The sequence below is a fragment of the Thalassophryne amazonica genome, chromosome 5 (assembly GCF_902500255.1).
Source record: "Thalassophryne amazonica chromosome 5, fThaAma1.1, whole genome shotgun sequence".
Taxonomy (NCBI): domain Eukaryota; kingdom Metazoa; phylum Chordata; class Actinopteri; order Batrachoidiformes; family Batrachoididae; genus Thalassophryne; species Thalassophryne amazonica.
Window position 1 is genome coordinate 77,328,671 of NC_047107.1, and position 288,358 is coordinate 77,617,028.

The following is a 288,358-nucleotide window of genomic DNA, read 5'->3' on the forward strand; positions in this document are numbered from 1 at the left end:
TGTTTAATTTTATTTTTAAATTCCTCACACACACACACACACACACACACACACACACACACACACACACACACACACACACACACACACACACACACACACACACACACACACACACACACACACACACACACACACACACACACACACACACACAGCAGCCTTTGTTTAAGTGTTTCCGCCTATAACATGATGACATCACATTGGCGCCTTAAAACGCCGTTTACTTTCCCTTTAACTTGACCCCAACATAAACAGATTAATCGGCGCGGGAAAGCGCCATCTGCTCGCCCAGAAAATAACCGCTCTCTGCTCTTATTGGCTACTTGGTCAGAGAACATGCGGGTGGGACGTCCTCATTGGCTGGTCTTACTAACACTTTCAAAAATCATTGGACCATGACTCTTCGCCAGCTGCCGGGTTTGGGAAAGGGGTATCTACGATTCCTGTTATTGGCTGGTTTTGACACGTGGTGCTTGATCCTAGCAGCCAATTGGTCAGCCAGCCACTCAGGCGCGATTTTGCAACGCGGGACAAGCGCTGCTGCTGCGGTCTCACACACAGCTCACGGAGGACGAGGACACGCAGCCTGCTTCCGTGGACAGTTTACAGAAGAGAACAATCTGACAGCTTTAGTTTGTGTCCGTTGACATGAGGGACACCTTCAGCCCGGACTGAGACGGTATTTTGGAGTGCTGTTTGACTTAAAGTAGTTAAAGTGAACTTTTTTTTGGCTAACAGTTCTGCAGACAGTAATGATGGCCGAAACGAAGCAGCCTAATGTTATTTTTTGCAACGATTCCCCAAAAAGAGTTCTGGTTTCTGTCATCAAGACCACGCCCATCAAACCCGGGAAAGCGGAGGCCCTGACGCCGACCAGTCCCGGGTTCAGTGACTTCATGGTCTACCCGTGGAAGTGGGGTGAGAACGCCTACAACGTGAGCCTGAGTCCGAGCTCCGTGTGCGGGGCTTCGTCCCCGACCGGGACCCAGACAGCCAGGGAGGCGGATCCGGCTCCGTCACCGGACCAGATCAAGGTACGTGCATTATTTAAACCTAAAACTATCAGCAGAGATTTAACTCCTCTGATCTGAAGACAGAAGGAAGAAAAACCCCAATCCAAATAAAGTACTCCGACCAAACGATGGTGACGTTAGTGTTTTCTAACTAAATTGTCAATGTCTCGTGTCTGGACTCGGAGCCATTTAAAAAAAAAAAAAAAAAAAGTGCCCGCGCTTTAAGGCGTGGCCTGGTGGATTTAAACCCCCACTCACTTCCTGGTTCTGGAACAGCTGCCAATAACGTCATGTCGCGCGCCAAAAAAACGTGAATGAGTTATTCAAGTCACGTGTTCTCATTGAACATGTATTTATATATATATATATATATATATTCAAGTCACGTGTTCTCATTGAACATTTTATATATATATATATATATATATAAACACATGTTCAATGAGAACACGTGACTTGAATAACTCATTAATATAACTCATATATATATATATATATATATATATATATATATATATATATATAAACACATGTTCAATGAGAACATGTGACTTGAATAACTCATTAATATAACTCATATATATATATATATATATATATATATATATATATATATATATATAAACCAAGCATACGTAGTGAATGCCTTAAAGGCTCGTTAAAATGCTTTTGAAAAATATTTTCTCAAATTATTGGATTTTATCACACAAGTAAATGGTTCTCATTGAAAATATTTGTACTCATATGATTATTGATGACTGCTGTATTACTTTAAAGTAATTTTTGTGTTAATGACATCCTTGTACAAATTGGACATTGTAATTCACACTTATGAATGTATTTGTACTTATCCTTCTCTATACAACCTTGTACTATATTTTACAATTTGCCTCCAAAGCAGTTTTTGGATCTGTGGTTGAGATGGAGATTTTGATGTAAAATTTTTCACAATTAAACTTTCTGTGTTACATCATCATAAGTTTTAATGATGGGTATTCAATTATGATTATTTATGTTCTCAGTAAAACTATAGTGTAGAGGATTTGCTAAATTACAAGTGGTCATTTTGTTATGGACAAAGATTCAAATAAGAACTTCTAATGCTTCAGTTTCTCACAAAGTGATCTGTTGGGGCCAACAGAAACTTAGCAAGGGGTTCGGGACATGACATAACCAGACTTACCTGACTTGAGTGTTTTAGGACTTGTGACTTGACTGACTGCATTCAAACTTTGAAATTGGAGATGAAGGATTTTGTTTGTAATACTAATAGGTCATAATAATTTGATGCAAGATAACTGTGATAACTGTGTGATGTTTAATACTGCAATGGTGACTTAACTCCAACTCTCCAGTGACTTGGTTCTGGCTCAAACATCAGGGATTTGACTCTGGCTCAAGTACAACACTGGCCATGATGTTGTGCATTAGGGGAGGTTCTAGTGGTTAAGTGTTGGGCTTCAGACCAGAGGATCCTCTGTTCAAAATCCAGCAAGACCAAAAAAATTAAGGGCCCTTGGGCAAGGTCCTTAATCCCCCAGTTGCTCCCGGTGTGTAGTGAGCACCTTGCTTGGCAGCACCCTCACACTGGAGTCTGTCTGTGTGAATGTAAGGCATAATTGTAAAACGTTTTGAGGTTCTGATGCAAATGGAAAAGCGCCATATAAATGCAGTCCATTACACATTTTTTTGTTTGTTTTGTTTTTTTTGGGGGGGGAGTTATAAGTCATACAGTCTGAGAAGGGATCGTGCACTGAACATGTCTATTATTGTCAAAGGGCAAAGCAGACACTTCAACTGAAAACACCTGTATTTTATTCTATTTTTGACAGGATGGTATCCGCAGGGGCCGTCCACGAGCTGACACTGTCCGAGAGCTGATAAGTGAGGGGGAGACGTCCTCGAGTCATATCCGTTGTAACATCTGTAACCGGGTGTTCCCGAGAGAGAAGTCTCTGCAGGCTCACAAGAGAACACACACAGGTGAGGAGGCTGGTGTACTGTGCTTAAGAGCAATCTACAAACCATTTCTACAGCATGTAGTTGTAGCTCAGGCTTCAGTTAATGCTTATGGAACAAACACTGGTATTTTTTCATTTTTATGGATGGGAAACCATTCAGAATAAAAAAACATCCTAATTAGCCAAAAGCCAAGCAGATTTATGACTTATTTTGATTAGATTTGACTAAAAATCCAAATATATTGTTTGTTTTTAATAATTGGTCAAAACCAGTAAACAGACTTGGTATCACATCATCACAAACCCAACCTGATTAGACAGTTTAAAGCCTTTTAAAAATGTTTGAGGATCTACATCTTTCACATCCTGAACATTTTACGTGAAGGTTTTATATTGCATTTTGTCTAATCATATTAAAAACAAACATCCAAACATGACACTGTAATTCAGTCTCAGTTCAGTGTTTGAGCAACATGTCCTTTTCTATGCAAAATGCAATCTTAATCCCCTGCCAAAACAAGATAAACAGGTGCGAAAAGGAGCCCACACCTGTGTCACTGAAAGCAGAAATGTACCAACTGAAGTGCTGCATGTACAGATGACAAAATCATTAGCACCCCCCCATGAAATGTAACTTTTTTTTTTCTTCCAAATTTTCCAAAGTGCTTTTTAAAAAAATAAAATAAATAAATAAATAAAAAACAGAGCAAGGAACTTTCAGCATAATTTCTAAACATTCTAGTTTTACTTTGGATGCTTACATTTTTCTTTGCACACAGAACCAAAATTATTTTACAAAAACTACCAGGGTCAAACTTATTAGCCTCCTTAAGAAGTGACCTTTTTGTTGAACCATAGTGCTGTTGTGAAATGATGTGCTTTAACTTTATAATGCTCAAAGCTTGTAAAATCAAGTTGAAACTGAGGGTTATCTACCAATGTACACAAAGCACAACAAATGTTAGTAAAGGATTGAGCTCTCACTTGAGAAAGCATAATGCCAAAAACAGACATCAGTTTGTAGACTTGAAAAAATAGTTACTGATGCTCCCAAAGCAGGAGTTATCACAGTGTCTCCAAGTGTCAAGAACTAGAGTAAGAAGTATCATGAAGAAATTCAAACAGATACTCAGTAAAGAACAAGCCTGGCAGAGGAAGGAAGCGGAAGATTTCAAAGACCCTGGAAAGAAAAAGAAAAATGTCTGCACACTTAAATCCTTTTGTACATTTAATAGCCAAGCTTTCGGTCGACAGACCTACCTGGAAAGAAAACTAGTGAGAGTTGTCTAAAACCCCCAGAACTACCAAGATACAAATGAATGACTTAGCAAAGTCAGGAATTGTAGTCTCAAAGAAGACAATCGCTGACAAATTTGTGATCTGTACGACAGTGTAGCCTATAGATGTGACATGTATAAATAAATGCTGTTGTTGATTTTCACAGGTGAAAGGCCGTATCTGTGTGACTATCCAAACTGTGGGAAGGCGTTTGTGCAGAGTGGCCAGCTGAAGACACACCAGCGTCTGCACACAGGAGAGAAACCATTTGTCTGCTCTGAAAAAGGTGGGTCCACTTGATCAGTCATCATTTTTATTTATTTTAGTTTATGCGTGAGCAATAAGCTGTGAGAAGTGATTTCTGCATCAGATAACGTGATAAACTGTCTACATGTGCACACCAGGCTAACGTTTTTCAATCTGTAGTTAACTGAAACTAGGTGTCTCTGGCCAAGCAACAATCAATGATTTGGGAGTCAACACTTGCCGGTACTTTCCAGTACTTGAAAAAGCAAAACCCTGAATGACTGGAGCTTTTGTTGTGTTCAGCTAATGTATAAAGTATTGGGAAAGTACCTAATAAACCTTCTACTATTGGGGTGTGTGTGTGTATATATATATATATATATATATATATATATATATATATATATATATATATATATATATATATATATATATATATATATATATATAATGTGTGTGTGTGTGTGTATAAAAGCCTTCTTACAGTTTTACTAATGATTTGAAGTGCTTTGTTGTGGATTCTTGAAGGTGATATTTAACCAATTATCCCCCATTGCAACTAGCAACTCATATGCCTGAATTTCAAATATCAGATATTGCTGGATTTCTTGGATCAAGCCATGTTCATTGCTCCAAACATCAATTTCAGCCATATTGCATTTTATGCACAAGTTTAAAATTTGTAGCATGTAACTTCAATTAGACTGAATGCAGTGGCAAAGCCACCAAGTAGGAAATGAGGTTATCTCAACACTTTCATATATCAAAACTTGGTACTGTTGGGCTCAGGACTTCATTGTGAGGAAGCACAGAAAATATCATTTAACCTCCAGGGCAGTGTTTCCCAATCCTGGTCCTCGAGACCCAAAGTACTGCACTGTTTTTATTTGTCTCTGATCTACTCAGATCAGCTCAGTCAGGTGTGTTCAGCCAATCAACAGCTAGCTGAACAGTGGAACACACCTGCTTTGGCTCATGTGCAGTTAACATTGGAAGAAATAGAACAATGTATAGTAGTTTGGGTTATGGGGGTCAGGATTGGGATGCTGGCCGTGGGCAGGCTGCTTGGCCTCCTCACTGCTTGCAGCTATACATTTATATATGTTTCTTTGCTCCAGTTAATGTTTCTGTGAAGATTGCTCTGTCTATATATATATATATATGTCTTGCAGCGGTTTGGTAACAGTTGTAAACTATGTCACAGATCAGTGCTGTTGGTTACATTTATTATTGATGCCTCTTTAGTTAGCTGGTGCTGATTTGGTGCTTTCTCTGCAGGATGTGGCAATCGGTTCACACATGCCAACCGTCATTGCCCCAAACATCCTTTTACCCGCTTGAGAAGGGAGGAACCAAAGGAGGACCAGGGTAAAGCACAATCGGTGGACAATAAGGCGGTGGCAGAGTGGCTGGCAAAGTAAGTGGAATAAAGGAACAGTAATGTTGGCGAGGATTTAACAAAGCGTATTGAGTGAGACATAATGCAGGGTACAGTGTGACTTACTCATCGTTTGCTTTTTGTTTTATAGGTACTGGAGAACCCGCGAGCAGCGTGCACTTACTACCACTAAGGTGAAACCACAGGGCAGCGGAACAGCTGAGGACCAGGAGCAGCAGGATCCCAAGGGCTTCTTCCAATCAGATGAGGAGGAGGAGATGGCAGAGGAAGAGAAGGGCAGCCAGGTGGGAGCTGCCAAACGACGCCTCCAAGAGCAACGAGAGCGTCTGCACGGTGCCCTGGCACTTATTGAGCTGGCCAATAACCTGTCTCCCTGAACACCCATCCATTTAATGGTCCTGGACTCCCCAACCTCCTCCTCACATTTCCATTCACTGACTTCCTGCAGTGTGTGCTGTAGCTATAATTTGTTCATGAACGCAGATCAGAGAGACTAGCGTTAGTTATTCTTACAAGTTTTGAAACTAGACTTTAAAGAGCTGCATTGGCCTCAGATCGTTGTTTCAAAGCATAGCGCCACACCCTCCCCCCCACAGCACCAGGAAGCATAAGCTAACGCACCTTATTCAGCTTCCATCCTTTTAGGCTGCTATTAATGTAGATTTGAATATATGAAGAATGTTTTTCTCTTGCCTTATAAAGGCAAAGAAAGTACCAATTACATAAAAAAAGGATTTGTTTGCACTTTGATGGTAACGAGTTGTTAAGTATATTATGAGAGTCAGTGAGTGTGTATGACTTGTGTATATATGGATTTATGAACAGATGATACAGGGTGCAGTCAGACATGAGCTTTGTAAGTTGCATTTGGACTTTCAGAAGGCCTCCTCATGCTCCTAGTTTTCATCTCCAGCACTGTAAACACAATTTTCCCGCATTTTATGATGGTGGGGTGGAAATGGACTTGTAAAGAATTCTTGTGGCTTTCGCCCTCCCTGTACAGTTGTGTCAGAGTGATGGCCATGGGTGGATGAAAAGGAGACGAGGCTGATTCAGTTTGAATTTTTTTTTTTGTGAAGGAGATGACTGCAAGCCTAATCCAGATGTCTGCGTTAGCCACAAGAATCTGACCTGTTGGGACTACATGCCTCACGTACGATCTCAAATCCACTAATGCTGCACAGCGGCCTTAAAATGTTTTATGGAATTAAGAAATAATGAGATGTTTTTTAGAATGTGAGGCATCATTTATGTTAAAAGGTGGCAGAATGGAGTTGACATTTTAGAGTCCTGATAATTACAGTCGAAATTTTTAGTTTTTATTAGTGAAAAAGTTTAAGGGTTTTTAAAGGCAAGGTAAAATTCAGAAATGGTTAAGCTACCTTCAAGTTGACATGGATGTTCTTTTTCAACAAAGCAATTTCATTACTACAGAATTTTTGGATTAATCTTGGGGTCCACATAAGATTGATTTGTCATGTCCTGGAAAATATATTTTTAAGCAACACTACATATTTTGACACTGTATGAAACCTGTTAACCAGTCTGCCATTGTTTTCAGTAAGCAAGCACTGCAAAGCAGCCTGCCTGTCACTAGTTGTAGTTATAGTTGATGGGATTAAAAATAAATAAATAAAACACTTGTGATATTTAAAGTGAGACTGGAAGCCAAGTAAATTGTTAACCACATGATATTGATCCCATTGATCTACTTTGAAGCATTTCTAACGTTTTGTCTGTGTGGTTTGAGACAATTATGACATTTAATATATATGATATTAGAGACTTGAGTGTGCAAATAACCAACAGCTTTGAAGTTGACTTACTTTCATTTTTACCACCTCTGTTATCATTTAACAGTATTCATGTGTTTGGCATTTATAGTCATGATCCTGCTTGCTTGGTAGTCATCTGTTACACATTTTAAACAAGACTGACAGTTTGTTCACACCATCTTGTTGTTGTTCAATAAACATTCATTGATCACAGCTCAGAACTGAAGTGTGCTTCCTGTCACTTTATTGCCTCACTGATTTCATCAGATGGGAACATTTAAAATCCCGGCACAGGTTTTAAGACAAATTTTGCTCCAATATGGAGCAGAACATTGCCACCAAGTGGTGACAGCTTAAATAGTATCTGTTTGAGAGGCACAGTACTTCTGTGTAGAATCATCTGCAATGTGGATCTTCAGCTGTGTTTGGTCTGCATTGCCTCCAGATGTTTTGTGAATTGTCAGGTACGAGTACACCAGTCCACCTGATATACTGCAATCCAACAATGAAAAACAGTTAACAGAAACAACAAAATGGTTTACACAATAAGTAAAGTCCTATTAGATTTGTTTGCTCTTTATACATCAGTTGATGTGAGAAGTTAAACTGCCATTTTATCATAAATCTGACTTTGAATTTAACCCTCTGGTACAAGACATTAAAACTTAAGCACTGTATTTGTGTGGGTGCTACCGTTTGTACTTTGTCCTGTGCACTGCTACTTCCCAGCATACCATAAAACATGTATTGAGCATGTTGTCCCAAAGGGTCACAGACTTGACACTCACACATTAGCTTTAAATTTAGACTCCATGAATACAGCTGTAAACTTTTATCCACTTTACAAGAGAAGTAGATCTTAAAAGGGAACAGAAAATTTTTTTGAGAATTTGTTTCTGCATTCCTTGGTAAAAAGTGTTATTCATACACTTACAGAATGTCTGAGTGCAGCGTAGATAATATTTTTATCAAATTTGCCACAAAATTGACATGTAAATCGCCATTGACTGAAGTCAGTGGAAGGCACTTGCGGTTGAGGTCACCGGTTGGGGTGTTCCAGGCAGTTTACTGAGCTCGCTCACTGAAGTTCTTAGTCTCCTCAAGAAACAGGTGGAATATGCCGGAAAGCTGCACATGTTGGCAAAGCCACAAATGGAGGAACAAGGGAGACAATATTTCCTTCCATAAGTAAGTGGTTTTGGTTATTCTTGTGACTTTTGGTTGACATGTATGTTTCTTGCCTGTGTCGTCCGAGGACATGGACGACACTTACACAGAGATGTGCACACAAACACCACTGACTTCATGAATGAAACTCAGTCAATAAAGGATAATTGTGTGTGTGTGTGTGTGTGTATATATATATATATGTATGTTTCGTAATGGTTTAAGGAGCTGCACTGTTAACCCCCAAAACGTGAAGAGCTGCAAATTGTGAATGATCCGCAAACCGTTAATTGCAAAACGTGAATGCTGAAAAAATCTCCCCCAAAATGTGAATGTATCACAAAATGTGAACGGAGGTCTTGCAAAATGTGAATATCATTCATAATATATGTATGTTTTTTTTGTTAGTTTAAGTAGCTTATGGATTTCAGTTTTACGGCTCAATTACTGCAGGAAAACTTGATCGCAAACCCGATCACTGCAAAATTTTTTTTTTTGCGGGGGTCACTACAGCCTGAGGAGGTGATCTGAGCAGCTCTCGATGGTGTCAAGCGCTCGGTCCTGCTGGGTGTGTCCCGCTCTGGGGACAGTTTCAGACAGTCCCTACGCTTCCGTTTCTCTGCTGCCTGTTCGTTCAGGTCAATATTATTTTTCCAGCTCAGATGATGGCTCATATGGATAAAAATAAGGTTGTAGCTTGTTGTCTACCTTCCTGAGGTTAGAAACTAGTGTTTGTTTTTCTACAACTCTTGTCTTAAGATTATTGAGCCGTTTACTGGAGGGGGAGGTTTCTGTCCTCTGTGAGTTTGACAGGTGGCCCGTCCCCGTTAAAGTCCTCCCCTAACACTGTCCCCAGAGCGGGACACACCCAGCAGGACCGGGCGCGTCACACTATAAGCGAGAGCTGCTCAGATCACCTCCTCAGGCTGTTTGGGAGATAAATTTTCAATATTCACATTTTGCAATTAACAGTTTGCAGATAATTCATGATTTGCAGCTGATTCATGTTTTGGGGTTAACAGTGCTATGCTGACAACAGCAGCAGCATCAGCTCGGTTCAGCCCAGCAGCGCAGCTTAACAGCGTAGATCCGTGCAACTTTCAACACTAATATTTCAGAATGTGTGGGTGTCACACTAAGTATAATACTTTCCTGACATAATTTAATGTTAATTACCGTTACTGGCTCGATATCCAGGTCAGAAAGGCATTTTAACACAGACGAGGTCTGTTAGAAAAGTATCCAAAATTTTTTATTTTTTTTTTGCAAAAACCTGATGGATTTGAATCACGTGTGCTTGCATGAGCCAACCCTGAACCTTCGTGCGCATGCATGAATTTTTTCACGCCTGTCGATTGTGTCAGTTGCTGGCAAGCAGCATTTGTGTGAGGTCGTGTGTTGTGCTCTCGGCGGATTTTCATTGCAAGGAAAATGACGGAATGACTCGAGCAGTGCTACTGAATCAAATTTTGCCAGAAACTGGGCGACAGCCAGGTGGAAACCATTCGGAAGATTCAGACAGCTTTCGGTGGCTTTTCAGTCGTGTGACTATCCGAGAAATTGTGGAAGAGGTGGGCATCATTTTTCGGAGTCCAGCATGTCCTGTGAGACTTCAACACGAAGGTGCTTTTGCTCCGCCGTCAGCAGCTTCGGCACGAATTTCACCGCCCCTCTTTTCATGGACAAATCTTCTGTCACAGTGGAATGTGCCGAAAAAGTGCTGATGTCCACCTCGTCCGCAATTTCTCGGATAGTCACACGACAGTCCCGCATCACCACAGTGTTCACTCTGGAAATGATCTGGTCATTTCAGCATGTTGATGGCTGACCAGAGCGTGGCGCACTCTCCAGCGTTGTGCAGACGTCTTTAAACCGTCGTTTAAAGATTTTGCTCCAGTCGGTTCAGACGGTTTTGCTCCAGTCGTTCCGTCATTTTCGTTGCAATGAAACTCCGCAGAGAACACTACACACAACCTCACACAAATGCTGCTTGCCAGCAAGTGACGCAATCGACAGGCGTGAAAAAATTCACGCACATGCACGAAGGTTCAAGGTTGGCTCATGCAAGCACACGATTCAAATCCATCAGGTTTTTGCAAAAAAAAAAAAAAAAAAGGTTGGATACTTTTCTAACAGACCTCATATTTTGCAAGTGTTTTTCTGAGTGTGTTCAGTCACAAATCCCCACTGAAAATACATTAACATCCGGGAACTTGGTCAATATTTTACGCAGTCAGGAGGTGTCATGTCGCTGTCCATGAAGGGATGTTCACGTTTGGTGGGCAGCACTGGGAGTGCGGACTCTAGTTGTCATATATAACCTCTCTGTTGGTGCCTCTGGCAGGGAATCTCAGAACGAGGCTCATCTTCCCCCAACCAGTGACGTCACCCGCCTGACCTGCGTAAAAGGCGGCAGCCGGTTGATGTCAAAGCCTGTCAGGCCACGACTAAAACAAGGTTATCTGTAGATGTTTTATGGTCTTTAATGTTTCTTGAACTATCAAAAGAATACATTTTTTTTGTTTATTCATGCTATCAATAATACAAGGTCTGTTAGAAAAGTATCTGACATTATTTTTTTAAAAAACCATATGGATTTGAATCACGTGTGATTGCGTCAGACAAGCTTGAACCCTCGTGCGCATGCGTGAGTTTTTTCATGCCTGTCGGTTGCTTCATTCGCCTGTGAGCAGGCTTTGAGTGAGGTGTGGTCCACCCCTCTTGTCTATTTTTTATTGCGAAAAAATGTCTGAATGATTTGGAGCTTTGCTGCATCAATTTTTTTCCAGAAACTGAGAGACCTCCAGGTGGACACCGTTCGAAAAATTAATATGGCTTTCAGGGACGATTTTATGGGTATTAAACAGATTACGGGGTGTTACTGCCGCTTTAAGGACGGCCCACAACTGCTGAGAGCGCGGCGTGCTCCCAGCCCCCATCGACAGGCTGACACCCCGCTGGAACAACCAGATCATTTCCAACGTGAAAGCTTTGTTGATCCGGGACCTCATCTGACTTTCACAAAAAGGCAGAAGATGTGGACATCAGCACTTTTTCCAGCACATTCCACCGTTACAGGAGTTTTTTTCATGGAAAGAAAAGCGGAGGGACGCGCCACGGCTCCGTTCATTACGCGGGACAAAACCACCTCGGTGTTGGTCTCTCAGGACAGCTTTCAGGTGGATTTCAGACGGATTGTGGTTGCTTTCCAGTCGTGTGAATATCCGATTGTGATTGTGCATGAGCTGGACATGCCAGAACATGTTCCGTGAGGCTTCATCACGGCGTTGCTTTGCGCCGAGCGGCTGCACCGCGACGCGCGGTTAAGCAGCTTCTCTTTCCATGACAAAAACTCCTGTAACAGTGAAATGTGCCGTTCATTTTTAAACTGGACGCTGTCTTGATCCGGTATGTCATCTGACTAGCACAGGAATTGTGAAAAGATGTGGACATCAGCACTTTTTCCCGGCACATTCCACCGTTAGGAGTTTTTTTCATGTTAAGAAAAGCGGAGGGATGCGCCATGGAGCCGTTCATTACGCGGGACAAAACCACCTCGGTGTTGGTCTCTCAGGACAGCTTTCAGGTGGATTTCAGATGGATTCCGGTTGCTTTCCAGTCGTGTGAATATCCGATTGTGATTGTGCATGAGCTGGACATGGCAGAACATGTCCCGTGAGGCTTCATCACAGCGTTGCTTTGCGCCGAACAGCTGCACCGCGACGCGCGGAACTCCTCCGCACGTCTGTCTTAATGTGCCAGAAAAGTGCTGATGTCCACGTCTTTTCACAATTCCTGTGCTAGTCAGATGACATACCGGATCAAGACAGCGTCCAGTTTAAAAATGAATGGCACATTTCACTGTTACAGGAGTTTTTGTCATGGAAAGAGAAGCTGCTCCACCGCGCGTTGCGGTGCAGCCGCTCGGCGCAAAGCAATGCCGTGATGAAGCCTCACGGGACATGTTCTGGCATGTCCAGCTCATGCACAATCACAATCGGATATTCACACGACTGGAAAGCAACCACAATCCGTCTGAAATCCACCTGAAAGCTGTCCTGAGAGACCAACACCGAGGTGGTTTTGTCCCGCGTAATGAACGGAGCCGTGGTGCGTCCCTCTGCTTTTCTTTCCATGAAAAAAACTCCTGTAACGGCGGAATATGCCAGAAAAAGTGCTGATGTCCACATCTTCTGCCTTTTTGTGAAAGTCAGACGAGGTCCCGGATCAACAAAGCTTTCACGTTGGAAATGATCTGGTTGTTCCAGCGGGGTGTCAGCCTGTCAATGGGGGCTGGGAGTGCACCGCGCTCTCAGCAGTTGTGGGCCATCCTTAAAGCGGCAGTAACACCCCGTAATCTGTTTAATCCCCATAAAATCGTCCCTGAAAGCCATATTAATTTTCGAACAGTGTCCACCTGGAGGTCTCTCACAGTTTCTGGAAAAAAAATTGATGCAGCAAAGCTCCAAATCGTTCAGACATTTATTCGCAATAAAAAATAGACGAGAGGGCTGGACCACACCTCAAAGCCTGCTCACAGGTGAATGACAATCGATAGGCATGAAAACACTCACGCATGCACACGAGGGTTCAAGCTTGTCTGACGCAATCACACGTGATTCAAATCCATATGGTTTTTTTTTTTAAAAAATAATAAGGTCGGATACTTTTCTAACAGACCTCCTATGTGGGTGTTTCTGTTACCCTTCAAGTTACTGCGAAACTGTCACTTGGAGCCACATGCACTTTTAAAGGGATTCAAACAAAGCATTTAAACTTGCACTGTATTCAAATAAGAGAAATTTAACTGGAAAATCAAAACAAAAATGTTCTTACCAAATAGTAAGGCCTATGAAATTTGTCCAAGAGAACAAGTAGTCTCCACCCACAAAAATGCCAACGTATGCCACTGCAGCGTTCTGAGGAAAAATATAATGTGTGACTGAATAATACTGTTAATGACAAGGACAAATGCAACAATTTTTGAAGGAAGATGCTGTCAGCCCTGTTAGGTTTTGAGTGTACAGGATATCTTAATAAGTAGTCTGGCAGAAATTAGTGGAACGATGCCGCAAAAAAAGGAAAATGATTCATTCCAGGTTGTTCATCCTTTTCTCCTTGTTTCATCCAATGAAAAACAATAACCATTTAATTACCACTGATGATCCATTAAATGAGTAATGACTTGTAATTATGACAAACTCGGAGCAGACAAAACCTTGCAACCCCTCTGTGATCTTTGCTGAACTGCATATACTGTATATAATTGCATTTTCTGCTACTAATTCCTGTGCTTATCTTTCAGAAACAACCAGAATAAATCATCTGTGTGTATATGTTTTTGACCTGATTCTGTTAAGCTGATGCTTGAGTAACGGCATGAAGTTTCTGCCATAATCCTAAAACTAATTGTTTTATGATCATAATGTGTTCATGTATGCTTGCACTGTCCAGTTGAACGTGTTTAGACTCATATTAGTATAATATCCACTGTATTAAATTTAGGGCTTCTTTGTAAGAGCACATTATGTGCTGAAGATATTGTACTCATCATTGTGCTTTGGACTAATCATGGAAATAGTGAAACTGGTTATGCGGCCTGTTTGGTATCACTGGAATGTCTAGACAATATGTACCCTGTCCATATTGTTGCTGTGAAACTAAGTGTTGAACCACAGGCACATCTGTGCATGCTAGCCTGCTGACATTTAAGATATATGTTATAATTAGGATAATCTCGCAAAGTATGTTCATGCCCACACACAGTTGTTTTGCAGATTCTCACAGGAACAATGGAGGAAGCCTGAAGAATGTGGCCATGACCTGTCCTGTACAGGCCAGTCAGGGACGGGTGTGGTAAAGACACTCGAGAGAAGTGATGTGCTAGTAACCTCTCCTTCCAAGTTAGTCGTCTAGCCACACAACGCAAAGGGAGGAGTATTCCCAGAAGCAGACGGTTCTCACCAACCTTTTGGACCATTGAGAGGAGGGGAAAATGCCGCAAGAATAGATGAATCATTGTTAGAGTGGGTTATTTAAGTAGATCATAGATAGCATGGGGGAGAACAGGATCCACAGAGCTCTGTGCAAGACTTATGCTTTAGCGATTTTACTACTACTACTCAATGTTTTAAATAAAACTCTGTTCTGAATGGTAAATCAGGCAGGGTGCAATCTGAACAGACTCTTGTCTCATGACTGTTTTTGTTTCCACCTTCCCTGGGTTCAACGGACATGCGGTGAATGGCGAACAAGGTCAGGGGTCTTGGGGGCCAGTCTCCAACAGAACCCCTGAGGGTATGGCATCCACGGGCAGAGGAACAACATGTACTTGTTTCAGGTGCGGATGCATAAATTAACACTTAAAGACAACGTTGGCTAACATGTTTACTATCAAGTTAATTAATGTACTTGAACAGAAAAAGCTGGCAAAAGGTGATTAGAGACCCTGCAAGGCTTACGACAAATGTGGGTGTGGAATCCATTAGCTTAGCAGAACAATTAGTGCAGAAAATCCACTATGGTGATAGTATAGTTTAGAGGGATATGCTTTGCAAACTTAACACCCAATACTACATTGGATGGCATTGAAATTGAGGATGGCCCGTTGGCTGTTCCAGCAATATCAAATATTTTATGTCTGCTATCTACAACCTGCGTGGAATGTCTCAAACCTAAACTTAAACCTACTTCCAAACATCTTATATATGCTACTCTGGAACCACCCCTAAATCCAAACAGTCCAATTGCCAACCCCACTGAGGTCCTTAGCCTGGATCCCATTAACATAAGATCACTGTCCTCAAAATCATTGCTGATTAATGATCTAATTATGGATCATAACTTAGATATGATTGGGTTAAGTGAAACCTGGCTTAAACCTACAGCTGTCCTCCCCTTAAATGAGGTCTACCCACCAGTGTACACATTTAGTCACATCCCCTGTGATGCGAAGCAAGGTGGGGGTGTTGCTCTTATTTATAAATCGAGGTTTAGTTTATTAGCTGTTGGGGGTCACAAATATAACTCGTTTGAACATCTGATTCTCCGCTCTGCCCACGATGCTACGTACAGTAGTGTTCAGAATAATAGTAGTGCTATGTGACTAAAAAGATGAATCCAGGTTTTGAGTATATTTCTTATTGTTACATGGGAAACAAGGAACCAGTAGATTCAGGGGGAGGTGATGGTCTAGTGGTTAAAGCATTGGTCTTGAGACCAGAGGATCCTCGGTTCAAATCCCAGCCTGACTGAAAGATCACTAAGAGCCCTTGGACAAGGTCCTTAATCCCCTAGTTGCTTCCGGTTTGTAGTGGGTGCCTTGCATGTAAGCAGCCTCACTTTGGGGTGAATGTGAGACACTGATGTGTAAAGTGCTTTGAGCATCTGACGCAGATGGAAAAGCGCTATATAAATGCAGTCCATTTATTCTCACAAATCCAAGCATTCATGATATGCACACTCTTAAGGCTATGAAATTGGGCTATTAGTAAAAAAAAAAGTAGAAAAGGGGGTGTTCACAATAATAGTAGCATCTGCTGTTGACGCTACAAACTCAAAACTATTATGTTCAAACTGCTTTTTTAGCAACCCTGTGAATCATTAAACTAGTATTTAGTTGTATAACCACAGTTTTTCATGATTTCTTCACATCTGCAAGGCATTAATGTTGTTGGTTTGGAACCAAGATTTTGCTCCTTTCCTAGTGTGCTTGGGGTCATTGTCTTGTTGAAACACCCATTTCAAGGGCATGTCCTCTTCAGCATAAGGCAACATGACCTCTTCAAGTATTCTGACATATCCAAACTGATCGATGATACCTGGTATGCGATATATAGGCCCAACACTATAGTAGGAGAAACATGCCCATATCATGATGCTTGCACCACCATGCTTCACTGTCTTCACTGTGAACTGTGGCTTGAATTCAGAGTCTGGGGGTCGTCTCACAAACTGTCTGCGGCCCTTGGACCCAAAAAGAACAATTTTACTCATCAGTCCACAAAATATTCCTCCATTTCTCTTTAGGCCAGTTGATGTGTTCTTTGGCAAATTGTAACCTCTTCTGCACGTCTTTTATTTAACAGAGGGACTTTACGGGGGATTCTTGCAAATAAATTTGCTTCACTCAGGCGCCTTCTAACTGTCACAGCACTTACAGGTAACTCCAGACTGTCTTTGATCATCCTGGAGCTGACCAATGGGTGAGCCTTTGCCATTCTGGTTATTCTTCTATCCATTTTGATGGTTGTTTTCTGTTTTCTTCCACGCGTCTGTTTTTTTTTGTCCATTTTAAAGCATTGGAGATCATTGTAGATGAACAGCCTATAATTTTTTGCACCTGCATATAAGTTTTCCCCTCTCTAATCAACTTTTTAATCAAACTATGTTGTTCTTCTGAACAATATCTTGAACGTCCCATTTTCCTCAGGCTTTCAAAGAGAAAAGCATGTTCAACAGGTGCTAGCTTCATCCTTAAATAGGGGATACCTGATTCACATCTGATTGTTCCACAAAATTGACGAACTCACTGACTGAATGCCACACTACTATTATTGTGAACACCCCCTTTTCTATTTTTTTTTTACTAATAGCCCAATTTCATAGCCTTAAGAGTGTGCATATCATGAATGCTTGGTCTTGTAGGATTTGTGAGAATCTACTGAATCTACTGGTACCTTGTTTCCCATGTAACAATAAGAAATATACTCAAAACCTGGATTAATCTTTTTAGTCACATAGCACTACTATTATTCTGAACACTACTGTATTGCAAAAGTCAGAAGAATAAACATCAGCCGTATTACTTTGTCACTATATAGGCCCCCTGGCCCATAGTCTGAATTCTTGGTAAGTTCATCTGGATTTGGTTCTTGCACGTGGTATTGCTGTCACAAATACTGACATCATGGCTCTTGCATCGGTGGTCTCTGATCACTCACTTATTAGGTTTATAGTTTCGCTGCCGTGTTTAGTGGAACAACAACCTTATTTATCACTGCGGCGAAGCATCAACTCCTCAACTACGACTGAACTCAAAGCTCGATTGCCTGATATCTTAGCTTCACATTCAGCAGACAGTCTTGTGGATAGTTTAAACTCAGAGCTCAAAACTACACTCCACATGATTTCACCACCTATGTTAAAACCACACGAAACTTGTAATGTCTACAAAAAGCACAACCTGCTTATTTGATCTTATACCAACAAAACTGTTTAAGGACCTGTGGCCCATTCTTGGGCCAACTGTGCTGGAAATTATTAATCTCTCATTAACCTCTGGATCTGTTCCTAATGTTTCCAATCTGCAGTGATTAAACTATTACTTAAGAAATCTAATGTTGACCTAGCCTAGTGTATTGAAAAACTATAGGGCAATATCAAATCTATCAATTTGCTCTAAAATTCTGGAAAAGGTGGTTTCACGGCAGCTCGTGGACCACCTTAGTGAGAATAATCTTTCTGAGCCACTGCAGTCTGCTTTTAGAAAATATCATTCCACAGAGATGGCTCTCACTAAAGTGGTGAATGATCTTATGCTTGCAATGGATTCGAACACCATTACGGTTCTGGTGCCGTTAGATCTTAGTGTTGCATTTGATACTGTGGATCATCATATTCTACTTGATAGGCTGGAAAATCATTTTGGGATTACTGGGAATGCCCTTGCATGGCTGACATCACACTTGACCAGTCGTTCTCACTGTTTTGTACAGTAACACTACCTGTAACCTTAATGACAAGAAATTTGGGGTTCCACAGGGGTCCGTCGTAGGCCCCCTGCTTTTCTCCCTTTATATACCACCCCTTGGGCACATATTGCAGCGTTTTGGGATTACCTTTCACTGCTATGCAGATGATGCTCAGTTATACATGCTGATAACTGCTGGTAATCTCGTTCACATAAAATCCATAGAAGATTGCCTTGCATCAGTGAGAAGGTGGATGTCTCGAAACTTCCTACTTTTAAACTCTGATAAGACTGAAATTATGTTTCTTGGTCCAGTGAGACATCGGCATCAATTTGACCAGTTAACGCTCATCCTAGGCTCGTGTGTCATACATCACACTGACAAAGTGAGGAACCTTGGGGTAATTTTTGATCCTACATTGTCCTTTGACCTCAACATTAGAAATATGAGGACTGCTTTCTTCCACCTGCGAAATATAGTGAAGATTCGTCCCATCCTGTCTATGGCTGATGCTGAGACCCTGATCCATGTGTTTATCTCTTCTAGATTGGACTACTGCAATGTTCTATTTTCTGGTTTACCACAGTCTAGCATTAGGGCTCTCCAATTGGTTCAAAATGCTGCAGCCAGACTTTTGACATGAAGCAGAAAGTTCGACCATATTACACCCATTTTGGCATCCCTTCACTGGCTTCCTGTCCCAGTGAGATCAGATTTTAAGGTTCTGCTACTAGTCTATAAAATTGTTCACGGACTCGCACCTCCCTACCTAGCTGATCTAATTAAACCTTACGTACCAGCCCGGGCTTTGCGTTCTCAGGGTGCAGGACTGATTTGTGTCCCTAGGGTGAATAAGAAGTCTGCAGGTCATAGAGCTTTCTCTTATCGTGCCCCTGCTCTGTGGAATGATCTCCCTGCGTCAATAAAACAGTAAGATTCTGTGGAGACTTTCAAGTCCAGACTTAAGATGCACTTATTTTCCCTTTCGAATGGCTAGCATACTGGTATAGTTTTATGCTTTTTACTCTTAATTCATTTTATTAGAAAACGGAGTGTGCTGCAACCTCAACGTTACCTAAATTCTGGGTCTTTTAGTGAAGCTTAGGGCTAGTGGCTGGTGATCACCTTAGTATTTCTTCTTTTTCTTGATGTTTAATGCTGGCAAATTATACAGTATTTCTTGTCTTTCTGATGCCTGATTCTGTTTTTTCTCTCTGTTTAAGGTGTAGCTCCATCCAGAGATGGGAGCTGTATTTGTGCTGGCGACCCTCCTGTCCTGTGCACCAACAGCATTTCCTGTATATTCGTTTTGTGAATTGTTCTGTAATTTATGTCTGTGGCATGGCCCAAGCAGAGGGTCACCCCCTTGAGTCCGGTCTGCTTGAGGTTTCTTCCTCAGAGGGAGTTTTTCCTTACCACTGTTGCTCTGGGGGTTGGTAAGGTTAGACCTTACTTGTGTGACGTGCCTTGAGGCAACTCTGTTGTGATTTGGCGCTATATAAATAAAAATAAATTGAAATTACACTGATGATACTCAGTTATACATACCGATAACTGCTGGTAATCTCATCCACATATAATCCTTAGAAGACTGCCTTGCATCAGTGAGAAGCTGGATGTCTAGCAATTTCCTACTTTTGAACTCTGATAAGTCTGAAATGATGGTTCTTGGTCCACTGAGACATCGGCATCAATTTGACCAGATAATGCTTAGTCTAGGCCTGTGTGTCATACATCACACTGACAAAGCGAGGAACTTTGGGGTAAGTTTTGATCCTACGTTGTCCTTTGACCTCCACATTAGAAATATTATGAGCACTGCTTTCTTCCACCTGCAAAATATAGCAAAGATTCATCCCATCCTGTCTATGGCTGATGCTGAGACCCTGATTCATGCATTTGTCTCTTCTAGAGTGGACTACTGCAATGTTCTATTTTCTGGTTTACCACAGTCTAGCATTAGGGCTCTCCAATTGGTTCAAAATGCTGCTGCCAGACTTTTGACAGGAAGCAGAATGTTTGACCACATTACACCCATTTTGGCATCCCCTCACTGGCTTCCTGTCCTGTGAGATCAGATTTTTAGGTTCTGCTACTAACCTATAAAATTGTTCACGGACTGGCACCTCCCTACTTAGCTGACCTAATTAAACCCTACGTACCAGCCTGGGCTCTGCGTTCTCAGGGTGCAGGACTACTTTGTGTCCCTAGGGCGAATAAAAAGTCTGCGGGTCATAGAGCTTTCTCTTATCGTGCCCCTGTTCTGTGGAATGATCTCCCTGCATCAATAAAACAATCAGATTCTGTAAAGACTTTCAAGTCCAGATTTAAGACACACTTATTTTCCCTTTTGTATGGCTAGCATACTGGCGTAGTATGTTACTATGCTTTTTACCCTTTTAAATTCATTTTCTTAGGAAACGGAGTGAGCCCCGGCCTCAACATTATCTAAAGTCTGGGTCTTTTAGTGAAGCTCAGGGCTAGTGGCCAGTATTTCTTCTGTTTTTCGTGTTGCTTAATGTTGACAAATTATATTGTATTTGTTGTCTTTCTGATGCCGGATTCTGTTGTTTCTCTCTGTTTGAGGTGCGGCTCCATCCAGAGATGGGTGTGGTGCATGGAGCTGTATATAAGTACTAGAGAGCGCAGTAGCGCTGAGCCATGTGCCGACAAGGAGGCGTGATCGCCATTTTAATTCCGGGCAAGATAGTGATTTGCGTGCATAGAAGTTCAAGAAACAGGTGGAATATGGCGGAAAGCTGCATATGTTGGCAAAGCCACAAACAGAGGAACAAGGGAGACAATATTTCCTTCCATAAGTAAGTGGTTTTGGTTATTCTTGTCACTTTGCCTGTAATATTTGGATGATAAACAGCTGTATGTCTCCTGCCGTACCTGTGTCGCCCGATGACACGGACCATTAACTCTTCACTTATGTCTAGTTGATATTTTCCACTGCTAGACCAATGTCTAGTTAAAACACTTGTTGTTAGTGATTAAAATTGTTCGACAAGACTGGGGATTTTTTTTTTAAATTTGCACCTTAAATTATTGAGATAATGACCCGCGCTGTGCCGCTCACAGTCACACCCACACACAGAGATGTGTACCCACACCGACTTCCTGAATGAAACTCGGTCAATAAAGGATAATTGTGTAAAAATATAACATAATATATATATATAAATAAATAAATGGTATTGGAATGGTTTTAGGAGCCACGCTGCGTTGAGAGAGAGCAGCAGCTGCAGCAGGACGCCTCAGCTCAGCAGCTTAACAGCGCAGATCCGTGTAACTTTCAACACTAATATTTGGGAATGGGTGTGTGTCAGAGCAAGTTTAATACTTTCCTGACATAATTTAATTTTACTGGCTCGATATCCAGGTCAAAATGGCATTTTAACACGTATTTTACAAGCATTTTTCTGAGTGTGTTCAATCGCGAATCTCCACTGAAAATGCATTAACATCCGGGTACTTCATCAATATTTTGCCCGGTTAGGAGACGTCATGTCGCTGTCCATGAAGGGACGTTTTGTTTCGTGTGCAGCACTGGGAGTGCGCTCTCTAGTTCTTATATACAGCTCCGTGGTGTGGTGTCTTCTGCAACCCTCCCGTCCTGTGCACCGGCAAAATTTCGTGTATATTCATTTTGTAAATTGTGTCGGTAGCATGGCCCAAGCAGAGGGCCCCTTTGAGTCTGGTCTGCTTGAGGTTGCTTCCTGAAATCAGAGGGAGTTTTTCCTTACCACTGTCGCCTGTGTGCTTGCTCTAGGGGTTGGTAAGGTTAGACCTTACTTGTGTGAAGCGCCTTGAGGGAACTTTGTTTTGATTTGGCGCTATATAAATGAAAATAAATTGAAATTCAATTGAAATGTATGCTGTTTGTGTATTAATATTTTGAATTAAGATGAAATTAAAAGATATACATAATATAAATGTTTTTTTTTTTTTGTTTTTTAAATGGGAGATCTGTGTAATCTTGGTGGAAGTGCAGTTTGTGCACCCTGAATCTTTTCTGTCTCATCAGTGTGTTCTTACCTTAATTGCCCCGACTACTGCAGTAGTAAGGGCTGAGTTATAATAGCTGCACAGAATGATGGAGTACATCAGTACAAATCTGAAATAATGAAACAGTCTTTAGGCTGGGCATACACTGTACGATATTTTCAATCATTGAACTAGGCTCCAGCTCAAACTGTGCGACAAAACCGCAGGGTTTAAAAGTTCAGAGCACACAATTCATGGTCTCACACTGTACGGCCCGATGCTCTGATGCGATCTGACTGCTCACATTGTACGTTCAAAAACCACACGTCGGACTCGTGTTTCCAGAAGCAAAACATGACAGCTTTTATTTTTCTTTTTAAAAAAAAAAAAAAATTTCATGCCTATCAGTGCGCACAGTGAGTGAAATCAGGTGGGCGGAGACTGAATGTATATGCATGTGCACGCACACACAGAACGATCACCATCTTGAAGAGAGCCCTCGGATACAATGCCAGATCTGGTTAGGATAACTATAGAGCCTAGGGTGCAACTTTAGACCCCAGGTTTGGGGCCCATTGCATTCTACTAAAAAGACATCAAAGATAAATGAAAAACCAACAGACAGCAACATGATTCACGAGAGGCCGGTTAAAAAAGAAAACATAACAGGTGTTGCTACTTACACTGTTGTATAAATAAACTATATTTCGTACAGAGTCTTACAGCTGTGCAAGCTGTAGCAACTTATTCCCTCATCTGTCGGAAATCCTGTTGTCTGCTGTGTGTGTGTGTGTGCGCGCGCGCATATATGTTCAGTCTCCCCCCACCTAATTCCACTCACTGTGTGCGCTGATAGGCATGAACTTTAATATGATATTAGGTTATTGCGAGGGAACGCAATAAAAAACAAAACAAACACACAAGACTTTACATGAGATCACTGTTTGCTCTCTCCGGTGTTTGCTCATGCACAGTGCGTGAGGTAATCAGCGCGTAGATGCTTGTAGCGCTGCTTCAATAGCACGGAACCCTCACGAGTCACGACGGCCGACCAAAACATCAAACAGGTTTGATTTTCATCCGTCCATATGACTCCCGATCGGGAGGTGGTCGTGAGATGTTAAACGCAGTTCGTTACTCCATGTAGACTGCATGATGCAGGACGCATGATTAAGCTGAAACTCGGCGTGATCCAAAAAAATTCTCGCACGAGTGAAAAATCAGCTGAAAAAGGGCCAAAACTCGCACAGTGTAAGCCCAGCCTTAGGTAAATGGGTCAGATCAGTATGCGTAACAAAATGACAAACATTTCTGCAGCAGGAAAACAATTCCCTTTGCACAAATATGAATTTTGTCTGAAAAGGCATTTGTTTTCTTAAAAGACACAATTGAATGAGTTGATGTGAATGATGGCAACGTACCCCATGATACAAGACATGAGAAAACAAAACACAAATGTGGTTTTGACCCAGTCTTCAAAAGTAACTGCCTGTCAGTCCAAACATAGAAAGATGTCAAGGAGGAAAATAAATATGTACATATGAAGAAAAACATTTTTAATCACAGCCATTTACCTTGTGTAGGTCTCCTGTAAATGCACTTGCCAATAGAGTGGGGATAACAATGATTAGTGCATTGTAAAATAGGACACCATATTTCCCCAGTCCCTAAACAGGAAGGGAAAAGAAATATACCGGTATGTATATATGACACTTGTTGCCTTGTTACATGTTTGGTACAAATGTTGTAGTGAAGATCAATTGTGTACTGAGGTTAGGGTTCTATTGACTTACAGGGTGTAAAACCCATCCATCCAACAGTTGGCTAACCTGGGTTAGCCAAATGTTTAAGAGCTAGAACACTGGAGCAATTCATAGCCTCATTATTGTATGACAATTACTGTATTGTCAAACACAGCAACAGCCCCACCTATGCAAATATTTGCTGTTTTGTAGCTCGCTCATAGTATGTTGTGCATTTCTAGTAGTCTGCACTGGACAAGCTTGCAAATCATAATGCTCTGTATCTGAATGGAGAGTTACCTCAGCGCCTAGTTTCTTCTTGGTGTACACGCTGCTGGTGGCAGTGAAGGCATCATTCAGCAATATGAAAACATAGGCTTCAGCATCAAATGCCAGGTCAGAACTAGAGGGCAGAGAACGCATTGTGCTTCTGTTTAAAATACATATGTACTTCGGTTGACAAACATTCAAATCAACACAAATTATTGGGCACCATAGTCTTGTTTGAGGGTGGGTGATGGGTTAAATGAAAAAGCATATGATGCAAAAAATATACTTCCAGGGACAGCCTCATTATCGCCCATTCACTTGTCTGTTCCCATCAGAAATATGGTACTTTCTGAGTTTTTGGGCAAATTACACAATTAACAAAGTGAAAATGCAAAGAAAAAAAAGTGATGATGCAGTTGGAAAGTGGACATGTGTTGCAGTTTATGACCCGGAGCTCAAACATGTCGACGCAGTTGTCCAAGTGAGAGACCGCAGTAGCTACTCTGTCCACCTTCAACTCCTCATTGTTCACATTAAATCTTGCTAAAACCAGTGGTGGGCACAGTTCCTCTAATCCACTAACCGTTAATTATCGAAGCTAACGTTTTCATTCTCGGATTAGCTTTTCAAATAACTCTGAAAAACATCAGCAGACCAATTAGCTTCCAATAAATTTAGGTCTGATCATTTTTAGACTGCTAACATATTTTTGTAGGCATAATGAATAAAGCTTAACAGTTAAAAACATTTGTGAAGTCTCAAAGCAAAGATTTTAGTACCTGCCTGTTCAATGTTTTGTAGCAGACAGACAGCTCTATTCTCTGCAGAGAGTTGCTGCAGCCTCTGATTAACATGATGAAAAGCATAAAAATGTACATTTTAGTTGTATAATGTTCATTTACAATTGTCGTCATGTGGATTCTCTGTGCTGTTTCGACAGCAGCAACTCTCTGGTGCGCAAAGGATTATTGGATATCTCAATAGGGCGACTACTGCCATGAACACTGCCATCTACAACCCCTGGCAAAAATTATGGAATCACCGGCCTCGGAGGATGTTCATTCTGTTTAATTTTGTAGAAAAAAAGCAGATCACAGACATGACACAAAACTAAAGTCATTTCAAATGGCAACTTTCTGGTTTAAGAAACACTATAAGAAATCAAGAAAAAAAGATTGTGGCAGTCAGTAACGGTTATTTTTTAGACCAAGCAGAGGAAAAAAATATGGACTCACTCAATTCTGAGGAATAAATTATGGAATCACCCTGTAAATTTCCATCCCCAAAACTAACACCTGCATCAAATCACATCTGCTCATTGACATTGACCCTATGTGTCTTTTTGCAAGGAATGTTTTCACAGTTTTTGCTCTATGGCAAGATGCATTATCTTCTTGAAAAATGATTTCATCATCCTCAAACATCAGAAAAGTGTCCAAAATATCAATGTAAACTTGTGCATTTATTGATGATGTAATGACAGCCATCTCCCCAGTGCCTTTACCTGACATGCAGCCCCATATCATCAATGACTGTGGAAATTTACATGTTCTCTTCAGGCAGTCATCTTTATAAATCTCATTGGAACGGCACCAAACAAAAGTTCCAGCATCATCACCTTGCCCAATGCAGATTCGAGATTCATCACTGAATATGACTTTCATCCAGTCATCCACAGTCCACGATTGCTTTTCTTTAGCCCATTGTAACCTTGTTTTTTTTCTGTTTAGGTGTTAATGATGGCTTTCGTTTAGCTTTTCTGTATGTAAATCCCATTTCCTTTAGGCGGTTTCTTACAGTTCGGTCACAGACGTTGACTCCAGTTTCCTCCCATTCGTTCCTCATTTGTTTTGTTGTGCATTTTCGATTTTTGAGACATATTGCTTTAAGTTTTCTGTCTTGACGCTTTGATGTCTTCCTTGGTCTACCAGTATGTTTGCCTTTAACAACCTTCCCATGTTGTTTGTATTTGGTCCAGAGTTTAGACACAGCTGACTGTGAACAACCAACATCTTTTGCAACATTGCGTGATGATTTACCCTCTTTTAAGAGTTTGATAATCCTCTCCTTTGTTTCAATTGACATCTCTCGTGTTGGAGTCATGATTCATGTCAGTCCACTTGGTGCAACAGCTCTCCAAGGTGTGATCACTCCTTTTTAGATGCAGACTAACAAGCAGATGTGATTTGATGCAGGTGTTAGTTTTGGGGATGAAAATTTACAGGGTGATTCCATAATGTATTCCTCAGAATTGAGTGAGTCCATATTTTTTCCTCTGCTTGGTCTAAAAAAGTAACAGTTACTGACTGCCACAATCTTTTTTTCTTGATTTCTTATAGTGTTTCTTAAAGCCAGAAAGTTGCCATTTGAAATGACTATTTTTGTGTCATGTCTGTGATCTGCTTTTTTTCTACAAAATTAAACAACTGAATGAACATCCTCCGAGGCCGGTGATTCCATAATTTTTGCCAGGGGTTGTACTAGCCAGGACGTTAACGAGCAAAGTTCACTTTCTCCCAGAATGACGTGAACAGGAAATGATCGCAGTTCACACAACCTGAGCATGTTTACATGAAACAAACACAATAACATTTATAAACCCAGAGAATATATTCACAAGAGTTTTCAGCACAATATGCAGAGTTTAATGCTGTTGTCCGTGTGCAGCGGTTAAAGTGCAGCCTCATCAGAGCGTCTCAATGCATTTCTCCTGTTGTGAAACTTTACCCATAATGCACTGCAGCATTAAACACAAACACTAAAACCTTCCAAATTAGCGCATTACTTTAAAACTAAAACATATAGCTGATATTTTCACTTTCTAAAATGCCAGATGTGACGTTAATTTAAATAACTTGTCTGGAATTAGTTTGGTTAAAATTTTAACCATAGGTTAAAACTGTATGCCTGTTGATGACTTGCGGGATATGCCGGCAAGTCTGCATGGTGTAAAGAGAAATTGTCTTTATTCCTCCTCCACCTCTTCTTCCTTGGTCACCAGATCTCTTTTGCATTAACCATGACCACCCCCCCCCTTCCACCCCACATTTTGTGCCCTCCGTCACGAAATGAATTTGTGTCCCCGTTACGAAAAATACCCCATTTTCGTACCCCCGTCACAAACTCACAGATTAATGTATTTTTCATAACCCAGTCCTGTGAACTGCCGTGAGACTGGGTTGCCCTGTGCAGCTCTCCTAGATTAACTGCCTGTCTGGAATCTCCACCATGCTCTTGAGATTGTGCTGGGACACACAGCAAACCTTTTGGCAATCGCACAAATTGATGTGCCATCCTGGAGGAGTTGGACTACCTGTGCAACCTCTGCAAGGTTCAAGTGTCCAACCTGTGCTAGCAGTACTGACACTGACCCTAGCCAAATGTAAAACTAGTAAAAAATCAGTCAAAAAAGATGAGGGAAAAAATATCAGTGCCCTCCACCTGTAAAACCATTCCTGTTTTGGGTGTTGTCTCAACTGTTGTCCCTCTAGTGTACCTGTTGTTAATTTCATTAACACCAAAGCAGCTGAAACTGATTAACAACCCCTCTCTGCTGACCAGATCAATATGCCAGAAGTTGAATTATTATACTGATTAAAAAGTGTTCCCTTAATTTTTTTGAGCAGTGAGTATGTATACATGCACACACTTTATACATACCTTGCAGCAACCATGGCACCAAGGACTATAGCCAAAACGCTGTACACAAGACTCTTTGGAAATGTTTTTCTGAGAAGTGAACACAATGAGTGCAAGACATACTACAGAGTCAAGACAACCTTCTCTGCAACAATTCAGCTCCCGCACCTAATCACACGCTGTTCTTTTGTATCTAATCCACTTTCCCCCAACACACACAATGGCCTGTACTGATAAACTTATAGTCATATAAGTGTTAAAGTTATGTGTACTGTACTTATTGATTCATTCAGGCATGCCACAAACAGTAAAGAATGGTTAAAACCTCCAACAGTGAAAATAATTCTAAAAGTTAGAGATATCCCATACCTTAGTACATATACTTCCAAGATCATTGTCATCACTATGGTGAATTTCCGGAATACTGTAAACATGGGCAAGCTGTAGAACACCCAACACATTTAAAAGAAAGCCAAATAAATGAATGTTAAGCTGCTGTAAAAAAAAACAAACAACAAAAAAAAAACAATACAAAATAACAACAATAAAAAAATGATATCATCAGTGAAATTATTTGAACCTGAGCTTTTTGGTGCTCGCCAGTCCTGTTATGTGATTTCCAACGTATAGCAGTGGAAGAGGGAAAATCTGAAATAAAAAAAATAGACATCATTTAATTGTGCCATACAAACAGATCTCAAAAAGTAATGGACAGATTTTGAAATCTGGCCATACATCATAAAGAACATTTCTTGCATGTGAGGATCAAACATAGTTCTTATTGTAACCATGATGTCTACATGGGCATTTGATATCTTTCTTCCACATACAGGTAATTTCCTTGCTCATATGCCATACCACACTGATGCAGTAATTCATGCAAAAGGAGCCTCAACGAAGTACTGAGTGCAAAAATGAACATGCTTTTCAGAAATTCCACATTTCTCTATTACAAATTCTTTTTTTTTGACTGATCTTATGAAATATTCCAATACTGGCCAGTTACCTGCCTCGGGGTGGGTTTGATTCAGAGACTGAAATGAAACCTTGATCTTTATCAACAAAAATATCATCTCTCACCTATCCTGGATTAGATGCCATGGGTGAAACTGATGCAGCACACTGCAGTCTGCATTTGTAACAACGTGATGGAGGGATGCTGGCCCTGCACCCCAAGGTGCTAGATTCTTCAACTTTGTAAAAACCTTGTAACTCTTAGAATGACCTAAACAGTGGGTCATCTCTCTGAGTCTGGTCTGTTGAGGTTTCTTTCTCAACATCATCAGACGGAGTTTTTCCTTACCACTATCGCCTTTGTGCTTGTTCTAGGGCACACCCGGGCATTTTACAGCCCGCGGGCCGTATCCGGCCCTTTGGCTGACTTGGCCTGCAAATACCTGGAAATTAAAGAATAAAATATTTACTAATCTATGAAGTTAGTGTAGTGGGTGACCTTCGGCCACCTCCCCAGCTGTTTGTGGCTGTGTGTGCGTGTCCTTCAGAGTATAGCAGAGCCTGGCACAGAGCGATCCACACACCACACAGACTATCACGGCGCCATCGCGAAATGCATGCCACACAGCACGGCGCCATTGTGTAATGCACACCACACAGCCTGGCATGGCGCCATTGCGTGATGCATACCACACAGCCACAAAGCGCGGAGATGGTGGATGGGACCATGGACCCAGCGCCGGAGACCATTTGTTTTATGCCTACGTTCAGTCCCATGATCTTGAATGTTTCGTTTTCACACTCATGCACTCTTGGTGCGCAGGCTTTTCAGTGATGGGAAAGGTGCACAATCCTTTGTCCACCTTTTCCTGATGATTTTTGACTTTTTCTCCTTTGTTCTGCTGTCGTCGTGTGACCGGGCCTTTATGACTGAACTAAAACCGCATTGCTTTTATTTTGAAGCCTGTTTTTTTTTTCTTCTTGGAAATGATTAATCCAATCAATGTGCACCACTCTTCAAAAATGTCCCCTCATGCCAAAAAGAGGGAGGTGGATGCTGAATTTTGATGAAGTTTAATAAATCCAGGTACAGGTCCTCTCTCACTGATGATAGTCTGTCAGCTGTCTCCACAGCCTGACTTTGATACACTGGTTAAAGATCAATGGAGACTAGATTTCTCTCACAGAATTAGAAAAAAACAACTGAAAAACACTAAAATGTAGATTTCTCTCACAGAATTAGAAAAAACAACTGAAAAACACTAAAATGTAAAAAGTGGTGGAAAATATAAATGTAGACATACAAAGACATGATAAGAACTAGTGTACTGGGACACTGTTCTCTTTTTTTATCTGCGCAGTTCAGTGACAATGATATTGTGACTCGTCTTTATTATCTGGTTTACAATGACAACTGATGTGATGTCTTTAGAAAGCTAAGAACCTCCTTGTTCCAAACAGTAAATTTCAGTTTCAACAGTATATTAATCGCAAAATGCATTTTGGGGTCAATGTGACTAAAAATGATCACAAATGTAATGAGTCAGAAATGTTTCATATTTTGTTCACTATTGTCTTGGAAAATGTTTGAATAAATTATATTTTTGTAAGGTAACCTCTTTTTTCATTGCCTAATCAGAACAGCTACCAGTTTGTCAAAATAATGCTATTCACAGCTTTTTATATAGGAATAAAATTATTATTGTGCAGACTTGCATTTAGCCTTTTGGTCCGGCCCTCCACAATATTTTCTGTTTCTCATTTGGCCCTTTGCAAAAAATAACTGCCCACCCCTGTTCTAGGGGTTGGTAAGGTTAGCCCTTACTCTTGTGAAGCGCCTTGAGGCAGTTTTGTTGTGATTTGGCGTAATATAAATGCAATAAAATTAATTAAGTTGAATTGATTCCAGAGAACTGTTATACCCCCGTCACACATAGTCAGAATCACGCAGAGTGGCGTCATACTTATGAATCGGCGCACATCCAAAAAGTGTTGGCTTTCAGTTCCAAAATGTTCTGACAGCCATTTGCGGAAGTCCACACAGGTGGTCAAAATCGGCCGGTGGCCCCGAGTGTGACACACATGTTCAAAACTCTCCAGACGCGGTCGAGATGGGACACCTATCTGACGGCAATTCATGCGTTATCTGAGGACCATCTGACCGCAATTTACATATTCTGAGGGCAGTAAAACGGGATCCGAAATTATTTGAGTGCATACGGGGGAACCTCGAGATGGATCTGGCACTACAAAGCCTGGAGCGCAAAGGAACTGTTAAATGTGGCATGCTTCATCACAATAATAATTATGAATTATTATCATGTATAGTGAATGTGAACAATGGCTGTCAAACCGAAAGATCCGTGCACTACTGTGTGCACACCATCGCAAATCTGAACAAGCCATCATATCCACAATAGTCCTTACAGTACAGATATTTGTCCATTCCTTCCCATGGGCGACGTAAATAATGTGAACTATTGTCTGCACCGTAACACAGACAGCTGCGCCTCTCTGTGGTGCACAGTAACGCATCATTGCATGCATCAGGCTCGGAGCTGAACGGATCTCGCGCTGTAATAAATGATCACCTTCTAACTCCGTAGGAGATATAGCATGGAACTTGTCCCAGGCAGTTATGAATAAAGATGACTCACACCTCCAACAGCGGCCCAGAAGTGTTTCAAAGCGCGGACAAGGACATGAACATGAAGCTAGGACGCAGCCTGTGGTTAAAATCCTCTCACCCAAAAGAAAAAAATTAAGTCCATGTGATAATCCAACCATCGCAGTGTCCAGAGTGGTGTTGTGCTCCTGAAATTGGCAAACAAGAAAAAAGAAAGTTCCCTGGAAAGGCGGTCCGTCTGAGGGAGTGCATGGCCTAATGCCAGCAAACTTGCCAGCTCCGGTCTGTGTTTGCCATCCAGACATTTGGAGTTCAGGCAGTCTGCAGCGCCTTTTATGGCCATCTGACAACAGTCTGTGTTGTCTACATACGCTCTGGATGTGATCTGATAGGTGTGGACGAGGCAGTCTGTCTGCGCTCCGACACTGCTGGCCACACCTCTTTTCTTCCCGACTGCATCGGATTATGGCAATATTTGCCATGTCAGGCATGCTTCCGGCAAATTCTTACTATGTGTGACGGGGGCATTAGGGTGCGACTAAAGCTGCCTCAAGAACAGAGCGCTGCTACTCCTACTTGTACAAATGAGAGGTAAGAAAATCAAAGGAAAAGAGAAGAGAATAGCAAAGTACGACACCAACCTTTTAGCATACTTGCTGATAACTCCACTTAACTACTACTACTAAAGTGTCAATCCCCATATGTATATATATATGTCAAATGTGGCTCAATTCTGAGGTGTCGTTTGAACAGGAGAGGGACACATACACATACCATTGTCTCTTAATATAGAACATTTTGAGATATGAGTTTTTTTTCTCCATTTTTTTGGAGCTGTACACTGTAATTATCAAAATAAATGCTTGAAACATTTTACTTTATCTGTAATGAGTCGAACCTTGATCCGGACAAGTGGTTGAAAATGAATAAATATAATGTGTAGAATATATAAAATGTTAATTTTCTAAAGATGCACTTGCAAATAAGGCCCCTGATGGAACTAGAAGTGTGATTTCTGACAGCTGGCTGAGGAGTGCACTCTGAGTGCCTTACTAATTTGGAACACATTTAAAAAGTAGTGTTTTCTTAAAGAAATACAAGCAGTACTTACTTTCACTAGAACACTTCTGTCAAAGTCTTGAAACTGTATGGTTTTGCTCATTTTGGCAGCATAAAGGACTAGAACAGTTGTGATCATCTGAAAGGAGAAATAGGAAATAAAGGACAGTGAGGTGACACACAAAGACAAAAAGCAAACACACTTCTGCTGGGACACTTACCTGACCGATTCCAAGACACATGTAGGAGGGAAACCTGCAACAAGTCGCTGTTTTTAAGTTTCCGAATGACAAACACTACAAATACCAAGTATTAACTGTGCCCAAATGAACAGGTGGCTGTAGTGCTAACAGCGACACCTACCTGAAGCTCGTCAGCACCGTTTTATTCACCACCGTGATAAAAAACGAGCTGCCGGCGTAAAATACAGCAGACAAAAACCTCAGGAGTGAGGAGTGTTCAGCAGTTTCCACACAAGTTCCGGAAGACATTTTTGTGAGTGTTGTTAAAGTTTACCAGCGGTTATTTTCAAGCTTGTTTCCGGTCTGCTGCTGCACGAGCACACAGGAAAAAGAAGGAAAGTGGGCGGTCCTTACGTTATGACACGAGTCACTTTACCACAGTGACTTATGAACGTTTTCTTCTAATTAGATCTTTCCCTATAACAAGTAAAGAATTTTACCGGGTTGTAAAAGCTGCCCCTCAGGTCTGTGCTTACTTATGAAAAGTCATCTTCAATATCAAGAAGTGACAAAAGTCGAGTCTCGTTTTATTAATGGAATTAACCTATTGGATTCTGAATGCAAGAGTAAAGGAACACGATATATGAAAGGAGGAAAATAACTCCAAGAGGGAAGGCATTCTAGGACAATACCTGCATGGTTATCATACCAATATTGCATCAACAAGATATACTCAACAAAAATATAAACGCAACACTTTTGGTTTTGCTCCCATTTTGTATGAGATGAACTCAAAGATCTAAAACTTTTTCCACATACACAATATCACCATTTCCCTCAAATATTGTTCACAAACCAGTCGAAATCTGTGATAGTGAGCACTTCTCCTTTGCTGAGATAATCCATCCCACCTCACAGATGTGCCATATCAAGATGTTGATTAGACACCATGATTAGTGCACAGGTGTGCCTTAGACTGCCCACAATAAAAGGCCACTCTGAAAGGTGCAGTTTTGTTTTATTGGGGGGGGATACCAGTCAGTATCTGGTGTGACCACCATTTGCCTCATGCAGTGCAACACATCTCCTTCACATCATCCGTGAAGAGAACACCTCTCCAACGTGCCAAACGCCAGCGAATGTGAGCATTTGCCCACTCAAGTCGTTTACGACGACGAATTGAAGTCAGGTCGAGACCCCGATGAGGACGACGAGCATGCAGATGAGCTTCCCTGAGACGGTTTCTGACAGTTTGTGCAGAAATTCTTTGGTTATGCAAACCAATTGTTTCAGCAGCTGTCCGACTGGCTGGTCTCAGACGATCTTGGAGGTGAACATGCTGGATGTGGAGGTCCTGGGCTGGTGTGGTTACACGTGGTCTGCAGTTGTGAGGCTGGTTGGATGTACTGCCAAATTCTCTGAAACGGCTTTGGAGACGGCTTATGGTAGAGAAATGAACATTCAATACACGAGCAACAGCTCTGGTTGACATTCCTGCTGTCAGCATGCCAATTGCACGCTCACTCAAATCTTGCGACATCTGTGGCATTGTGCTGTGTGATAAAACTGCATCTTTCAGAGTGGCCTTTTATTGTGGGCAGTCTAAGGCACACCTGTGCACTAATCATGGTGTCTAATCAGTATCTTGGTATGGCACACCTGTGAGGTGGGATGGATTATCTCAGCAAAGGAGAAGTGCTCACTATCACAGATTTAGACTGGTTTGTGAACAATATTTGAGGGAAATGGTGATATTGTGTATGTGGAAAAAGTTTTAGATCTTTGAGCTCATCTCATACAAAATGGGAGCAAAACCAAAAGTGTTGCGTTTATATTTTTGCTGAGTGTATATATATATATATATATATATATATATATATATATATATATATATATATATATATATATCTCACAAATGCACATATGTAACATGTAACTTCTGTAATGATGAATCTGAAACTTTAATACACTTATTCTGTTGCATTCACTCTGTTACATTTTGAACTAAATTAGAACAATATATGTTGTGTAAAATCAGACACCCTATTGTCATTGATTGTAAATTTGTTATTACATATTTTGTTTATCAAGAGAGAAGCATTGAATACATTATCAACCTTTTTATATTGTTTGGTAAATTTCATATTAATAAATGCAGAGTATTGAAAAGGACTCCTAATATACACGGACTTCTGGCTGAATTTGAACAATGTATAAGCAGTATTAAGATCGTAAACTCTCCCAAATGTCAGAAAACTGTCAATCAGAAATGAAACAAGGGTTTTAAATGTAATTAATACTATTATTTTCAATATACTTGCAATTGGTAATTTTAGGGATTTAAGTAATAATGCTTCATTTGATTTAATTAATTTCAACTACAGTATTGTTTTGCACTTAATTGACAATGTTATGTGGAAAAAGTTACCTCAACTTTATCAATGAAATTCAACGTTTTATTTCTTAGAGTGATAAGGAACTTAATCCCTGTACTTTTGTTATTGAGTATTGAGAATACTGTGAATGTTATTGTGGCCTTGTCTTTAGTTCGTTTATTATTTGTTAATGTATTTGATATAGTTTTGAAAAAAAAAGTAAGTTTCATTGTTCTGCAAAGTTTGTCAAATAAAGTAATTTAAAAAAGCACAAGCTAAAACAGACACAGGTTAAATACCCTAGTTGCCCACGCTTGTAATAGGGTTTGATTTGGACAGCAAAAGTGTCGGTAATAACTCAAAAACAACTAGAAAGCACTCAAACAGCGCATATCTCCGTCGTCACCTTCCTAAAATGATGCCCTAAGTCATGTTTTTGAAAATATGACTTAGGGCATTATTTTAGGAAGGTGACGATATGTTCCTGTAAAATCTGTTTTGGATCAAATTCAAAATTAAGTCCCTTATTTTCAAGAACATTACCCATCTGCTCCTCAGACTTCATCAGCATGCTCTCAACTTTTTGAGTAATACATTGCTATGTGCCAAACATTTTAGAATCCATTTTCAGTTCCAGAATATATTCCAGATGACCTCCAAACTGAATCACTTATTTCTGGGTACCACTGGAATAACTTTGTGTTGAACGAGCAGTTACTTAGGGAGACTAAGATGAGGAGTATTACTTGCATTGCGAGGGATCGTCAGCTTCGACATCTTGGCCATGTGGCACGTTACTTTATGCACAATCCAGTGAATACATGCATGCACACTGAGGACCTCAATGGCTGAAGAAGGCCAAGGGGATGCCCACATTTCACGTGCCTGCTGCACCTCTTGATTACTTTCAAGAGGTGGAGATGGACTACTCGTCTGCCTTGGTGGTTGCCATCCAACACCCAAGACATCTTTGTGGTGTCATGCATGCTGTGAAGCATACCAAAGTATGCTCCCACAGTTGTCTTGATTTGTACTGCCAGTTATGGATAACTCAAAACAATGCTCTGAAATAGTTCAAACCTTCAAAATACTTTCAAAAATTGTCTGCTCAAAAAAGAAAGACATCACAATATGGGCTCAAGTATACAACAGAATGGAAAAACAATGGGTAGAAGTTGTGGCTGGGGCTGGTACCAAAGGTTTTTATTGGTCCTACTAATTAGTGAAAGTTAACTCAAAACACTGCCATGAAACACTCCAGTGTGTTTCAAACATTGTTCTGTAGCCTGCTCCAAAAGCAAGCATCAAAATATGAGCTGAAATATACAACAGACAAGAAAAGTAAAACCGGTGTCACAGACCGAACGGTCTGCCCCTAAAAATTGGTCCGCCTTTTGCATCTGCGCATGCGTCATTTCAGACCACAGCAACACGTCTGAGACGGCGTCTCTTCACCCAAAGCAATCAAATTGATTAATGGGATTATTACCTCCACCGAGGAGGTTATGTTTTTGGTCCTGTCTGTTTGTTTGTTTGTTGGTTGGTTGGTTTGTTAGCAGGATTACTCAAAAAAAAAAAAAAAAAAAAAAAAAAAATCCTCAATGGATTTCAATGAAATTTTTTTTTACCAGGGATGTATCTTGGCCTAACTTAGAAGTCATTAAATTTTGGTAATGATCCAGAACACGATCCGGATCCAGTAATTTTTTTAAAGGATTCTTTATCATTGCAGGATAGGGCCAGTTTCAACATTTTTGCATCTAACTTCATGAAGACGGGTAACAAAGGCTGAACAAAAATTAAGTTACGACACAACAATAACTTAGCATTTGTTTCTCCTCATTGAATAAACTTGTTATTAGAAAATAATAAAAAAAAAAACTTGTGTAGTTCATGCAGTTTCTCTTTATAAATACATTTGCTGAAGATCTAAGGGTTTAACCCTCTGGGGCTGATGCCATCATATACGGCGGCTGAGACCAAGCTTTACTAAATTATAAATAACTTTTTAATGATATAAGATAGAAAACTTACTTTTTTTGCTGAAAAGTTAACTCCGCGGACTTTCGAGCCACCGTCCACCATCTTTGCACTCCTCATAGAAGCTCTGTGATGACATGAGCAATGTGAGTGTCCAATCGGAACTGGTTCACCATCACATGGTTTTCCAAAATCCATTCGTAGGGCAGATTCACCTCACGTGACACACCAAAGATTATTTTTAGGAGTGATGTGTTAAAGGTTTATTATAGTTTGCTGTGTGTTTTGAATAAAGGTGTGGAAAATAATTTTCTGCTTTACTTTTTCCTTTCTTATTTCTGATTGTAAACCTTTATTACACTTATAAAACACAACTATAGCATATATATTTTGAAAGTACAGGTTGTCCTGAAAAAAAAGAGAGACATAAAACTTGATTGTGGGATGCAGGGAGAGCTGTTAACAGCAATAATAAAACATTTATGCCAGGCGAGTGAACTGTCCAAAAAATGCCCTCGGACCCCAGAGGGTTAACCACTGAATCTGAAACATGACGGTAGACGCGTGAAACGACATGGAATAAGTCTCTTTGCCAAAGGGTATTCCATGTGATGTCAGTGACCCTATGGCCTTGGTGGTGGTTTGTGCTCTCCGAATGGTTCTAGTTAACCATCAGATGATAAAGGTAAAACCTCTTAAATCAGTCTAAAGTCAGTTTTAAACAGAAACGTGGCCGTTTTAAGCAGAAACTCAACGAAATTCCGTGACGCTTTGAAATGACCGACACGCAGTGAACGTTTCAGCTAGCAGCTTGTTTGGCCGTGGTGCTGTGATCACTTCCGCCACCTTTTATGATGAAATAATGCTGAATTTATGTGGAAATGATTATTGTACAAATCTTCAGATATCTGTTGTTGTGATAGATGATGACTGGAGTGCAGTTTGAAGCAGAAACGAAGTGTTAATCCGTGAAGTGCGTCATTGGAGGGGGACCGTTCTGTCGGCGACACCGGTATTAAAAAATAGATAGAATGTGTGGCTGGCCATAATACCATACGTTTTTGTCAGTATTACAAATTAGTGGTGCTTAATTTAAAACACTGCTTTGAAATATACAGAAACCTTTGAAACACACCCTCATGTCAAACATTGTCCTAGAATCCATGTGGAAGGGAAGACATCATGTGCTGTGCTGTCACATGGTGAACAAGTTGCAGGAATGTGAATCCATATCAGGTGTCAGTGTCGGTGTCATGACTGTATGCACACCAGCATGTATTGCTTGGTTTAATTTTTTTAACAAGTAGCATTTGCAAAGTAACATAAGTCAGAAACATCTTTATGATCAAAGGAAGGCGTCAGAGGGGTGACACTTCCCCTGTACATTCAAACACAAGACCATGCTATAAGAGGATGATCATCATTCAAGAATCTTTAAACATCATCCTGAAAGGCACCTTGCTCAAGTCAGCCACCAAATATTTAAAATATGTGTGTGTGTCAGCCAGTTTGCAAACATGCTCTGATCTTTGTTTGATTTTGTGGGGTCTATTACAACTTAAGCAGACATTTACAATGTAATAATAATCAATGTAATAAAACCATCATAATAAGAGTAGTCTCTCTCTCTCTCTCTCTCACACACACACACACACACACACACACACACACACACACACACACACACACACACACACACACACACACACACACACACACACACACACACACACACACACACACACACACACACACAGGTGGGCTGATGCCCAGTTCTTAAGCATATGACAACAATGTGCAGTTACTTTCTGAAACAGATGGATAACTGTACAAAAAAAACCCAACATGAACTGTCCTCTAGTTTGCCAATGAATGAGTCACTTCTTCACATTATGAAACCTGAAGGATCTGCAGGGGAGAGCAGGGAATAAACTGACAATGATTAAATGATCTTGTGGCTCTTAGCGATATATTTATTTATTTATTTTTAAATACCTGCAGCGCCATGTTTCACCTTTATTAAAAATTTCCTGTATATTCATTTTGTAAATTGTTTTGTCAATTGTCGGTAGCATGGCCAAAGCAGTGGGTCACCCCTTTGAGTCTGGTCTGCTTGAGGTTTCTTCCTCAAATCATCAGAGGGAGTTTTTTCTTACCACTGTCACATGTGTGCTTGCGCTGGGGGTTGGTAAGGTTAGACCTTAGTTGTGTGAAGCACCTTGAGGCAACATTGTTGTGATTTGGTGCTATATAAATGAAATAAATAAATTCAATTAAATAAATTAAACTTTATGAAGTGTGCCCAATAGAGGGCGCCATTGCAATAAAAGAAAACTGAACACAGTAATTATGAATTTTTAAACTTTATCTGTCTCCCCTCCACACAAATGCACACACGCACGCACACACAAACACACGCACAGGGGCACTGTCAGGGATTTTGGGCACCATGAAAAGAAATCTTACTAGGCCACCCCTCATATTATTTTATCAGTATTATAGTTGTATTTGGGGCCTCTCTGGGCCCCTGTCAGTCATGGGCCCCTAGAATCCTTCTCCTTATTTTCCGCTTTTCAGCACCCCTGCACACACACACGCACGCACGCGCACACACACACACACACACACACACACACACACACACACACGTGGGCTGATGCCCAGTTCTTAAGCATATGACAACAATGTGCAGTTACTTTCTGAAACAGATGGATAACTGTACAAAAAACCCCAACATGAACTGTCCTCTAGTTTGCCAATGAATGAGTCACTTCTTCAAGAACTTGAAAGCAAAATAGATTTGGAGAATTTTGTGAGAATCTTGACTTGCATCAGAAGAGTCTTGCTTATTGTTTCCACTTAAATAATGACAATTCCTTTTTTGTTGTTTTTGTAATTCTCACGTCCCTGGTCCAGAAAAGGGGCACCACCACCTAGTTTGGGAACCATTAAACACAAAGACAAATGCATTGCAGCCTTAATTCCCACAATTAAATGTGCCCTGTTTTGTCTTCCTCTGACTTGATAATGCGTATCCTCCTTTTTGATATTTATTGCTGAACTGTGCACAAACATAAGCTTTCCCTTTTAATTTTTCCACAGTCAGGCCGGTTGAACCAAAGCCAAGTGACAGTTGAATGAACCAGTGCAGAGGAGAAGTTCACAGATTAAACTGCTGGCTGGAGTTCAGCTGTGAACAGCTGTGACATGTTTTTGTGTGTTACGGTAACTTTTGTGTCGTCCTTGTCTGACCCAGTCACGCTTGTTTACACTCCATATTGCCCTCTATATACACACTGTTGGTTAAGTGATGTCTAACTTTTTCTATGGTGTCTGCATTTAATGTCTTACCTCAAGTCAGACCTGGCACCAGAAAAAAAATATTAAGGGGGCGATGAGTTTATCACAGGGACCCCCCCCCCCCCAAAAAAAGTGCCCTTCGGAGGAGACGTGCCTCTGAGTGTGCGTAATAAATTGGGTGCGCTCCTGGAAAGCTCGTGTATTCCATTGTAAGAGACTAAGAGTAAAGAGTGATGACAATATTTTTTTTATTATTATTTGAACGTATAGACCCTCGGTCAAGTGATCTCCTGCATACCACACAGAGCCGGTGTTCTGTCGAGATGAGGTGCGTCAAAACATTAACGTGTGACAGGACTGCTCATTTATAGAGCAGTTTTCTGAAGAAAAATCATTGGAAATGTTTTTTGTTGTTGTTGTTTGTTACCTCAAAATTTGATTACTGTTAAAAAAGTTTAGAGCACTTGCAATTAAAATAGCTAAATAAATCAATAAATGGCTCTTTAGAAACCTTTCATGTGTAAATTAAAACCACCTGTTATTTCAGATTAGATAATTTCTTGTTTAACATAAGGAACCTTGGACGTTTATTTTTAGACAAATAAAATAACATGGAAACTTGTACATTTTTTAAAAGTCTGGTAGATTATTTATATCTCATTTCAACCAGAAAAACAAACACTAAATAAATACAAATGTTTATTATAAATGCAACAGGAAATAATTTAACAATGACTGCAGTGTGATTGTAAAGTAGGATTTCTGTGACATAAACCTCATGATTTTTTTATATAGTCATTTCAACTTGTAATTTCGTCAAAATATGTAATTGCCTTTAATGTTATCAGGACAGAGTCATTTCTAAAATATGAATTTGATCACAGTAAGTGGAGAGCTTCTACCTGTGCAAATGTCTTTTGACTTTGATTCGTGGACATTTTTAATGATCCGTTCATTTATTGTTAAAATATAAAATGAAACAGCTTTTTAAAAAATAATAAAATAGTTTCTGCTGAAAGAGCCTTTTATTTAGAAGCAGGTGATGTTCTGCTGGATTCTCGGGACCAGATGAAGGTCTTTTCTGCAGCTTTGAACTCTGGTGGTGTTGCTGAAGACACTTTTGTCCTATTTTGAAGAGCAGAGATGTTTTCTTTCGACTGGACTTTGTGCTGTTCAGCTCATCAATGGAAGTTTGGTTGTCTGCACAGCAAATGTTCCTGATTGGGACAAATAAAAATATTTCTTTAAATATAAAGAAACAGTAAACAGTTTATATATAAAAAAGGAAAAAAAAAAACTGCAAAAACAATGGAAAAAAACGCCCGAAAAAATAAGTTATTTAAAGTTGAGCTTTTGTGGTGTCTGAAAAAAGCTGTAGCTTTATTTGGTAAAATAAGAAAGACTGAACCATTTAGAAATTAAAGCGTTCACTCAGAGCAACTGTGCTAAAAGGCTATGCTAACGTTAGCCGATCATTAAACCTTCACAGCAGTGCAGAAATGTCATGTTTTACTTGTACATTATTCTTACCTCGATAAAGCTGCAGAACTAAACTCCGTTGGGCAAACTGGGACTTCGCATATATCCAAAAAGTGGGAGATTTTGGACTGAGTGGGTCTGCTTCATCCCTCCGGCTGCCTGCCTCGCTCTGCCCAGTGATGATGCCTGAAGGCTGGCTTCTCCGTGCGGGTCGGCCCACTGTCGTGGTTTGATCGATATCCCACCAAGTCGCCAGTCCTCCCTTGGTCGGCGTCACTCCGAAAAGTAGCTGAAAAAAGCTTCTCCCAGCAGGGTGATGGGAGAATCGCTCTTCTGCTGTTTTTTAAAACTTTTTTGTGGTTCAGGTGGCCCAAATTCAAGATGGCGATCGCTGAACTTTTTTCAGGTTGTGGAAACGGCCAGAGTGTGACGTGGCAATCTCTGCCTCCTACGCGTTGGAAATGCACCGGCCTGGCGATACGACGCGTTGGGAAGCGTTAAAGCGTCGCGCTAAAGCTTGCAGTGTGAAAGGCCCTTGACACTGCTTGAATAAATCAAGCTTGCCCTCTGCCGCACTGAGAGACATAATCTTAAAAAAAAAAAAAAAAAAAAAAAAAAAAAAAAAATCCGGAAATAACAATGTATGATTTTTAAAAATAATTTATTTGTATGTTACTGCTGCAAATATGTATTTGAACACCTACCAAACAGCAAGAATTCTGGCTCACACAGACCTGTTAATTTTTCTTTAAGAAGCCCTCTTATTCTGCACTCTTTACCTGTATTAATTGCACCTGTTTGAACTTGTTACCTGTATAAAAGACACCTGTTCACACACTCAATCAATCACACTCCAACCTGTCCACCATAGCCAAGACCAAAGAGCTGTCTAAGGACACCAGGGACAAAACTGTAGACCTGCACAAGGCTGGGATGGACTACAGGACAACAGGCAAGCAGCTTGGTAGAAGACAACAACTGTTATGATTATTTATTAGAAAGTGGAAGAAACACAAGATGACTGTCAATCTCCCTCGGTCTGGGATTCCATGCAAGATCTCACTTTGTGGGGTAAGGATGATTCTGAGAAAGCTCAGAACTACACAGGAGGACCTGGTCAATGACCTGAAGAGAGTTGGGACAACAGTCACAAAGATTGCATTAATAACACATGATGCTGTCATGCTTTAAAATCCTGCAGGGCAGCAAGGTCCCCCTGCTCAAGCCAGCACATGTGCAGGCCCGTTTGAAGTTCACCAGTGACCATGTGGATGATCCAGAGGAGGCATGGGAGAAGGTCATGTGGTCAGATGAGACCAGAATAGAGCTTTTTGGAATCAACTCCACTTACCATGTTTACAGGATGAGAACAACCCCAAGAAAACCATCCCAACTGTGAAGCATGGGGGTGGAAGCATTATACTCTGGGGGTGCCCTTCTGCAAAGGGGACAGGACGACTGCACTGTATTGAAGGGAGGATGGATGGGGTCATGTATTGTGAGATTTTGGCAAACAACCTCCTTCCCTCAGTAAGAGCATTGAAGATGGGTCATGGCTGGGTCTTCCAGCATGACAATGACCCCAAACACACAGCCAGGGCAACTAAGGAGGGGCTCCGCAAGAAGCATTTCAAGGTCCTGGAGTGGCCTGGCCAGTCTCCAGACCTGAACTCAATAGAAAATCTTTGGAGGGAGCTGAAACTCCAAACCTGAAAGATCTAAAGAAGATCTGTATGGAGGAGTGGACCAAAATCCCTGTTGCAGTGTGTGCAAACCTGGTGAAAAACTACAGGAAACATTTGACCTCTGTAATTGCAAACAAAGGCTACTGTACCAAATATTAACATTGATTTTCACAGGTGTTCAAATACTTATTTGCAGCAGTAACATACAAATAAATTATTTTAAAAAATCATGCATTGTGATTTCTGGATTTTTTTTTTAGATTATGTCTCTCACAGTGGACATGCACCTAAGATGAAAATTTCAGACCCCTCCATGATTTCTAAGTGGGAGAACTTGCAAAACCACAGGGTGTTCAAATACTTATTTTCCTCACTGTGTGTACATACATACATGTAATCCACATGTATTCTTTCAAAGTAATCCTACCCAACCTTGCAAACCACACAAGCCAACAGAACAGATCAGAATTTAGCTATGAAAGGAAAGAAAGTGAGGGAGATGGCGGGACGAGATGTGCAGTGAATGTGGTCCATAACAGTCACATTAGCTACAAATGACAGCAACAGGCAGTTGGAATTGTTGCTTGAGGAGTGTTCCTGGGTGCACGCCCCACACGTATCATAAATCACTTCAAAGGTGGTAGGTGGATAAAATAAATTACAAGTCATGAAAAACATATAAGATTTGTAAAGAAATATGACCTATTCACTCAGATTTGCAATTGTCATGTCGCGCTGCTCAGCGTTTGTATGAAAAAGACTTTAGCTACAGTCATATTAGCTAAAAGCTGCAGCAAGTGACAGAGGCAATTAAACGTCAATCAGAATGGCCATTTTGCAGTAGCAAAAGAGCAGCTGCTCTGCCACCAGTTAGGCGCGGATTTGAAGTCTATTTTATGCAAATAAGAAATCTTCCTTCTTTCATTCTCTTTCAACCAGGAATAATCGATACCTTGAACCATGTTTTCATCTGCAGTCCCTTTTTTGGCCCGTCATGGCAGTTGACAAATTTTCTACAAATGAAAAAATTACTGTTAAGAAGAGTAAACAGTAGGGTACTTATGATTTTGAAGTTTTATTTTATATTTAGAATGTTAATTTTCTATCAAGTTTAATACACAGTACAGTTTGTAAAAGGATTGTAATCGACACATCAGCATTTTGTTTTAGCCCATGGCCCTCCATCCAGTGGAAAGAATTTTGGCACCTCTCCTTTCTATATACGTGTGGTTTTGAAGTTTCAGGTAGATTGAAATAAGCTTTTGAGAGTTTGTCGCTTTAGTTTTCCAAGCTTAGGCATGGCGTCCATTAAGGTTATCACTGCTGGTATTAAATGAACAGTTACGGGAGAAGAGCTTTCAGGTAAACACTGAAACAGAAAGTAAGAAATAATGTTTCTGTTGAAGGATTACAACTGCTGAAACCTGTTCTGATTTTGCTGTCAGAGGAGTTTATAGCTCTCTGATGTGGAGCTTTTGAGCCCTTTGTTTTATTAAGAGGCTATGAGTCAAAAGCCGGCACGCAGATGACTGCGCAACATCTGCTTTTGTCATCAATTCATGCAAATTAATGCTTTGGACGTTATTCATTCATTTTCATTTTTTTACCCACTTATTCCAGTCAAGGGTCACTAGGGGGCTGGAGCCTATCCTGGCAGTCATAGCATGAGGGGCGAGGTACACCCTGGACGAGACGCCCACATATAGACAGACAAACACATTCACTCACACTCACAGTCAGTTCAGTTTCCAGTTCAGTTCACCTAATTTGCATGTCTTCGATTAAGTGGGTAAAGAGAAATTACATGATATGGATGTCCTGTTATAAACTGTCCAGCAGGTGACAGTGTTCAGGAGGTGGCAGCAGTGCACAATGTGTTCATTTTCATACAGACTCCTGAACCGTGTTGAAAACACAGGTCTTTCAAAGGATTCAAAATGAACTATACGTAGATACAGACTGACAGTGCAGGAAACGATGTTAAGCTAAGAATTTAGAATGGAGGATGTCCAGGGAGAACAAGGATAACATAATGGAACTGTTTAAATTCCTTAAAAACTCCACACTGTGTGGCAGTATGCACCTAATGTTATGCCAGTTAACTATGAAATGTTAGGGCCCCTTCACACATAGCACGAATGTGGCCGAATTGCACACGAAGCAGGAACCGTATGCAATTCGTGTAAAATCGGAGCTGCCTCCAGCGCCTCGTACAGCTGTCGCTACAACTATGTGCACGCACCAGCGGCTGAAAGACAGAGAGTGCCCTGTGAGAGCCCATTCGAACCCTCTTGTGGCATGTGCAAGCCAAATTCCAGTTGACACACACAAACATCTAACACCGCTCGCTTGACATTTAGAAAACAGTCTGCAGACGATCACTTTTGAGCTGTCTGTGAAATTTGTCTAAGTGCCCCCACGAGTGTGGTGTTGCAAAACAGCAATGCACGTGGCGTACCAGAGTGTCGGCTCCCCCTGCAACACGTGCTCTGTACGTGAAATACGCGTGTGTGGTGTGTGGTTTTATTTTTTTAAATATGTTTTAAATACGTTTAAAAGAGCTTTTGTAAATTGCAGGTTTGAATCCCGCAGGTGGCATGTATTTTTTATTTTTTGCCACAGCAGCTGTGCGATGTCATTCCACACACTCCTGCTGCTCGTACTGTGTTCCCACTGTGACGGTTTTGTGCACACGCCCGAGTGAGCACAAAACCGTCGCAGCGGGATCATACATGCCTGCCTGACCATGAGTCCCCCCCCCCCCCGATGTCGGCCCAGTGTTTTTGTGGTTTGCTGATTCCTGCTGTTTCATGCTGTTTCGCTGTAATTCGCCCACATTCGTACTGTGTGTTCTTTAATTTTGGTTTTATTTTCCTGTTTCATTGTGTGTTTCAGGTTGAATTGTGATCCCTTCTTTCACTCAGAGACTCCAGAACAATATTCAAAACTGGCATATCAAAGGTTTCACACCATTTCAGAACAGCATTTTGATTTAGCCTGTTCAGCACAAATGAAAATATTGGGCACAATCTGCTGCCAAACATACTTTCCAAGACTGTTGTGTATTTTGTCTCCAATTTGGGCACGATCCAATGTTGTTCATGTTGTTATGCGCTCTTTTTAGTTTGGCGAGTTACAAGATGATACAGTTTATTGTTTATGAGAGAGCATCTACACAAACTGAGTGGGATGGATTAATTGACTAACCCACTTATCTACATTTTTGCTGTCCAAGTCCTACACTCACAACAACACAGGGAAAATCTGAAGAAAACCAATTAAATCATAAAACAAAAGAGGACAAAAAGGTAGAAAAGAAGGGAAGACGTACAGCAAAGATCCCCAGCTGGAAGAAAATTGAGAAAGTTGCAGCTAAACAACATCTAGAAGAAAAAAAAAAATCACAACACAAATATTTTATGACATTTTATATTTTTTAATGTAGGTAAAAATCAGGAATCTGAATAAAAGAGTTACTCTTCAACAAAGACAACACAGCTGAGACATTACATCTCTAGAATGTTTAAAGTTAAATGTGAGCACAAATACACAACATAAAGTGAAATTATTATTAATGTATATTTAAAAAAAATGACTCAGTAACAAGTGAATGTAATTACAATTCCACTATCAGGCACCAGGTATGTCCAAGAATGTCTTTTCTTTTCAAATGCAACACAAATGCAGTATTCACATCAAACAGATGATATCATTGAAGGCTGCAAGTGGTGAAGATTTTAACAGGACATTAAACATTCTCACCTTGAGGATTAGACCAAACAAATTCAGTTATTTTTCTGACTTTTAGACAGCTTTAAAGTAGTTTAGTGTGGTAATGTGTCTTATAGTAGATATTAAAGGATTATTAACCGAGTAAGCAGTCTACATGGGGAAATATCAGGCTGAGGTGTTGACAGTATGAACTGAGTGTCTGTGAGGTCCGTGCGAAAAACATAGAAGATGGTCAGCTTTCAATCTGTGTGTTTTTTCTGATGCTGTTTAGATATGGAGTATGTTCATGTCCGACTTGTTTTTTCTAATCGTGTTTTTAGCATCCTGGTTTGTAACGCGTTGTGGACTGATTGTCATGGTAACCGGTCTGGATATGGGAAAATAGCTGACCGGTAATCAGCCAATCAGAGTGCGTGTAGCGTCGCACCCATATAGTAATAATACAATAACATGCTTTTGGAGGGCAGTATGCATTTTCAGAGGGCCGATGTTCATGACCAGTTGCCCAAAAGGACAGATATTCGCCCGAGTTAGACGAGGGCGAATATCTATCCTTTTGGGCGACTGGGCATGGACGGAGGGACTCAGAAAATGCATACCGCATGACAACAGCATGTTATTTGCATTATTATCACTTTTTACTGAGATACACAACACGTAACGCATACATAAAAAGTTGGCTCACTTTAATTTTTGTCGTGTCGGCTGGTGCATATTGCTCTCCAAATTCAGCAGTGCGTCCTCATCAAGCTGGCTGCTCATGGCGGCTGTTGTCGTACTATCCATGAGAAAATCATCCGGAATATCCAATATTGAGACCAACACACACACCTTTTTAGTTTTTTAGTTTAGTTTAGTTTTTTTTTCCCCCCCTGCAGACGGTTCTTGGGCTGCGCGTGTGCGCTATGACGTCATTTGTTTACACACAGCAGGCGGGTATAGCCAGGTAGTGTCAACGTAAATCTACGATACCGGCCTAGCAACGCCTCCGTAAAGTGATAATATATTTTTAAAACATCCTTACACATTTATGTTCTACACAACAACAAGTAAACAAAAGAATCCAACCTTCTAGAGAACAGGTTTCCGTTTAGATTCCAGCCATATGTAAATTAGATGTGATTATATGTCACATAATCTTGCGACTTTTAGTGTCATTTCAAAGAAGCAATACCTGCTTTTGGTGAGATTTTTTGTTTAATGACCTAAATAGGACAATGAAACGAAACATACCCCATTGCAGAGTTACCAAAGAAGCTAAAGCTAACAGGCTAAGCTTGGTTCATGTGTTTTAATAATGCAGATTTTTTTGTGGACTGATCAGTGGTTTTCATAATGGTTTCATTGGGTGTGTGTATTAAAAATTAGTATTAAAAAGCACTCCTCCTGTCATGTTTCTGTGATGCCAGTAAGCAGTTAATAAGGACTGTGTTATAATGAAGGGCGATAAACTATACTCACCCACAGCCACAACAAAACGCCTGTGTATTCTGCTGTCACAGATGAGGTTTATTTGTTTTGTCTTTGTTGGGATCGGTTTTGAGTGACAAATAAGCAAAAACCCTCTTGTTTGCCTGAATGCTGTAATGACATCACAGCGTTTCTCTGAAAACTTGAAGGATTTTCAATTTAAAAGCGCTATGAGCAGGCGCATAAAAAAGCATCTGAAAAAAATATGCTGGGTGCAGCATTTTGTGCGAAGGCTGCTGCATGTAGCCAAATGCAGTCCATTCTCATTTAGAACAACTGGAGAAGAAAAAAAACATGCTGCCGCAGAGAAAAAACAAAAACGCTATATGGACACAGGGCCTAACAGTGGCACTAATGTCACAAAGCTACAGATACCTGCTAACAGGGCTATCATACAAATGAAAAAACATGACAATTTCACTCGACAGAAATACTGGAGCACAGACTTCTTAGACAGTCCATTAGTAAATTTAACTGCACAGCACGCTTTATAATCTCAGATTTTTGTAATAAAATACTCAGAAAGGACAGACACAGTTGGGCCATAACATCGAGCAGCCTCTGATAGCGGAGCCCTGGACTGGGTTCACCTGCACACACTACCTGTCACTCATAGTGACCACACCCCCAACTATTTCTAAGTTTATGGCTTAAAATATCTTATAAGGATGAGCTATTAAAAAACAAAACAAAAAAAAAACAAAACACAAAATTCACCCCTATATGGTTGACATGAAGGGTAAAACTAGCTATGGAGACCAAAACCGTTCTTTGTACTGGGCTGTAAACATTTTATTTGTGCTATGAATGTGGGGGTCTACGGGAAGTGACTCCCTTTTTAAGACAGCCTCAAGTGGCCATTCAAGGAAATGCAAGATGAGGTTGAGGTTTGGTTAAACTGTAAATTAAGACCAAAAAATGACCTAATGTTAACATTCATCCATAAAATATTCATCCTCAGCTTTTAGTACCAGTGGAGCTTTGACACTTTTTGATTTTATGTGTCTTTTTAATTCTGTTGTATTCTTGCTTTTGTCCTCGTCACATTTTATTCTTTGATTTTACGGTAAAACACTTTGAACTTCGTCTGGCTGCTGCACATGGCTACATAAATACATGTTGATTGATTCATCCGTAGACACTTGATGCAGGCCATTTCAGAAACTCTGAGGGTGAGAAAGTAAAGTCTATTTAATGTACAAGCTCGATACTGACATTAACTTTCAACAGTGTCTGTTGGCTTGTGCAGTGCATCACAGACTTAAATGAGCCACTGCACTGTTGGGAGTGAGGCAGGCAGATGAACTGAATTAGAGGTAAGAAATGGTAATGGTGGACGATGTCTGAAATTGTATTACAATCTTCTTCCAGGCATGAAAACAGGAAAAATACTGTAATATCTACAATTATAGATAAGGAGGATATATAACTGTTTTGACGTCCCCCACCCTCCAAACTGTTGATTTTTTTTAAATCAGTTTTGGTGGGTGGAGGTTCAAGTCTTAATTTGTGGGATCAGACCTCCTCAATACACCCTGGAATTTGAACCATGCATGAACTGCAGAATTAAAAAAAATTACTGAGGCACTTTACATGTCATGTGATGACGACAACAGCTGAAGTGAAAGATGATGTAGGAACAAATTCATTACAAATTCTGCATCTGCATAAGCTCTGGTGTCTCCCTTGGGCTCAGCAGATCATCTCAGGCTCATAAGTTTTCTGATGTATAGTCACAAAACAACCAGTGCATACAGAATGTTTACAATAGTACCCCTGGAAGCACCCCCCATCACCTCTCCAGATTTGTTTGACCACTGATTGTGCAAAACCAGGTGTTTTTCAGAACTTAATCTGTGTATTCTGCACATATAACACAGTAACACTGCTCCACACATTATACACTTGCATCAAAAGAAAAGAAAACAGAAACCCCCGGGTGAAAACATGGTATACATCTTAATGTATGAAGTGTGGGAAGACTTTCTATTCCACATCTCAGTAAGATTCCTTGTCCTGCTTCATCTTCCACTGAAGCATCCTCAGGTGTCGTTTTATCTTGGGATCAGCACAGATAGGCGCCGTCATACCCCTCACATGCAGCCTGTGGATCCGCAATTTTGGTATTAATACATTAGGTATAACAGGAAGAAATCAAAGTAAAAATAACACCTGGGGCCCTATCTGGGCGATCTATAATGCACTGTAAAACGGGTATAACATAAGTGCATTTAGGGTGTGTCCAATTCCACTTGACTAATTAAATGGCATGTCAGCACAACGTAAGGTGCTAACTGTCATCTGTCATTCCCTTTTAGAGCTGCAGTGCAGTGGAACCTGGTGCACAGCTATTTAGACAGCAGACTCAAGTAAGAGGTTTTCTGCAGACTTAATGGATATGTGTACACTGCAAGAGGAGCCACCAAAGCACCCTAAGGTGATGTAGTGAAACAGTAATGTTAAGTTTTGTATTTTACTTTTAACATTTATTTAATTGTTTTCAATTATGTATCATTGTGTGTGTATAAGCAGAGTGAGCATGTGTTAAGGGCCTGCCTGTGTAAGGTTTGTCTGAATATTGAACTGTATAAACAGCAGATAAACATTGCACTCTACTCCAGACCAGGTTTTTGTTGGCATTTGGTCCAGTTGATATCTGCTGCATCACAATACACCAACATTTCACCTACCCACACCTCATTTTAAGAGCAACACACCCATTGGTGTACAAATGAGTGGAAGCACATTTGCTCTTTAGAATGTGGACCTTGAGAGTGAAAATGACAGCTGCATCAGTTGTAAATTAGTAATAACACATGTGCTGTGTGCTGTTTAGTGCTGGGTGGAAGACAAAGCCCACATAGCCTTTATCTGTATGTTCTGCATTCAACAGACATTTAAGTTCCATTTTTCTGACTACTATATTTTCCTAATTTATTGCCAGTTCTCTGCTTATATAAGTATGAATTCACAATGATTTGAGCCAACGTTGAATTCAGTACTTACACCAGTGCAGAGATATCACAGGCACCGCTGCTGAGCTGCACATTCCATTTGTGAACCTTCAACAGCAAACGTCGTGGGATGAATTTTGCGGTTTTCACACAGCATCTTGGGATCCCTGCTACAATGTGAAAATAAAATAATGTGTGAGAATGCTGGAAAATGTTAACTACAGATAAACACAATATAGCAATGTTCTGAAATGAGTTACAGACTAACAAAGGATTCTGGGCTCCATGTATCATACAGGGTCTCAGGATGCAGGATTTACAGGTGCTATACTACATCAGTGGTTTGAAATAGTATTGAGAACACAATGTGTAATAATATTTAGGAGTTGCTGTCTTTAAATAATAATAATAATAATAATAAAAGTATAGAACCCCAATTCCAATGAAGTTGGGATGTTGTGTAAAATGTAAATAAAAACAGAATACAATGATTTACAAATCCTCTTCAACCTATAGTCAATTGAATACACCACAAAGACAAGACATTTAATGTTCAAACTGATAAACTTTATTGTTTTTGTGTAAATATTTGCTCATTTTGAAATGGATGCATACAACACGTTTTTAAAAAGCTGAGACAGTGGTATATTTACCACTGTGTTACATCACCTTTCCTTCTAACAACACTCAATAAGTATTTGGGAACTGAGGACACTAATTGTTGAAGCTTTGTTGGTGGAATTCTTTCCTATTCTTGCTTGATGTACGACTTCAATTGTTCAACAGTCCGGGTCTCCGTTGTCGTATTTTGTGCTTCATAATGTGCCACACATTTTTAATGGGCGACAGGTCTGGACTACAGGCAGGCCAGTCTAGTACCAGCACTCTTTTACTACGAAGCCACACTGTTGTAACACGTGCAGAATGTGGCTTGGCATTGTCTTGCTGAAATAAGCAGTGACATCCCTGAAAAAGACGTTGCTTGGATGGCAGCATGTGTTGCTCCAAAACCTGGATGGACCTTTCAGCATTGATGGTGCCATCACAGATGTGTAAGTTGCCCATGCCATGGGCACTAACACACCCCCATACCATCACAGATGCTGGCTTTTGAACTTTGTGCTGGTAACAATCTGGATGGCGTCCATGATTTCCAAAAACAATTTGAAATGTGGACTCATCAGACCACATTCACACTTTTCCACTTTGCGTCTGTCTGTTTCAATTGAGCTCGGGCCCAGAGAAGGTGGCGGCGTTTCTGGATGTTGTTGATGTATGGCCCTCGCTTTGCATGGTAGAGTTTTAACTTGCACTTGTAGATGTAGCAATGAACTGTATTAACTGACAATGGTTTTCTTAAGTGTTCCTGAGCCCATGCGGTAAGATCCTTTACACAATGATGTCAGTTTTTAATGCAGTGCTGCCTGAGGGATCAAACGTCACGGGCATTCAGTGTTGGTTTTCGGCCTTGCTGCTTACGTGTAGAAAATTCTCCAGATTCTCTGGATATTTTGATTATATTATGGACTGTAGATGATGGAATCCCTAAATTCCTTGCAATTGAATGTTGAGAAACATTGTTCTTAACCTGTTGGACTATTTTTTTCACACAGTTGTTCACAAAGTGGTGATCCTCGCCCCATCTTTGCTTGTGAATGGATGAGACTTTTGGGGATGCTCCTTTTATACCCAATCATGACACTCACAATTAGTGTCCTCAGTTCCCAAATGCTTATTGAGTGTTGTTAGAAGGAAAGGTGATGTAACACAGTGGCAAACATACCACTGTCCCAGCTTTTTTGAAACGTGTTGCAGGCATTCATTTCAAAATGAGCAAATATTTGCACAAAAACAAAAAAGTCTGTCAATTTGAACATTAAATATCTTGTCTTTGTGGTGTAGATTGTACATTGTAGTTTCATGAATTTCATCACTGTGCAAAATAATGATGTATAACTGCGCATACACATGCAATACGCCCAACAAAAGATGAAAATGCACATCACCAACGGTTTCAAAATTTACATTTTTTAAATTCATGTTTGCAGCCTCATTCGAGATTGTGTGTACTTTTACAATAACACGTATGACATCAGGAAGAAAATTGATTTAAAACACACCTATTATTGATTTGTAACATCCTCTGAGGTGTTTGTGTGTGTGTGTTCTTACCTTGAGTAGAGGTGATGGCTAAAGCCAACAGGCAGACAGCGAGTACACAGGCAACTTTAACGTTCATGACTACCAGCCAAGTCTGGGAACGTGTGCTGGCTCCTTGCTGTTCGTGTTGCTTATATAATGGCACTGTCCACATGCAGGAAAACACCCACTCACCTGAAAGAACCAATAAAGACGTCTGCAAGCCTGACATTATTGCATTCTTACAAATGCAACATCTTCCAATAAATGTGGCAACACTACATGACAACGTGATCATGTGAAGTTAGACTTTCTCACAGACTTTTTTTATTTTTTTTAAAGCTGTCCTTCAAATTGTTGCATGTGACATGAGGTATGTGCCACTTAGACAGGCTCCAACATGCTTAATAATCGTTCTGTTTCTGGTAGCTTTTATTGATTGATGAATATTTTGGTTGGCACAGCGTCAACATGAGAGTTAAAAAAAAACCTGAAAGTTGCTGTTTAACAAGTAAGGTCACAAACCTTGTACATGGATCAGACACAAGCAAAATTATTTATTTTAAATTCCATTTTTTTGATCAATTACCATGACAACTGAGCATATGAACCCTGCAAAAGGATCCAGTAAAACTCTGAATCCTGATCGCGTTCCAAAAGCACTGCTCTGATGCTGACCCCCAACCTCACTGCAAGGAAGCCTGCCAAGAGATTTTACTGGAATTGTTATTGTAATGTCTGACAGGAATTGACGTGGAAATCTGAACATCACTTTTACCTTGGCACTGCTGAAGGTGCAAGACAGAAGAGGTTTACGTTGGCTTAAAGCTTTGATGTGTCTTACAGTCCGCCGTCACACATCAAAAGGTTCTCTGGGGCATTTTTTTTGTAGAAGTTGACAGGTTACTTGCATGTTTATTCTTGAAAGGGGTACAGATGTTGATGTGCTAACAATCAAAGCCAACAAATCAAAACATAGTACCAATAATGTTTGGTGTGCAATTAGTCTGTAACAGATTTGATCTTTTCAAAGTGTTGGCACAGAGAAAAGTCACATGTAACACATTTTGGAAAGCAACAACAACAAAAAGTGGCCGTGTTTATGCTGAACTGAGATTGAAAGACTGTTACATGAGATGCTGCACTACAAACCAATTTGTTCTACCGTGTCTCAAACTTATCCCTATAATTAAAACATCTAATTGGTTAATATGTATTTGTAATACTTAAACCAGTGGTGCAACGGACAAAATGGCATGTTGTATATTTTCTCCAATAAAAGCCAGAGAAACCTATAACTGTGAGAGTGGTCTAGGTGTCTTGGTGGCTTCCCTCATTTCTTGCACAGCCACTTTTTTTTTAAACTGAAGCATAGTATTAGTTCTGGCAGAAGACTCACAATTCAGCATCTGACTGAATCAGCTAAGTGAATCCAGCAGTGCACCCTAATTCTAAATAGCCGTTGTACATTAAACATCACCTGAACCAATACAGTTCAGGCTCCACCGTTAAAAGCTCATTGTCTTACTCACCTCTTTCTGTTTGCAGCTTGCCACCAAAAGCTCCCTCCACCATCCCACCGCCACCAGTTGGTCCCTATCCACCGTGAAGTATGGCTTTGCCCCTGCCTTCTTCATCGGTGGAATTTGAGACACTGTTCATCTCACTGCCACGACGGGGACCAAGGCCAAACTGAACACTGAATTTTACAACAATTTATTGTAATAAACTCTTTTTCTCTAAGCAGCTGAGTCTTCTGGTAGAACTGCCTACTCCAGACAGATTTACCATAAAGTGCCATGTTGTTTCTGTTTCTTAATAACTGATGCAAATGAAGTACTTGGAAATGCTCATGTATTCATCTACTGATTTGTCTAAAGAAAAGTGTCTTTGAAAGTGATGCTTTACGTTTACTTTATTTCATTATTTACTTTAATTTTCAAAATTTTAATATAAAGAAGTCTGTTTTTTTTTAAGACTGAGGTCATAAAAATAGAATCCTATAAATAGTCAAAGGTTCACAAATGTTGCAGCACTCCATACATTATTTATTTATTTTCTTATTTATATAAAGAGCCACCCCATGCCATTAAATTATTATAAATTTTAACATCATTTTTTAAAACAAGGTATGCAGTGAAACAAGTACCGTTGTAGTTTACAATTTTATGCCCTTTTGATTTTTTCACAAGACTGCATTTTGATTTAAAGTGTTATCATTTAAGAGGTGGTGGAACATTTTCTTTGGAAAAAATTAAAATCCAGAATGAAATAAACAAATTACAGGACACAAAAGAGGAATCTGTCACTATCTGGGAGCTGTTGCATCCTGTTCCAGTTGGTTCTGGAAAATCAATCTGCAACAATATAAAGTGTCTGCACAAAGTTCAACTGTCATCATGCACAAAAGATGATTACTCTTAGAACAAATGTCCCACCAACTACACAAACTAGGCATGTTGATACACATCACAGAAAAGTCTTTGATTGAATGAGATGAGCAAAGTCTCTGCTGATCTCACATAAACACCATTGAATTTAGTATGAGCTTGGCAACTCATCTGCATGCGGTGCAGCTCCACAACATGCATCATGACCAAACACAAAACATACAAACAAAACATTATGAATAGTGCACAATATTCTGCCTCTTCACGTATGCATGTTATGTCGCATCTCAGAATCCAATGGTCTATATTGTTATAACTGTGATGTAAAATTATTTGCATGATTAAAAAAAATAAATAAATAATTGTATGACCTCTAATGCAACACTTTGTCAGAAACTGAAGGATTACCATGGTAACAGTCAAACTTCACCCCATCATGTGTACATTTTATGTCTGTAATTTTTAGTCCATTATATGAAAGAATTTTTCAGTTTTGGATATCTTATCATATATTCTGATTATACAAAATTAGTTCATTTCCATTTCTTTCTAAAACATTGTTCAAATTACAACTGTGTATTTGGTATCTCATTTAAAAAGCCAAGTTCTGTAAAACAGGTTGACAGATCTAGATTAAGTAAACACAGCATTTCATTTATTACAGTGTTGAGCTCCAACAATTAATTGGTGAAACAATTATTATATAAATCACCAATTATTTTGATAACTGATTCATTGTTAAAAGTTTAAAAAATGTAATCATTAGTAAAAGTTCTTTTTTTAAACAATGTCAAAATTCTCAGATTTCATCTTCCATTCATCCATCCATTTTCTTCTGCTTTATCCGGAGTTGGGTCGTGGGGGCAGCAGCTCAAGCAAAGCCGAATCATTTGCTGTATATTTATTCCTCTATGACAACAACAAAAACGGAATAATGGAGGATCCACTTGCCCGCTGGACTCTCTCCCCACTGCTCTGTTAAAACAAAACCTCTCTGCCATCAGTCCTCTTATAACTTCCGTAATAAACTCCTCACTTCACTCTGTCTTGTCCCTTCGGCTGCTCCCTTGTTTGCACTCGGGGTCACCACAGCAAATCCAAGGTGGATCTGCATGTTGAATTGGCACAAGTTTTATGCCGGATGCCCTTCCTGACGCAACTCCACATTACATGGAGAAATGTGGCAGGGGTGGGATTTGAACCCAGAACCTTCTGAACTGAAACCAAGCGCATTAACCACTTGGCCACCACCCCTGCCACTCTAAAATCAGCCCTCATTAAGCCACTCCTGAAACAATCCGGTCTAGTCCCAAACAACCTGGCAAACTACAGGCTGATTTCTAACCTGCCTTTTATTTCAAAGGTTTTGGAAAAGGTTGTGGCTAGCAACATCTGCAGACCTGTGGACTTTATGAAAAATTTCAGTCTGGCTTTCATGTAGCGCACAGCACTGAGACAGCCCTAGTGTGAATGTGAAGTGTGTTATTAATAAAATTTTATTAATAACACACTTCACATTTACAAGAAAATCTCAAAGTGCTACAGCATAAAAATAACAGAAACACATTAAAATTACACATTAAAAGCCTTTCTAAATAAAAATGTTTTAATCTGCTTTTAAAAGACTCCACAAACTGTGGTGCTCTCAGATGTTGGGGCATGGTGTTCCAGAGTCATGGGGCAGCTGCCTGACAAGATCTGTCCCCCATGGTGTGGGTCTTGGTCCGAGGTTGGCAGAGGCGATTTGAGTCAGTATTATTGGCAGGGGTGGTGGCCAAGTGGTTAATGCGCTTGGTTTCAGTTCAGAAGGTTCTGGGTTCAAATCCCACCCCTGCCACATTTCTCCATGTAATGTGGAGTTGCGTCAGGAAGGGCATCCGGCGTAAAACTTGTGCCAATTCAACATGCAGATCCACCTTGGATTTGCTGTGGCGACCCCGAGTGCAAACAAGGGAGCAGCTGAAGGGACTTACTTTACTATTATTATTAATATATTTGGGTTGTAGATAAAACAAGACAATTGACATCCTTGTGGGGTTTGGGAAACACTTATCAGCATTTTTAAACATTGATTTCTTGACATTTCATGGTCCAAAGAACTTGATGAATGGGGAAAATAATGATAGACGACTCAATAATGAAAATAGTCAATAGTTGCAGCCCTGAAGTATTATTGTTGAAAAGGAGAAGAATTCAGAAGAAAATACAATACCTTCAGGTGTGTGTTATTCCCTTGAAATGTTAATTATAAATGTTTTCCAATAAAAATACAATTCAATGCTCATTGAGATCCCACACACATGACAAACACATTTTCTGTTATCAACAAACTGCAGTAACAGGTTCTTGTCAATATAAGATGCAATAAAAGCAGTGAAATGACAAGAAAATTCAGTTCTGTTTTTGTCTGATTTGTTTATTTCATTTTTCCATATCTGATATGCCTCATACTACATATTATTTAAAAGAAGAGGTAACTCAAGCATTATTCATCACCTCATACACAGAGCTTTGTAAGTGATCAATAACAAGAGATAACATGGAATAAAATTTTAAAAGTATTTGCTTTAATTAACACTATTTGAAGTGTTTTATAAAAATTCATGGACTGTAACAAGCAAGTAGTGCAGTTACATACATTCTTGTTTTCAACAGTAAATGACTAAAGCTGGAAATTCTCCTTCCAGGAACATAATCTGTCAAGATAAAGAATAATCACATCTTTAAATATGGAGACTGAAGTTTTTTTCAGGGGGTTAGCTAAAGGACTTTAAAGGTCAAAAAGGTCAAATCTGAAACAGGGATGATCTTTAATCTGTTTCACCAACAAGAACCTCTTGAGATGTTAGTACTCAGTCTGCCCTCTGGTGGCCACATGCAGCAGGCGCAGCAGCAGATCAGTTGGTGATCTTCCCCCTGTACCATGGACTGGATCTGAGGTCTCACTTTCCCCCAGGCAGTCAGAGTTCACAGCACAGCTCTCTGTCAGAGAGGACAGGCTGTTTTCAAACCATGAACCCACACACATTTACTAGTTGTTTGTATATTGACTAAATACCAGCAAGATAAGAGCAATATACCTGTGTCACAGCAGAGTCCTGCAGCAGCACAGCGGCCCCCCTCTGACCCACAGGGTCGGCTTCCTGCCTGACAGGGGGTGAGCAGGTAGTTCTCCTCCATACAGTGAACCGCTTCTGGGGAGCCCAGAAGACAGCCGAGGCCCTCACCGCAGCAGATACTGGGGCCAAAACACTGGCCCCTGTCTCCGGGACCACACGGCATGCACTGGAGGAAGAGGACATATCTCAACCTGTTAAAATGCTGCTTATAAAAAAAAGCAACAAAAGTGCACTCTGTAAGACTACAGAGGTGATGATAGTCCTTCTTCGAGTCTCAGTCAAGATATTGCATTTCAATGCCTGGGAACCATGATGATCACTTTGTTTCAAAAAAGTGTTTGTATGAGCCGATTTATAAAACACTGAATATACTATGACACATCAGATTTAACTAAACATTTCTGTAAGAGAGTGAAATGAACTGAATCACAGTATGGTAACAAACAGGGCTAAAATCATGTATCAAAGGAGAGTGGACAAGTGACTTTGAGAGGTCTGTACTCGAGTATGCACGGGACTAATTTCTCCGTCCCACTCCCACTTAATCTCACACCATTAACGCCTGCACCCACATCATGTGTGTTACACTCCCGCCCATACCTGCAATGTGCCTGTCCAGTCCTGCCTGTACCTACAAAACACTGAGAATTTATGCACGTACAATAAGAGATGCATTCATTTTGTGTCTATACTCCCATGTCGCGGGAAAAACACGTCATTTAGGCTATTATTAAAGCGATGCATGTGGTTGGTTGTTTTGATTCCCTGGCCTGTATATCTTTGATGTACTGATCAGGAATAGCGTTACTATTTGGTTGTTTTCATTTAGTTTAAAGAGTTTCATGTGGCCGTTCAGTTACTCGCTGCACTGTATCTCTCTGTGTTTGCTCTGGCTCCTGTTAAATTATTTAAGATGAAAGTAGCGTGTGGACATGCATACTTTACACTATTCTCCTTTGTTGGCTGTCATCTTGTCGCTTCTGTTACCGCAGTGTTTATTTTTAGCTGGCCGTTACCGTCCACAGTGAAGTTCTGACCGCCAGCTCCTGCAAGATTTGAGTTGGGTCCCGTGGGACCCAATCCCAGTACAGCCATCTAGTCTGTGCTCTTGTAATGCCCTTAAAGTTTTGATTTAAAGCACTTTGTTTGAAAGGTGTGATCCAAATATAGAATTAAATCCATTCATTTTCTAAATCTGCTTATTCCAGTAAAGGGTGCATCATTAAATTAAGTTATGGGGTATAAACAGCAAAAATGGCGACAAAGGTCAGTTTCAGTTTGTACAGGGGTCAAAAGTTAAAGTTCCTTCAGTTTTGGTAAAAAGTGATGCAAATTATTGGTTGAGCTGGATCGGGTGACCCTGGACCATCCCTTGGTTATGTTGCTTTAGACGTAGACTGTGTTTCATAATTATTGTATGGCCTTGCCTTGCAATGTGGAGCGCCTGGGGCAACTGTTGTTGTGATTTGGCGCTATACAAGAAAAAAGTTGATTGATTGATTGAGCTAATAGGATTAATAAATTGAATAGGTTTGACTGTGTTGAATGCTTGGTGCCCAAAGTAAAAGTCAAACAAGGTCAATGCCCATTGGATTCTATGACGTATGACATATGTTACCCTGTAACATGATAACAAAGCATGACAGATAGTGCAAAATTAATCCTATCATTAATCCTATTAGCTCAACAATAATTTGCATCCTTTTTACCAAAACTGAAGGAACTTTAACTTTTTACTCCTGTACAAACTGAAACTGACCTGTCACCATTTTTGCTGTTTGTACCCCATTAACTCCAGAACATTCAGTCATAGATAGTCCAAACTATACCTTTTTGGAATCGTTATGATCAGACAAATAATGTGGTATAATTTCCAACATGATTGGAGCTTTTTTTTTTTTTTTTTATTTTGACCCCGGTGTAATTTTTTATTGACCTCTGTAGCTCATTAGAGGTCACCTCCAGGATGGCTCCATATCTGAAATTAAACATTAGTAAATTTAGAATGTGTGCGCCAAATTGTATGCTTTTATCACAAAATGCACAATTGTTATGGAAATTAACTAAGCTGCACCACTAGTTAAACAGCAAAGCAACAAGATGCCATTGAATGAACTTTTTTAAAGAAACCATTCAATTTCTTGCAGTTCTGTCAAAAGCTACAGTGCACTTCTTAATTCATTCTTTCTCTCTCCCTCTTTTCCAAGACTTTGATTTTTGGTGCTCACCTGTCGGAGTCCTGTCTCCGGCAGCGCCCGCTTCCCTCCTCTGGGGCAGTTCTGGATGTAACATGCGGAGGAGACGGCGAGGAGTTCCAGGACGCACAGGAGGAGCGCGCAGTGACGCATCGCTACTGGGTTGGATGTCCTCCGCCCGGCGGCTGTCTGACCCACGGTCCGGTCGTTTCTTCACTTATAAACGCAAGTGATGTGACAAAAAAACCCCATCGCTACGTCAGCGCCCAATCGCACGCACGCACCAAGGCCACGGGTGTACGCGCGGCGTGCATTGCCAGAGGTCTCGGAGGACGTGGCCGCGGATCTAATGTGATTCATCAAACCCGACATCGTAAAATGTCACATTCTGTATTCAAGTGGCGCCGGAACAAATGTTTTCTGTCAGAAATTACGTGAGCATCTCTTTTTATTACTTATTTTCGTTCTCAGCAGAGAGGTGCATGCACGAAACACAGTATTAATAAGACGCACTTAACTGACTTGTGGACAACTAATTCGATTACGCGCATTAGTTCATGATGATCCCGAGCTGTGCAAAGATGCTGCACCTGTAGCATGACGACCGCAGGGTCACACAAATTATAAGTGGAAAAAAATGAGCAAAACATTATTATCATTTCAAATAAACACAAACATCTCATTCTGTTTAATGTGACTGCATGTAGATTTGCATCCGGCTGATTAGCTCTTAAGAAATGGTGTCAAATATAAGCATCACAAGCACTTCTTTAATTGTTGTCTGTGCATTCAACAGCAGTTCAATGAATACGAAACTATTCAGTCATTGTTTGCACTGCCGGACACCTTTGACTTGATTCAGACAACACACGGACAATGTTGCAACTAAAGTGACAAGTGAGCTGAATTCGATTTTTGCTGTTACTGAGCGGACATAGGATCATGACCTTGGTTAAGCTTAATGCTGTCAGGGAGGCAAAGATATAAATTCTATATTATTGTTCACTGTGAACACCAAGCCATACAGACCTGTCTTTTTCAAAAGTTTTTTTTTTTTTAAATCATTTATAAAGAGATGGTAATGTAAATGGATGGTCCAACAATATAACATCAAAAGAGGGAGGTGAGCTGATAACCGAGAGTTATTAACAATAACCACACATCCTTGGTACACTTACGTACTATATTTTCACTCTCTTGGTTCTTGCATTTGGAACACGTCTTTACCGCATCCCGATGTGTGCTTGACAGATGCAGTTTCATCATTTATGGGAGGCTGAGAACCACACGCACACATGTGTATGGGGGGGAACACACACACGTGTTGTGGGGGGAGCTGACACTCTCGCACACCACGTGTACTTGGCAATTTCACAGTCGTGGGGGCACGTAGACAAATTTCACCACCAGCCCAAAAGTGATTGTCTGCTGACTGTTTTTGTGCTGACAGCACAAATGGCCACACATTTTCTAAGTGCCAAGTGAATGGTGTGTAGATGTTCGTGTGTGTCACCTGGAATTTGGCCGACACCTGCAGCGAGAGGGACTGAATGGGCTCACAGTGCACACTTTTGTCTGTCAGCTGTTGGGGTGAGCAAATAGTTGTAGCAACAGGTGTACAAGATGTTGAAGGCAGCTACGATTTTACACGTTTTGCATACGATTCCTGTGCAATTCGACCACATTCGTACTATGTGTGAAGGGGCCCTAAAATAAGTTACTGGACTCCACAATTTTAGAAGAACTGAATGCAGTAGGAACCAGAACACAACCCTGACCAATTCCAGAATTTAGTGGGAAGATATCACAGACCCTTCCTGACTTCACACAGCACTCACAGAAGTTGACCCCCCTTGCCGATATTCATGATTGTGGTCAATGACAACTTGCGGAGCTAGGATGCGGTCGATGGTTGACTTCCTGGTGGGTGGAAACAGACTTCAGTCCCAGCTGAGGTGACCTTTACTGTGTCTCTCATCTCTTTCATTTCTAGTATTTTCTCTCTCCCTCTCATTAAAGAAGTTACAAAATGTCCCTTTAAAAAAAAAATAAAAATACACACACATATATATATATATATAAAGTACACAGGACACAGTTTCATGTTACATAAAGAGTGGACAAATTTTAATAACTCGTGTTTTTATGAAAGCAGCAACTACCATAGACATCAGTAATTTCTGTATGAAAATCCCAGGAGGTCCTCTGTGAGATACTCAAATCTGCACAGCCTGGCACCGCACCAAAAATGAACCCATAGCGTGTCTCTTAGCTCACAATACTTCATTGCAACACTTAGTTTTGAATTTAAAACAAACAAACCTTTTGAACATGTCTCAGTGCATTTATGCACTGACTTGCTGCATTTGGCATATGTGCAGAAATAAGCATGTGCACAGATCACGTGCACTTCACAGGGAGAGTGTGATTCTGTAATAAGTTCAAAGAAAAATACATCAAGTACAGGAAATCTGCAGAACAAATGAAATAAATAATACAAATTAAAGGGGTGTAGATTATACAGTATGTAGAGACAGAAGGAAGGCTGGAGAACAAATACATGGTCATTATCAGATATCAACACAGTTACATCTTCAGCTACATCAATAACAGCCACAATAGCAAAACATCAGAACTAAGCTACTGGAGTACCGGATCGTCCCTTGTCATCTTCGTCATGTGTCAGTGATGCACACGTGTGATTTGTCCGCGGGCTGCAAGGCTGTGGCAGGAAGGACACACTATGTGAGTGGGTGTTACCACAGAGAGAGATTTTGGTGGCTGCGATTCCCTCTGCAGGCAGAGCCGGCACAGCAAGTGTCCACAGGGAAGGCGGTAGATGGACGACACAGATGTGGAGTAAATGGATACAGAACAGGAGCACAAAGAGCACGTCTTCTCACCTGATCATTAAATGAGAAGACGAAAGTTGGCAACAAAATATACCTTTAGGTATTAGACAAGAAACATTTTGGCATCGATGCTGTGGATTATGGACTCATTTGGGCTGTTCAAAAATTTTTCAGAGTTTGTTTTCAGCCCGATTTGTTTGCCTGGATGATTGTTAGTGAGATGAATTAACAACTGCTGACCCGATTTGCAATCAGGAAAGGTGCCACAATTGACCACTGATTTGCTCAGAACACACTTGGCGCCACCGGCAAAGCTACTACAAAACACATGAAAAAGAAAGAAGAAAAAAAAATCACCATGGGTCACTTTGAACAGTTTTTGTCATCCATAAACACAAAATATTATTTATTATAGGAAGCATAAAATAAGAACAAAGTGAGATTAAAAAGAATCAAACGTTTTTACGATTAAATCGCCACCCATCAGATTAAAATAAATACAGTAAATAGGAACAGCAACAAACAGACTTTAAAACGCCAGACTTACAATGTTCTCTAAAAGTTTAAAAAAAATGTTTGCTTTACTTTAAAATCAGATACAATAAAACATTCTTATAATGGTGGATTTACATAATGGGTGGATGTTACAAAATCTAATTTTTAGAATTTAAAACAAATAATGTTGACATGAGCTCTGGGGCTGCTTGACTTCACACTAATATCAACTCCACTAAACGCAAGTCATTTCAATTCAAACTGAATAAACAGTACCAGTTTTCATTTAAAAGTACAGCTGTAAAATAAATAAATAAATAACAATAATTGTGAAATTAAATGTTTAAAAAAATATCAAAAAGGTGATTTCTTTATTGTGTCAATATTTTCATCAAAATTTTTCTTAGTCCTTTTAGCAGTTTTTTTTTTAAGTGTTTTACTTTGTGTTGCAGAATCATACACATCTTGAACAGTAACATTTTTTATGACTATTTATTTGGTTGTAGGCTTTATATAATAACCTGTAATTAATACACAGGGCATTCAATTAGAAAAATGATTTTTAATTGTCAAAGCCACATTTCAAAAACTGCATCTGCTATTATTAGAAATTACGCTATGGCATCATGCATAATGTTAGTTAAAGCTATGCGATCTGATTGGCTATAAGCTTCTGAGTCATTCACTAAAATCACTGAGTTTTAATATTTATGACATGAAACACTGAAATCTACAGAAGCGCATTCTGAGCAAAGGAGTGGTCAAAGCTTTCAGTGATGCCGGTATTTGGTTAGACTCTTTCTCTCCGATTGTTCTGTCTGAGTTATTTTCATTAGTTACTTCATCCAAACCATCAACATGTCTATTAGACCCCATTCCTACCAGGCTGCTCAAGGAAGCCCTACCATTATTTAATGCTTCGATCTTAAATATGATCAATCTATCTTTATTAGTTGGCTATGTACCACAGGCTTTTAAGGTGGCAGTAATTAAACCATTACTTAAAAAGCCATCACTTGGCCCAGCTATCTTAGCTAATTATAGGCCAATCTCCAACCTTCCTTTTCTCTCAAAAATTCTTGAAAGGGTAGTTGTAAAACAGCTAACTGATCATCTGCAGAGGAATGGTCTATTTGAAGAGTTTCAGTCAGGTTTTAGAATTCATCATAGTACAGAAACAGCATTAGTGAAGGTTACAAATTATCTTCTTATGGCCTCAGACAGTGGACTCATCTCTGTGCTTGTCCTGTTAGACCTCAGTGCTGCTTTTGATACTGCTGACCATAAAATTTTATTACAGAGATTAGAGCATGCCATAGGTATTAAAAGCACTGCGCTGCGGTGGTTTGATTCATATTTATCTAATAGATTACAATTTGTTCATGTAAATGGGGAATCTTCTTCACAGACTAAGGTTAATTATGGAGTTCCACAAGGTTCTGTGCTAGGACCAATTTTATTCACTTTATACATGCTTCCCTTAGGCAGTATTATTAGACGGCATTGCTTAAATTTTCATTGTTACGCAGATAATACCCAGCTTTATCTATCCATGAAGCCAGAGGACACACACCAATTAGCTAAACTGCAGGATTGTCTTACAGACATAAAGACATGGATGACCTCTAATTTCCTGCTTTTAAACTCAGATAAAACTGAAGTTATTGTACTTGGCCCCACAAATCTTAGAAACATGGTGTCTAACCAGATCCTTACTCTGGATGGCATTACCTTGACCTCTAGTAATACTGTGAGAAATCTTGGAGTCATTTTTGATCAGGATATGTCATTCAAAGCGCATATTAAACAAATATGTAGGACTGCTTTTTTGCATTTACGCAATATCTCTAAAATCAGAAAGGTCTTGTCTCAGAGTGATGCTGAAAAACTAATTCATGCATTTATTTCCTTCCTTTTTGCTAAAGCTTATAGTTAGGGCTGGATCAGGTGACCCTGAACCATCCCTTAGTTATGCTGCTATAGACTTAGACTGCTGGGGGGTTCCCATGATGCACTGAGTGTTTCTTTCTCCTTTTGCTCTGTATGCACCACTCTGCATTTAATCATTAGTGATTGATCTCTGCTCCCCTCCACAGCATGTCTTTTTCCTGGTTCTCTCCCCTCAGCCCCAACCAGTCCCAGCAGAAGACTGCCCCTCCCTGAGCCTGGTTCTGCTGGAGGTTTCTTCCTGTTAAAAGTGAGTTTTTCCTTCCCACTGTCGCCAAGTGGCCTTGCCTTACAATATAAAGCGCCTTGGGGCAACTGTTTGTTGTGATTTGGCGCTATATAAATAAAACTGATTGAGTTGATTGATTGAAAGTGGCACCTTTCCTGATCTCACAGTTAAAGATCTCATCTTGTAATTACGAGTTTCTCGTAAAGAAAATATTTACATGCAATACACTCAGAGAGTCAGTATAGAATTTTACACAGACTACAGTGCACTCCACTTTTAAATTTTTTTTTTTTTTTTTACATAAAATTAAGCCCCAGGTGTCCCCCCTTTGTGTGAAGTGAAACAAACTACTACCACTGTATTTGGCAATGCCCACTAATCGCCAGATACTGGAAGAAATAGCAAAGGAACTAAGCTCCATTTTTCACAAATCAATTCCACTGGACCCAGTAATGTTTCTTCTGGGTGTACCTACAGGACGGCTCTCTCTATCCACTGGACAGCAGACTTTAATGTGTAAACTTTAGCTTCTCACAAGGCGATGTCTTCTTTTCCAATGGATTCAGGGAAAACCACCTTTGGTTACTCAATGGTAGAGAGAGAAACATTTAAGGTGTTTCCTATGGAATGTCTCAGTGCCATTTTAAAAAGGTAACAAAAGCATCATTTATAAAATATGGCAGCCCCTTCTTGATCATCTTCCAAGCGACCTTGTTGCTCTATTGCAGAAAGAACGCTCACACTTTGCCTTTATAACTAAGTCATAGGGTGTTAAACATCTTCCTTTGACAAGATCTTAATAGAAATGACAATGTATATGATCCAAAAGTGTGTTGATGTAACCCATGTACATTATTTGGTAAGAGGTGTGCTTTGTTTATTTTGTTAATGCAAAATTTAATAAAACACAAAATCTTTGGAGCAGATCTATACATGGATGACCTTTAACCTTGTGAATTAGGCCACTGTACAACATTTTTGTGCTTACGCATCATGTACAATGGTTAGTGAGCAAAAGGTAGCCACTGGATTTGCCTTCACTTGTATGTCATTTTCCTTGTAGATATGAAGCTGCATTAGAAAAGGCATCTGGCATAAAAAAACTTGTTCCAAATCAACATGTGGATCCAAACCAGGTGTACAGTAGCGACCCACCTTTTGTGCTCATGTATACAGTATTATTCAAAATAATAGCAGTGTGTTTAAAAAAGTGAGTAAAACTCAAAATCCTTACAACAGCTTTTATTTCTATATATGCAAATGCAATGGGAACACTGCACATTCTATTCCAAATCAAAACATGAAGAAAAATTTGATCAAATTTGGTTTTACTTTACAGAAAGCTAAGAAAAAGTAATACTAGGCTGTTCATAAAAATAGCAGTGTCTGCATTTTTCTCTCTGTGGCCCTTATTACACCCTTACTTGTGGCCCTTATTTAAGGACAAAGGTAGCAAATGTTGTAGATGTCGGTTGTGGTGCATGTCTTTCTGAAAATCTGAGTAAAATTGGTCGTTCCAGAAATTTTTAAGGAAACAGCATAGTTTGATTAAAAAGTTGACTGGACAGGGGAAAACATATATAAGTGCAGAAAATTATAGGGTGCTCAGCTAAAATGATTTCAAATGCTTTAAAATGGCAACAAAACCAGAAATATGTGGAAGAAAACAGAAAATCACCATTCAAATGGATCGAAGAATAGTTACAATGGCAAAGACTCAGCCAATGATCAGCTCTAGGATGAGCAAAGAAGGCCTAAAGTTACCCGTTAGTATCGTAACAATTAGAAGACGCCTATGAAAAGCCAAGCTATGGACAAGAACCGCCTGCAAAGTCCCCACTGTTGGGGAAAAAAAAAAAGACGTGCTGAAGAGGTTGCAACTGGCAAGAAAACTTGCATAATATTTTGTGGACTGATGAAAGGAAGATGTAGTGATGGTGAAACCAAAGCTTTTTGAACAACTGAATCAATATGAAGCAATTGTGTTGAAATGGTTCAGTGTTTCAAAGGAATTTGATACAATTAAATATGGCGACATCTGCTGGCCAATCTTCAACATAGCACTTGCATTGAATAAAGGGCAAGATGTCTTGAAACAGCAGTGTGTCTAATAATGAACGTTAAATGTGCATCTTGAAATTTTTGAATATATTTTCCATTTAAAGATATTAATAATATACTTGTGTTACAATGTGATTGTGTCATCATAAAATGCTGCATGTCAGAGATAAATTGCAAAATGCTTGTGCAACTAGGGACTATTATAGCAACTGAAGGAATATATCCTAAATGTGCTTAAATATGTATTAACCATTTGTGCTTTTTTCCCCTCATTCAGAATCATCCTATTATTCTTCATCTTTTATTGAGCCAAGAATATATTGTTTGGAAGTGATCATTTATATATTAAAAAAAATGCTTTTGTTCAAATATTAGTTTAGTTTCTTAGCAGGCTGTTATGAAGATATGTTACTTATATAATCATTTTCAAAGTTTTGTAAATGTAATGTGTCCCTGTTTCAGTGAGGCCCTGAAGATATATTGAGGAACACCTATACGTTGCAAACAACATATGGAACAGGATGCCAGTACTGACCACAAATAAATAAGATAAGGAGACTAAAACTTGATACACAGGTATGATTAGACTTGTTTGTTTGAATATTGTGCAATTTTGAGATGTGCTAATATTCTTGTGGTATAACTGCGTGATGAGACTTGCTGACAGTCTTTCACTTTGCAGTTTTCTGGCCCAAAACAATTTCCTATCAGTTTAGGCACAGGTGTCACTTTAGGAGAAAGAGGAAGCAAGAACACTCCACGGTGCGTGTGGGCAGGACCAATGCCACGAAGAAGAGGGATGAAGGCCACTCAGATGAAGGACAATGCCTAAGATTAGCATGAATCATTGTATTAGCATAGGAAGACAGAGAAGTATAAAAACAGAGCCCAGCCCACTGTTCGGGGTTCCTGTTTGCTGAGAGCTTGCAGGAACACCAGACGGCTGGTTGGAAGCTCTCAGCTCCTGGGACCCTCAGAACTTCTGGGTATGATCTCACTCATTCTGTAAAACTTGCATTCTGTTAAATTCTATGACATTTAAATTCTGTTGAATAAATCTCTGAGTGGTGGTCTAGCCCTCAGAGTAATTATGTTCAAACTTAAATAACTGGTCATAACCTTCTTTCAAATCAACGGACGCTGGATAAGAGAGACGGGAGAGTGAGGTCACTGGAGACCCCTGAATTATCCCAAGACAATAGCTGTACAAAATGAAGGCGATTTGGGTGCTTCAAAGGTTTTTAATTTAAAAAAAGATCATTTCAGTGGTGTTAGGCTTTAGTCTGTTCCTCTTCTTTGTTAGTAGCTCTCCAGTTTTTGAGAAGACCCTCTCACACGGCAACAAAGTGAAGACAGACTTTGTCCAGCTTGTAAAGAGTTGGGTAAACAGCTGCCTCCATCCTCCCTATAATTCCTTTCCTCACAATCTCTACACAGACTATCACACAAACGCTTTATAATGTTCTCACACTCACTTTACTGTTTTCCACTTATCAACCCATTACTCTTTCTCTGTATGTGCACTTAATATGTGTAAGTATGCATGTGTACGTAAGTGTGTAAATCAGTATGTATAGTGTCTGAATGTCTCTGTGTCAATGTGAGTGTATTAATGTATGATGGTTTATCTAATGCTAATCTGACACAAATCTCTCTCTCCAACTGCTAATCAATGAATCTATAGTAATAACACACGCCAAAACTCTCCTCTTCTCAAAAAACCCTCAAATTATAGACAGATTGTGCTTTGAATTCAAATTGGTGTGACACACCGCCAATACGCGTGTAACGTAATGAAGCGTCATTTGGGGAGTCACATGAATTACCGCAGGGTGAAGCGAGGCATCAAAACATCTTGCAGCGGCACTTCTTTGAAAGATCGATAATGTGTCGATCTGTCTGCTTCGAGCATAATGCTGCGTTTATACATAGGCAAGACGCGTTATGAATGACTGAGCATGTTGATCCGTCTTGTTTAGTGGTGATCCTTAATAGAGCGTGACAGTGTTCTTCTCTGACGTGCGCACAATTAAACCCTGCTGCACCGCATTCAGTTTCATTGCTGCAGTAATGCTGAAGGACAGTGACGCCAACTCGGCTAAAAGTTTTGTTCCAGTGCTCCTCAGCGCGCTCCTGCAGGCGTTCCACCTGCTGCATGTGCCTGACGTTTGGGAAAATGAGTGAGATGAGAGCTGTGTGAAACCACACATCTGGCTCTCAGTCTCCTCCTCCTCTCTGTGCCACTCCATGGCACAGAGCCCAACGAAGCATGCAGTCACAAACTTCTTCTGCTGTGGAACAAACTGGAGCGATCTGAATTGTTCAGCAGCTGATGGATGAATATGGGGGTGTGTGGGGAGACAATTCACCTCATTCACAACGTGACAGAACTTAACGATGCACTGTTACGGGCGATAGCGCGCAACAACACGGAAACTTATTCTTGACTGTGCGTAATGGTTCCTGATAATTCTCCAGCAACATGGGCCATTAATCCTAACGTGTGGTAACAGGTTGCAGCAGTTCCTGAGGAGACCTGACGACCTCTGACCTCTGTCCCAAATCATCGCATTCATGATCAGCGACAAGAATGTATACTTCATGGTATTCGTGACTTGTCGTCGTTATGTGTAAACGCACCTTAACATCACGAGCAAGATGGTTCTTTTTGGGTCTAGGGGCCACAGACAGTTTGTCAAATGACCTCCAAAAACTGAATTCAAGTCACAGTACACTGTGAAGACAGTGAAGCATGCTGGAGAAAGCATCATGATATATCTGGACAGAAACCAAGTGCAGTTGCCACTTGGCCACCACCGGGTCCTTCCCAGTATTGACAAGGTATATCTAAATGAAGCTGATGGTCAAGAGTGAAATTTTCCATTCACTCAAAGTCTTACCTGTTTTCTGACACTGTGAAAGAAGTGGCTCTGTGTCAGCGGCAACCTGTCTTTGCAGGGAGAAATTTGAGGTGAAAGAGGGTCGGCCCTGCAGTGCGAAGAAGAGAGCCTCATCCAAGCTGTCAGACAAATGCTGCTCATGAGAACTGCAGATGTTACCTGGAAGCACAGACCAGCCAACAGACATGAAGGTAAGACCTATGTAGACATAAAATATCAGTAAGAGTCAAGACACTTTTACAGAACTTTCACTGTAATAACTCACTGGAGTTTACATCATTCCTTTTTCTTTTTGAAAGAGGAAGCAATTGGTTTGCATCTGAAGTTTCATTTGGTTCTTTGGGACTTCTCCTTAGCTGTCGCTTCTCGCTCCTGTCCAAATTTGATTGACAATCTCTGTTTTGAGGCTGGGAGGCAGGTGTTTCATTCCCAGTGTCTGATTCGTGTCCTTGCCCACCAACTATTATCCTACTTGTATTTACTCCACCAGAATGAGGTGGGACAGGAATGTTTGCTGAGCCTTTACATGGAAAGTTGAGGAATTTGCCATCTTCTTTAGAAGCTACAAGCCTTGAGGGTTGAGGATTCTCTTGCTGTTCTCGCCTCCCCAACATCAAGTCCCTGGTTATTGTGCCATTCTGCAAAAAGAACTGGTCTATGCGACTTTTCAGAAGGGGATTAGGAAGTGGCTGGGAGGCTGCAGTGAACGGGACACCAGTGAAGGGGTCGTTTGGTGGTCGACCCCAAGTGGATTCCCGCTTGTGGTACTCCTCCAGAGTCGTCGTGTCCACTGACACACCACTAGGCAGCAACACGGGCAACGTCATTACTTCCTGGGTTATGGGGTCAAGGAACTCTTCTGGGACTGTCAGATGCCTAGAATGAACATAAAACCAACAGATAATTCAGTTTTTCAAGAAATTTAATATTAATCAGAATTACTACCAGCTTCAATAGGCATGATTAGAGGCAATGAAATTACAGACAAGAGTACTAGAGACATTGTACACAAGGTACATCAAGTATGAAGTAAGACCAAAAATGGTAACTTGAACATTTTGACATACCTTGGAGTTGCTATTGCAGGCAATTTAGGCTTTGTCTGATTAACAGAAAAGCCAGAAAAAACAGGCTGCAACAGCTGTCTTTCACTGTCTTTGTGGACTCTTTTAATCCTTTCCACATCTTCTACAGAGCAGCAGCGAGCAGGCTGCCCCCACACTGCTAAAGCTTTAAGTCCCACAGCAGAGGCGGCACCACCGCATGGCAAAGTCACACGAAGCTGTGACACAGAACATAACGATGGCAGCCCTCTGCTCCAAAGCTCAGCTTTACGACAGTGAGCAGATTGTGGAGGAGGAGGCGAGGAGAATGGAGGCCGAGGACAAAAATTTGAACGGGAGAAGCAGACTTGAGTTTCATCCCTAAGTTCGCAGTGACCCACCAATTTAAACTGTGGCTCATGGTTGCTGGATGATTCAGAGTTTGACTGAGTGTGCTGTTGGACATTCTGCCCCTTGCATGCTTGAGTTCCTCTCTGAGACTCATATTTCTGTTTTTCTTGCGTCTGTTCACTCTGGTCCTTCATCTGCAACAGGTCTTTCTGTTGATTCTGTTTGTGTCCTTGATAAAAACTCTGAGGAGGCAGTGGATCAGAACTGGTGCTGATCTCAATCTTGCGGGAGTGTCCTCGGTCCATACCTGTGGGCCATAGTTCCACATCAACTCTGCACAGCTCCACCTGGAAGCCAAACTTCAATGTTACCTGAGAAGAACATGGAAAGACTGAAAAATAATGGCAACACTGATGCACATAATTTACTGCTGTTACAGCCTCAATATGTCACAATATTTAAATGTTAAAAACGTGGTGCAAATGTGGTTATATTGAAATGTTTTTATGCAGCTGTAAGATGTCTCAAGCTTCAGGGCTGCAACACAAACGCAAGATGATATTTACAAGAGTGCAGTACTCATTGGTTTAACAATATGTTAATACATTTGTGAAATGAAAAAACAGACAGACCTTCTTTGTTTTTCAATTCACATTTCATATATTTAATGAGAAATAAAGAGGAGACGGCTGTTATTGCAACAAACACATTCTGTTTTATGTCACACTTGAAACTTTTCATATGAGTAGCTGTATGTATTTTAAGCAACTGTTAACTAAGGCACAACATTATCTCACTTCTACAGGTGGACGGAGAAAGTACTCCAGCTTGAAGCCCCGCCTCCGAGCAGCCGGATCAGCTGACACAAGGTTAGTGACGTCATACCCATCTGCACACAGCTGTGTTTGGGCGGGGGGTGAGGGAAGAGTCATAGATTTACCTCGAAGAATAGCAATTTCAAATTTAAATAAAGCTACATCATGGCATTTTAAAAATCACAGACAGACAGACAGACAGACAGACACACACACACAGGTTTGAAATGTTTTGAAAAAAACTGAAGTTGCACATGGAAAGAATTATACTTAATTTCTTAGTCAGGCTTTCTTTTAATGAGTAACACCTTGGCATTCAGGAAAACTGTTAAGTTAGTACACACTTGTAAAAATGCAACTTGTGGACAACATTTATGACCCCAGTTTCACTGAGAACAGAAAAACATTTTATTAGGGCCAGTGAATTAGGAAAATAGTCAGGCCGATGGGTACGGTACATCCGGAAAGTATTCACAGCGCTTCACTTTTTCCACATTTTGTTATGAAATAGCCTTATTCCAAAATGGATGAAATTCATGTTTTCCCTGAAAATTCTACACACAATACCCCATAATGACCATGTGCAAAAAAAGTTTTCTATTATTGCAAATTCATTAAAAATAAAATAAATAAGAAATCACATTTTTGTTTTGTTTAGTTTTGCAGGTTTTCCCACCTACAAAGAATGGAGAGGTCTGTAATTTTTATCGTAGGTACACTTCAACTGTGAGAGACAGAATCTAAAAAAAATTCCTGTAAATCACACAGTAATTCACAATGTATGATTGTTTTTAAATAATTTATTTGTATGTTACTGCTGCAAATAAGTATTTCAACACCTGTGAAAATCAATGTTAATATTTGGTACAGTAGCCTTTGTTTGCAATTACAGAGGTCAAATGTTTCCTGTAGTTCTTGACCAAGTTTTCACACACTGCAGCAGGGATTTTGGTCCACTCCTCCACACAGATCTTCTCCAAATCTTTCAGATTTGGAGTTTCAGCTCCCTCCAAAGATTTTCTATTGAGTTCAGGTCTGGAGACAGGCCAGGCCACTCCAGGACCTTGAAATGTTTCTTACGGAGCCCCTCCTTAGTTGCCCTGGCTGTGTGTTTGGGGTCACTGTCATGCTGGAAGACCCAGCCATGACCCATCTTCAATGCTCTTACTGAGGGAAGGAGGTTGTTTGCCAAAATCTCGCAATACATGACCCCATCCATCCTCCCTTCAATACAGTGCAGTCATCCTGTCCCCTTTGCAGAAGAGCACCCCCAGAGTATGATGTTTCCACCCCCATGCTTCACGGTTGGGATGGTTTTCTTGGGGTTGTTCTCATCCTCTAAACATGGTAAGTGGAGTTGATTCCAAAAAGCTCTATTCTGGTCTCATGTGACCACATGACCTTCTCCCATGCCTCCTCAGGATCATCCAGATGGTCACTGGTGAACTTCAAACAGGCCTGGACATGTGCTGGCTTGAGCAGGGGGACCTTGCTGCCCTGCAGGATTTTAAAGCATGACAGCATCATGTGTCACTAATGTAATCTTTGTGACTGTGGTCCCAGCTCTCTTCAGGTCATTGACCAGGTCCTCCTGTGTAGTTCTGAGCTTTCTCAGAATCATCCTTACCCACAAAGTCAGATCTTGCATGGAATCCCAGACCGAGGAAGATTGACAGTCATCTTGTGTTTCTTCCACTTTCTAATAAATAATCATAACAAGCTGCTTGCCTGTTGTCCTGTAGTCCATCCCAGCCTTGTGCAGGTCTACAGTTTTGTCCCTGGTGTCCTTAGACAGCTCTTTGGTCTTGGCTATGGTGGACAGGTTGGAGTGTGATTGATTGAGTGTGTGAACAGGTGTCTTTTATACAGGTAACAAGTTCAAACAGGTGCAATTAATACAGGTAAAGAGTGCAGAATAAGAGGGCTTCTTAAAGAATAATTAACAGGTCTGTGAGAGCCAGAATTATTGCTGGTTTGTAGGTGTTCAAATACTTATTTGCAGCAGTAACATACAAATAAATTATAAAAAAAAAAATAAAAAAAAAATCATACATTGTGATTTCCGGATTTTTATTTATTTTTTTATTTTTAAGATTATGTCTCTCACAGTGGACATGCACCTAAGATGAAAATTTCAGACCCCACCATGATTTCTTAGTGGGAGAACTTGCAAAACCGCAGGGTGTTCAAATACTTATTTTCCTCACTGTATATAGCGCCAAATCACAACAAAGTTGGCTCAAGGCGCTTCACACAAGTAAGGTCTAACCTTACCAACACCCAGAGCAAGCACACAGGTGACAGTGGTAAGGAAAAACTCCCTCTGAGGAAGAAACCTCAAGGGGACCAGACTCAAAGGGGTGACCCTCTGCTTGGGCCATGCTACCGACACAATTTACCAAACAATTCATAAAACGAATATACAGGAAACGTTGCCAGTGCACAGGACGGGAGGGTTTCAGAAACAGACACCACACCCATCTCTGGATGGAGCCACATGTCAAACAGAGAGAAAAAAATGGAATCAGGCATCACAAAGACAACAAATACAGTATAATTTGTCAGCATTAAGCAACAAGAAAAACAAAAGAAATACTAAGGAGATCACTGGCCACTAGCCCTAAGCTTCACTAAAAGACCCAGAATTTAGATAAAGTTGAGGCCACGGCCTGCTCCGTTTCATAATAAGATGAATTTAAAAGAGTAAAAAGCATAGTACAGGGGTGGCCAAGTTCGGTCCTTGAGAGCCACATTCTGACACTCTTAGTTGTCTCCCTGCTCCAACACACCTGAATCCAATGAAAGGCTCATTAAAAGTCTGCTAACGAGCCTTTCATTGGATTCAGGTGTGTTGGAGCAGGGAGACAACTAAGAGTGTCAGGAATGTGGCTCTTGAGGACCGAACTTGGCCACCCCTGGCATAGTAACATACTATACCAGTATGCTAATCATACGAAAGGGAAAATAAGTGCGTCTTAAGTCTGGACTTGAAAGTCTCTACAGAATATGACTGTTTTATTGACACAGGGAGATCATTCCACAGAACAGGGGCACGATAAGGAGAGGAGTGGATCAGAGGGTGGAGGAGAGGATCAAGATGACACCGCTGTGTTTGGTCCGCCGTCTGCCTCTGCTCATTTTTGTCTTATTTTTGTGGGTTTTTGCACATGTCGTGCCCCCAGTGTCACTTGTGCAGGTGTACGATCGCCTAACATTGCTAAAAATCCGTGACTCGATAATCTGCACTGCTTTTTATGACAACTATGAGCAATCAAAGCTACTGCCCCCTTTCCTCGGCTCTGTCCCGGCTTGTCTACAGTGTCCTGTCAGTGCTGTTGCACGCAACAAGCGCAACAGGCGGTGGGGAAAGAGAGGGGGAATCCGCGTGAAAATGAGGAAGTACCTGGCTTCTTTTGATGGATATTGCCACCGCTGCTCTCCTGCGGCATTTCCAATCCAGTGTGGGTTGTTTCGCCTGCGCTGCAGCTACGGATTGCTCCGTCAAACTTTCTCTGAAGCCTGTCACTCACTTCCGTGTTGGCGGCCTGCCAAGATCCAGAGCCGGCGCTGCATACTGGGGAATCTCTGTCCAATCCACCGCGCTGACCGGCAAACTGCATCCCTCAGTACACTGCATTCTGCTCTTGTAAATGCCAGATCCCTCACTAATAAGACATTTATACTTAATGATTTCATTTGCACGAATGATTTGGATCTGTTTTTGGTGACTGAGACGTGGCTGAAACAAGGTGATAATGGCGCTTTTACGGAGATCCTTCCCTCCGGATACTCCTTTTTTAGCGCACCTCAAGCTTTGGGCCGTGGTGGTGGATTGGCCACAGTTTACAAACAGGACTGGAAATGCCATCTTATCCAAGGTAGTGACTTTTCCACGTTTGAAGCACAACTGTTTGTAATAAGTTTCACATCCCCCTACTGTGCGCTGCCATCTATCGCCCCCCGAAATACAATAAGGATTTTATTTCTGAGTTCTCTGACTTTTTATCAGACATTCTGCCTAAATATGACAACATACTGATCTGTGGGGACTTCAACATTCATGTTTGCTGCCCTCATAACCAATTGGCCAAGGAATTTAAATGTCTAATTGACTCTTTTAATCTGACCCAGCATGTTGACTGCCCCACACACGAGCTTGGACATACACTAGATTTGGTCATTTCACATGGACTGTCATTGACTTGTAAAGGGACAGCAGCCACCCATATTTCAGACCATATACCTGTGCTGTTTGATTTTGTTGCTCCAAGTCCAATAACCAAGTCCTCAATTTCTGCGTGTGCTCGCCGGACCATCACCTCCTCCACAGCTGCAGAGTTTGCATCTGCCTTCATGGATACTCATTTGCACTCGGTGGATAGCATCTCACTGCCCCCAGATGACTTCATCATCTCCTTCACCTCCACCTGCTCCAGGATATTGGACACCACTGCACCGTTAAGATGCAAATCCACAAAGCCCAAACTGGACCCCTGGCTAAATGATATCACAAGAGCCCTGCGCAGGAGGTGCAGACAGGTAGATGGAAAAGGGATCGTCTGCAGGCCTCTTTAGAAATTCTCCATGCCAGGCTGGTGGAGTATCAACGAGCAGTCACTATGGCTAAATCTCAGTATCTTTCCCTGGTCATTACTAACAGTTCTAGTAATCCTAGAGTGTTATTTAACACCATCAACTCAGTCGTAAATCCACCGACAGTGTTGGCAGATGTTTCCGTCTTGACCTGTGAAAAATTTCTCAGATTTTTCACTGATAAGGTAACAGCAGTAAGAGACAACATTGTAAATAACTCTGGTGTCTGTGTAGAAGTGGTATCTTCCACAATCCCGGCAGCGACTCTGCATCACTCTGAGCAGGTGTCTCTCTCGCTCCTCTCTGAGGTGGTGCAGAGCATTTCACCTGGTTATTGTCCATTGGACATAATTCCCGCTAAGTTATTAAAAGAGGTCTTTACTTCTGTTGGGCCATGCCTCATCTCATTTATCAACAGTTGTCTTAGCTCTGGAACAGTTCCACAAGTGTTTAAACATGCTGTTGTCAGACCACTACTTAAGAAACCCAATCTGGATCCCTCTGTCCTCACAAATTTTAGGCCGGTCTCAAATTTATCTTTTTTGTCCAAGGTTTTAGAAAAAGTTGTTTTTATACAGTTGCAAGAGTTTTTAGAACAAAATCATATTCTTGAAAAATTTCAGTCTGGTTTCAGTTCTCGTCACAGCACTGAGTCTGCTCTGTTGAAGGTGCAGAATGACATCCTCATGTGTCTGGACTCAAAAAGACCCATGCTGCTGGTCATGTTGGATCTAACTGCAGCATTTGACACTGTGGACCACTCTCTCCTCTGCAGACGTTTGCGAGAACAGGTTGGACTCCGGGGCACTGTGTTAAAGTGGTGTCAGTCTTATCTGACTGATAGGAGCATTAGGGTCATGATGAATGATCTCTCCTCCTCTACTCTTCCCCTAACTACAGGCGTGCCCCAAGGTTCCATTCTTGGTCCTTTGCTGTTCTCCCTATACATATTGCCACTGTGTCCTGTCTTATCCAAACACAATATGTCTTTTCATTTCTATGCCGATGATTTACAAATGTATCTGCCAGTCACACAACAGGTCCTGTGCACTGCTGTCCATGCAAAATGCATTGTCAGTCTCAATGAGAGCAAAACTGAGTGCATTTTGTTTGGCTTGAAACCTGGTGATGCTCTACCTGACTTAAATGATTTTGCTCCTTACCATCAGTCAGTTGTAAGAAATCTGGGGGTCAAATTTGATGAATATTTAAAATTTGACAAGCAAATTGACAGTGAGGTGAAAGCCAGCTTTTTCAGCTTCGTCTTCTGGCCAAAGTCAAAACTTTCCTTTTACGGACGGACATAGAAAAGGCTATGCATGCATTCATCAGCTCCAGGAAAGACTATTGTAATGCACTGTATGTGGGTGTAAACCAGAGCTGTCTCCAATGTCTGCAGATGGTTCAAAATGCTGCAGCCCGCCTTCTGACAAACACTCGCAAACAGTCACATTACTCCTGTGCTGTTTAGTCTTCAATGGCTCCCAGTCTGCTTCAGAATTGATTTTAAACTTTTAATGTTTGTTTTTAAAGCTATACACAGACTTGCACCTTCTTACCTGTGTGAGCTGTTAGCTGCACACACACCAACAAGAACTTTGCGGTCCTCCAGTCAACACCAGCTGGAGGTCCCCAGGACCAAGAGCAAACAGTGGGGAGACCGATCATTTGCGGTGGCTGGGCCTAGACTTTGGAACTCATTGCCCATTGCGTTGCGCTCGATATGTACTCTATCTCTGTTCAAAGCGAAACTAAAAACCTATTTGTTCAGAGTTGCTTTTAGTACATAATTTTATTGTGGTTGTTCATTTGTTGTTGATTTTATGCATTGATGTGAAGCACTTTGGTTCAGTAGTCACTGTTGTAAAGCGCTATACATATAAAGTTTGATTGATTGATTGATTGATAAGAGAAAGCTCTGTGACCCACAGACTTTTTATTCACCCGAGGGACACAAAGTAGTCCTGCACTCTGAGAACGCAAAGCCCCAGGCCGATATGTAGGGTTTAATGAGATCAGCTAGGTAGGGAGGTGCCAGTCCGTGAACAATTTCAGAGTTCTAGCTAGGATAAAATTTTAGCGTAGTGGTAATGTCGAGGGAGCGAAGCAATCGAGGTGGGGGTGGTGGTGGTGGTGGTTGGGGATGATGCGGTTTCCGTGGTGTGGAGCTTTTGAAAATTTTAGCTAAAAATTGGCCATTCTAGAGGTAGCCAAAGGGGAAAAGCCAGGTATGACAGCCCAAGTCCCTTCATCATGTCCAGAAGGCTGGGGAAGTTTGTTGAGTGGGCAATCTCATTCTGGGTTAGCCAGTACATGGCCCTCAGTGAGGCAGTCGGAGTCCGTGGACATTTTTAAGTCAAGACTTAAAACTTATTTTTATTGTCTTTCTTATGAGTAGTTTTTTTATGTTTTACTCTTTTACTTCTGTTTTTAATTAGGTATTTGAATTTTTTATTTTTATTTATTTAATTTTTTATGTTGAGCTGTTCTGTGTGAGGCACCTTGAGACGGCTTTTGTTGTAATTTGACACTTTATAAGCTGATTAAATTGTAATTGAACAACATTTTATTGAGTCAAAGTAAATAAATATGAAATTGGTTACTGGATCCTTAAACTCTGGACATAATAAACTCTACATGGTGGATCCTTGATCTCTGAACATAAACAGAAATAAAATCTGTTAGTTTTTGTCAAAAGCATTTCCTTTCAGACGTTATTATTGGCATGAATGTCTTTCCATACATCTGAGCTGAGCTCTTGCAGCTGTGCTACATGTCAGGTTCATAAAGAACGCAGGACGTCTCATTTTGGGAGGAAAAAACGTTTTAGTCAATTGTAGTTTATTGTCTGTATTGCAACGTTTCTAAAGAGGTGTCAATTTATTTAAAGCGGCAATTCGTTTTGAAGTCATTAATTCCGAGCGGACTCTGTCTCGGCAGAGAACCGCGCAGCGTTTGGAGCTGTGCCAATGGAACGGAGGACGATTCTCGTTTCTTGACTACAAGACATGAGTCCCAGTTAGTGACTTTAATACACACAAAAGTATCTCATGATATTTTAATGGCTTTGAGAGGGGTTAAGAAGCGGACTTACCGCTTCTGAAGAGCAGCGAATCAAAGAGCCACAAGCCATTGAATCGAAGCATTGCTTCGCTGATTCACGCTTCAAACTGGAGTCGCGCTGCAGAAATGGTTGATTACAGACCCTTTTCAATACGCCGTATTGAAAATAAGCGGAACGGTCCAAAATTATAGCATAACGGGCCGTAACGCAAGTTTGCGCTAGCTAGAACCCTGAATTTTATAGGCCAGTAGCAGAACCTAGACAAATAAAATATAATCATTACTATGAATACGCATCACCTTTTCAATTGGTTTTCCTCAGATAAGTCAGACGATAGATACATGAACATTTCCAAGTCACTGAATATATCTTGGACTGCATTTACAGTAATCATTCACAAATATGTTGCATAAACAGTATGGTACTGTATGGTAAATCTGCCTGGAGTAGGTAGTTAAAAAAAAAAAATTGAGTGACTGTGCAAAAAGGAGTGAGGGAAACCACCAAGACATCCATGACATCTCTAAATGACTCACAGGTTTCTGTGGGTGTGATTGGAGAAACTGAGCATGACACAAGACTCTCTGTTTCATCACCAGTTACACTCTGTTCTACTGCTTCATGGTGCAGTAGAACAGAGATGGATTTTCTTAATAAAAAAAGTGAAATTTCAACTACAGTTTTCCAGATGGCACATGGGACTAAAGCCAAGATTTCCATTTTCTTGTAGACTGTAAAAACCGATTAGGTCTAGTCGACTCAAACCTTTCAAACTTGGACAGAGTTATAGGTTTGACAGTAGAAAAATCAGAGTGTATATAGCTCCTACTTTTCCCTCTATGAGCCAAAATGTACTCATCAGTAATGGTAGCTGCCTCAGACACAGTAGATTTTCCTCTTTCTGTAATATGAGTAGCCACATCAGGTGGAAGACACTCAATAAACTGCTCGAGTACAACCAAGTCACTAAGTTCTTCAAATGTTCTAACATCGAGGGCAGAACACCATCTGTTAAAATGTTTGCTCAAATCTTTGGCAAACTCAACATTGGACTGCCTTTCACCCTTTCTCCATGACCTAAACCACTGTCTATAGGCTTCTGGGACCAATTCATAAGCTTTTAACACAGCCTCCTTAACAGTTCTGTAATCTCTGTTCTCTTGGTCACTCAGCGCCAAATATTCTGCTTGAGCCTTCCCAGTAAAGACTGACTGTAGCATCACAACCTGATCAGCTTCAGACCAACCTCTCAAATTAGCAACTCTTTCAAAAAGGGAAAAAAGGGTGTCCGGATCACTGTCTTCAAACTTCAGAACCAGACGCAAATTAGAAATTAAATCAAATACCCTTCTTGGACCAGTCCCCTCCGAAGCCATCCTTAACCTGTCCTGCTCCAGTTGAAGCCTTTCCCTCTCCAGGGTTATTTTCATGTGCTCCATTTCCAACATAATTCTCTCTTTTGTTCAAATGTGAAATCAGAATTTCTCTCACCAACAGTTACATCCTCCTGTTCAGACAATACACCTTTCTCAATCAATGCAGTTTTTAAATTCTCTTTAATGCAATCCAAATTTTTCCTCAAGCCTCCAAACTCAACTTTATAATATTCTCCAACAGGCCAACTGCTGCTTAGTACAATGATCTAAGCCATTCACAGAAGGTGACTCCACAAACTCTCCCACTATATCCATTGTACAAAACAGACCACAAAAGCTTAACCGATAATTTAGCAATATTACACCCAACAGAAGAGAGGATCTCCGCTATTCTCTCAAATAATCCCTAGACTAGCTCCTCCCTAGTCTTCTGGAAGTGTGGCGGTGGGAAGTACGTGTTACTTTCAGTGGCCGCAATGGCCCTGAACACACCCCAAGCTGATGAAGGGAAAGGTAAGAGTGGGATGCTTCAACCCGCACTGGCCTCTGTCCCTAAAAACCCCCCAGCAATCGCTCTCTTTTTGAGAACGATGCCTAAAACCTACCAGGAAAATCCTCACTTTTTAACAAAGGATACACATTACAATTTATACTGTTACCAAATGCTTCTCATAAAAACAACAAATACGTACAACGGACAAAACAAATCTCCAACCACACAACCAAGCCTGCGTCTCCCCTAGAGCGCACAACATCATATAAGACAAATGATGTCAGAACATGGAAAAGTCTCATTCATAAATGTCAAACCAAAGAAACTATAAACCGCTCGACAAATCCAGTATTAATCACGTCAAATGACATTTTACAAAAGTAACCAAAAGGATTCCTTACCTTAAATAAGTTGAGTCACTGTCTGCCACATGTGAACAATCGGCTAATTTTAAAAAGGATGAGCCCCCATTGTTACCCCCGGCTCGATTAAGGGAGTAACAAGGGAGGGGAGATGATGCATGGAACAGATTTAACAATATTTATTAAACAAAAAACGTTGTACATGAGTCAGTATGTGTGCAAGCGTTTGCAGTGCGGTGGTGGTGTGGAAGTGTAAATAATCAAAATAAACAGAAAAACTTAAAAGTCCATGGCTGGCTTCAACAGGGCTCCGACAGTCCAAGCCCTGTATGCATGGTGGAGACAGGAGGAGTGCTTACACACACACCTGCACTCAGATTTTAATGAGGCCGCAATCAGACACAGGTGGAGCCAAAGCCAGGCAAAAAGGGAGGAGGTGAAGCAGGAGCACCTGGGCAGAAAGCAGAGGCAGGAGCGGCCACAAAGACAAACAAGCCCTCCCCAAGCTCCAAACCAAACAACACAGGCCAGGGCTGTGAAAAAAGTAATTCTCTGTTCAACTCCACCATGAACCTGTGACTGGTAATGCAACAGATAAAAGTTAGAGGCACAGAAGCCTATGTTATTTCGAGTTGTCTTGAGTCTCTTGGTGGCTTCTCTCACTCGTTTCCTTCTTGCACAGTCACTCAGTTTTTGAGAACAGCCTACCCCAGACAGATTTACCAAACAGTACATACTGTTTGTATTTCTTAAAGATTGCTATAACATCCAGGACACATTCAGTGGCCTGGAATTGTTTATGTATTCATCCACTGACATGTCCAAGGAAAGTTGACGGTAAAAGTGAGGGTTTGTATTTAAAAAAAAAAAAAATCCTTATATTTAGTTTGTTAAATTACTTACTGTCATATACTGTGTTGACAATGTGTTTACAAATGCAGGGATCTCCACAAAAATTCATAGTATAGCAACACTTCCACTCAGGGTCCCATCTGACCTAGTGTCCTGAATTCCTAGAGACCCGGTCACACGACACTAAGGAAACCCAAATGAAACAAGACATCTGGACTTATGTTGACTTTCGGAGGCACTGTTTAACCGTCGTCCAGGTTCATTCCTGCAGCTGGCGCTTTGTCCGAATTTCAATTCATCCGTACTCCGTTTTGCTTTCTGTCTTGACGGTTCCTCATCGTTTGCGTAGTTTCCGTGACGTCAGTATTCCATTTGACTGTCGTCCAACCTCCCAAGTCTGACATATTGCATGAACGTTGATATAATCAAAGCTCAGACGAGCTGAACGTAACATCCTTGTATCGCTGATGACTTGTCCATGTGTGGAACGAAAATCAACTTTGTCATACAGAAACAATAGCGGTAAGAACGTTTTATCAGATACTTTCATTATTTAAGCTTGTTCCATCCGCGTGTGTCTGGCCTGCGTGCGCAGACACATTGTTGTTGTGAAGACATACATCTCTCACCTGTTGTCAAGACAACCAAATCCTGCCCCTGCAAGTGCTGCAGACAGGACAAGGCTGGCTGTGCTCAGTCTCACATTGTTGGTCACGTCGTCGTGACTGTTTCGTTTTGATTTTGTTTAAAGCGTCGAGGTCGACATTCGCTTCGTGTTTCGTTCATTTGTTTCATTTTTGTTTAGTTCCTTTTTGCACTCTTGGTTCGCAGGCTTGTCACTGATGTGACGTTTTGACTTTATCTTTTGTTCAGCTATCGCCGTGTGCCATGTGACCGGGCCGTAAGACAAAAGTTAAAAGCTTTTCGCACTGTTTCTGGTCTGACTGTGCTGAATTGTTGATTAGTGAAATTAATCTAAAATGTTTGTATTTCATTGACACACTACATGTTATGAATGTGCAATTAACTTATTTGAAAGAAAAAAGAATGTACATTTGAAAATGTGGGAGATCCAGACTTTTTTTTTTTTAAACATTTCTCCTGCATAATTTTCAATTTGAAAAGTCTGAATTCCCAAGTCACAATATCACCAGGCTGGGAGCATTCACTTCAAAATGTTAAAATTCTCACCTTGTCCTGGGGATTCAGATTTTGACAACCCCTCTAGATTGTCAAAGAAAAAGAAGAAGAAGAAGAAGAAGAAGAAGAAGAAAAACAAAAGATCCTGCTTTCCTCCCCCCCAAAAATGTAAGTGCTAATGATAAACTTGCAATGTAAGAAATAACTAAATTTGACAGTGAAACCAATTTACACAGACTAAAAACTACTTATGCCTTTCTTCTTGCAAGAAGAAAGAAAAAACGTAATGGAAAAAGTGTGTGTGCTAAAACATCACGAGATTATTCCATTGTCTGGGGAGAACCCTGCAAATGGTAGCTCAGATAGAAGGATTATGTTCAAGCCAGTCCGAGTTCCGTAAAACATCACGTGGAAGGACAAGTGACAGATAAACAGAAAAAGGAAAGTGAGGAGGAAGACGAGTAAAAAAGTACATCCCTTGTCCACTGAGCAGCAGAGAAAATACAGCCATGATCCGATTACAAATAGGGATAAGAGATAACAAGGTTAGCAGTGATTCCCACACACCATGTTGGTTGTCCTTCTGTTTCTTTATCAAGACAAGATTGTCCTCCACCTTTTGCTACATTATGTATTTTAATTCTACCACATCGCTTCAAGGCATGTTGGCCATATGTGCAAAGGGAAAGAAGGAAAAAAAACAAAACAAAACGTATTGTACTCGTTAACGATCTGGATTATTTGCATATTTTATGTTCAGCTGCAACCACATTAAAACACATTAAGAAAAACAAAAACACATTAAGAAAAACATATTCACAGATTAAATGAAATGCTCCACTAAATTTTAATGAAAGAAAAAAAACAAGCTGGTAGATGAGCAGTTGCAGTGTGTCATACCTTGTTGCAATGTACTGTTGTGTTGAAGTGTGGGAGGCAGAGATTCACAACCATAATGTTCAACCTGTGAAGACACAAACTGACATGAAGACAAAACATGGTCTTTAGTGCTGAAAGAACTGGCTGCTTGACTGATTTGTAAATTATCTTCAATAAATAAATAAATAAATAAATAAATCACAGTTTCTCTGATATTGTTATCAAGAAAACAGATTGTGGCACAGCTTAATATGGCCAATTAACTTTTATTTTTTTGCTTAAGCATAAATGGACTTGGCTGTTGTCTATGCTCATGTGGGTGTTTTTTTTAACCATATGCAGTCACAGCTGAAGTTTTTAGGCACGTCTGTCAGTGTGGCTTCTATGAAAACATGCCAGAGCCCCCCCTTTTGTCAATTTGCAGGCAGATGGATGCTTTAAGACCATGGGAATGAGTGTTTTGAAATGTGCCAGTCATGAATACAATGCTACATAAGTGAAAATGGTAAGATTTCAATTAATAGCTTTCAATTCAATTCATGTCTTTATTATTAAAATACTGCTCTTTAAGTTAATTATAGATATAGGCTATTAATAGAATGGAGCTTTCAATTCAATTCATGTCTTTATTATTAAAATACTGCTCTTTAAGTTAATTATAGATATAGGCTATTAATAGAATGGAGCATTCACTAACTGCAACTGGTAGTAGTAGCCAGTAAGCCAGTAGTGAGCAGTATTTTTCACATTTCTATTTGTATTTATAGTTTAAAAATTGTTTTTTATTTTTACTGTTGATATTTTGTGTGCTTCTTACCCTGTGTGCTGCTATCCAATGCTGCTAGAACCTCAAATTCCCCAAGGGAGTGTTCCCAAGGGATTAATACAATTCTATCTAATCTAATCTAATCTGGTCTGTGCTGCTGCAACTGTGGTAAAATGTTTACATACACTCATCATTTACTGTACATGAATGTCATGGCAACATTGTGCTTTCAAAGATATATATTTTTTTCTGGGGCAGAAGGATTGTACAGTGTACATCTTCAACATAAAAAAGCCATGATTTTTCTGCAGACGTTTTTATATATTTGATGTTCTGAAATTAACACACTCAAAATTATACATGATCAAAAATACAGATACACCGACTTAGATTTTTAATTTCCAAGGCGTCAAAACTTTGTATAGTGATCATGATTGACGACAGGTGGTAGCTTCTCTGTGTCGTCAACATTTAAAAAAAAGAGTTTGACAGCTCTCAATGTACTGCTCAACACACTACAATGGGAAAGTCCAAGGAATTCAGTTAAATCTTTACTTCTAAAGTGCATTTAAAAGCAGAGCGGTCAACTAAAGTGCTGTCCAAAAAGAAAAATGGGCACCAAGTTACACCCAATCAAAAGTAAATAAGTAAGTTAATAACAACAATAAAATTGCAGCAGGCAATAAAATGAATAAGAACAGAATAAAAAGTAGAATAAGGAATAAAAAATAAAGATGCAACTGCTCATTTCAGAAATGCCAGAGAAAAAAGTAGGTTTTTAAAGAGAATTTAAAAGTCTCTTGGATCAGGGATGACCTAATAATGAAGGGGAGACTATTCCAAAGCCTGGGGGCAGCCGCAAAGGCCTCGTCACCTCTAGTCTTCAATATGGTTTTATGCACCTCCAGCAACAGTTGGTCAGAAGACCTTAAGGCTCTGGTTGGGGTGTAACGGAGCAGAAGCTCAGAAAGATACACAGGGGCCAGGCCATTAAGGGCTTTAAAAACAATTAAAAGAAGTTTAAAATCAACATGATAACGAATAAATGAATAAATGAATGAGTAAGTTTTATTCAGCACGCACATAAACAAAATACCAACATAATCTCTTACTAACAAGACAAATTGAAAAAAAAAAACATAAGAAAATACAACAATAACTCAAACGATTTCAAAATTGGGTGCGGCAAAAAGGGTGTGGGCTGAAGCAAAAGCTTATAAACACCCAGCCCCTACACCATTTACTATCCGGTTGTTAAGTGTGACGTAACGCATCATGTGATTTTCAACTTCTGGCTCCAAACAAAAAAGGCGCGCTGTAATTAACATTGAGAACTCCACTGAGACGATCTGATCAGGCTGCACTTACACTGTTACACACGGACAACAGCATTAACATCGCAACATAAAACTCTTTGTATATTGTGCCTAAAACTCTCCTGGATATATTAACTGGGTTTTTAGACGTTGTTACTGTGTTTGTTTTATGTAAAAATGTCAGACGCTCAGGTTGTTTCTCTGTTATTTTCAATGGGAGTAGCTGTGAGCTGCGATCGCTTCCTGTTCATGTCGTTTGGGGAGAAAGTGAAGTTTGCACTTTAACGTCCTGTTTATTGTAATAAAATTTTTTTATTAACAAACAGACATGTATATTTTACTTGTGCATAATAAAATATGTAAAGCAAAAGAAAAAAAAAGTTTTATTAAGTGTTCTGACCACAGAACCAGACGAATGCGGTTAACGGAGGTGGAGGCGGAGAATGGAGGGACGAAGGTTTGCGCACAATGTAAACACAAACTAAACAAACTGTAAATCCTTAAAAGGATCAAACAGATGTAACTTTAATTGTAAACTTGGAGGTCTTTAGACCCGGAAACAGATTTATCACGTGATGCGTTACGTCAGCGCTTAACAACCGGATACACATTTATATACACTCAGAACAAGGTACCAATCAGAAAAATAACATAACTGAACAGAACAAAACAATCAGTAATATGATGTGCAAATAAAAAAGAACCACAAAAACAGTTAGCCTAATATAGCGTACAATAGTAAGAAATTATACTTTTTTATAAAGTCTTTTGACACCTACAAATGTACCAGATAATTTAATACTATCAGAACAATTATTCCAGATTCTAATACCTTTTATAGAAATGCAATGACTTTTAATAGTAGTTCGAATCTTTCGTCTCTCGAATATCAGTGTTCCTCGCAAATGTTAACTGGACTCCCTCATTTTAAACAACTCCTGAATGTGCAGAGGCAAAAGTTTATTTTTAACTTTGTACATGGTCTGTATCGTAAAACAATCCACCAAATCTTGAAATTTCAAAATACACAGACAAGCAAACAACTGGCTCGTAATATGTTTTTTTTTACTTATAACTCTTATAGCTTTCTTTTGTAACAGGAAAAAAATGGATTTGTTTTTGTTTTATATGTATTTCCCCAAACCTCACAGAGTGGGAGCCAGTGGAGTGAGGCCAAAACTGGTGTAATGTGGTCAAACGTTTTTCTTTCCCGAAAAAAGACGAGCAGCAGCGTTCTGAATAAGCTGAAGGCAGTTGAGAAAGGTCTGATCCAAGCCAACGTACAGGGAGTTACAATAGTCTAACCTACTTGTAATGAAGGCATGGATTACCTTCTCGAGGTAAATCCTAGAAAAATAGGGCTTGTTCTTGGCAAAGAGACAGAGCTGGAAAAAACTCGTTTTAACAACAGCACTGATCTGCTTATCAAATTTAAAATAGCTGGCAAAAATCACCCCGAGGTTCCTTACAAAGGCTCCTTACACAATTCAGGAATGTCTGTTGGAGCCACTTCTAAACATCTGCAGATTCCAAGATCACTAGTACAAGCAATTGTATGCAAGTACAAGTTATTGGGAGATGTGGTCACTTTGTCATTATCTGGAATAAGAACAAAACTGTGACCCTCAGCTGAGAGGAAACTGGCTCAGATTGTCAGGTATACCCTTATCACAATAACAGTTTATTTTGCTGAATGATATAGTGTGCCAGAAATAACAGCAATTAAAAGAAATTATTGCAACTAGCATGTTGCCCGTGGGGTCCACGGGCTCTTGATTAGGTAGTGTTCATAAAATAGGTAGCTGACATTTTTCAAGGGTGGGAATAAATTATGCAATAATGAGTTGGAATGGCGTGTGAGTCCAGAATGTTTTTAGAACCTTAGACCTCAACAATTTTTAGAAGAAGAACTTAACCCTTTTATTTCCTGTTAATTATGCAATTTTTATGTTAATTTACTACCTTAATGCATTTATAAATTGTTATCATATACACACCATTATATATACACACTATTATTCTCATTATTATTACTATTATTATTTTATTATTACTTCTATTTTGTCATTTTATTTTTAAATGGACCACAATGGAAATAAGTGTTTTCACTTTCTTGTGTCATCCATGCATTTTTAATGTATTTACATTTATATGCTCCCTTGTTTGCACTCGGGGTCGCCACAGCAAATCCAAGGCAGATCTGAATGTTGAATTGTCACAGGTTTTACGCAGGATGCCCTTCTTGACGCAACTCCACACTGCATGGAGAAATGTGGCAGGGGTGGGGTTTGAACCAGGAATCTTCCACACTGAAACCAAGTGCACTAACCACTTGACCACATGCACTTACAGTGAACTTAATAAATAAAATCATGCACTCATGCTTTTAATATAAAGATGATTTACCGCTCCCGGCTGCAATGGCGTGTGAGTCCAGAATGTAGTTAGCAAAGTCCATTGTTCAGTGTTAGCCAATATCTGTGCTTCTCCAAAAATATTAGTCCTATCAATGTTCCATTTTGGCGACGTTCATCCTTGGCCAAAAATACATAAGCATACCAAACGGCAAATGTCAGCTGTCCACAGTTTCTCCGTGATCTAAGTTACACACACACATGCACACGCACGCAGAGCTTTTTGTCTTTTCTGCATTCTACCACAAGCAGGTGTTTCTGATTTTAGAGATGCACAAACAGAGATGGTGGAGGAAGACATCAAATGCAATACACTTTTCAATCATGGTACCAGCAACACGAGACTTAACTGACTAAACCCACTGAACTACAAAAACACAATAAATCAATAACACTAACAACACTGTTAAATTAACTACATGAACCACAATAACATTTAAAATCCCTAAACCCCAAATTCCCATGGTGCATTATAGCATAATGTCCATTGGTAAGCTAAAATAGCTAATTTCTCCAAAATTATTAGTACTATCAACTTTCCATTTTTGCAGCATTCATCCTTGACCCAAAATACATAGGCAAACCAAACTGCAAATGTCAACCCTCCACGGTTTCGGCGTGTTCGATTACTATTATACTACCTTTTTTGTTGAGTGAATATCATAAATCTAGCACAACCTAATGTTATTGAATGCAGGTTAGACAATTATTTTCTACTTCTGTGCCTACATTCTCAACAAGATTATAATGCATCTGAAACACATACAGGAACTACACTACCAGCAATCCTTTGCACATCACTGGATTTGCACTTTTCCTTGTGTTATAATGGGGGAAAAAAATTAACACTGTTCTTCTTTCATGTTGTCTATGACACCAATAAAGGGATGAATGGAAGTGGTGGCCTAAAGGTTAGACAAAAGGGATTGCGACCAGGGCAGGATAAATTCACTTCCTGAGAATGTAAACTCCACGCGGCGTACCTAATCCAAGTGAATATTAATATGTTTGGTCCTTAATTTGGTTTTTCACACTTCCTGTGTACAGCTGGGTGCCTTGCAAGGCAGCACTCTGATATTGGTGTGTATGAATGAGTGAATATGAGGCATCACTGTAAAGTGATCTGAGCGTTTGTATCAAATGGAAAAGCTCTACATAAATGATTCAACTGGCTTGTCTTACTTGAAATCTATCCCAAGGTTTCAAAAAGCTGTATCTTTTATTCATTACCTGTAATATATTTTACTAAATATTTAAAACTTAGCATTTCCGCAAATACAAAAAAGTAAGTCCCTTCGGCTGCTCCCTTGTTAGCACTCGGGGTCGCCACAGCAAATCCAAGGTGGATCTGCATGTTGATTTGGCACAGGTTTTACCCCGGATGCCCTTCCTGACGCAACTCCACATTACATGGAGAAATGTGGCAGGGGTGGGATTTTAACCCAGAACCTTCCGAACTGAAACCAAGCGCATTAACCACTTGGCCACCACCCCCTATTTCCGCAAAGACAATTACTTCATTTGTAGTCGTCTCTCCTTCTACTGCAGGAAACATTCACATAGCTTACCTTAATTCATAAACTGGAACAGCCTGCCACAGGATGAGGTAAAACAAACAAACAAACAAACAAAAAAAACAAAACAAAACAAAAAACCAACTAAACAATCAAAAACATTTCTTTTGCAGAAAACCTACAGTGTAGATCATGTAAACAAAAAGGATGCTAACTGCTAACTACTCCTGGAACAGATTTCAGCGTTAACGTTAGCATCAAAAACTAACAAAAGTTACACTTACTTAATCACTAAAGAATCTGTCTTTTTTTCTCAAGATGTTGTGAATCTTTTAATCAAGCCCTACAAATAACTTAATGAACCTGCTACACACTGGCTAGTTTAGCAGCTGTTTCCCTTCTTCTTCGGATTATTTTAGCGGCGTACTTAAACACAGCAAATGCACATTGCTGCCATCCACAGGTGATTTGTAGAAGTCTTGCTGTTTACAACACATCTGTTTTGTGGTACGTTGTGTGAATTTTCATCAGATTGAATTGAATTGGATTTATTTTGATAGATAATCAAATTAAATTGTTGCACGTGCTGTAGATTATATTTGTGTTCTTTGTGTTTGCAAAGCATTTTCTCAATTAGCAAGATATTTTTCGATGCAACTACCTGTTTTTGAATTGATGCAGTTTTTTTTTTAATTATTATTAGTTTTTTGTATTCATATTTTCTACATTTGATTGTGTTGTGGCCTCTCTCAGTCATTGTACTTCAGTCATGGGCAGACACATTAGTTGATGTGTGAATTATCAATTTTTGGTCATGATACAGGAGTTTGCTATACAAAAGTCACACATCCCACCTTCCTGTCAGTCAAAACAAGGGCATGCTGCTTACTTTATCTGCAAACACTTTCAGCTCTCCCTTCTTTGATTTGGCCTATGTAAGCCTTGAGCCACACAAGACTTTTTCCTAAAACAAGAACAACAAAAGCTCTGAATTCTTCACATATCTTTATTAATTCTGTTGGATTTAACAAAGAGGTGGATTTAATCAAGCCAGAGCAGTACTAGTAACATAAATGCAAACAATAAATCTGAAACATGTATAAAATTGGTAGCATTTTGTCTTCTAAACAATGCAATACTGCAACTACATTTATCACCTACATCAAAAGGAATGCCATAGTTTGGACAGGGATGCTGTGATTGCACTATTTATGGTAGGCTGAGCGGCTATCTACACAGTTAAAAAACACATAAAAGAAAGCTCAAATGGCACATATTTTCTCTGTCAGGTCACCATAATATAATAACAATAATAATCATAACAGTAATAAAGATGATAATACTATGTAATACCTTAGAGATAATCCGTTAATATTTTGAGCAACATTTTTGTATGCTGGCATAAACAACACATACAAAAGCCATGATATTCACATCTGAATCTACTGTACATCATAACCGGTGTGTAGGACAGTACATAGTGCAGTAAGCCTGACTCGCCACTCGACTGATTTTCATATTTCCTTTTCTTTTAACTTTTCTATGAACTATACAAAGGAAATTTTTTAGGAGTTTACACACACTCCTTCAGTTTGAAATTTCAGTGTCACTGCCTTTGTGTCAAGCTTTGATTTTCATTGTACTGTACCTAAAGCTCCCAGAATCCCTTTGTTCTGGGGATATTTTTACTTTGCTGTATTGCCACTAGTCCCTCTAAACTCAGTCTCGTCTCACGAGCTGAAGCTTTTCATATGTACATGTACACGTACACACACACACACACGCACGCACGCACACACACACACACACACACACACACACACACACACACACACACACACACACACACACACACACACACACACACACACACACACACACACACACACACACACACACACAGAATCTATAACTATGATCAGTATTTCCAGTATTTCATACATTCTGCACTTTGAAGATACCGGTGAATTTCTTAGTTGTACTGACTTTAAATGCACAACGTGAATGGCATAATTAAAGTTTAGTTTGTGTGCTTCCACTCCTCTCCACAATACTGTTGGAGCTTTATAGTGACCCCTAGTGTTCATGTTTAGTCACCACAGGCAGCCTGCAGTGATCTGCAATCTGCAAATGATTCAGCATTGATTGGGGCAGATTATCTTCTGAAGATGTATTTAATTCAGGTTGTTTCAAATATACACTTTGTTAATCTTAACTGGGACCATGTATGTGTGACACAAAAACAAGATTGGGTCATTGTTCATTTGTGTTATCAGTCACTGCAAATCACAACATACACTTCTGCTGGGATAAAATGAAGCCAAAGTGTCAAATAATTGAATGTTACTGGTTGGCTGATACTTATTAAATGACTATAAAGAAGACTTTTTCCTTTTTTTCCTGAATAAAATAAAATCCCAGCAATATATACTAACATGCTCACTGTAAAACCTAAGAAATTCCTCTGACTCAAACAAAAAATTCTTCCAACAAATCTTATTGTGATGAAGTAAACTTTTTTGTTTTCTTTTAGCTGCCCACAGTTGCTGGAGGTCACCACTGTGGTTCCAGTTGAGCTCTGCACTGGGATGTAACACGTTTTATGCCCTTTTGTGACACACCTCTAGTTCTACACTTAGAAACGTGTACAGTTCCAGGTGTTCTTAAGTGGTCTCTCAGCCTAGTACTGATCAGGAACAACTTTGCTTAATTTTTGAGATATGATGGGATCAGATGTTGACAGAGCAGCATGGCTGCCTTGGGGTTATGGCTCCAGTATGGATCTGAATCTTGATTTTACATTGGATGCCCTTCCTGATGAAACTCCAGATGTATATGGAGAATTATACTGCATGAAACAGCATGTTTCAAGTGTACTTCTGCAAAGGTGATGTGCTGTCAGGGAACCACGCTGAAGTTGGTGGTGTTTATGAGCCGTTTTTAAACTCGAAAGCTGGTGGATTGGAACGTGTCCTCGAGAAAAACATGAAACCCAAAACCACGTTCAATAAAGAAATAAAATCCTGACTGAATCTTTTCATATCTAATATTTCAAAATTAGATTTCAGTAGAGAACAATGCACTTGAAAATATTAATTTCTTTACAGAATACTACAATTATGACTTTTCAGTTTATATATTTACATTTACTGAATACTAATCAAGCAAATTCATGCATTCATTTTCTGCCACTTATCCGGGTCCGGGTCACAGTGGCAGCCAAGTTCATATTATTTAATTAAATTGCTTATTAATGCTTTTAAAATAAACACGTGAATTGGTTTGAGTTTGAGTTTCCTCAGCCTGTTTGAGTTGGTGTAACTTTTCAGGTTTTACAGTGCTGGAAAGAACAGAATAATGCACACTCTGACCAAAAACACAAGTTAAAGTCACACATTTAGATTACTAATTCTACTTTTACATAACCGCTGACTTATGATTAACAGATAACTCTTAATATTCTTGTTGATAATTTGTGACAATATCCATGATTGTCCTGGTTCTTTTCTAGCGTGGGCATTGATGACTCCTGTATTAGTGCTGTTGTCTAAACATTGTCATTTAATATTCTTTTATTTGCCACTCATTACTGTGGCATACTTTTCAAGAATACTGATTATGTAGACTATACCGTGCAACATGTGATAGAAAGGCTTTTTACAATGCTGATATAGTAGATGTTGTTCTGTTGATCTGCTTGTTGCAGATAAACACTGAAGTTTACAGTCTGTTTTTTGTTGTTTGGCTTCTAAATGATTTGAAAAGTACTGTACTGATTGACACTATTGTGAAGTGATGTATGACAGTGTATTGTGTCACTGCGTGTGTGTTGTCATGTTGTAGCTGTGTCTAGATCTCCGTGGATTCTATCCTCTCCAGACGTGAAGGTCCGGCCCAGGGAGGAGCAAGCTGGTGGAGAGAAGATGGGCCCTTCTGGTCTTCACACGGTGGGGAGATGGTGAGGGTGATAGGTCCAGGGAGAGAGGCTGATGTCTGGGGAGACAGAGGAGAAAGGGATGGTGGTGGAGGTGGAGAATTGGAGGAAGAGGGGGAGGTGGTAGTTGTGGTGGTGGTAGGGGTGGTGGTGGATGTCGTGACCACTTTGGCTCCCAACTGGCTCATACGTTTTTCCAAAGCTTGGTTCTTCTGCAGTGTTTCCACATAGCTGAGCTGCAGCTGCGCTTGATATTTCAAAACCCGTTCTTTCTCATCCTGCCATGTGTGTCGTTCTTGGTCAAAATTAAGGGCCTGACGTTCTCGTTGCTGTCTCTCCAGCCGCAGCACAGACTGCAGTTGCTCCAGCTGCCTGCGGAGCTCTCCGGCCTCATCCCAATGACCCTCCTGGGCTCGCTGTGGCTGGTGGGCATCCTGGCGCAGCTCCTGGCAAAGTTGAGCCTCGTGACGAAGCTGGACCTCTTGACGTAGTTGGGCCTCATGCCGGAGCTGGGCCTCCTGACGGAGATGAGCCTCCTGACGCATCTGGGCCTCCTGACGGAGATGGGCCTCTTGACGAAGCTGTGCTTCCTGGCGTAGTTGGGCTTCTTGACGGATTTGAGCTTCATGTCGGAGGTGGGCCTCCTGTCGGAGTTGGGCTTCCTGGCGTAGTTGGGCCTCTGGTCGGCTTTGTGTCTCTTGACGTATCTGCATATCTTGCTGGATGTGGATGTCTTGGCGCTGCTGCACATCACGCCACTGAGCTTCTTCACGTTGCTGCCTCTCCTGTCTTTGAGCTTCTTGTCTTTGGGCTTTGGCCTCATCACTCTGAAGACTCAGCAGGGTGTCAGATGTGGGAGTAAGGGAGGTGGTCGAGGGCTCAGTGGGGTTTCGTGGGCAGTGCACTGCTCCCCAGGGTGGAAGAAGCCCTGCAGCAGCTAAATTAGGGCTTACAACAACTTCAGCTCCTCTGCTCACTTCATTCAGAGCCCGCTTTAAACTCAGCACCTCTGCCTCAAATACACCCAGCTTCTCTCTCAGGATGGATACCTGTAGAATGAATAAAAACACATAAGAATATAAGCAGAGATCATTTCTTGCAGACTGGGAGACATTAGCTCTCTGCCAGTGGTGGATGTGACAAAGGGATGGACCACAGGTAAATGACAGATCTGTGAAATTTTGGAGTAGACTTGGATCAAGTGGCATATCAAGCATGTTTGAACTGATAAGTGTGCTTAATTTACCTCTGACAGAGTCCTCCTTAGTTCTCCTTCACATTTCTCAAGTTCAACACTCTTGGAACTATAGGAGTCCTTCAGACCCAGCATGGCCTCCTCCCGCTCCCTCAGTTGAGCATTGAGCTCCTTCAGCTGGCCCCTAAGAGCCACCATCTCTCCAGCTCGCTGGGTCACTTCAGCCTGGCTTTCTCTCAGCTGCTGCTTCAGCAAAGAGATCTCTCCCGCCTTCTGACACACCTGTCCAGGAAAGAACAGAAGATCTACTGAGTGATCCATCTGTCAACATCTCCGACTGAACTGATTTTTCATCAAGTGATGAAGTCCACTTATAGAATCATATGTCACCTCCCACTTGGTCTCCTCTAGACGGGGCAGGATGTCAGCCTGCTCCTTCCTGTAATCGAGACACTTTCTCTCCAGCTCCTCTCTCTGGGCCAGCAGAGCTGCCATCTCCTCCTGCAGCCTCCTCTTATCCTGGGACAGACGTGTTATCTGGGCCTGCAAGGCAGTCTGCGAGCGCTGGGCACGACGCGTAACCTGCAGGGAAGTGTACATGAAGGTGTAAGATTACCTACTTAACACACCAGAACTTACTATCACACTGACTGGGTTAATTTCTTTGGATAAATGGCATCCTCACTTCTAACCTATTTGTTTCTGAATGAAATAATGTAATTCCCCTACAGGGAATGGTGGTGGTGGTGGTGGGGAGGGGGTGCATCCCTATGGGAAGCAGTTGGAACACTGACCTCTATATAGTACTGGATCGTTCACTGGCCAATATTTTTGAAGCAAATCAGCTGCCATATTGCCACTCCGATGTCCCATTCCAGAATGCTCTTTTCTATTGATCTTTAATGAGGTGCACACAACTTTATTCTTTGTAATTTTGTTTAAAAAATGCCTTCATGTGCAGCTATAAACTGCGCAAATCGCCCGATCAAAGGCTGTGGATGATCCACCTGTGAGTATGATTGAAATGGGAAGTAATGAACAATAATTTCAAGAGTTCTATCCCTTATTCCATCATATAGGCAAAGATAACAACCATAATAATACGTGGCTTATTAACTCAACAGGTGTAGACACATGTTGTGTTTTGTGTTGGACAAACTATTTTAAGACATTTATTAGGTCTACTTGTGCATAGTTTTGGAGCTTTCCGCATTGTTGTTACAAGCTTTATTACATATATAAGGCTGAAGCTCATAGAGCTGTGTGTAATAAATGTCATTGCAGGGAAAAGTAACTCTCCTGTAGCTAGTTAAGTGGTGTTTTATTCTTTTAGTGCAACTATTTAAAAAAATCCACTATTTCTGTATTATCCATCATGACTTTTGTTATGCATCCACTTTTGTTCATGATATGGTACCAATACACACACACACACACACACACACACACACACACGCATACACACATACATACATACACACACACACACACACACACACACACACACACACACACACACACACACACACACACACACACACACACACACACACACACACACATATATATATATATATATATGAGCTTGCTGATGATTCCACAAAACTTGTATAAACTTTGATTAAAGAATGATCATTTTTAGAACTGAGTATATATATATATATATATATATGAGCTTGCTGATGATTCCACAAAACTTGTATAAACTTTGATTAAAGAATGATAATTTTTAGAACTGAGTATTTGTCCCAGTGAGATATGAGTGAGAATAGAAGGGAAGAAAGTGTCAAAGTAATAAAAGAAAGAAAAGAAATCAAATAGCTAATCAATCTTACTTTTTCTGAAGAACAAAAATAAATGAATGAGAGAATCAGCTCAGTTATGACTTGAAATTGTTGACGTTCTAATAAGTGATCTATGTGCGGTCTCTGCATAAGTTGCGAGTGGTAAGATGGCCGCCAGTTTGCTTCAGCGGATTGTACAGAGTGTGTGGGCCAATGAGCTATCCAGTAATATGTATATACGTACACATCAGTGGGCTGGAACAGTTTAGTCAGCTTAAGTCAACTTAAGTCAGCTAACTTTTTTTAAATAAAGTTTAACAATCAAAAACATTTGTAAACACTACACTCATACATGTTTGCTCCTGTTGGAGTTTTTACACACTAATACAGTAAAAAGCAAAATCGACACATCGTGTGAAGGCAACACGTATCACCTGAGATGGAGCAGCAAGAGGTCAAGCCAGATTAAATGCATTAAAAGTGTACGGCCTTTGGGGTTTTTAAAGGTTTAAGCCATAAAAAATAATTTTCTTTGGTACCACTATAATTTTATTTATTAGCCTTTACATAGGAAATTCATAATATGACATTGCCAATAAGATCAAAATGTGTGTTGTCTGGAAAAAATTAATAAGTATTTCCCCAGAAGGGAAAAAATTCAAATGAACAGACGGCCTTGAACTACGTTCAATAGCACCCGTACAGCCTGTGATAGCAACCACAGCAACATAACAGATTATGTGGGGGTTTCCCCCGACTTGCACAAAGGGTGCTGGGAAGCACACCGCGGCAGCCAATTAGAGTAGCCTGTTACGGTCACATCAGCTGAGTGCTCACTTGAACAAAATAATCCAAGATGGTGGAAAATGCTCTGAAACAGCTTATTTCTGTATAAATCTAATCTTCTTCTTTGTCTTTCGGCTGTTCCCGTTAGGGGTCGCCACAGCAGATCAATCGTTTCCATCTCACCCTGTCCTCTGTATCTTCCTCTGTCACATCAACCACCTGCATGTCCTCTCTCAGCACATCCATGAACCTCCTCTTTGGTCTCCCTCTTCTCCTCCTGCCTGGTGGCTCCATCCTCAGCATCCTTCTCCCTATATACCCTGGGTCCCTCCTCTGCACATGTCCAAACCATCTCAATCTTGCCTCTCTGACTTTGTCTCCAAACCGTCCCACCTGAGCTGTCCCTCTGATATGTTCATTCCTAATCTTGTCCATTCTTGTCACTCCCAAAGAGAATCTCAACATCTTCAGCTCTGCCACCTCCAGCTCTGCCTCCTGTCTTTTTGTTAGTGCCACTGTCTCTAAACCATACAACATAGCTGGTCTCACTACTGTTTTGTAAACTTTCCCCTTCACTCTTGCTGATATTCTTCGGTCACAAATCACTCCTGCCACCTTTCTCCACCCACTCCACCCTGCCTGCACTCTCTTCTTCACCTCTCAATCAATCAATCAATCAATCAATTTTTTTATATAGCGCCAAATCACAACAAACAGTTGCCCCAAGGCGCTTTATATTGTAAGGCAAGGCCATACAATAATTATGTAAAACCCCAACGGTCAAAACGACCCCCTGTGAGCAAGCACTTGGCTACAGTGGGAAGGAAAAACTCCCTTTTAACAGGAAGAAACCTCCAGCAGAACCAGGCTCAGGGAGGGGCAGTCTTCTGCTGGGACTGGTTGGGGCTGAGGGAGAGAACCAGGAAAAAGACATGCTGTGGAGGGGAGCAGAGATCGATCACTAATGATTAAATGCAGAGTGGTGCATACAGAGCAAAAAGAGAAAGAAACAGTGCATCATGGGAACCCCCCAGCAGTCTACGTCTATAGCAGCATAACTAAGGGATGGTTCAGGGTCACCTGATCCAGCCCTAACTATAAGCTTTAGCAAAAAGGAAAGTTTTAAGCCTAATCTTAAAAGTAGAGAGGGTGTCTGTCTCCCTGATCTGAATTGGGAGCTGGTTCCACAGGAGAGGAGCCTGAAAGCTGAAGGCTCTGCCTCCCATTCTACTCTTACAAACCCTAGGAACTACAAGTAAGCCTGCAGTCTGAGAGCGAAGCGCTCTATTGGGGTGATATGGTACTACGAGGTCCCTAAGATAAGATGGGACCTGATTATTCAAAACCTTATAAGTAAGAAGAAGAATTTTAAATTCTATTCTAGAATTAACAGGAAGCCAATGAAGAGAGGCCAATATGGGTGAGCTATGCTCTCTCCTTCTAGTCCCCGTCAGTACTCTAGCTGCAGCATTTTGAATTAACTGAAGGCTTTTTAGGGAACTTTTAGGACAACCTGATAATAATGAATTACAACAGTCCAGCCTAGAGGAAATAAATGCATGAATTAGTTTTTCAGCATCACTCTGAGACAAGACCTTTCTGATTTTAGAGATATTGCGTAAATGCAAAAAAGCAGTCCTACATATTTGTTTAATATGCGCTTTGAATGACATATCCTGATCAAAAATGACTCCAAGATTTCTCACAGTATTACTAGAGGTCAGGGTAATGCCATCCAGAGTAAGGATCTGGTTAGACACCATGTTTCTAAGATTTGTGGGGCCAAGTACAATAACTTCAGTTTTATCTGAGTTTAAAAGCAGGAAATTAGAGGTCATCCATGTCTTTATGTCTGTAAGACAATCCTGCAGTTTAGCTAATTGGTGTGTGTCCTCTGGCTTCATGGATAGATAAAGCTGGGTATCATCTGCGTAACAATGAAAATTTAAGCAATACCGTCTAATAATACTGCCTAAGGGAAGCATGTATAAAGTGAATAAAATTGGTCCTAGCACAGAACCTTGTGGAACTCCATAATTAACTTTAGTCTGTGAAGAAGATTCCCCATTTACATGAACAAATTGTAATCTATTAGACAAATATGATTCAAACCACCGCAGCGCAGTGCCTTTAATACCTATGGCATGCTCTAATCTCTGTAATAAAATTTTATGGTCAACAGTATCAAAAGCAGCACTGAGGTCTAACAGAACAAGCACAGAGATGAGTCCACTGTCCGAGGCCATAAGAAGATCATTTGTAACCTTCACTAATGCTGTTTCTGTACTATGATGAATTCTAAAACCTGACTGAAACTCTTCAAATAGACCATTCCTCTGCAGATGATCAGTTAGCTGTTTTACAACTACCCTTTCAAGAATTTCTGAGAGAAAAGGAAGGTTGGAGATTGGCCTATAATTAGCTAAGATAGCTGGGTCAAGTGATGGCTTTTTAAGTAATGGTTTAATTACTGCCACCTTAAAAGCCTGTGGTACACAGGCTCTACCACACTCTCCATTACTTTGAACAGTTGACCCAAAATATTTAAAGTCATCTACTTTCACCACTTCTACTCCTTGTAACTGCACTATTCCACTGGGCTCCCTCTCATTCACACACATGTACTCAGTCTTGCTTCTACTGACTTTCATTCCCCTTCTCTCCAAAGCATATCTCCACTTCTCCAGACTAGACTCAACTTGCTCTCTACTCTCACTACAGATCACAATGTCATCTGCAAACATCATAGTCCATGGGGACTCCTGTCTGATCTCATCTGTCAACCTGTCCATCACCACTGCAAACAAGAAAGGACTCAAAGCTGATCCTTGGTGTAATCCCACCTCCACCTTGAATGAGTCTGTCATTCCGACTGCGCATCTCACCGCTGTCACACTATTCTTGTACATGTCCTGCACTACCCTAACATACTTCTCTGCCACTCCAGACTTCCTCATACAATGCCACAACTCTTCTCTTGGCACCCTATCATAAGCTTTTTCTAAGTCCATAAACACACAATGTAACTCTTTCTGTACTTCTCTGTACTTTTCCAACAGTATTCTCAGAGCAAACATTGCATCTGTAGTGCTCTTTCTCGGCATGAAACCATATTGCTGCTCACAGCTCTTCACCTGTTTTCTAAGCCTAGCTTAGCCTAGTGCTCTTTCCCATAACTTCATGCTGTGGCTGATCAGCTTTATGCCTCTGTAGTTACTGCAGCTCTGCACATCACCCTTGTTCTTGAAAATAGGAACCAGCACACTTCGTCTCCACTCCTCAGGCATCCTCTCACTTTCCAAGATTTTATTAAACAATCTGGTTAGAAACTATACTGCCATCTCTCCTAGACATTTCCATGCCTCCATTGGAATGTCATCTGGACCAACTGCCTTTCCACTCTTCATCCTCTTCATAGCAGCCCTCACTTCTTCCTTGCTAATCTCTTTTACTTCCTGATTTACTCTCACCACATCATCCAGCCTTTTCTCTCACTCATTTTCTTTATTCATCAACTCTTCAAAATATTCCCTCCACCTTCTCAGCACACACTCCTCACTTGTCAGCACATTACCATGTGCATCTTTTACCACCCTAACCTGCTGCACATCCTTTCCAGCTCTGTCCCTTTGTCTGGCCAATCGGTACAAGTCCTTTTCTCCTTCCTTACTATTCAACTTCTTGTACAGCTTGCAATATGCCTTTTCCTTTGCTTTTGCCACTTCTCTTCTCACCTTACGCCGCATCTCCTTGTACTCCTGTCTACTTTCTTCATCTCTACGACTATCCCAAAACTTTTTTGCCAACCTCTTTCTCCTTATGCTTTCCTGGACCTCTTCATTCCACCACCAAGTCTCCGTGTCTTCCTTCCACTGTCCAGATGTCATACCCAGTACTGCCCTAGCTGTCTCCCTCACCACATCTGCAGTACTTTTCCAGTTGTCCAAAATTGCTTCCCCTCCAACTAGTGCTTCTCTAACCTGCTCGCTAAATTTCACACAACAGTCTTCCTCCTTCAGCTTCCACCATCTGATCCTTTGTTGAGCTCTCACTCTCTTCTTCTTCTTCTTTACCTATAAAGTCATCCTACAAACAACCATCCTATGCTGTCTAGTGACACTCTCTCCTGCTACCACCTTACAGTCTGTGATTTCTTTTAGCTTGCATCTCCTATAAAGAATGTAGTCCACCTGTGTGCACCTTCCTCCACTCTTATATGTTACCCTGTGCTCATCCCTTTTCTTAAAGTAGGTATTCACCGCAGCCATTTCCATCCTTTTTGCAAAATCAACTACCATCTGTCCTTCCCCATTCCTATCCTTGATACCATATCTACCCATTACTTCCTCATCACCTCTGTTCCCTTCACCAACATGCCCACTGAAGTCTGCTCCTATCACCACTCTTTCATGCTTGGGCACACTCTCCACCACCTCATCTAACACACTCCAGAATTCTTATTTCTCCTTCATCTCACAACCTACCTGTGGGGCATATGCACTGATGATATTCATCACCCCTTCAATTTCTGACTTCACACTCATCACCCTGTAAGACACTCGCTTAACCTCCAACACACTTTTAACATACTCTTCCTTTAAAATGACCCCAACACCATTTCTCTTCCTGTCCTCACCATGGTACAACAACTTGTACCCACCGCCGATGCTCCTGCTCTTACTTCCCTTCCACTTGGTCTCTTGCACACACAATATGTCTACCTTTCTCCTCTCCATCATATCAGCCAGCTCTCTCCCTTTACCAGTCATACTAAAAACATTAAAAGTCCCCACTCTCATTTCCACCCTTCTAGTTTTCTTCTTCTCCCACTGTTCGTGGCAACGTTTTCCTCCTCTTCTTCATCATCTTCACCCAGCAGTAGCCCAATTTCCACCGGCACCCTGTTGGGCAATAGCACCGGTGGCGGACGTTGTTAACCCGGGCCGCGACCGATCCGGTATGGGAATTCGATTCTGAGTCTGCATAGTTGGGTTGGCTTGTTTTACGCCGGATGCCCTTCCTGACGCAACCCTCCTCATTTATCCGGGCTTGGGACCGGCACTCAGAATGTCTGAATGTCATGGGGTGTACTGTCTGCACACCCCATGTGGCTGAGTTTCTGTATAAATCTAATATGTTCCTTATATGGTGTGTAAAAGTTAGCAAGAAATAAACACTTCTAAAGCTACACACAGTTTTTGAAGTGCTAACATCCATATGGATGTTAGCATGCATGCTGTATGTAAGCACATCATGCAATTTCAAAGATAACTTCAAAACCTCAATTTCAAAACCTCATGCATGTGCACACGCACTTCCTCCTGTAGATGCCGTAAGAAGCAAACTAAAATATTCATAATATATTTCCCCCCAGGTAAATATGTTCTCTTCATTAAAATGAGGGGCAGTTTTACAATGCTCTTAGATTTCAGTAGAAACTAAATTTTGTCATTTTTGTGAAATTTGAAAGGTTGCACAGCTTTAAATACATTATTAACATTATTTTCCATGTGTACTTATATTTCTTAATATTATTTGTTTAATAATTTCTGTACTGTGAATAAACTGTATGTTGAATGGAACCTACAGTTATTTTTATTTGTTTATTTGATCATCAGCTGAGCTTAGTATGCTACGCCTTTTCAGGAATCTGCAACATATTAAAATTTCAGCTTTGTAGGTCTGTTTTTTAGGGTTGTAGAGCCAAAAAAACCCACACCAAAGCTAAATTCATACAATAAAAGTTAGTTATCAGTTGCCTCAGCAAAATATTCATTCATTCATTCATTCATTCATTCATTGTCTATACCTGCTTACTCCAATCAAGGGTCAAGTGGGGCTGGAGCCTATCTCTTCAGTCATATAGCATGAGGCAGGGTATCGCTTGCCTGGACAGGATGCCAGTCTGTCGCAGGTGTTGTGTGGGCCGCCAGAAGAGGAGGTACTGCTGGCCCACCACCAGAGGGCGCCCTGCCTGAAGTGTGGGCTTCAGGCACGAGAGGGCGCTGCCGCCTCACAGGAACAGCCGAGGTGACAGCTGTCACTCATTAACTATGACAGCGGATCTCCTGGTCCACCATGTCGTACGTCTGCATGGGATACCAACAGACATCATCTCAGATCGTGGTCCCCAGTTTTCCTCGCAGGTTTGGAGAAGTTTCTGCCGGGAGCTGGGGGCCACCATGAGCCTCTCGTCTGGGTATCACCCTCAGACCAACGGACAGGCTGAACGGGCTAACCAAGAGCTGGAGCAGGCCCTGCGATGTACCACATCCGCACACCCAACGGCTTGGAGTGAACACCTGGCCTGGATCGAGTATGCGCATAACAGCCAAGTGTCCTCTGCCACCGGCCTCTCCCCATTTGAGGTGTGTCTGGGGTACCAGCCCCCTTTGTTTCCTGTGGTGGAGGGAGAGGTCGGTGTACCCTTGGTCCAGGCCCACCTGCGGAGATGCCGTCGGGTGTGGCGCACCACCCGTTTGGCCTTGTTGAGGGCCCGGACGAGGGCAAAGACCCATGCAGACCGTCGACGGTCCCCGGCCCCCGCATATCGGCCCGGGCAGGAGGTGTGGCTATCCACAAGGGACATTCCCCTCCAGGTGGATTCCCCCAAACTGAAGGACCGGTACATCGGGCCCTTCAAGATCCTCAAGGTCCTCAGTCCCGCCGCAGTGAGGCTCCAACTCCCGGCCTCACTGCGGATTCATCCAGTATTCCACGTTTCAAGGTTGAAACCACGTCTCACCTCACCCCTCTGTGCACCCGGTCCGGCGCCGCCTCCTGCCCGTATCATCGACGGGGAGCCAGCTTGGACAGTGTGCCGGCTCCTGGACGTCCGTCGAATGGGCCGGGGTTTCCAATATTTGGTGGACTGGGAGGGGTATGGACCCGAAGAACGCTCCTGGGTGAAGAGGAGCTTCATCCTGGACCCGGCCCTCCTGGCCGATTTTTACCGTCGCCACCCGGACAAGCCTGGTCGGGCGCCAGGAGGCGCCCGTTGAGGGGGGGGTCCTGTTGTGTGGGCCGCCAGAAGAGGAGGTACTGCTGGCCCACCACCAGAGGGCGCCCTGCCTGAAGTGCGGGCTTCAGGCACGAGAGGGCGCTCTCGCCTCACAGGAACAGCCGAGGTGACAGCTGTCACTCATCAACTATGACAGCTGTCACCGATCATCTGCACTTCACCCCAGATAAAAGCAGGATGACACCTCCACCACGTCGCCGAGATATCATTCTTCTAAGGAGGTAATATTCTCAGCCATAAACTAAACTGGATCTTAGTCTGAACTCTTTTTGTAGCCGCTTTCCTGTGGAGCCTTGTCAGCTGATTGGTGGTTTGTGAGAGTGCCGACGTCTTCGCCTCTCACTCTTTCTAGATAAGTGCTGAAACAGGAGCTGCACAACAGTACCAGATCCGACACGCGGAGACGGTGGCCACCTGGGGGACTCGGGACCTGGCGGCTCCAGTATCCTTCGGGTTCGGTGGCGGAGGAAATCGTGTGGTTCCGGTTCTTCTTTAGACGGACGTCTCCTATCGTTGAGCCTGCCCACACGACACCTTTATCCATTGACTTTGTATCATTCTATAATCTGCTGTGTATGGTTGTGGCATTCACAACAGTAAAGCGCTCAAATTTGACTCCTTCTATTGTCCGTTCATTTGCGCCCCCTGTTGTGGGTCCGTGTCACTACACTTTCACAACAGCAGGGCCACATATAGATGGAGAAACACATTCACACATACCTATAGTCAATTTAGAGTCACCAATTCACCTAACCTGCATGTCTTCGGAAGTAGGAGGAAGCTGGAGTACCCAGAGGGAACCCTTGTGAACACAGGGAGAACATGCAAACTGCACTCAGAAAGGCCGAGGCGGGAAGCGATCCCACAGTCTTCTTGCTGTGAGGCAACAGTGTTAACCACTAACACACCGTGTTGCCCTCAGAATAATATTGCAGTTATTTATCGCTTTAGTGTTATTACAGTTTATTTATTAGTCCATAGATTAGCTGTTATTGAAGCTAACTTTTATGTTAGCTGTGACCATCACTGAGTGTCTGGCATTGCCTCCTGTTGACACATATGGTTATGGTGAAGTAACCTGTTGCAGACGTGAAGCGTAGTTCTGTCTCAGCTCATCCATCTGACGCTCCCAGACACGTTGCTTCTCTTCAAACACCTGAATAATTGCTGCCTCACTCTGGTCCAGATTTCGCCGCATATGTTGCACCTAGTAGAAAAGAACAAGTGTCAGACCACAAAGTAAATGAGTCCTATATAGGCTGACTTCAACTGAAATCCATTTATCTTCAATGTTACAGAATCTTTTTGCATATGAAAGCACCCATAATTTACAAATGCTCCTGGGATATTCTGCAATGAACTCTGACCTCTTGCTCTTTCTCCCACAAACGGTCCTCCAGGTCCTGGATAATGTCATCTGATGAAGGAGAGGGACGTAGGGGTGCTGGGGCATCACTTAGGTGGCTAAGCCTCTGATAGGATGATGAGCTCTTTCCTGAAGAGGAGCGGCCACTATCTGAAGCGCTCAGACCGTTCTGAAATAATCACCAAACATGACGATATGTTCAAAATGACTCCAGTGAGGTGGTGGTCTATGTGTATATGTGAGTGATGGTCCCACCTGGTATCCAGGCTTTTCCAGCTTGTCCAGGCCTGCAGCTGCCCCAGCCATGCCCAGCCTGTTGATGTGGCTGGTAGAAGCACTGAGAGGCCCGAGAACTGCTGGGGGCCCACAACCAGACCCTGAGCCTGTATAGGTAGGCAGGCTGGTCAGGGAGTTTCTCCCTGAATCAGACATCCCTCCCTGAACCACTTCATTACTATTTCCCGCACCCTCACTCCTACCTGCCCTCACTGGGCTGTCCTGGTCAAGGAGAAGGGCCTCTGGGACCTCTCCTGATTCTCCTCCATCTCTGACTCTCCTGCCACCTCTTCCCTCACTGAACCCCTCACTTCTCACCTCGGATTTCCCCTCACTTCCAGCCCCTCCTGCCTGACCTACTAGGTTCTGCATGGAGTGGAAGCTCTTGGGAACCACTGGCTTGAAGGCAGAGGGACGAACAAGTCCTGAGTTGTTCTGCTTTATCAGAGAAATAGATGAAGGGAGACAAGGGAGAAACCAATTATAAAATAAACAAATAAGTAAGGAGATAAAGGCAGACATGAAAAAGAAAGGAAACCTCACATGCTGACGACAACATACGTTGCGGCGCTAAAGTATTCACAACATTGCAGTTTTTCCACATTTACAGCCTTATTCCAAAATGGAAGAAATTAATTATTTTCCTCAAAATTGTACACACAGCAGCCCATAATGACAATGTGTGTGTTTTTTTTTTTTTTAGATTTTTGCAAATGTACTAAAAAGCTCAAGCATTCCTCTGTGGAGAGAGGAGAACTTTCCAGAAGGATAACTATTTCTGCAGCAATCCACCAATCAGGCCTGTATGGTAGAGTGGGCAGACGGAAGCCATTCCTCAGTAAAAGGCACATGGCAGCCCACCTGGAGTTTTCCAACAGGCACCTGAAGGACTCTCAGACTATGAGAAAATGAGTAACAAATTTATCTGGTCTGATGAAACAAAGATTGAACTCTTTGGCGTGCCAGACGTCACGTTTGGAGGAAACCAGGCACCATCCCTACAGTGAAGCATGGTGGTGGCAGCATCATGCTGTTGGGATGTTTTTCAGTGGCAGGAACTGGGAGACTAGTCAGGATTGAGGGAAAGATGAATGCAGCAATGTACAGAGACATCCTGGATGAAAACCTGCTCTAGAGCGCTCTTGACCTCAGACTGGAGCGACGGTTCATCTTTCAGCAGGACAATGATCCTAATTACACAGCCAAGATATCAAAGGAGTGGCTTCAGGACAACTCTGTGAATGTCCTTGAGTGGTTCAGCCAGAGTCAAAGGTGCATCAACAAGATATTGAGCAAAGGATGTGACTACTTATGTACATGTGATGTCTTTTTTTTTATTTAGTAAATTAGCAACCATAAAAAAAGAAAATCAACTTTTCATGTTGTCATTATGGGGTGTTTTGAGTAATATTGAGGGAAAAAACGAGTTTGCTCCATTTTGGAATAAGGCTGTAACATAACAAAATGCGGAAAAAGTGAAGTGCTGTGAATACTTTCTGGATGCACTGTATATGGTATTGATCCCATTACTGCGAATTCGTAGTTACCTGCTCCAGTTTTCCCGACACAGGTAGGATCTTGGGTGGTTTGTGGTTGGGAGGGTTATGACCAGCTGGATTATTCTCACAGTCAGCTCTGGCAGACATCATCTCTCTGTGTTGGTGTTGACTCATGCCAACGCTGTTCTTCTCATTTGCTCCTCGGACCACAATATTCCCACAAACATCTAAACCTGCTCCCTGCATTTCTCTCTCCCTCTCCCTCTCTCTCTCTAGCCTCTCATTCTCCAGCCTCTCTCTTTCTCTCTCCCGCTCTCTTTCTCTCTCTCGCTCCCTCTCCCTCTCGATCTTCTCTCTCTCGATTCTCTCTCTTTCTCTCTCTCTGGCTCTCTCCCTTTCCCGTTCCCTTTCTCGTTCCAGCCTCTCCCTCTCCACTCGTTCTCGCTCCCTTTCCCGGTTTCTCTCTCTCTCCCGCTCCCTCTCTAACCTCTCTCTATCCCAGTCTCTGTCTCGGTCCCTGTCTCTCCCCCTCTCACGCTGCCGCTCCCACTCTCTCTCCCTCCTGCCTGCTCCATTGCCGCACTCCAGCTGGTTGTTGTTCGCTGGGCCCACCATGGTGAACTCTGTGTTGGTGGAGGAGGCTGTTTCAGTTGGACGATCGGTACCAACACAGGTTGCAGTCCCGATACTAACACTTCCTCGTTCATCACTAGAGGCCGTTCCATCCGATATTGTAGCTGGTGGCCGGGGCAACCGTTCTGCACTGCAGCTGCGGTCGGCAGGGCAACGACGAGAGAGAGGAGGCGCCCGGGGCAGGGTCGTCCGTGTGCCCACAGACTTCATGGCAAACTCCTGCTCTCCTGCCACCCCACTGCCAACACTACCCATAGTGGGGTCAAAGGTCAGGTATTAGAGGTTAGGAGTCAGGAATGGGGAGGGTCACAGAAACATTTGGAAGTAGTGTGGGTCATCACAACCTAATGCAGGTAGTGGGGGCACACACACTATAGAGGAACACAGAAAAACGCAAGGAGTTATACAATATTGTCATTGAATGATGACTGTACAGTTATGCAGAATAGACTCCAACTCACATACAGGGGTCGCCACGTCCTCTCATGGTTAAAAATGATCAGAAGGGTCAAAAGGATTAGTATGCAAAATTACAGTGTGGTGGCATAAAAAGACAGAATTTTTACTGGAGACAAAACACGGTTATACTTTCTGATTATGGCATTCGTTAAGCACTCCAGAGCAAAGATTTTCCCACATATTCAGAGGCATTCTTACTTTATTTTAAGTGGCTCACATTTACTTAAAGTAAATGTGAGCCAAAGACAACTCAAAAATGGCTCTAGGTTATATTGCCATTATGATTGCAACTAATAGTTTCAATGTTGAGTCATCAATTACGTAAATGTTTAACCAATATAATGTCAGAAAATTGCCAAAATGCACACCATAGTTGGCCTGAATGAATGCAGATTGAACAACAGTCTAAAAAAATGTGCAGAAATTTAGTTGATTAATCTTAAATGATCTGTTGTGTGTCTTCAAGTTTGGCAAGAAAATGGGAGGTAGAGCTTTTTCGTATGGCACACCATTGTAGAGAAGCTTGAATCTTCGACTGGACTGGGTTGCTTGACGCAAGGACATTTCGCTTCAAATCGCAGAAGCTTCCTCAGCTAAAATTCTTGCTCTGGTAGTCTGACTTCTGTCTTGATTTCTTCTCTACAAGAGTCAATACAGAAGTCAGACTGCCAGAGCAAGAATTATAGCTGAGGAAGCTTCTGCAATTTGAAGCAAAACGTCCTCGCGTCAAGCAACCCAGTCCAGCTGAAGATTCAAGCTTCTTTATGGAAACCACCTGGACAAATGAGAGCCTACACTTTCACAGCATCTGCACTAAGATGTCATCTGGAAAAGAAAAATTTGCAGGCTGGCCATAATACTGTGAATTGCTTTGTGAAATAATGCACACTTTATGATTTAATACAACACAGAAAATACACATTACTTCACTGAAAGCAATGTTTAATGAACTCCTTTTGACCTTCCCAACATAAAAATAACAGTACAAAAATTCTCAAGTATTCATTGATTTCTTTGAAGATATTTTTATTGGATTATATTTGTCTTCATGTATTGCTGTTACAATTCTGTGTCCACCCTCTTTATTGGGGTTCCCATTTACGGTAACAAGAACAGTGACTGCTTCTTACACCCCCCCCCCCCCCCCCCCCCACACACACACACATGCTGTGTCATGGAGGTTTTCACTCAAGCTACACCAACAGGTTATTTCAGTGATTACTGTTTTTCTCAGTTGCTTTGGTGCATTTCTCAGATCAGAATGAAACTCCTCATAACTATTAGGTTAACCTCCACAACATCAAGTCATTTGTGCGCATCATCATAGCAGTTTCTCATTCCCTCGAACAAATTGCAAATGCTTTTGGACGTGTATCAATTACTGCCATACAATTCTCTGCTGTTTTATAACATCATCATCTGCTTTTGTCATGTCAGTGAAGATGAACTATACTTATGAATCCTGAATAGTCATTCCCTATAAAGCTAACAGTCCTCATTTCATTGCTTGGGTCATTACATACAAAATGGTTGTACTAGTTGTCAAAAGCTATCAAGCTAATTTCATACATTTCTTTATGATTTTTTTTGCTGAAAATGTCTCCGAAATTGATCTTAGGTGAACCTCAGCTTTCACTTATGAGGAGGTGTGTGATGCACTAGTTGTAACCAATGACAAGCCACCTGTCCACAGTCATTCAGAGCTGAATGCCATGAACCCTCAATTGGCAAGCATATATGAACCAAGCAGGACATAGTGTGCGCCATTTCTACAATTCTGTGACACAAAAATGGAATGTCAGCGTCGTGGAGGAGGTGTGAAAATGCAGGGAGGAAGGGGAAGGGGACAAAACAGGGGCAGAGGAAGAAGAGGTGAAGTACATAGGCAGATTCCTGATGAAATAAAGGCTACACTTGTGGACCATGGTGTCAATCATGGCCTCACTATGGCTGAGGCTGGTCGACGGGTGCAGCCAAATGTCAAATCAAATCAATTTTATTTATATAGCGCCAAATCACAACAAACAGTTGCCCCAAGGTGCTTTATATTGTAAGGGAAAGCCATACAATAATTACGGAAAAACCCCAACGGTCAAAACGACCCCCTGTGAGCAAGCACTTGGCGACAGTGGGAAGGAAAAACTCCCTTTTAACAGGAAGAAACCTCCAGCAGAACCAGGCTCAGGGAGGGGCAGTCTTCTGCTGGGACTGGTTGGGGCTGAGGGAGAGAACCAGGAAAAAGACATGCTGTGGAGGGGAGCAGAGATCAATCACTAATGATTAAATGCAGAGTGGTGCATACAGAGCAAAAAGAGAAAGAAACACTCAGTGCATCATGGGAACCCCCCAGCAGTCTAAGTCTATAGCAGCATAACTAAGGGATGGTTCAGGGTCACCTGATCCAGCCCTAACTATAAGCTTTAGCAAAAAGGAAGGTTTTAAGCCTAATCTTAAAAGTAGAGAGGGTGTCTGTCTCCCTGATCTGAATTGGGAGCTGGTTCCACAGGAGAGGAGCCTGAAAGCTGAAGGCTCTGCCTCCCATTCTACTCTTAAAAACCCTATATATATATACTCAACAAAAATATAAGCGCAACACTTTTGGTTTTGCTCCCATTTTGTATGAGATGAACTCAAAGATCTTAAACTTTTTCCACATACACAATATCACCATTTCCCTCAAATATTGTTCACAAACCAGTCGAAATCTGTGATAGTGAGCACTTCTCCTTTGCTGAGATAATCCATCCCACCTCACAGGTGTGCCATACCAAGATGCTGATTAGACACCATGATTAGTGCACAGGTGTGCCTTAGACTGCCCACAATAAAAGGCCACTCTGAAAGGTGCAGTTTTGTTTTATTGGGGGGGGATACCAGTCAGTATCTGGTGTGACCACCATTTGCCTCATGCAGTGCAACACATCTCCTTCGCATCATCCGTGAAGAGAACACCTCTCCAACGTGCCAAATGCCAGGGAATGTGAGCATTTGCCCACTCAAGTCGGTTACGACGACGAACTGGAGTCAGGTCGAGACACCGATGAGGACGCCGAGCATGCAGATGAGCTTCTCTGAGATGGTTTCTGACAGTTTGTGCAGAAATTCTTTGGTTATGCAAACCGATTGTTTCAGCAGCTGTCCGAGTGGCTGGTCTCAGACGATCTTGGAGGTGAACATGCTGGATGTGGAGGTCCTGGGCTGGTGTGGTTACACGTGGTCTGCGGTTGTGAGGCTGGTTGGATGTAATGCCAAATTCTCTGAAACGACTTTGGAGACGGCTTATGGTAGAGACATGAACGTTCAATACACGAGCAACAGCTCTGGTTGACATTCCTGCTGTCAGCATGCCAACTGCACGCTCCCTCAAATCTTACGACATCTGCGGCATTGTGCTGTGTGATAAAACTGCACCTTTCAGAGTGGCCTTTTATTGTGGGCAGTCTAAGGCACACCTGTGCACTAATCATGGTGTCTAATCAGCATCTTGGTATGGCACACCTGTGAGGTGGGATGGATTATCTCAGCAAAGGAGAAGTGCTCACTATCACAGATTTAGACTGGTTTGTGAACAATATTTGAGGGAAATGGTGATATTGTGTATGTGGAAAAAGTTTAAGATCTTTGAGTTCATCTCATACAAAATGGGAGCAAAACCAAAAGTGTTGCGTTTATATTTTTGTTGAATATATATATATATATATATATATATATATATATATATATATATATATATATATATATATATATATATATATACATATATACAAATATATATACAAAGCCGTGCTCAAACGTTTACATACCCTGTCAGAATATTTGACTTTTGGCCATTTTCCATAGAATATGAATGACAACACAAAAACTGTGTTTCCACTCATGGTTATTGGTTGGGTGAAGCCATTTATTATCAGACAACTGTGTTTACTCTTTTTAAATCATAATGACAACAGAAACTACCCAGGTCAAAAGTTTACATACCCCTGTTCTTAATACCAGGTGTTCCCCCTTTAACATCAGTGACAGCTTGGAGTCTTTTGTGGTAGTTTTGGACAAAGCTCTCTGATGATAAAGCTGCCACAGAATATGTCTTGGACTTTATTTACATCAGTTACGAAGAAATACAGTGTGACACTGTGGTAAAGCTGCATGGAGCACACAGTTCTCAAAAGCTGAGCGACTGTGCAAGAAGGAGAAGAATGAGGAAAGACACCAAGACACCCAGACAACCCAGAAGAAGATACAGGCTTCTGTGGCTGTGATCGGAGAAATTTTGATCAGGGTCATCTGGACAGTTTCTGTTGCCATTATGATTAAAGAAGAGTAAACACAGTTATTTGACAATAAAGTTTTTATGTTATCATTCGTATTCTCTGAAAAAGGCCAGAAAAAAAAAAAAAAAAAAATATTCTGCCAGGGTATGTAAAACATTTGAGCACAACTGTATACAGTATATACTGTATAGATACAGTGTTATGTAAAGGTTTGGGCACCCCTGATGATTTCCATGATTTTCCTTTATAAATCTTTGGTTGTTTGGATCAGCAATTTCAGTTAAATATATCATATGGCAGACAAACAGTGACATTTGAAAAGTAAAATGAAGTTTATAGGATTTACAGAAAATGTGCAATAATTATTTAATCAAATTTAGTCAGGTGCATAAATTTGGGCACACCAACAGAAAAAATACATCAATATTTAGTAGATCTTCCTTTTGCAGAAATAACAGCCTCTAAAGGCTTCCTATAGCTTCCAATGAGAGTCTGGATTCTGGTTGAAGGTATTTTGGACCATTCTTCTTTACAAAACATCTCAGGTTTGTTGGTTTCTGAGCATGGACAGAGTGCTTAAAATAGCACCACGGATTTCCAATAATATTCAGGTCTGGGGACTGAGATGGCCATTCAGATCGTTGCACTTGTTCCTCTGCATGAATGCCTTAGCAGATTTTGAGCAGTGTTTAGGGTCGTTGTCTTGTTGAAAGATCCAGCCCCAGCGCAACTTAAACTTTGTCACTGATTCATGAACATTGTTCTCAAGAATCTGCTGATATTGACTGGAATCCATGTGACCCTCAACTTTAACAAGATTCCCAGTACCTGCACTGGCCACACAGCCACACAGCATGATGGAACCACCTCCAAATTTTACTCTAGGTAGCAAGTGTTTTTCATGGAATGCTGTGTTCTTTTTTCAGCCATGCATACCGCCCCTTGTTATGGCCAAATAACTCAATTTTAGTTTCATCAGTCCACAGCACCTTATTCCAAAATGAAGCTGGCTTGTCCAAATGTGCTTTAGCATACCTCAAGCGACTCTGTTTGTGGCATGTATGCAGAAAAGGCTTCTTCTGCATTACTCTATCATCCAGCATCTCTTTGTGCAAAGTGTGCTGTATAGTTGAACAATGCACAGAGACACTATCTGCAGCAAAATCATGTTGTAGGTCTTTGGAACAGGTATGACTGTTCTCACCATCCTTCACTTCAGCTTATCTGAGATTTTTCTTGGCCTGCCACTTTGGGCCTTAACTAGTACTGTGCCTGTGGTTTTCCATTTTCTCACTATGTTCCTCACAATGGAAACTGACAGCTGAAATCTCTGAGATAGCTTTTTGTATCCTTCTCCGAAACCATGATGTCGAACAGTCTTTGTTTTCAGGTCATTTGAGATTTGTTTAGAAGCTCCCATGTTGTGACTCATTAGAAGAGATGCAAAGAGGGGAAACATTTGCAAATGGTCACCTTAAATACCCTTTCTCATGATTGGATTCACCTGTGTCAGGAGGTCAAGGGTCAATGAGCGATGCGCGGAATTCCTCCGCACGTCTGTCTCAATGTGCCGAAAAAGTGCTGATGTCCACGTCTTTTCACAATTCCTGTGCTAGTCAGATGACGTCCCGGATAAAACACAGCGTCTAGTTTGGAAATGAACGGCACATTCCACTGTTACAGGAGTTTTTGTCATGGAAAGAGGAGCGGAGGCTTTGAGCGTCGCGGCGGTGCCGCATGGTGCAAAGCAACACCGTGATGAAACCTCACGGGACATGTTCTGGCATGTCCAGGCACATCCACAATTTCTCGGATAATCACTCGATGGAAAAACCACCGACAGCTGTCTGAACGCCATCTCAAAGCCATCCTGTGAGACCAAAACGGAGGTAGTTTTGTCTCGCTCCAGTAGCGAATCCATCGTGACGCGTGAAGCCTCCGCTTGGCTTTCCATGACAAAATCTCTTGTTAAAAGTGAAATCTGCCAGAAAATGGTTGATGTCCAGCTCTTGTGATAACCAGAGAAATGGCACACGATGGTCACGGATCCAGACAGCCATCCGTTTAGAAATGAAATGGTCGTTCAGCCTGTTGATGGCGGCTTCGGAGCACGGCGCGCCCCACAGCCGCTGGGGGCCATCCTTAAAGTGACAGTAACACTCCTTATTCTCTACCAAGCCCGTAACATTTTCACCGAAAGCCAGATAAATTTTTCTAATGGTTTCCAGCTGCTAGTCTCTAACAGTTTCTGAAAAAATTCTGATGGAAAAACAGCCCAAATCATTCCGCCATTTCCTGGCAATGAAACAACGACGAGGGGGCTGGACCACTCCTCACTCAAAGACTGCCCACAGGTGAATGACGTAACCGACAGGCGTGAAAAAACTCTTGCATGCCCACGAGGGTTCAAGCATGTCTGATGTAATCACACGTGATTCAAATCCATATGGTTTTTGAAAAAAAATAATAAGGTCGGATACTTTTCTAATAGACCTCGTATATATAAAAGACAAGATTTCTGACAGAGAAGTGAAAAGAATTATCAGAAGAGTTTCCAAGAACCGAGGACTGCTTTAGAAAGACTTGGAATTAGCAGGTAGAATTTTTTCAAAGAAAACAATAAGTAATGCACTCAACCACCATGGCCTCTATGCACACTCATCATACAAGACTGCATTGCTGAAGAAAAAGCATGTTGAAGCTCATTTAAAGTTTGCTGCACAACATTTAGACAAACCTGTGAAATACTGGGAGAATATAGTCTGATCAGATAAGACCAAAACTGAACTCGTTGGATACCATAATACACACCATGTTTGAAGGTCAAATGGCACTGCCCATCACCCCAAAAACACCACACCAACAGTCAAGTTTCTAAGTGCGAACATTGTGGTGTGGGGCTGTTTTTCAGCATACAGCACTGGCAAACCATATAATTGAAGGAAGGATAAATGGAACAATGGAGTGAGACATTCTTGATAAAAATCTGCTGCCATCTACCAGGATGATGAAGATGAAACAATGGTGGACATTTCAGCAAGACAATGATCTCAAACACACAACCAAGGAAAATCTCAAATGGTTTCAGAGAATAAAAAATAAAGCTGCTAGAATGGCTCAGCCAATCAGCTGACTTGAATCCAACAGACAATCTATGGAAATAACTAAGAATCAGAGTTCACAGTAGAGGTTCAAGATTTGTAGACTGTTTGTGTGGAAGAATGGGCCAAAATCACACCTGAACAATGCATTTGACAAGTTTCTCCATGCAGGAGGCATCTTGAAGCTGTCATTATCAACAAAGGCTTTTGGACGAAGTATTAAATAAATTTCAGTAATTTCCTGTCATTACATTTTATTACGCATAACCTAATTTATGGGCATCTATGGTTTGATTTCTTTGCATGAGAGGATTACTTGGGTTGTTGCCAACATGTGGTGGAAATCTCATGTCACCAGCATACGAGGTCTGTTAGAAAAGTATCCGACCTTTTTATTTTTTTAAAAAGCTATATGGATTTGAATCATGTGCGCTTGCATCAGCCAAGCTTGAACCTTCGTGCGCATTCGGTGGCTTTTCAGTTGAGTGAGTATCGGACGTGCTTTTTGTTGTGCGCCATTGCGGCTCTGTCCCGACGCGCGAATTCCTCCGCACGTCTTTCATTACAAAATCTCCTGTAACAGTGGAATGTGCCGCAAAAGTGCTGATGTCCAACTCTTCTGCAATTTCTCTGGTAGTCAGACGACGTCCCGGATCAACACAGCCTTCACTTTGGAAATGATCTGGTCATTTCAGCCTGTCGATGGCCGCTTGGAGCGCGGCGCGCCCTCCGCCACTGTGGGCCGTCTTTAATCCGGTTGTAATGCTCCTTAATCTGTGTGACGCCCAGAGTATCCTCACCGAAAGCCGTCTGAATCTTCCGAATGGTTTCCACCTGGCTTTCTCTCACAGTTTCTGGAAAAATTTGATTCAGTGCTGCTCCAATCGCTCAGCCATTTCCCTGACAATGAAAATCCAATGAGGGGGGTGGACCAGTGTTCACTCAAAGCCTGCCCACAGGCGTGAAAAAACTCACACATGCGCACGAAGGTTCAAGCTTGGCTGATGCAAGCGCACATGATTCAAATCCATATAGTTTTTAAAAAATAAAAAGGTTGGATAGTTTTCTAACAGACCTCGTATACAGTATTTACTGTATTTATTAAACATGTAAACTCCACACAGAAAGGCCCATGTAGCAAATGATTTTGACACTTTTGTTGTGAAAACTACTGTCATAATGTCAGTAGTGTAATGAACTCAGACTTAGTATTTAGGTTTTTTTCTTTTTTAGCTGTTTCAAAAAAATTGTGTTTCTTTTATACTTGGATGTCATGCATGTATCATAGATTGTATATATACTGGACGGAGCCTGTTGGGAGTGAGATTTACTAACTACATCTGTACAGCAACACCTGCTGGCCTCTGTTACACTCATTCACACATAAAGGGGTGGGGCGTAGGTGGCTCCGAGTGTGACGAAAAAAACCTCAACATGCTCCCCCTCCCGAGTCCGAAGTACAAGCTAACAGCTAACCACTGTTCAGGTTTTTAGCTATATATTATATAACGGCTGAGTGGATCCTTGTCATTTGATTGGTGCTTTGTATGTCACATGACATGGATTCATTCATCCCATTTGTGTTGCATTGCATTTAGAGTCCAGCCTGGTTCCATTTAGAGTGCAAATTTGGTTCCATACATTTGGTACCACTGCACTCTGCACACACACACGCACGTGCGCACACATGCACACCCTTGTGTACATGTGCACACGTGCACACTATTGTACGCATGCCCACACGTGCGTGTGCATGCGCACACACAACATGCGCGTGCACGCACACACAAAACAAATCCACTGTGCTGTCTGGAGGCTGTTGGCGGGAAGTTGGAATGTAAAGCTGGACTCATTTCTGATGTGATTTTTTTTCATTGCACTGAGGATGTACACAGTCTTTTTTTGATAGTACGTGCATGCACAAGCGCCGACCAGGTTGCGTGTGTGTGCGCACACGCGGGGGACAATGACTCTCCCGAGACATAATTTGATTGAGCTAACTGACGCTGCTAATTTTTGTAAGACACACATACACACACACACACACAAAACAAATCCACTGTGCTGTCTGGAGGATGTTGGCAGGAAGAAAGAATGAAAAGCTGGACTCATTACTGACATGATTTTTTTTTTTTCACTGCACTGAGGACACACAGAGTTGACCAAACCCAATTGCATGTGCATGCGCACGCACGCGGGTGACAATGACACGGTGATTTGATTGAGGTGACTGACGCTGCTAATTCTTATAACACACACACACACACGCACACACACACACACACACACACACACACACACACACACACACACACACACACACACACACACACACACACACACACACACACACACACACACACACACAATCCACTCTGCTGTAAGCCATCTGGATGCATGAAGACCTGTTCACATGAAACGCTGATGTGATTGTTGGCTGGACTGAGGAACTACACGGTCTTTTTTTATGGAAGTCCGAAGTCAGTGCACAGCATCACTGGACTACACGTTACAATTTGGACTTTAGCAGCAGTGGAACACCAAAATGTAAGTCCCTTTTCTGTTGAATATAAATTAATAAAATATCAAATGACAAGGATCTATTTTAGCCATTATTTAAAACATATAATGAATGTTTTACATTCTTTCAATGGAACGAATATTTAATTCAGTGAAAGCTGGAACAAATCATTCAACTCGGCTTCGCCTTGTTGAATGATTTGTTCCAGCTTTCATCTCATGAAATATTCGTACCATTGAACTCATAAACATGCATTATTTGTATATTATAAAGCTGACTGCGTGTGCGTGTGTGCATGTATGCATGTGTGTTTGCTATACACAACCACAGTAATTAAGCAATCGACACCAAACTTGGTATGGTGACCAGAGGCACCAAGGGGGAGGTCCTTGCGACGCTTCGGTTGAAAGCGTACGTGCGCGAACACACACACACACACACACACACATACACACACGGTCAGTCTTATATATTAGATCACAACCCGCTCACTGGAGCCCTTATTTTCACAGTTCATGTGGTACTCAGGTCAGGTAGCAAGAATCACACTTTCCTTACTACGTAGTAGCAGCTGGCTATGCATGCATTTTTCTTCAATTAAAATGTACCTGCTGTGTACGGCATGACAGAGCATTGCAGTGATATGACATGTTGTCACCTTTTTATCATCATTCACTTGAGTCTCATGAATGTCACAAATTACTCTATGAAAATTAATGATGACAACATACAATGCAATGCAACTTACTACACCTTTACTAAAGTGACATGAATATACAATGACATGGCTAAAATTCTTCTCTATTACATGCACAGAATGGGTAACTCAGCTAGTTAAATCATATTTTTGCAGACAGCACAGTGGTTCTCATAGCGGTTTGCTTTGGTGTGGACAGCAAATGTTATGTGCCACGTATTTCCTCAGTAATCGTGCGCTAAGTGGACCTACCGACAGCTACTAAAAGTGCTGACATCAAATAAACATTAAATAAGACGAGAATTTCACTCAGCATCAATATTGCAACAGGAACGTCTTAGGTGATCCGTTAGGACTTTTCACCACTCAACAAGACAGATGATGGTGTTTGTAATAAAATACTCCAGACAACAGCGAGTGACTCTGTTATGGTCGGAGGAGGAGTTGTTGGACCCAGCCGCTGTCACTCAAAGCGACCATGCCCATAATTATACAGAATTTTATTAATTAAAATGTCTTAAACTAAAAAGTTACAAAAAAATTTACCCCCCTGTCACGGAGGAGGAAACTATCTACAGAGACCAAAACTCTTTTCTGTACCAGGCGCTGTAAACATGTTTATTTCTGCTCTAAAGTTGGATGTTTTAAAATGGTCTTCTATGGGAATTTGCTCTGTTTTGGAGCCAGCGTCAAGTCAAGGAACTCCACTTCCGAGTTGAGGTCAAAATACCGAGCTTGAGTGTTGCTACTTGGCAAGTACATATGATATTGCAACATTAACCTCACTTTGCTTTCCCTTGTCCTGCATTTTGTTACACACCAGAAGTTTGTCATCCTCAAAACGTCTATGCATGTTTTTGGTGGTGGTTTTGACTTTAGGGCCCATTCACACTCAGCAGAAGATGATAAAGATGCATGACCATGACCATGATCATGACCATGACCATGACCATGAGCACTGTGGGATTTGGTCAAAATGGAAAAATGTGCCATTTTCAAGACAATAATTCTTGTCCCTGATTATGCCCTTGCTTTGTTGTCACAGCAGCTAACACATTATCACTAATTTCTTCCCACTTACATGACCACACCTGTACCATGAGCAGTTCATTCTTACAATCACATTTCACATGTAATGTGTGAGGAAGCTTCATCCCAGGAAAGCGGCAGGCCCAGACAAGGTGTGTTCCCATCTACTGAAGACCTGAACCGGGAGAACCGCTACAACATATGTATCTTCAACGTTAGCCTGCAGCTAGGGAGAGAGCCCACCCTCTGGAAGACTTCATGCACCGTTTCAGTTTCTAAGAAGAACTGGCCCAGTGAGCTGATTGACTTCCGATCAGTGGCACTCACTTCACACTTGATGAACAGTGGCTCTACCACAGCTTCCTCAAATCCCAAGTGCAACACACCCAGGATTGTCTGCAGTTTGCATATCGGGCAGGTGCTGGTGTGGAGGATGTCATCCTCTACCTACTACACCGAGTCCACTCACATCTGGATAAGGGAAATGACACAGTGAGGATTCTCTTCCTGGACTTCTTGAGTGCCTTCAATACCATCCAGCCCCTTATACTTCAGGAAAATACTGAACAGGATGTGAGTGGACCCTTGCCTGGTCACTTGGATCTCCAGCTACCTCACCAACAGGCCACAGTTTGTCAGGTTGAGGGACACCATGTCTGACACTGTGATCAGCAGCACCGGAGCACCCCAGGGCACGGTGCTGGCCCATCTTCTCTTCACCCTGTACACCTCAGACTTCTGCTAGAACTCTGAGCTGTGTCATGTCCAGAAGTTCGCAGATGGCACAGCTATTCTTGGATGCATCAGGGATGACAGAGAGGAGGAGTACACGAGCCTAGTGAAGGACTTTGCTGCCTGGTGCCACACAAACCATGTACAGCTCAACACCTTGAAGACAGTGGACCTGGTCACTGACTTTGAGAAGTCCAGACCAAGTCCGCGACCAGTTCTGATCCAGGGAGCTGAGTACTTCGGGCTGTGGCTGGACAGCAAACTGGACTGGACAACCCACACCAACCACCTGTACAGGAAGGGACAGAGCAGGCTGTACTTCCTGAGGAGGCTGCGGGTGTTTAACATCTGCAGGAAAGTCCTGTGGATGTTCTATCAGTCAGTAGTAGCCAGCGTCCTCTTTTACACGGTGGTGTAATCTAATCTAATCTAATCTAAATTTGACCACATCTTTCACATCCATGGAGAATACATCACATCCTTAGTTTCTGTTGAATTCCTTCATTGTACAGGTTCTCACTGCATCATCCCAGTTTTTTTTTTTTTGAAGTAAAGCTGAGCATGATGGTGTGTGTGTGTGTGTGGGGGGGGGGTTAACATGTGATACAAGTACAAATCTATGTCCAGATGTACATTTTCGTGATTGACAGTCAGCTCCATACGTCTGTGGACAGCGGCACAATTTTTGAAATTTTACTTCTGTGCATCACTGCAGTGGAGTTGAAATGAAACAGTCAAGGGCTGTGTGTTGTGTAGATTTCATATTTAAATTAAGGTTTAACAAAAAAAAAAAAAATCACCATTTTGGGATTACAGCCATTTGTGTACATAGTGAAAACATTTTCAGAAACCCCACTGAGACAATTCAAAAATTTTACTGCATAAGTTTGCCTTAAAATTTTAAGTTTTTTCAACTATTCTTTTTTTTTTTACATTCTTCACTTTACGTTCTTCACTTTGTCAGCCAGGTTTTTAAATTTATTTATTTGTTGTTGACAAATGAGAGTACATGAACATTTCCAAGCCACTGAAAATGTCTCAGAAATGTTTTCATCAATCATTAAAAAACTAGCCATATGGTACAGCATGATAAATCTGTCTGAAATAGGTCATTCTCAAAAATTAAGGGACTGTGCAAGGAGATGAGGAAGGGAAGCCACGAAGGCATGATCTTATATGGTCATTATGTTTTATGTTCATTGATGCCTAGAACTGATATCTGCTGAGACAGGCAACTAAAAGAACCACAAATAAGGATATAAAATATATATGGACAGAGTGATGCTGATAAATTTGTGTTTTTACTGCAACAAACAGGACTATGAACATACAGTAATGCTATTTATCCTAGGTACAAAACATGAGGCATGCACAGCCCATATGTGCAATAAGTGTTGGGTGAAATAATTCATAAGGTTAAAAGGACAGGTTCAATATTTTTGCAATGTCAGGCATTCTAAAACACTATAGCAATTAAGCCTCTGAGTGCTCTACTCACCTTTAACAAGCACGTCATACGAATGAAATCCCCATTTTCCATAAATTGCTGAAAAGCAAATACATGAGTATCAATAGGTTGCCTGTAGTAGAGCTCAATAAACTCACAATGCATTTTTCCAAACCTTAAAATCGTAAAGTGTAGTTATTAAAGTGTTCTTGCATGTTGTGGTGATAATATTAAATTTCTTACAGGCATTATTTACCTAGTGAGGGGAAAATTCAGAAAAAGATGCAATACGAGGTCTGTCCGTAAAGTATAGGTCCTTTTTATTTTTTTCAAAAACTATATGGATTTCATTCATATGTTTTTACGTCAGACATGCTTGAACCCTCGTGCGCATACGTGAGTTTTTCCATGCCTGTCGGTGACGTCATTCGCCTGTGAGCACTCCTTGTGGGAGGAGTCGTCCAGCCCCTCGTCGGAATTCCTTTGTCTGAGAAGTTGCTGAGAGACTGGCGCTTTGTTTGATCAAATTTTTTTCTAAACCTGTGAGACACATCGAAGTGGACATGGTTCGAAAAATTAAGCTGGTTTTCAGTGAAAATTTTAACAGCTGGTGAGAGATTTTGAGGTGATTCTGTCGCTTTAAGGACTTTTCACAGTGCGAGACGTCGTGCAGCGCTCTCAGGCGCCGTCATCAGCCTGTTTCAAGCTTAAAACCTCCACATTTCAGGCTCTATTGATCCAGGACGTCGTGAGAGAACAGAGACGTTTCAGAAGAAGTCGGTTTCAGCATTTTATCCGGATATTCCACTGTTAAAGGAGATTTTTTTAATCAAAGACGTGCGGACGGGTCCGCGCGTTGGGACGCAGCCGACGCGGCGCGGCGGCACAGGAAAAACACCTCCGTGTTGATAACCATTTGTTAAAATCCAGTTGGCTTTTGATGGCTTTCAGTGGAGTGAGTATATGAGAAATTGTTTATCAGCTGGAGATGTTCCAACTTGTCCTCAAGGCTTCCAACAGAGGTGTTTTTCCTGTGACGGAGCATCGCGGCGGCTGCGAGCCGACGCTGCAATCCGCCCGCACGTCTTTCATTAAAAAAATCTCCTTTAACAGTGGAATATCCGGATAAAATGCTGAAACCGACTTCTTCTGAAACTTCTCTGTTCTCTCACGACATCCTGGATCAATAGAGCCTGAAATGTGGAGGTTTTAAGCTTGAAACAGGCTGATGACGCTGCCTGAGAGCGCTGCGCGACGTCTTGCACTGTGAAAAGTCCTTAAAGCGACAGAATCACCTCAAAATCTCTCACCAGCTGTTAAATTTTCACTGAAAACCAGCTTAATTTTTCGAACCATGTCCACTTCGATGTGTCTCACAGGTTTAGAAAAAATTTGATCAAACAAAGCGCCAGTCTCTCAGCAACTTCTCAGACAAAGGAATTCCGACGAGGGGCTGGACGACTCCTCCCACAAGGAGTGCTCACAGGCGAATGACGTCACCGACAGGCGTGGAAAAACTCACGCATATGCACGAGGGTTCAAGCATGTCTGACGTAAAAACATATGAATGAAATCCATATAGTTTTTGAAAAAAATAAAAAGGACCTATACTTTACGGACAGCCCTCGTAGCTAATGTAATGCTATGTTAGCTGGTTTGGCTAATAGTAAGCCAATGTCACTTCCACCTTGCATAACTAACAATAGAGGCTTGTGGCATTTTTACAGAGCATCTGGAAAGTATTCACAGGGCTGCACTTTTTCCACATTTTTTATGTTACAGCCATATTCCAAAGTGGCTGAAATTCTTTCTTTCTTTTCTTTTTTTTTTTGCCTCAAACGTCCACATACAATTTATTTTTTTTTTAGATTTTTGCAAATTTATTAAAAATAAAAAACTAAGAAATCACATGTACACAAGTATTCACAGCCTTTGCCCACTCACTCACTCATCTTCAACTGCGTATCTGGGATTAGGTTGGGGGGTGGGGGGCAACAGCTTCAGCAGGAGACCCCAGACTTCCCTTTCCCATGCCACATTGACCACCTCTGACTGGGGGATCCCGAGGCGTTCCCAGGCCAGTGTGGAGATACAATCTCTCCACCTAGTCCTGCGTCTTCCCCGGGTCTCATCCCAGATGGATGTGCCTGGAACACCTCCCTAGGGAGGCGCAGAGGGGACATCTTTACCAGATGTCCAAACAACCTCAGCTAGCTCCTTTTAATGCGATGGAGCAGCGGCTCTACTCTGAGCTCCTCATGAATGACCGATCTTCTCACCCTATCTCTAAGGGAGACAATAGCCATCCTCCTAAGGAAGCCCATTTCGGCTGATGCTACCCATGATCTAGTTATTTCGGTTATGACCCAACCCTCATGACCATAGGTGAAAGTAGGAACGAATACTGACCAGTAGATCAAGAGCTTCACCTTTTGGCTCAGTTCCCATTGCGTCACAACAGTACAGTAGAGCGAATGCAATACCTCCCCTGCTGCGCCGATTCTCTGACCAATCTCACACTCCATTTTCCCCTCATGCATGAACAAGACCCTGAGGTACTTGAATTCCTTCACTTGGGGCAAGACCTCATTCCCTACCCGGAGTAGGCAATCCATCGGATTCCTGCTGAGAACCATGGCCTCAGATGTAGAGGTGCTGATCCTCATCCCAGCTGCTTCACACTCGGCTGCGAACCAATCCAGTGAGTGTTGGAAGTTACAGGTCGAGGTCACAAGCTTTTGCCATGAAGCTCACAATTGAGCTCAGGTGCATCCTGGTTCCACTGATCATCCTTGACATGTTTCTACAGCTTAATTGATCAGTTGATTGGACATGATTTGGAAAGGCACACACCTGTCTACATATAAGGTCCCACAGTTGACAGTGTATGTCAGAGCACAAATCAAGCATGAAGTCAAATAAATTGTCTGTAGACATCTGAGACAGGATTGTCTCAAGGCACAAATTTGGGGAAGGGTACATAAACATTTCTGCTGCTTTTAAAGTCCTAATGAGCACAGTGGTCTCCATCATTCATAAATGGAAGAGGTTTGGATCCACCAGGACTCTTCCTACAGCTGGCTGCCCGTCTAAACTGAGCGATCTGGGGAGAAGAGCATCAGACCCCATCAAACATAAAAAGAATGAGCATGAATCAAGCAGAATCAGCCAAAATGGGGAAAAACCCAAACATCGAGGCAGAGTTGGGAGGGACAGACAGTCAGACAGCCGTGAAAGGTTGCGCACATGACATCTCGTTTAGCTGCACTGCGGGAGCTGCAATGAGCCCTTGACATGCCCAATGACGCATTGACTCGCAGTGACAGACAATGCTTTGGGTTTGATTGCGCAATGTTCATGTCCACTTCACATGATGGATACGTGCCACATACATGGCTGCATATCGACATGTCCTTTGCACTCCCTGAATGGGATCCAGTGGAGGTGCATGTATGTGGCACAAGTGGGACATGCCAGCAGGATCTGACGTGGCCAATCCATTTCAGGGTTCCCCCAACTGCAATCAGATTGTTCCAAATGCTGTTATGATGCCGTACGAATATGTCGAGTACAGTGAGATTGCACATTGTCTGCCATTCGATGGGTGTCCCACCTGGACTGTGCCACAAGTGCTTTGCACATGTACAAAATATTTGAGGCAGCCATACGAATGGGCCCACCAGTGTCGACTGCTCTGACACACTGCACCTCGGCACTTTTTGGATGTGGGTTGATTCATCATTCGGATGCCATTTGGCCTCATTCGTGCTATGTGTGATGGGGATCTTAGTCAGGGAGGTGACAAAGAACCTGATGCCCACTCTGCTAGAGCTCCAGTATTCCTTTGTGGAGAGAGAAGAGCCTTCTAAAAGGACAACCATCTCTGCAGCAATCCACCAATAGACTGAGAAACAGTTTCTACCCAACCACTTTTAGAGCTATGAATGCCATTGCAATAAAAGGGCCATGTCATATGCCACACTGAAATAAGTCTAATATCTGTTAATGTGCAACATACACTGTCACTGTGAAATTTCCACAGTTTTGTACTTACTTTTCTCATTTTTAGATATAGTTTTTGCTACTACATACTCATTTTTTAACTTAGGTTTTGTACATACCTTTTTTTATTATGTTAAATTCATGTTTCTTTTCTTTTTCTTCCCTAGACCTTGCAAGTCTACATGTTGTTTATTTATTTATAGGTTTATATTTGTACTGAAAAAGGCTTACTTACAATGACAATCAATCAGGCCCTTTTTCATGTTGACATTATGGGATGTTGAGTAGAATTTTATAGGAAAAAATTAATTTACTCCAGTTTGGAATAAGTCTGTAACAACAAAATGTGGAAAAAGTGAAACTGTGAATACTTTGCCTGTGAATTGTGCCTGTGTTTATGGTTCAAATTACAGGGATCACTGGGAGGTCTGAATCCCCTTAATTAAGGTACCTCCCCTTCAAAAAACAGCTTATATATCCTTCTTTTATAATCATTACAACTGCAATATATGATTATTTCGATTGTGTAAGGTGTCCATGTGTGAATGATAATGTTAGCTAGTTTTAAACTTTTGCCTTAATTTACACTTTAAAGCTGTACAGCCTTTCAAATTTCACAAATGGGGTATGCATGCTAACATCAATAAAATGTCTTCTAAATTACTTCAGGTGTTATCTGGTTTCAAAAACAGAGTTTTTACATTTAGAAGTGGTTTTTTTGTCACTAACTTTAACAAAATATACAAGTAACATATCCATGCCCATATAAGCTGTTTCTGCATGTTTTCCACCATCTTGGATTATTTTGTTTGAGTGAGCAGTCATCTGATGTCATCATGCCTCTCTGCTCTGATTGGCTGTCGCCGTGTGCTTCCCAGCATCTTTTGCGTAAGTTAGATGAAGCCCACACGTGATCTATGACGTAGCTATCACAGACTGTATGGGTATTGAATGTAAAGCCGTCCGTTCGTCTGAATTTTTTTCTTTAAGTATTTTCATTAACAAGTATTTGTTAATGTTTTCCAGACAACATGAATTTTGATCAGGCAGTGTCATATTATGAATCCCCTGTTTAAAGGTGAATAAGTGCCAAAGAAGATTATTTTTATGACTTAAAACTTAAAAAAAATACCCCAAAGGCTGTACACTTTTAAGAGAAAATGAACATGGCCTGACCTAATATTTTTAGATTATGAACTGTGTTATTTACATTGAGTGAAAAGCCCCCCCCCCCCCCATTGTTTATGTTGCATGCTTTTGTTATCAATTGTAAAAAAAAAAAAAAATCCATGCATGGCATCTGCAGTACACAAACAGATGCAGGCCTAATGGATAAAAATTCAAGATGGTCGCAATTCTACAGATGTTACTGTACCATGAACACATCGATGATAATACAGTAGTTTGTCCACATAATTTTGGAGGCTGCCCCGTTCACTCACATTCATTTCTTCCAAAACAAATTTTACAAGTAAGGATTTCCACCATAGGTGGTTGGCAAAAAATGTGAAGTGATCCTTTAAGTGATGTGCATTACATATGTCACAGAAACCACTTCAGAGGACTTGGACATATTACTTTCACAGCCTTTGCAGTATCATGTCAGCTTTTTTTTTAGCCAGAGAGACGCAGTCATGCGCCTCCTCCTCCTCCTCAGTCCATTTACTCGAGCTTTACTTCCACTCGGCTGAATAGTAGTAGTAGTAAAATACACCGCCTGTCTATGTCCTCCTCTGCCTGCCTCCCCTCCCCTCACGACTCCCTCCTCCTCCTCCTCCTCCTCTGCATCTCTGGGCGGCAAGGGCGGCTTTGAGCATCATCCGCATCCAGCCCAGAATCCAGCGCGCTCCCAAACATCTTTTTTTTTTCACTGCGGCCTAAACTGACGCCAGATAACGCACGACGCCAGCTGACAGACAGAGAGAGGAGGGGGGTTAAAAACACACGCGCACGCACACAGGCTGAGAGCAAACGCACGGCGGCGTTGACATTGACGACGTAGCATGCAGCAGCTTTGATTTACCGACTGTGGCGCCCCGGCGGTCCGTCATCAAAGGCTGCGCTCGCGGCTCTGCGGCTCTTTGTAAGATGGAGGCGCGCGGAGCTCACAGCGCCGCTCCGCTCCCAAACATCCCGCCGTCCGAGCGCCGCTCCGCGGCCAGGCTGCCTTCGACCGCTGTCAGAGTCGGATGCTGATGATGGAGTCCGTCGGTAGATACGCGCATCAGCTGAGAGACACACACCCACTTCAGGCCCCGCCCCCTTTGGCTGCATGACACAACGCCCCCTTTTGGCATCGATCCAGCGCTCCCCCCCTCCCCCAAGGAAAAGCCTATAGTCACAGCTAGTCTCTTAAGTGGCGCAGGTTATGTTTTCACAGGTTTCAGCAGCCTGTTCGTAAGGCTCTTTGTCAGCTCCATACCTCAAAATGTAATGATGGATCCAGTGGTGGAAGATAATGAAGTGTATTTACTCAAGTACTGGACTATTACTGCATTATAATGATTGATTAATACTGAGTTATTTATATCATTACAGATGGGCGGTGTATTGGTTAACACTTTTGCCTCACAGTCAGAAGGTCCTGAGATCGCTTCCCACCTGTGTTGGGTTTGCATGTTCTCTCTGTGTTTGCGTGGGTTCCCTCCGGGTGCTCCGGCTTCCTCCTGATTCCAAAGACATGCAAGTTAGTTGAATTGGTGAATCCAAATTGAAGATCCAGAGGTGGGGGGAACAGCACTGTAGGGAAACACATGTGGCACAGGTCAGCACTGTTGCCTCACAGCAAGAAGGTCCTGGGATTGCCATACCTGCTTGGTGAAGTTTGCATGTTCTCCCTGTGTTTGAGTGGGTTCCCTCTGGGTGCTCTAGCTTCTTTCCACTTCCAAAGGTATGCAGGTTAGGTGAATTGGACGCTTTAAATTTACCATGTCCATGTGAATGTGTTTGTCTGTCTATATGTGGCCCTGCAATAGACTGGCGGTGTGTCAAGAGTGTACACCATCTCTTGTTCAGTGACTACTGGGATAGGCACCAGCTTCCCACAGCCCTTAATTGGAGTAAGAGGGTACAGAAAATAAATGATTATGTCTTAGACTTCATTTGTGTCAATCATTAATTAATGCAAGCAGTATGGTACTGTACATGCACCAGACAGGAACCAAGTGGAGGGGTTGAGAGGAGAAGACAGAGGCGAGACCAGTGACAGACAGGGACCAATTGGCGGTGGAGCCAAGGAGGCGTAACCCAGGCCAGCAACAGGGACAAACAGGAGGTGGCAGGGTGGAGGAGGTGAAGTCCCAGACAGCATCTGTAAACAGCAGACAGGTGATTGAGGATTGACATCTTTAAATGACTTTGACATTTCCTGTTGGTTGCGGTTGATGACTAAACTGTGGACCAGCGACTTCTGATTGAAGATACAGCTATTACTAATTAGCAGGTGCAAATGAAAGCATAAAACCAGAGTTTTCATGGTAGAATTTGCACTATGCTACATTTCTGTTTCCTTGTACAACAACAACAACTGTGGATTTACTTTGGAAGCATGCTGCTATTTTGGCTGTTCCTCTCCCATCCTGTAGGGGGCAACGTAGTTCTTTCCTCATCTGTATAGCAGCGTGGCAAAGAAGAGCAGGGAAGAAAAAAGTATGTTGAAAGTGAGCTGGAGGGAGAAAGTTAAATAAACTGGTATCAGAGAGAGAGAGAGAGAGAGAGAGAGAGAGAGAGAGAGAGAGAGAGAGAGAGAGAGAGAGAGAGAGAGAGAGAGAGAGAGAGAGAGACTCGAAAAAATGTACCCAAAAGTATGTTGACAGCACAGAAAAACCAATCAATATTATCATACATTTTCTGCATGCAATTTTTCTCCCCAAGGCACAGTTTTTAGTTCAGTCTTTCCTTTTTGAAGTTTTAAACCTTAATATTTACACCACATGATTAATATAACCTCCTCATCTGAAATTTCCTAAGAAACAAATCATCCGTCTCCAGTTTTCTGGAAAACCACCTAGCAAATTAAAGTTAGTTTGCCCTGACACTGAATTTTGTATGGAAAGAGATGCAAGTCAGCCCTTAGGATACGTTGCACAGAACTCAGTGATTTTTGTTCTCTGAATTAGGGTCAACTGGGGCATTTTTCCTGGACTTTAATGTCTTGCAGAACAAACTTTAGGGTTCCTGAAATGAGAAAAATACCGTTATTTCCCAGTAAAACCATTTCCTGGTATTCGTATTTCACCACCACCCCCTCCTACCCCCATCACACACCCCCCACTCCGGCTTCTGCTCACGTCACACTTTTCCCTTCTGCGGGGGCAGCGCGGTTTTAGCTGCTGCTGGTCCCTGATCCTCCCCCCAAGCTGACGGTGGCGCATCTCAGGGTTGCTGCGTGACATTCACCCACTTGCCTCAATTCAGATAATGGACTTCTTCAAATTTAGTGCACATAAACAATGTCAAATGTGTATGTGCTGTCTTTAATTCTGATGTGTGCCATTATTATGGTAAACAAGTAATAATTGTGGACTAATTGCTGTCTGAGGTAACTGGAGCGTAAACATAATTTCTCCACTGTGAGATCAATATAGTATATCTCATCTCATCTCTCATCTCATCTCATTTGGGAACTGAGGACACTAATTGTTGAAGCTTTGTAGGTGGAATTCTTTCCACTTCTTGTTTGATGTATGACTTCAGTTGTTCAACAGTCTCCGTTGTCGTATTTTGTGCTTCATAATGCACCACACATTTTCAATGGGCGACAGGTCTGGACTGCAGGCAGGCCAGTCTAGTACCCGCAGTGTTTTACAACATAGCCACGCTGTTGTAACACGTGCAGAATGTGGCTTGGCATTGTCTTGCTGAAATAAGGAGTGACATCCGTGAAAAAGACGTTACTTGGATGGCAGCATGTGTTGCTCGAAAACCTGGATGCACCTTTCAGCATTGATGGTGCCATCACAGATGTGTAAGTTGCCCATGCCATGGGCACTAACACACCCCCATACCATCACAGATGCTGGCTTTTGAATTTTGCTCTGGTAACAATCTGGATTGTCTTTTTCCTCTTTTGTCTGGAGGACACTACGTCCATGATTTCCAAAAACAATTTGAAATGAGGACTCATCAGACCACAGCACACTTTTCTACTTTGCGTCTGTCCATTTCAAATGAGTTCGGGCTCAGAGAAGGCGACGGCGTTTCTGGATGTTGTTGATGGCTTATGGCTTTCGCTTTGCATGGTAGAGTTTTAACTTGCACTTGTAGTGATTAACTGTGTTAACTGACAATGGTTTTCTGAAGTGTTCCTGATCCCACACGGTAAGATCCTTTACACAATGATGTCAGTTTTTAATGCAGTGCCGCCTGAGGGATCAAAGGTCACGGGCATTCAGTGTTGGTTTTTGGCCTTGCCGCTTACGTGTAGAAAGTTCTCCAGATTCTCTGAATCTTCTGATTATATTATGGACTGTAGATGATGAAATCCCTAAATTCCATGCAATTGAACATTGAGAAACATTGTTCTTAAACTGTTGGACTATTTTTTCACGTAGTTGTTCACAAAGTGGTGATCCTCACCCCATCTTTGCTTGTGAATGGCTGAGCCTTTTTGGGATGCTCCTTTTATACCCAATCATGACACTCACCTGTTTCCAGTTAGGTGTTGTTTGAGTATTCATCAACTTTCCCAGTCTTTTGTTGCCCCGTCCCAACGTTTTTGAAATGTGTTGCTGCATCCATTTCAAAATGAACAAATATATGCACAAAACAATAAAGTCTATCAGTTTGAACATTGTGTGAATGTTGTGTATTCAACTGAATAACAGTTGAAGAGGATTTTCAAATCTATCCTGTTTTTATTTAGATTTTACACAATGACCCAACTTCATTGGAATTGGGGTTGTAATTTGTGTCAACATTTGTTTGAAGGCATTGAATTGATTTTCTGCTTCAGGTGTCCACATGAGTTTGGCAGTGAGATTTCTATGTCCCTGGGTTTTTACCAAGTCCCTCAAAAGACGTGTATTGTCCACATAGGACGGAATGTAATTTCTGCTGTAACTGGTCAGTCCCAAAAACAACAGCATGTCTTTAACCATTTCTGTTTTTTTGTGATGCAGAATAGAAGTTAGCTGAGAAGCGGAGACAGCTGAGGCATTCTGGGAAATCACGCTACCCAAGAATGTAACACGTGGTCTACAGACTTGGAGTTTTTCTTTGCTGACTTTAAAGCCACATTGATGTAATTTTAAAAGAAGAGTTTCTGTCGCCTTTAGGCAAGACTTGTCATCAGAAGCAGCCAGCAAGACACATACTGAATCAACAAAGTGTCCTTTGGTAACTCAATGTCTTTGAGGAGTTGTTTCAAAGCATAATTGAACAGACCAGGGGAAAGAACAAAACCTTGAGGCATGGACGTGTACCTGTATTGTTGTCCATCAAATGTGAAGGCAAAGATATCTCTTAAATGTTCTGCTAATGGAATGTAGAAAAAAGCATTTGCCAGATCCATAACTGTAAAAAAACTTGTGGAGTCATGAAGCTCAATGCCATGTATGGATTTGGCACAGGCAAACAAGTGGTAGCCACCACAGCATTGATTTGCCATAAATTATGTACCATATGATACTTATCAGAATTGGACTTGGGGACAGGCAAAATAGGTGTGTTCCAGGAGGAGGAACATGGTTCCAAAACACCTGAACTTAAAAGTCCCTGTATTGTTACAGAGATTCCATCATGGGCCAGTGGGGACATAGGATACTGAGCACACCAAATCAGTAAAGTAGGAGCTAATTCAAAGGTAATAGGTGGTATTGGACACCGTCCTACATCTGTTGAGTCCTCGGACCACAGACTCTATGGTAAGGAGGCCAACAAAATGGGAGTGTGTTCATGGTCAGTCTGTTCTGCACCATGATGTCTTTCCAAAAACTATTTTTCCAAGGTCACCACATCACGAGTGTGGTGGCAGATTTTGTAATCTTTCTGAGAAGGAGAGTACATCATTTGAGGCCATTCTGTAATTTGCCAATCTGTTGTTAAAAGAAGATGTTTAGTCATAGGGCCTAATTCTTTTGCCCGATGGCCAGGATGTAAAGCCAGCGAGACATGGGGGGGATGAGATGTCTTGCAGTACAAACTATTGCATCTGATCCTCAGTAAAATCCACTGCTGCTACCACTCCCTCAGGACCAATGAGCAAACCTGGGGAAGTGATGTGCCAATGCACTCCCTCAGCCTGCTCAACAAAAGCATCATCACACACGAAATCAGGTTGTCGTGTATAATTTAGGGTGACATGAAAAGGGTCAGGAGGAGCGGCATACGGTTGAAGGGTATTGATCCAAGGTTTCCATTCCAAGAGCAAAGACAAAAGTCCTCCTGTTTGCTGTGTCTCAGGTTCCAGCAAATGCCAACAGATCTCAGCATGTTCAGATGGGGCTGAAGGTGTCACGTCAGGAAGCAGCAGCATCTGGTGATGTAAACCATCACTTGACCCGAAGGAAACCGGACCTAGGTCCCCTCGGGTAAACAGCAAACTTCCTCACCACATCTGGACAAAATGTCTCTGCCAAGTAAGTTCACTGGACAATTTGGTGAAATCAGGAACTGATGATGAAAACTTTGTGGTCCCAAAGTAGTGCAAAAGAGGAACGTGAGTGGCAGTGCCTCTTTTTTCCTAGAAAATCCCATCACGGATACTCTCTCATCAGACTGGAAAAACTGGTGACCATTTATTCACAGTTGAAAAGGTAGCTCCAGTATCTACCACTAACGGTAATGCAACAGTGTCCACAGTCATTGACAGCAGGGGAGCGGCCATTCCCCCCTGCTCAGGATTCTCTGGGCCCCATCAATAAATCTGTTCTCCATTTTGGAGCCAGAACTGTCCAGGCATCTGTGGTGGAGGATGAGGTTGTGTGGGGGCGGTTGGTTGTGGTAGTTGTTGTTGACCAGCTGCCACAAGAGGGCAATGTTACTTCTTTTGTTCTTTTTTTCTAATCTTTCTTTTATACTCCCCTCAAATAAAATGAGGTAAATAAGTTCCACAAATCAATAAATGATCTTGGATCAGACATTCTCTCAACACAAAAAATAATATACACATGTGAAGGAGGAGTCTATTGGTCCCAATGCCCTGATTAGGAGACCTTACCGGCAAGCTTCTACCAAGACTCTATTTGGTCTGGGCGGCTGGAAACTGGGGGTCCTATCCCAGTCTCACAATCAGTTTTAAATAAAACTCGACTTCACACCACAACCACCCAAATCTAACTCCCCACAGACAGTTCTGTCAGAACGCTTCATTATAAATCCGTTGAGTTACAGTCGTGTTCAAAATAATAGTAGTGCTATGTGACTAAAAAGATTAATCCAGGTTTTGAGTATATTTCTTATTATTACATGGGAAACAAGGTACCAGTAGATTCAGTAGATTCTCACAAATCCAACAAGACCAAGCATTCATGATATGCACACTCTTAAGGCTATGAAATTGGGCTATTAGTAAAAAAAGTAGAAAAGGGGGTGTTCACAATAATAGTAGTGTGGCAGTCAGTCAGTGAGTTCGTCAATTTTGTGGAACAAACAGGTGTGAATCATGTGTCCCCTATTTAAGGATGAAGCCAGCACCTGTTGAACATGCTTTTCTCTTTGAAAGTCTGAGGAAAATGGGACGTTCAAGACATTGTTCAGAAGAATAGTGGAGTTTGATTAAAAAGTTGATTGGAGAGGGGAAAACGTATATGCAGGTGCAAAAAATTATAGGCTGTTCATCTACAAAAAAACCAAAAACAAAAAAACAGAGACGTGTGGAAGAAAATGGAAAACAACCATCAAAATGGATAGAAGAATAACCAGAATGGCAAAGGCTCACCCATTGATCAGCTCCAGGATGATCAAAGACAGTCTGGAGTTACCTGTAAGTGCTGTGACAGTTAGAAGACGCCTGTGTGAAGCAAATTTATTTGCAAGAATCCCCCACAAAGTCCCTCTGTTAAATAAAAGACGTGCAGAAGAGGTTACAGTTTGCCAAAGAACACATCAACTGGCCTAAAGAGAAATGGAGGAATATTTTGTGGACTGATGAGAGTAAAATTGTTCTTTTTGGGTCCAAGGGCCGCAGACAGTTTGTGAGACGACCCCCAAACTCTGAATTCAAGCCACAGTTCACAGTGAAGACAGTGAAGCATGGTGGTGCAAGCATCATGATATGGGCATGTTTCTCCTACTATGGTGTTGGGCCTATATATCGCATACCAGGTATCATGGATCAGTTTGGATATGTCAAAATACTTGAAGAGGTCATGTTGCCTTATGCTGAAGAGGACATTCCCTTGAAAATGGGTGTTTCAACAAGACAGTGACCCCAAGCACACTAGTAAATGAGCAAAATCTTGGTTCCAAACCAACAAAATTAATGTCTCGCAGATGTGAAGAAATCATGAAAAACTGTGGTTATACAACTAAATACTAGTTTAGTGAATCACAGAATTGCTAAAAAAGCAATTTGAACATAATAGTTTTGAGTTTGTAGCGTCAACAGCAGATGCTACTATTATTGTGAACACCCCCTTTTCTACGTTTTTTTTTTACAAATAGCCCAATTTCATAGCCTCAAGAGTGTGCATCATGAATGCTTGGTCTTGTTGGATTTGTGAGAATTCTAATTAATCTACTGGTACCTTGTTTCTCATGTAACAATAAGAAATATACTCAAAACCTGGATTAATCTTTTTAGTCACATAGCACTACTATTATTCTGAACACTACTGTACCTGACAGAAAAGAACCAGCCCACACTTCCTTCCCCAAAACACTTATCACTTGATTAGATAAACTGCTGCACCAACAGATTTCCTTTAGGCCTTTTTTCTCTTAAATCTTTGTTTGAGCTGCCTTCACATTATTAGCTGAAGTGACTTGATTCTGACCTATTTTGTGTAAATTACAAGATATATGTACTTAATCTACTTTTATTAACCCTACCACATTGTTGTTCAAGAAAATATATAATTAATTTAACAAAATATACAATTAATTAATAGAGCAGTGCAGATTTGACAGCGCAGATTTGACAGCCGGTCCCGTTGTGCAGTATATACACAGCATAACTTCACATGGAAAAATGGTGTACTCTTTTGTTTTTGGCTGCAATCACCGAAGCAGTCACGAAAAGTGGTTTTTTTTTTTTTTGGTACCCAGTAAAGAAGGGAAGACGAAGCAAATGGGAGATGTCGCGTGGGTAAGTGTTATCCTACACAGCTAACCAGAGTAGCTCCATTCTCTCGCCTGCAAAACCACCTTGATACATTTGTGCTCCGGGTCATAAACAAGCCGCAACACATGTCCACTTTCCCACCACACTGTCACTTTATCTTTGCATTTTCACTTTGTTTGCATGTAATTTGCCCAAAAAACCCACAGCAAATGCTATGTTTTTGTCCCTGGAAGGATAACCCCAATTCCAATGAAGTTGGGATGCTGTGTGAAATGTAAATAAAAACAGAATACAATGATTTGCAAATCCTCTTCAACCTATATTCAGTTGAATACACCAAAAAGACAAGATCTGTAATGTTCAAACTGATAGTGTTGTGTGGGCCACTGAAGAGGAGGTACTGCTGGCCCACCACCAGAGGGCGCCCTGCCTGAAGTGCGGGCTTCAGGCACGAGAGGGCGCTGCCGCCTCACGGGAACAGCCGGGAGTGAGAGCTGTCACTCATCAACTCATGACAGCTGTCACCTATCTCCACATCATCAACCACTCCATAAAAGCCGGACGACATCTCCACCCCGCTGCCGAGATATCGCCTACCATTGGAGGTAATTTCCTCAGCCTTAATCTGTGCCGTATCGCATGTAATCGTTGTCTGATTCTCTACAGGAGTTCCTGGTAGCTTGTGTCAGCTGGAGGCTGAGCTGGTCACGGACGACAGGGTGACAAGCCGCACCCTTCCTGACCCGTGAAGACAAGTGTCTGTATCAGATCTGTAGAAAGACTGTGTTCATATTTGCAGAGGTGGAGGTGTAATTCCCACCTGCATTATCTGAACTGTGTGCGAGGAGTGGCCACCTGGGGACTCCGGACTTGGCGGCTCCAGTATCCTCCGGGTTCGGTGGCAGTGGAAATTGTGTGGGATCCGGCTCTTCTCTGGACAGACGTCTCCTATCCTCGAGCCTGGCCACACGTCACCTTTGTACATTTGACTGTAATCCAAATTCTGCATTTGTCTGTATTTCGTTGTGGACATTTCACAACAGTAAAGTGTTGTATTTTTGGCTCATCTATTGTCTGTTCATTTACGCCCCCTGTTGTGGGTCCGTGTCACTACACTTTCCCAACAGGATATCTCGGCCAACGTCATGGATTCCGAGGGGCATCAACCATCGAGTGAACAACCAATGGAAGAGCAAGGTGCACAGGCACCAGCAGGAGGCGTGGTAGGTGAGTTATAGCAAATCCTCACCGCCTTCACTGCTCGGTTAGATTTAATGACCGAACAGAACGTCATACTCAGTCGTAGGATGGAGGCTCTCACCGCTCAGGTGGAAGCGCGTGCACAGGGTACGGCTGCAGCTCCTCCTCCTGCTGTCCTGGTGCCAAATACAGACATTCCACTGGTCATTCAACGAACCCCCCCACCATCCCCTGAAGCATTCATAAGTCCCCCGGAACCGTACGGAGGCTGTGTGGAGATGTGCACTGACTGCTTAATGCAGTGTTCGCTCGTCTTTGCACAGTGTCCTGTCATGTACGTGTCAGAATCCAGCCGGGTGGCTTATGTGATCAATTTGCTTCGAGGTGAGGCACGCGTCTGGGCTACGGCGCTTTAGGAGCAGAATTCATGGCTCCTAACGACATATTCTGCATTTGTGAGGGAGTTCACAACAGTTTTTGATCACCCAAACAGAGGCGAGACCGCTTCAACAGTGCTGCTGTCTATGAGACAGGGGCGTCGGAGTGCAGCCGAGTATGCGGTCGACTTCCGCATCGCGGCTGCGAGGTCGGGCTGGAATACTGCTGCACTCTGCGCCGCCTTCGTAAACGGACTGTCGTCGGTCCTGAAGGAGCATCTGGTGGCTAAGGATGAGCTGCGGGATTTGGACAGGCTTATCGATCTAGTTATACGATTGGACAATCGGTTAGAAGAACGCCGTCGGGAGTGAGACGAAGGACGTGGCCGGGCACGCGCCGTCCCTCTCCCTTCCGGGTCCGAAAAAGTTCTGCCCTCCCCACGCTCCACAGCCTTAGCGCTCCGTGTGACAACAGCTCCCCCTGCTGATGATGCTATGGACACGAGCAGGGCTAAATTTAGAGCTTCCAATAGACAGAGGAGGCTGGCCCGCGGGGAGTGCTTTATCTGCAGCTCGAGCGATCATCAGCAGAGAGACTGCCCCAAACGGTTAAACACCAATGCCTGCTCTTAGAAACTGGGCTAAGAGTGGGAAATTCACGTGGGACACACACGCATTTCTGCACGGCTCCCAGTTATGATCCTGAGTGGGGATCTAACCCTTCAAGCCCCAGCACTGGTGGACACGGGGTCGGAAGGGAATCTGCTGGACAGCAGATGGGCAAGGGAAGTAAGGCTCCCTCTAGTGGCACTCCCTTCACCACTGAAGGTACGGGCACTGGATGGCACTCTTCTTCCCTTAATTACACACAAGACACAACCAGTGACTCTGGTAGTGTCTGGGAATCATCGGGAGGAGATAGAGTTTTATGTAACTCCTTCTACCTCCCGCGTAATTTTGGGCTTCCCATGGATGATAAAACACAATCCCCGGATTGATTGGCCGTCTGGGGTTGTGGCTCAGTGGAGCGAAACCTGCCACCGGGAGTGTTTAGGATCCTCTGTCCCCCCCGGTTTGACTGCTAACGAGGAGGTTAAAGTCCCCCCCAATCTGACGGCGGTGCCTGAAGAGTACCACGATCTTGCTGACGTTTTCAGCAAAGATCTGGCACTCACTCTTCCCCCTCACCAGCTGTACGATTGTGCCATTGATTTGATCCCGGGCGTTGAGTACCCGTCCAGCAGGCTGTACAACCTCTCACGTCCTGAACGCGAATCAATGGAGACCTACATCCGGGACTCGTTAGCTGCTGGGCTGATCCGGAACTCCACCTCCCCGATGGGTGCCGGTTTCTTTTTTGTGGGCAAGGAAGACGGTGGACTCCGTCCATGCATTGATTACAGAGGGCTGAACGAGATCACGGTTCGCAACCGATACCCTCTGCCCCTGTTAGATTCAGTGTTCACACCCCTGCATGGAGCCCAAATCTTCACCAAACTTGATCTTAGGAACGCGTATCACCTGGTTCGGATCCGGAAGGGAGACAGGGGAAGAAGGCATTCAACACCCCGTTAGGTCATTTTGAGTACCTGGTCATGCCGTTCGGCCTCACTAACGCCCCCGCGACATTTCAGGCTTTGGTAAATGACGTCTTGCGGGACTTCCTGCACCGATTCGTCTTCGTGTATCTAGATGATATACTCATCTTTTCCCCGGATCCTGAGACCCATGTCCAGCATGTACGTCAGGTCCTGCAGCGGTTGTTGGAGAACCGGCTGTTTGTGAAGGGCGAGAAGTGCAAGTTTCACCGCACTTCTTTGTCCTTCCTGGGGTTTATCATCTCCTCCAACTCCGTCGCCCCTGATCCAGCCAAGGTTGCGGCGGTGAGAGATTGGCCCCAACCCACATGCCATAGGAAGCTGCAACAGTTCCTCGGCTTTTCAGACTTTTATAGGAGGTTCATTAAGAGCTATAGTCAGGTAGTTAGTCCCCTGACAGCCCTGACCTCCTCTAAAGTCCCCTTCACCTGGTTGGATCGGTGTGAGGCCGCGTTTCGGGAGTTGAAACGTCGGTTTTTGACTGCACCAGTTCTGGTGCAGCCCGATCCTAGCCGCCAGTTTGTGGTTGAAGTGGATGCCTCTGACTCAGGGATAGGAGCCGTGCTGTCCCAGAGCGGGGAGTCCGACAAGGTTCTCCACCCATGTGCCTATTTTTCACGCAGGTTGACCCCGGCTGAACGGAACTATGACGTGGGCAATCAGGAACTCCTCGCGGTGAAAGAGGCTCTTGAGGAGTGGAGACATCTGTTGGAGGGAGCTGCGGTACCATTCACGGTTTTCACGGATCATCGGAACCTGGAGTATATCAGGACCGCCAAGCGGCTGAACCTCAGGCAAGCCCGCTGGTCATTGTTCTTCGGGCGTTTTGACTTCCGGATCACCTACCGCCCCGGGACCAAGAATCAAAGATCGGACGCCTTGTCCCGGGTTCACGAAGACGAAGTCAAAACGGAGCTGTCGGATCCGCCGGAGTCCATCATTCCTGAGTCCACTATCATGGCCACCCTCACCTGGGACGTGGAGAAGACCGTCCGGGAGGCCCTGGCACAGAGCCCTGACCCAGGAACGGGCCCAAAGAACCGCCTCTACATCCCACCAGAGGCCAGAGCTGCAGTCCTGGACTTCTGTCACGGTTCCAAGCTCTCCTGTCACCCAGGGGTGCGAAGGACCGTGGCAGTGGTCCGGCAGCACTTCTGGTGGGCGTCTATGGAAACCGACGTCCGGGATTATGTCCAGGCCTGTACCATCTGCGCCAGGGGCAAGGCCGATCATCACAGAGCACAAGGACTCCTCCAGCCATTACCTGTGCCTCATCACTCCTGGACGTCCGTCGAAAGGGCCGGGGGTTCCAGTACTTGGTGGACTGGGAGGGGTATGGACCTGAGGAACGCTCCTGGGTGAAGAGGAGCTTCATCCTGGACCCGGCCCTCCTGGCCGACTTCTACACACGACACCCTGACAAGCCTGGTCGGGCGCCAGGAGGCGCCCGTTGAGGGTGGGGTCCTGTTGTGTGGGCCGCTGAAGAGGAGGTACTGCTGGCCCACCACCAGAGGGCGCCCTGCCTGAAGTGCGGGCTTCAGGCACGAGAGGGCGCTGCCACCTCACGGGAACAGCCGGGAGTGACAGCTGTCACTCATCAACTCATGACAGCTGTCACCTATCTCCACATCATCAACCACTCCATAAAAGCCGGACGACATCTCCACCCCGCTGCCGAGATATCGCCTACCATTGGAGGTAATTTCCTCAGCCTTAATCTGTGCCGTATCGCACGTAATTGTTGTCTGATTCTCTACAGGCGTTCCTGGTAGCTTGTGTCAGCTGGAGGCTGAGCTGGTCACGGACGACAGGGTGACAAGCCGCACCCTTCCCGACCCATGAAGACAAGCGTCTGTATCAGATCTGTAGAAAGACTGTGTTCGTATTTGCGGAGGTGGAGGTGTAATTCCCACCTGCATTATCTGAACTGTGTGCGAGGAGTTGCTGAGTGTCACCACACTCACCTCGTTTTCTGTTTTTGTTTCCTGCCAGCAGTACCAGATCCGACAGCCGGAGACGGTGGCCACCTGGGGACTCCGGACTTGGCGGCTCCAGTATCCTCCGGGTTTGGTGGCAGTGGAAATCGTGTGGGATCAAATTCTGCATTTGTCTGTATTTCGTTGTGCACATTTCACAACAGTAAAGTGTTGTATTTTTGGCTCATCTATTGTCCGTTCATTTACGCCCCCTGTCGTGGGTCCGTGTCACTACACTTTCCCAACAGATAGCCTTTTTTGTTTTTGTGAAAATATTTGCTCATTTTGAAATGGATGCCTGTAACACATTTAAATAAACTGGGACAGGGGAAACAAAATACTGGGAAAGTTGATGAATACTCAAAGAACACCTGTTTGGAACATTCCACAGGTGAACAGGTTAATTTGGAAACAGGTGAGTGTGATGATTGGATATAAAAGGAGCATCCCCAAAAGGCTCAGCCATTCACAAGCAAAGATGGGGCGAGGATCACCACTTTGTGAACAGGTGCGTGAAAAAATAGTCCAACAGTTTAAGAACAAGGTTTCTCAATGTTCAATTGCAAGAAATTTAGGAATTCCATCATCTACAGTCCATAATATAATCAGAAGGCTCAGAGAATCTGGAGAACTTTCTACACATAAGTGGCAAGGCCGAAAACCAACATTGCCCGTGACCTTCGATCCCTCAGGTGGCACTGCATGAAAAACCGATATCATTGTGTAAAGGATCTTACCGTGTGGGCTCACGAACACTTCAGAAAACCATTGTCAGTTAACACAGTTCGTCGCTACATCTACATGTGCAAGCTAAAACTCTACCATGCAAAGTGAAAGCCATACATCAACAACATCCACAAATGCCAGTGCCTTCTCTGGGCCCAAGCTCATTTGAAATGGACAAATGCAAAGTAGAAAAGTTTGTTGTGGTCTGATGAGTCCACATTTCAAATTGTTTTTGGAAATCATGAACATCCTGTCCTCCGGACAAAAGAGGAAAAAGACCATCTAGATTGTTACCAGTGCAAAGTTCAAAAGCCAGCATCTGTGATGGTATGGGGGTGCGTTAATGCCCATGGCATGGACAACTTACACATCTGTGATGGTTACATCCAGGTGCTGCCATCCAAGCAATGTCTTTTTCAGAGACGTCCCTCCTTATTTCAGCAAGACGATGCCAAGCCATATTCTGCACATGTTACAACAGCGTGGCTTCGTAGTAAAAGAGTGCAGGTACTGGAATGGCCTGCCTGCAGTCCAGACCTGTCGCCCATTGAAAATGTGTGGCACATTATGAAGTGCAAAATAGACAACAGAGACCCCAGACTGTTAAACAACTGAAGTCGTACATCAAGCAAGAATGGGATAGAATTCCACCTACAAAGCTTCAGCAATTAGTGTCCTCAGTTCCCAAATGCTTATTGAGTGTAGTTAGAAGGAACGGTCTTGTAACACAGTGGTAAACATACCACTGTCCCAGCTTTTTTGAAACATGTTGCAGGCATCCATTTCAAAATGAGCAAATATTTGCACAAAACAATAAAGTTTATCAGTTTGAACATTAAATATCTTGTCTTTGTGGTGTATTCAATTGAATATAGGTTGAAAAGGATTTGCAAATCATTGTATTCTGTTTTTATTTACATTTTACACAATGTCCCAACTTCATTGGAATTCGTGTTGTAGATAAATTACTTCATATGTGTCATATTTTACCCCTTTAGCCCCTGCCCTCAAATGAGACTGCATTGCCCAGTTGTATTGTATTTTACAGTATGTTCTGTTTAATATGAATGAATGAATGAATGAATTTATTCGGCACACACAGATCCAAAACAAGAAACTTACAAAGAATGAAAACAATCCAACAATGCACCCATGCGCCCAAAAGGATGTAGGCAGAAGCAAAAGCTTGTAAATGCCCACCCCTTTAACCAAAAAATAAAAATTATACATATGTATATAAAATTATACATATACCCATCATAACTAATACAAAGTATGAATTAATCCCTGAACTAAAATTTTAAAAAGACAAACGTGCAAACAGCAGTGCACCAAAAACAAAACAAAATTAATAACCCTAATTCATCATGCTATAACAAGTAATCAAATAATTTTTGTAGACCCTTTTAAAGCCAACCAAATTACCAAATGATTTTATGTTATCTGGGCAATTATTCCAAATGTTAACACCTCTAACAGAAACACAATGACTTTTTACAGTAGTTTGAATTTTTGATTTCTGAAATAATAATGTTCCTCACAAATTATAACTGGAGTCACTCATTTTAAACTGATCCTGGACATCCATCCATCCATCCATCCATCCATCCATTTTTTTCCGCTTTATCCGGAGTCAGGTCGTGGGGACAGCAGCTCAAGCAAAGCCGGCAAGCCCTTCCGATCCACACACACCTTGATGGATGGATGTATTGTGATATAATCAATCAAGTCCCAAAATCTTAAAATATGAAAACAGACAAACAATGGATTCGTTAGCTCACGATATGGTTTCTTACTAACAATTCTTATAGATTTCTTTTGAAGTAAAAATATAGGATTTGTATTAGTTTTGTAGGTGGTTCCCCAAACCTCAACATAGTAGGTCATGTACAGAACAAGTAATGAATAAGGTAACTAATGAGTGCTGGGGGAGGACATCTTATGCATTATACAAAATGGCAATGACTTTTGACAGTTTAGCTTTAACATAACTTATATGTGTTTTCCAACTTCGTTTATTGTCAATAAAGACCCCAAGATATTTAGTTTTGTTTGCAAGTTCAATTTCAATATCGTGTACCAGTTGGGCTTATTTCCAAATATGATACACTTTGTTTTACCAAAGTGAAGCAACAATTTGTTTGAATCAAACCATTCTTTAAACTTCTGTAGTTCCCTCGCCATCATGTCCAGAACCTGTCCCAAATGATCCCCACTACAAAACACAGTTGTGTCATCAGCAAATAAAATACAACTCACAAACTTAGAAACTAAATATGGACTGCATTTATAGTGCTTTTCTGTCTGCATCAGACATTCAAAGCGCTTTACACATCAATGCCTCACATTCACCTCACTGTGAGGCTGCTGCCATGCAAGGTGCTCACTACACACCGGGAGCAACTAAGGGATTAAGAACCTTGCCGAAGGGCCCTTAGTGATTTTCCAGTCAGGCTGGGATTTTAACAGATGATCCTCTTGTCTCAAGCCCAATGCTTAACCACTACATCATCACCTCCCCTAAACATATGTCATTAATGTATAAAAGAAACAACAAAGGCCCAAGGAATATAAAACAACCTTGGTATGTGGGACAGAACTAGATTAAGTAAATATAGCAGGGCACGTTCATTCAAATGTGCAATTCATGGATGTTTTGTCTCAGAGTTATATTGTAGCCTGCGGTTTTTTATGTCTCGCCCGGGGAGTAATTCAGTGTAGAACCACCACTGTACACTAGAAACAAAGACAGAAGCTGATCTTTTGATCTCGTGAGCTACAGTGGGGCCAAAAAGTATTTCGTTAGCCCCTGATTGTGCAAGTTCTCCCACATAGAAAGATGAGAGACGTCTGTAATTTTTATCATAGGTACACTTCAGCTATTAGAGACCAAATGAGAAAAAAAAATCCAGGAAATCACAGTGTAGGATTTTTAAAGAATTTATTTGTAAATTATGGTGGAAAATAAGTATTTGGTCACCCACAAACAAGAAAGATTTCTGGCTCTCACAGACCTGTAACTTTTTCTTTAAGAAGCTCTTCTGTCCTCCACCTGTTACCTGTATTAATGGCACCTGTTTGAACTCGTTATCTGTATAAAAGACACCTATCCACAGCCTCAAACAGTCAGACTCCAAACTCAACCATGGCCAAGATCAAAGAGCTGTTGAAGGACACCAGAAAGAAAATTGTAGTCCTGCACCAGGCTGGGAAGAGTGAATCTACAATCTGCAAGCACATTGGTGTGAATAAATCAACTGTGGGAGCAATTGTAAGAAAATGGAAGACTCATCCCGTGGGGTCAAAATGATCATGAAAATGGTGAGCAAAAATCCCAGAACTACACAGAGGGACCTGATGAATAACCTGCAGAAAGCTGGGACCAATGTAATAAAGGCTACACACTATGCAGAGAGGGACTCAAATCCTGCAGTGCCAGGCGTGTCCCCCTGCTTAAGCCAGTACATGTCTAGGCCCATCTGAAATTTGCCAGAGAGCATATGGACGATCCAGAAGAGGATTGGGAGAATATCATCTGGTCAGATGAAACCAAAATAGAACTTTTTAGTAAAAACTCAACTCGTGTTTGGAGGAGGACGAATGCTGAGTTGCATCCCAAGAACACCATGTCTACTGTGAAGCATGGGGGTGGAAACATCATGCTTTGGGGCTGTTTTTCTGCTAAGGGGACAGGACGACTGATCCGTGTTAAGGGAAGAATAAACGTGGCCATGAATCATGAGATTTTAAGGCAAAATCTCCTTCCATCAGTGAGAGCATTGAAGATGCAACGTCGCTGGGTCTTCCAGCATGACAATGATCCCAAACACACCGCTCGGGCAACGAAGGAGTGGCTCTGTAAAACGCATTTCAAGATCCTGGAGTGGCCAAACCAGTCTCCAGATGTCAACCCCATAGAAAATTGGTTGACGGAGCTGAAATTCCGTGTTGCCCATTGACAGCCCCAAAACATCACTGCTCTAGAGGAGATCTGCATGGAGGAATGGGCCAAAATACCAGCCACAGTGTGTGCAAACTTGGTGAAGACTTACAGGAAACGTTTGACCTCTGTCATTGCCAACAAAGATTATGTTACAAAGTATTGAGTTGAACTTTTGTTATTGACCAAATACTTATTTACTTATTTATAATTTACAAATAAATTCTTTAAAAATCCTACAATGTGATTTCCTGGATTTTTTTTTTTTCATTTTGTCTGTCATAGTTAAAGTGTACCTATGATGAAAATTACAGACCTCTCTCATAGGAGAACTTGCACAATCAGGGGCTGACTAAATACCTTTTGGCCCCACTATACATAGCAGTCATACAGCAATGGCTGACCATGTCAGCAAGGAATAAATACAAGAATCACATGCTTCTGTTCAAGAATTTGTCTCAAATCAAACGGCCATGGCTGTCCTGTGGTGTTCTGCATGTCATGGAAGTTGCACTCACTCAATCATCTTCAACCGCTTAGTCCAATTAAGGGTCGCCCGCGGGGGGCTGGAGCCTATCCCAGCAGTCATAGAGCACAAGGGGGGTGCACCCTGGACTGTATGCCAGCACACCTACGGACAATTTAAAGTTTCCAATCAACCTAACTTCTCGCTGTGAGGCAACAGCACTAACCACTAAGCCATCATGCTGCCCTCATGGAAGTTGGTTTCATCATATTCAATGATGTAATACATGTTAATGTCATCTCTTCTGATGGATAATCATTACCTCTGCCAAGAAGGTTATGTTTTCAGTGTTGTTTTCCAGGTTTGACCTTTTATTCCCTGAATTACTGTACTCTTAAATCTTTTTGCTTTTCAAAGACAATATTAAATAAAAACTCATCCAAAGCTACCCAGAATATCAAATGAATGTCTCACATTTGTCTACAGCAGTGCCCAAATTGTTTGCTCATTGAAGTAATTGAACACACTTCAACTCTTGCTTCTTGTGTCATAGCTGTGTTCAGGGTTGGAAATGCATTATTTCTGCAGATGTTTGAGTATAAATGCCAGACATCTGGTCACATGCAGCTCACAAGCTTATGAACAGAGTTCATTTGGTTTGGACATTTTCACATTAACACTTTTTCTATCCTATTCTTCATATTTTTCTTTTTTTACACATTTTCTAGAGCTGTAATTTAAAATTTCGACAGGATGTCTGATGTCTCTTTTACAAAACGCATCACTCTGGGACGATGCATCTGTATCATCACAGGAGCCTCAAAGGGGTTTGGACGGGCGTTAGCTCACGAAGTAAGTAACATATTAAAAGATCCCTTTTCTTAGGAAGAAAAAGAAAGAAAAAATTAGTGTTGTATCTATCTAGGTCTCATGCTTACTCAGTGCTGGTTCTGTTCTGGTTCTGGTGGCTCGAACTGGGACTCTGCTCCAGGAGCTGAAGGAAAAACTTCAGAGCAACACCAAAAAGCAGCGTGTGCTGGTTCACTGCGTCACAGCTGATTTAAGCACAAAAGATGGTGTGAACAAGACGGTCATGGTTGCAAAACAGGAGTGTGTGAAAGAAATTGATCATGTGCTTCTTATCAATAATGCAGGTGAGTTTTTAAAAAGGAATCACAGTTAACAATTGGGAACAAGCTTCTTGGATTATTCAGTTTATTTGACTGGCAATATATTGTCTTCTTAAAACTTATTCACTCTTTTTATTCTCTTACCTTTTCAACTACTTAACCCCCTCCCACACCCGATCCAAGCCTCACTGGGTGACATTTACCGATTCACCCGGACTTTCACTGATCCCGATGAGGTGAATTCCTACCTGTCTTTTAATGTTAGTTCAGCTCTAGCGCTGACTGCAGGAATCCTGCAGGTGTTTCCGTGCAGACCCGGCCTGCAGTGGACGGTGGTGAACATCTCGTCAGTGTTTGCACTGCAGGCTTTACCATCCTGGGTGCTGTACTGCACAGCTAAAGCAGCAAGGTCCATGATGTTCAGTGTCCTGGCTAAGGAGGAGCCTAATGTCAAAGTTCTCAGCTACTCTCCAGGTAGATGCAACTTCATATGTTGAGGAAACGTACAGCTCCAGAAACAGTTTTATTTATTTATTTATTTTAACCTGCATCACTAAAGGGCTGAAGCAGGTTTGGGAGCTACTTGACTACATGTGTGCATCTGTATGTGTCCCTGTGGTCAATATATAGCGTACATGATATCTTGATAACAGCTTTGCACATCAGGTGCAGCACATGGCACCGTTTATGTGGTATAAATAAAAAATAAAAACCAGCCGGTACGTGTGGAACCACATTGTGCCGCTTATGTGGTTTAATTAAAAATAAAAACCAGCCGGTACACGTGTAACCACATTGTGCCATTTTTGTGGTATAAATAAAAAATAAAAATCGGCCGGTACATGTGGAACCACATCACGGCGCTTATGTGGTATAAATAAAAAAATTAAAATCAGCCGGTACGTGTGGAACCACATTGCGCTGCTTATGTGGTGTAAATAAAAAATAAAAAAACAACCGGTACATGTGGAACCACATCACGCCGCTTATGTGGTATAAATAAAAAAATTGAAATCACCTGGTACGTGTGGAACCACATCGTGCCGCTTATGTGGTATAAATAAAAACCAGCCGGTACCTGTGGAACCACATCACGCTGCTTATGTGGAATAATTTAAAAAAAGAAGAGAAAAACACACCACCCACTGGACGCAAACTTGTGCCATCCAAAAGCTCTGATTGCCAGTCAGAGACTTTATCACTGAGTTATGGAGCTGTTCTTTGAAAGCTGCAGGAAGCTGCCTCATATCAGGAAGGACATGGAAGTATTACAAAAAAAATTTAAATCACACACCATATAAAAACACCGCATTTATCAAGCGAGTCTGTTCCTCTGTAAATGACCCATGGTCACAGACATACAGTCATGAAATGACATGAATGAGAAGCAGTTCACTCATCTCATTCATATGCACATCTGCTGGTGCGTCTCCAACCGGCTGCGTACGTGTGTCTTGTGGGCAACGCACCGCAGGACACCTCGTCATGTGGAACAGAGCTCACATGGGTGACGTGACAGTGAGATCGCCTGCTGCATGTACTGATCTGACGGTCCGTTTCAACCTGGGAGCAGCCTGTCCATGTGCGCGCCGTGCACACACTCGCTCACTGCAGCATGTCGCCACAGTGATATTTGTTTTTATTTATGTCCATTTGATAACAGCAAACAGACATGCCCGTCACAGTGGGCAGTTGTTTGTCCATGTTTGTTCAAACACAGTACGTGGTGTCCAACTGGACTGTCCAGATCCACAGATTTCCACAGCTGCTTCAAGTGGGAGGACACACCCCCCGTCATCTCAGCACACAGACCAAAGCCACACTTGTGTGGGACTTAGACAAATTTCTCTGCGAGTACCACAGTGATTGTCTGCAGTCTGTTATCATGCCAAGAGTGCGACTGGCCACACATTTACTAAGTGCCATGCGAGCAGCGTTAGATATTCATGCGTGTCACCTGGAATTTGGCTGACACCTGCCGCTAGAGGGTGCGATGGGTTCGCACAGCACACCCTTTATCTTTCAGGTACTTGTGTGCGCAAATAGTTGTAGCAACAGGTGTATGAGGCGTTGGAAGCAGGGACGACATTACGCGGTTTGCACGCGATTCGTGCGTCAAGTTTTTCCTAAATAATGCGTGTGTAAGATGTTTTTAACGTGTTACATGTCGAGGGAAACATACACTACGAGGTCTGTCCATAAAGTATCGTACCTTTTTATTTTTTTTTAAACTATATGGATTTGATTCATATGTTTTCACGTCAGACAAGCTTGAACCCTTGTGCGCATGTGTGAGTTTTTCCACGCCTGTCGGTGACGTCATTTGCCTGTGAGCACGCCTTGTGGAAGGAGTGGTCCCGCCCTCTTGTCGGATTTTCATTGTCTGGAAATGGCGGAATGATTTGGGGTTTTTTCCATCAGAATTTTTTCAGAAGCTGTTAGAGACTGGCACCTGGAAACCATTCGAAAAATTTATCTGGCTTTCGGTGAAAATTTTACGGGCTTCACAGAGAATAAGGTCTGTTACTACAGCTTTAAGGACCCCTTTAAGGACGCTTGGCGCACCGCGCTCCGAGCTGCGACGATGCGGCACAAGCCACCGGACCATTTCTAAGCTGATGGCTCTGTGGATACGAGACTGTCGTGTGCTCTTTCTCTGGTTATCACAAGAGCTGGACATCAACCATTTTCTGGCAGATTTCACTTTTAACAAGAGATTTTGTCTTGGAAAGCCACGCGGAGGCTTCACGCGTCACGACCGATTCGCTTTGGAAGTGAGACAAAGGAACACCTCCATTTCGGCGTGTCAGAGGACAAGTTCGGACATGCCCAGCTCTCCACAATTTCTCTTATAACTCGCTCGACTGGTAAGCATTGAAAGCCGAGATAGACATGTCCGAACTTGTCCTCTGGCACGCCGAAACGGAGGTGTTCCTTTATCTCGCTTCCAAAGCGAATCGGTCGTGACGCGTGAAGCCTCCGCACGGCTTTCCACGACAAAATCTCTTGTTAAAAGTGAAATTTGCCGGAAAATTGCTGATGTCCAGCTCTTGTGATAACCAGAGAAAGAGCACACGACAGTCTCGTATCCACAGAGCCATCCGTTTAGAAATGGTCTGGTGGCTTGTGCCGTGTCATCGCAGCTCGGAGCGCGGTGTGCCGAGCGTCTTTAAAGGGGTCCTTAAAGCTGTACTAACAGACCTTATTCTCTGTGAAGCCCGTAAAATTTTCACCGAAAGCCAAATAAATTTTTTGAATAGTTTCCAGGTGCCAGTCTCTAACAGCTTCTGAAAAAATTCTGATGGAAAAAAACCCCAAATCATTCCGCCATTTCCAGACAATGAAAATCCGACGACGGGGCGGGACCACTCCTTCCACAAGGCATGCTCACAGGCGAATGACGGCACCGACAGGTGTGGAAAAACTCACGCATGCGCACGAGGGTTCAAGCTTGTCTGACGTGAAAACATATGAATCAAATCCATATAGTTAAAAAAAATAAATAAAAAGGTACGATACTTTATGGACAGACCTCGTATGTGACTATGTGATGATGACATGTCACAGTTTCTTTATACACAAAGTATGGATCCTGCATGCACAAGGTATTGTATAATCCTAATATACAGTTTATTCCTAACACTGCTATGCTCATGTTTCTCTTTAGGTCCTATGGATACAGAGATGCAGAAGGAAGTTCAGAGACTGAGTGGAATAAAACACGATCTGCTGCCCTGTCAGGAATCTGCAGCCAAACTGATGAAGGTCCTTTTGGGCAATGACTTTCAATCAGGAGCAAACCTTGATTTTTTTGATGTGTGAGCAATGCTGCGCATGTGATTTTTTTTTTTTTTTGAGACAGATAGAAGGAGATGGTCTGTATAATGTTCATTACTGCATGTCATGCCATACCATTTTTTAATGTATGAGAAAATAGTGTTAACAACAGCCATGATCACAAAATATTAAAATAATTTTTCTTTATAAATGTCAACTATGCTATCATGCTAACTGTTTTTCTGTCAAATATACGTATGTGTGAGATTAAACAATATTCCCAACAACCGATGTTATATGGTTTGTAAATTTAATCTGTGGCATTTGTTTATTAATTGATATTCAAAAACAAAGCAAATCAATTATTTAAACCTGCTGTTTTTGCCGTTTAATTTGCCCTCTTTTGCTGTTGCAGTACTTTAGTGATCCCCTTTAAGTGTGCAGAGGTCATGTGTTAATCAAAACTTTTGAAATAAAACATTTTCTATTGGACTATTGAGGAAATTATTTTGCAGGAAATTATATTAAATTTTGAGTGAAATTATATTTTTATTCATAAATCTTATTCTGCACAGCAGGTTGTATTTGGACAACTTTAGACTTTGATGAAATGTGCCTTATAGAGAATGCAGAAGCTGATAGTTGGTATAACAAGCACAAGAACAAATGCAACAAAGGTTGTGCTGAGTGTGTGCACATATGTGCATGTTGCTCTAGTTTATATCATATCACGAGGACCATGATCAGATTGCACTCTCATGTTACTGTGATGCACCTCTAAATTTGGGTATCTAAAAAACCTTTTCCCCCACAGTTATGTGTGGCTGAAAGCTGCACAGTGTTAAAGTAACACTGACAGTGAACATATGGTCCCACTCTGACCAGTGTTTTAAATTAACACTGCCAGTGTTAGTTTTACACTGGTGATTTTACTGTGTGCTCTGTCATAATTTCAATGATAATTCAAGTTCCATTAAATTTGACTGAAACAGCCCTCCCAAAAATCATACTAGGGTTTTACATTGTACACAACACACAGTTGTCCATGGATTGCTGCAGTTAGTGATAACTATATCATCAACAGAGATACAACACAAGCAACTACCAGGACCCTACAACAAGGCTTGACACACATGTTGTTATAGTCATTGTACATGTGTGAAATTCCAGGAAATAAAATGTGATCATATGGATGCTTGAGACCAGAGAATCCTCAGTTCAGTGCTGCATCAGACAGGAAGTCCACTAAGGTTCCACTGAACAAGGTCCTTAATAGTCTAGCTGTTTGTGTTGCCCAGCACCCTGCCATTGGTGTATGATTGGGTGAATTTGAGGCATCACTGTAAAATACTTTAAGCATCTGTACTGGCTAGAAATGTGGTATAGAAAAACAGTTCTATTTCATAAAAAACAATGAGATGCTGGAGAAAACCCTCGAACAGCTCTGAACAACCGAGATAAGAGCTGACAAAGTTCTTGCAGCTGTCCAGCATCCCCAGTGACTCCTGACAGACAGGCCCAAGTGAGGGACAAAAATAACCTTCTGGGAGTGAGCACATACCAATTCATGAGCCGAGGTGGGGGAATTCTGGCAACTTAATTGTACATAAAACAATAAAGTGTGAGAAAACACACCAAACAATGCACCTGAGAAATAAGTGACAGAGGTCATCTCTGAAGACATTCTGTTTTTCTTTGGAATAATTACACATATCACCTCAAACCCAGTTTCTGTGTCTCTTGGTACAGTTCAAGAGGTGGGTGGCTATTTTAGTACTGTGAGTGTTCTATGTGCTGTTGTGTCATTATTAGACAACACAGAGGTCACAGATTGGCCTACAAGATCCTCAGAGACTCAGCCTGTGTGTTTCACCTCCGTCACTGTTCAGTCTTCATTCACCCTCTCAACTAGACGCTGCGTACCTCCATCTTTGGACTCAGGACACAGTTACCATGGAAGGTGTTGCAATATTTGATTCACCTGGAAAAGGGAGGGGGCTGAAGGCTACCAAAGAGATGTGGGCTGGAGATGTCATTTTTTCTGACCCATGTCTTGCAGCTGTTGTGTTTGACAGGTATAGTGTTAAATTATTCTAAATTCCTCTAATATTACAATATATCACATTGTACTGATTTTCTACCCAGGTTTAGTAGTGCTACAGGAGGTTATAATATTACTGCTATGTGTAATATAGCTGGAATTGCTGCATTTGCTTTTGCAGCTCTCCCGTAGACTTCATTCTGTGAGAAATGTCTCTGTGAAACTGTCTCTGAATAAGCTGTGGTGAGATGAAAAAGCATGAAAGCAGGAAATGTCAATGACCCAACCTGGGACACTGAGAAGCAAAAAGCAGGCTGTTTAGACTTGTAGAAAATAGACGACATACTACAGCACATCTAATCTGTGCTCTTTGAGATAAGACTGAGAAAGGAGAGAACAATGTTTAAATATTATACCGACAAATGTCATGTGTAACCTTGGTACAATGAGTTATAGGAGACTACAGGATCTTTCAGCCAACGTGACATTATCGATTAGTGCCACCGCTTTCTCCTTTAATATTCCTTATCTGTGGGTTTTGAAACAAAGAAGGAAATTCTTGTAAAATATCTCAGCTTTTGTGTGAGATAATAAATAAATAAAGAAATGAATATTCAATTAAATTCAGATGTTATGCTTGCATAATCATACAAAACATGCTGCAAAGAAATTGCATTATGTCAAATTTTTATCTGTACTCACATCTCTTGGATCTGAGAAGTACTGGAAGTGGTCTAACAAATATCCAAAATGAATCAGAAAACAATTTCAGAGTATGTATTCACTGAATGAATGCATTTCTTTAGACTTTATAAATTATTTCTAAGTAAAAGAATGCTGTCAACCAGCAAAGGCAGAATGATTTCTCAGATTTATAAATATTGTTTAGTAACCACGCTGCTGTAGCTAAAGCATACAATTACTGTAGACTATGAAACATGATATTATTTCTGATTTTTCCTATTGTCTCTGCAGTCTATCGGATTGTATTTGCCACAGCTGTTTCCGCAGACAAGAGAAGCTCCAGAGGTGTGGCCAATGTAAATTTGCTCATTATTGTGACCGAACCTGCCAGCGTGCCGGCTGGGCCGAACATAAGCAAGAATGTAGTGCCATCAAAGCTTTTGGAAAGCCGCCCAATGAGAACATCCGGTTTGTAGAAACAAAAAATAGTGTGTTTGAGCATTATATTCTTATACTGTATGTGTGTATATGTCCGTCTCTTGTCCAAATGGCACCTTGGAATTGAGTCAAATGTAGCACACATATACTTTGACATACAGGACATGACATAGGCTATTGAACACTTTAGTAGTAGTAGTAGTAGTACCGTAGTTGAGGAGAGAGACACTTTGTGTTGCATCATCATCAGCAAGTGTGCTAAAACTTTCCTATTCTCTTCTGTTTCCTTTGAAATTTTTAATTATTCATTTTTGCAAGTAACAGCAACGTTGTAGTAGTAGTAGTAGTAGTAGTAGTAGTAATAGTAGTAGTAGTAGTAGTAGTAGTAGTAGTAACACAGGAGTAGTAATAGCGGCTGTCTTTTCTTGAGGTAGTTTTAGTCACACCCAGTTCTCTGGAATCCGGGATAGGTGGGAGGTGATAGTTTTGATGAAGATGAAGTTTTCATTTTAGTTCTTTGACTCAAACCCTCCATGGGGTGGGTAATCAGCTAGTTTACAATATATGAGTAGTGGTCTATTTAACAGATTTTATTAATTTGATCATTTAAAGTAAATAAACCAATAAAATGCAGATACAGTATTTTTATCAGCAACATAACTGTACAACATGCTACTGTTGAGCCAGTCGCTGCCTGATTTGTGTCACCTAAACAGTCATCATATAAACTGAATATTTGCACTCATTGGACAAAACAAAAGTCCCAATATTGTTGTATGGTTTTCCATGTAATAAACATCATATATATAAGATTTTGTATAATGGATTTTCACTCACAATGGACAAAATGTCCCATCCCAATGTATTTCCATTAAAAACGCCTCGCATGTACCGGACAGAGCAGTCTGGATGTGCTCGGGACTTTATTTTTTCAAACCGTGCTTAGACCTGGTGCCTAAATGAGGAAGGCCTTTATTCAAGGCTTGTGATCATTAGCAAAATGCTGCTTGCTGCCTGCACTGTAATATGGTGTTAGGTTTCACACATATCCCTGGGTGTGAAGAACCAAAGAGAACCGCTGTGTGCCTACGAACCCTCTCTGTAGCCTGGTCGAAACAATGGAGACCACAAGGGCTGTGATTGGTCACTTTTGCAGTTTTACTCCTTCATCTCTCTTCATATTTTAAAAGTTTTTGCAGTTCACCAGTTACATTTCTATCATAGATCAATGGAGTGTAAAAACAAGGATGCTAAAATGACCTGAAGGTCATGGAGAGAAATTGCACGTACCATATCGGTGGTTTGGAGGTTGATGATTGTATAAAGAAGTGGAGCTCGTTGAGGAGCAGATTGTTCCAGAAAAAGGCACTGAATTGCATGAAGATGCCCACTAATACGACAGAAAACTTTAAAAGGGTCATACGCACGTCAATGTCATTGCATGGCCACAGAGTTACAGAGTTGGAGAAGCATAAATCAGGCTTTAAAATTTTAAGGTACCACTCTGCAGTGGACTTAGAAAAAAGAGTGTCTTGACCAAATGTAATCCTTTTTAATGAATGTACATAATGCCTGACGCTTTGGCAGGCCTTTATTTTTTCAAAGTTTTGACCTGACCATTAAATGAGGCAGGCATAGTAATAGTAATAGCTGTCTCTTCTTGAGGTAGCTTTAGTCAAGATCAGGCGTTTAATTAAGGAAATACCCGGTGACACGTAGCATGACTTGAGTGGTGTCCAAAAAATGAGGTGGGCTTCATAGATAATTGGCAAAGCTTCTGGGGAAAACCTGGTCTTGTTAGGAGAGACGGCATCCATCCCACTTTGGATGGAGCAGCTCTCATTTCTAGAAATCTGGCCAATTTTCTTAAATCCTCCAAACCGTGACTATCCAGGGTTGGGACCAGGAAGCAGAGTTGTAGTCTTACACACCTCTCTGCAGCTTCTCTCCCCCTGCCATCCCCTCATTACCCCATCCCCGTAGAGACGGTGCCTGCTCCCAGACCACCAACAACCAGCAAAAATCTATTTAAGCATAAAAATTCAAAAGAAAAAATAATATAGCACCTTCAACTGCACCACAGACTAAAACAGTTAAATGTGGTCTATTAAACATTAGGTCTCTCTCTTCTAAGTCCCTGTTGGTAAATGATATAATAATTGATCAACATATTGATTTATTCTGCCTTACAGAAACCTGGTTACAGCAGGATGAATATGTTAGTTTAAATGAGTCAACACCCCCGAGTCACACTAACTGTCAGAATGCTCGTAGCACGGGCCGGGGCGGAGGATTAGCAGCAATCTTCCATTCCAGCTTATTAATTAATCAAAAACCCAGACAGAGCTTTAATTCATTTGAAAGCTTGACTCTTAGTCTTGTCCATCCAAATTGGAAGTCCCAAAAACCAGTTTTATTTGTTATTATCTATCGTCCACCTGGTCGTTACTGTGAGTTTCTCTGTGAATTTTCAGACCTTTTGTCTGACTTAGTGCTTAGCTCAGATAAGATAATTATAGTGGGCGATTTTAACATCCACACAGATGCTGAGAATGACAGCCTCAACACTGCATTTGATCTATTATTAGACTCTATTGGCTTTGCTCAAAATGTAAATGAGTCCACCCACCACTTTAATCATATCTTAGATCTTGTTCTGACTTATGGTATGGAAATAGAAGACTTAACAGTATTCCCTGAAAACTGCCTTCTGTCTGATCATTTCTTAATAACATTTACATTTACTCTGATGGACTACCCAGCAGTGGGGAATAAGTTTCATTACACTAGAAGTCTTTCAGAAAGCGCTGTAACTAGGTTTAAGGATATGATTCCTTCTTTATGTTCTCTAATGCCATATAACAACACAGTGCAGAGTAGCTACCTAAACTCTGTAAGTGAGATAGAGTATCTCGTCAATAGTTTTACATCCTCATTGAAGACAACTTTGGATGCTGTAGCTCCTCTGAAAAAGAGAGCTTTAAATCAGAAGTGCCTGACTCTGTGGTATAACTCACAAACTCGTAGCTTAAAGCAGATAACCCGTAAGTTGGAGAGGAAATGGCGTCTCACTAATTTAGAAGATCTTCATTTAGCCTGGAAAAAGAGTCTGTTGCTCTATAAAAAAGCCCTCCGTAAAGCTAGGACATCTTTCTACTCATCACTAATTGAAGAAAATAAGAACAACCCCAGGTTTCTTTTCAGCACTGTAGCCAGGCTGACAAAGAGTCAGAGCTCTATTGAGCTGAGTATTCCATTAACTTTAACTAGTAATGACTTCATGACTTTCTTTGCTAACAAAATTTTAACTATTAGAGAAAAAATTACTCATAACCATCCCAAAGACGTATCGTTATCTTTGGCTGCTTTCAGTGATGCCGGTATTTGGTTAGACTCTTTCTCTCCGATTGTTCTGTCTGAGTTATTTTCATTAGTTACTTCAACCAAACCATCAACATGTTTATTAGACCCCATTCCTACCAGGCTGCTCAAGGAAGCCCTACCATTATTTAATGCTTCGATCTTAAATATGATCAATCTATCTTTGTTAGTTGGCTATGTACCACAGCCTTTTAAGGTGGCAGTAATTAAACCATTACTTAAAAAGCCATCACTTGACCCAGCTATCTTAGCTAATTATAGGCCAATCTCCAACCTTCCTTTTCTCTCAAAAATTCTTGAAAGGGTAGTTGTAAAACAGCTAACTGATCATCTGCAGAGGAATGGTCTATTTGAAGAGTTTCAGTCAGGTTTTAGAATTCATCATAGTACAGAAACAGCATTAGTGAAGGTTACAAATGATCTTCTTATGGCCTCGGACAGTGGACTCATCTCTGTGCTTGTTCTGTTAGACCTCAGTGCTGCTTTTGATACTGTTGACCATAAAATTTTATTACAGAGATTAGAGCATGCCATAGGTATTAAAGGCACTGCGCTGCGGTGGTTTGAATCATATTTGTCTAATAGATTACAATTTGTTCATGTAAATGGGGAATCTTCTTCACAGACTAAAGTTAATTATGGAGTTCCACAAGGTTCTGTGCTAGGACCAATTTTATTCACTTTATACATGCTTCCCTTAGGCAGTATTATTAGACGGTATTGTTTAAATTTTCATTGTTACGCAGATGATACCCAGCTTTATCTATCCATGAAGCCAGAGGACACACACCAATTAGCTAAACTGCAGGATTGTCTTACAGACATAAAGACATGGATGACCTCTAATTTCCTGCTTTTAAACTCAGATAAAACTGAGGTTATTGTACTTGGCCCCACAAATCTTAGAAACATGGTGTCTAATCAGATCCTTACTCTGGATGGCATTACCCTGACCTCTAGTAATACTGTGAGAAATCTTGGAGTCATTTTTGATCAGGATATGTCATTCAAAGCGTATATTAAACAAATATGTAGGACTGCTTTTTTGCATTTACGCAATATCTCTAAAATCAGAAAGGTCTTGTCTCAGAGTGATGCTGAAAAACTAATTCATGCATTTATTTCCTCTAGGCTGGACTATTGTAATTCATTATTATCAGGTTGTCCTAAAAGCTCCCTAAAAAGCCTTCAGTTAATTCAAAATGCTGCAGCTAGAGTACTAACGGGGACTAGAATGAGAGAGCATATCTCACCCATATTGGCCTCTCTTCATTGGCTTCCTGTTAATTCTAGAATAGAATTTAAAATTCTTCTTCTTACTTATAAGGTTTTGAATAATCAGGTCCCATCTTATCTTAGGGACCTCGTAGTACCATATCACCCCAATAGAGCGCTTCGCTCTCAGACTGCAGGCTTACTTGTAGTTCCTAGGGTTTGTAAGAGTAGAATGGGAGGCAGAGCCTTCAGCTTTCAGGCTCCTCTCCTGTGGAACCAGCTCCCAATTCAGATCAGGGAGACAGACACCCTCTCTACTTTTAAGATTAGGCTTAAAACTTTCCTTTTTGCTAAAGCTTATAGTTAGGGCTGGATCAGGTGACCCTGAACCATCCCTTAGTTATGCTGCTATAGACGTAGACTGCTGGGGGGTTCCCACGATGCACTGTTTCTTTCTCTTTTGCTCTGTATGCACCACTCTGCATTTAATCATTAGTGATCGATCTCTGCTCCCCTCCACAGCATGTCTTTTTCCTGGTTCTCTCCCTCAGCCCCAACCAGTCCCAGCAGAAGACTGCCCCTCCCTGAGCCTGGTTCTGCTGGAGGTTTCTTCCTGTTAAAAGGGAGTTTTTCCTTCCCACTGTAGCCAAGTGCTTGCTCACAGGGGGTCGTTTTGACCGTTGGGGTTTTACATAATTATTGTATGGCCTTGCCTTGCAGTATAAGGCGCCTTGGGGCAACTGTTTGTTGTGATTTGGCGCTATACAAAAAAAAATTGATTGATTGATTGATTGACTTGATTCACGCACTAGCACACACGTCGTCATGATGATCCCACCCGCTGTGATCCCAGCTGGACACTGTTCTTTGTTCCACCACCTGCCACGTGCTCTGTGCTGGACACTGTGTATATAAAATAATTATTTCGTGGTTCTAATTGCTTTCTGAATCACAGAGGAGCCTTCAGCTTTTGGAGCTGCCTATAAAGGTAATTATTTGTCATTTTTACACTGTCATGGCTCAGTAAAACAGTTGTGTGTTCTTTCCTTCTTGTGTGCAGCTGTTAAAGTATGTTTATAACAGATTTAACTTCTTGTTATAATCATTCAGACGAGCTGCGATCCGCTGACGCCACCACTCGCTCTGTTCACTTCTTCTTTACTTGACTAGACGAGCTGCACGTCGTGTTGGCAATTAGATCCGACAGATTGTTTGCTGTTGTAACACTCTTCTGAACTTTACACTGTTGTATATGTTTCTTTTATTTCTGTTTAGCACTCTTCTGGTTTCTTAAGTATATCTACTCTGAACCTTATTTAACTACAGTCCTGTTGTGAAGCGCTAGGGGTTAGTATTCGCTAGCAGTTAGCAGTCACTAGTGGTTAGTTTTTGCTAGCTAGGTCGACTCCCCCTCTCTCCGCCGATACTTTTATAGCTGTTTCTTTTTTTTTTCTTTTTTTACCTGTTTAATACTTCTGTTTTTCAGTTTAACTGCTGTCATTATTTTACTCCTCTCTATATCTTAGGAGCGGCTAGCATTTTCGCTAGCGGTTAGCTAGTTTGACCCCCCCCCTTTTTTTAATACTTCCGTTAGTTTTTTAGTGTAACTGTCGTGAATTTTCGCTTGTGGCGACCCCGAGTGCAAACAAGGGAGCAGCCGAAGGGACTTACTTACTTTACTCTTGTGTTAATCTTAGGAGTGGTTTACTTGTAGTTTTTTTTTTACTGATCCTACAAGTCTAATACTTCTGCTACTTTTTTAGTGTAACTGCTGTGAATTTTAATTCATTTATTTGCATCTGTGTGAGCCTTAGGAGTGGTTAGCTTATCCATTATTAGTTAGCTCGTTCTTGCTTGGCTATACTCTTGAATTTCTTAGTGCACAAAGTACACTACTTTACCTACTTTACACCCTCTGTAAATCCTGCGTGATGTTGGAAGATAGGGTGGCTCTCTTAGAGAACCGTGTCCATAACTTAGAGCAGCTTCTTAGCTCAGTGGAGTTAGATGTTATGGGCACTCCAGATGAGGTTAGTGTTGGGCCAGCTAGCGAGCCTATTCGCATTAGCCTAGAAACGCCGGCTGTGGAGGATGGCTTTCGGACTGTGGCTAGGTGGAGGAAGCCCCGTAGGGCTTGGTGCCCGGTTGTGGTACCCCGATCACACTCACCACTGTGAACTATGAATTGGTTCTCTCCCTTGGATTTGCCTGATGTGAATTCTCTGAGTCCACAAGTGACTTCCACTCCTGTCTCCAGGCCGAAACACCTGACTTTAGTGATAGGGGATTCTATTACCCGCAAAGTCAGGTTACAGATGCCGACTGATGTTAAATGTATTCCTGGGGCCAGAACTCCTGACATTGCACCCCATCTTAGGGTGCTGACACTGCAGAAGGGAAGACAGATGAAGGAATATGACATGAGATATACTCACATAGTTATTCACGTCGGCACCAGTGATGTCAGGATGAAGCACTCAGACGTCACAAAATGGACACAGAGGACTTGTGACCTTGCCAAAAGATGTGTTGGCATTGATTAATAGTCTCTGGTCCCCTCCCCTCCCGGGGTACTGATGAGGCATTTAGCAGGCTGACATCGTTAAATAGGTGGCTGGCGCAATTTTGTAGACAGCAAGACTTTAGCTTTATTGATAACTGGCCTTTGTTCTGGGGCCACTGTGGTTTGCTGATGCCGGACGGCTTCCACCCTACTGGGGAAGGTGCCGCCATCTTGTCTGCAAACATAGATAGAGCTCCACAGGGAGGGTAACATTAGGAATTTACAGCAGGCCACGAAGCAGGTGATTAGAGACCCTGCAAGGCCTATGACAAATGTGGATGTGGAATCAATTAGCTTATTGGGGAAATTAGTGCAGATAATCCACTATGGTGATAGTGCAGTTTATCTGCCAGGGAGGGAAATTCAACAAGTTGAGACTGTGGCCTGCTTCCATAGACGTGTCCATAAAAATCATAGAGGGATATGCTTTGCAAACTTAATACCCTTTACTACATTGGATGATGTTGAAACTGAGGATGGCCCAGTGGTTGTTCCAGCAATAGCAAAGATTTCGTGTCTGCTACCGCGTGGAATGTCTCAAACCTAAACCTACTTCTAGGCATCTTATATATGCTACTCTGGAACCACCCCTAAATCCTAACAGTTCAACTGTCAACCCCATTGAGGTCCTTATTAGTCTGGGTCTCATTAACATAAGATCACTGTCCTCAAAATCATTGTTGATTAATGATCTAATTATTGATCATCACTTAGATATGATTGGGTTATGTGAAACCTGGCGTAAACCTACAGCTGTCCTTCCCTTAAATGAGGCCTGCCCACCAGCATATACATTTAGTCATGTCCCTCGTGATGCGAAGCAAGGCGGGGGTGTTGCTCTTATTTATAAATCTAGGTTTCGCTTATTAGTTGTTGGGGGTCACCAGTATAACTCGTTTGAGCATCTGATTCTTCGCTCTGCTCAGGATATTATGCATTGCCAAGGTCAGAAGTATAAAAATCAGCAATATTACTTTGTCACTGCCACTCATTACTTTGTCATAGGCCTCCTGGCCCATATTCTGAATTCTTAGATGAATTTGGTGTGTTCATCTCTAACTTGTCAAGTAGTGCAGATAACATTCTCATCATTGGTAACTTTAACGTTCATATAAATAAGCCTTCTGATCCCCTCTGCAAATCATTTATGGAAATTGTTGATGCATTAGGATTTTGGCAATGCATTCGGTACTCGACGCACATTAGTGGAAATACCCTGGATCTGGTTCTCGCACGTGGTATTGCTGTCACGAATATTGACATCATGCCTCTTACATCAGTGGTCTCTGATCACTCACTTATTAAGTTTTCAGTTTCGCTGCTGTGTTTAGTGGAACAACAACCTTATATATCACTACGGCGATGCATCAACTCCTTAACTAAGGCTGAACTCGAAGCTGGACTGCCTGATGTCTTAGCTTCACATTTGGCATCTACTCCTTAACTAAGGCTGAACTCGACGCTGGACTGCCTGATGTCTTAGTTTCACATTTGGCAAATACCCAATCAGTTGACAGACTTGTGGATAGTTTAAACTCAGTGCTCAAAACTACACTCGACATGATTGCGCCACCTGTGTTAAAACCGCACTCCCCCAAATCACAGTCACCTTGGTTCAATGATTACCTGCGTGACCTCAAGCATAAGGCAAGAAGTCTAGAATGGAAATGGCGTCATTCAAAATTAGAAGTATTCCACCTTGCGTGGCATGATGATATCTTAGACTATAAGCATGCATTATTGGCTACAAACCGGACCTATTACTCTGATTTGATCAACAAAAACAAGCATAACTCAAAGTTCTTGTTCGACATGGTGGCAACACTTATTCATGGACAACCACCTGTAGTTTGCTCTCCTTATACAGCACAAGATTTCCTGGATTACTTTGAGAAGAAAATAGAAGACATTAGGTTAAACATATCCCAGCATGCCTTAACTCAGCCACTACACCCTGCTATTGAGGTGGGTGCCATTACTAAGGTATTACCTAGATTTACAGTATTTGAGAGCATCTCACTAGGCATGCTGACGAAACTCGTAACGTCAACAAAAAGCACAACCTGTTTATTTGATACTATAGAAACTTAATCTTGACCCTAGTGTATTGAAAAACTATTGGCCGATATCAAATCTATCATTTTGCTCTAAAATTCTGGAAAAAGTGGTGTCATGGCAGCTCGTGGACTGTCTTACTGAGAATAATCTGTTTGAGCCACTGCAGTCCGCTTTTAGAAAATATCATTCCACAAAGACGGCTCTCATTAAAGTGATGAATGATCTTCTGCTTACAATGGATTCGGACACCACTATGGTTCTGGTGCTGTTTGTTCTCAGTGCTGCATTTGATACTGTCAATCATCATATTCTACTTGATAGGCTGGAAAATCATTTTTGGATTACTGGGAGTGCCCTTGCGTGGCTGACGTCATACTTGACCAGTCGTTCTCACTGTGTTTTGTACAGTAACACTACCTCTAACCTTAGTGATATGAAATTTTCTTAGGCCCCGTGCTTTTTGCCCTTTATATAGCACTCCTTGGGCACATATTGCGACGTTTTGGGATTACCTCACTGCTATGTTGATGATACTCAGTTATACATGCCGATAACTGCTGGTAATCTCGTTCACATAAAATCCTTAGAAGATTGCCTTACATCAGTGAGAAGCTGGATGTCTAGAAACTTCCTACTTTTAAACTCTGATAAGACTGAAGACTGATGGTTCTTGGTCCAGTGAGACATCTGCATCAATTTGACCAGTTAACTCTCAGCCTAGGCTCGTGTGTCATACATCACACTGACAAAGTGAGGAACCTTGGGGTAATTTTTGATCCTACATTGTCCTTTGACTGAGGACTGCTTTCTTCCACCTGCAAAATATAGCCAAGATTCATCCCATCCTGTCTATGGCTGATGCTGAGACCCTGATCCTTGCATTTATCTCTTCTAGATTGGACTACTGCAATGTTCTATTTTCTGGTTTACCGCATTCTAGCATTAGGGCTCTCCAGTTGAATGAATGTGAATGAATGAGATTTATTTATTATTATCATTGTCATTACAAATGCAACAACAACAAAATTACATTTACACTCCAATTGCCTCAGAATACAGCAATTAATCCACAATTATTACTTGTTTACCGTAATAATGGCACACATCAAACTTAAAGACAACACATATACATTTGACATTATTTATGTGCTCTGAACTTGAAGCAGTCCATCATTTGAATTGAGGAAAAGTGGGTGAAGGCCGTAGCAACGTGAGTCACGCTGCCATCAGCTTGGGGGGAATGGGGACCTGCCGCAGCTAAAACCACGCAGCCCCTGGAGGGGAGAAGGCATGGCTTGAGCAGTAGCCGGGATGGGGTGTGTGATGGGGGCAGGAGGGGAGGTAGGGTGGAGGTGGAGCATGCTTCAGTCTTTGTCCATGTGTGAGTCAGTATCTGTCCTTGTGTCTGGAGTTAGAGAGATAAGGAGGCAGCCAATATTCCCCAAGGCCATAGAGATTCTTCTGGAGGAAACACTGGGGCATTTTGTCCTTCAAGGGCTGATAAGCCTTCCGTGATTGTGGTTGAGCAGTGAAAACACTTTTACAGCTTCACATGAACAAACCAGATTCCAATTTATGAATTGTTCCCGGTCTCTGAAATCTTTCACCTTCCCTGCAAGGTGCGCATTTGCTCCAAGATGTTATCCAATTTGCATCCGAGTTCAAGGGTTCACGCAGTCTGAGAATGCATCACCTTGCCCAACTCATTATTCATGATGGACAAGTGAAGGTTGTGGTTTGGCGGCAGCCGTCTTGCCAATTTTCCGGTGGGTCAGGGCAGCACATCAGCCAATAAGTACCAGCCCTCCTACTATGAAACCAAATACGAATAAATCCTTGAATTGGTTCAAAATGCTGCAGCCAGACTTTTGACACAAAGCAGAAAGTTTGACACCCATTTTTGCATCCCCTCACTGGCTTCCTGTCCCAGTGAGATCAGATTTTAAGGTTCTGCTACTAGTCTATAAAATTGTTCATGGACTGGCACCTCCCTACCTAGCTGACCCAATTAAACCATACGTACCGGCCCGGGCTTTGCGTTCTCATGGTGCAGGACTACTTTGTGTCCCTAGGGTGAATAAGAAGTCTGCAGGTCATAGAGCTTTCTCTTATCGTGCCCCTGCTCTGTGGAATGATCCCCCTGCATCAATAAAACAGTCACATTCTGTGGAGACTTTCAAGTCCACACTTAAAACACACTTATGTTCCCTTTCATATGGCTAGCATACTGGTATAGTTTTGTTTTACGCTTTTTACTCTTTTGATTCATTTTATTAGGAAATGAAGCGTGCCGCGGCCTCAACTTTACCTAAAATCTGGGTCTTTTAGTGAAGCTTAGTGCTAGTGGCTGGCGATCAACTTAATATTTTTTTTCTGTTTTTCTTGTTGTTTAATGCTGGCAAATTATACAGTATTTCTTGTCTTTCTGATGCCTGATTCTGTTTTTTCTCTGTTTAAGGTGCAGCTCCATCCAGAGATGGGAGTTGTATTTGTGCTGGCGACCCTCCTGTCCTGTGCACCAACAGCATTTCCTGTATATTTGTTTTGTGAATTGTTCTGAAATTTATGTCCGTAGCATGGCCCAAGCAGAGGGTCACCCCTTTCATTCTGGTCTGCTTGAGGTTTCTTCCTCAGAGGGAGTTTTTCCTTACCACTGTTGCTCTGGGGGTTAGTAAGGTTAGACCTTACTTGTGTGAAGTGCCTTGAGGCAACTCCGTTGTGATTTGGTGCTATATAAATAAATGAAATAATATATATATAGCAGATTTTGTCTGTTTTTTTTTTTTTACATATAGTGGATTTTAAATGGTCAAAATTCGCTGGACCACCTGAATCTATTATATGCAAGTTTTACTGTATATCAATCTGTATTTGTAATACAAACACAGATTGGCAAAGTTTGAAATCCTTTGTAAGACAGTTTTGAGTAGTACAAATACAACTCCTTCATGTGCTCTTACACCTTGCTGAGTAATGCACCGAGTTCTCCCAGCAGTGTTTCCTCATGTGTGCCTTGTAAGGAGGTTCGCATGCTGCTTTGCACAAATCAGCACATGTTGGAAACTCCCAGTCACCTCGTGTATGGCTCAGTGCAGGCTTGCTGCACGGTGACATTCCATGTTTTCTTTGAGCACAGAAATAATCATTTAGGGATATCAGGAGTTGAGGACTTTTCCTGACTTATTCTGAGTGGTATGTCTGCTTGGGAGGACTTGGTGCAAAATGCAACTCTGCTGGATCTGGTTAGGGCCATCAGAGAAGGCCCCAAGCAAGTTATAGCTTGGCCTGTTACTAAACAGCGCCAAACTTGGCCAGGTGTAAGAGCAGCTTTATTAATTAGACTAGCGCACTGCCCGTGGGGATCCACGGGCTCTTTATTGGGTAGTGTTTATATAATAGGTAGCTGACATTTTTTAAGGGTGGTAATAAATTATGCAAAGTTTCCATAATGTTGGAATGGCATGTAAGTCCAGAATGTTTTTAGAACCTTAGACCTTAGAACTCAACAGTTTTTAGAGGAACAACACAACCCTTTTATTTCCTGTTAATTACATAATCTTTAAATGCTAATTTACTGTCTTAATGTATATATCAATCGTTTAGGTTCTTGTTATCATATACACACTATTACAGTATTATTATTTTATTACTTCTGTTTTGTCATTTTATTTTTGAATGGACCACAATGGAAATAAGTGTTTTCACTTTTTTGTGTAGTCCATGTATGTATTTTTAATGCATTTGCAATTATATTATGTACTTTCATTGAACTTACTAAATAAAATCACTGACACACACGCATACAGTACACAGACGCCACTTCACTTTTAATGTGTAGATGATTTACCGCCTCCTGGTGGAACAGCATGTGAGTCCAGAACGTAATTATCAACGTCCATTGTTCAGTGTTGTTAGCTAATATTCATAGTTTCTCCAAAAATATTAGTCCTATCAATGTTCTGTTTTGGCAGTGTTCATCCTTGACCCAAAATACATAAACATACCAAAAGGCAAATGTCAGCTCTCAACAGGTTGTCTGTGATCAAAGTTATACACATGCAAACATGCATACATGTACACAGAGGCCACTTGGCTTTTACGCCATACATGATTTACTGATTCTGATTTTATGATGTAATGCCACACCACTATAAAATAATAAATAAAATAAAATAATATTCTTTCTCAATACTTAACTGAACTGAAATAGCATAGAGGCTGAATTTGTTGTATCAGCTGAGTGAAAGACAGCAGATATAAAAAAGTAGTGTTGATAACATTGAACTTTGAATTTGTTTCCTGAAGTCATATGTCTTTTTGTCTGGTCAGTTTGGTGGCCCGTATTATGTGGCGTCTTGACAAGGAGGGCAGCGTGGTGTCTGACATGCAGTTGACCACAGTGGAGGAGCTGGAGGATCACATAACTGACATGCTCGAAGACGAGCTAAAGGAGTTCAAAGTGGACATCCACAACTTTTTGGACTACTGGCCCCATCAAAGCAAGCAGCACACAGTTGATGACATCTCACATATTTTTGGAGTGGTGCGTTCTTCAGGTCATTCTTTTATGTGGGTTACAGTCCTGGATTAAATATTTGGTTCACATTTAAAATAGTTTCACAAAATGATGCACATGAACCAGTATTGCATTATTATTAGAGTATTTAATAAAATGTACTTGGTTATTGAACAAAAACAAGACACCCATAAAAAAATGATCACTGTGAAGGAGTTATAGACTTTGTGGATGTCATTGGAGAAGGTGGGAATAGCACAATATTTGTCTGTTGCATCCCCACTCACAGCTTCAAGGTGGAATGAAACAGAGGAGGATTTTGTAGTCCTGGTTTGAGTCTCCCATGTGCTTTCTGGCAAACTGGAGTCTTCTTTTTAATGAATTAAAGGTTATATGCTCAATACTCTATCATCTTGAGCTATAGCACAAATATATTACTTGAAAAGAACAGAATATATCATAAATCAAATGTTAATTCATTGGCCTGTACAATATGGACTTTAGTGTTATGCAAGTAAACAGGTCACATCTTCAACTGCATATATATATATATATATATAGTGTGGATTAATAACCTAACATCATGAAGCTACTGATAGCTGCAACAAATGCACTGTTAGCATCCAAAATTACATTCATTCATTCATATTCAGCTGCTTATCTGGGTCCAGGTTGCAGTGGAAACACAGCAAGTAGCTCATCTCATTCAGGGCTCCCTTGAAAAAGAGGTTTGTAATCTCAATGGGACTTCCCTGGTAAAATAAAGGTTAAGTGAAAAAAAAAAATCCCACACTTCCCTATTCTTGGCCAAGCCCTGTAACTCTTCCCTGGGGATCCCAAGGCGGTCCCAAGCCAGCTGGGAAATATAATCTCTCCAGCATGTCCTGGATCTTCTCTGGGATCTCCTCCCAGCTGGACGTGCCTGGAAGTCTTCCTTAGGGAGACGACCAGGGAGTGTCCTCACCAAATGCCCGAACAACCTCAACTGCCTCCTTTTGATTCAAAGAAGCAGCGGACCTACTCCAAGTCCCAGCTGGATAATCGAGCTTCTCACCCTGTCCAGGAGTGTAAGACTAGATACCCGATTGAGGAATCTCATTTCTGAGGCTTGTATCCATGATCTTATTCTTTCAGTCATTACCCAAAGCTCATGACCATAGGTGAGGACTGGAGTGTAATTTCAGACGCCGCCCCAATCCATCTATCAATCTCACACTCCAATTTACCTCCACTTGTGAACAAGACTCAGAGATACTTAAACTCCTCCACTTGGGGCAGTAACACTCCCCTGACCCAGAGGAGACAAGCCACCATTTTCCAACAAAGGACCATAGTCTCAGATTTGGAGGTGCTGATTCTCATCCCAGTTGCTTCACACTTGGCCTCAAACCTGCTCAGTGCACATTGGAGGTCATGCATTGATGAAGCCAACAAAACCACATCATCTGTAAAAAGTAGAGATGCAACTCTGAGGTCACCAGACTGGACACTCTGCAGTCCCTGACTGCACCTTGAAATCCTGTCCATGAACATCACATACAGGATTGCTGACAAGGGAAACTGATATAATGCAGAGAATATGGACACAGCGCCTCCTCTGTGGTCCATGTCCCTGACATCCCTTGCTTCTTCAGAGGTGTGAGCTGAAGGCCGTCCCGACAGGCCAGAAAACCCTCACAACACATGTAGATTTCATGTAGAATCCATTACCAGCACAGAAGTCCAACAACAAAACACTCGGGGTCAGATCATATTCAGAAGTCCCTGGGTCACAAGTATCCAAGTGTCCAAAATTATATTACACATTAATCGCAGTTGACAGAAATGCTGGCCCGCAAATATGTTAGCTGATCTGTTCGGAAAATTAGTCACACAACAACACATATTATTACAGATATTTCAAATAAAATGCTCAAAAAAAGACATATGTAGTAGCTGCAGCAGCCATACTCCAAATGTGTTTGGAGAACTGGGCTTTGTTGCATAGTGATTGCGATAAGGAAGATGATGTCTGAATGACAATAAATATTTGCTCTTACATGCATTTTGATCTAAGATGTTTTAATTTCTTCTACTTGCTCCTGTTTTCCCACCAAAAAATAATGGTGCCCATGGCCAGAATTTATAGTCTTTTCTCAAACAATTCATTCACACAGTAATATAATACGGTCACTGCATTTATCTATTTTTTAATCAGTTGCATTATGCATTCTAAATAACAGGTAGTTCTGCTATTATGATGTATGTATGTATGTATTATAAAACTGTTCTCCTGTGCATGTGCGCATGTGTGTATTTACACTCACTGTATCCTTGTCTTTTGACACAAAGAAGGAAGGTGGAGACAGTGATGCAAACTAGACCTCATGCACAAAACTCATTTTCCTTGTCAATTCCTAATCAGTTTTTATGTTCCCATAAGTAATTTTATTTTTGTAAATCCAGATTAACTGCAATGGCTTCACAGTGAGTGACCAGAGGGGTCTACAGGCAGTAGGAGTGGGACTTTTCCCAAATCTGTGTCTGGTAAACCATGACTGCTGGCCAAATTGCACCGTCATCCTCAACCATGGCAAGTATGTCACATCGTATCTCCTCTGTGAGATCTCTCATTTTTGGTTTACATTACTGCCATTTTTATTGTCTAACTTGAGTAACTGTAAAGCATTAAGTTTAAAATGCACAGTTTGTACAACCCCAATTCCAATGAAGTTGGGACGTGGTGAAAAATGTAAATATAAACAGAATCCAATGATTCTGAAAATCCTCTTCAACCTATATTCAATTGAATACACCACAAAGACAAGATATTTAATGTTCAAACTGATAAACTTTACTGTTTTTGTGCAAATATTTGCTCATTTTGAAATGGATGCCTGTAACACATTTTAAAAAAGCTGGGACAGTGGTATGTTTACCACTGTGTTACATCACCTTTCCTTCTAACAACACAGTAAGCATTTGGGAACTGAGGACACTCATTGTTGAAACTTTGTAGGTGGAATTCTTTCCCATTCTTGCTTGATGTACAACTTCAGTTGTTCAACAGTCCAGGGTCTCCATTGTTGTATTTTGTGCTTCATAATGCGCCACACATTTTCAATGGGCGACAGGTCTGGACTGCAGGCAGGCCAGTCTAGTACCCGCACTATTTTACTACGAAACCATGCTGTTGTAACACGTGCAGAATATGGCTTGGCATTGTCTTGCTGAAATAAGCAGGGACATCCCTGAAAAAGACGTGGATGGCAGCATGTGTTGCTCCAAAACCTGGATGTACGTTTCAGCATTGATGGTAAGGCATGGGCACTAACACACCCCCATACCATCACAGATGCTGGCTTTTGAACATTGCACTGGTAACAATCTGGATGGTCCTTTTCCTCTTTTGTCCAGAGGACACAACATCCTTGATTTCCAAAAACAATTTGAAATGTGGACTCATCAGACCACAGCACACTTTTCCACTTTGCGTCTGTCCATTTCACATGAGCTCGGGCCCAGAGAAGGCGCTGGCGTTTCTGGATGTTGATGATGTATGGCTTTCACTTTGCAAGGTAGAGTTTTAACTTGCACTTGTAGATGTAGTGACAAACTGTGTTAACTGACAATGGTTTTCTGAAGTGTTCCTGAGCCCACGCGGTAAGCTCCTTTATACAGTGATGTCAGTTTTTAATGCAGTGCTGCTTGAGGGATCGGAGGTCACAGGCATTCAATGTTGGTTTTCGGCCTTGCTGCTTACATGTAGAAAGGTCTCCAGATTCTCTGAATATTCTGATTATATTATGGACTGTAGATGATGGAATCCCTAAATTCCTTGAAATTGAACTTTGAGAAACATTGTTCTTAAACTGTTGGACTATTTTTTCGTGCAGTTGTTCACAAAGTGGTGATCCTCACCCCATATTTGCTTGTGAACAGCTGAGACTTTTGGGGATGCTCCTTTTATACCCAATCATGACACTCACCTGTTTCCAATTAGGTGTTCTTTGAGCATTCATCAACTTTCCCAGTCTTTTGTTGCCCCGTCCCAACTTTTTTGAAACGTGTTGCAAGCATCCATTTCAAAATGACCAAATATTTGCACAAAAACAACAAAGTCTATCAGTTAGAATATTAAATATCTTGTCTTTGTGGTGTATTCAATTGAATATAGGTTGAAGAGGATTTGCAAATCATTGTATTCTGTTTTTATTTACATTTTACACAATGTCCAAACTTCATTGGAATTGGGGTTGTATGTGTGTTCATGTGCTGCTGTGTGTAGTATGTGTGAGTGTGTGTGTGCTGGGCAGAGAAAAGTTGGATTTGGTGTAAACTGCTTGTCGTTTGTCTTTCAGTCAATCAGCTGTGAATACTATGTATCATTCTCATCAGAGGTGCGTTACCTCACATTAAGTCTTTGAAGTGTCACTCCATAAACCGCTAATGAGACTTTCAGTGCTCCTCTGCTCATAAACAGATTAGCATACATTGTCATCCTTCTTTTGTTTTCACTTCATTTGCAGTAAAATGTGTGCAGCTGTGTCTCAGTCATGTGTTGCACACTGTAGGTTTGAAGTGTGTCACAGCACCATCATAACCAGTGGTGGGCGCAGTTCAGCTAATCAGCTAATCAGCTAACAGCTAATTAGCGAAGTTAACTTTTTCATGCGAGGGTTAGCCTTTCAGCTAACTTTGAAACCCATTCGTGGACCAATTAGCATCTACTACATTTGGTAAAGCAAACTTTAAATCTGCCAAGTTTTTGGAATAAAGTTAGCCATTTAAAAACATATGGAAAACCTAAAAAAAAAATCATATGTTTGTTCCTGTTGAAATTTATACATTAATGATATATTAGGCAGAAGAAAGCTTGCAGAAGTCAGATATGTATTTTTTTTTAATATTTCTTATTCGTTTACTATTTTCTGTACTTTGAATAAAGTGTATGTTGAATGTATCCTATGTTTCATTTAATTTGTTTTACATCTTGATCATTGTATTATCCTGGCATTTTCAACCTTTTCTGGGTGTTGGGAAAGTGTAGGAACACGGACCCACAACAGGGGGCGCAAATGAACGGACAATGGAGTAAGTCAAAATAACAACGCTTTACTGTTGTGAATGTGCACAACGAATACAACCAATTACAGAAATGGACAACAGTCAATTCACAAAAGTGTCGTGTGGGCAGGCTCGAAGATAGGAGACGCCTCTCCAAGGTAAGACCGGAACCACACGGCTTCCTCCGCCACAGGACCCCGGGAATACTGGAGCCGCCAAGTCCCGAACTCCCAGGTGGCCACTGCCTCCGCATGTCGGACCTGGTACTGCTGGCGAGGAACAAAGAACAGTTAGATGGGGGCGCGTTTGCACCCAGAACTCCGAACAGCAGGAAAGGTACCTCCACCTCTCGTTGGAACAGTAATCCAATAAACTAGCTCAGTCCAAAAATATGTACTCTGTTTGCTTCGATATGTTACCTCTCCGGTAGAAACGATATCTCGGCGATGAGGTGGAGATGCCGTCCTGCTGATATACCCCACTGATGATTGCCGTCAGCTGTCTCAGGTGATGGGTGACAGCTGTTACCGAGGCTGCTCCTGTGAGGCGGCGGCGCCCTCTGGTGCCTGGAGCCCGCACTCCAGGCAGGGGTCCCTCTGGTGGTGGTGGGCCAGCAGTACCTCCTCTTCAGCGGCCCACACAACACTGGGAACCTACAAAGCTAAATTCATATAAGTTAGCAGTAACTTCAGCTAAATGTTTTAACAGTTCATCAGATTGGTGTTATCATAGTTAAAATGATAAATGCTAAAAGCTAACTTTTAGGTGAGCTGTGCCCACCACATTGTAATATGATGGGATTGGAATAATCTAACCTTCAATTACCGAATGTATTAAGGGTCACACTTACTGTTATGCTTGTCTTGCATTTATTACCTGCTTAAAACTAATTTCAAACCCCGCATTGATCTTCCACCTAAACAGACACATGCACACAAAATTTCACTTTTCCTGCACCCAGTTTGTTGCTTTGTGTGTTCATCCATGTGTGTCTTTGTGTTTGTTTATTAAAAAACAACCTGTAATGTGTTATATCTTGATTTTTATTGTGTTAACATTTACTATTACAAAGATTTTTCATAAATTTGTCAAATTTGGAAAGAAATCTACTGTTGACCACATATATTTATATACACCTTGGCTAAAAACGTTCAAGCTGATTATTCCCTACTGCACATATTCTAATTGATCAAACAGTATGTGTTACAAGATATACTTATTTCAGTTTTTCTTCATATAACAGATTTTCAGTGCCTTAACAGTTCACACACAACAAGACAAATGCTTTTTTAAACAGTATGATTAATACCTGAAGCTTCCAGAATTTGATGGAACACTTGGCAAAGCTTCTGAATTTACTAACTGACAAATTGAGGTTAACTATGTATCACTTGGCTGGATGTCATTACTTTAAAATCAACATGGAGTAATGGAGTAATCAAGCTCTCTCTTAAAGGTGGATGATATCACATTTCTATCTCATGCCTCCAGCTCCTTCATCCATTCCTTAGTTGTGGTCCTGAGGTTGTGCTGGACCATTAAAACAAACATTCGTTAATTTCTGTCTACTCATTTGGCCCTCTTCCTCAATTGGATAAGCTTGTGTGCTCCCCAGTTTCTTTTATTTCATGTAAAGCAGATTGTACAATTGTTTCTGGTACCATGAAATGCTCTGGAAGGCTTGGCTTATTTCTGTAGAGCCCCCCCGGTGCGAAATGCAAGGCACCAGTTCTTCAGGTAGACCAGCCAAAGGTTCCCCATTTACCCCCCAAATTATCACAGTTAACATTCAAAAGCTATTAAAAGTAATTTGATTCATTTCTGGAATTTGAAAGAGGCAGTTATCTCAGTGTTTGGAAATCTTTGACCTGAACCTTTGATCTAATTTTAAATAAACTTATGTGGAAATAAAACAAACACTTTAACTGACTTAACATATATATTATCTAATAAAATATAATATGTTCATTAGGACAAATGTTTGAAAGTTTTTATCCTAGATGTACGCAAACTTATATGTCCCCAACTATAAGTTTAGATTTACCTATAAGTAAATACTTGTAATACTGTAATGTCATACATTAACTGTGGAAAGTTTTTCATAGTTTATAAATCAATTTATTTCCCGTTGCTAAATGTTTGCTAAATTTTGGAAAGTGGTTGAACATAAAACAATATAATATCAAAGTTTATCACATTTTAGAAATGCTCCATGCTTTTATCAAGTACTGTTTTACATGGAAAATTTTTACTATTTAAATATAATTAAAACATTGAATATGGGCTGAAATGTGTATTTCCTGATGTAAACATTTTGTTGTCATAAACCTTTTTTTATATCTCTGGACAGTGTGCACATACAGTGGTATGTAAACATTTGGGCACCCCTGATCATTTCCGTGATTTTCCTTTATAAATCATTGGTTGTGTGGATCAGCAATTTCAGTTAAATATATCATATAGCAGACCGCAGCTGATCTGCTCTGTGTCAGCCTGATCCCTTCAGATCTCAGGAGCTAAGCACTGCGAGGCCTGGTTAGTACTTGGATGGGAGACCTCTGTGGAACACCAGTGGCTGTGTGTGTTTCTCCAGGTTACACTGGAGTTGCGTCAGGAAGGGCATCCGGCGTAAAACTTGTGCCAAATGCCAATGCGGATCTGGCTGCATCCGCTGTCGTGACCCAGAACAAAACAAAACGGGAGCAGTTGAATGGACAACAACAACAACAACATATCATATAGCAGACAAACACAGTGATATTTGAGAAGTGAAATGAAGTTTATAGGATTTACAGAAAGTGTGCAATAATTCTTTAAACAAAATTAGGCAGGTGCATAAATTTGGGCACCCCAACAGAAAAAATACATCAATATTTAGTAGATCCTCCTTTTGCAGAAATAACAGCCTCTAAATGCTTCCTATAGCTTCCAGTGAGAGTCTGGATTCTGGTTGAAGGTATTTTGGACCATTCTTCTTTACAAAACATCTCAGGTTTATTGGTTTCCGAGCATGTAGAGCCCACTTAAAATCACACCACAGTTTTTCAATAATATTCAGGTCTGGGGACTGAGATGGCCATTCCAGAATGTTGTACTTGTTCCTCTGCATGAATGCCTTAGTAGATTTTGAACAGCATTTAGGGTCGTTGTCTTGTTGAAAGATCCATCCCCGGCGCCACTTCAACTTTGTCACTGATTTATGAACACTGTTCTCAAGAATCTGCTGATATTGACTGGAATCCATGTGACCCTTAACTTTAACAAGATTCCCATTACCTGCACTGGCCACACAGTCCCACAGCATGATGGAACCACCTCCAAATTTTACTGAAGGTAGCAAGTGTTTTTCTTGGAATGCTGTGTTCTTTTTCTGCCATGCATCCCACCCCTTGTTATGTCCAAATAACTCAATTTTAGTTTCATCAGTCCACAGCACTTTATTCCAAAATGAAGCTGGTTTGTTCAAATGTGCTTTAGCATACCGACTGTGTTAGTGGCGTGTATGCAGAAAAGGTTCCCTCTGCATTACAGCATCATATAGCATCTCTTTGTGCAAACTCCCTTCTGTCTGATCATTTTTTAATAACATTTACATTTACCCTGATGGACTACCCTGCAGTGGGGAATAAGTTTCATTACACTAGAAGTCTTTCAGAAAGCGCTGTAACTAGGTTTAAGGATATGATTCCTTCTTTATGTTCTCTAATGTCATATACCAACACAGAGCAGAGTAGCTACCTAAACTCTGTAAGGGAGTTAGAGTATCTCGTCAATAGTTTTACATCCTCATTGAAGACAACTTTGGATGCTGTAGCTCCTCTGAAAAAGAGAGCTTTAAATCAGAAGTGCCTGACTCCGTGGTATAACTCACAAACTCGTAGCTTAAAGCAGATAACCCGTAAGTTGGAGAGGAAATGGCGTCTCACTAATTTAGAAGATCTTCACTTAGCCTGGAAAAAGAGTTTGTTGCTCTATAAAAAAGCCCTCCGTAAAGCTAGGACATCTTTCTACTCATCACTAATTGAAGAAAATAAGAACAACCCCAGGTTTCTTTTCAGCACTGTAGCCAGGCTGACAAAGAGTCAGAGCTCTATTGAGCTGAGTATTCCATTAACTTTAACTAGTAATGACTTCATGACTTTCTTTGCTAACAAAATTTTGACTATTAGAGAAAAAATTACTCATAACCATCCCAAAGATGTATCGTTATCTTTGGCTGCTTTCAGTGATGCCGGTATTTGGTTAGACTCTTTCTCTCCGATTGTTCTGTCTGAGTTATTTTCATTAGTTACTTCATCCAAACCATCAACATGTTTATTAGACCCCATTCCTGCCAGGCTGCTCAAGGAAGTCCTACCATTATTTAATGCTTCAATCTTAAATATGATCAATCTATCTTTGTTAGTTGGTTATGTACCACAGGCCTTTAAGGTGGCAGTAATTAAACCATTACTTAAAAAGCCATCACTTGACCCAGCTATCTTAGCTAATTATAGGCCAATCTCCAACCTTCCTTTTCTCTCAAAGATTCTTGAGAGGGTAGTTGTAAAACAGCTAACTGATCACCTGCAGAGGAATGGTCTATTTGAAGAGTTTCAGTCAGGTTTTAGAATTCATCATAGTACAGAAACAGCATTAGTGAAGGTTACAAATGATCTTCTTATGGCTTCGGACAGTGGACTTATCTCTGTGCTTGTTCTGTTGGACCTCAGTGCTGCTTTTGATACTGTTGACCATAAAATTTTATTACAGAGATTAGAGCATGTCATAGGTATTAAAGGCACTGCGCTGCGGTGGTTTGAATCATATTTGTCTAATAGATTACAATTTGTTCATGTAAATGGGGAATCTTCTTCACAGACTAAAGGTAATTATGGAGTTCCACAAGGTTCTGTGCTAGGACCAATTTTATTCACTTTATACATGCTTCCCTTAGGCAGTATTATTAGACGGTATTGCTTAAATTTTCATTGTTACGCAGATGATACCCAGCTTTATCTATCCATGAAGCCAGAGGATACACACCAATTAGCTAAACTGCAGGATTGTCTTACAGACATAAAGACATGGATGACCTCTAATTTCCTGCTTTTAAACTCAGATAAAACTGAAGTTATTGTACTTGGCCCCACAAATCTTAGAAGCATGGTGTCTAACCAGATCGGTACTCTGGATGGCATTTCCCTGATCTCTAGTAATACTGTGAGAAATCTTGGAGTCATTTTTGATCAGGATATGTCATTCAAAGCGCATATTAAACAAATATGTAGGACTGCCTTTTTGCATTTACGCAATATCTCTAAAATCAGAAAGGTCTTGTCTCAGAGTGATGCTGAAAAACTAATTCATGCATTTATTTCCTCTAGGCTGGACTATTGTAATTCATTATTATCAGGTTGTCCTAAAAGTTCCCTAAAAAGCCTTCAGTTGGTTCAGAATGCTGCAGCTAGAGTACTGACGGGGACTAGCAGGAGAGAGCATATCTCACCCGTGTTGGCCTCTCTTCATTGGCTTCCTGTTAATTCTAGAATAGAATTTAAAATTCTTCTTCTTACTTATAAGGTTTTGAATAATCAGGTCCCATCTTATCTTAGGGACCTCGTAGTACCATATCACCCCAATAGAGCGCTTCGCTCTCAGACTGCGGGCTTACTTGTAGTTCCTAGGGTTTGTAAGAGTAGAATGGGAGGCAGAGCCTTCAGCTTTCAGGCTCCTCTCCTGTGGAACCAGCTCCCAATTCAGATCAGGGAGACAGATACCCTCTCTACTTTTAAGATTAGGCTTAAAACTTTCCTTTTCGCTAAGGCTTATAGTTAGGGCTGGATCGGGTGACCTTGGACCATCCCTTGGTTATGTTGCTTTATACGTAGACTGTGGGGGGGTTCCCATGATGCACTGTTTCTTTCTCTTTTTGCTCCGTATGCATCACTCTGCATTTAATCATTAGTGATCGATCTCTGCCCCCCTTCTCGGCATGTCTTTTTCCTGGTTCTTTCCCTCAGCCCCAACCAGTCTCAGCAGAAGACTGCCCCTCCCTGAGCCTGGTTCTGCTGGAGGTTTCTTCCTGTTAAAAGGGAGTTTTTCCTTCCCACTGTGGCCAAGTGCTTGCTCATAGGGGGTCGTTTTGACCGTTGGGGTTTTTCATAATTATTGTATGGCCTTGCCTTACAATATGGAGCGCCTTGGGGCAACTGTTTGTTGTGATTTGGCGCTATATAAGAAAAAAGTTGATTGATTGATTGATTGAAAGTGTGCTATATAGTTGAATGATGCACAGAGACACTATCTGCAGCAAGATCATGTTGTAGGTCTTTGGAGCAGGTCTGTGGGTTGACTATGACTGTTCTCACCATCCTTCGCTTCAGCTTATCTGAGATTTTTCTTGGCCTGCCACTTCGGGCCTTAACTAGTACTGTGCCTGCGGTTTTCCATTTTCTCACTATGTTCCTCACAGTGGAAACTGACAACTGAAATCTCTGAAATAGCTTTTTGTATCCTTCCCCGAAACCATGATGTTGAACAATCTTTGTTTTCAGGTCATTTGAGAGTTGTTTAGAGGGTCCCATGTTGCCACTCATTAGAAGAGGTACAAAGAGGGGAAACATTTGCAAATGGTCACCTTAAATACCCTTTCTCATAATTGGATTCACCTGTATAAGGAGGTCAAGGGTCAATGAGCTTACAAAACCAATTTTGTGTTCCAATAATTAGTGCTAAATGTATTCAAATCAATAAAATGACATGGGAGTCCAAATTTATGCACATGCCCAATTTTGTTTAAATAATTATTGCACACTTTCTGTAAATACTAGAAGCTTCATTTCACTTCTCAAATATCAGTGTGTTTGTCTGCTATATGATATATTTAACTGAAATTTCTGATCCAGACAACCAATGATTTATAAAGAAAAATCATGAAAATTATCAGGGGTGCCCAAACTTTTGCATACAACTGTATATCCACTCCGCATGAATGTTGCTATAAGGCATACTTTGGAAGATTTCACCGTATTAGATTCTCTAAAAAGTGCAAATAAAGAAAAAACATTTTACATGCAAAACAAGGTATTCTGTATTGCTGCACATTTATGTTTCTAACATTGTGACTTTCTATTCTGCAGGATTGAACTGCGTGCTTTGGGCAAAATTGCAGAAGGAGAGGAGTTGACAGTCGCCTATGTTGACTTTTTGAATTTGTCAGAAGAGAGACAGCGACTGCTGAAAACACAATACTTTTTTGAGTGCACGTGTGAGCACTGCACAAACCGCATCAAAGATGATTTGAAGTTGGCAGGAAAGGAAGTGGACGGAGTCAAGGTTTGTGCCTCTGAGCATGTTTTATTATTTTATTATTAAACCATAAATACGGGTGATAAGGACAGATAGCAACATGAGAAGGGCGTATGTGTGCATTCACAGAGATTAGTGAAATAAACTTTTATGTTCAGTACTGGTGTCTCCAGAGGTTTTTCCTGGTAGTGACATGGTTATTTTTACCACGAAAAATCTTTGGAGCCACCAATTTACATATGCAGTAAACAGCAGATAAACTAACGATAGCAATAGTTGTTTAATAATCACAACAATCACCCTTCTGACAAATGCAAATTTGGGAAATATCAGAAATTGTGCAGACATGACAATAAAAAGCTGTACAGCTAAAAGCAAGTAAGTCAGGATGGAGGCTCTTCTCCTTTAGGTGGTGCTATTGTCTTTTATGTTGAGCTGCCACCCTCAAGTTTCTCAATTTCTTTGGTTGTTTGTAAAGGAAACAATGTGTTTTTATAAATGCTACTAAAATAAAATAAAATAAATACAGCTTACATTACATTTGTGGTCACAGGTTCACATGCACACATGATGGACCAGAATGTCATGGCAATATTTGGCTTTCAATGATTTCTTTGTGCTTTGCATGGAGCAGGATGAGTACATGACATAATCTTTAACAAACAGCCTTATAGTATCTCAAGTACTTGGTTGCTAAGTTTCAAGTTAGGGGTTTATTGAAATCACAGGGTCAATTATACATATCCACTTATATTATATATTCAGTGGTGTTGAAAGTTTCAAAATGTGTTTTAATTTGCCAAGGCCTCTTGAGTTCCTATTAGTGGACATGACTAACAGCAGCTGGTAGCTTCTGTGTCTACATAAAAAGGCTTGTTTGACATCACTCTTTGGACTGACCAACCTAAAATACAATGGGTCAGCCAAAACTGCATTTAACCTTATTGAATGTACTGAATGTATCTCAACAGGGACATTAATGTCTCTGGGTTCTCATCCTCTGAGATCGAGAGATAGCTGGGAACAGCTTACGGAGTTATGAAGTTCACTGGACCAAGGTGTTCGGTGATGCTGATATCTTTGCAAGAGAACAGAGGTCCAAGTCTTTAGGGTCTTGGTGCCTCCTGTCTTACTGTATGGTTGTGAGACTTGGACATTAACCAGTGATCTAAGCCTACAACTGGATGTCTTTGTACTCCGTCTGTTGTGTCATATCTATGGTTACTTAACAGAGACTAAGATGAGGAGTATCACTTGCAACAGGAAGGAATGTCAGTCATGACATTTTAGCTATATGGTGCATTTCTCTGTGTTGATGACAGTGGATGAAGAAGGCAAAGGCGATGCCAAGATTAGCCTTTGCTGTGGCAAATAGATCATTATTTTTGAGAGGTGCAGGGTTAGAGAAATATTTTTTGAGCCTACCGCTCAGGACCAGTAGCACCAATTTTGCTACTGGTCCTCCTGGTCCAAGGTAGTGGACCGAGGTATTTGGATGCTCAGAGCCTCTGACGGCAACCCTCAGCGTAGCAGTAATCATCACATCATGCGCATGTATGCAATCAACATTGTTATTGTAAATCTATAGCATGATGGAATGTTTTCATTTTGTATTGAATTGTATGTAAAGTAATAAACATTTGCTTACACAACCCTCTGCTTTCATGTGAATGTACTGTGCACTTTATACTTTGCTTTTCTGTAATTCTGGCTTTGTGCTTGTCTTATGCAGCCCAAACAGCTTTTAGCTTTTAGTTCTATAATGTATTAGGGGAAATGATGGTCTAGTGCAGGGGTGGCCAAGTTCGGTCCTCGAGGACTGAACTTGGCCACCCCTGGTCTAGTGGTTAAGCGTTGGGCTTGAGACCAGAGGATCCTCGGTTCAAACCCCAGCCTGACCGGAAAACCACTAGGGGCCCTTGGGCAAGGTCCTTAGTCCCCTAGTTTCTCCCAGTGTAGTGAACGCCTTGCATGGCAGCACCCTGACATTGGTATGTGAATGGGTGAATGTGAGGCATAATTGTAAAAACGCTTTAAGCGTATGATACCGAAGGAAAAGCGCTATATAAATGTAGTCCATTTCTGATCAAAATTTTGATTGTTGAAGAAAATCATCGTATAGTTTCACATCCCATTCAGAATTTGTAGCAAAATGTAATAGTTGATCTAAGTTAACTTTTTACTTTGTTTGACCAATCAAATGATTTATTATTATTATTATTATTATTTTGTTTCTTAAAGATGGGTGGTACATGTTTGCTATATAAGGACATGCAGTGTCGCTATGGTAACTCTCGCTGTGGACCCCCTCTGCTCTGCCGCTCTTTCTGTGCGCTGCTCCGGTTCAATTAAAAGACGTGCATTTAAGATAAAAGCAGCGTGCACACAGCATACCTTTACATGATTCTCCTATGTTGACTCAGTTCATTCATGAAGTCAGTGGTGTGACTGAGTGACACAGCGTGTCATTGTAATTTCCGAACAGCGGCTCAGTCATTTAAGGCGCAAGATTGAAGTTCCGCTGTCTCACAGCGCATGTAAACAATGGCAAAGCGAGGATGTGGATGGTGTTAATTTAGCGAGTTCACGGGCGATTATGATGATTATACACTCTCCCAAGTTGAGAGGGTTATCTAGAGGAGGTGTAGCACCTGTGATGGACTTCTGCTGCACCCCGATGCTGTTTTATTGTCCATACTTCATGAGATGTGTTTACAGTGAGTGCTGAGCTCCTGACACTGGGATGCTGCTGAAACCGACCTCTCGCGTGAGTCACGGACCGCCAGACGGCGTGAGATTCACAACTGCGAAACACCGAATTCTCAGACCTGAAGTCACCTGAATATAGTCAGTGTCTACCTTTTATTATTTACAACAATGCATCAAGCAATTGATACTGTGCCTTAAAGATTTCCCCCAAGTAATACCCTCAAGTGACTTCATTTTACTTTTTGAAACTTGAGACACTGCAGTTCTGTCAATAGTAACATTATCACACACTACTCTAATTAGCCATCAGTAATCAACAACAATAAGAAGAACATGGGAAGCACTTTATTGCTTTTTACAACCCCAAATCAAAAATGTTGGGATGATATGGAAAATGTAAATAAAACAATCTAAAGTGATTCTTACATTTACTTTGACTTCGGTTTAGTTGCAGACAGTATAAACCCAAGGTATTTAATATTTTGTGTGGTCAACTTTAATTCCTTTGATAATATACATTCATTCATACGTTTAAGGCATGCAACACGTTCCAAAAATTTAGAGTGAGTAATGAGTTGGTCATGATGTCAATCTCCAGTCGATAAAACTGAGCTTTCACTAAGGTCTTTAGTCTCCAACTTGTTTCCAGCGTGCAGTTATGAATATGGCAGCCTGCTGATGTCAGTGTGTGAATGTGAAGCATCACTGTAAAGGACCTTTTGCATTACATGGAAAAGCACTATGTCAACGCAGTCTGTATGTGATTTTATGACTCTGAATGTAGAAATTTTTTTCATTAAACTGTAGGCTGAAATGACTTTGAAAAACTGTGACATAGGTCACAGTTTAGCTGTTTTTTAAAATCGCATCAAATGTCTATTGTACGTATTGTTGGCTGTCAACAATATCTCTGTTTAAGATAACTGGTGACCATATTAGAATACTGAAAATGTATATAACACAATTAAAATGAAATTCAATAAGTAAAATATGTAGCTTGATGTAACAGGTTACATGCATGACAGTTGTGCTTCTGTCATTAATTTTTAGTCACTTTATTTTTCCTTTAACTTACAGCCTTCAGAAGAACAGGTGAAAGAGGCAACAGATTATTGCTTTCAAGTACTAGAGAAAATGGAAAAAACTCGCTTAAGTGGTGACTACCATGAGGTATAGAATTTAATCCACTTTCAAAATAACTTTTTTTTGCCACACAATTGATTCTCAGATGTGGTTGTTTGTACCAAACAGGTGTATTGTACTTTTGAATTTTCACCTCACAGTGTTTGTTTTCCTTCAGCTGGTAAAAATCTGCAGGGAATGCATTGAGAAAACAGAACCTGTATTGGCTGACACTCACATCTACCTGCTGAGGATTTGGAGCACATTAAGTGAGGTGCAGGCTTACCTGCAACGTTTAGAAGAGGCAGCTGAGTATGCCCGCAAAATGGTTGAGGGATACATGTAAGTATGAACCATGTGCTGTGGTAAACAGGTGCATAAACTGAACTCCATTCCCATATTGTTCTTAGATATACTTTTTCGATTAACTATGGAAAGCACAATGCATCTCTGGAATAATAAATAAATAAGTAATTTTAGTTATGAATCAAAATTTCTGACCGTCCCTTGACAGGAAACTTTACCACCCAAACAACGCTGCACTTGGTATGGCTGCTATGCGGGCAGGGGTGACACACTGGCAAGCGGGGCTAATCGAGGTTGGTCATGCGATGATCTGCAAGGCCTATGCCATTCTTCTGGTCACCCATGGCCCAACACATCCCATTACCAAGGACTTGGAGGTAAACATATTAAATTGTACATAGTGAAAGGATATTACACTTTCTAGTTTCATGGTATACTGTGGTTTGACAATGCCATAGCTCCAGGACTGCTCAGATTTTCCGAATGATACTCTGAACACCAGTGAGCTTTGCACAGTAAAACCATTGTGTCATAGCTGAGGGAGTTCAGGAATTCAACTGTTAAAACAAACAGTCACATCTTAGAGGACTAAAGTCACCCAATTGGCAAAATAATAGCACAGTAAGAGTAAAACGTATCAAAATATCATACTGGGCCATTCCTTCTGCCTACAGTGGTAAACCCTGGCTTCAATGTTAGTATCAAGCAAGTTTCAGTTAGAACCAACTCAAAAATGGCACCAAAGTAGTTGGTCACATTTGAACACCACAAAGGGACATAAAAAACTGGCCAGTTAGTAGGTCAACATTTCCTTGTCCCTGCAGTTCAATGTGTTGATATTTTGTGTTAACAAACACTTTCCGATATTTCCGTAGGCGATGCGCATGCAAACAGAGATGGAGCTAAGGATGTTCAAGCAAAATGAATATGTTTACCACAGCATGAGAGAGGCGGCGTTGAAGAACAAACCGATGATGATGATGAATGAACCAAAGTCTGTGGAGGACGGAATCAAAAACCTCTTCCGTCGCAGAAAGTAGCCACAGGACTACAGCCATCCAAGTGTAAAGAAAACCGTCTGTTCTGTAAAACAGGTTGTCTAATTCTGTGTGAGTCACATAAATGTGAACATTTTCTTTACTGCTTTTGTAGGTTCCACTTTGAATTAAAAATATGTCACTTAAAAACATGTGATTTGCATTTTCTGATCAAGGTGTGGTACTGTTTGACATTCAGTTAATCCTTCAGGGAAGAAAAGCTTAATGTTAAATGGTGTTCCAGAATGGTTGTAGGTCCTGTACAGGATTTGAGGCACAGTGGTGTCAGTGCTTATGTCTGGATTTCATAGCACAAAGCAGATGAGAGTCCACAATTCCCCATGGATCTGACATTGAAGGTTACTCCCCCACAGGTTACATCCCCCTGCCAAGGCCAGTATCCATTTACAGCAAGGTGTTCTGGGAGAGATAAATTGTCTTGTCTCAGGGCACAGGCAGTAGGACATGGAAAATCAAACCCACGTCTACATATTGGCAGAACAACTCCTTTCCACTGAGTTAACTGCTCTGCTCAAAACATGGTGGGTTCAAGAGAAAACCAGTATGTGAATTTAAATTAGATTTCATTTTCAAAGTGATTCACAAAGCATCTTGGCATTAAAGGTTGCTCCTGCATCTGTGAAAAATTAGGTGGACCATATAACGTATCCACTTATTTGGGTATTTTGATGGTTCAAAGGATTAAAAAATATCCAGGAGACCGTGAAGTCCTTTAGACAAAGAAAGAGTCATTTTGACCAAATATGTAAAAAGTGGAACTAAGTTAGTCACTTGTATGTATTCAACCAAAAATTTTTTTACGCTTTGATGGGCCATGGGGGCCTTGAAAATCTTTGTTGCTAGTTGACAATGATTCAAAAATCTATATGCAGAATTACTAAAAAAAAAAAACAGTTGTTGCAGCAATAAATTGAGATGGATGCAAAATGTCAATTTGGTACTTTTGAGAGGCCCTGCGCTGCCCTTGGGGATTCAGTCAGAAAGTTCATATTACCATGATCACACAGTCCTCCAGGTATTGTTTCTGTAAGATTGTTTCTGAAAAATTCTGTGAACAGAGTTTCTGCAATAAATTGAACATTGTAAAAAAAAAAAAAAAAATTGTATTGCTTATTTATTTACTTTCTGCTGCCCCGCCCCGCACTCTGACTGCTGGGATAAGCTCCAGCCCCCCGTGACCCTTAATTGGACTAAGCAGTTGAAGATGAGTGTGTGTGAGTGTGTGCTCTTGGGGGCCCTGGGAGGTCCACAGTGATTCAGTCAGAAAGTTCACGATCAGACAGACCCCCAAGGATTGCCTGTATCAAATTTCAGAAAATCTTCAGATTGTGCACCGCCCGCATGAAGGCCCCTTCACACATAAAACGAAGTTGGGTAAAGAAGCAGAAACCGGTCGAAAATCCGCAAACAAAAACGAAATGGGGAGCCGCGAAACATTCCACTTGCTGTCGGGAGGGACACACGGTTGGACAGGCATGCACGATACCGCAGCAAGCATGCACGGACACAGTGCAAGCAGCTGGAACGTGTGGCACCACATCGCGCTGCTGCTGTTGGGAAAAAACAAAACAAAACACACACCATAAAAAACACCCCAATTTCTAATATTTAATCCCTCTTATCCAGCGGACAATACAAGTATGATCCTTCTGTTCCTCTGTATATGATCCATGGTCATAGATGTACAGTTATGAAATGACATGAATGAAGCAGTATGCTCTCATCATGCCCACATCTGCTGGCCCCATGTCCAGCCAACCCAATGAGTGACGCGCCGAAGGACAGACACGTCATGTGGACCATAGCTCACATGGGTGATGTGACATTCACATCACCAGCTGAGCATACACATGATCAGATGGTCCTTTTCTCCTGGCACAGCCTGCTGCTGTGCACGCTGGCACAGTCACTCCAGCCCGTTGCAAAGGTGATATATGTTTTTATGTATTTCCAGTGAGGACAGCAGGCACACACAGATGCCTCACGTTATACAGTTGTAAGGTCATGTCCTTTAAAACATGGTAGGTGTTCTCCAGCTGTGACATCCAGGTCCAGAAATCTCAACAGCAGCGGCTCATGCGGACACACCCATCTTTTCTATCTTTGCTCTGTGATTATTTATTTTAGTTATTTGTTGTGTAATTATGTATGTAGATATTGTAGTATTTATTTATATACTTGGCTGTGCTCTCTGTGTTTTTAATTTAACACGTCATGTGCACTGAGTCATTAGCTGTCAGTGAGTGGCCGGTGATCAGCTGAGAGGCGCCTTGAGGTGCTGTGTGTGCTCTGACGTGGCTGGCTGGTCACCATGTGATCTTGTCTGTACATAATTATCAGCATGTCATGCAAGTGTGCTCCCCCCCCCACACACACACCACGTGTTGCGGAGGTGTGTGTGTGTTGGGGGGGCGGAGAGACGCAATGCACACGCACACCATGTGCTGAGGGGGAGCTGACACACTGGCACGCCACATGTTGCGGGGGGTTCGGCACAGTCACGCCCATGTGTGTTGCATGGTAATGCACACTCATGTAGCACTTAGACAATTTTCACAGAACGCTCGAATGCGGTTATCGGCACTCTCGTGCCGGCAGTGCAAACAGCCAACGCCTTTTCGAAGTGTCCAGCAAGCAGTGTTGGATGTTCTTGTGTGGCACCTGGAATTTGGCAGACACCTGCAGAGGGGGTGGAATGGCCACTCACAGGGCATTCGCTGTCTTTCGGCCACTGGTGTGAGTGAAGGGTTTTGGTGACAATTGTACGAGACGTTTGAGGCGGCTCTGATTGTACTTGAAAGTGGCATGCAATTCCTCCTCTGTGTGCCAGTTGCCGTCAGTTGTGTTATGTGTGAAGGGACCTGAATCTTGATGGCATTAGTCCCTGTGGACCTTTGTCTAAAGGATTAAAAATGAAATATTCTGTAAACATTGTAATGCGTGTCCACATGCCTGGTAGCATAATTCTGTTCTGTTTAACACATTTTAAAGAAACAAATGTTAAAAAATGTTATAAAATTATGGACATTTGTTACTTTTTATTGTAGCATGCTTGTGAAAACCAAGTGCTTGGGTGTCTAATGTTACAAAAATGTTAAATACATAGAACAGTCTCAGACTGTGTATGTATACACAACTGTTAAAGTGCAAAGTGACTTTGTCCCTGCTTTTTAAAAAAGGATTCATAACACCCATGAGGGTCCTTTGGAAATTTCTGAACCTTATTAAAGACATCACAGGTAGTGATGTTAAAGTGCTGTTGTCATAGAAATGCTCTCAGCTAGACCTGTTGTAGTAGTCGTTAAAGCAATCAAATGGCAGAATCTCAAAGTAGATAAGCAAGTAGATGTGACTTGGAGGATCTACTAAAGTTCAAACCAAGCATCAGAATCTGAAAGAAAATGTCAGTGCTAGACAGCTGGTTTGAGTATATCAACCTGCTGGGATTTTTTTTTTTTTTTGCAACCATCTCTCAGCTCTGCAGAGTTGTCAAATAAAGAACATCCTGAGAGCAGCCGTTCTTGGGGTGAAAGTGCCTTCAGAGTGGTTTGTGAATGTGCCAGTAACTATCTTCATAAATAGGGGACCTTCACCCCATTGTTTTGTAGCAAATAAGTCTTAAATTAGTTGCCCAATAGCATTTCTTGTTGTGCAGCGAACAATATAATTGTACTCTTGAGACTGAGCTTTGAGAATTCAGTATGAACTCTTATCTTAAATGGACATTTTCAGTTCACCATTGATAGTTCATCCCACAGAATCGAACACTACCAATTATTATGCATGCAATTGTGACTTGGGGGGGGGGGGTCTTGCAAGAGATAGTACAGGGCCCTCACCACATTAACTCAACCTACAGACATTCCATACAACCCCAAGTCAAAAAGTTGGGATAATATTAAAACAAAATGCTGATTTCCCCCACTCTTACACTTTGACTCATTTCATTGCAGGCAGTATGGGACAGATAGCACATTTTATAGCCAATATTTAATAGTTGATACTTGGTTGGGATGCTTTGTAATTTTACCACTGTCTTGATGCTCAAGACATTTTATCATTCAGGATTAACATGCAATGGTGTTTCAGCTGCTTTTGTACCATTCTTCCTACAAACGCATCTTGAGTAACTGTACAAGGTCATTGCATTCACTCTTGGGACAGTTCATGACTGTAGGCAGGCCAGTACACTATCTGAACGCTCTTTATAGTGTGTGCAGAATATGGTTTTGGGTTGTCTTGTTGAAGAAGGCATAGTTCTCCCTAGAAAATATGTCAAAGGCAGCACATGGTGCTCACAAAAGTGCAATGTACCATTGCGAAAGGGCTATGATACAAACCCACAATACATTTCCGCTGTGTGATTGTACAATGCAATAACCAGGTTGTTTTTGCACAGTAAAGTCTTAAGCAGCATTTGCCAGTGTAATGGTTTTGTTTGACAAGTTTCTGAAAGAAATTCCTGGTTATATCAGCTAATGTTTTTAACTCAGTGCCATTTGAAAACCAATATTCAGCTTGGACTTTCACAGTTTCATTTCACACAGTGAAATTCCTTCAGTTTCCTGGAACATGGCAAAATTCCCATCATTTGACAAAACTAGATCCTCTGTCCATCTTTAGGTCACCTGACACTTGCAAAACTTTGATGTACACACTGAGTCGTGCAGGAGCGTAAACTTGGCGTTAACGGGTGTAGACTGAATGTTAAGAAGAGGGCCGGCGCAAAGAGAATTTTGAAATGTTCAAAAGAAAACATCTTTCACACATAAATGTCGTGCAACAAATGTGAAGTGGTAGTGAGCATTGCGTGACCTACTCGCCAACACTACGTGCAGCTCATCAAGTCGAGTAAAGAAGTAGTGAACAGTGCGTGTGGCCGCATCAGTGCATGGCCTCAGAGTGCAGCTTGTCTGAATGATTATAACGAGATGTTAAATCTATCACAAACATACTTTTACAGCTGCACACAAGAAGGAAAGAACATGCAACTGTTTTTCCAAGCCATGACAATGTAAACATGACACTTTTTAGATGGCTCTAAATGCTTTCTCCACCTCCTTCAGTGCACATGAGAAAAGCAGCAGCTGCAGTGATTAGAGGTGTTTTCAACAGCTAACTCGGACAGAAAATGATTAATCCGCTACAAAATAATTGTTTTTATATGCAGCACCCAGCACACAATGCATAGCAGCCAGTGGAGCTCAGCTGGGAACACAGTGGGTGGGATCGTTACGACGATGTGCGTGCATGGATCAAAGTCGTGCAAGTGTCAGGGGGGCCTTTTGAGGAGCAAAAATGGAGTCTTTAGTGGTTCCCTCTTATAACAAGTTGTCATTCACCCTTTAGAAGTTGTTTCAACTTAATTACTAGTGCTTAAACTTATCAAGCTTTTTGGAATGCTACACGCCCTATTGGTATATCCTATAATCCTTGCACACAAGAGTGGTGCTGCAGTCAAAACATGGAGAACCCACAAGACAATTGCAAATGTACATTTTTATGCCTCACGGGGGCGTCTTGTGGGAACAGACTTCATGCATGAGACCCAGGAACACTTGCTAAAGCAAGTATTCCTTGTGCGTTACCTTGAACCTGTGTGGCACTTCATAAATGCAAACTGAATTTTAGATATTTTATATAGGTGGTGTGGCCATAAAGTAACGGTCCTTTTTATTTTTTTTTTAAACTATATGGATTTCATTCATATGTTTTTACGTCAGACATGCTTGAACCCTCGTGCGCATGCGTGAGTTTTTCCACGCCTGTCAGTGACGTCATTCGCCTGTGAGCACGCCTTGTGAAAGGAGTGGTCCCGCCCCCTCGTCGGATTTTCATTGTCTGGAAATGGCGGAATGAAAAGGACTTTTTTTCCATCAGAATTTTTTCAGAAGCTGTTAGAGACTGGCACCTGGAAACCATTCGAAAAAGGTATCTGGCTTTTGGTGAAAATTTTACGGGCTTCACAGAGAATAAGGACTTTAACTACAGGTTTAAGGACCCCTTTAAGGACGGTCGGTGCGCCGCGCTCCAACGTCATGGCACAAACCACTGGATCATTTCTAAGCTGATGGCTCTGTGGATACGAGACCGTCGTGTGCTCTTTCTCTGGTTATCACAAGAGCTTGACATCAGCCATTTTCCGGCAGATTTCACTTTTAACAGGAGATTTTGTCATGGAAAGCCGCGCGGAGGCTTCGCGCATCACGATCGATTCGCTGATGAAGCGAGACAAAGGAACACCTCCGTTTCGGAGTGTTAGAGGACAAGTTTTTGGACATGTCTAGCTCTCCACAAGTTCTCTTATACTCACTCGACTGGTAAGCACTGAAAGCCGAGATAGACATGTCCAAACTTGTCCTCTAACACTCCAAAACAGAGGTGTTCCTTTGTCTCGCTTCATCAGCGAATCGGTCGTGACGCGAGAAAGAGCACACAACGGTCTTGTATCCACAGAGCCATCAGCTTAGAAATGATCCAGTGGTTTGTGCCGCGACGTCGCAGCTCGGAGCGCGGCGCACCGACCGTCCTTAAAGGGGTCCTTAAACCTGTAGTTAAAGTCGTTATTCTCTGTGAAGCCTGTAAAATTTTCACCAAAAACCAGATAACTTTTTCAAATGGTTTCCAGGTGCCAGTCTCTAACAGCTTCTGAAAAAAGTCTGATGGAAAAAAGTCCTTTTCATTCCGCCATTTCCAGACAATGAAAATCCGATGAGGGGGCAGGACCACTCCTTCCACAAGGCGTGCTCACAGGCGAATGACGTCACCAACAGGCGTAGAAAAACTCACGCATGCGCATGAGGGTTCAAGCATGTCTGACATAAAAACATATGAATGAAATCCATATAGTTTTTAAAAAAATAAAAAGGACCGTTACTTTATGGACAGACCACGTATTAGCCTGGAACAAAGTGTTCAAAAGGACAATAAGCAGGGTGTTAAAAAGAGCAATGCGTTTCTCGCATGTTCACATAAAATAAACATCTAAAAACCTAGAGAATATATTCACAAGTGTTTTAGACAATATACAAAGTTTTACCTTGCAGTTTTCATGCCATTGTCTGTGTGCAGTAGTTAAACTGCATAGTTATGTGAATGCGTCAACGTTGATAGAGCGGTGATTTCAAACCTGTATATAGCCAATTTTACAATTCGTTTCGGAGTGTTAGAGGACAAGTTAGGACATGCCCAGCTCTCCACAATTTCTGATACTTACTGTACTGGTAAGCACTGAAAGCCGAGATAGGCATGTCCCAACTTGTCCCATGACACGGCGAAAAGGAGGTGTTCTTTGTCTTGCTCAAACAGTGAATCGGCCGTTACGCACGAAGCCTCCGCGCGGCTTTCCATGACAAAATCTCTTGTTAAAAGTGAAATCTGCCAGAAAATGGCTGATGTCCAGCTCTTGTGATAACCAGAGAAAGTGCACACGACGGTCTCGTATCCACAAAGCCATCAGCTTAGAAATGATCTGGCATTTTCTGCCTCGTCGTCGCAGCTCGGAGCGCGGCGCGCCAAGCGTCCTTAAAGCTGTACTAACAGTCCTTATTCTCTGTGAAGCCCGTAAAATTTTCACCGAAAGCCAGATAAATTTTTCAAATGGTTTCCAGGTGCCAGTCTCTAACAGCTTCTGAAAAAATTCTGATGGAAAAAAAGTCCAAATCATTCCGCCATCTCCAGACAATGAAAACCCGACGAGGGGACGGGACCACTCCTTCCACAAGGCGTGCTCACAGGCGAATGACGTCACCGGCAGGCGTGGAAAAACTCACGCATGCGCATGAGGGTTCAAGCTTGTCTGACGTAAAAACATATGAATCAAATCCATATAGTTTAAAAAAAATAAAAAGGACCGTTATTTTATTGACAGACCTTGTACATGCAGGAATCAGTTTTGTTAATACTGTCCCAGCTTTCTAATTTAGAGAATTGGTAAGCTAAATTATGTTCATAAGTAAGGGCCCTTTCACACATAACACATTTGAAGCTGGCAAGCACATGAAGGAGGAATTACAGGCCATTCATGAAAAATCGGAGCCGCCTCAGACGCACCGTACACCTGTAGCCAGAGCATTCGTGCACACAAGCAGCCGAAAGACAGCGAATGCCCTGCACATGCTGATTCAATCCCCCTCTCGGCAGGTGTCGGCCAAATTCCAGGTGTCACACACAAACATCTAACACCGCTCGCTGCACACTTATAAAAGGTGGGGCTATTCGCTCACCTGGTACAACAGTAGATGATCACATTCAACCTGTCTGTGAAAAGTGCAACACAAGTGTGGCATCGCCTAGCAACACATGGGTGTGACAAATTTGCTGTGGACACTAGTCTGCTGACTAACAGCTGGATGTGACCATGCATGCAAAGTGTTACATTACAACACAGACAAAAAAACAAACAAAAAACACTGCAACAGAAGCTGTTTTGTCAGTTATTACAGTGCTTTCTCTTAAAAAGATACATTTACTTCCTTGTTGATTTTAGGAATTTTATGCTCTTGTTATAAGACAGTGATTGTAGTGCAGTGGTAAAGTTTCCATGTGGTAATCTGAGCTTTTGTAAATTGTAAGCTCGAATCCCGTGAGTGGAATTTATTTTTTATTTAACCGCAGGGTTCTGTATTGTGTCCACTTTTATTTATTATTGATATCAACCCAGTGATTTTCACTATTTAAACAGCTGGGAATAAAGATGGTAATAAATTAAAACATATTGCTTCAGCTGACCGATGCGTCAGCGCACCGCAAATCTGCTGAATATCATGCCATGTAGGAAATCACCCCACAGGATGCCCCCGTGAGGCGTGTCACTGCAGGATTTCCCCACATTCTAATAATTGAGACATATCGCATTCGCAGTGGATCACTGCTGATGTGAGCACTGACTCTTCATGACAGCTGGCTCAAGCACATCAGGTAATTTATGTAAGAAACAAAAGGGAGAACAGTGAGCCACGTCATTTCATTACTTCCTGGTGTACGTCTAGGTGGAGGCTAAAACTGCTCTTTATAACAGTAATTATGTATTATAAATTGTTGTGTTTATTTTTTCCTCTGCTGCTGTGTGCGTGCACACCTGTCTGAACGTGAGCAGGTGGAATGTTTGGTGATGCCCAGTTTTGTTTTGCGGATTGTCTTCTGGTTTCTGCATCTTTCATGATGTGTGAAGGGGTCCTAACTGAGGTCAAATCAAATCAATTTTATTTATATAGCGCCAAATCACAACAAACAGTTGCCCCAAGGCGCTTTATATTGTAAGGCAAAAGCCATACAATTACAGAAAAACCCCAACGGTCAAAACGACCCCCTGTACTTGGCGACAGTGGGAAGAAAAAACTCCCTTTTAACAGGAAGAAACCTCCAGCAGAACCAGGCTCAGGGAGGGGCAGTCTTCTGCTGGGACTGGTTGGGGCTGAGGGAGAGAGTCAGGAAAAAGACATGCTGTGGAAGAGAGCAGAGATCAATCACTAATGATTAAATGCAGAGTGGTGCATACAGAGCAAAAAGAGAAAGAAACAGTGCATCATGGGAACCCCCCAGCAGTCTAAGTCTATAGCAGCTTAACTAAGGGATGGTTCAGGGTCACCTGATCCAGCCCTAACTATAAGCTTTAGCAAAAAGGAAAGTTTTAAGCCTAATCTTAAAAGTAGAGAGGGTATCTGTCTCCCTGATCCGAATTAGGAGCTGGTTCCACAGGAGAGGAGCCTGAAAGCTGAAGGCTCTGCCTCCCATTCTACGCTTAAAAACCCTAAGAACTACAAGTAAGCCTGCAGTCTGAGAGCGAAGCGCTCTATTGGGGTGATATGGTACTATGAGGTCCCTAAGATAAGATGGGACCTGATTATTCAAAACCTTATAAGAATTTTAAATTCTATTCTAGAATTAACAGGAAGCCAATGAAGAGAGGCCAATATGGGTGAGATATGCTCTCTCATTCTAGTCCCCATCAGTACTCTAGCTGCAGCATTTTGAATTAACTGAAGGCTTTTCAGGGAGCTTTTAGGACAACCTGATAATGAATTACAATAGTCCAGCCTAGAGGAAATAAATGCATGAATTAGTTTTTCAGCATCACTCTGAGACAAGACCTTTCTAATTTTAGAGATATTGCGCAAATGCAAAAAAGCAGTCCTACATATTTGTTTAATATGCGCATTGAATGACATATCCTGATCAAAAATGACTCCAAGATTTCTCACAGTATTACTAGAGGTCAGGGTAATGCCATCCAGAGTAAGGATCTGGTTAGACACCATGTTTAAGATTTGTGGGGCCAAGTACAATAACTTCAGTTTTATCTGAATTTAAAAGCAGGTCACTTGAAGAATTAAAAAATAAATAAATAAATGTCTGAAAGCCATTTTGCATGTTTGTTCCAATACAGAATGAAAATTGCACAGTCAGTGTTGACAACATTTTGAACAAGTCCCCTTCTAAAAAGGTCAAATATCCCAGTGAGTATAGTCAAGTATCAGTTGAGCGTGCAAGATTTTGTAGACAGTGTCAGCCTGAGTGTCTGCAGCCTGGGCACTACCAATCCATTGGTTGCATGCTACCAACTAATGGTGAGTGGGGGAAAGAGAACCTACAATTGCTGTAATTGCTAAAAAAAAAAAAAGGCCCAGAGATGATTGCCTTTTATATTCTTTATTACCCCCATGAGTACACACATTACATGCGTTTGTTTATCCTCTTGTATACAATGTCACCAAGAGTCATTGTCTGAAAGAGATGTTAAACAGGGAATTAGCATTTGTCAAGAGGCTAGACAAGAAAATTATTTTAGCTACTCACTCCAATAAGTGTATTCCCATCCACCAGTTCAGTGACAGACTCTATTCCCTTCAGTGAAACCTTCAGCTTATTGCCATCACGCATCACCACAGCCTTGGAGGGAGAGAAGACATCCGTTATCCAAGATATTTATCATCCTTAGTCATTTTCACCATTCTAAACTAGGACACTGCTAGTCCAGGTTTCATGAACAGTAATCTGAGACTGACAGAGTACCGCTGCAGAGAGCTTGTCACAGATGACCATTTAAACATTAACCAACATCCACCACTCCTTCAGTTAAGGACTCTGTACAAGTCTTATCCCCCCCACCCCAAGTAGTCCACTGGTGCTAGTGGCATGTTAAACTGGAACTTTGTCATTCATCGCAGCTTACTTTACAGACAAAGCACACTGCAGTACCTTGGCCTTCTCTCCAGTGAGAGTCTCTAGTTCAGACTCCTGCCCGACAGTGAAGGAATTGACAAGGACCTTTGACCCAGTTGTGACAGTCACTTTAAAGTTGTCACCATCCTCCTCAATTTCAGTGGTACTTATAACATCCTTGCCTTTCTGGATGAGCTCATCAGATAGACCTACAAAAACATTTCAGTATTTATCACAAAAACAGTTTAAAAGGTACAAGTTAAACTTGAGAACATAACTTCAGCTTGACACAAAACATTTAAGTTAACTCATCTTACAGCAACAAAAATTTTGTTTAATAATGAAAACTCCAACCTTATCTACACTTAAACATTTGCAATCACAAAATACCCAACTTTTTTCTTAATTTTACACAACTAATTCTTACCAACAGCTTTCATGAAAGGCTCAAAGTTCTCCTGAGACTGCAGTTGGTATTTTCCAGCAAAAGACATGGCTGCAGACAGCGAAGGTGAAATGTGAGCCCAGAGTCTGCCTGATTTATACCATCAGAAGCAATGCTGCAATCATTAACCACAGCTGTTTCCAATTCATATAGCTCCAGGCCGCTTCCAGCAGAGTTCAAAGTGAACTCATCGAAGATAAGATCAAGGATCAACAGATTACTGAGGGTACGAGGTGACTGGGCTAAAGTTAGCCAATGCAGAATTACCCTTCATTCAAAGTGAAGTCATAGTTTCTGCGCATCTGCTTAGTAATGATCTCATTTGTACATAAAAAATAAGCCCCAGCAAGTTCAATACTTTTGAGCAGCATTTGTATGAGTCACACTGACATTTCACCCCAAAAACTGCAAACTGCTGACTGGACTATCACACAGTTGAAGACAAACTTATTAGCCCCCCTATGAAATTTAACCTTTTCTTAAACTTTTTCCTAAGTGCTTTTGGTAGCAGAGCAAGGAATTTTCAACACCGCGTTTCTAAACATTCTAGTTTTATTTTGGATGCTCACATTATGTTGCTTTGCACACACAAACAAAATTATTTTGCAAAACCAAAAACTACCAGGGTCAAAATTATTAACCCCCTGATGCTAAATTGTGTGTCCTTTTTGTTGGATAACAGCCTGCAGCTGTCGTAGTTTTCATTAAGTCTACAAACGTCTTTCAGAGGAATCCCAGCCCATTCTTCTTTGATGAATCTCTCAAGCTCCCCCAGATCCTGATGGTCTTCTGGCATGGATCTTGGTCTTCATTTCACCCCACAGATTTTCAAAGGGATTCAATTCAGGGCTTTGTGCAGGCCAGTCAAAAACATTGACTTTGGTCTTCTGGAGGTAGTTCTTCACCAGGAACAATGTAGGTTTTGGGTTGTTGCCATGTTTGAAGACAAAGCAACGACCCAGACCCAGTTTTGCTGCAGACTGCTTGACGTTTTCTTTCAAAATCTTCATATATCCTTCTTTCTTCATGATTCCTTCCACCTTGAGGAGAGTCCCAGTTCCAGATATACTGAAGCATCCCCACAAAATAATACTCCCATTGCTGTGTTTCACTGCGGGGACAGAGTTCTTTGGGTTATATGCCTCTGCCATCTTTCTTCAATAATCACTAGAGCCCTGGACAAGAATGGAGTGCAAAGTTGCAGACCAAGAAAAACTAAACTTCTGTAGAAGAGACACCTTCAAGCCAGAATGAAGTATGCTAAGGATAACCTGGAGAAAGCTCAGCCACAACGGAAGCATGTCCTTTGGTCAGATAAGATGAAACTATTATCTTCTTTAAGACTACAGTTCCTGACTTGGATAAGTCAGTCACTAGTGTCTTGGCTGTTGTTCTGGCTTTTTAGACACATCTCTTATGGCCCTGTCACACCTTGATGATTTAGCCTGCATATGCCAAGGTATTAAATGCAAATATGCTGATGTACATCTAATAAGTTATGGGTAAGTTTTGTATAAGTGCAGCGCTCTTCTGTCTCCTGGAGACAGAAGAGCGCTGTAAATGTAAATGAATATTATACTACAAAAATGTAATTTTTTATGCTTTTCATCACATTAATAACAGACTGCTGCATGATACCCTGAAAACTTGCTAAAACAATTATAACAAATAATCCGTGTCTGCTACGTTTAATCTGTGTTGAATTTAATAAACGCAAACCGAATTTCAGACATATTATATATATTAGTCTGGAACAAAGAGGACAAACAGTGTTGTAAAGGACAATAATCAAGATGTTTAAGAGCAAACTTCACTTTCCCCCAGAATGACATGATCAGGAAGCGAGCGTAGCTCACAGCAGTAACGGAGAGACAGCCTGTGATTATTGCATGTTTACATAAAATAAACGTAATCAACAATGTCTATACACCCAGAGAATATATTCATGAGAGTTTAGGCACTATATAAAAATAGTTTCATGTTGCGATGTTAATGGTGTTGTCCGCGCGTAACGGTTAAAGTGCAGCCCGATCAGAGCGTCTCAACGCAGTTCTCAGTGTTACTGAGATCTCGCAGCACGGCGACCTCTTCGAAGTTTTGCGAGATTTGAAACCTTAAGCCTCTGGTGTCTGAGGGCATTTGTTTGGACAGTTCACTCGCCTGGCATAAATTTTTTATTATTGCTGTTAAAAGCTCATCCTGCATCCCACAGTCAAGTAGTATGTCTCTTTTTTTTCAGGACAACCTGTACTTTCACAATATATATGCTATAGTGGTGTTTTATAAGTGTAATAAAGGTTTACAATCAGAAATAAGAAAGGGAAAAAATAAAGCAGAAATAATTTTCACACACATTTATTCAAAACACACAGCAAACTATAATAAACAACTATTTTGACACTTTATAAAGGTATTTGGGGGTCTTGTTCAAAAGAATGTAAAAAAATAAAGGTTCTAACAATAAACACAAATGCACTTTTTTAATAATATATACAAAATGGCCTGTGCGTTTTATTGCTCTTCATTGCTCTTTATGCATCAATTATGAGAGTCATATTCAATCATAACACAACATTCACAACAAATAGTGAAGTATCTCATCCACTAAGACTCTTTGGCTCACCACATGAGATCACTAGGCCGTACAAGTGGATACTGGAAAACCATGTGCCGGTGAACCAATTCCTGATTGGACACTCACATTGCGCACATCATCACACAGCTTCTATGAGGAGTACACACATGGTGGATGGCTGGCTCGAAAGTCCGCAGAGTTTACTTTTCAGCAAAAAAAAAAAAAAAAAGTAAGTTTCTATCTCATATCATTAAAAGTTATTCATAATTTAGTAAAACTTGTACTTAGACATCGTATACGACGTCATCGGCCCCAGAGGATTAATAGGGCGAATACAAGAACACATAGCAAAGTTTGTGTCCAGTATATCCGAAGGACACATTTATGCGTATTGTTCATGTTACTGACTTCAGTACAGATCTTCAGTTGTTCACTTCAAACTCGGACGCCACCGTATCAAGGAGACTGTAAACACCATTTCAAATTCTACTGACAATGTGCATACCAATGGTAAATTGTGGATATGCCAAATAGAAATAGTAATAGGTTTATTTATTGACCTGAGAAAGTCTTTTGATACAACTGATCACAATATATTGTTTCAAAAGATGGAACTGTATGGGATCAGAGGAGTGGCTTTGAACTGGATTAAAAATTACTTACAAAACTGGAAACAGTTTGTTAAACTCGGGGATTGCTGCTCTTCGTATCTCAGGGTTCTGTTTTGGGACCAAAATTATTTATTTTGTGCATTAATGATTTATGTAAAGTTTCAGATCTGTTTAAGGCTCTGTTTGCAGATGATGCAACCCTGTTTTGTTCAGGAGAAAATTTGCAGAAATTATTGTCCAATTTACATACTGGAATGATGAAGTTAAAGAGATGGTTTGATATTAATAAATTATCACTAAATTTGTCTAAAACTAAAATAATGTTATTTGGGAATTACAATAAAGACATACAAATTCAGTTAAATATACAAGGGGTAATCACAGAGTGTGTCAAAGAAAATAAGTTCTTAGGTTTTATTATTGATGAAAGAATTAATTGGAAAGCTCATATTCAACATATTCAAAATAAACTGTCAAAAAAGTATTGCAGTACTAAGTAAGGTAAGGCATGTACTTGCTTGCAAAGCACTTCATACTCTGTATTGTTCATTGGTTGCACCCTACTTGGCTTACTGTGTTAAGTTTGGGGTAATAATTATAAAACTACACTGCAATCATTATTTATTCTCCAAAAAAGAGCATTAAGAACAATTCACAATGTAGGTTATTGAGATCACACCAATTCATTGTTTATTAAATCTAAAATACTAAAACTTCACGATTTATGTTTAAGACTGTGCAATTAATGTATAAAGTGAAAAATAAGCAACTGCCCCTCAGAATTCAAGAATTTTTCAAGGAGAGAGTGTTATATGGCTGGGGGGGCCTGGCTGCCGGTTTGTTTCTGTCTTTTGGTTTTCCTCCCAGGTGGCGTGCGTTTGGGACTGAGTGGCTGTGTTGCTGAGGCTGTCAGGACCTCACCCTGATGACCTGCGACTCGTCAGGACTCACAGCTGTGGTGCATCTGGATGGATTGGAACATGTTGGCATTTAAGACTGGAGTGCACAGTGTGTATTTGCCAGAGACTCGACCTTGTGACCAGACGGGTGAGATCGTCGTCTCGGGAGCCATCTCATCAACAGCGGATGCTGAGAACGTCCAGGTTTGATGCACAGTCTGTGAAAGAGGAGGGGGTGAGGTTTCACGCTCGTCAGCACACTTCCTGAGGTACGTTAGATTTTGTGACTAACATTTATACAGTCAGTAAATGTGGTGTCCCTCACACCTTATTGTATTGAGCTGTTTGTTAGTCATGTATCAGCTTTCACCGCAGTGGAGTTTTGTGAACTGGTTGTTCCATGCCTGCAGGTTGGGAAGCTGATCAGTAATCAAGCCAGGAAGTGTTTGCTGTTTGTACACCTTTAAGTGTTCTGTGTGTAGAGTGTGGACTCACTTAATGGTTCCTTCTTTCACAGACTCGGTTGTTGCGGCCACCTGGGGGGTGTCGGCGGGGTCCTTGGGTCCGAAACAGCTTCTGGCTCCGGACCGTTAGCGCTGCTGGGAGCGCACCACGCCAGGCCGCACCTTTTGTTATTATATTATCACTGTTATGTATTAAATTCAGTTAGCCTTTGAACCGTGCTCTGCTTATTTCATACTGGGTCCTTCAAACGCTGGTCGGTTCTCCGAGCTGCGTCCGACACATAACAGAGAGAGGGAAAATATAATTTAAGGGGCTTCCATTATTTTAAAATTACTGGCGCTCGGACGACCAGGAAAAGTTTCTGTTTTTCTACTTGTGGCCCAAAAATATCGAAGAATCTGACGAAGGAACTCAAGCGATGTCCAAATGTCAATCATTTTAAACAATTTAATTCTCTGTAAATACAATTCATGTTGAATGACTATATAGCTGTTAGTTAATGTATGGACAATTATGTTATTGATTTTGTGTGTGTATATAGATAGATAGATAGATTTTGCGATGTGTGCCTATGATGAGGAATTTGAGTTTATTGATTATTTTAAGATATCTGTGTTTTGCTGTTCTGCTCACTTTGTTTTGTGGTTTTGTTGCGAAGTACAAGTTGCTGATGTAAAAGGGGTAGATGTATATAAGCATTGCTTCTACTTACATCCTTTCGGTTGCATGGGTTGACTGGCTGAGAAATCAGTTTTATTTATTTTGTTGCTAAGTTCTGTTTTCCTTGAACCGAATAAACTTGAAACTTGATATGGAACACTTTAGCATGTGGATATTATTATGAATAATAATAATAACTAGGACTGCAAGCAGTCATATACGGGCCCTCGTTCCGCACAACCGCCTACCCAGGCCAGTGGGTGCCCTTGTGACCACATGTGGGCATGTGCATGCAGGGGCAACCACTCATCACACAGTTAAAATTTTAAACACACATTGCATCAATGAGTTATGACATGTTGATTTTTCATCCACTAGGGGGCGCTCAGTGTACAAACAGAGGGGCTGGGTGTGTTCAGGGGCCAACCGTCATCATGTGAAGTTTCGAATCAATCAGGCAAAGCATGAAGGAGTTATCATGACTTGATGTTCCATGGCAAAGGGTCAAAATGGCGGCACCATAGCGGCCACACCCTTCAACATAGAGAAAAGCTTTCGATAACTTTTGGTCAGTATCATCTTTGGATGTTGTCAAAGAAATTTGAAGTGTATTGGACAAAATCCCTAGGAGGAGTTCGTTCAAATACAACATGTGGAAATCATTTCAAAATGAGAAGAAAATTCAAAATGGCCAACTTCCTGTTTGGAGTAGACTCATGGTGCAAGAGACTTTTTTGTACGTCTATGCAAGTCACACATGTGTACCAATTTTCATCTCCCTACTCCAAAAAAACCCCTATGGGGAGGGCTTTTTGAAATTTTCAAGGGGGCGCTATTGAGGCACTTTGACCCGCCCATGGGCGAGGACCCTATGAATTGTAGGAGGTTGTCATGCTTGACCTGTGTATCAATGTTCATGATGATATGACAAAATTAAAGCCGTCAAAAGGAAGAACGTAATTTCATGGCGAAGGGGCGATATTCGGTACGCCACCACACAGAAGCCGTTACTCGTAAGTTCACTGCGATCATCGCCTATGTTCACCAAGTTGTTCTGCATGTTTTCGAAGTGGAAGGAACTCGATGGTGTTAAGTATGTGAAATCAGTACCTGTTTAAGTATAATGTTCCATGGCGAAGGGTCAAAATGGCGGCGCCATAGCGGCCACACCCTTCGACATAAAGAAAAGCTTTCGATAACTTTTGGTCAGTATTGTCTCTGGGTGATCTGGAAGAAATTTAAAGTGCATTGGACAAAATCCCTAGGAGGAGTTCGTTCAAATACAACATGTGGAAATCACGCCAAAATGAGAAGAAAATTCAAAATGGCCGACTTCCTGTTTGGAGTAGACCCATGGTGCAAGATAATTTTTTGTACGTCTATGCAAGTCACACATGTGTACCAATTTTCATCTCCCTACTCCAAAAAAACCCCTATGGGGAGAGGATTTTGAAAGTTTCAAGGGGGCACTATTGAGGCATTTTGCCCCGCCCATGGGTGACGCCCCTATGAATTGTAAGAGGTTGTGGTGCTCGACCTGTGTATCAATTTTCATGATGATGTGACAAAATTAAAGCCGTCAAAAGGAAGAACGTAATTTCATGGCGAATGGGCAATATTCGGTACGCCGCCACACGGACACGTTACTCGTAACTTCACGGCGTTTATCGCCTACATTCACCAATTTGTTCTGCATGTTTTGAAAGTGGAATGAAGTTGATTGGGTTAAGTATGTGACATCAGGACCTCTTAAAGTAAAAATAGGACATTTCCCGCCACCACCGGGGGGCGCTATGGCGCAGGTGGGAACTTAAGATATGTAGACGTTCAGGGCCGAGCCCTCATCATGTCCAGCACGTTTGAAGGATCTACGATGAAGTATGTGGGCGTGACAGCCGTTCGAAGTGAAATGGCGTGCTCCGAAAAATTCGCCAAAGTTTGACGACCCCTAGCAGCCAAGCCTTTTGACTTAATTAGAATCTTTTGATAACTTTTGATCACCATTGTGTTGTGATGATTTTGACCAAATTTGAAGTCGATCGGATGAAATCCCTAGGACGAGTTCGTTCAAATGTAAGTAGTGAAAATGGCCAAAAATGGCAAAAATTTGCTCAAAATCGAAACTTAAAATCAAAATGGCCGACTTCCTGTCGATATTTCATCATGACAGTATGAGACTTTTTCGTGCGTCCTGGCATGGTAAATATGTGTACCGAATTTCATGAGGCTACGACGAAAAAAGCCCAATGCGGAGGGGTTTTTGAAAATTTCTAGGGGGCGCTATTTCCCGATTTTTCTGCCCCCAAAATATCGAATTTTGGATCCGGCCGGACGACTTTGGAAAGTTTGGTGAGTTTTTCAGCATGGGAAGAGAATAATAATAATAATAATAATAATAACAATAATAATAATAATAATAAACAGCGCAATTACAATAGGGTCCTCGTAGGACATTGCCTACTCAGGCCCTAATAATAATAATAATAATAATAATAATAATAATAATAATGCTAACTATTACAATGATTTTACTTTATCAAGGTTATGTTTTAGTTATTAGGGAATATCGAGTAAAATGTATAGAATTGTTTAGCATCTTTATTTGTGAAGGAATAGTTCAGAAAACGTATTCTATCATGGGCAAAGAACAAAGTCCAAGTCTTCCTGTCTGGTTGTGAGACTTGGATGCTAACCAGTGACCCCAAGGCAACAACTGGACGTCTTTAGTACTGGGTTTCATCAGAGGATCCTTGTGTAGTGCTGGAATGGCTTTGTATCAAACTAGCATTTTCTTCAGCAGACTAGTATCACATGTATTGTATTGTGTATTGTGTATTGACCATCAGATTCAACATTTTGGCTCTTTGGTGCAGTTCTCTGGGCAAGACCCTGCACACATGTGCCTCAGTGTTGGTTGGAGAAGGCCAAGGGGATGCCCACATTTCACCTGATTGTGACAGATGGATGCTTATTTTTGAGAGGTGGGGAAGGACCATGACCCACGTGGAAATAAGAGTTATATGTTTCATTGTAGCACTGCTGTAATTCAATCACATAGGTCAGTTTTTCTTAAAACCTTTTTTTTCTGAGGAAACACTTTATAAAAATGGCAGATCACTGTGGCCCAACTCACAATAGTCCTTACCTATAAAAAATGAGAACATTTAATTTGGCATAAATATACAGTACATTACCCTTTCTGCAAGCCCTTTTATTATCTTGAGTAAGCAAATCAATCCTCTCCAAGAGATACATTTGATAAACTACAGCATTGTCCTTAATCCCCTAGTTGCTCCTGGTGCGAAGTGAGCGCCTTGCATGGCAGCACTCTGACGTGTGTGAATGGGTCAATGTAAGGCATAATTGTAAAGCACTTTGAGCGTCTGATGCAGAAGGCAAAGCGCTATATAAATGCAGTTCATTTACCTTATTTATTTATTTGTTTTATGCATGTTATAGGCTTGTGTTTTGCAGCTACAGCCAATAAATCAATTCAAACAGTCAATTAATTTGTGAACAGACTGGTTGTGGAATAGTGAGTAGCCATGTCAGATCATTGTTAAAAAAAGAAAAAAAGTGCTATTTACTTGGCTCATGATGGGTGAACCTGCTTGCTTTTTTTTATCCTCTGTTGGCTGTCGAGAGCAGGATACAGAATTGTATTCAATAGTACATCTATGTGTCACATTTCCTTGTGTGTTACACTTTCTTGTGAACAAAAAAAAAATTATTTTTCACCACACTGATTTTCAGCAGATTTGAACTCAGCATCCTAAACTGGAGTTTCTTGGAAAAGTTACAATCTGAACATGATCGGGTTTCACCCAGAGCCTCTAAGGTCCCCATCCATAGACTGTTTTCAAGGCAAACCTGTACACATGGGCTGTGAAGGGATAGTCACAATTTGCTTAATTGAGTAATGATTTTTAGAATTGCATGAAAGGAGAGGGCAACCTGCATAGAAGATGCATTGATTTTGTTTGTTTGTTTGCTTGTTTTTGTCCTTACTTTTGCAAAACATAAAATCCAACTTCATGCTTGTTATTGTTGCCACCAGAGGTTTAATCTTTGGTGGCCAAGTGGTCTCTGTATTTCTATCTACACAACAAATGTGATTTTGATCAGACTTGGCAGGTGCATTAGTCCTGTTTTAAGAAGTGATCTGATTAAGGTTACCATCAGTTGACAGTCATGTTCATAGGTTCAGGTGAAGTTTTTGGCCCCTTACTAACGTATAGGAAAATAGTTCATTGTATGGACATGCATTCATATATGTTGTTGTTCTTTGCTTGTTAGTGAACTTGGCTGTCAAATTTTCTCTTCATGCCTGATACTCTGAAATATGGGTGTGGCATTTTGTCCACTTTTGACCTAGTTTGTGGCCGTGAAAGGGATGGGTAAACAACTGATTTTTTTAAATGAAGATATGCATTTGTGTATTCTTTTCAGTTTGCAATCAGCTCAAACAGCTCTGTTTTCCCTGCAAGACTTTCTCCCTGCTCTCACACTGACTCTAGCTCTTCAAAGTCAGCACAAACTCTCATATCTCTGTGCTGGGTAGTAAAGGTCAGTGTTATCAATGGGTGCAACTACTAGGAGTGTTTGCCTGAATAAGTCCAGTCGGATGTTTCACATCTGTGCCACTAAAATTATTTTCTCCTATGAAATGTGTAGTGGCTTGGCTTTATGAGTTGTACAAAAATTTTTTTTCAATATTTTAAAATTCAGCTCAATGTGAAAGATGAATAAGGAATCTGCCAGATATGACAATCAACAGTGAACAGACAAGCAAGGGAAGCTTGAATCCTCTTTCAGTTTATTAAGTCTGATAATATCTGCGTTTAAGGTTAATGCATGTCCATCCTCATGCTTGTTTCTCTAACTGTAGAAACTGACTAACACTCGCTGTAGTCTGGTTGTCAGCTAGGTATTCTTGCAGCATCATGTGTGGTAACCACCAAGCTCCCTCATGTGGCTCAAAGGTGTACTATGGATATAAATCTTAAATGAAAGACTATGGAAGATATTCAGCCAATTTATAAAAACCCAAATAAACGTTGGGGGTCATGGCCCAGTCTTTGGGACAGGATGACTTAATTGATTGAACTACTGGGGATAAGCTCCGTGGAAACAGCAAAGAAAACAGGCTGAGATATAACAAAAATGATCCAGTCTGATAATCTATGGTGTGTGTGCAGGTGCAAATCTGTTGTGTGGACCATTTTTTGCTTTGCATTTACCTTGAGTCAAACATGACATTTGTGGTGAAGCTTTGAAACAAGTGAAGTGATCAAAGGTGACTGCTGCACAAGATAACAGCAGAAGTGTTGCATCAGCAGATGAAGTCACTGGAGCTGGTGTGTAAACACGCAGCATCATGTGAGGATCCTCCAAGATAAAGACACCTTGATAAGTTTATGCAGACATGCACTAAAATAGGACTCTTGCACACCGCAAACCTTTGACAATACCGAGTCCACTCTTGTATGGCTTCATCTGATGTCTTACCATGTAAGGATTCGGGGCTTCATGTGCATTGTTGAATATTCAGGAGGTGTTTTGCATTGACATTTGTGGTTGAATATGACTTTTGTTCATATACGTTTACTATGAAGTCTACACAGTGTTTTAGAAATGGAGCCCTTGTCTTTTCTGTGCTGTCTTTTCATGATCTCCTCAGCCTTTAGACTGCTTCTCACCTCTCGCCCAATGACTGCCCCTCCGCCATGGCCCTTAAGTCGAAAAAGTACATTTTGAAAATAGATATTTCTGGTTTTACATGGTCAAACTTTATTTCAACATGCACATTCTACATCCTATTTCATTGTCAGTATTCATTGTATTTTTTTGTTTGTGTTTTACATAAAAATTGATTAACTGAGATATTCTACAGAATTTAGGCAGATGTTACATACTAAAGATACAGCAAAAAACAGTTGATGACCGAAAACAACATAGGAGGCATAAACATACAATCTGTACTAACTATAATACAACTGTATGAATTACAAATTCCATTCCAACCAAAAGCCGAGACGTTAGCATCTGGATCAACTCATTGGTGAGCTCGATGAGAGCTGTGGCTGGTGAGATGCAAGAGCCTGAGGATGACATCACTGGGGTCACTGCCTTCAAACGGACTGGTCTGATCTGTCTCCTCCTCCATCAGACAGGACTGGTCAGTGGTGCAGGTTTCTGTGAAAGACAGGAGGAGTGCTATGTTAGTCATCTGTTATCAGGGTTTGTGACATAGAACCATGGATTGATCAGAATAACAGCTGAAATTGGGCTCTAGTTCTGTAGTACTCATGTAAAGTCACAATATGTCAATCATCTACATCCATCAAACTCAGATTCTGATTCTGATTTGGTATCAGCGAAACACCTGCCTGACCTGCATCACAGCAGAGTCCTGCAGCAGCACAGCGCCCCCCCTCTGATCCACAGGGTCTCGCTCCGGCCTGGCACGGGGTGAGCAGGTAGTTCTCCTCGGTGCAGTGAGCCGCTTCAGGGGAGGCCAGGAGGCATCCGAAGCTCTCGCCGCAGCAGATACTGGGGCCGAAGCAGCGACCTCTGTCCCCGGGGCCGCATGCCATGCACTGGAGGAGGACAATGAAACAGCCACATTTTAGCATGTCGAACAGTGTATTAATTGTGGAATTTCATCTTCCTTCTTTTGCTGTTTTTGTATCATGGATTGGTCTTGGATCCAATTTCATGTTCCTTAGTTGCTTTTTCTGCATCACTGATTTGTCTTCGGTCCACTCACAACTCTCAAAAGATGAAGTACAAATTTGTAGAGTAATTATGTAGAGAGCTTGATCTACAGTGCTCATGCAGCTTCCTGTTTCTGACCAACACTATGAATGTCATAACGAATAAATAGCTGTCGCTGTCCTTGTGACAGCAGATAAATAGTTTATGGGTAAATTTAATAATAGATTATGACAATATAGATTATGCAGACTTGCAGAAGCACACGAGTGTTGAAAAATCTGAAAGTGATACTACAGCACGTTAGACATCACAGTAAAATAGTACGAACATGATAAAACAGAAAATGCAATGACATGCCCGTCAATGAGAATATCCGTAAACCATCACAAACCACATTTACTACAACAGGACAGATGATGAGATTGAAACTGACCGGGTTAAAGAGTTCATGGCCATGAATCCAAAGCAGTCATGATCGAGAGTGAAACGCTTGAAGTGACATATGCTGGGCACCAGATGTCGTGTGTGATACTTAAATTCAAATTAAAGCATTTACAATTAAAACATATTTCATGTCTTATGTGTGTGATTTCAAAAAATTTAGCTGAAAGTGACTCAGATGCAAAAGAGTTTTTACAATGCATATATAATTGCTAGTAGGGGGAGGTGATGGTCTAGTGGTTAAGGTGTTGGGCTTGAGACCAGAAGATCCTGGGTTCAAATCCGGAAAATCACTAAGGGCCCTTGGGCAAGGTCTTTAATCCCCTATTGCTCCCGGTGTGTAGTGAGCACCTTGTATGGCAGCACCCTGACATCGGGGTGAATGTGAGGCATTATTTGTAAAGCGCTTGAGTGTCTGATGCAGATGGAAAAGCGCTATATAAATGCAGTCCATTTACCATTTCCATTTAAGTATCTAAGTGAATCTTGTAAGTCCCTTCGGCTACTCCCTTGTTTGCACTCGGGGTCACCACAGCAAATCCAAAGTGGATCTGCATGTTGAATTGGCATAGGTTTTACACCAGATGCCCTTCCTGACTTCACATTATATGGAGAAATGTGGCAGGGGTGGGATTTGAAACTGGAGCCTTCTGAACTGAAATCAAGCGCATTAACCACTTGGCCACCACCCCCTAGTATCTAAGCGAATCTTAATTATTCTAATTACTTTTAAATCAAAACAGCAAAGACAATAAATGAGGTTTCTGCATCTATATCATATTATACATTCTTTTAAAGGCACACACAAATCTGAGTGCTTAAGACTGCGATATTTGATAAAAAAAAAATCCATTAATTAATTTCTGTATCAAAAATATATACAGTATTTAAGATGCTCCTGACCAAGTATTTTTATAACAAACATGTAATGTAATGGAAACACTGTTTGTATATTAGAATACAAAAGTCTGAAGGCACCCTAGTATTTCTGTATACATGAGATTGTGTATATATGTTTTTAAGTTTTTTCCTTCATAGGGCAACAAAAGGCCAAATTTAAAAATTTCAAATATTTAGGAAACAAAAATTAATAACAATAGTGAAGCTAATCTTTCTGTTTTATAAAAGACAGGAGGGGTCCCAACAAAAATAAGACCCCCCCCCCCCATTCCCCACCGAATATAAAAAAGTGATTTATCTGTAGGTTTATGGTCCAGTGAATGATGGTGATCCAATATGAGAAATATTTAGCATTGTGAACAGTAAAATGGTGCATTATTTTAATCACAAATTATGCACATCAAACTCCCACAAACACTCAAAATTTGCTGTATTATATATATATATATGCTGATGTTACATGTGCCTGAATTAATGTCTGGACAATAGATGGTTTGTGTTGAAGCTCACCTTGCGTAGTGGTGCATCCATGATGGATCTCTTCCCTCCGATGGGGCAGTTCGAAATGTAGCACGCTGAACACATGGAGAGAAGAAACAGAAGGCACACGGGCACGATGGCTCCACTCATCTCTACGAAGAAAAACAGTTGAAAAACAGGAAACCGCTGCAAATACAAGGAAAGAAATGACAACAGAAATATGAGATATGCAGAAAGAAAAACATACTCACTTATTACCTGGCTGTCAAATGTCCAAGATTTTTTTGTTTGAAATGGTCCCAGGTGCTTGTCCAGTTCTTTGTTCTTACTGCTGATGCTGACATGTCTTATATACTTTCAAGGTTTGTTTCATGAGTGACACGGAAATCTAAAAGCCACTTAACAATCCTTAATGAGCCTATTTTAGTTATCACCATCTCTGGGTGATAAGGTTGACTGCTGGGCAGTTGGGGGTCAAAAGGTCGGTCAGTCATGTGGACTGGTTTGCATCTGGTTATTGGGAGTAATTATAGAGGACCCATGATCCGTGACCGTGCATGATACAGAGGATGGTAAAGAGGTCAAGAAGAGGTACGTGAGACAAAATTATTCAACACTGCGCAGCAAGAACCTTAATGGTAGCACAGTATTTTTTTTTTATCTCCTTTTACTCAAAAAGAAGCGATATATTCGAAACAAATTCTTTTTAAAGACAAGATAAGTACAGCCCTGATGTTTTTCTCTAAAGATTTGGTTGCAGAGTCCATGAGAATGTCCCTTACAGAGAAGAACATGCTAAGCTAACATGGCGGTTTGCTGAGTCGCCATGTTAGCGCAGCATAACACACACAAACAAACAAAAAAGGACTAAAACACAGACTACACTTGATAACCATCAAACTTATTTCTGGCCTCAGTAATTCCTCACAGGAATTGACACACACGTTGGTCAGGTCTTAGGTTAATTGTTCATATGAGCTAATTAATACAGCTAATGTTCAGCCACATCATTAGAAGGCAGCATGACTGTTTCAATGATATGAGTTCAATTACTGCTACTAGCGGATCCACTAAGTGCCAGCTCATCTCAATTAAAAATGCAACGATAATGTTTTTGTTCTGACATCATTAAGGTGTAGGTTGGTGTTGGGAAAACTAATTTCATTTTGTGAAGTGGAAAAAGGCCACAGGACATAACTGTAGTGAAATGGAAGCTAATTTTAGAAGTAAGAGGAAATGGTGACCAAATCCACTGTAAAATGAAATGTCACTGAAAGAGAACTTCTGTAGGTCGTGGTTCACTCTCGCCCCCTTGTGGCTATGCTTACGCATATAAAGTATTGCATCAACATTTCAAACTATCAGGCATGTAGAGAAATGTTACAGTCAGGTCCATAAGTATACTAACACACCATAAGAATTTGTACAGTGAAACCATTTTTTTTTTCAAATTTTCTTCATTTTCATCGATCATTAATAAAGACAAACAGTGTAGTGTTTCCATTCCCTGACTTGTCCAAAGAAAACTGGCTCACACAAGAAACAGTTTCATTGTTCCATAATGCAGTGGACGTGTAGTTTGGTTCTGGTCTCAGAGTGCATTCCACTTAGCTGTGAACAGATGCGTGAAAATCGCTCTCTTAAAGCTTTTCAAAGCGTTGCAGCTGTTGGGAAATTTTTTGCTGTGTACAGTAATCTGAGCGGAAAAGACAGTTAAACCGAGTTAAGTTAATCAGAAGCTCAAGCGCTTACAGTGACTCACTCACTCACACGTACATCAAGGTGCTGCCGTTCAAGACACTCACTATGCACTGGAAGCAACTTGGGGATTAATGACCTTGCCCAAGGGCCCTTAGTGATTTTCTGGCCTGATGGGGTTTGAATCCAGGATCCTCTGTTCTCATGTCCACCACTTAAACCGTGAAACCAGCACCACCCCAGGAGCTGTTAGTGATTTTTTTTTTTCTCCATCCTGTTTTTTCAAGTAATTTTCAGCAAATATTAGAATAAAAGTCCACACTACAAACACATCTTGAGTATTTTATTTCAACTTTATTATGGTAGCATACAGAGGAAAAAACTGTGACACAAATACATATGGACCTGACATTATAAAGCTAAGTGAACATGAAAGTCTCTCAAACGGACATTTTACTGAATCTAAAGCGAACTGAATATAAGCTAAATCAGCATAAAATGATTGAAAAGCAGATAACGGAATTTAAAAATATGTCAAAGAGAACTGAATCTAATTCTACTCCATAGTAACAGACGGATAACTAACTCTATTGCTAACCTCAATATAAGCTAATTCAACCATCAAGCTAACTCAACGTTAATATACAGTGCATCCAGAAAGTATGGGTTGCCGCGGACTTTACCCGAGCACCCTCTGGTGGCCCTTTTTGGCCATGAAAACATCGCAGAATGCAAAAACACAAATACATGTAATTTGGTCACTTTTCAATGGAGGCAGACATCGTAATAAAGTCAATTTAATGTACAATGTTTCATTTTAAGCAGCTTGGTGTATTAATCTCATCGTTCCAGGCAATGATAGCCATCAGCTGGCTGTGAGAAGCCATTAGAGACGAAACAAACAAGCTGATTTCCAGGCACGGAAGTGTGAATTCTCACCTTCGGATTTGTCACTTCGCTGGAAGTGACGTGCCTCCGCACCAACCCATTCGCAGCCCTTTCACGTTCCAACATTTTGTTGGTTATACCTTTATTCCACAATAGATTTATTATTTTTGTCCTCAAAATTCTGCACACAATACCCCATAATGACAATGGAAAAGTTTTGATTTTTGCAAATTTATGAAAAAAAAAAAGTAATAATGTGTACAGAAGTATTCACAGCCTTACCATGAAGCTCAAATTGAGCTCAGGTGCATCCTGTTTCTAACTGATTTACTTGAGATGTTTTCTACAGTTTAATTGGAGTCCACCTGGGGTAAATTCAGTTGATTGGACATAATTTGTAAAGGCACACACCTATCTACATATAAGTTCCCACAGTTGACAGTGCATGTCAGAGCACAAACCAAGCATGAAGTCAAAGGAATTGTCTGTAGACCTCTGAGACAGGATTGTCTCGAGGCACAAATCTGGGGAAGGGAACAGAAATATTTCTGCTGCTTTGAAGGTCCCATTGAGCACAGTGGCCTCCATCATCTGTAAATGGAAGAGGTTCAGATCCACCAGGACTGCCCGTCTGAACTGAACGATTGTGGAAAGGCCTTAGTCAGATAGGTGACCAAGAACCCAATGGTCACTCTGTCACAGCTCCAGCATTCCTCTGTGGAGAGAGGAGAACCTTCCAGAAGGACAACCATCTCTACAGCAATCCACCAATCAGGCTTATATGGTAGAGTGGCCAGACAGAAGCCACTCCTTAGTAAAAGGCACATGGCAGCCCACCTGGAGTTTGCCAAAAGGCACGTGAAAGACTCTCATGAGAAACAAAATTCTGTGGTCTGACGAGATAAAGACTGAACTCTTTGGCATGAATGCCAGGCGTCATGTTTGGAGGGAACCAGGCACCATCTGTACAGAGAAGCATGGTGGTGGCAGCATCATGCTGTGGGGATGTTTTTCAGCAGCAGGAACTGGGAGACTAGTCAGGATTGAGGGAAAAATTAATATAGCAATGTACAGCGACATCCTGGATGAAAACCTGCTCCAGAGCGCTCTTGACCTCAGGGGTGACGATTCATCTTTTAGCAGGACAATGACCCTAAGAACACAGACAAGATATCAAAGGAGTGGATTCAGGACAACTCTGTGAATGTCCTTGAGTGGCCCAGCCAGAGTCTAGATAAATTTAAGAAATTTGCAAAAAACAAACAAACAAACAAACAAAAAAAACATTAAAAAAAACATGTTGTCATTATGGGGTGCAGAATTTTGACATGGGGGGGGGGGGGGGGGCAACATAACTTTACTCCATTTTGGAATAAGGCTGTAATAACAAAATGTAGAAAAAAGTGAAGTGTTGTGAAGACTTTCCAGATGCACTGTAGGACAGAAAACTAACTGAAGATTGAATCTACGAGCTGATTGAACACAAAAATAAATAAATATGAAGCTACAAGAAAATAAAGGTTACTAAGAAACTTAAAAACAAACCATGTGCAATAACCCAATCACCCATAGACAATATACATTTCTGTGCAATATATTTAGATCCTAGCCGCACCTTGCACTAGTTTCAATTGTATATATATTTTAGCTTAAAGCTTAAAGTATTGTAATGTTTCATCTGAAAACTGATTTAATTAGTTTTAAATATGAAATATTTAGGGCTTAACTGATATCAATTCAAGCACTTCTGTAAGGTAGATTTAGGAAAAGGTATGAATTATTTCCTTCCAGTGTGATTCTCTTCCATCACTTCATGCCACTGTTCCGGCATCTGTTTTCGAGTAAAACATCAAATCTAGCCTTTCCCCAATTTCTTCCAAAAGTTGCTTAAATTCCTATTTAATAGAGAAATGGAGATGTCTATCTAGTGTTTCCTTATTTTTCTGCAGGAAGGCACTAGGCTTGTTGACTTCCTCTCCCCTCCCTTCCTTCCTTCTCTCCGAAGGTACTCATCTGAAAAATGAGAACAAAGTGATTGTTCCTGTTCTCTTTCTTAAGTCACATCAAATGTAATCAGTGGACAGCGGCATATTGTCAGGAGAGCTACATTGTGAGCAGAACAGAAGCAACACACAGGTACAACAACAGCAGCAGCTGCAGCACTTTCAGAGCCACAGCATCACCAAAAACCCAGTGAACCGGTGAGTCCCACACTCACACTTTAATGCACAAACGCACACGAAGGTGGCACTGACTGGTATCATGGGTGAGGAGGGGCTTCGGCTGTGTGCTTGGGTTTTAATGGATTGTTGGGAATGCATGGTGTGTCTGAGGACAGGCTGGAGTCTTTGCAAGAGAGCTGACCTGATACCTAAGAGAAAGAAAGAGGGATTAACAAGATCTGAAATTAAAGATGAAATTACTAAGACTTTGGAAAGTGGGAGAATAGCATGCAAAACATATCAAGAACAATTCCTTTTTCTTAGAAGCAGTGTATCAGTGTTTCGCAGTATATGAAATGCAAACTGGACAAAATAACAAAAGTTAATTTGTTTCTGTGAATTTGCTATGAAAGATGTTTGCTTTTTCTTTTCCTTGCTTGTCTTGTTGTTCATCTGTCAGTGTGTCTTTCCACTAGGATGACAAACATCTATGGACAGTTTACTGATTACCTACATCTGCATCAGTCTTTTTTCTTATGGCTTGTTATATCATATTTTATCACGTTTTCATCCAATCTCAACAATAGATAGTGGAATATTTAATCTTATCTTAATCTCACATTTAAGGTGCTTTTTAAACGAACGCTTTTATGCAAGCAATATTATTGTCAGTAGGAAGAACTCATTAACATTGATGTTAATGTGGAACATTTATTATTTATTTATTCATTTTTACCGTGCATCCGGAAAGTATTCACAGCTCTTCACTTTGTCCACATTTTGTTATGTTATAGCCTTATTCCAAAATGGAGTAAATGAATTTTTCTCTCAAAATTCTACTCACAACACCCCATAATGACAACATGAAAAATGTTTTTTTTATTTTTGCAAATATATTAAAAATAAAAAAATAGGAAATACTCAATACTTTGTTGATGCATCTTTGACAGCAATTACAGCCTCAAGTCTTCAATATGATGCCACAAGCTTGGTGCACCTTTCTTTGGGCAGTTGTGCCCATTCCTCTTTGCAGCAGCTCCATCAGGTTGGATGCGGAGCATCAGTGCACAGCCATTTTCAGATCTCTCCAGGGATGTTCAATTGGATTCAGGTCTGGGCTCTGGCTGGGCCACTCAAGGACATTCACAGATTTGTCCTGAAGCCACTCCTTTGATATCTTGGCTGTGTGCTTAGAATCATTGTCCTGCCGAAAGATGAACCGTCGCCCCAGTCTGAGGTCAACAGCACTCTGGAGCAGATTTTCATCCAGGATGATCTCTGTACATTGTTGTATTCATCTTTCCCTCAATCTGAGTAGTCTCCCAGTTCCTGCCACTGAGAAACATCCCCACATCATGATGCTGCCATGACCATGCTTCACTGTAGGGATGGTGACTGGTTTCCTCTAAACATGACACCTGGCATTCACACCAAAGAGTTCAATCTTTGTCTCATCAGACCAGAGAATTTTGTTTCACGTGGTCTGAGAGTCCTTCGGGTGCCTTTTGGCAAACTCCATTTGGGCTGCCATGTGCCTTTTACTAAGGAGTGGCTTCTGTCTGGCAATTCTACCATACAAACCAGATTGGTGGATTGCTACAGAGATGGGTGTACTTATCGAAGGTTCTTCTCTCTCCACAGAGGAATGCTGGAACTCTGACAGAGTGGCCATTGTGTTTTTGGTCACCTCTCTGACTAAGGTCCTTCTCCCGCAGTCACTCAATTTAGACGGGTGGTGAGCTCTAGGAAGAGTACTGGTGGATCTGAACATCTTCCACTTACGGATGATGGAGGCCACTGTACTCATTGGGACCTTCAAAGCAGCAGAAATATTTCTGTTCCTTTCCCCAGATTTGTGCCTCGAGACAATCCTGTCTCAGAGGTCTACAGGCAATTCCTTTGACTTCATGCTTGGTTTGTGTGCTTACATGCACTGTCCAACTGTGGAACCTTATATGTAGACAGGTGTGTGCCTTTCCAAATCATGTCCAATCAACTGAATGTTCCCCAGGTGGACTCTAATTAAGCCATAGAAACATCTCAAAGATGATGAGTGGAAACAGGATGCACCTGAGCTCAATTTTGCGCTTCATAGCAAAGGCTGTGAATACTTACGTACATTAGTGTTTGTTTAATAAATTTGCAAAAAAAAAAAAAAAAAAACTTTTTCACATTGTCATTATGGGGTATTGTGTGTAGAATTTTGAAGAAAAAAGAATTTCATCCATTTTGGAATAAGGCTGTGATGTGAATACTGAATACTTTCTGGGTGCACTGTAGACAAGCAAACACATTCACGCTCTCACACTTACTGCCAGTTTAGAGTCATCAATTCACATACCTGCATGCCGTTTGAAGTGGGAGGAAGCTGGAGCACCCGCACGAACACGGGGAGAACATGCAAACCACCTCAGACAAGACCAGAATGGGACTTTTCAGCTGTGAGGCAAACAGTGCTAATCATTAAACCACCATGCTGCCTAGGTCAACATGAAACAGAAATTATGTTGGACATCGTCAGCTCGTTAGCAAAAAATGTATCCAATATAGCTTGGCTTGATTTGTCAACAATGTACTCTAACACTGTAAAAATTAATTGGTTAAATCAACCACTATTAACATTAACCATTCATCCCAGTTGATAAGTGTCCAATCACAGCCAATCCAGATTGTTAACATTGTTCTCAGTGTACATACACTCAACAAAAATATAAACGCAACACTTTTGGTTTTGCTCCCATTTTGTATGAGATGAACTCAAAGATCTAAAACTTTTTCCACATACACAATATCATCATTTCCCTCAAATATTGTTCACAAACCAGTCTAAATCTGTGATAGTGAGCACTTCTCCTTTGCTGAGATAATCCATCCCACCTCACAGGTGTGCCATATCAAGATGCTGATTAGACACCATGATTAGTGCACAGGTGTGCCTTAGACTGCCCACAATAAAAGGCCACTCTGAAAGGTGCAATTTTATCACACAGCACAATGCCACAGATGTCGCAAGATTTGAGGGAGGTGCAATTGGCATGCTGACAGCAGGAATGTCAACCAGAGCTGTTGCTCGGTATTGAATTTTCATTTCTCTACTATAAGCCGTCTCCAAAGGCGTTTCAGAGAATTTGGCAGTACATCCAACCAGCCTCACAACCGCAGACCACGTGTAACCACACCAGCCCAGGACCTCCCATCCAACATGTTCACCTCCAAGATCGTCTGAGACCAGCCACTCGGATAGCTGCTGCAACAATCGGTTTGCATAACCAAAGAATTTCTGCACAAACTGTCAGAAACCATCTCAGGGAGCTCATCTGCATGCTCGTCGGTCCTCATCAGGGTCTCGACTGACTCCAGTTCGTGGTCGTAACCGACTTGAGTGGGCAAATGCTCACATTTGCTGGTGTTTGGCACGTTGGAGAGGTGTTCTCTTCATGGATGAATCCCGGTTCACACTGTTCAGGGCAGATGGCAGACAGCGTGTGTGGCGTCGTGTGGGTGAGCGGTTTTCTGATGTCAATGTTTGTGGGATCGAGTGGCCCATGGTGGCGGCGGGGTTATGGTATGGGCAGGCGTCTGTTATGGACGAAGAACACAGGTGCATTTTATTGATGGCATTTTGAATGCACAGAGATACGGTGACGAGATCCTGATGCCCATTGTTGTACCCATACATCCAAGAACATCACCTCATGTTGCAGCAGGATAATGCACGGCCCCATGTTGCAAGGATCTGTACACAATTCTTGGAAAGCTGAAAATGTCCCAGTTCTTGCATGGCCGGCATACTCACTGGACATGTCACCCATTGAGCATGTTTGGGATGCTCTGGACCAGCGTATACGACAGCGTGTACCAGTTCCTGCCAATATCCAGCAACTTCGCAGAGCCATTGAAGAGGAGTGGACCAACATTCCACAGGCCACAATTGACAACCTGATCAACTCTATGCGAAGGAGATGTGTTGCACTGCATGAGGCAAATGGTGGTCACACCAGATACTGACTGGTATCCCCCCCCAATAAAACAAAACTGCACCTTTCAGAGTGGCCTTTTATTGTGGACAGTCTAAGGCACACCTGTGCACTAATCATGGTGTCTAATCAGCATCTTGAATGGCACACCTGTGAGGTGGGGATGGATTATCTCAGCAAAGAAGAAGTGCTCACTATCACAGATTTAGACTGGTTTGTGAACAATATTTGAGGGAAATGGTGATATTGTGTATGTGGAAAAAGTTTTAGATCTTTGAGGTTCATCTCATACAAAATGTGAGCAAAACAAAAGTGTTGCGTTTATATTTTGTTGAGTGTATATTTCAATTTCAAGAGTCAGAAACATCCTTAAACTTAGGCTACTTGAAGTCAAAGATTATAAGAAGTCCATTGTTTCACAAAAAAGAAGAAAAAAATAGCTTTGTTCATTGTACTAGTGTAGTGGTATTGAAGAATACCAACAGACTTATCACAAGTTGACTGATGTATCTGTTGAAAACAACTAATACTGGACCAATTATGTTGGGTTTAACCAATCTGTTTTTAGAGTGTTGACATTTATCTAACATGCAAAAGATAAATATTTTTATATCACAGAGCCTTACATTGAACATTATTATTAACCAGTATTTATGTTGGTTCTAAAAGGTTCATGAACAATAATTTTAAGGTGGAACTCAAAACCAGAAACATTAAAAACTAATGATTCTGCTCAAACATTCTCTATTGTAAAAAAAAGTTCTTGCTTGAAGCCCTGCCAATAACCACTGATTCATTCAGGACAAACTAGAAGGCCCAACAACAGAGTGCATCCCTCTGCCACATTTGTAAACAGAAGCTGTATCATTCTCAAATGGTTTCTCTGACATAACGTTATTAAAATTACTCTGTAAAATCCAACATGAACAGACACATGAACACAGACAGCACAGCAAACTGAGACAAGAGATTCTAAACTTAAATTTGAAGTCAAACTAAACATAAATCACAGACCTCAAATAGTGCTAAACTACTGATGTGCACAGAACAGATATGTGAAAAATTGAAAACATCTGTTTTAAATGTCATGCAGAAGTGAGCCAATTCCTTTGTGCGTATCAGCCTCCCTCATCAACTGGACATGCAGTGTAAATGTGGAAAACTCCAGCAGATACGTTGTTGCAAACTCTGTGACGTTCTGCATTTATCTTTCATGTCTTAGATATTTAACCATCTCAGATTATAAATGCCTGCTGTGGGTACAAAACACAAACATTATGCAAACATTGCGAACAGCGAATAGGGAAGTTCTCCCTCCTGCCAGTGTGCAATAGATGAACACAGGAACGAAAAAGAAGTGGAGAAGCGAAAAGTGTGCATGAGGTAGAGGTGAAGCGCTAACTTCCTGATTTCAGGAGAAGAGATCTGTGAGGAAGGAATAAGTGAAAAGGTTTCAGGCTGAACTGAGAAAGGTGGTTTTCTAGACATATCTGACCATCCTTCTGTACTCATTGTGCATCCAGAAAGTATCACAGCGCTTCACTTTTTTACATTTTGTTATGTTACAGCCATATTCCAAAATGGATGAAATGAATTTTTCCCTTCAAAATTCTACACACAATACCCCATAATGACAGATTAATTAAAATAAAAAACTAAGTAATCACATGTACTTAGCCTTTGCTCAATACTTTGCCAATGTGCCTTGGCAGCAATTACACCCTCAAGTCTTCTTGAATATAATGTCACAAACCTCGTGCACCTATCTTTGGACAGTTTTGGCCATTCCTCTTTGCAGCACCTCTCAATCTCCATCAGGTTGGATGGGGAGCATCAGTGCACAGCCATTTTCAGATTCTCCAGAGATGTTCAGTTGGATTAGGTTTGGGCTCTGGCTGGGCCACTTTCTGGATGCACTGTATCTTAAACTGAAACCACTATTTCCAAATGAGGCTTATTTGTTCATGTTCAAGTTAATCAACCAACATTGCTGTTTTTAACCCACAGAGAAGATGGACACAGCCACAGTGACTGCCTCCACTGGTAACAGGTTCTGAACCTGAGAAATGAGATGAGGCAAACATCTCATCAGAGTTTCTACCTAAGCCCATCTCCACTCTTCATTAGGCCATCAAAGTTCTCCCCTCCCAGATATCCCGGTATTTCACCCACCACAGAGACCTATAGTGCTTGAGCCCTCCTTTCTTTTCCATACTTAGTCTAGTTACTCCCTAAAGGAAGGATCCCAAAAAACGAAAAAAGAACTCCTCTCAAAGTGGATCTTCAAGGAAGCGAATCTCCTGACAGAGGAGCAGAGGAAGAAGATAACAGTAGCAGTATGCAGAGAGTGATCTCTCCCCAATCCCCCTTTCCCTTCCAAATCACCCCATTCCTTCCCCTTGTCCGAAGCCCATCCTGGATAATCGAGCTGAACAGACTACAGCTTCATCACAGGTCTCTGTCCAGGACTGACCTGGCAGGTATGACACCTGCCTGTGCAAGTGAAGCAGGAACCCTCAGTCCTCCCCCATATGGCCTCCATCTCCTCTCCTGCTCCACCCCTCCATACTTCTCCCCTCTCCACCACAGCCTACTGCCATACCCCATTTTTCGTGCCCAGGCCCGTCATGCACTCGCTCCGGGCGCTTTCTATCCTAGAGAGGATCTCCGCTCTGGGAATCGCAGCCGAGGATGGACCTCCTCACATCGAGGCACCCAGCTCAGAGAAGCTCAGCCTCAACATGCATGTGGATGACAGCTATTACGTGGATGTGGGAGGTGATCAGAAGCGATGGAAGTGTCGAATGTGCGAGAAGTCCTACACTTCCAAGTACAACCTGGTCACCCACATCCTGGGGCACAAAGGTATTAAGCCACATGGGTGCCACCTGTGTGGGAAGCTATTAAACAACTCAGCCATCTGCACACGCACCTGCTCACCCACCAGGGCATGCGTCCCCATAAGTGCCAGGTGTGCCACAAAGCCTTCACCCAGACCAGCCACCTGAAAAGACACATGATGCAGCACAGTGATGTGAAGCCATACAGGTGAGTGATTTGTTGAAGTACACAACAAAATTGGGTGATTTTCCTTCTTAACTCTCAGTTTCCTTCAACTGATCAGCTGCAGCGTGTGTGGTCGTGGATTTGCTTACCCCAGTGAGCTTCGGACTCATGAGCTGAAGCATGAGAAAGGTCAGGAGAATGTGTGTGTGAGTGTGGTCTGGACTTCCCCACATTGGCTCAGTTAAAGAGGCACCTGACCGTCCATCGTGGCCCCACCCTGTACAGGTGATCACAGCATCTCTTAAAGCTGAAATATATTCTGGCAATTTTAGGGGTCATATTGTTCAAAACTTGTTTATTATATAGCTTTTACTGTTATGCAGCAAAATAATAATAATCAATTTGGATTTTATTTCAATCAATTCTCACAAAGGACTTTGCATATAAAACACAGTATAAATAAAGTTAAATAACCGCATCCAATTATACTGAGAAAACTGTAGAAATTTAAATACAGGTACTGCATGTAATTATAAGGCTGTAATAATAAAATACATTAAGTGGACCCCCCGAGCAGTATCCAAGTTAATACATTTAAATTCTTGTCTCAATAATAGCCATTGTTCACTTGTTGTAAATGTTCTGAGTCATGATTTAAAAGACTCACCTAAATTTTGAGGCATTTATTATTAGAGGGCAGTTTATGATATTAAAAATTCTTGTCTCAGTAATAGCCATTTGTTCACTTGTTGTAAATGTCTGAGTCATGATTTGAAAGACTCACCTAAATTGAGCATTTATTATCAGAGGGCAGTTTTATATATAAAAAAAAAATCTTGTCTCAATAATAGCCATTTGTTCACTTGTTATAATGTTCTGAGTCATGATTTAAAAGACTCACCTAAATTTGAGCATTTATTATTAGAGGGCAGTTTATGATATTAAAAAATAGCACAATGGTAGAAAGCCCTATAGCCTGCTGTCTTCTTTTCATGTTTTGGGACACAGAACAAGCCCTGTGGCCTGAGAAAGCCACAGAGCAGGATGAAATGCACAAGACTATGAAATCTATAAGATTAGAGGGTGCATTTTACATGTTAACATAAACTGTGATCTTATGTGAACAGGGAGCCAAGTCCGCCTTATATTGCCATAATATTCAAACTTCTGATTTTGGGTTAAAACTGTGGCCAAAGCATTTTGCATCATTAACTAACATCTAATAGGCCAAAAACAAAACAAAACAAAACATTGCTGCATTCAAGTCTGGAATAAACAAATGTATGAATCAATGCATTTGCATCTGCCGTGGATTTAGACAGGCTGAATCTTTGCAATATTACACAAATGGAAAAGAGACACTCTGTAATTTTGACAAAAGTAAAAAAATAAGATCAAAGATCACATTCATTCATTTGGTTCAGTAGGTTTTTAGTTTCAAGTTAAACATCGTCAAACTCACAATTCCATGCCCTTGCATGCTATAAGCACAGTATGACCGTGGAGACCACGCCCTCTACCCGCAGCTCCATTTGTTCTTTGACAGCCCTGATATTGGGGGCATTTTATACAGTTCTAACCGATAAGGATTTTTTGTGGGGGTGGATGAGAGGGGAGGTTCGATATGATACAGATATGAAGAAATAAAAAAATTAAGATACCAATATATCTGCAGATATATAAAAAGTGTTTATTTCTTGCTAAAGTGTACCAAATATAAGGGGGAAAAAGGCCTTGGAATATTTAGTTCAAGCAACCAACCAGCGTATGTCATGCCGCCATCACTTTGCCTTCACTCAGATTGACATAACACATTACTCCACATTTCCATAAAATAGACTTCTCATCTATTTTGGAAAGCGCCACCTGTTGTACAAACTATGTAATGATGCCATTGAGTATTTCAAGTATTTTTTTGTATTGCTTATTCCTGAAAATAAAAGTTTTCAAATCTGCAAAAATAATGCTGATACCAGTATGTTTGTTGAAAAGCTCATATCAGCAGATATTATCAGCTAACTAATATATAGGTTGGGCTGTAGTATTTAAGATGCATCATCTTAGTATCAATGTGATATTTAATACAAAAATAATCTTTCTGAATAAAGTTTCTAATATGATGCCTTTAAGTTGGCATTTTGCTCTCTCAGGAGGTTTATATGTTCTTCCTGCAGGTGCACAGAGTGCCAGAAGACCTTCCAATACCCGAGTCAGCTTCAGAATCACATGATGAAACATAAAGACTCAGGCCGTACATCGCAGCGAGTGTGGGATGGAGTTCATCCAGTCGCACCACCTCAAACAGCACACGCTCACTCACAAAGTAGGTTCAGAGAACAGACTCAGCAGTTTTTTGACTTACTTTCCACATTTTGGCCCAAAGCTTTTGGATGTCAGGTGAAGTTATTTTACAGCAAGCCAAAATTTCATGCAAAACCTCACACGGCAACTTCTACTTTTGTTCTTCAGGGGGGTGAAGGAGCACAAGTGTCGCATTCTGTGGCCGTGAGTTCACGCTGTTGGCTAACATGAAGCGCCACGTCCTCATCCACACAAACATAAGAGCCTACCAGTGCCCCTGTGCTTCAAGAGCTTCGTGCAGAAACAGACTCTCAAGGCGCACATGATCGTCCACTCCGACATCAAACCCTATAAATGCAAGGTTTGTTTTCTATTCATTGTCACCGGCAGCATTTCAGACGTGGCGTTGTTTTATTTGTGTTTGGCCTTCAGTTTCTGCACATGTTAATGGTCAATTTTTTTTTGAGCAACGTTGAGTAGAATCTTGTAAAGGCAGCACGGTGGCTTAGTGGTTAGCACTGTTGCCTCACAGCAAGAAGGTCATGGGTTTGATTCCCACCTGTGGCCTTTCTGTGTGGAGTTTGCATGTTTCCCCGACTGTTTGTGTGGGTTCTCCGGGTTCCTCCAAAGACATGCAGGCCAGGTGGATTGGAAACTTTCAATTGGCCGTAGGCGTGCTTGTGGGAGTGGATGTGTTTGTTTGTCCATATGTGGCCCTGCAACAGACTGGCGTCCTGTCCAAGGTGTACCCTGCCTCATGCTCTGTGACGGCTGGGATAGGCTCCAGCTCTAAGCGGTTGAAGACGACTGAGTGGAATATAGCATTCATAGCAGTCTGTTCATCTGTGTATAATTATATGCAACACCAGCACAATGTGTTTTATAAGCTTAGAGTGAGCCCTCCATATCTACATGGGAGCGGGCCCCCTTCTGGAGGCTGCCATGTTGCACCACCATGCTGCACAATTACGCCACCTTTCACATTTTAGCAAGCAGAAGACTGAAGAAAAACAAAGAGAAATCAGTGATTGCGCCTCTATACAGTCTCTCCTGGTTGTTAGTGCAGGCTAACAAGTTTGAGAACCTCGTTTTTGTGAAATGGAGGATCATACACATTGTTTATCACAAGAGAAGGCAAGGAAGCATGAATCCCCATTGCCAAAGAAGCAAAAAACCCAAAGGGAAACAAAATCATGACTGGCGAGGGCATACTGCAGTCTGCATCCTCACATCTAGATGGCACTAATGTCCACACACTGTAGCTTTAACCTAAGCCAGTCTCCTCAACAAAGGTCCATATAGCAATACACTTGACATTTCATGACTCAAGCGCACAGTGCCTTTAGGCGTGCTTAGCCAGACTTGCATGATGCAATTGTGACTAAAATGGCCCCTATTCCAACCCATAAATAATAAAAAGAAATTGAATTCACACCGTTCACAGAAAGCACAATTCCTCACATGTCTGTATTCAGACTTTGAGTGACTACTTTCATGCCCACAGAGCAGCCACATGTTTAACAGCTGCTTTGAGATGAAAATGTGTTGTTTATGGAGTTGTTCCTGTTGCTGCCATCAATGAAATCCAATTCCACAGTAGCTGCCGACTGATAATTGCACCCAGGAACCATTCAGATCCTTCCAAAACCTGCACTAATACACTGATATAAATGAATTTTCACACTTTCTGGCAGATCTGTTTTGACTTTGGGTGTTTTAGGAGGACTTGAGACAATGACCAGATAGCAAAGAGACTTTTGGCAGAAGGAACCTTCTTGTCCATAGGAAGGATATCGCTGCACAAACTGCCTCTCTAACAATGGCCTCCAGTTTCCCTGAGGAACAAGGCCCACAAATAGATTTCATCTCGCTTTCTCTGCTGCTGGAGGGAGCTTCCTGTTTTCTCACGGTCCTCTTGGACAGTTTACAGTCCCTCTCTCCTCCTGAAGGAAAGGACCACCCTAATAAAAAAGAATGCAGAGGAAGGACAGAACAGGAGCTGCCCTTCCCTCTTCTCCTCCTGGCCCTGTCTCCACATTGCTTCCTCTCTTGTACTCTTGTTTCTTTCTGTGTGAGAGAGGGGGAGGACAACAATGAGGAAAAAAGGAAAACAAGGGGAGAGGGATGTCTGAATGTGAATGCCTCTTGCACATTCATTCATGATGATGTGTTGCTCTGTACTTAAAGGATAAGGTCACTTTTTACAACCTCGGTCATCACAGTCAGAGCCTTTACTGGGACCTCAGCACAGTATGATTTTGTGCGCCTCTGTCATTAGGCCACCAGAACCATTAGCTATTGTCATTATCAAATGTATTTTTAACAAAATTATTCAGTAACGCAATTAAAATAATATATAACTAGAACAATCCCTGTGGATAAATCCACTCTCGTCTTACCAAAATTCCCCAAAATAAAAATACCTAAAATATATATTTTAGTAAATTCGGGAACCTAAATTAATGAAGGATATAAAAATCTCCCAAATAACCATAGCTAGCTCTTTTAGTAGGCTTCATTAGTCATAGTATTTATGAAATATGAGTTGATGAATAAAATATGTTGTTGGGAGGGTGTAGTGACACGGACCCACAACAGGGGGCGTTAATGAGCGGACAATGGATGAGCCAAAAAGTAACAATTTAATGTTGTGAATTGCACAACGGAATACAGACAATAACAATAGAGGAGTACAGTCAATCGTATACAAGGTGACGTGTGGGCAGGCTCGAGGATAGAAGACGTCGTCCAAAGAAGAGCCGGATCCCACACGGCTTCCACCGCCAGCGGATCTGAAGAACACCGGAGCCACCAAGTCCCGAATCCCAGGTGGCCACCATCTCCAGCTGTCAGACCAGGTACTGCTGGCAGAAACAGAAACAGTTAATGGTGGGTGTGTGAAGACACCCCAGTAATCGTCCCCTGAGTAGTTCCTCCGGGAGGGAGAACCTCCACCTCCAGAAACAATGTCACCCATGCAGTTCCTGTTGGTCTCTTTCCTGGATGGAGTGAGAGGCGAAGAACGTCGCCCGCAGGAACACGGCTGCACACAGAACAATATTTTAATCACAGATAATTACCGCAGAGAGAGTTACCTTGCTTGGTAGCTGATTTCTCGGCGGGGAGGTGGAGTTGCAGTCCGGCCTTTATGGTGATGGTGTTGAGTGGTGGATGAGTGACAGCTGGTACGGATGATGAGTGACAGCTGTCACTCCCGGTCGCTCCGACGCCCTCTCATGCTTGAAGCCCGCACTTCAAGCAAGGCGCCATCTTGTGGTGGTGGGCCAGCAGTACCTCCTCTTCAGCGGCCCACACAACAGGACCCCCCCTCAACGGGCGCCTCCTGGCGCCCGACCAGGCTTGTCCGGGTGACGGGTGTAGAAGTCGGCCAGGAGGGCCGGGTCCAGGATGAAGCTCCTCTTCACCCAGGAGTGCTCTTCGGGTCCATAACCCTCCCAGTCCACCAGATACTGGAAACCCCGGCCCTTTCGACGGACGTCCAGGAGCCGGCGTACTGTCCACGCAGGCTCCCCGTCGATGATCCGGGCAGGAGGCGGTGCCGGTCCAGGGGCACACAGTGGTGAGGCATGGCAGGGCTTGAGTCTGGACACATGAAAAACGGGGTGTATCCGCAGTGAAGCTGGTAGCTTCAAGTTCCCGATTGCCGACGTCATAGTTCCTTTCAGCCGGGGTCAACCTGCGGGAAACGTAGGCCCATGGGTGGAGAACCTTGTCAGACTCCCCGCTCTGGGATAGCACGGCTCCTATCCCTGAGTCAGAGGCATCCACTTCGACTATAAACTGGCGTTTTGGATCGGGCTGCACCAGAACTGGCGCAGTTGAAAACCGGCGTTTCAACTCCCTAAACGTGGCTTCGCACTGATCCGACCAGGTGAAGGGGACTTTTGTGGAGGTCAGGGCTGTTGGGGGCTAACTACCTGACTGTAGCCTTTGATGAACCTCCGGTAAAAATGAGCAAAACCGAGGAACTGCTGTAGTTTCCTACGGTTTGTTGGTTGGGGCCAATTTCTCACCGCCGCAACCTTGGCCGGATCAGGGGCGACAGAGTTGGAGGAGATAATAAACCCCAGGAAGGACAAAGAAGTAGGGTGGAACTTGCACTTCTCGCCCTTCACAAACAGCCGATTCTCCAACAACCGCTGCAGGACCTGATGTACATGCGTAACATGAGTCTCAGGATCCGGGGAAAAGATGAGTATATCGTCTAGATATACGAAGACAAACTGATGCAGGGAGTCCCGCAAGACATCATTTACCAAAGCTTGGAACGTTGCAGGGGCGTTAGTGAGGCCGAACGGCATGACCAGGTACTCAAAATGACCTAACGGTGTGTTAAATGCCATCTTCCATTCGTCTCCCTTCCGGATCCAAACCAGGTAATAAGCATTCCTAAGATCCAGTTTTGTGAAAATTTGGGCTCCATGCAGGGGCGTGAACGCTGAATCTAACAGGGGCAGAGGGTATCGGTTGCGAACCGTGATCTCGTTCAGCCCCCTGTAATCAATGCATGGACGAGTCCGCCGTCTTTCTTGCCCACAAAAAGAAACCAGCACCCATCAGGGAGGTGGAGTTCCGGATCAGCCCGGCAGCTATCGAGTCCCAGATGTAGGTCTCCATTGATTTGCGTTCCGGACGTGAGAGGTTGTACAGCTTGCTGGACAGGTACTCAACGCCCGGGATCAAATCAATGGCACAATCATACGGATGGTGCGGGGGAAGGGTGAGCGCCAGATCTTTTCTGAAAACATCAGCAAGATCGTGGTACTCACATGGCACCGCCGTCAGATTGGGGGGGACTTTAACCTCCTCACTAGCTGTCACACCAGCTGGAACCGAGGAGCCAAGACACTCCCGGTGGCAGGTTTCGCTCCACTGAGCCACAACCCCAGACGGCCAATCAATCCGGGGATTGTGCTTTATCATCCAAGGATAACCCAAAATCACACGGGAGGTAGAAGGTGTTACATAAAACACAATCTCCTCCCTGTGATTACCAGGCACCACCAATGTCACTGGTTGTGTCTGGTGTGTGATTAATGGAAGAAGGGTGCCATCTAGTGCCCGTACCTTCAAAGGTGAAGGTAGAGCCACTAGAGGGAGCCTGACTTCCCTTGCCCATCTGCTGTCCAGCAGATTCCCTTCCGACCCCGTGTCTACCAGTGCTGGGGCGTGAAGGGTCAGATCACCACTCAGGATCATAACTGGGATGCGTGCGGATTTACGGGGTTTCCCTGCGTGAGTGTTATGGCCCACCCTTAGCCCGGTTTCTAAGGGCGGGCATTGTCGTTTAAACGCTTGGGGCAGTTCCTCTGTAGATGCTCACTCGAGCCACAGAAAAACACTCCCCATGGGCCAGCCTCCGTTGTCTGTTATTGGATTTAACTTTGGCCCTGCTCGTGTCCATAGCTTCATCAGCAGGGGGAGCTGTTGCCAAACGGGAGTCACGGGCTGTGGAGCGTGGGGAAGGGCGGCACCCTTTCGGACCCGGAAGGAAGAGGGATGGCTCGTGCCCGGCCACGCCCCCCGCCCTGCTCCCGACGGTGTTCCTCTAATCGGTTATCTAATCGTATAACCAGATCAACAAGCCCATCAAAATCCCGCGGTTCGTCCTTAGCCAGTAAATGCTCCTTCAGGACCGGAGACAGTCCATTTACGAAGGCGGCGCGGAGCGCAACGTTGTTCCAGCCGGACCTCGCTGCCGCGATGCGGAAGTCGACTGCGTACTACGCTGCGCTCCGACGCCCTGTCTGATTGACAGCAGCAAGTTAGATGCAGATTCGCCTCTATGGGTGTGATCAAAAAACCTGTTTGAACTCCCTCACAAACCCAGTATACGTCGTTAGGAGCCGTGAATTCTGCTCCCAGAGCGCTGTAGCCCAGGCACGTGCCTCACCTCGAAGCAAATTTATTACGTAAGCCACCCGGCTGGTGTCTGACTCGTACATGACGGGACACTGTGAAAAGACGAGCGAGCACTGCATTAAGAAGTCCGTGCACGTCTCGACACAGCCTCCGTATGGCTCCGGGAGGGCTTATGTAAGCTTCAGGGGATGTGTGGGGGGGGGTCCTTGAACGACCAGCGAATGTCTGTTTCAGGCTTCCGGTCAGCAGGAGGAGGTGCTGCAGCAGTGCCCTGGGCTTGCGCTTCCACCCAGGCGGTGAGAGCCTCCATCCTCCGATTGAGAATAACATTCTGCTCAGTGACTAAGTCCAACCGAAGCAGTGAAAGCGGTTAAGATTTGCTGCAGCTCACCTAACAACGCGTCCTGCTGATGCCTGTTCACCTCGCTCTTTCCATTGGCTGTTCAAGCGGTGGTTGACGCCCATCGAGATCCATGACGCTGGCCGAGAAATCCTGTTGGGATGGTGTAGTGACACGGACCCACAACATGGGGCGTTAATGAGCGGACAATGGATGAGCCAAATAGTAACAATTTAATGTTGTGAATTGCACAACGGAATACAGACAATAACAATAGAGGAGTACAGTCAATCGTATACAAGGTGACGTGTGGGCAGGCTCGAGGATAGAAGACGTCTGTCCAAAGAAGAGCCAGATCCCACACGGCTTCCACCGCCAGTGGATCTGAAGAACACCGGAGCTGCCAAGTCCCGAGTCCCAGGTGGCCACCGTCTCCAGCTGTCAGACCAGGTACTGCTGGCAGAAACAGAACCAGTTAATGGTGGGTGTGTGAAGACACACCCAGTAATCGTCCCCTGAGTAGATCCTCCGGGACGGAGAACCTCCACCTCCAGAAACAATGTCACCCGTGCAGTTCCTGTTGGTCTCTTTCCTGGATGGAGTGAGAGGCGAAGAACGTCGCCCTCTCACTGTCCGCCAATCCAAGCCTCCAACAGAGCCCACAGGAACACAGGCTGCCACACCGACCAATATTTTAATACACAGATAATTACCGCAGAGAGAGTTACCTTGCTTGGTAGCTGATTTCTCGGCGGGGAGGTGGGAGTTGCAGTCCGGGCCTTTATGGTGATGGTGTTGAGTGGTGGATGAGTGACAGCTGGTACGGATGATGAGGGACAGCTGTCCCTCCCGGTCGCTCCGACGCCCTCTCGTTCTTGAAGCCCGCACTTCAAGCAGGGCGCCATCTTGTGGTGGTGGGCCAGCAGTACCTCCTCTTCAGCGGCCCACCACAACATTGTCTTATATGATCACAATCTGTAAATTTTGTGATAGTCTGTTGAATCATTAGCCTTACTAAGAAACATGTTCCAAGATCCTTCTATATTATATATATTAATCTGTTCTTTAAGGGGGGATCACAGAAATCTGTAATCAGCTAATCGGCCCTAATCAGTCAGAAATCATACGACTTTGGGGAGGTTTAGAAATGTCAAACACATGAAATGTAAAAGTTAATGTAAACATTTAGAATATATGACCTTTTAATAAATAGCTCATTTTCAATCTACAACTTGAAAGCTAAAATCTAAATGAAAAACTCCATGAATCATTTTATAAAAATTGTTACATCATCTCCACCAGCTTTAAAATAATTAACATAATTGACCAATTAAATACTTTGATAATTGTTTAAATAGTTAGCTCAGTTTTACAAAACTCTACCACAATATAATCCAGCAGCTACATAAAAACAAAACAAAAAAACAAAAACAAACAAAGAAAACTTATTAAACTGTTGATGCTACTGTATAAAGTGTCTGAAGAAATACAGTTACACAGTTTATATCAACCCCGTGTTTGTGTTAGAAGATAGTCCCAATATTATTTAATTAATAATATCACTGGAAATATATGTTGTAAATAATTGAAATTACCCGTGATAGCCAGGTATTTTCTTTTACAGCAGGTTTTTTTTTGTTGTTTGTTTTTGTTTTTTGCAAGAGGGATTTCCCTTTTGCACCTAGATGTCATGATCCCTGTCTGTGTCTGTCTTTGTCCTTTGTTTCCCTCTAGTGTCTGTCCGGGTTTTGGTTTTAATTAGTTATTGCAGTTTCTCTTCCTTCCCTGTGTGTAATTTATAAATAATTGCCCTGTGCCCATTCCACTACTTGTTTGCTCTGCGTTTATGCATTTATTTTAGTCCCAGTGCCTTGACCCCAGTTCCTGTTTGACTCCACCAGTTGCCTTGTGCATTTTGTTACTTTTCTTCCTGTGTCTCATTCCCAGCTTAGATTAATTAGTGTTTACCCTCACTTGTGCCTCATTTGTATAATTACCCTCAGTGTGTATTTATACCCCTGTGTTCCTCCCGTGCATTGCTTGAATGTTGTGTGCTTTTGTCCTCTCTTGCCTGGAGATTTCTCATGTTGTTTTCTTGCGTTTGAGTTCTTGTTGCTGAACCTGTTTTTCCCTTGTGTATTTTTGAGACTGCCTGCCACTTATTGGACACTGTTGCTCGTTACTGATTGTTTTCCCATGTACCAACCTCAGCTCCATCCCCTGGCTCTAGCAAATGAAACAAGTTTCTTATGCAACCGTCTTTTCTCTGCTTTGGGGTCTCATCCATCCAGCTACCCTTACAGTAGAGCCCTCAATTAATATTTTAATATGGCGATGGTTGCAAATACTTTAACATGTCCTTTTGCGGCAATGTACAGTGGTGCTGAACATCACAAATGTACATGCACTTTTAGACAGCACCACTTGTGTTATGTTTGATTTGTTCTTTGGTTATTTTTGCAACTTCGCTGACTCTGTTACTTGCTCTGATGTCTTTCAGCTTTGTGGGAAGGAGTTTAACAGGATGCATAACCTAATGGGACATATGCATCTCCACTCAGACAGCAAACCCTTCAAATGTCTTTACTGTCCAAGCAAGTTCACGCTCAAAGGAAACCTCACCAGGCACATGAAGGTGAAGCATGGTGTCATGGACAGAGGCCTGGATGAAAGACGTAAGGAGGCTCGTCTATACTGACACGGCGTCAGAAGCAGTAGTTGTTTGTTTGTTTTTAAACATTTCTCTTTCATCTGTCCCCAGTGTTTAGGCAAAGGGGACGAGTCTGTCTGTCTACACCAATGGACCTCCTGAGCCACTTCAGCCAGGGAGAACCATTCGATCTTTCCCAGAAGCCCCAGGGCTGCCTGGTCTCCGACTTTCCCAGTCTGATGGTGAGAGTGTCCCTGGAAGCTCGTGTCAGGATGATGATGATGACAGTTTTTACAGAAGGAGCCAGTACAGTCCTGAGGTGGATCAAGAGGAACCGGCAGGCGAGGACCACTATGATGCTGAGCCACAGAAACAGGTGTACAGCTCAGATCATCAGATGCACCGTCCGTGTGAGCAGACATATGCGTGTGAGTCAGTAGCTGAGCATGGCTCTCTAGATCCCTCAGGTGACCAGATCTACAACCCGTGAAACGAGCCATAATTATGACTCTGATTCAGATCAGGAAGATAAGACTCATCCTCAGCCAGAACAAATCATACAGCAGCTGGATGTGTCGGCCGTCAGCTGGCTTAAAGCACAGAGGAAAGCAGAGCAGTTCAGAGACAGGTGAGATAATGAATGTCTCACACGCAAGTGAATTCATGGAAGTTATCAGCCCCCAGGACTGGGATGAAAAGAATATGGGAGACGCTGCTGCTGTTTTGACAGGGAAATGGTGAGGAAGTGAATGAGACACTCCCTTGGAGGGAGAGAAAAGAGGTATGTAGGTTTCATCCAGAGATCTGAAGGACAGCATTTCTGCAGGATGTGATAGCTTAGTGCAGCAGAAGGGAGATGTACGTCCCACATATAACAGAGAAAAATGAATCAAATAAATCAACTGTGAAGCAAACTGCATGAGCAGCACATGTATTTAAAACTGATGATATTTAATGGGTTATTTGCTATAAATCATTTTGCAATCATAATTACACGTGCAATGCATTCTTCTTAACATGTGATACTAAAAACAACTTGCATTGCTCATTTGCTTTTGCTCATTTCATTGTCTGTCAATTGTTGTTGTTTTTTTTGGGGGGGGGGTGGGGGGGGGGGGTGCAGTGAAGTATTTGTCCTATTGGGTGAATTTACTTAATTTAGAAAAAAGAAAAAAAAAACACCAATAACTGAGCTACTCTTGAATTGTGAAATAAACAGTGGTTATTTACTTAAATGTTCTATTTCTGCACGTGTGTGTGTGTGTGTGTGTGTGTGTGTGTGTGTGTGTGTGTGTGTGTGTGTGTGTGTGCACTTGTTTAAGGATGCAACTGCATGTAACTGAGATAAGAACAAATACTAATTATGCTGATGGTGGTGATGATGATGATTATTAACCTGAATACACGAACCTGCAGTTTGTGTTTGCAGACACATTTTTCAAAGCCACAGCATTCAGCCATGAGTTTAAAAAAGTTGCATATATCTGCCTGTGCTTTGCCTTCAAAAGAGAGGAAGAGGAAGAGAAACCCCTCTCCCCTTTATTTTGTGATCAAACAGTCGTGACAGGACACAGTATGGTGTCTCAGACAAAGGCTTCCATCTGTGTGAGTCATAATAAACATGGTGTTCTGCTCAAATAAAGAAGAAATGCATATTTGATTTCAAAGCATAAATAATATACTGTAGCACATTAAAAAAAATACTAAGCACAGATAATAGACAGCCTGCAAATTTCATATTATATTCTTTATAATGGCGTAAATGAGTGACACTGGTGAAAGAAGTCATTTCAAAGCATTTTTTTATTAGCTTGATTTATTTGTTTCCTCATTAAACAAGCAAACAGTTATTCATATAAAAATATAATTGTATATTTTAGAACAATCCATTTCATGCAATAAAAACCAACACAATCAATGAGCACAAAAAGAACACAGCTGATGGATGCTATTCAGTTATTATTGGTCGTACAACCTCCACCCAAACTTTGACTTCCCTACCTACCTGCTGTTTTACTGGATGCTGCTTTGGAATATGGTGAACATCATTCAACAAGAAGCAGGCCGTGGTGATGGACCGCTCTCTTAAGGTGGACAATGTCACATTTCTATCTGATGCCTCCAACTCCAGCAATTCCTCAGTTGTGACCCTGAGATTATGTTCGACCTTCAGAATAAAAGTTTGGTCATTTCTGGGTTTTTATTTGGGCCCCCTTCCCTCAATGATGTAAAGTTTCTGTGGTTCCAAATGTGTTATAGTTTTGTATAATACACTGTATAATTGTTTGTGGTACCATTAATGTTTTTGAGGGTGGCTCCTAAGGCGGAGCTGGACTTGGGACAAATCTAAAATTGTGCTCCAGAAGCTTTGGCTAAAGCCTTTTAGATATTTTTCCATGCTCTTAAATACAAGAAGTCCACTGGTTCTTCAGGTAGGCCCTGGCAAAGATGAGCCTAATTACCTTTAATTATGTCACTTAGTCATCCAGAAGGTATTAAATGGAATTCCATTAATTTAAAAAATTATCTATGTGTTTGAAAGACAGAAAGCTAAATTCAATTCAAATTTAATATTTATATAGTGCCAATTCACGATGAATCGTCTCAAGGTGCTTCACACAACATAAAAAAAAACTGAATTAAAAATTTAAAACAATAAAAAGACGACCAATAAACAATACAAGAATAAAAGCACATCATAACACTAATGATAAAACAGGGAAAACAAATGAGTCTTTAAACGTGACTTAAAAGTCTCCACAGTATCCGACTCCGAATGTGTGCCGGGAGATCGTTCCACAGAGCTCGGGCACTGTAGGAGAAAGCTCTGTGACCGGCAGACGTTTTATTCACCCTGGAACTCACAGAAGTCCCTGCACCCTGAGAACACAGGATCCGAGCTGGTACATAGGGGCTTACCAGGTCAGCCAGAATGGTACGTGCAGTCCATGAACAATTTTATAAACTAATAACCGTACCTTAAAATCCGATCTTGCAGCAACTGGAAGCAGTGCGGGATGCCAAAACGGGTGTAATGTGGTCAAACTTTCTGCTTTGTGTCAAAAGTCTGGCAGCAGTGTTTTGAACCAGTGAAGACCCCTAATCCTGCACTGCGGTAAGCCAGAAAATAGAGCATTATAATAGTCCAATCTAGAAGAGACAAATGCATGAATCAAAGTCTCAGCATCAGCCATAGACAGGATGGGACAAATCTTCGCTATATTTCGCAAGTGGAAGAAAGCAGTCCTCGTAATGTCTCTAATGTGGAGGTCAAAGGACAACGTAGGATCAAAAATTACTCCAAGGTTAGTGCATAAAAACTGCAGACTCACTGAAAATCTTACATAGTGGATTGGAAAAATTATTTTGAATGTTTTAGTCAATAGTATGCAAAATTTGTCCACAGCTGCACATACTGTTGTACCAGCCCAAATCAGAAAAAAAATTGGACAATATGGAAAAAGCATTTTAAAAAAAACAGTGATTTTACATTTACTTGCTTTAATTGGTGACAGTATGAATCCAAGATAATTCACTTTTTGCATGGTTAACTTAATTATTTTTTTATACCTGCTTATTCCAACTGAGGGCCATGAGGGACTGGAATCTGTCCCAGCAGACAATAGACAGGAGGTGGGGTACACCCTGGACAGGCCACCAGTATTGCAGGGCCACATAGAGACAGATAAACACATTCACACACCTATGGTCAATTTGGAGTCATCAATACATATAATCTGCATGTCTTTGGAAGTGGGAGAAAGTCCGAGCTCCCAGAGTGAATTCAAGCAAACACGGGACAAACATGCAAACTCCACACAGAAAGGACTAAGTGGAAAGTGATCCCAGGACCTTCTTGCCGTGATACAACAGAGCTAACCACTAATCCACTCTTCTACCTTGGATTTATATTAACAAATTAAATTATGTTGACAACACAAAACATGAAATCCAATGGTTGTGTTCCAAGTTGTGGCTCAACATTCTGGGTTGTGGTGTTGCAAACTAGCAGAGATTTTTATGAAGCTCATGGCTTCAGAATAACCCTGTGCCATCATGAAAGGTTAAAGATCAGCAACCAGCAGCTGGTAAATAAATGGGGTCATTCCATGCCATTCAACAGATTTTTTGAAAAGTTTGAAATTGGCTTCTCGCTAAAATTTTAGGCTTCTATCTAAAATGTACTTCCATTGTGCCGGCCTTGGCAAAAGAATTGCTTTATGTTATTATCAAGTGAAACCCCCAATTCTGAACATGTAATAAAGAATTTCTAATCTCTTTGTTTTGTCTTGTTATTGCCTTGTCTTGTCCTATTGAAACATTGTTAAAATCGAGCCTCTAAGTGATAGTACTCATCTTTAATGATTTCTTTCTTTTTGATAAATGAGTTTAGGAATGAATGAATACAAGTGAACTGGGCAGCCATTAATGGTGCTACAGAAGGCACCATACACTCAAAACGGCAACAATGTAACGCTGAAGAATTTGTAATCATCTTTATGTTACTGATACAATCACACTGGAAGAAATATGTTTAGTTCAGTGTATATATGGCTCTGTACACCAATTTGTTTTGGAAGCTGCATCTGTCTTAGACATTAGCAGCAGTCAGTTTATTTAGGCAACATTGATGTTATACATGGATTTAGACAAGCAAGTCCCTTTTTGGACTGATTTAAAAACTTATTAAGTAATATCAAAGAAACAATAGAATAAATCAGTCTATAAATTACCAATAAGCTTTTGGGCCCCTTCACACACAGTATGAATGTGGTCAAATTGTGCATGAAGTGCGCATGAAGCAGGAATTGTATGCAATATGTGTAAAATTGGAGCTGCCTCCAATGCCTCGTACACCTATTGCTACAACTATTTGTGCACACCAGCGGCTGAAAGACAGAGTGTGCCCTGTGAGAGCCCATTCGATCCCTCTCGTGGCAGGTGTCGGCCATATTCCAAGTGACACACATGAACCCGACACCGCTCGCATAGCACTTAGAAAATGTGTGGCCATTCACGCTATTAGCATGAAAATAGTCGCAGATGATCACTTTTGAGCTGGCGGTGAAATTTGTCTAAGTTCCCCCACGACTGTGGAGTTGCCAAATACACATGTGGCCTGTCAGAGTGTCGGCTCTCCCACAACAGATGTGTGCTTTTGTTTCGCGCACTCCCCCCCTCCCCCCAACACGTGCATGCATGTGGTTCGCACACACCCCACGCAGGCGGGGCGCTTCTCATCTGATCACAGAATGACAGTTTGGTTTGGGCGCTGACCAGACAGAGGGCGTGACTGGCTGTCAACAGTAGACTCCTGGACGTCACAGCTGTAGAACATGTACCATGTTTTGATGGACACACATGTGTGTGCTTGCTGTCCTCACGTGGAAATACATAAAAGCGTATACTGGTTTGCGACAGGCTGGATAGCACGCACATTGACAAATGTCCCAGCTGAAATGGACCGTCAGCTCATGTGGACATGCAACAGCGATTGGTCAGTTATCATGGTGCTTTTTTTCTCTTTTTTAAAAAAAATATGTTTATGTCCTTGTTGAATTCAATCATTTCTGCACCTTTCACAGGACAGTGATGGTAGTGCAGTGGTAAAGTTTCTGGCTGGCAGTCAGAGTTTTTGTAAATTGCAGGTTTGAATCCCGTGGGTGGTATGTATTTTTTTTCACAGCAGCTGCATGATGTGGACACACATGCTCCAGCTGCTAAATTTCAATTTCAATTTATTTTCATTTATATAGTGCTAAATCATAACAAAGTTGCCTCAAAGCATTTCACACAAGTAAGGTCTAACCTTACCAAGCCCTTGCACTGTGTTCCTGCTGTGACGGTTTCGTGCACAGCACTGTCACATGCATAAAACCGTCGCAGCGGGTTCGTTCATGCCTGCCCGTGGGCTCAGTGTTTTCGTTGTTCGCTCATACGAGCTGTTCCGCCATGATTCACCTTGATTTGTACTTATTTGTACTATGTGTGAAGGGGCCCTTTATGGTGTGCTAGCAAAGCCAGAAGCAACACGTGCAGCTGTCGCAACGTATTTTCCCACAACTTTATTGAACAGTGACAAACAAAAGCAGATGATAAATGTTTGATGCAGGTTTACATAGTAAACTTGCACATGGTAAACCAAAACCAACTGTGGGTAAATAGGCCCTATAGAAATTTCATATCACCAACAATACATGTTTTAATTAATCATAAAATACAAAAACATGTTTATGTCATGTTAATATAAGTGTATTATCACAATTATTAATTATAAAATATATTATAATTATATAATATCATATATTATACATTATATGATATTATTAATTAATACAATATTAACCGTACTACTGTAGGCTCAAATTCTAAACTTGTATACTAAAAGTACAAAAGTTAAAAAAAAAGCTTTTGTAGTCCGCAGGTTGAGGTGAGGATGAGGAATGGGGACCGTTTAGGAATGCATATCACTAGTAAACATGAAAATATCATATATTAAAGAATAAATAACCACAGGAGCCATGTGGTGTCTGCTGCAGTGTAATCTGATATTGAGCATTACTTAGATTTTAGTGGCTACGTTAAGAAGTAGAACTGCAGAAACTTTGTCTGCAAACAGCATGTTATCAGTGTTCATTCTTACCACAGGATGCATTTTCGTTTTGACCGTTGGGGTTTTACATCATTATTGTATGGCCTTGCCTTACAATATAAAGCGCCTTGGGGCAACTGTTTGTTGTGATTGGCGCTATATAAAAAAAAAATTGATTGATTGATTGATTTTCCCATCAGAAAGTATACCTGATGTTTCTTGTGTGGATTTCACTTCCCTTCCTTAAACACACAAGCAACAGTATTACATTATGAAACAGTATCGACTGGAAAGCCGCTGTGCAGATTATTGTTTTGTAACACTGCTCGGCTGACTGGAGGTTGGTGACAGTGGAGCATCAATCCACATTCTGTGCTTCCTCTCTGCAGTTGGGATTGAAACGTGTCGGTGAGAGAAGGAAAGGAGAGGAGGATGTGAGAACTTCCTCAAACTGTTTGCAGTTTCGCCCTGAGGACACAGTGGTCGTCTCTCCTCATAGAAATAGAGAAGCTGCTCTTCTGCATTTTACCTGACAAGAAATGCCCTGAAGTTTACCTGAACAAACGATGGTTGTGCTGCAACTCTGTGATGAAAGAAAGTTGAATTCAGAAACACACTTTGAAAGATGTTAAATGGGATTTTAATGCACCTGTTTCACCACAGCACTAAAATGACATTCAACTTAAAAATATAAAAGAACAGGCTCACTTTTTTTTACAACCTTAGTCATTTTAAGACATTGTTATAACAGGCCTCTGAGTGACAATTACGATGTTCAAAAGGGATCTGTGTAAGTTCACAGGTATCAGTGGGGTATCTGAAGTAGAGCTCTAAGTTCTCTTGAGCAAGGTTTTTAATCCCCAAGTTGCTCCTATTGCCGTTGAGCACCGTGCATGGTAGCATGCTGGCATCAGTGTGTGTGTGTGTGTGTGTGTGTGTGTGTGTGTGTGTGTGTGTGTGTGTGTGCGCGCACGTGCAAGGCATCACTGCAAAGTGCTACAGAAATGCAGCCCATTTAACATCCGTTCATTTTAGCAGCAATTCAATGCATAATTTTCATTGTTAGTTATTGAGATTGTATTTTTCTCATTGTGAAACCTCCAAAAATGTATATTTAATAAGTGCGAAAAGCACATGAAGTTAACAAGGACAAAAATATCAATAGGTCTGCTGACTAATGTAATTATGAATTTCTGTTTAGAGGAATGTTGTTGAATCTCATAAGAGCACAAACCTAAGTTATTAGGCCATGATTTTTTTTCATCAGCACCAATCTTTTCAATGAATTTTTTAAATATAGCACAATGTGGTGGTGCCTGTCACATTTTCCAAGATGTATATGAAACAGAAATAATGTTAATGAATAATGTCAATGTCAATTTTATTTGTATAGCACAATTTCAACAACACCAATCAATCAATCAATTTTTTTATATAGCGCCAAATCACAACAAACAGTTGCCCCAAGGCACTTTATTGTAAGGCAAGGCCATACAATAATTATGTAAAACCCCAATGGTCAAAACGACCCCCTGTGAGCAAGCACTTGGCTACAGTGGGAAGGAAAAACTCCCTTTTAACAGGAAGAAACCTCCAGCAGAACCAGGCTCAGGGAGGGGCAGTCTTCTGCTGGGACTGGTTGGGGCTGAGGGAGAGAACCAGGAAAAAGACATGCTGTGGAGGGGACAGAGATCGATCACTAATGATTAATGCAGAGTGGTGCATACAGAGCAAAAAGAGAAAGAAACAGTGCATCATGGGAACCCTCCAGTCTACGTCTATAGCAGCATAACTAAGGGATGGTTCAGGGTCACCTGATCCAGCCCTAACTATAAGCTTTAGCAAAAAGGAAAGTTTTAAGCCTAATCTTAAAAGTAGAGAGGTGTCTGTCTCCCTGATCTGAATTGGGAGCTGGTTCCACAGGAGAGGAGCCTGAAAGCTGAAGGCTCTGCCTCCCATTCTACTCTTACAAACCCTAGGAACTACAAGTAAGCCTGCACTCTGAGAGCGAAGCGCTCTATTGGGGTGATATGGTACTACGAGGTCCCTAAGATAAGATGGGACCTGATTATTCAAAACCTTATAAGAAGAAGAATTTTAAATTCTATTCTAGAATTAACAGGAAGCCAATGAAGAGAGGCCAATATGGGTGAGATATGCTCTCTCCTTCTAGTCCCCGTCAGTACTCTAGCTGCAGCATTTTGAATTAACTGAAGGCTTTTTAGGGAACTTTTAGGACAACCTGATAATAATGAATTACAATAGTCCAGCCTAGAGGAAATAAATGCATGAATTAGTTTTTCAGCATCACTCTGAGACAAGACTTTTCTGATTTTAGAGATATTGCGTAAATGCAAAAAAGCAGTCCTACATATTTGTTTAATATGCGCTTTGAATGACATATCCTGATCAAAAATGACTCCAAGATTTCTCACAGTATTACTAGAGGTCAAGGTAATGCCATCCAGAGTAAGGATCTGGTTAGACACCATGTTTCTAAGATTTGTGGGGCCAAGTACAATAACTTCAGTTTTATCTGAGTTTAAAAGCAGGAAATTAGAGGTCATCCATGTCTTTATGTCTGTAAGACAATCCTGCAGTTTAGCTAATTGGTGTGTGTCCTCTGGCTTCATGGATAGATAAAGCTGGGTATCATCTGCGTAACAATGAAAATTTAAGCAATACCGTCTAATAATACTACCTAAGGGAAGCATGTATAAGTGAATAAAATTGGTCCTAGCACAGAACCTTGTGGAACTCCATAATTAACTTTAGTCTGTGAAGAAGATTCCCCATTTACATGAACAAATTGTAATCTATTAGACAAATATGATTCAAACCACCGCAGCGCAGTGCCTTTAATACCTATGGCATGCTCTAATCTCTGTAATAAAATGTTATGGTCAACAGTATCAAAAGCAGCACTGAGGTCTAACAGAACAAGCACAGAGATGAGTCCACTGTCCGAGGCCATAAGAAGATCATTTGTAACCTTCACCAATGCTGTTTCTGTACTATGATGAATTCTAAAACCTGACTGAAACTCTTCAAATAGACCATTCCTCTGCAGATGATCAGTTAGCTGTTTTACAACTACCCTTTCAAGAATTTTTGAGAGAAAAGGAAGGTTGGAGATTGGCCTATAATTAGCTAAGATAGCTGGGTCAAGTGATGGCTTTTTAAGTAATGGTTTAATTACTGCCACCTTAAAAGCCTGTGGTACATAGCCAACTAACAAAGATAGATGATCATATTTAAGATCGAAGCATTAATAATGGTAGGGCTTCCTTGAGCAGCCTGGTAGGAATGGGTCTAATAAACATGTTGATGGTTTGGATGAAGTAACTAATGAAAATAACTCAGACAGAACAATCGGAGAGAAAGAGTCTAACCAAATACCGGCATCACTGAAAGCAGCCAAAGATAACGATACGTCTTTGGGATGGTTATGAGTAATTTTTTCTCTAATAGTTAAAATTTTGTTAGCAAAGAAAGTCATGAAGTCACTACTAGTTAAAGTTAATGGAATACTCAGCTCAATAGAGCTCTGACTCTTTGTCAGCCTGGCTACAGTGCTGAAAAGAAACCTGGGGTTGTTCTTATTTTCTTCAATTAGTGATGAGTAGAAAGATGTCCTAGCTTTACGGAGGGCTTTTTAGAGAGCAACAGACTCTTTTTTCAGGCTAAGTGAAGATCTTCTAAATCAGTGAGACGCCATTTCCTCTCCAACTTACGGGTTATCTGCTTTAAGCTACGAGTTTGTGAGTTATACAACGGAGTCAGGCACTTCTGATTTAAAGCTCTCTTTTTTAGAGGAGCTACAGCATCCAAAGTTGTCTTCAATGAGGATGTAAAACTATTGACGAGATACTCTATCCACTTACAGAGTTTAGGTAGCTACTCTGCACTGTGTTGGTATATGGCATTAGAGAACATAAAGAAGGAATCATATCCTTAAACCTAGTTACAGCGCTTTCTGAAAGACTTCTAGTGTAATGAAACTTATTCCCCACTGCTGGGTAGTCCATCAGAGTAAATGTAAATGTTATTAAGAAATGATCAGAAAGAAGGGAGTTTTCAGGGAATACTGTTAAGTCTTCTATTTCCATACCATAAGTCAGAACAAGATCTAAGATATGATTAAAGTGGTGGGTGGACTCATTTACTTTTTGAGCAAAGCCAAGAGTCTAATATAGATTAAATGCAGTGTTGAGGCTGTCATTCTCAGCATCTGTGGGATGTTAAAATCGCCCACTATAATTATCTTATCTGCTAAGCACTAAGTCAGACAAAAGGTCTGAAAATTCACAGAGAAACTCACAGTAACGACCAGGTGGACGATAGATAATAACAAATAAAACTGTTTTTTGGGACTTCCAATTTGGATGGACAAGACTAAGAGTCAAGCTTTCAAATGAATTAAAGCTCTGTCTGGGTTTTTGATTAATTAATAAGCTGGAATGGAAGATTGCTGCTAATCCTCCGCCCGGCCCGTGCTACGAGCATTCTGACAGTTAGTGTGACTCGGGGTGTTGACTCATTTAAACTAACATATTCATCCTGCTGTAACCAGGTTTCTGTTAGGCAGAATAAATCAATACGTGATCAATTATTATATCATTTACCAACAGGGACTTAGAAGAGAGAGACCTAATGTTTAATAGACCACATTTAACTGTTTTAGTCTGTGGTGCAGTTGAAGGTGCTATATTATTATTTTTTTTTTGAATTTTTATGCTTAAATAGATTTTTGCTGGTTGTTGGTGGTCTGGGAGCAGGCACCGTCTCTACGGGATGGGGTAATGAGGGGATGGCAGGGGGAGAGAAGCTGCAGAGAGGTGTGTAAGACTACAACTCTGCTTCCTGGTCCCAACCCTGGATAGTCACGGTTTGGAGGATTTAAGAAAATTGGCCAGATTTCTAGAAATGAGAGCTGCTCCATCCAAAGTGGGATGGATGCCGTCTCTCCTAACAAGACCAGGTTTTCCCCAGAAGCTTTGCCAATTATCTATGAAGCCCACACCAGCTGCCCAAAGTGATTCACATGTTAAAAAAACAATATCAAAACATTACAAACAACATCACACAAAAAAAGCAGGGCAATTAAAATCCAAATAAGGAAAGAAAAGAAAAGAAAAAAAGAAAACCAGACACATACAGCTTAAACTGTATTAAAGCCAAAGCAAAAAGATAAGTTTTAATAGCAGATTTAAAGTCTCTAGAGTTTGAGCAGCTCTGATGTGTAAAGACAAACTGTTCCAATATTTGGGCGCAGCCACCAAAAAGGCCCGATCACCTCGAGTCTTTAATCGAGATCTGGGCACATTTAATAAAAGCTGGTTTTCAGACCTCACTGATCTGACTGGTACATATGGAGTCAAAATCTCAGAGAGGTATTCAGGAGCCAACCCATTTAAACACATACAACAGAATCTTGAAATCAATCCTAAATGCGACCAGAAGGCAATGGAGCGAGGCAAGCACAGGGTTAATATGACAGATGAAATGAGTACAAGAATGCAGTTATCCTTGGAAAACAACAAACTGTATGAACGCAAGTTATGGCTCATAATATTGATCAGTACAGAATGTTGGGCTCTTTTTCAACAGCATATTTTTTAAAATGATACACTGTTGCCCTGCATGCCAGCAGGGCAACAGTGTATCATAATGGCTCACGCATATCTGTGTACACAATAACTCGGAAACAGGTGAGCAGATTTTCACCAAATCTGATAAGAGAATGTTACTTTCGTAAGATTCTCCAGAATATTAGCTTTTGGGATAGATCGGCCAAAGGTCAAGTTTGTCAAAAAGGTCTGAAAAACACCTTTTCCATCATATCTCCACAACCAGCAGGTTAGAGAGGTCATCCAGAGCTAGGGTTGCCACCTTTCAGAAATGAAAATAAAGGACGCCCACTACGGCTCCTCAGGGTCACTACTACCACCCACAGAGAGGCATATTTAATTTTGAAAAAAGCATTTAGTCATACTTAAAGCTAAGTGCTTTATTAACATAAAACTGTTAATGATGAACTGTGCAGTCACTGAACTCTGCAATAATAAACATAATATGAAAGAAACAGACCAATAACTTTAATCTTTAAAGTGAGGACTTTAAGAGGAAATAAAAAATAAAATACTTGTTTGCCTCCAGTTTGCCTTGTACGCATTGCCACTAACACTGTAGCCAGGGGTTCGACTCTTCTCACTCACGTTTTACATTTGCAAAGAGATGATATTGGCAGCCCTTAATATTTCTTGTGTTTTATTTTGTTCATTATTCACTTTTGATCAGTGTGTGAGTGTGTGGGATATTTATGAAAATACAGGACAATTTACATCCTATATTGATTCAATACAGGGAGCAATAATTAATTGTCAAATAAAGGACAATTCTGTATTTCAAGGGACGGGTGGCAACCCTATATAACAGCTAATCCTTTGCCATTAGATGGTATTAGTGATGCTGTGATGACATCACTAAAACATAATGAAATTATGATTATTAATCTGGCTTATCGATTTTGCTATTAGCACTCTTACTATGAGGCCTATTTTTACAGGGTGGAACAAATGCTTTTGGGGTGCATCTAGTGATGTGATATTTTGCATCCCAGTCCAGATTTTTGTTAGCCTAAAGCACAAAAGATTGACCACTCCTCAGCTGGATACTGACACGCCACATGAAGGCAAGTGCACATGCTGTTTAAAGAATGTGGTGTTGGCTGTAAAAATGACAGTTGCATCAGGTAGAAACTAGCAATAGCAAAACTAGCAGTGGTGCTAACGCTGCACCGTGCAACGCTGTGTGCCAGGTGAAAGATATTTGCCATAAATGTTGAAATGTCTTTTGTTGCAGTGCTGTATCATGTGTATTCTGTGCAGGGTGTGCCTCGCCCCCTCTCATGCCTTTCGTTATGATGGTTTGGGTTCAAAAGCAGCCCAGGTATGAGGACTTCCTGTTTTTATGATCATTTAGCAAAAATACCCAGTGTTAAAAACTCTTCCATGTTTTGTCTGTGCCCCACCCCTAATTCAACCTGTCAACTGTTTGGGGCCCCGAGCCAAGAAGCTCTGTCCTGTAGTGGGCCCACTTATAGAGAACAAAAGCAGTGGTCCGCTGACAGAAGGACAGCAGGTCAACAGCCTCTGCAGCAAAAGTGATCACATTTCAAAATAAACCTGCAAAATAATACATCTCAGCTTCTGATTTAGGGTGTTCATTTAACTCTTCATTTGAAATACTGAATGACATAGAATTCGTCTATGATGCTGAGGTCTTAAGTTGGTTTTTATATGCAGAGCCAAAGCCAAAGTGAAGCCCCAACGTTTCACTTATGGAAATAGCGCCATCTACTGTCTAACACCAAACCTGTTTTTATACTTTTATAAAACAGAAATAAAAAACTGCATTTATAATAAAATCTGGTACATTTATGCTCTATATTTTCTATAAGACATAATCTGTGATGGCTAATTGTAAAACACAATGAGAACTGAATTGAATGTGTTTTAAGACACTTATTCAACAAATGTGTTGTAACTGTGGGAGAGGCCCCGGTGCTGCTTACAGAGGCTGTGAGGTCAGTACAACAGGTGAAATGTAAAAAAAAAAAAAAAAAAAAAAAAACGGACACGGCATCAGAAAGTTTTTGTGTATTTGTTTTATTATAATATTGCCAGCCAGCTGTGCCGCACTCCGGGCAAATAGGTGGCGGTAATATACCAGCGCATTTGCCAAACGTCAACAAGCCTTAAAGAGAGAAGAAGAAGCAGAAAGCAGAAAACTTCCCCAACATGGCGTCCTCCGTGTTGAAGCGCTGTGTGACTGCAGTTGTCAAAGTTAAACGTTTATCTTTGTCTCTTTCAGGTACCTCATTAATGTGCAATCGGTTTGAATAGAGTGCTGTACTGATTTCCCTTAATTGATTTTCATTGTTTTAATCCGGTTATTTAAGCGAGGGTCGCAAAAAATGTGATTGATCTAACTGCAACGTTAGCCAACTAGCTAAAATATAAAAGACATTCTGTTTAATAATCCCGTTCTGGTGTATTGTGTGAATAAAAGACTCAGAACAACAGTAAAGTAAGCCCTCTGTTTTTGGTAAACTGTGTTCGTGGACAGATTGTATATGCAGTTTTATTGCCAATCAAGGCTTGCGCACATCTGTTCTGTCCGCTCCAAAGTGACAAAGTTTCAGATAGGTCACATCAAAATTGTACGTATATGCTCAAGTGTCTCTCTCAGTCCAGCACAATTCCCATGGCTACAATTTTCTGCTTAATTCATTCATTCTCTGAACTGGCTTAGTCTACATAAGGGTGAGGGGGTGCTGAAGCCCATCTCAGTGGTCAGTGGGAGAGATTACACTGGTCAACAAACAGTCGAGTCACCATTTCACCTACCCTGCTTGTCTTTGGAAGTGGGAGGAAGCCAGAGCACACGAGGGGAACCCACACAAACTTGGAAAGAACATGCAAACTCCACACAGAAAGGCCATAGGTCAGATGTAAAGGAAAGGCACTGATGTGGTCACATGATTACATATTTTTATAGGAACATCACAGAATTCAGGTCAGGTTTGATCCCACAACCTTAATTGATGATGAAGTCCTCAAATGTTTTGTTTTGTTCCCAGTGCAAATATATTGAGTTCAGTTTCAGAAAGGAATGAAGTAACCAGAAATATTCACATTTACAAAGCTGGACATTAAAAAAGACTCAAAATAATTATTATTTTTAGCTCTTCACAAAGCATCTACTGAAACTTCACAACACACTTGTAAGTGGAATCAACTTTAAGAAACAACTCAGAGACTTTGCGAGATGTAGCAGAGTGTAAATTTACACTTGAAGTCATCTATGAAGTACTTGGTACTGATTTTAATGACTTTTTTGTGAGTAAATTTTGGAATTTCTGCTATTGTCTGGTTAATAGTGTTCTGTAAATGTTCACAGGTATGTATGTAACAGGGGCTATGAACCTTGTTTAAACTAATATATTTACTGACCTGACCTGTTTTATTTGCAGCTAGAAGATGTTTGCTCTCTGCATCGTACACAGACACCAAAATATGGGATACAAGAGAGAAGGACCCTCAGAACCTTGGTAAGAGATCATGTGCCACTAAAGGACCAGAAGCAGAAACCCATGGGATTCATTAGCCCAGGCTCAGGTGAAACTGTTAACCACATTTGGAGGTCTTCCAAGGAAAAACAATCTTCCCCTCCTTTCATGTATGCACTAGTGAGCAAAGTGGGGCTAAAACACTAAACAGTACAGACACCATGGAGAGAAATCCTTGGTATGCACTGAGCAAGTTGATTTATTTGCACACCAGACCGAACTGACTAGTTGTATTTGGTTGATATTGGAGAAAGAGTTAGTTCCAGATGTTTATTTTGGAAAATGGCTGTGAGTAATGTATTTATTATACCATTTACATTTACCTTTCTCATCTCAACTTTATTTACACCCTGGACAGACCACTAGTCTGTTGCAGCGCTGATGCCTAGACAGACAAACACATTCACACTCTCACTCACGGTTTGTTTAGAGTCACCAATTCACCTAACCATATGTCTGTGGAAGTGGGAGGAAGCCAGAGCACCAGGACAGAATCCACACAACATGGGACAGAACATGCAAACTCCACATAATATGTTTGTAATAATATGTTTGTTTGTTTTTTTCAATCAATCAATCAATTTTTTTATATAGCGCCAAATCACAACAAACAGTTGCCCCAAGGTGCTTTATATTGTAAGGCAAGGCCATACAGTAATTATGTAAAACCCCAACGGTCAAAACGACCCCCTGTGAGCAAGCACTTGGCTACAGTGGGAAGGAAAAACTCCCTTTTAACAGGAAAAACCTCCAGCAGAACCAGGCTCAGGGAGGGGCAGTCTTCTGCTGGGACTGGTTGGGGCTGAGGGAGAGAACAAGGAAAAAGACATGCTGTGGAAGCAGAGATCGATCACTAATGATTAAATGCAGAGTGGTGCATACAGAGCAAAAGAGAAAGAAACAGTGCATCATGGGAACCCCCCAGCAGTCTACGTCTATAGCAGCATAACTAAGGGATGGTTCAGGGTCACCTGATCCAGCCCTAACTATAAGCTTTAGCAAAAAGGAAAGTTTTAAGCCTAATCTTAAAAGTAGAGAGGGTGTCTGTCACCCTGATCTGAATTGGGAGCTGGTTCCACAGGAGAGGAGCCTGAAAGCTGAAGGCTCTGCCTCCCATTCTACTCTTACAAACCCTAGGAACTACAAGTAAGCCTGCAGTCTGAGAGCGAAGCGCTCTATTGGGGTGATATGGTACTACGAGGTCCCTAAGATAAGATGGGACCTGATTATTCAAAATTATAAGTAAGAAGAATTTTAAATTCTATTCTAGAATTAACAGGAAGCCAATGAAGAGAGGCCAATATGGGTGAGATATGCTCTCTCCTTCTAGTCCCCGTCAGTACTCTAGCTGCAGCATTTTGAATTAACTGAAGGCTTTTTAGGGAACTTTTAGGACAACCTGATAATAATGAATTACAATAGTCCAGCCTAGAGGAAATAAATGCATGAATTAGTTTTTCAGCATCACTCTGAGACAAGACCTTTCTGATTTTAGAGATATTGCGTAAATGCAAAAAAGCAGTCCTACATATTTGTTTAATATGCGCTTTGAATGACATATCCTGATCAAAAATGACTCCAAGATTTCTCACAGTATTACTAGAGGTCAGGGTAATGCCATCCAGAGTAAGGATCTGGTTAGACACCATGTTTCTAAGATTTGTGGGGCCAAGTACATAACTTCAGTTTTATCTGAGTTTAAAAGCAGGAAATTAGAGGTCATCCATGTCTTTATGTCTGTAAGACAATCCTGCAGTTTAGCTAATTGGTGTGTGTCCTCTGGCTTCATGGATAGATAAAGCTGGGTATCATCTGCGTAACAATGAAAATTTAAGCAATACCGTCTAATAATCTGCCTAAGGGAAGCATGTATAAAGTGAATAAAATTGGTCCTAGCACAGAACCTTGTGGAACTCCATAATTAACTTTAGTCTGTGAAGAAGATTCCCCATTTACATGAACAAATTGTAATCTATTAGACAAATATGATTCAAACCACCGCAGCGCAGTGCCTTTAATACCTATGGCATGCTCTAATCTCTGTAATAAAATGTTATGGTCAACAGTATCAAAAGCAGCACTGTGGTCCAACAGAACAAGCACAGAGACGAGTCCACTGTCCGAGGCCATAAGAAGATCATTTGTAACCTTCACTAATGCTGTTTCTGTACTATGATGAATTCTAAAACCTGACTGAAACTCTTCAAATAGACCATTCCTCTGCAGATGATCAGTTAGCTGTTTTACAACTACCCTTTCAAGAATTTTGAGAGAAAAGGAAGGTTGGAGATTGGCCTATAATTAGCTAAGATAGCTGGGTCAAGTGATGGCTTTTTAAGTAATGGTTTAATTACTGCCACCTTAAAAGCCTGTGGTACATAGCCAACTAATAAAGATAGATTGATCATATTTAAGATCGAAGCATTAAATAATGGTAGGGCTTCCTTGAGCAGCCTGGTAGGAATGGGGTCTAATAACATGTTGATGGTTTGGATGAAGTAACTAATGAAAATAACTCAGACAGAACAATCGGAGAGAAAGAGTCTAACCAAATACCGGCATCACTGAAAGCAGCCAAAGATAACGATACGTCTTTGGGATGGTTATGAGTAATTTTTCTCTAATAGTTAAAATTTGTTAGCAAAGAAAGTCATGAAGTCATTACTAGTTAAAGTTAATGGAATACTCAGCTCAATAGAGCTCTGACTCTTTGTCAGCCTGGCTACAGTGCTGAAAAGAAACCTGGGGTTGTTCTTATTTTCTTCAATTAGTGATGAGTAGAAAGATGTCCTAGCTTTACGGAGGGCTTTTTTATAGAGCAACAGACTCTTTTCCAGGCTAAGTGAAGATCTTCTAAATTAGTGAGACGCCATTTCCTCTCCAACTTACGGGTTATCTGCTTTAAGCTACGAGTTTGTGAGTTATACCACGGAGTCAGACACTTCTGATTTAAAGCTCTCTTTTTCAGAGGAGCTACAGCATCCAAAGTTGTCTTCAATGAGGATGTAAAACTATTGACGATACTCTATCTCCCTTACAGAGTTTTTTGTAATATATAAACCAGTTCAACAGAGAAAACTCCTTTTCCTTATTTTTTTTCATGGTTCAATTTTTCTGCTGGGGGAAATCAGCACTAACCTTGCTAGTTTGGTGGTGGTGTTGCTGCTGCAATGTAACTACCATATGTCGACTCATCCATGATAACTGACTCACTTTTACTGTATGTCACTGAATCATGTGACTCAGTTAAAAAAAAAAAAACACTAGCTAACCTTGGTGACACAATAATAAACTTTCTGTTACTTGAAATCTTCTCAACAAGAAATAGTCCATCATCAACAAAATGGGCCTAAAGATTTTTTTTAAGGCCTGTATTTGAACGTTTATTTGCAATAGTGAGAGTGAAGTGTCAGTGTTTTAATGAATCCTTATTTGGTGTTACTTGTCTGGTGTTTCCCCAGGTTATTAAAATACTGACTGAAATTTTTTTTTTTCAACAAATAATTTATGTTTTAATTATTTCCAGTAGTAGATGAAGCCACCTCTGAATTAGCACGCAGCTATAATCACCACTTTTTCCCTGGTTGAGAGATAACTGATTTAATCAACAGCAGGAGATTGTTAATGTTATCACAGAGTGTTAAATGAAACTATTTTGTGCCAAATACGAGTAAAGCTGTATTCTTTCTTTCTTCTTAACGGTGAACAGCATGTGTATGTGCTATATGGACAGATGGTGGCAATGTAGTGCTTGAGCATCTAAATCTAGTCATAAATCATTTTTTATCAGGGTCTACACACACACATATATATTTGTCTGTGTGTGTATGTGTGTATGTATGACTTGATTTAAATAAAGACCTGAAGGCTGGTTGTTTATTGTAATTTGATCTACATAGTAATGTTTATGCGTTTGTGATTACAGCTACGCTTGCCTCCCTTATGGACAGGACATATGAGAGGAAGCTCCCAGTTAGCTCTTTGACTATATCACGGGTGAGATGTATCAGCTTTAACTTGTTACTGATAAATACATGAATATTTTTGCATTTGAAGGATCACAAAATTTTTCATCAAACATTAAAATTTTCAATTTCAGTTTGTTGACAACATATCATCGAGAGAGGAAGTTGATCAAGCCGAGTACTACCTTTACAAGTGAGTCTGTTTCTGCAGCTCTGTGTGTATAGTGTGCTACAAAATCATGGGGGTTTTGAGACGGACAAGGTTTTTTTTTTTTTAGGGAACTGTCTGTTTAGTTTGTCTGTTGTAGGTGATTGTCAGCAGTGTGCTCCTCTTTGTTCCGTGTAACTCCAGACCTTTCCTGTTGACTTGCTTCGCTGGAATCTGTACCCGTTTGGGTGATTACAAGAAGATTGACTATTTTTGTCAGTCATGCCACGTTTTGACATACATTCACTTTCACTAAGACAGGGAGTTGGGAAATATGGTTAGCGATAATGTTGGCTGCTTTGAATTATTTTATTATCATTATTTTATTTTTTTTATTTGATTTTTTTGTGTGTGTGGGGGGGGGGATAATTCTCAGAATCCAAAACATTTAGTCTTTTTGACCATTTTACCAAACCTCATGACTTCTTAAAGCTGTTCGACCCTTTATATTTCACAAAACTGACAAAATTTATTTTGTTAGTTTTTTGTAATACAATGTAGATTTTGTAATGTAGATTTGATTTTGTAACATGTTGCAGAATTACAGTTTATTTTATTGAAGAGAATCGTGCAGACAAACTGCAGGAGGAAGGGCGACTGCGCATGTGTGAGCTTTTGAGAGAACCTGTGACCTGACCCACTTTTGGTCATTTTGCCAACAAAGATTGGCTGATCACCACAACTCACATGATCTCAAGTCATTTCAAGACAAATTAGCATTGTATTGTCAAGAAAACCATTGGATCTAGTTTGATATAAACTCTAAATCTTTGTTCTTTGCTATGAGATACAACTTATTACGTGACAATTTTCCGCCTTTATCGTTACAAATTTTACATTTTTTTCATCAACAACAGACAACACTGTCTGTGTTTGTGTTTATTATCTTTTGTTGTCTGGATTTGTCAACAAAAAGCTTTGTCACACATTGTACTGGTCGGCCACGCAAGGGAGCTGCTCTGCCCTCTCCACATCGTTCGACAAATGTTCTCTGATTGCCCGCGTTATCAGCTACCCTTCCTTTTCTCTTCCTCAACTCTGTCTTTTTCTTGCACTTTCAGTCACTTTAGTGGATCTACTACGTTTAGTTCTCGTCACCTCCATGTCTACGTCATTTGCGAGATCAGCTTAAATTTCCTTCCCAGCATGACGTCGCTACCAAATGTCTGTCATGGCGTCTGATTGCTTGAACAGAATTTCGACCCATGTGGGTTGAAATTCTCAATTGTTTCCAGACAGCGTAAATTTTGATAATGTTGGCAATATCATATGATGAATCCCTTATTTAAATGCTAAGGAATAAAATTATAGTGATGCCAAAAAAATTTCTGAAAGGGGATTTATACTTCCAGGTTTCGTCACAGTCCAAATTGTTGGTTCCTGCGAGACTGGACAATTCACAGTTGGATCAGAAAATGCCTAAAATATGGAGCCAAGGATAAAGCGTTGTACACACTTAAAAACAAGGTACTTCACACTTTTTCTCTTTATTCTTTGTGGGTGATGGTGTGCATGTGTGTTTGGAAGACCATTTGGTTGTTTACTTTGGGTTAAAATGGAGCATCCTCAGTCAGGTGTGTGTGTGTGTGTGTGTGTGTGTGGGTGGAATATTTTTCACTGTGATTTTAGAGATCTCGCATGTCACTGATGAATTCGGAGTCCATGGAGTTAACTTGATTGTACTGTTTCCTGCAATGATCAGGGTGCATCATATTATGCAGTTTAGAGTCATGACATTTTTTAAAAACAAATATAAAGCAAATTGTTTTCAGAATCACTATTTCATTCCAGCCATTCCCAAATTTTAAGTAGGCAGCAGCCCATTTTGACATCTAAAAATCTGAGGACCACAAAACCTTTAATCAAAAATTTGGTTGACACAAAACTAAAATGAAGTATTTTTATATATCTCATGTTAAACTATGTTATTTAAATGGAGAATATCGTTTAATCTGAATCCACTGGCTTTGTTTTATTACTTATGATTACATTTTAAAAATAATAATAAATATTTTGGGGTAGTTTTCAACTTCATTACAGGTTTGAAAATCAGATATTTTTATTTATTTGGTTCTAATGATGTCTCAAAACCTACTTGCAGTACCTTCATGGCCCACTGGGGAGAGGGCATTTTGGGAATGACTGGTTTACACTTTTCAGGTTTTCAGTGTTCCAAACCTCTTTTTAGGTGCAGTTTGGAATATTCCCAGATGACTTCACCTTCAACATCCTCATAGACTCCTTCATTAAGGATGGCGACTTTAAAAGTAAGACATGTTTGATACAAACAAGTCAGCAAGACTGAAATAAAGTAAAATGTCTCCACTTTTCTAACCATATTTGTTTGTGTTCCCTTTGTTTGCTTATATGTGAGCCAAACCCAACTATTTTATGTGAATACTGAATACCAAAAAATGTAATAAATATATATATTTTTGTTATCAATTAAAAAAAATGGAAGTGTTCTTAAGAATCTGGTGGCCCTGCAATGGACATGTTTTGTCCAGGATGTACCCTGCCTTTCGCCCTGACTGCCAGGGTAGGCTCCACGCACCCCCCACCCCCATCACCCTTAATTGGAGTAAGCATCAATAGTAAATGAATGAATGTATGAATCATAAGAGTCTTATAAAAGGTAAAAAGTGACTAAATCAGAAGTAGTCAGAAAGCACAGTGACGCTACAGACACATTTTAAAGTATCAGATGTGTAGACAAAAAAATTGTTAGATGGACTTTTCAACAGCAAAATTTACTAACCGTTAAATTTTTCCATTGTCACATATGTTGGCATGGGGCTGCAAATTTGACCTTGACCCCTGACATTGGGTGTTGATTGATTTTAACCAAAACCAAACCGCCTGTTTCCATCCATAGGCCGAATGTATCTATCAAGTTTGATCAAAGTTACATTAGGTATTTTGCTAACATGCATTCCAGTGTCATTGTCACTAAAAGCGTTACATAAAGAAAAATGCATTTTAGTGAGGTAATGTATTTTTGTAATTATACAGGTGCTTGCTCTGTAGTTGAAGAGGTCATGTTTCAGGAGGCCTTTGACCTTCCCTCCACACAGATCCTGTCACTGGTTGCTCTGAGCAATTACCTGTCAGCCAGACCACAGCTGACTGTGAGTGAAACGGGAGATGTTAAATCAGCATTATTATTGTTATTCTTATTATTATTCTAATGTTATACAGCTGATTTAAAAAATAACTGTTTCTGGCATTTGTTTGTGGAGCATTCTGTTGTCACATGTTTTTCCGAGTTGCAGCATTTGTAACGAAGCAGGCATACTGTTTTGCAAATGTGTTCAGGTATCCGAGGAGAAGCTTTTGGGAGCATCACTGTTCCATTGTGGAATTAAACAAGATAACTCTATTGGACTCAGTGCTCAGCTACTTGGCAATGCTCTCTTAGGTGTGCTTTTGTGAATTCATCACTCTTGCCTTTGTAGTTTATATTTTAACATTGATTTAGGCAGTGAACTGTCTTTATTCATCATCTCTTGTTTTCCCTCTTGCTCCCCTCTCCTGCCCAGGAAAAGTGGAGTTGCTAAAGGGCATACATGCTGTGTTCAAAGGCATGCCACTCCTCTGGACACGTGGATACATGGGAAGAGCGCTGGATATCATGGAACGAGTTGCTGCTGCTCCTGGTGATGCCAAGCTGACTAAAGACACAGTAAGGACAGTCAAATAAAAACAAACAAACCTGGCGCTGGCCTTATTCACATGTTGTCATCTCATTCAGAAAAAAAATTATCAGTGGGAAAAAAAAGACACTCTGCTGCCCCTGCCCTCAAGCCCTCCCCTTCAGGCCAAAAGGGCAACGTAGAAGAGAACTGAAAACACAAGAAACATGTTATCACCTGCTTCACTGAGTCTGTGTGTGTGCATGCATGTGTGCGTGTGTTTTTTTTTGGGAGGGGGGTGTTGAGCAGCCCAAGTCCTGCTCACTGTGAAATTCTGACAGATAAGAGACGGGAGCAGGAGTGCAAAGTAAAATAACACAAAACATGTCTCCATATTATTATTTTTTCCAGTTTATTGGCTTGGACACAGAAGAAAATAAACTATTCAGGTGCTGTGGCATGGTGCTGATAACATGTTGTTTATTCTGACATCATGTTGGCAACATTGTTTTTTATGTGAACAAACGTGTGTATGCACAAAAGAGAATATGTTATTATATAACAGTGAAATGGCCTGTGTGTGTGTGTGTGTGTGTGTGTGTGTGGTGTGTGTGTGTGTGTGTGTGTGTGTGTGTGTGTGTGTGTGTGTGTGTGTGTGTGTGTGTGTGTGTGTGTGTGTGTGTGTGTAACAGCAGTGAACAATGGGTGTTGATATCACCATTAATCAGTCCCTGGTAACCACACAAGCTCTGAACAAAGGAAATATCTCAACCTTGCCAGTTGTAAAGCATGACATCAACAAATGTGGCAAATAATAAACACAATCACTCACAACATTTCTCATTTTAATTTCCTGCACTTTCAGTTAAAATCATTATAGAAGCTTTGCTGAATTTATTACCACCCTTGAAAAATGTGAGCTAGAGGTCGGCAATACTGGGAATTTTGGTAGTGATCCGATACCAAGTAAATGCAGGCCCAGTATAGCCGATATTGATACCGATACCGATACTTTTTCATATTTAAGCTTCATAGATCCAAAGGATTCAAAAGACCTAGAAGACATAGAATTTCGCCAAACATTGTACGTGACAGCAAAATACTTTATTATCACAATCAGCATTTTTGTTTAAAAAAATATCACTCAACACAACTTAAAACAAAATCTCCTGAGGTAGAGGGCTGACAAACCACAATGAAAAAATTAACACCACAACAAATACTGTAAACAGTTTCAAACTTATTCTGTTTTTCAAGTCGAACAATACAATAAAATCATACAAAATAAGGAATTTCTTCCCTTCAGTGCACTTCTCTACGTGGTTTCTTAAATAAAGAGTGTAAAAAAATAGAACTTAAAGCAAATTAAAACAATCTTCTGAGGTTAGAGAGTTAACAAACCACAATAGAGAAAAACTAGCGCACCACAACAAATATTGTAAACAGTTTCAAACTTGTTCTTTTTTCAAGTCGAACAATACAAGAAAATAATACAAAGAATAATTTCCCTTCAGTGCACTTCTGGCTTTGAACAAAATAAAAACAATAAGTGAAAATTAAATAAAGAAAGTATAAATAAAGAAAAATACGTTAAGGGCCCACAGTGTAGCAGTGGGCCCTGTCGTCCTGTTGAGAACAAAGGATTAGAGGTTTTTATTTAAGAACTATCATGTTCACAGTGTCACATGTCGACTCGAGGAGAGCGCTGAGTGGGTGGGCCAGGCTGAGTCTACCTGCATGGCTGTTGGCTGGCGCCGCTGAGCCACGTGACGGCACAAAAACAAAAGACCAGACGGGGGAGGGTGCGCTGCGACGTGTTGTGTGACACAGCGCAGCGCTGCTCTACAGACAGAGTAGACGTTGATCTGCGTGCACAGCAGTCAGTGCATGAGGGAGAGAAAAAAGCTTGAGTATCGATCTTTTTACACAAGGATCGTTCAATATCAATACCAGCGTTGGTATCGATATTATCGATATTAGGATCGATCTACCCACCTCTAATTTGAGTTACCTATTTTCGAAACACTAATCTAGAGTCTGTGGATCCGCATGTGCAACGCGCTAGTTGAGGTCAGAAAAACGATAGTCATGCTCATATCACATATGTAAAGTAAGTCCCTTCAGCTGCTCCCTTGTTTGCACTCGGGGTCGCCACAGCAAATCGAAGGTGGATCTGCATGTTGAATTGGCTCAAGTTTTATGCCGGATGCCCTTCCTGACACAACTCCACATTACATGGAGAAATGTGGCATGGGTGGGATTTGAACCCGGAACCTTCTGCACTGAAACCAAATGCATTAACCACTTGGCCTAATTGTTTATTAGTATTTTTATTTTGAGTGTGGCGCCCTAGAATGTTTGTTCCTGTTTTGAACCAGCAAGCAGATTTACTACTGAGCTAATACCTATCACTGCATGGAGACAGACTGCTGTTACTCTCCAGGCTGGCAGTCTTCATCTTTTGATGTGGAACCTGCACGCTGTCGTATTATTTTTACATGAGCATGTACGCACACGGTTGGGTGCGGCCCCACTATCCTTGCCTGTGGAGTCCAGTTCGATAGTTTACCTTTGGTCACATCTAATGAGATTTTAAAGAGCCTGGAGCACGTCCGGCTCTGCAGCAATCACTCCAGCAAGAGCTAAACTGACTGTGTCAGCCGGACCAATAACACCAGAGGGCAGAGAGGAAAAATATTACATTTGCCTCAAGTTAGTTTAGCATCTTCCTGAGATTACAAGGCCAGTTATTTGTGTGGTGTCTGGCCTCATTGTGTTTGCTGATTTGTACATTCAATCCAAGATTTAAATAAAATTTTATTTTAATGTACAATAATTTCATCCAGCAAAACTGAAAATACAACCGAGCATTTTGAAATGATTGTTTTTATGGTTGTGTGTTTGTTTTCTTCCCTCAGCTGGACAACGTGAACAGTTTGTTACAGGATCTGTCTTCTGTCTCAGACACTGACTCCTCTGGAGGAGAGGAGTCTGAGGGAGAGGAGGACAAGGAGGAGGACAAGAAGGATGACACCATAGATGAAGACGATGCGGCAGAGCAGGCTCGACTGCCTCACTATGCAGAAAGGTTCAAGGTGAGTGAGCGGCACTCGCAGCAGGTGGCTTTTAATTGTAGTACTAAGTCATTCCAAATCTCTGGAATATTAAAAACAATTTCTATGGGTGGGCTTTGTTGAGCTAATGTCGTGATGCTATGACATACACCAAAGTGATTGATTATCATATAGCTCGGTTGGCCATTAACTGAAGACACTGTGGATTTGATCTCCAAATATGGCTGAGTATTGAAGTGAAAGTCAAAAACATGCTTATTTAGGGTCTGCTCCTTTCTCTGCCCCCCTGACCAAGGCAAGTGTCTCTACATCTGGAGTTGATCCCCAGCTGCCAGACTGTGGCTACCCACTGTTCCTTGTGGTTTGATTGTGTCTAACTGTAATTAGCATAGGATAACTGCAGAGGACAAATTTGATTGTATGAATGTACAATGATAATAAAGGAAATTATACTAATTATCATTAAAGGGTCCTTGTTTAGGCGTGGTTGGTGGCCAAGCATTTAAGTATGCTTGTTTCCAGTGTGGAAGGTTCCGGGTTCAAGGCCACCATTGCCCATTTTCCATGTAATGTGGAGTTGCATCAGGAACAGCGTAAAATGTATTTTTTCAGAGATTCTATTCGTTGACCTATATAATGTACAGCCATAATCCCAGGAACAGCACACTGCATTCTTCAGCACAAGGCAGTTTTCACATGTGAAACGATCCAGTTTTAGCTTTGTGGAAAGCCTTGTTATTACCAAGCAGTAAACTTTGATGCCGTATTTTGACACCTTCCTGGAAATCAGACTTATTGCAGTTCCTTGACTGGCCGCTTGAGGCTGGCTCCAAAACAGAGCACATTCCCATAGGACTCCGTGTTAAACTGTACAACATCAGAGTAAAAATAAACATGTTTACAGGCTGGTACAGAAACAGTTTTGGTCTCTATAAATATTTTCCTTCTACATGACAACTGTACGATGGGTAAGGTTTTTTTTTTCCTCAAACATTTTACTTTAAGACTTTTAAGCCATAAAGTTCTGTATAATTGTGGACATGGCCCAGCGAGTCCTCCTCTTGTAGTGTCTGACCATAACTCAGAGCCTGCTGGCAGGGGCCACTTGCTGTTGTGGAGGCTGTTTGTTTGGAGTATTTTATTACATCCACCTGGAATCATATGGCTTGTTGTCTGGTGAAATGTCCTAACGGATCTTCTAAGGCTGGGCATACACTGTACGATATTTTCAATCGTTGTACTTGGCTCCAGCTCAAACTGTGTAACAAAACCGCAGGATTTAAAAGTTCAGAGCGTACGATTCATGTTCTCACACTGTACGGCCCGATGCGCTGATGCGACCTGACTGCTCACATTGTGCGTTCAAAAACCACACGTCGGAAGCTTTTTTTTTTCTTTTAAAAAAAATTTTATTTCATGCCTATCAGCGTGCACAGTGAGTGAAATCAGGTGGGGGGAGACTGAACGTATATGCGCGCGCGCGCACACAGCAGACAGCAACATGATCCATGAGAGGACGGTAAAAAAAAAAATATAAACATTCATAACAGGTGTTGCTACTTACACTGTTGTATAAATAAACTATATTTCATACGGAGTCATACAGCTGTGCAAGGTGCAGCAACTCCCTCATCTGTCGTAAATCCTGTTGTTGTCTGCTGTGTGTGTGTGTGCACGCGCATATACGTTCAGTCTCTCACCGCCTGATTCCACTCAATGTGCGCACTGATAGGCATGAACTTTAATATGATATTAGGTTATTGCGAGGGAACACACACACAAAAACACATAAGACTTTACATGAGATCACTGCTTGCTCTCTCCGGTGTTTGCTCATGCATAGTGCGCGAGGTAATCAGTGCGTAGATGCTTGTAGCGCTGCTTCAACAGTGCGGAACCCTCATGAGCCATGACGGCCGACCAAAATATCAAACAGGTTTGATTTTCATCCAACCATATGGTTCCTGATCAGGAGGTGGTCGTGAGATGTTAACCGCAGCTCGTTACTCCATGTAGACTGCACGATACAGGACGCACGATTAAGCTGAAACTCGGCGCGATCCAAAAAATTCTCACAGTGTAGGCCTGCCTTAAGACATCTCTGTGGCAATATTCGCGCTGAGTGAAACTCTCATGTTATTTAATGTTGTGTGCTAATGGCGTTAGCACTTTTGGCAGCTCTCTGTAGCCTGATCCATTAGGTCCATCTAAAGCACACCTACTGAGAAAACAAGCGGTTCATAACTCAGTCTCGACACCAAGCAAATTGGAGAAGCACCACGCAGTCCCCAAAAATATGATTCAGTAAACTCCCAAACAGATGCCTGTTAGCTGGTGATTCAGACTCAAAGACAGGGGTGTGTTCAGGCTTTTTTTTTGTCACATACTGAGCCACCCACACTCTGCCACCTTGCATTATGAGTTCAGTGAATCAGTGCCAGAGGGGCTCTCAACATGGCAGCGCCTAGACACAGGTGTCATTTTGGCTGTTAGCAAACCTACAGTTGATGTTGCACAGGCTTTGTCCATTATACGTATACCCAGGACACGCTGGAGGGACTACATCTCTCGGCTGGCTTGGGGACGCCTGAGGTTCCCCGGAGGCTGGGGGAGGTGTGTGTGGATCGGGAGGTCTGGGCGGCTTTGCTTGAGCTGCTGCCCCCGTGACCCGACTCCGGATAAAGCGGAAGAAAATGGATGGATGGATGGATGGATGGATGGATGGATGGTTATAATCTTAGACCTTAGCATACATACGTACTGCACAGTAATGTTGCGATGCCCAGAAGCTCTCCTGTCATGCGGCTGCATTCTGTAGTTGACAAAACCTGCTGTATGACACACAGCTTTGACTGCTACTGTAATAAATTGGGCCTGATTTCCTAATTTTTGGAATTGGGAGAACAATTAGGGCCAAAAATCTGCAGTGGATGAACACCTTAAGACTAAATGACAAAACTGATGTCTTTGCGATTGGACAGGACGTTTTGTCCGACGTGAGCAAAAATCCGTTATATACAGGTGCTGGTCATATAATTAGAATATCATTAAAAAGTTGATTTATTTCAGTAATTTCATTCAAAAAATAAAACTTGTATATTATATTCATTCATTACACAAAGACTGATATATTTCAAATGTTTATTTCTTTTATTTTTGATGATTATAACTGACAGCTAATGAAAATCTCAAATTCAGTATCTCAGAAAATTTAGAATATCTTAAGACCAATACAAAAAGAATTTCTAGAAATGTTGGCCAACTGAAAAGTATGAACATGAAACATATGAGCATGTACAGCACTCAATATGTAGTTGGGGCTCCTTTTGCCTGAATTATGTGGCATGGAGTCGATCAGTCTGTGGCACTGCTCAAGTGGTATGAGAGCCCAGGGTGCTCTGATAGTGGCCTTCAGCTCTTCTGCATTGTTGGGTCCTGCGTGTCACATCTTCCTCTTCATAATACCCCATAGATTTTTTTTTTATGGGGTAAGGTCAAGCGAGTTTTGATGGCCAATTAAGAACAGGGATACCATAGTCCTTAAACCAGGTACTGGTAGCTTTGGCACTGTGTGCAGGTGCCAAGTCCTGTTGGAAAATGAAATCTGCATCTCCATCAAGTTGGTCAGCAGGAAGCATGAAGTGCTGTACAACTTCCTCGTAGATGGCTGCATTGACCTTGGACATCAGAAAACACAGTGGACCAACACCAGCAAATGACATGGTGCCCCAAACCATCACTGACTGTGGAAACTTTACACTGGACCTCAAGCAATGTGGATTCTGTGCCTCTCCTTCTCTTCAGACTCTGGGACCTTGATTTCCAAAGGAAATGCAAAATTTACTTTCATCAGAGAACACAACGTTGGACCACTCAGCAGCAGTCCAGTCCTTTTTGTTTTAGTCCAGGCAAGATGTCAAGTCAGTAGTCTTCCCCATGATTGTGCAGCCTACAGAACTAGACTGAGACCAGTTAAAGGCCTTTGCAGGTGTTTTGAGTTAATTAGCTGATTAGAGTGTGACACCAGGTGTCTTCAATATTCAACCTTTTCACAATATTCTAATATTCTGAGATATTGAATTTGGGATTTTCATTAGTTGTCAGTTATCATCAAAATTAAAAGAAATAAACATTTGATATCTTTGAAGTCTGTGTGTAATGAATGCATATAATATAGCTATAGTTTCACTTTTTGAATGGAATTACTGAAATAAATCAAAGTTTTCATGATATTCTAATTATATGACCAGCACCTGTATGGTGCTTATTACATGGAAAACCAGATACTCACACTGACCAGACACAAGTCTGGTCAGTGTGAGTATCTGGTTTATACGATAACGGTTTTACCGCAGTAAGAAATTGTTTTCCTGCAGGCACATCATTATTAAAGAGTCCCTGCCCTTTACTGAATGACAGTGAGGTAATAACATGAGGAAATTTACAAAAGAAAATTTTCACAGAATTTATTAAACAGGTATGAAATTTGTCAAAATAATTTTCTTGTATTGGAGCTGTGAGTTTATACTTTCTGTATGATGTAAACGCTTAGCAATGCAGTGGATCATCAACTTCTGGGTTTCTAATGTCCTGTCTCTACTAACTGAAAAATGGGGCTTCTCATTGCAAAACTGGTCAAATGACCAGATCATAAGTTAGTTCTCTAGCCTCCAGGCCACCACCTTCCTCTTAAATGTTCTCCTCTCATGTGTTGCCTACTCAGCTAATCGTTCAGTAATGTATTTTAGAAATGCACATGTGCATTCACTGTTTCAAAACAAAAATAATGCAAAATAGGCTTTTGGAATACCAAGAAGTACTACTTCAGTGTGATGTCAGACAATAATTACTCTCAAAACATTAAGTAATACACATAAAGTAATACCGCTGCCATTGGGCCTTTTCATTTGCTTCCCTGCTCTCCAGGACTTGATGGGTCAACTGGAGTCTCGAGGTAAAGTCGAACCGGCCTCCTTCCAGACTTTGGTGTCAGCTCTAGCTGAGCAGAAGCTGGCTGCTGCTGAGAAAGTGGACCTGGAGCAGTACGAGAGCCGGGTGCAAGCCTGGGAGGATGAGAAGAGGCAGCTGGTCAAGAAAGAGCAGGAGAACAGGGTCCTGGCTGAACAAGAGAGACAGAAGCGGTTAGCTGCCAAAGCTGCAGCACAGCAGGCATAAAAGAGAAAGTCATTAATTGCTGAAAAATTATGTAAATTAAAATGTCTCTGTGGACAACTTCTGTGTTCTGTTTGTGTCACAAGTTGTTCATGCATTTTTGTAATATGTATTGCTCTGCTACATGTACTTGTATCATTAAAATATTCTCTCAAAATTAAACAGAATTTTGTTATTAAAATTTTCATAATTTCTGATGTCATGTGATTATCTTAGTATTGTAACTTAATGTTTACACATCAGTGCTTCCTCTGTAAAAGTCCAGGCCTGGAAACAACCACAGCCAGGATAAGGAGCATGGATCAATACAGCAGAACGAGACTGTACTGATCACAGCTCTTCTGTGCTTCACGAGTCAAAACACCTGTTAAATACTTTTGTTTTAGATGTAACATTTTGACATGCAGGCAACGAAATGTGATCTAAAATGGTACTGTTGTGATATTTGTGAATGCTTATAGTGCATCCAGGAAGTATTAAATGGTAAATGGACTGCATTTATATAGCACTTTTCCAGCTGCATCAGACGTTCAAAGCGCTTTACACATCAATGCCTCACATTCACCCTGATGTGAGGCTGTTGCCATGCAAGGTGCCCACTACACACCGGGAGCAACTAGGGGATTAAGGACCTTGCCCACGGGCCCTTAGTGATTTTCCTGTCATGCTGGGATTTGAACTCAGAATCTCTGGTCTCAAGCACCAACTTAACCACTAGACTATCACCTAGTTATTTACAGCACTTCACATTTTTTCACATTTTATGTTACAGCATTGTTCTGAAATGGGTGAAATTCATTTTTTTCCTCAAAATTTGACACGCAATACCCATAATAATGATGTGAAAAAAAGGTTTTTTGATATTTTTGCAAATTTATGAAAAAAAGCACATGTACATAAGTATTCACAGCCTTTGCCATGAAGCTCATAACTAACCTCAGTTTATTAATAATGAACAAATGAAATTAACTCCCCCTTCCATTCAACATAGGGATGAAAGTATTGAACAAATGAAAATGTAAGAAATAAAATACATATGGAAATTTAATAATGTAATACATTTTTTTTACTGCTTCACCTCCTGCATCTCATCAAAGCCAAGCAGTAAATTTTGATGCAGTCTTCTGGCACCTCCTCAGAAATATAAACGATTGCAGTTCCTTGACTGGCCGCTTGAGCTGCTGGCTCCAAAACAGACCACTTTCCCTAGGCCTCATGTTAAAATGTGCAGAAATAAAACACGTTAACAGCCTGGTACCATGCAGTGGTTTTGCTTTGTATAGACAATTACCTAATCCATGACAACTGTTAGATATATTAGTGTGTTTATCTATTTTGCGATTCTTGTTTGCTATTTGTTTTGGTATTAAGTAATTGTTTTACTTAAATGATTATATTCTTAGTTTGATACATTTTTAGGCTGTTATTTGTTTGAATATGCATGTTGAACTGGGTTGAACCGGTTTTACCAATCAGAACAAAGAGATTGAGGTTACAATATAAATCATATGCTCCTTATCGTGCGGGTTATGGGCAGGGGGCCGGGACCTCCTCTGAATGGCCATGGGGACCAATAAGGGAAGGATTTCGCAAAAAGGTCCGCCTTAGTTATGCCCATGTTGTGTTTTATTAAAACTGTTTTAGTCCATTGTTCGTGGTTCTGAACGGATGAATCTCCTGTGTGAGAGACGTTCTTCACTATCCACGCCTGTTTTTCCGCTGTGACTTTGAATAAATTTAAGAGTGTAAAATAGCTTGACTTTGTACTTTGTGAGGGACAGTATTACAGTAACCGGGATAGGTTTAACACAACTGTAGAGGTTTAATTTTTTTTTTTCTAACATCTAACTTTCAGATGTTTTAAGCCATAAAGTTCTATATAATTGTGGGTGAGGTCGCTTTGAGTGACAGCGGATGAGCACAGCGACTACAAGTCTCGTAGCATCGGACTGTACGCTCAATCTAAGATCACATTAGCTACAAGCAGCAGAGGTGAAGCGACGACCTGCCATCCATTTTCAATCAGTGGGCGTTTTGCAGCGCCAAGTGACAACGGTCACTCTGCCATCAGCTAGGTGGAGTCAAAATAGACCTAAAGTTTTATGGAAATACTGAGCAAAGTGACATGGTGACAACCAGTCGGAGTGAATGGACACTATTATGTCAGCTGGTTGTGAGCTCAAACAAAACATTCAACGTGGCAGCAGAAACAGTTGTATTTCTGTACAAACCCAATGTTTTTCATATGTTTTGTAAAAGTTAGCGAGAAATACACTTTTAAATCTCAAAATGCTGTTTTGTAACCAGATAACACCTCTGAAGCAATCTACAAGACATCTTACGGAGATGTGCGCACAGACTGAGAACGCACATCAAGTGACAAAGCCAAGTGCGTGTCGCCGTCATTTGTAGCTAATGTGACTGTAGCTTTAGTTTCACTAATTGGATTAGTGTATAGCCAAATGTATCATTTTAGGGTTTACAAATATCTCTGACCATTAAACGTCTTTAAAATATTTTAGCTGACTCAAAGTTAGTGTCAGCCCATGAAAGGTGATTGTTCCTGTAATGGTTTTCAAAGCTGAAAAGTTTATCTGTTAACAAAAGTGTTAGCTTCACTAACTAGCTGTTAGCTTACAGAGGGTGACCGATTTGCTGCAGGACAGGTGCCGTCTCCATTTTGGATTACAAGGAGGCTGGTGCGTGATAGAAAAATGGAGAGAATATATGGTTATTATGATGCTTTAAACCCTCGAGATAAAGCTATTTATCACGATAGATGTGTAGCAGTTGGTTCGGTGGATCTGTATCTCATACTAGATAGTATAAGATAAATAGTGAATTTAGTGGTGATGTAACGAACTGGCTGACAGTGTCACACTGCGATATTGTGAACTTTTTGGTGTTTTCCACTTCGCCATTGTACACCATGGAGGAAGCTGCCGACCAGGTCAACCTCGCCGGCCTCCAGGAAAGCATCACAGCGGAGCTTTGAAAGTGGAGGTCGGTCTTGAATTCCTGAGCGATTTCTTTCACCAGGCGCTGGAAGGGCAGCTTGCGGATCAGCAGTTCGGTGCTCGAAGACCACAGTGTAAATAAGCGTCCGTATTGGAAGCTTTCTTGTGTTATCCTCGGCAGTATTTTTATGTATTCTTATATAATTTTATTGCCAAATAAAATAAAATTCTGGTAGCGGTGGATTTCTGGTAGTGGCGGATCTCTCTCAGTGCCACAGTGCCGGGCCTGTTACGGTGAGGCTTCTTCACACTGACGGTAGCTGAAGTGCTCTTCCGGGCGGTCTGCTTGGTTCTGGCCATATTAAAGCTTCGTTCAGATCTGCTGAGCCAGCTCTCTGTGTCGCTTTAGAAAGCTCATAACACTCCACTGCTTGATGCACAATAACTGCTGGTAGCCTGTAAAATGAGTGACCTGCCTCATTTTTATCACCTCTGTTTGAACAGCTGACAATAGCACAAAAGTTGACCATTGTAAAAGCTTCTGCAATTGTTCGCCAAATGCACGTAGCGTGTCACAGCAGCCACCGCGTCGTAATCCAGAATGGCGTGATCGATATGTCACATGAAAACCCTCTATACGGTGAACTGTCCACCCTCTGCATTTATGACAGCTGAGTGGTCACATTAATCTTATTATAATGTAGCAGGTATATTATGTTGCTGATATGCTGCTAATGAATTTCTCAGTCTCATTTCAGTTTATATTTGTTATGGATAAGACGCAGATTGAGGAGCGGTCCAGTATCTGACTGAACCCAGCATGAAATATCAGCAGTTCCAAAAAGAAAACACATTTATTTTTCTCCCTTTGTGCTATACATGAAATACTAAATAATTAAGGTTCTGGTGAGGTGAAAAGGCGGCGCGCTCTCTCAGCGTCTCAACAGTCGGAGTCCGAACGTTCAGGACTCAGGAGTTCCGCCGACACCCCCCCCCCCCCCCCCCCAGGTGACTTTTTCTCAGAACTGTACTCTGCAAAGGAGGAACAGAGATGAGATTATTCAACACTTATTACTACGAAATATTGTTTAGAGGCAAACTTATCAGCTACACGTTTAGGTCTGGTTTCAAAACTTAGTTCAAAGAGGCTGCTGCTCACAGCTAGTGGAGGATCATTAATCCGCACGCCACTGCCGTGAGGAGCACGCCAAACAATTTTCACCAATAATTACTTATAGCTGCGTATAAACGCCAATTTACATTCACGGATAACAACGTTTGCCTCTCACCCTTGTCCTCCTTCACAGGCGCGATGTCAGACTCTGAAACGGCCCTCTGCGTCCCCACATGGTCGTCACAAGGTCGTATTCTCCGGCAATCTTATCCAACTCACTGCTGGTTTAAATGTAGTTCTTCATCACTACATTGGTACCAGCTGGAAGTCCTCAGATCTGCACGTGAACATCACAGGTGTCGTGGATTGTCCTGATAGAGAGCTGCATGAGAATGCAACAGTGCAGCCATCATCGTAACAGAGAGGAGACTCTTCTGCAGCACATTTTCCTCAGAGAACAGCCCCAAATCACCTGGGAAGGACAATAAACAGAAAACAACCCAACCTTGTCCAGCCAACCGCCCCCCCAACACACAACAATATTGTGTAGAACGCCAAAGGCCAAACACTCCTCCGCCCCCGCCCTGCTACGAGCATTCTGACAGTTAGTGTGACTCGGGGTGTTGACTCATTTAACTAACATATTCATCCGCTGTAACCAGGTTTCTGTTAGGCAGAATAATCAATACGTTGATCAATATTATATCATTTACCAACAGGGACTTAGAAGAGAGACCTAATGTTTAATAGACCACATTTAACCTGTTTTAGTCTGTGGGCAGTTGAAGGTGCTATATTATTATTTTTTTTGAATTTTTATGCTTAAATAGATTTTTGCTGGTTGTTGGTGGTCTGGGAGCAGGCACCGTCTCTACGGGATGGGGTAATGAGGGGATGGCAGGGGGAGAGAAGCTGCAGAGAGGTGTAACTACAACTCTGCTTCCTGGTCCCAACCCTGGATAGTCACGGTTTGGAGGATTTAAGAAAATTGGCCAGATTTCTAGAATGAGAGCTGGTCCATCCAAAGTGGGATGGATGCCGTCTCTCCTAACAGCAGGTTTTCCCCAGAAGCTTTGCCAATTATCTATGAAGCCCACACCAGCTGCCCAAAGTGATTCACATGTTAAAAAAACAATATCAAAACATTACAACAACATCACACAAAAAAGCTGGCAATTAAAATCCAAATAAGGAAAGAAAAGAAAAGAAAAAAAGAAAACCAGACCATACAGCTTAAACTGTATTAAAGCCAAAGCAAAAAGATAAGTTTTAATAGCAGATTTAAAGTCTCTAGAGTTTGAGCAGCTCTGATGTGTAAAGACAAACTGTTCCAATATTTGGGCGCAGCCACCAAAAGGCCCGATCACCTCGAGTCTTTAATCGAGATCTGGGCACATTTAATAAAGCTGGTTTTCAGACCTCACTGATCTGACTGGTACATATGGAGTCAAAATCTCAGAGAGGTATTCAGGAGCCAACCCATTTAAACACATACAACAGAATCTGAAATCAATCCTAAATGCGACCAAAGGCAATGGAGCGAGGCAAGCACAGGGTTAATATGACAGATGAAATGAGTACAAGAATGCAGTTATCCTTGGAAAACAACAAACTGTATGAACGCAAGTTATGGCTCATAATATTGATCAGTACAATGTTCTCTTTTTCAACATGCATATTTTTTAAAATGATACACTGTTGCCCTGCATGCCAGCAGGGCAACAGTGTCATAATGGCTCACGCATATCTGTGTACACAATAACTCGGAAACAGGTGAGCAGATTTTCACCAAATCTGATAAGAGAATGTTACTTTCGTAAGATTCTCCAGAATATAGCTTTTGGGATAGATCGGCCAAAGGTCAAGTTTGTCAAAAAGGTCTGAAAACACCTTTTCCATCATATCTCCACAACCAGCAGGTTAGAGAGGTCATCCAGAGCTAGGGTTGCCACCTTTCAGAAATGAAAATAAAGGACGCCCACTACGGCTCCTCAGGGTCACTACTACCACCCACAGAGAGGCATATTTAATTTTGAAAAAAGCATTTAGTCATACTTAAAGCTAAGTGCTTTATTAACATAAAACTGTTAATGATGAACTGTGCAGTCACTGAACTCTGCAATAATAAACATAATATGAAAGAAAACAGACCAATAACTTTAATCTTTAAAGTGAGGACTTTAAGAGGAAATAAAAAATAAAAATACTTGTTTGCCTCCAGTTTGCCTTGTACGCATTGCCACTAACACTGTAGCCAGGGGTTCGACTCTTCTCACTCACGTTTTACATTTGCAAAGAGTGATATTGGCAGCCCTTAATATTTCTTGTGTTTTATTTTGTTCATTATTCACTTTTGATCATGTGTGAGTGTGTGGGATATTTATGAAAATACAGGACATTTACATCCTATATTGATTCAATACAGGGAGCAATAATTAATTGTCAAATAAAGGACAATTCTGTATTTCAAGGGACGGGTGGCAACCCTATATAACATCAGCTAATCCTTTGCCATTAGATGGTATTAGTGATGCTGTGATGACATCACTAAAACATAATGAAATTATGATTATTAATATCTGGCTTATCGATTTTGCTATTAGCACTCTTACTATGAGGCCTATTTTTACAGGGTGGAACAAATGCTTTTGGGGTGCATCTAGTGATGTGATATTTTGCATCCCAGTCCAGATTTTTGTTAGCCTAAAGCACAAAAGATTGACCACTCCTCAGCTGGATACTGACACGCCACATGAAGGCAAGTGCACATGCTGTTTAAAGAATGTGGTGTTGGCTGTAAAAATGACAGTTGCATCAGGTAGAAAACTAGCAATAGCAAAACTAGCAGTGGTGCTAACGCTGCACCGTGCAACGCTGTGTGCCAGGTGAAAGATATTTGCCATAAATGTTGAAATGTCTTTTGTTGCAGTGCTGTATCATGTGTATTCTGTGCAGGGTGTGCCTCGCCCCCTCTCATGCCTTTCGTTGATGGTTTGGGTTCAAACAGCCCAGGTATGAGGACTTCCTGTTTTTATGATCATTTAGCAAAAATACCCAGTGTTAAAAACTCTTCCATGTTTTGTCTGTGCCCCACCCCTAATTCAACCTGTCAACTGTTTGGGGCCCCGAGCCAAGAAGCTCTGTCCTGTAGTGGGCCCACTTATAGAGAACAAAAGCAGTGGTCCGCTGACAGAAGGACAGCAGTCAACAGCCTCTGCAGCAAAAGTGATCACATTTCAAAATAAACCTGCAAAATAATACATCTCAGCTTCTGATTTAGGGTGTTCATTTAACTCTTCATTTGAAATACTGAATGACATAGAATTCGTCTATGATGCTGAGTCTTAAGTTGGTTTTTATATGCAGAGCCAAAGCCAAAGTGAAGCCCCAACGTTTCACTTATGGAAATAGCGCCATCTACTGTCTAACACCAATCCTGTTTTTATACTTTTATAAAACAGAAATAAAAACTGCATTTATAATAAAATCTGGTACATTTATGCTCTATATTTTCTATAGACATAATCTGTGATGGCTAATTGTAAAACACAATGAGAACTGAATTGAATGTGTGTTTTAAGACACTTATTCAACAAATGTGTTGTAACTGTGGGAGAGGCCCCGGTGCTGCTTACAGAGGCTGTGAGGTCAGTACAACAGGTGAAATGTAAAAAAAAAAAAAAAAAAAAAAAAACGGACACGGCATCAGAAAGTTTTTGTGTATTTGTTTTATTATAATATTGCCAGCCAGCTGTGCCGCACTCCGGGCAAATAGGTGGCGGTAATATACCAGCGCATTTGCCAAACGTCAACAAGCCTTAAAAGAAGAAAGAAGCAGAAAGCAGAAAACTTCCCCAACATGGCGTCCTCCGTGTTGAAGCGCTGTGTGACTGCAGTTGTCAAAGTTAAACGTTTATCTTTGTCTCTTTCAGGTACCTATCATTAATGTGCAATCGGTTTGAATAGAGTGCTGTACTGATTTCCCTTAATTGATTTTCATTGTTTTAATCCGGTTATTTAAGCGAGGGTCGCAAAAATGTGATTGATCTAACTGCAACGTTAGCCAACTAGCTAAAATAAAAAGACATTCTGTTTAATAATCCCGTTCTGGTGTATTGTGTGAATAAAAGACTCAGAACAACAGTAAAGTAAGCCCTCTGTTTTTGGTAAACTGTGTTCGTGGACAGATTGTATATGCAGTTTTATTGCCAATCAAGGCTTGCGCACATCTGTTCTGTCCGCTCCAAAGTGACAAAGTTTCAGATAGGTCACATCAAAATTGTACGTATATGCTCAAGTGTCTCTCTCAGTCCAGCACAATTCCCATGGCTACAATTTTCTGCTTAATTCATTCATTCTCTGAACTGGCTTAGTCTACATAAGGGTGAGGGGGCTGAAGCCCATCTCAGTGGTCAGTGGGAGAGATTACAAGACTGGTCAACAAACAGTCGAGTCACCATTTCACCTACCCTGCTTGTCTTTGGAAGTGGGAGGAAGCCAGAGCACACGAGGGGAACCCACACAAACTTGGAAAGAACATGCAAACTCCACACAGAAGGCCATAGGTCAGATGTAAAGGAAAGGCACTGATGTGGTCACATGATTACATATTTTTATAGGAACATCACAGAATTCAGGTCAGGTTTGATCCCACAACCTTAATTGATGAAGTCCTCAAATGTTTTGTTTTGTTCCCAGTGCAAATATATTGAGTTCAGTTTCAGAAAGGAATGAAGTAACCAGAAATATTCACATTTACAAAGCTGGACATTAAAAAGACTCAAAAATAATTATATTTTTAGCTCTTCACAAAGCATCTACTGAAACTTCACAACACACTTGTAAGTGGAATCAACTTTAAGAAACAACTCAGAGACTTTGCGAGATGTAGCAGAGTGTAAATTTACACTTGAAGTCATCTATGAAGTACTTGGTACTGATTTTAATGACTTTTTTGTGAGTAAATTTTGGAATTTCTGCTATTGTCTGGTTAGTGTTCTGTAAATGTTCACAGGTATGTATGTAACAGGGGCTATGAACCTTGTTTAAACTAATATATTTACTGACCTGACCTGTTTTATTTGCAGCTAGAAGATGTTTGCTCTCTGCATCGTACACAGACACCAAAATATGGGATACAAAGAGAAGGACCCTCAGAACCTTGGTAAGAGATCAGTGTGCCACTAAAGGACCAGAAGCAGAAACCCATGGGATTCATTAGCCCAGCTCAGGTGAAACTGTTAACCACATTTGGAGGTCTTCCAAGGAAAAACAATCTTCCCCTCCTTTCATGTATGCACTAGTGAGCAAAGTGGGGCTAAAACACTAAACAGTACAGACACATGGAGAGAAATCCTTGGTATGCACTGAGCAAGTTGATTTATTTGCACACCAGACCGAACTGACTAGTTGTATTTGGTTGATATTGGAGAAAGAGTTAGTTCCAGATGTTTATTTTGGAAAATGGCTGTGAGTAATGTATTTATTATACCATTTACATTTACCTTTCATCTCAACTTTATTTACACCCTGGACAGACCACTAGTCTGTTGCAGCGCTGATGCCTAGACAGACAAACACATTCACACTCTCACTCACGGTTTGTTTAGAGTCACCAATTCACCTAACCATATGTCTGTGGAAGTGGGAGGAAGCCAGAGCACCAGGACAGAATCCACACAACATGGGACAGAACATGCAAACTCCACATAATATGTTTGTAATAATATGTTTGTTTGTTTTTTTCAATCAATCAATCAATTTTTTTTATAGCGCCAAATCACAACAAACAGTTGCCCCAAGGTGCTTTATTGTAAGGCAAGGCCATACAGTAATTATGTAAAACCCCAACGGTCAAAACGACCCCCTGTGAGCAAGCACTTGGCTACAGTGGGAAGGAAAAACTCCCTTTTAACAGGAAGAAACCTCCAGCAGAACCAGGCTCAGGGAGGGGCAGTCTTCTGCTGGGACTGGTTGGGGCTGAGGGAGAGAACAAGGAAAAAGACATGCTGTGGAGGGGAGCAGAGATCGATCACTAATGATTAAATGCAGAGTGGTGCATACAGAGCAAAAGAGAAAGAAACAGTGCATCATGGGAACCCCCCAGCAGTCTACGTCTATAGCAGCATAACTAAGGGATGGTTCAGGGTCACCTGATCCAGCCCTAACTATAAGCTTTAGCAAAAAGGAAAGTTTTAAGCCTAATCTTAAAAGTAGAGAGGGTGTCGTCACCCTGATCTGAATTGGGAGCTGGTTCCACAGGAGAGGAGCCTGAAAGCTGAAGGCTCTGCTCCCATTCTACTCTTACAAACCCTACTACAAGTAAGCCTGCAGTCTGAGAGCGAAGCGCTCTATTGGGTGATATGGTACTACGAGGTCCCTAAGATAAGATGGGACCTGATTATTCAAAACCTTATAAGTAAGAAGAAGAATTTTAAATTCTATTCTAGAATTAACAGGAAGCCAATGAAGAGAGGCCAATATGGGTGAGATATGCTCTCCTTCTAGTCCCCGTCAGTACTCTAGCTGCAGCATTTTGAATTAACTGAAGGCTTTTTAGGGAACTTTTAGGACAACCTGATAATAATGAATTACAATAGTCCAGCCTAGAGGAAATAAATGCATGAATTAGTTTTTCAGCATCACTCTGAGACAAGACCTTTCTGATTTTAGATATTGCGTAAATGCAAAAAAGCAGTCCTACATATTTGTTTAATATGCGCTTTGAATGACTATCCTGATCAAAAATCCAAGATTTCTCACAGTATTACTAGAGGTCAGGGTAATGCCATCCAGATAAGGATCTGGTTAGACACCATGTTTCTAAGATTTGTGGGGCCAAGTACAATAACTTCAGTTTTATCTGAGTTTAAAAGCAGGAAATTAGAGGTCATCCATGTCTTTATGTCTGTAAGACAATCCTGCAGTTTAGCTAATTGGTGTGTGTCCTCTGGCTTCATGGATAGATAAAGCTGGGTATCATCTGCGTAACAATGAAAATTTAAGCAATACCGTCTAATATGCCTAAGGGAAGCATGTATAAAGTGAATAAAATTGGTCCTAGCACAGAACCTTGTGGAACTCCATAATTAACTTTAGTCTGTGAAGAAGATTCCCCATTTACATGAACAAATTGTAATCTATTAGACAAATATGATTCAAACCACCGCAGCGCAGTGCCTTTAATACCTATGGCATGCTCTAATCTCTGTAATAAAATGTTATGGTCAACAGTATCAAAGCACTGTGGTCCACAGAACAAGCACAGAGACGAGTCCACTGTCCGAGGCCATAAGAAGATCATTTGTAACCTTCACTAATGCTGTTTCTGTACTATGATGAATTCTAAAACCTGACTGAAACTCTTCAAATAGACCATTCCTCTGCAGATGATCAGTTAGCTGTTTTACAACTACCCTTTCAAGAATTTTTGAGAGAAAAGGAAGGTTGGAGATTGGCCTATAATTAGCTAAGATAGCTGGGTCAAGTGATGGCTTTTTAAGTAATGGTTTAATTACTGCCACCTTAAAAGCCTGTGGTACATAGCCAACTAATAAAGATAGATTGATCATATTTAAGATCGAAGCATTAAATAATGGTAGGGCTTCCTTGAGCAGCCTGGTAGGAATGGGGTCTAATAAACATGTTGATGGTTTGGATGAAGTAACTAATGAAAATAACTCAGACAGAACAATCGGAGAGAAAGAGTCTAACCAAATACCGGCATCACTGAAAGCAGCCAAAGATAACGATACGTCTTTGGGATGGTTATGAGTAATTTTTCTCTAATAGTTAAAATTTTAGCAAAGAAAGTCATGAAGTCATTACTAGTTAAAGTTAATGGAATACTCAGCTCAATAGAGCTCTGACTCTTTGTCAGCCTGGCTACAGTGCTGAAAAGAAACCTGGGGTTGTTCTTATTTTCTTCAATTAGTGATGAGTAGAAAGATGTCCTAGCTTTACGGAGGGCTTTTTTATAGAGCAACAGACTCTTTTCCAGGCTAAGTGAAGATCTTCTAAATTAGTGAGACGCCATTTCCTCTCCAACTTACGGGTTCTCGCTTTACTACGAGTTTGTGAGTTATACCACGGAGTCAGACACTTCTGATTTAAAGCTCTCTTTTTCAGAGGAGCTACAGCATCCAAAGTTGTCTTCAATGAGGATGTAAAACTATTGACGATATACTCTATCTCCCTTACAGAGTTTTTTGTAATATATAAACCAGTTCAACAGAGAAAACTCCTTTTCCTTATTTTTTTCATGGTTCAATTTTCTGCTGGGGGAAATCAGCACTAACCTTGCTAGTTTGGTGGTGGTGTTGCTGCTGCAATGTAACTACCATATGTCGACTCATCCATGATAACTGACTCACTTTTACTGTATGTCACTGAATCATGTGACTCAGTTAAAAAAAAAAACACTAGCTAACCTTGGTGACACAATAATAAACTTTCTGTTACTTGAAATCTTCTCAACAAGAAATAGTCCATCATCAACAAAATGGGCCTAAAGATTTTTTTAAGGCCTGTATTTGAACGTTTATTTGCAATAGTGAGAGTGAAGTGTCAGTGTTTTAATGAATCCTTATTGGTGTTACTTGTCTGGTGTTTCCCCAGGTTATTAAAATACTGACTGAAATTTTTTTTTTCAACAAATAATTTATGTTTTAATTATTTCCAGTAGTAGATGAAGCCACCTCTGAATTAGCACGCAGCTATAATCACCACTTTTTCCCTGGTTGAGAGATAACTGATTTAATCAACAGCAGGAGATTGTTAATGTTATCACAGAGTGTTAAATGAAACTATTTTGTGCCAACGAGTAAAGCTGTATTCTTTCTTTCTTCTTAACGGTGAACAGCATGTGTATGTGCTATATGGACAGATGGTGGCAATGTAGTGCTTGAGCATCTAAATCTAGTCATAAATCATTTTTTATCAGGGTCTACACACACACATATATTTGTCTGTGTGTGTATGTGTGTATGTATGACTTGATTTAAATAAAGACCTGAAGGCTGGTTGTTTATTGTAATTTGATCTACATAGTAATGTTTATGCGTTTGTGATTACAGCTACGCTTGCCTCCCTTATGGACAGGACATATGAGAGGAAGCTCCCAGTTAGCTCTTTGACTATATCACGGGTGAGATGTATCAGCTTTAACTTGTTACTGATAAATACATGAATATTTTTGCATTTGAAGGATCACAAAATTTTTCATCAAACATTAAAATTTTCAATTTCAGTTTGTTGACAACATATCATCGAGAGAGGAGTTGATCAAGCCGAGTACTACCTTTACAAGTGAGTCTGGTTTCTGCAGCTCTGTGTGTATAGTGTGCTAACAAATCATGGGGGGTTTTGAGACGGACAAGGTTTTTTTTTTTTAGGGAACTGTCTGTTTAGTTTTGTCCTGTTGTAGGTGATTGTCAGCAGTGTGCTCCTCTTGGTTCCGTGTAACTCCAGACCTTTCCTGTTGACTTGCTTCGCTGGATCTGTACCCGTTTGGGTGATTACAAGAAGATTGACTATTTTTGTCAGTCATGCCACGTTTTGACATACATTCACTTCACTAAGACAGGAGTTGGGAAATATGGTTAGCGATAATGTTGGCTGCTTTGAATTATTTTATTATCATTAGTTTTATTTTTTTATTTGATTTTTTTTGTGTGTGTGGGGGGGGGATAATTCTCAGAATCCAAAACATTTAGTCTTTTTGACCATTTTACCAAACCTCATGACTTCTTAAAGCTGTTCGACCCTTTATATTTCACAAAACTGACAAAATTTATTTTGTTAGTTTTTTGTAATACAATGTAGATTTTGTAATGTAGATTTGATTTTGTAACATGTTGCAGAATTACAGTTTATTTTATTGAAGAGAATCGTGCAGACAAACTGCAGGAGGAAGGGCGACTGCGCATGTGTGAGCTTTTGAGAGAACCTGTGACCTGACCCACTTTTGGTCATTTTGCCAACAAAGATTGGCTGATCACCACAACTCACATGATCTCAAGTCATTTCAAGACAAATTAGCATTGTATTGTCAAGAAAACCATTGGATCTAGTTTGATATAACTCTAAATCTTTGTTCTTTGCTATGAGATACAACTTATTACGTGACAATTTTCCGCCTTTATCGTTACAAATTTTCATTTTTTCATCAACAACAGACAACACTGTCTGTGTTTGTGTTTATTATCTTTGTTGTCTGGATTTGTCAACAAAAAGCTTTTGTCACACATTGTACTGGTCGGCCACGCAAGGGAGCTGCTCTGCCCTCTCCACATCGTTCGACAAATGTTCTCTGATTGCCCGCGTTTATCAGCTACCTCCTTCACTTTCTCTCTTCCTCAACTCTGTCTTTTTCTTGCACTTTCAGTCACTTTAGTGGATCTACTACGTTTAGTTCTCGTCACCTCCATGTCTACGTCATTTGCGAGATCAGCTTAAATTTCCTTCCCAGCATGACGTCGCTACCAAATGTCTGTCATGGCGTCTGATTGCTTGAACAGAATTTCGACCCATGTGGGTTGAAATTCTCAATTGTTTCCAGACAGCGTAAATTTGATAATGTTGGCAATATCATATGATGATCCTTATTTAAATGCTAAGGAATAAAATTATAGTGATGCCAAAAAAATTTCTGAAAGGGGATTTATACTTCCAGGTTTCGTCACAGTCCAAATTGTTGGTTCCTGCGAGACTGGACAATTCACAGTTGGATCAGAAAATGCCTAAAATATGGAGCCAAGGATAAAGCGTTGTACACACTTAAAAACAAGGTACTTCACACTTTTTCTCTTTATTCTTTGTGGGTGATGGTGTGCATGTGTGTTTGGAAGACCATTTGGTTGTTTACTTTGGGTTAAAATGGAGCATCCTCAGTCAGGTGTGTGTGTGTGTGTGTGTGTGTGTGTGGTGGAATATTGTTTCACTGTGATTTTAGAGATCTCGCATGTCACTGATGAATTCGGAGTCCATGGAGTTAACTTGATTGTACTGTTTCCTGCAATGATCAGGGTGCATCATATTATGCAGTTTAGAGTCATGACATTTTTTAAAAACAAATATAAAGCAAATTGTTTTCAGAATCACTATTTCATTCCAGCCATTCCCAAATTTTAAGTAGGCAGCAGCCCATTTTGACATCTAAAAATCTGAGGACCACAAAACCTTTAATCAAAAATTTGGTTGACACAAAACTAAAATGAAGTATTTTTATATATCTCATGTTAAACTATGTTATTTAAATGGAGAATATCGTTTAATCTGAATCCACTGGCTTTGTTTTTACTTATGATTACATTTTAAAAATAATAATAAATATTTTGGGGTAGTTTTCAACTTCATTACAGGTTTGAAAATCAGATATTTTTATTTATTTGGTTCGATGTCTCAAAACCTACTTGCAGTACCTTCATGGCCCACTGGGGAGAGGGCATTTTGGGAATGACTGGTTTACACTTTTCAGGTTTTCAGTGTTCCAAACCTCTTTTTAGGTGCAGTTTGGAATATTCCCAGATGACTTCACCTTCAACATCCTCATAGACTCCTTCATTAAGGATGGCGACTTTAAAAGTAAGACATGTTTGATACAAACAAGTCAGCAAGACTGAATAAAAGTACAATGTCGCCACTTTTCTAACCATATTTGTTTGTGTTCCCTTTGTTTGCTTATATGTGAGCCAAACCCAAACTATTTTATGTGAATACGGAATACCAAAAAAAGTGTAATAAATTATATATATTTTTGTTATCAATTAAAAAAATGGAAGTGTTCTTAAGAATCTGGTGGCCCTGCAATGGACATGTTTTGTCCAGGATGTACCCTGCCTTCGCCCTGACTGCCAGGGTAGGCTCCACGCACACCCCCACCCCCATCACCCTTAATTGGAGTAGCATCAATAGTAAATGAATTAATGTATGAATCATAAGAGTCTTATAAAAGGTAAAAGTGACTAAATCAGAAGTAGTCAGAAAGCACAGTGACCGCTACAGACACATTTTAAAGTATCAGATGTGTAGACAAAAAAATTGTTAGATGGACTTTTCAACAGCAAAAATTTACTAACCGTTAAATTTTCCATTGTCACATATGTTGGCATGGGCTGCAAATTTGACCTTGACCCCTGACATTGGGTGTTGATTGATTTTAAACCAAAACCAAACCGCCTGTTTCCATCCATAGGCCGAATGTATCTATCAAGTTTGATCAAAGTTACATTAGGTATTTTGCTAACATGCATTCCAGTGTCATTGTCACTAAAAGCGTTACATAAAGAAAAATGCATTTTAGTGAGGTAATGTATTTTTGTAATTATACAGGTGCTTGCTCTGTAGTTGAAGAGGTCATGTTTCAGGAGGCCTTTGACCTTCCCTCCACACAGATCCTGTCACTGGTTGCTCTGAGCAATTACCTGTCAGCCAGACCACAGCTGACTGTGAGTGGAAACGGGAGATGTTAAATCAGCATTATTATTGTTATTCTTATTATTATTCTAATGTTATACAGCTGATTTAAAAAATAACTGTTTCTGGCATTTGTTTGTGGAGCATTCATGTTGTCACATGTTTTTCCGAGTTGCAGCATTTGTAACGAAGCAGGCATACTGTTTTGCAAATGTGTTCAGTATCCGAGGAGAAAGCTTTGGGAGCATCACTGTTCCATTGTGGAATTAAACAAGATAACTCTATTGGACTCAGTGCTCAGCTACTTGGCAATGCTCTCGTAGGTGTGCTTTTGTGAATTCATCACTCTTGCCTTTGTAGTTTATATTTTAACATTGATTTAGGCAGTGAACTGTCTTTATTCATCATCTCTTGTTTTCCCTCTTGCTCCCCTCTCCTGCCCAGGAAAAGTGGAGTTGCTAAAGGGCATACATGCTGTGTTCAAAGGCATGCCACTCCTCTGGACACGTGGATACATGGGAAGAGCGCTGGATATCATGGAACGAGTTGCTGCTGCTCCTGGTGATGCCAAGCTGACTAAAGACACAGTAAGGACAGTCAAATAAAAAAACAAACAAACCTGGCGCTGGCCTTATTCACATGTTGTCATCTCATTCAGAAAAAAAATTATCAGTGGGAAAAAAAAGACACTCTGCTGCCCCTGCCCTCAAGCCCTCCCCTTCAGGCCAAAAGGGCAACGTAGAAGAGAAACTGAAAACACAAGAAACATGTTATCACCTGCTTCACTGAGTCTGTGTGTGTGCATGCATGTGTGCGTGTGTTTTTTTTTGGGAGGGGGGTGTTGAGCAGCCCAAGTCCTGCTCACTGTGAAATTCTGACAGATAAGAGACGGGAGCAGGAGTGCAAAGTAAAATAACACAAAACATGTCTCCATATTATTATTTTTTCCAGTTTATTTGGCTTGGACACAGAAGAAAATAAACTATTCAGGTGCTGTGGCATGGTGCTGATAACATGTTGTTTATTCTGACATCATGTTGGCAACATTGTTTTTTATGTGAACAAACGTGTGTATGCACAAAAGAGAATATGTTATTATATAACAGTGAAATGGCCTGTGTGTGTGTGTGTGTGTGTGTGTGTGTGTGTGTGTGTGTGTGTGTGTGTGTGTGTGTGTGTGTGTGTGTGTGTGTGTGTGTGTGTGTGTGTGTGTGTGTGTGTGTGTGTGTGTGTAACAGCAGTGAACAATGGGTGTTGATATCACCATTAATCAGTCCCTGGTAACCACACAAGCTCTGAACAAAGGAAATATCTCAACCTTGCCAGTTGTAAAGCATGACATCAACAAATGTGGCAAATAATAAACACAATCACTCACAACATTTCTCATTTTAATTTCCTGCACTTTCAGTTAAAATCATTATAGAAGCTTTGCTGAATTTATTACCACCCTTGAAAAATGTGAGCTAGAGGTCGGCAATACTGGGAATTTTGGTAGTGATCCGATACCAAGTAAATGCAGGCCCAGTATAGCCGATATTGATACCGATACCGATACTTTTTCATATTTAAGCTTCATAGATCCAAAGGATTCAAAAGACCTAGAAGACATAGAATTTCGCCAAACATTGTACGTGACAGCAAAATACTTTATTATCACAATCAGCATTTTTGTTTAAAAAAATATCACTCAACACAACTTAAAACAAAATCTCCTGAGGTAGAGGGCTGACAAACCACAATGAAAAAATTAACACACCACAACAAATACTGTAAACAGTTTCAAACTTATTCTGTTTTTCAAGTCGAACAATACAATAAAATCATACAAAATAAGGAATTTCTTCCCTTCAGTGCACTTCTCTACGTGGTTTCTTAAATAAAGAGTGTAAAAAAATAGAACTTAAAGCAAATTAAAACATCTTCTGAGGTTAGAGAGTTAACAAACCACAATAGAGAAAAACTAGC

The 288,358-nt window shown here is 41.3% G+C and overlaps 13 protein-coding genes and 1 long non-coding RNA gene across 20 annotated transcripts in view; 6 read left to right on the forward strand and 8 right to left on the reverse strand.

Moving 5' to 3' along the window:
- The first annotated feature begins 423 nt into the window (after positions 1-423).
- On the forward strand, positions 424-7,887 carry znf367 (zinc finger protein 367). Its single transcript, XM_034170570.1, has 5 exons — positions 424-1,037; positions 2,849-2,999; positions 4,422-4,541; positions 5,780-5,918; positions 6,031-7,887. The coding sequence occupies exons 1-5, from the start codon at positions 756-758 to the stop codon at positions 6,275-6,277; spliced, it is 939 nt and encodes a 312-aa protein (XP_034026461.1). The 5' UTR covers positions 424-755; the 3' UTR covers positions 6,278-7,887.
- Positions 7,888-7,904: 17 nt separating this feature from the next.
- Positions 7,905-33,375, reverse strand: slc35d2 (solute carrier family 35 member D2). Of its 2 annotated transcripts, XM_034170568.1 has the most exons (12): positions 33,178-33,375; positions 33,036-33,069; positions 32,867-32,953; positions 28,756-28,823; positions 28,545-28,616; positions 28,197-28,265; positions 24,567-24,669; positions 24,099-24,191; positions 23,946-24,013; positions 22,576-22,654; positions 13,679-13,761; positions 7,905-8,167 (listed from the first exon to the last, which is right to left on the reverse strand). In XM_034170568.1, the coding sequence occupies exons 1-12, from the start codon at positions 33,303-33,305 to the stop codon at positions 8,029-8,031; spliced, it is 1,023 nt and encodes a 340-aa protein (XP_034026459.1). In that variant the 5' UTR covers positions 33,306-33,375; the 3' UTR covers positions 7,905-8,028. The 2 variants fall into 2 exon arrangements, with proteins under 2 accessions (XP_034026459.1, XP_034026460.1); XM_034170569.1 differs by lacking the exons at positions 28,197-28,265; positions 28,545-28,616.
- A 17,115-nt stretch (positions 33,376-50,490) lies between these two features.
- Positions 50,491-54,313, reverse strand: ccl27a (chemokine (C-C motif) ligand 27a). The gene is made up of 3 exons (XM_034170571.1): positions 54,144-54,313; positions 52,024-52,141; positions 50,491-51,121 (listed from the first exon to the last, which is right to left on the reverse strand). Exons 1-3 carry the CDS (start codon positions 54,283-54,285, stop codon positions 51,016-51,018), a joined length of 366 nt encoding a protein of 121 aa, XP_034026462.1. The 5' UTR covers positions 54,286-54,313; the 3' UTR covers positions 50,491-51,015.
- Positions 54,314-59,333: 5,020 nt separating this feature from the next.
- avp (arginine vasopressin) lies at positions 59,334-62,018 on the reverse strand. The gene is made up of 3 exons (XM_034170574.1): positions 61,848-62,018; positions 59,581-59,785; positions 59,334-59,482 (listed from the first exon to the last, which is right to left on the reverse strand). The coding sequence occupies exons 1-3, from the start codon at positions 61,965-61,967 to the stop codon at positions 59,346-59,348; spliced, it is 462 nt and encodes a 153-aa protein (XP_034026465.1). The 5' UTR covers positions 61,968-62,018; the 3' UTR covers positions 59,334-59,345.
- Positions 62,019-63,933: 1,915 nt separating this feature from the next.
- Positions 63,934-93,669, reverse strand: ubox5 (U-box domain containing 5). Of its 2 annotated transcripts, none has more exons than XM_034170573.1 (7): positions 93,561-93,669; positions 87,288-87,366; positions 74,490-74,591; positions 73,366-74,063; positions 72,564-73,174; positions 72,299-72,457; positions 63,934-64,717 (listed from the first exon to the last, which is right to left on the reverse strand). In XM_034170573.1, the coding sequence occupies exons 2-7, from the start codon at positions 87,339-87,341 to the stop codon at positions 64,497-64,499; spliced, it is 1,845 nt and encodes a 614-aa protein (XP_034026464.1). In that variant the 5' UTR covers positions 87,342-87,366; positions 93,561-93,669; the 3' UTR covers positions 63,934-64,496. The 2 variants fall into 2 exon arrangements, with proteins under 2 accessions (XP_034026464.1, XP_034026463.1); XM_034170572.1 differs by having other exon boundaries at positions 87,288-87,351; positions 93,331-93,631.
- Positions 93,670-96,866: 3,197 nt separating this feature from the next.
- Positions 96,867-126,126, reverse strand: lzts3b (leucine zipper, putative tumor suppressor family member 3b). 3 transcript variants are annotated; one of them, XM_034170578.1, is made up of 8 exons: positions 126,079-126,126; positions 111,186-112,017; positions 109,618-110,076; positions 109,364-109,531; positions 109,075-109,203; positions 98,796-98,987; positions 98,457-98,687; positions 96,867-98,259 (listed from the first exon to the last, which is right to left on the reverse strand). In XM_034170578.1, exons 2-8 carry the CDS (start codon positions 111,978-111,980, stop codon positions 97,126-97,128), a joined length of 3,108 nt encoding a protein of 1,035 aa, XP_034026469.1. In that variant the 5' UTR covers positions 111,981-112,017; positions 126,079-126,126; the 3' UTR covers positions 96,867-97,125. The 3 variants fall into 3 exon arrangements, with proteins under 3 accessions (XP_034026469.1, XP_034026468.1, XP_034026467.1); XM_034170577.1 differs by having other exon boundaries at positions 109,618-110,073; positions 111,186-112,141; XM_034170576.1 differs by having other exon boundaries at positions 111,186-112,141.
- An 11,100-nt stretch (positions 126,127-137,226) lies between these two features.
- LOC117509820 lies at positions 137,227-141,964 on the reverse strand. The gene is made up of 3 exons (XR_004560542.1): positions 141,954-141,964; positions 139,834-139,836; positions 137,227-137,452 (listed from the first exon to the last, which is right to left on the reverse strand). It is a non-coding gene; the product is annotated as an uncharacterized LOC117509820 (long non-coding RNA).
- Positions 141,965-151,287: 9,323 nt separating this feature from the next.
- Positions 151,288-155,504, forward strand: sprb (sepiapterin reductase b). The gene is made up of 5 exons (XM_034169575.1): positions 151,288-151,386; positions 151,460-151,688; positions 151,848-151,900; positions 152,030-152,138; positions 155,332-155,504. The coding sequence occupies exons 1-5, from the start codon at positions 151,288-151,290 to the stop codon at positions 155,484-155,486; spliced, it is 645 nt and encodes a 214-aa protein (XP_034025466.1). The 3' UTR covers positions 155,487-155,504.
- Positions 155,505-157,241: 1,737 nt separating this feature from the next.
- On the forward strand, positions 157,242-190,890 carry smyd1b (SET and MYND domain containing 1b). Of its 2 annotated transcripts, XM_034170579.1 has the most exons (10): positions 157,242-157,516; positions 158,458-158,634; positions 172,151-172,364; positions 174,783-174,913; positions 176,678-176,716; positions 184,505-184,700; positions 188,460-188,552; positions 188,683-188,846; positions 189,019-189,187; positions 189,686-190,890. In XM_034170579.1, the coding sequence occupies exons 1-10, from the start codon at positions 157,395-157,397 to the stop codon at positions 189,848-189,850; spliced, it is 1,470 nt and encodes a 489-aa protein (XP_034026470.1). In that variant the 5' UTR covers positions 157,242-157,394; the 3' UTR covers positions 189,851-190,890. The 2 variants fall into 2 exon arrangements, with proteins under 2 accessions (XP_034026470.1, XP_034026471.1); XM_034170580.1 differs by lacking the exon at positions 176,678-176,716.
- Positions 190,891-200,502: 9,612 nt separating this feature from the next.
- On the reverse strand, positions 200,503-201,542 carry LOC117509821 (fatty acid-binding protein, liver-type-like). Its single transcript, XM_034169476.1, has 4 exons — positions 201,459-201,542; positions 201,068-201,240; positions 200,666-200,758; positions 200,503-200,593 (listed from the first exon to the last, which is right to left on the reverse strand). Exons 1-4 carry the CDS (start codon positions 201,523-201,525, stop codon positions 200,543-200,545), a joined length of 384 nt encoding a protein of 127 aa, XP_034025367.1. The 5' UTR covers positions 201,526-201,542; the 3' UTR covers positions 200,503-200,542.
- A 10,917-nt stretch (positions 201,543-212,459) lies between these two features.
- LOC117510749 (isotocin-neurophysin IT 1-like) lies at positions 212,460-215,630 on the reverse strand. Of its 2 annotated transcripts, XM_034170581.1 has the most exons (4): positions 215,476-215,630; positions 215,255-215,376; positions 213,081-213,285; positions 212,742-212,881 (listed from the first exon to the last, which is right to left on the reverse strand). In XM_034170581.1, exons 2-4 carry the CDS (start codon positions 215,372-215,374, stop codon positions 212,742-212,744), a joined length of 465 nt encoding a protein of 154 aa, XP_034026472.1. In that variant the 5' UTR covers positions 215,375-215,376; positions 215,476-215,630. The 2 variants fall into 2 exon arrangements, with proteins under 2 accessions (XP_034026473.1, XP_034026472.1); XM_034170582.1 differs by lacking the exon at positions 215,476-215,630 and having other exon boundaries at positions 212,460-212,881.
- A 399-nt stretch (positions 215,631-216,029) lies between these two features.
- On the forward strand, positions 216,030-239,010 carry znf366 (zinc finger protein 366). Its single transcript, XM_034169576.1, is given in 19 exon segments — positions 216,030-216,035; positions 226,000-226,135; positions 226,294-226,363; positions 226,365-226,422; positions 226,424-226,464; positions 226,466-226,507; positions 226,509-226,629; positions 226,631-226,850; positions 226,853-226,997; positions 227,074-227,159; positions 227,162-227,240; positions 229,130-229,198; positions 229,200-229,277; positions 229,425-229,452; positions 229,454-229,529; positions 229,532-229,617; positions 237,980-238,154; positions 238,241-238,336; positions 238,339-239,010. Coding segments are annotated over 19 exon segments (1,893 nt in total). The 3' UTR covers positions 238,620-239,010.
- Positions 239,011-252,492: 13,482 nt separating this feature from the next.
- mrps27 (mitochondrial ribosomal protein S27) lies at positions 252,493-270,062 on the forward strand. The gene is made up of 11 exons (XM_034170583.1): positions 252,493-252,596; positions 253,759-253,836; positions 257,780-257,850; positions 257,954-258,012; positions 259,380-259,494; positions 260,216-260,294; positions 261,040-261,155; positions 261,343-261,445; positions 261,567-261,709; positions 264,578-264,754; positions 269,660-270,062. The coding sequence occupies exons 1-11, from the start codon at positions 252,524-252,526 to the stop codon at positions 269,906-269,908; spliced, it is 1,263 nt and encodes a 420-aa protein (XP_034026474.1). The 5' UTR covers positions 252,493-252,523; the 3' UTR covers positions 269,909-270,062.
- A 12,988-nt stretch (positions 270,063-283,050) lies between these two features.
- Positions 283,051-288,358, forward strand: part of LOC117510751 (28S ribosomal protein S27, mitochondrial-like) — a 12,313-nt gene continuing 7,005 nt past the window's right edge. The window contains 8 exon segments of the mRNA XM_034170585.1: positions 283,051-283,121; positions 283,225-283,252; positions 283,255-283,282; positions 284,649-284,763; positions 285,481-285,559; positions 286,307-286,426; positions 286,612-286,713; positions 286,835-286,977. Of these exon segments, the coding sequence (XP_034026476.1) occupies positions 283,068-283,121; positions 283,225-283,252; positions 283,255-283,282; positions 284,649-284,763; positions 285,481-285,559; positions 286,307-286,426; positions 286,612-286,713; positions 286,835-286,977 (669 nt within the window). The 5' untranslated portion in view covers positions 283,051-283,067.

Bases quoted from the DNA above. Each gene is read 5' to 3' on its own strand.
- znf367 (XM_034170570.1), top strand. From the start codon at position 756: ATGATGGCCGAAACGAAGCAGCCTAATGTTATTTTTTGCAACGATTCC. The intron at 3,000-4,421 runs GTGAGGAGGCTG...TGATTTTCACAG, and splicing joins TCACAAGAGAACACACACAG to GTGAAAGGCCGTATCTGTGT. The intron at 4,542-5,779 runs GTGGGTCCACTT...CTTTCTCTGCAG, and splicing joins ATTTGTCTGCTCTGAAAAAG to GATGTGGCAATCGGTTCACA.
- lzts3b (XM_034170576.1), bottom strand. From the start codon at position 112,025: ATGGGTAGTGTTGGCAGTGGGGTGGCAGGAGAGCAGGAGTTTGCCATG. The intron at 109,204-109,363 runs GTCAGAGTTCAT...CTTTTCTACTAG, and splicing joins TGTGGGAGAAAGAGCAAGAG to GTGCAACATATGCGGCGAAA. The intron at 98,988-109,074 runs GTTACTTCACCA...ACTTCCCTGCAG, and splicing joins ACGCTTCACGTCTGCAACAG to GTTACGCGTCGTGCCCAGCG.
- mrps27 (XM_034170583.1), top strand. From the start codon at position 252,524: ATGGCGTCCTCCGTGTTGAAGCGCTGTGTGACTGCAGTTGTCAAAGTT. The intron at 252,597-253,758 runs GTACCTCATTAA...TTTTATTTGCAG, and splicing joins TTTATCTTTGTCTCTTTCAG to CTAGAAGATGTTTGCTCTCT. The intron at 261,156-261,342 runs GTGAGTGAAACG...AAATGTGTTCAG, and splicing joins CAGCCAGACCACAGCTGACT to GTATCCGAGGAGAAGCTTTT.
- ccl27a (XM_034170571.1), bottom strand. From the start codon at position 54,285: ATGTGGACAGTGCCATTATATAAGCAACACGAACAGCAAGGAGCCAGC. The intron at 52,142-54,143 runs GTAAGAACACAC...TTCACATTGTAG, and splicing joins AGCCATCACCTCTACTCAAG to CAGGGATCCCAAGATGCTGT. The intron at 51,122-52,023 runs GTAAGTACTGAA...GCGGATCCACAG, and splicing joins TGTGATATCTCTGCACTGGT to GCTGCATGTGAGGGGTATGA.
- smyd1b (XM_034170579.1), top strand. From the start codon at position 157,395: ATGGAAGGTGTTGCAATATTTGATTCACCTGGAAAAGGGAGGGGGCTG. The intron at 174,914-176,677 runs GTATGTCACATC...TTTGTCTTTCAG, and splicing joins GTCATCCTCAACCATGGCAA to TCAATCAGCTGTGAATACTA. The intron at 188,847-189,018 runs GTAAGTATGAAC...GTCCCTTGACAG, and splicing joins AAAATGGTTGAGGGATACAT to GAAACTTTACCACCCAAACA.
- sprb (XM_034169575.1), top strand. From the start codon at position 151,288: ATGTCTGATGTCTCTTTTACAAAACGCATCACTCTGGGACGATGCATC. The intron at 151,689-151,847 runs GTGAGTTTTTAA...ACCCGATCCAAG, and splicing joins GCTTCTTATCAATAATGCAG to CCTCACTGGGTGACATTTAC. The intron at 151,901-152,029 runs GTGAATTCCTAC...TTTGCACTGCAG, and splicing joins CTTTCACTGATCCCGATGAG to GCTTTACCATCCTGGGTGCT.
- ubox5 (XM_034170573.1), bottom strand. From the start codon at position 87,341: ATGGTTGTGAATCTCTGCCTCCCACACTTCAACACAACAGTACATTGC. The intron at 74,064-74,489 runs GTGAGATAATGT...TGTTCTTCTCAG, and splicing joins TTCTCCGTCCACCTGTAGAA to GTAACATTGAAGTTTGGCTT. The intron at 73,175-73,365 runs GTATGTCAAAAT...TGTTCATTCTAG, and splicing joins CCTGCAATAGCAACTCCAAG to GCATCTGACAGTCCCAGAAG.
- slc35d2 (XM_034170568.1), bottom strand. From the start codon at position 33,305: ATGTCTTCCGGAACTTGTGTGGAAACTGCTGAACACTCCTCACTCCTG. The intron at 28,617-28,755 runs GTTCAAATAATT...GGTGTTCTACAG, and splicing joins GCGAGCACCAAAAAGCTCAG to CTTGCCCATGTTTACAGTAT. The intron at 24,192-24,566 runs GTAACTCTCCAT...CTTCCTGTTTAG, and splicing joins AGAAGAAACTAGGCGCTGAG to GGACTGGGGAAATATGGTGT.
- avp (XM_034170574.1), bottom strand. From the start codon at position 61,967: ATGCGTCACTGCGCGCTCCTCCTGTGCGTCCTGGAACTCCTCGCCGTC. The intron at 59,786-61,847 runs GTGAGCACCAAA...CTCTTCCTCCAG, and splicing joins CGGAGACAGGACTCCGACAG to TGCATGCCGTGTGGTCCCGG. The intron at 59,483-59,580 runs GTATATTGCTCT...CCTCTCTGACAG, and splicing joins AGGACTCTGCTGTGACACAG to AGAGCTGTGCTGTGAACTCT.
- LOC117509821 (XM_034169476.1), bottom strand. From the start codon at position 201,525: ATGTCTTTTGCTGGAAAATACCAACTGCAGTCTCAGGAGAACTTTGAG. The intron at 200,759-201,067 runs GTACTGCAGTGT...TCTCCCTCCAAG, and splicing joins TCACTGGAGAGAAGGCCAAG to GCTGTGGTGATGCGTGATGG. The intron at 200,594-200,665 runs GTGAGTAGCTAA...CATCTCTTTCAG, and splicing joins ATGGGAATACACTTATTGGA to ACAATGACTCTTGGTGACAT.
- LOC117510749 (XM_034170582.1), bottom strand. From the start codon at position 215,374: ATGAGTGGAGCCATCGTGCCCGTGTGCCTTCTGTTTCTTCTCTCCATG. The intron at 213,286-215,254 runs GTGAGCTTCAAC...GTCCTCCTCCAG, and splicing joins TGGATGCACCACTACGCAAG to TGCATGGCATGCGGCCCCGG. The intron at 212,882-213,080 runs GTCAGGCAGGTG...TGTCTTTCACAG, and splicing joins AGGACTCTGCTGTGATGCAG to AAACCTGCACCACTGACCAG.